We start from the raw sequence: 288358 nt of genomic DNA on the forward strand, positions 1-288358 counted from the left end.
GGGGTGGTTCATTCTTGTTCCCATTTTACAGATTTAAGAAACTGATACCCAGAGGTCTGACTTGCCCAAGGCCATCCCAAGATCCCTGGTACACTTGCATTAAAGGGACTAATTCCTCACCGTGAAGCTTCTTGTTGGAAACCCAAGAAAACACCAGATAAAGGGCATTCTAAATATATTTCTCTTCTATAGATGCTGATCTCCTGTTACTGGAAAACAAGAATTAGCGTGTCTGCTTGAGGATGTGGTTGGCTCTTTATAAAAAGGATATACAAGAAGTTTGCACATAGACTGCCAGCTTCGTTATGTTGCCGACAGCTTCCAGCAAAAGAAGAACGTTTGCAGCCAGGTATTTCGGTAAGAAGTTTATTTTATTCTATGTGGTGTATGATTACCTTGGTTCTTGGCTTCTTGCTTGAGTGATGGGGTCATTTGTGGCCACCCAAAGAAGCTGTCTTGGTCTTGTAATCTGAGAGCACCTAGGGGCGTCTGTGGTCAGGGCTCAGGCACTGACTGATGGCTCAGCCCTCACCCCTGAACTCGGGAGCTGGTTCATGTCTGCCTGAAAAACAGAGCCTTCATCATGACCACGATTGTCAGGGACCCTGGATCCAGTGGCTCAGGGCTCTGATGACATTCAGAGTCTGTAAGAATCACTGTGCCCACAGACCATGGGTGCAAAAGGCCATCACAGGGAAGGCTGTGCATTCTGAGGCTGCCCTGTATCTTGCTTGGAAACAATCCAGCTAAGCAGTTAATTCAGAAACAGTGAGGATGGTTCAGTAAAGTGTCCAGGAGGTAACTTAGACAAAGTGGGACAAACCGCTGTGTGGTCATACAAGTGCTGACTAGCTGGGTGAGTCAAACAGGTGCTGGCTGAGTGTTTGTGCAGTGACATCTCACGTTCTCTGGACCTGGGTGCCTTCAGGTGATGATTGAAATCCCAGATACTAGTAGGAGAAACACAGTCAGTGGTACTCAACCTGGCTTTATGTTAGAATCATGCAGGAGCTTTTAAAAATCCCCAGGCATTTTTTTATTTTTGGCCATGCCACGTGGCATGAGGGATCTTAGTTCCCCCACCGGGGATCATACCCGTGCCCCTGCAGTGGAAGCGTGGAGTCCTAACCGCGGGATTGCCAGAGAATTCCCTCCCCAGGCATTTTTGAATACTGGAGATCAGGCTTAATTGGTGTGGGGTGGACAGCAGCAGTTCCCAGGTGAACCTAGGGTGTAGCCAGGCCCAAGAGCCATCAGACACAGCCCAGAGCCCCCAGACCACACAGCAGCCTTTGCTATGGTCTGCACAGGTATCCACAGGGATGCTGAGTCTAGCTCTGTGTCCACAGAGCCAGGTCGCCAGAATTCCACTCTGGGCTGGACACGTGTTGTGGGACGCTTCTTGCATGTTTAACCTCTCTGGAGCCTCCTTTCTACAATAGGGGGTGGAGAGCAGCTGAGATTAGCCTTTACCTCTGTTTAGTCCTAGTGCATTGGGGTGGGGGAGTGGTCTGTAAAATATCCAGTATTTTTCTCTCATCTGGGTTTATGGCATCATCTGAGTTGAAAGGAAAAGTCACCGTCACTTACTTTTGTGGAAGGTTCCAGCCACCAGATTCCCATGGTGTGGCAGATGTCCCCGGCTTCAGAGTACAGATGCTAATCGTTTGAGAACACGACAAATGAGCTATTGCATGAGATACCTGAATTTAAAGAATTTGATTGAATTAAATTTTTGTTGTGGTGAAATTCACATAAAATTAACCATTTTAAAGTGAATAATTAATTCAGTGGCAATTTCAAGGTGTCCCACAACCACCATCTCTCTTTAGTTCCAAAACGTTTTTATCACCCCCCAAAAACCCCACCCCCATGACGCAGTTGCTTCCCACCTCCCCCAGCCCTGGCAGCCACTAACCTGCTTTCTCTCTCTATGGGCTTTACCTATACTGGATATTTCTTATAAATCGAATCATACAGCGTGTGTCCTTTTGTGTCTGGCTTCTTTGACTTGGAGTAATGTTTCTGAGGTTCATCCACATTATAGCATGTATTGGAACTTTATTCCTTTAGACTGAATTAATTTTTAATTTATTATCTGATCACAAACAGCTTGGCAGCTTTGTAAAAAAGGAGGAGCCATGCCATTCTACAGAAGGCTTCAGAAAGGACAGGAGAGTCAGCCAACACAGGGGAAGTGTCCTCTGCCCCATCTCTGGTCTCTCTAATTCAGCCCTGTCTCTTCTCCCTCTCTCTGTCTTTGTCTATCTGTCTGTCTTTCTCTCTTTCTCTGACCCTCCCTTCTCTCTCTCTCTCCCCCCATATATTCTACAGGAGATTATTGGGGAACTTGAGCTTGCTTTTAACTGAGATTTTCAGGGAATTGGGGCAAACAGAAGATTCTTTGGAGTTAAATTGAACTTCTGTACTTCACTTAACCACTTTGCCTATAATTTTGCCAAGTTGAGGACCTGCCATGTAGCAGGAAGTCAGAGGCCAACCTCTACAGGTCTTGGCCTCTCACTGAGGGGCGCTGTGCTAAAACTCTTACCCAGCCATGGGCACCACCTTTAGCTCCACCTCTTGTGAGCTTTTCCTGTGCCACTGTCTTGCCTGGTCCGACCAGGTGCAGCTCCCAGCTTCCCAAACTTCTGCTCACTGAGCTGCCTGGTTCTCTGCCAAGGTGGTGACTTCTCCCTGTTAGCTGACCCTACATGAATAGCCACTGGACGTCAGATTCATAGTGGGAAGCAAGATGGTGGCTCCTGCCCATACCAGGCCAGAGAGTCCACAGAGAAGAAGGTAGCTCTGAAGCCATTCCTACAGGTCCCCAGTTCCCTGGCCCACGAGCTGACCTTCAGGACCAAGGCCAGGGGGCAGCTTGGAATGGGCATCCTCCATCACACCCCTTCTCCAGGCCTTCCCAATTCTGTGGCTTTGCTTACTTTTCCTTCTTCCAGACCATACCCTCACCCCTCCCTGCTGTAATACAGGGATGTGAGGAGACCACGAGATCCCAGGTAGGGAGGCAAGAGTATGTCCTGGGATAACAGGAGATTCAGAGAGAGGAGAACTGAAGATATAGGAAGGGGAGTGGTGGGTGATACAAGAGGAAAGGTAGGTTGATGTCACTTTGAGAAACTTGGACTCTTTCTTATGGGCAATAAGGAGCTATTGAAAGTTGTAAGAATAGGACTGATCAGAACTGTATATAGGAAGAATATCATGGCAGCTGGGTATGAAGTCAGCTCTCACCTGGATTCTTACAAAGGCCCCCTCACTGGTCTTCCTGATTCTACCTATGGCCTTTTCATCTCTTCTCAATATTGCAACTGGAACAGACTCTTAAACCTAAATCAGATTAGATCTGTCATTCACTCAACACATCCCAGTGGATCCCCATGTCACGCTTCCACCCGGCCCAACATTACCCATCACATCATCTCCTACGTACCCTGCTTGCTTGGCACCAGCAACACCAGCCTCCTTGCTCTTCCTCAGACATGCCAGGTCTTTGCATGTGCTCTCCCCTCTCTCCAGAGCACCCTAACCCTCAGATATCCATATGGCTCACAAACTCACCTCTTTCAGATTTTTGCCCAAATGTCACCTTCTCTTGAGGCTTTCACTGACTACCTGTCTGTGTCACAATGGGATAAGTTACACAGTAACTGGGTCACGGGTCACCTGCCCATCATAGTGACTCAAAGACCCAGACTAATGGAACAATCATTATTTCAAGTGCTGCTGGTGGCGAGGCCAGATAGCAGAGGGAGAAGTTGAGCTCCAGAAGGGTCTCATGTCAGCAGTGAAATCCTCAGCCTGGACATTGCCCCAACTACCCACGAGGGGTCCAGGAAGTACAGTCCGACCACATGCCTGGAAGGGAGGGTTAGGGTTAGGGTTGGCAAACCACACCAATGACTGCACAAGTTGAATCCCACCCTGACTTTCCTATCCTTCTCTGCTTTATTTTTCTTCATATTTTTCTTCATTTGTTATTATCTCATATATCTCTATATTTTAACAGTTTATGGAGATGTAGGTTACACAGGATAAAATTCACCCATTCTAAGTGTACAATTAAATAATTTTTGGTAAATTTATAGAGTTATCCAACCATCACCATTATCCGGTGTTTAGACATTTCTATCACCCGGAAAAATTCCCTCCTGACTATCTGCAATTAATCCCCTCTCCTGCCCCCAAGCCTGAGAAACCACTGATGTGCCTTCTGTCTCTATAAATTTGCCTTTTCTGGACATTTTATATAAGTAGAATCATATACTATGTGGTCTTTTGCATCAGGCTTCTTTCATTTAGCATAAAGTTTCTGAGGTTCATTCATGTTCTTGTGTGTATCAGTAGTTGTTCCTTTTTAGCTGAATAATATATGGATGTGCATTTTGCTTATACACTCACCAGTTGATTTATTATTTTAGGGCATATTCTGAAGAATGTTCCATATGTACATGAAAATAATGTATATTCTGCTGTCATTGTAAGGAGTGTCCTATATATATCACTTAGGTCAAATTGGTTAATAGTGTTGTCTAAGCCTTCTATATTGTTACTGATATTCTGTCTAGTTGTTCTGTCATTTATTGAGATTGGTGTAGGGAAATCTCCAATCTTATTATTCAACTGTCTACTGTCACTTTTCACTTCATGTATTTTGAGGCTCTTTTGTTAAGTCTGTGTATGTTTATAATTGTTATAGCGTCCTGATGTATTCACCCTTTTATCATTGTAAAACGTTCCTCTTTGTTGTAATGTTCCTTTTCTTAAAGTCTATTTTATCTTATATTAATATAGCCAGTTCCAGCTGTCTTATGGTTCCTGTTGCATGGCATACCTTTTTCCATCCTTTTCCTTTCAACCAGTTTGTATCACTGAATCTACAGTGTGTCTCTTGTAGATAGCATATAATTAGATCTTGCTAGTTTATGAAGACAGTCTTTGCCCTTTGAATGGGGATATTTAGACCACTCACATTTAATGAAATTATTGATATGATTGGGTTTACATTTTCCATTTTGTAACTTGTTTTCTATATGTCTCCTTTATTTTTATTCCTCTGTTCCTCCTTTACCATCTTCTTTGTATTAGATGTTTTCTAGTGTACCATTTTAATTTTTTATTGATTTTTTTTTTACTATATTTTTGTGTCATTTTCTTAGTGCTTGCTCTAGGGATTACAATATGCATTTTATCTTAATCTACTTCAGATTAATATTTAATTCCAGTGAAACATAAAAACTTTGCTCCAAGGTAGTTCCATTTCCTCTCTTCTCCTTCGTTTTATTATTGTCATATATGTATTACATCTATGTCTTATAAACCCCAAAGGACACTATTATAATTATTGCTTTATACACAGTTAAGTCTTTAAAAGATGTTAAGAGAAGAAATGAGAAAAACTTTATTTATAGAGCCTTTCATAGTAACCCATGTACTTATGATTTCCTGTGTGCTTCATCTCTTCCTGTGGATGCTGGTCGCCACCTGGTGTCATTTCCTTTCAGCCTGAAGAACTTCCTTTAGTGTTTCTTATGAGGCAGGTCTGCCAGCAAGGAATTCTGTTAGTTGTTGTCTATCTGGGAATGTATTAATTTTGCCTTCATTTTTGTAGGACAGCTGTTTGGATACAAAATTCCTGGTTAATGGTTTTTATTTTTCTTTCAGCCCTTTGAATATGGCCTTCCACTTCTAGCCTCCATTGTTTCAGATGAGAAGTCAGCTGTTAATCGTGTTGATGTCCCCCTCCATGTGATGAGGGGGACAAGTTTTTCTTTTGCCACTGTCAGGATTTTCTCTTTATCTTTCAAGAGTTGGACTCTAAAGTGTTGAACTATAAATCTCTTTGTATTTTAAAACTGCTTGGGATTTTTAAAGTTGGTTACATGTGACACATGATATTTTTCATCAAATTTGGGAAGTTTTCAATCACTATTTTTTTTGAAATAATTTTTCTGTTACTGTCTTTTGTCTCCTTCTAGGACTTGCATTACACATATATTGGCATACTTATTGTTGCTTCAAAGATCTCTGAGAGTCTGTTCTTTTTCCTTCAATTGTTTTGTTCTGTGTTTCTGTATATTCTTCAGATTGGGTTATTTCTATAGCTCTGTTCTAAAGTTCATGTATTCTCTCTTCTGCCATCTCAAATCTTCTGTTGAGCCCCTTTAGTGAATTTTTCATTTCAATTATTGGACTTTCAACTCAAGAATTTCCATTTGTTTTTTTATATTTTCTGTCTCATTGAGATTCCCTATGTGTTGATTCATTATTATCATGCATCCCTTTAATTCTTTAAACATGTTCCCTTTAGTTCTTTAAATGTATGTACATAGGGTTTTTTAAAAGTATTTGTCTGCTAAATACAAAAATCTGGGAATATTCAGAGAGTTTCTATTGGCCTTTTTCCTAAGTATGGGTCACACTTTCCTTTTCCTTTGTACACTTATAATTTTTTAATTAAAAACTGGATATTTTAGATAATGTATTGTAGGAAACTCTGAATTCTAATTTACTCACCTAAACAATGTTGTTGTTGAATTGTTTGGTAACTTGCCTGGGATAAATCTGTTAAATCTGTCTCCTCTACAATATGCAGTCACTAATATCTCTGGTTATATTTGTTGTTTATTCTTCCTTTTATTTTTAAACTGGCTTCCTAGGGGTCACCTCTGTTTCTGTGTAATTCAGTGATCAACCAATGATTGGACAGATGTTGAGTTCAAACCTTGAACTAGTAGAACTTCCATTCTCTGCCAGTAGATCTGCGTGAGGTAGGGAAACGCAGTCAAAGTTCAGATGGTTTTCAAGTTCTTCAAGTTTGCCCTGGCTTTTACTTTCCGCTGGACTCTTCACATTACCTCTGCCCTTGCCACAGTCTTAGGGTTGGCAGGAGTGTATGGGTACCCTGAGCCCTCTCTGGTCTCCACTGCACGTGCATGCTCCCTAAGCCAGGCACATGTTCGCCCCAACAATGAGTAAAAACTCAGACACAGCATCAGTTCTCCCCATTCACTTGCTGCCAAGATTGTCTATTCCACTGACAATGCCTCTGGGTGTAGGCATCACCCACTGCTCAAAATTGAATAAGCCACTTTTGACTTCGTCAGCAAAGTTGCTGGTCCCCATGGTGTGCCCCACCCTGGCAGAACCTCTGTGAGGACTGAGCTGGGGAAAGTGGGATAGAAGCACCCCTTGGCAAGAACACCACAGACTCTCACTGTTCTTACCTAAAGTATAGCAGTTTTTCATGCATAAGTGATTGTTGCATGCCTTTGGTCAATTTCAGAGTATGGAAATGGTTGTTTTTGTCAGTTTTGTCCAGGTTTATAGTTGCATTTGGCGAAGAGGTTTTGCTGACCTCATCACTCAGACATAGCTAGAAGTCCTGCCTCCTACTTATCTATTTCATCTACTATCTGTCTCCCCTCTCCTACTAAGATACAGCCTCTATTCTGCAGGCTTTATTGCCACTACCCCTTTGGTCACTATTCAAGCACCACTTAGAATAAGGAGGGAAGGGTGAAAGTTAAGGTTAGAGCTGTTTTCACAGTGCCTAGAATGATGTCTGACATGCAGTATATGCTTAATGACTGTTGAATAACTGAATGAATAGCATGGAGAGAAGATGAATGGAGGTCAGGTGGCCTCCTTGAGGATCTGAGTCAGTAAGAATATAAAGGGCACAGTGGGTTCAAGAGATGGTGGAGAAAAAAGATGGACAATGCTTGGCAGTGCCAGACAGGGAAGGCACTGAGGATGTCCACGCAGTTGGTTTTGGTGTTGCAAAGTATTTCTGCAGAATTCCAGACCTTTGTCACAGAGCTAAAGACACATGTACATGGCCCAGGAGTCAGAGAAGCTGAAGAGGCTCTGTGGGAAGGAGGGACAATGGCAGGTCTAGCTGCTGCTTCGTGCCAATGAGATGAATCAGCTTATCAGCAATGATGCCCACGTGCTGCAAAATGGCTGCTGCTTCCCTTCAGTCTCTCGAATCTCCCAAGAATCTCCCTGTAGCCTGTGGGAAACATACAAGAAAGGGAAGCCTGGGACGTGTCCTTCAGCCTCGCCAAGTTGTATTAGAAAGCCATCACGGGTTCTTATTCTCTGGTTTTGGATATGGGAAGTTCATGGAAGATGTGAGGCCATTCTAAGATTCCAGCAGGATGGCTCTGGGAGGGGAAGCCGGTGGGCAGGGGGAAGAGGCCAGGGCAGGGGGACATTTCAACAGTTCAGGGAAGGGCTGATGAGAAGTTGGACAAATATAGTGGTGGTAGAGACAGAACAGTCTGAGAATATGGAATGCACAGAGCTGGGTGTCTGGCTCATGTGGAAAGGAGGGAGGGAGGAGGTGCCATTGTTGGGAGGTGGCACAGAAGGAGGGACAGGTGTGGGGAGGACTGCTTGGTGCCATTCCTGACTGACCCTCAGCATTCTCTGTTCTCTTACTATCACATCTCATCAAGTCCAACACCGTTCGTCCATCCATCCATCCATCCAACCATCCATCATGCATTCCCTGTGGGGTGCTCTGGGCAATAGCTCTGTGAGTGAAGAGAGACACCCACTGCCCAGCTTCACACAAGCAATGATCCATGGCATCTGCCCCTGCCCAGCACCCGACACCATAGATACTGCATTGGGGCCTGTCTGTATCTGCAGGGGACTCAGCAGTATTCAACCAGAGATCTGGTTGGCTTCTGGGGAGATCAGCTTCTCGGGGACTGATCTGGTAGGGATGGTGGCCAAGTGTATATAGAGGGCATCTTCTCTGACTGTCTCACCCACTCGCTCTGGCCCTTCACACTGGAAGAACTCTCAGAATTAAGCTAAAGCTCCAGCCAGCCTGAGGAAGCCCCTCAGACCCCAGCCCACCCACACTGCATCCTGCACGTTGCCTTTTGCCTTCACGTCTCTGCTCTGTGAGCAGCTCTGTCCCCGCACCCCTTATCCTACCCCTCCTGACTTGCCTCCCGGCATTCTGGACTTTGTGTGCCAGCCAAAGTTACCTTGAGTGAAGACTCCCTGCTTGCCTCCCACTGTCCCCCCAAGCATACCTTAGCCGTAGGTCTACAAATGTTTGTCGAGCCTGTACTGTTGGCCAACAGTCATTGTTCTAGATGCTTGAACACATATGCAGAGATGCAGCCCTCCTCTCAAGGAGCTCTTGGTCTGCAGAAGCACAGGGCTCTGGTGGAGGGTGTGCAAGAAGAGCGGGAACCAGGAGGAGGGTCTCAATGCTGCTCCTGGGTCAGTGCAGGGTCCCAGAGCAGGGAACAGCCAAGTCGGCCTTTGGAGCAGGGGCAAGAAGCAGCCAGGTAGGTAGCCCGCAGCAGGCGTTCCTGGAAGAGGGCCAGGGCTGTGTCAGGCAATCTGAGGCCTCCATCCTGCTCCTCCCTGGGCTCCTGCATAAGCCCCAAGCCCAGCCTGTGACACCCAGACACACGGACAGCACTGACGCCGGCTGGGCTGGAAAGGCCTGCCAGCCCAGTGTCTCCTCCACTCAGTGCCCTCTCTGCCAGCTGTCTTTATAGAAGCCCACTGATAAACACTGATGCTGTTTGGGGAAGGAGGGGGAGGGGAGGGGCTGTGTCAACCCCTTAGCACCCATTCCTCCTCAAGGATGTTCACCTGCACCTGGCAGCACAAGGGACCCTAGGGAATGAGATGGAGGTGGGGTTTTCTTCTTCTTTTTTAATGAAAGAACAGTGAAGGAAGGACTTATGCTACCACCAAACTAAAAATAATAACAAATATTAGCTTTGAGATCACCTTGCACAGTTTACAACTCACTTCACCATGGTGATCTCATTTAACTCCTGTAACCAGCCTGTGAGATAGTCATGTCCCCATTTTACAAATGAGGAAAGTGAAATCTTTCCATACTGCTCCCTAGCTGGAAAGTGGTAAAGCTATGCCCAAATCTGCCATCCCCAAAAGCAGAGCCCAAGGGCTTGGGTGCGGGTGGTTTATTTGGGAGATGATACCAGGAAGCAGGAATGAGGGGCTGGGGAGCGTGAGACATGGAAGGCAGGCCTGTGTAAAGGGCATTATCAACGTCACGCTGTCAGCAACAGACTGACTTCACAGAACCCTGAGAAGAGTATGGAGTGCCTCTCAGATAGTCCAGGAAGGACAGAGGTAGGAGAATTACCCTGCTCCCTTTCTCCCTCACCTGAAGTCTGCCCCTAGAGATGTGGATGCCCAGCACTTCTGGGCTTTGTTCATTTGCACAGGGTCTGTAGGTTCCCTTTGGCTTCAGAGAAGCCCCCAGCAGCTGAGAGCCTGGAGTGGGAACCACCAGTGGACAAGAGCTCTGTATCACACCTGTGACTGAAATCAGGACTGGTCACAGAGATGGGACTTGTGACGCCCAGAGCTGTGTTACGAGCTGCAGCCTATGCCCCTAATGTGTCCCTCTCTCCAAGCTGGGGGCAATATGTGAGCTGGACAGGCTTGGGGAGACATGGAGTTGGGGTCCTGGGAACCCCAGTGCAGAGGTGCAGAGACGGGGCCAGCGAGCAGTGAGAGACAGAGCGACCGGAAACAAGATGAAGAGTCCCACTTCATGGTGGTTCCAGAAGGGTCCCTGTCTCCAAGGGTCCCCATGGGAGCTGGAATTCTCTTACTTACAGTGAGGAGGAAGGGCAGGCATGTTAGTCTGCTCAGGCTACCATAACCAAGTGTCACAGGCTGGGTGGCTTAAACAACAATTGATTTTCTCATAATTCTGGAAGGTTAAGTTCTAAGATCAAGGTGTCAGCAGGTTTGGTTTCTTCTGAGGCCTCTCTCCTTGGCTTGTAGATGGCCATCTTCTCCCTGTGTTTTCACACGGTCTTTTCTCTGTGCATGTCTGTGTCCTAATCTCTTCTTCTAAAGACACCAGTGATATTGGATTAGGACCCATGTTAATGACTTAGTATAACTTAATCACCCCTTTAAAGACCTCATGTCCAAATACAGTCACGTCCTGAGGTACTGGGGGTTAGGACTTCAACATATGAATGCAGAGCGGGCACAGTTCAGCCCATGACAGCAGGGAAAAGCCCTCTTGCTTTCCTGGATCCTGAGCTGTTGGCCCTGAGGAATAGTAAGGCATCTGTGCCCCAGGAACAAGAAGGCTGGGGAGAGGCTGGGCACAGCCCTCAGCCAGTGTCTAGACAGAAACTCTGCCAGACACACTGCCCTCTGGAAGCCAGCGGAAGCCCACACTTACCCACCCTCAGCGACCGAACCAAATAGGGGCTGAGTCAGGGGCTTTCCTTAGGGAACCAGTTTCTTACGCTGATTTCTGTTCCTGCACATCTGGGAGAAATGACTCGACCCTGAGAGTGGTTGCGAAATGGCAAACCACAGTGAGGGCTCACAATTCTTCTGCACTCCCGTGTGGTCTCATTTACTGCTGCCCCAGCTCTGTGGGGGCAGAACAGCCCTCCCTGTTGGCCAGATAAGGAAGATGAGATTCAGGAAATTCATTGACGCCCAAGGGCACACTGCTACTGAGCAGCAGAAGCAGGACTCAACCCACATCTGAGCTGACCCATCTCTACTGCTCATTTGCAGCTGCACCTCCGCCTTCAGGGACATTGGCTGCACCCCTTGGCCATAGCCATCAAGTCCCCCCCCACAACTGGAATGTGTATCCATCGGCTTTCCACAGTATGACTGGGTTAGTGGTACAAACGGGCTTCTCTCAGCATGTTTGACGGCTGGTATGTAAGACTGCCAGCCAGTTACCATAGCAACAGTGGTGGGAAGAAGCAGCATCCTGGTGGCCTGGGTGGAAAGTGAGGATTAACATGGGGACAAAGATGCTCATAGCATGGACTTTCAGATACCTGCCCTAAATGCCATCTAAGACTCAGTACATCCTGAAGACCAGCTCAGCCCAGTGTTCAGTTGAGAAACTGTTTTCACTCTTTTTTATGGCTGAGTAATATTCCATTGTGTGTACGTGTGTGTGTGTGTGCACGTGCATGTGTGTATATATGTATACACCACGACTTTTTTATCCATTCATCTGTCGATGGACATTTAGGTTGCTTTCATGCCTGTTATTGTAAATAGTATACCAGAAACTAACACAACATTGTAAATCAACTATACTTAAACATAAAAAAAATAAAATAGCATTCTAGGGGGAGTTAATTTTAAATCTGTCCAAGATGGCTAAGGGGGACGAGGCAGCGCGGAGGCGGCAGCCACACGAGGGGCTGCAGTGACGGAGGCGAACCAGCGACCCAGACACCGGGGTTAACCACGTCTTGTCCAGGACCCTCCTAGGTGAGAATTATGAAGATGATGACCTAGTAGACTCTGATGAGGTTATGAAGGAACCATGTCCAGTATAGATTGTTCTTTCACATGAAGATGACCATAACCCTGAGCTTGATGAAGAAGCTTTGGAGCAGATATTGCTACAGGAGCACATAGGAGATCTTAACATAGTAGTGGTATCCATGGCAGGAGCTTTTCCTAAAGGGAACTCATTTCTACTGGACTTCATGCTTAGATATATGTATAACAAGGATTCTCAAAGTTGGATTTGTGGAAACAATGAACCATTGACTGGCTTTACATGGCGGGTTGGTTGCAAAAGAGAAACAACAGGCATACACATCTGGAATGAAGTGTATGTGATCGAGAGACCTAATGGAACAAAAGTGGCTGTGCTGCTGAGGGATACCCAGGGTGCCTTCGATAGCCAGTCAACTATCAAAGATAGTGCAACAGTGTTTGCTCTGAGCACTGTGACTGGCTCTGTCCAGGTATATAATTTGTCTCAAAATATTCAAGAAGATGATCTTCAACACTTACAATTATGTACAGAATACGGCAGACTTGCAATGGAAGAAATCTACCAGAAACCATTTCAGACATTAATGTTTTTGATTCGAGACTGGAGTTATCCTTATGAACATTCATATGGTTTGGAAGGTGGAAAACAATTCCTTGAAAAGAGATTGCAGGTAAAACAAAGTCAACATGAAGAGCTACAGAATGTAAGGAAGCACATTCACAACTGTTTCTCAAATCTTGGTTGCTTCCTTTTGCCACATCCTGGTCTTAAAGTTGCAACTAATCCTAGTTTTGATGGGAGATTGAAAGATATTTATGAAGAGTTTAAACAAGAGCTTCGAAATCTGATTCCATTGCTACTTGCCCCAGAAAATTTGTTAGAAAAAGAGATAAGTGGATCTAAAGTCATTTGTAAAGATCTTGTACAATACTTTAAGGCTTACATTAAAATTTGTCAAGGAGAGGAACTTCCACATCCAAAGTCCATGCTTCAGGCAACAGCTGAAGCTAATAATCTTGCTGCAGTAGCAGGAGCAAGAGAGATCTATTGCAAAAGTATGGAGCAGGTAGGCGGTGGGGACAACCCTTACATTGCACTCTGGAGTAAAAACACCTGGATCTCAAGGAAGTGGCAATTAAACAGTCTTGTTCAGTTAAAAAAAAAATGGGTGGAGATGAATCCTGCTGTCGTTATCAGGACCAGTTTGAGGCTGAAATAGAAGGAACCTGTGCAAATTTTATAAAGCACAATGATGGCAAAAATATCTTCTATGTTGCTCGTACCCCTGCCACACTGCAGTCATGTTTGCTACGTATATAATCTCAGGACTGACTGGCTTCATTGGCCTAAACTCTATAGCCGTCTTGTGTAACCTTGTCATGGGGTTAGCACTGACGTCTCTTTGTACTTGGGCATATGTTAAATACTCTGGGGAGTTCAGAGAAATTGGAACAATGATTGATCAGATTGCTGAAACGCTTTGGGAACAGGTATTGAAGACCCTTGGTTGGTAATTTCATGGAGGAAAACATAAGGCAGTCTGTAACAAACTCTACCAAAGCAGACCTGACTGACCAGGTGTCTCATCATGCCAGATTAAAGACAGACTGACAGTTCATCTCTTCATGGACTCCACTCTTTCTTTTTTTCATTCTTGCTGTACAGTGAGAACTCAAATAAAAATAAACCAAAGTTTACAATCAACTGTAGAAGTAGTTTAGTATAACTGGCTTCACAGATGGCTGCCACAGAGTGTGAGATTGTTTGTTGGTTTTAAGCATTCTGTTCATGGCTCCTAAGACATGAAGATTGGCTGAGGAGCATTAGTTTTCATGCACACTTGTGCCATGTTTAATTCTTTTCTTTCCCTTTTTACTTAATCTAATGTTAGTGAAATTTATCTTATGGAAAGGCTATTTCAGGGAAATATTTTAAGAAATCTATTTAGAGTCTCTTTAACACAGTGTCCCATTGAAATTTTAATTTTTAGAGAAGTTATGAATCAGTGTATCAAGAATCAGATTGGAATGACAAAGAAGCCTTTACTGAGCTACGACATTAAAAGTATATATTGCTTTACTGCCTTCAATACCAGTATTACATAAATGCATGTATCAGAAACTTCACAGAAATTACATGACAACTCTTGCAGCTAAGAAAGTGATTCTGAGGTGTACATTTGTCTTACCTTTTTAAATTTATAAACCTGCCCTAAAAGGAGAAACATATCTGGGAAACTGAACCGTCTTTATGCAGTTTAGCCTTCATGTACATAAAATATGCCATTAATTTTATTGGGGGGGAAATTCCATCCAAAAATGTTGCCTACAGCTATGAGTTAAGAGTATCTATACAGTGTGTAGCATTTATTTTCTAAAATCACAGATAGGGCAAGTATGTGAATTATAAATATATAAATAGGATTTTGTATTAAAAGTTTTGTAGTTTATGACAAAATCTGGTTCTGTGGTAGGCTAATGAGTACAGACCCTGTGAAGGAATGTTTGTGGCTCATGTCAGTGTGTGAGTGCATAGACAATTTGAAGTTTTTGTTATATTTGTGATATTTATCTTCTTGAGCACTGCAGTCTCACCACGCCCCCGACCAAGGGAATTCAGTGGGAATGTTTATTGTGACTTTGTCCTCTGTTGCATTTTAAAGTTCTTTCCTGTAATTTGTTTTCAGTATATAATTAAAAATTTGTATATATAAAATGAAACTTGTGATTTTTTTAAGGAATTCTTCAAATATGTATTCCATTACATAAACCTATTTGTTTATACTGAAAAGAGCATGAGTGGGAAACACCCAAGTGACAGCTGTAAGGTATCGTACCTCATACCTTGAAGCTAAGCTTGTAAAAAGTTATTTTTCAGTGTCTGTCTCTGTTAGGGAAAACTTGTTGTGATTAGCCTAGGGGGTGTATTAATTTTGTTTTTCTCTCTCTTTTTTGTGGTATATGTAAGGCTAACATTTTGCAATACTTTTGTAGCCTTCTCTACGAACACCTATTAAAGCGTCTAGTTTGGGTTTTTTTGGTTTTGTTTTGTTTTGCGGTACGCGGGCCTCTCACTGTTGTGGCCTCTCCTGTTGCGGAGCACAGGCTCCGGACGTGCAGGCTCAGCGGCCTTGGCTCACGGGCCCAGCCCCTCCGCGGCATGTGGGATCTTCCTGGACCGGGGCACGAACCCGTGTCCCCTGCATCGGCAGGCGGACTCTCAACCACTGCGCCACCAGGGAAGCCCCCTAGTTTGGTTTTTAAGTGAAGAGAACTCAGATGTTGAGCTGCATGACTGAAAGTTCTAACTTTACTTTGGTTGATATATCCGCCTCCTGCTTCAAATCCTGTTTTTATATGGATTATATTTGTTTCCATCTGTATTAAACTGCTACCAACTCATCTGTTCTTAGACAGAAAAAAAAAAAAGCATTCTATTCTCCCCCAACCCCCAAAACAAACTGTTTTTTCTCCTCTCCCCAGACCTCTGCTCCCTCCTCTTCTTAGCCCTATGTCATGATCCAGTCCTTGTTAACTTCCCAGCGAACAGGGAAAGTCAACCCTTTCACCTTGACACTGGCATCATTTTGCCAGTTCTGAAAAGAATAGTCTTTAAAGAAAGCCAGGTCTAGGTGTAAATCTTAGTTCCACCAATTACTTACTCTCTGGTCTTATTCCGGTGATATAATCTCTCCACTTGGGTTCCTCACTATAAAAGGGAGATCATGATAGACCATATCTCACAGAACTTTTATAAGGATTGCCTAGCTAATAAAACACAGAGAGTTCGAGAAAGGGCACAGGGTAATTCCTGAATGAATAGAAATTCCCTTTCAGGTAAACCATTGGATCCTACTTTAATCTCAGGTTGTGAACTGTTGGCTTTGGGAATTTTTTTAGAAGAAAGTAGAATAATGGGTTTTTACTTGATTCAGACTCTGTGTGCAGACACAGGGACCCTATATTTGGAGCCAGGCCCCCAGCCTTACTTCTCCAGTGTTCAAGGAATGCAAATCCAAGGCCAGTCAACTGAGTGTCCCAGGGGAAGGCAGATCATCATAGAGCTGAGAGCTAGCTGGGGCTATTAAAGGTGGACTCAAGGCTTCCCTAATGAGAAGTTGATAATTAGTCACTCAGTACAACAGTTCCTGTTGTGCCAGGAACTGTTCTAGCTACAGTTACAGTAGGTAACAAAGCAGATAAAAATCCCTGCGTCCTGGAGCTTACATTCATTACTTGTATTAATCTAATGGAGAGATCTAAAGGAAGTTGTTCTCTGAAGTCTTCCATGTGGGTCACAGGCCTCTGGAATCCTCTAGGAATGGGGAGCTGGGAGGTGCAGTAGGAGTTGTCTGAAAAAGAATAGTCATTATGCAACAGCTTTTAAAATTTAAAGACCCAGGCTTCTGGTTTTATCTTTGGTGTGTAAAAAGCTTAGAAATTATCATTCCCACCCTTACTATAAGGAGAAAACTAAATGAACTTAAAATCAATGACTTCTTCGACCCATCAGAGAATTGAGGTCACAGAGCAAACCACTACCCCAAATCTAGAGATACAGGGAAATTCAGAAGATAACAGCCAAGATATGGCAGAGATTTTGGAATTATCAGGTAGATAATTTAAAATAACTATGATTAGTATGTTAAGGACACTAATAGAAAAAGTAGACAACATGCAAGAACAGATGACTGACAAAGGATTAATTTACAAAATATGCAAGCAGCTCATACAGCTCCATATCAAAAAAACAAACAACCCAATCAAAAAATGGGCAGAAGACCTAAATAGACATTTCTCCAAAGAAGTCATACAGATGACCAACAAACACATGAAAAGATAATTGGCATCACTAATTATTAGAGACATGCAAATCAAAACTATAATGAGGTACCACCCCACACCGGTCAGAATGGCCATCATCAAAAAATCTACAAACGGTAAATGCTGGAGAGGGTGTGGAGAAAAGGGAACCCTCATACACTGTTGGTGGGAATGTAAATTGATACAGCCACTATGGAGAACAGTATGGAGGTTCCTTAAAAAACTAAAAATAGAACCACCATATGACCCAGCAATCCCACCACTGGGCATATACCCAGAGAAAACCATACTTCAAAAAAAACACATACACCCCAATGTTCAGAGCAGCACTATTTACAATAGCCAGGACATGGAAGCAACCTGAATGTCCATCAACAGAGGAATGGATAAAGAAGATGTGGCACATATATACAATGGAATATTACTCAGCCATAAAAAGGAACGAAATTGGGTCATTTGTAAAGACGTGGATGGATCTAGAGACTGTCATACAGAGTGAAGTAAGTCAGAAAGAGAAAAGCAAATATCGTATAATAACGCATATATGTGGAATCTAGAAAAATGGTATAGATGATCTTGTTTGCAAAGCAGAAATATAGACATAGATGTAGAGAACAAATATATGGATACCAAGGGGGAAAGGGATGGGGAGGGAGAAATTGGGAGACTGGGATTGACACATATACATTATTGATACTATGTATAAAATAGACAACTGATGGGAACATACTGTATAGCACAGGGAACTCTACCTAATGCACTGTGGTAACCTAAACGGGAGGGAAGTCCAAAAGGGAGGGGATATCTGTATGCATATAGCTGATTCTTTTTGTTGTGCAGTGGAGGCTAACACAACATTGTAAAGCAACCACACTCCAATAAAAATTAATTTAAAAAAGAAAAGAAAAGAAAAGAAAAAAAGAACAGACGGTTAATGTAAGCAGAGAGATGGAAACCCTAAGAAAGAATAAAAAAGAAATGCTAGAAATAAAAAACAGTGCAACAGAAATGAAGAATGCCTTTGATGGGCTCATCAGTAGACTGGACACAGCTAAGGAAATAATCAGTGAGCTTGAAAATATGTCAATAAAAAATTCAAACTGAATACAAAGAAAAAAGAGAACAAAAATGCAGACAGAATATCCAAGAATGGTGAGATAATTTCAAAATGTGTAATAAGCACATAGTTGGAATGCCAGTAGGAGAAGAGAAAAGGGAACAGAAGAAATATTTAAAGTAATAATGGCCAAGAATTTTCCAAAATTAATGACTGTGTAGTAGAGAATTCTTGCCCAAAAAGAGGGCTAGCATTTTTCCTTGGCTTCTGGGAGGGAAACTTGGTTGTACCTGATAGGAATGTCTTCATTTAGGGCAAGGGTTGGCTATACCAGATCTTAGAGTATTGCTAACCACACCTGATAGTAGAAGCTGCTCATGCTAGAAAGACCAATCATGTGATTTAAGGTGGGAGCTTTGGGTCGAGTGGTATCGGTCAACCCTGAGGCTGAGATCAACCAGGTGGACAATCAATCATGCCTGTGCAATAGAGCCCAAATAAAAACTTCTGAAACCTGAGGCTCTGGCAAGCTTCTCAGTTGGCATTACTCTGTATTGTCACGCATTGATGCTGGCTGGGCAATATGTCCTGACTCCATGAGAGAGAACAATAGAAGCTGTGTATTTGGAACCTTCTCAGACTCTGCCCTATTCATCATTTCCTTGGTTGATTTTAATTTGTATTCCTTCCCTGTAATAAGCCACAGCTATGAATATAATAGCTTTCAGTGAGTTCTATGAGTTCTTCTAGCAAATTACTGAACAGAGTGTGGCTTGGGGGAACACCCCCAAACTTGCTGTTGATGTCAGGAGTGAGGTTGGCCTTATGGAGAACTGTGTGCCCTCAAACTTGATAGCTGACTCTAAACTTTGTGTCTTTGCCAACTCCAGGCAGTGACAGTCAACAAACCACAGATCCAGGAATCTCAGAGAACACCAAGTAGGATAAAATTATGTGCATATTAGGCACATCATATGCAAATTGCAGAAAGCAAAAGACAAAGAAAATCTTGAAAGAAGCTGGGAGTAGGGGTAACCACCTTACCTTTGAGTAACAAGGATAAAAATTACATCAGACTTCTCATCAGAAACATACAAGCAAGAAGAGAGTGGAGTGAAATATTTAAAGTGTTGAAAAAAACATCCCAACCAGTATAGGATTCTATATCTATTGAAATTATTCTTCAAAAGTGAAGGCTAAATAAAGACGTTCTCAGACAAACAAAAATTGAGTGTATTCATCACTAGTAGACTTGTTATGCACAAAATGTTAAAAGATGTTCTTCAAAGAGAAGGAAAATGATATAGGTCAGAAACTGAGATATACATAAAGAAAGAGTATCCAGAGAAGGAATAAATGAAGGTAAAACAAAATCTTTTCTTTTTCTTATTCTTAATTGATCTAATAGATAACTGCACAAAGTAACAATAGTAAGTGTTTTGGGTGATTATGGTATAGAGATAGCTAGACTAGTAACAGCAATGTCATAAGGAACAGAAGGGAGGAATTAGGAATACTCTGTGTAAGGAACCTGCACTATTTGTGAAGCAGTAGTACATTGTTATTTGAGAGTGGACTTAGATTATCTGTAAATATATATTGCAAACTCTAGGGCAACCAAAATTATTTTTAAATAAGTATAATCAATACGCCAAAAAGAAATCATTGGAATATGCCTACCACTACTAAAGAAATTGAATCAGTAAGTAATAACTTTCCAAAAAAAGAAATCACCAGGCTTAAATGGTTTCACTGGTATATTTTGCCAAACATTTAAGGAAGAAATGATACAAATTCTTTACAATCTCTTCCAGAAAATAGAAGTAGAAGAAACACTTCCTAATTCATTCTATGAAGCCAGTATTACCCTAATACCCAAACCAGATAAAGACAAGAAAGGAAAGCTACAGACAAATATCTCCTGTGAATATTGGTGCAAAATTCCTCAACAAAATATTAACAAAATGAACCCAACAGGGACTTCTCTGGTGGTCCAGTGGTTAAGACTTTGCCTTCCAATGCAGCGGGTGCAGGTTCAATCCCTGGTCAGGAAGCTAAGTTCCCACATGCCTTGCGGCCAAAAAACCAAAACATAAAACAGAAGCAAATTCAATAAAGACTTTAAAAATGGTCCACATCTTCAAAAAATTTTTTAATAAATAAAAATATTTATTAAAAAAAAGAAAAAGAAAATGAACCCAACAATGTATAAAAACTTATGTAACACAACCAAGTGGGGTTTATTGCAGATGTGCAAAACTGGTTGAACATTCAGAAAAAATATCAATTTAATCCACCACATCAATAGGCTGAAGAAGAAAAATCGTGATCAAATGAATTGATACAGAAAAATATTTGACAAATCCAACACCTAATCATGAAAAAAACTCTCAGCAAACTGTGAAATGAGGAGGATCTCCTCAACTTGATAAAGAACATCTCAAAAAACCTACAGCTAACATGATAATGATGAGAAACTGGATGTTTTCTCCCTATTTTGGGAACAAGACAAGGATGTTCCCTTTAAGCACTCCTATTCAACATTGTACTGGAAGCTGTAGCTAGTGCAATAAGACAAGAAAAGGAAATAAAAATTATACAGATTGGGGAGGAAGTTTTAACTGGCTTCCTTCATAGATGGTAAAGTTATCTATGCAAAAACCACAAAGCATCTACAAAAAAAAAAAAAAAACCCAAAACAAAAAACCTCCTAGAACTAAAAAGCAATTATAGCAAGGTTAGGATACAAGGTTAAAATACAAAATTCAGTTGCTTTCCTTTATACTTGTTTAAAATGAACCAGTGGAATTTGAAAATAAAAGCACAATGCCATTTGCATTAGCATGAAAAATTAAATACATACATAAAGATCTAACAAAATATGTAGCGAATCTACATGCAGAAAACTACAAGACTCTGATGAAAGAAATCAAAGAGGATCTAATAAATGGAGAGTTCAGGTGTCAGTTCTTCTCAACTTGATCTATAGATGTAGCACAATCTCAATAAAAAATCCTGGCAAGCTATCTTATAGGTATCAGCACACTGATTCTAAAGGTTACATAGAATGGCAAATGACCCAAAGCCACCAATACAGAACTGAAGAAGAATAACATAGTTGGAGGAATCACATTACCCAAATTCAATTTAATTATATTAAAGTTACAGTAACCAAGATAGTGTGTGGTATTGGCAAAAGGATAGACATATAGACGAGTGGAATCACATAGAAAGCCCAAAAATAGACCCACGCAAATAGTCAACGGATCTTTGACAAAAAAGCAAAGGCAATTTAATGGAGAAAGGATAGTGCTTTTAACAGCTGTTGCTGGAACAGCTGTATGTCCACAGACAAAACAAAACAAAACAAAACATGAGCCTTGATACAGACATTATACCTTTAGCAAAAATTAACTCAAAATGACAATAGACCTAAATGTGAAACACAAGATACAAAATTTATAGAAGAAAACGTAGGAGAAAATCTGGTAACCTTAGGTTAGCACTGAGTTTTTAGATACAACACCAAAACGGTGCTCCATTAAAATAAAACTATCAAAATTCAGAACTTCTGAGAAAGTCACTCTGAAGAGAATGAAGCCATGGACTGGGAGAAAATATTTGCAAACTACTTTTTTTTGAGTTGTATGAGTTTTTAAAAATATATTCTAGATACAAGTGACTTAATAGATGTAAGATATGCACAAATTTTCTCCTATTCAGCAGATTATCTTTTCACTTTCTTCATGGTGTCCTTTGAAGCATAAAATTTTTCTTTTTTCTTTTTTTTTTTTTTTTTTTGTGGTACACAGGCCTCTCACTGTTGTGGCCTCTCCCATTGCGGAGCACAGGCTCTGGACGTGCAGGCTCAGAGGCCATGGCTCGCGGGCCCAGCTGCTCTGCGGCATGTGAGATCTTCCCGGACCGGGGCACGAACCCGTGTCCCCTGCATTGGCAGGTGGACTCTCAACCACTGCACCACCAGGGAAGCCCAAAATTTTTCATTTTGATTACATCCAGTTTATCTATTTTTTTTCTTATTTAGTTTTCTTCTATGAGTTTATAGTTTTAGCTCTTATATTTAAGTCTTTGATACATTTTCAAATTAATTTTGGTGTATGGTATGAGGGAGGGGTCCAACTTGATTCTTTTGCATGTGGATATCAAGTTGTCCCAGCACCATTTGTTGAAAGGACTATTCTTTCCCCCACTGAATTGTCTTCACACCCTTGATAAAAATCAGTTGACCATAAATAAGAATGTTTATTTCTGAACTCTTGATTCTGTTCTAGTACTGAAGTGTCCCTCAGGATGCAGGACTTTCAATGCTAAAACCAGGATAATCTGGAGCAAACTAGGATTTTGGTCACCCTACAGCTGAGTAGGGCTTGACCAGCCACTGCCCAGATTCTTCTCTGATTTTATATACATTTCACTGCACCCCAACCCTTCAACTACTGGATCCATCCTTCCTTTGAATTATCACTATAGAAATCATTGCATGTTCAGGGAAAGAATTCAAACACCATAGAAAAGTGTAAAGCAGAAAACAAGTGACTCCAAACTTCCATCCCTACTCTGCAGAAATAACTACTGTTATCTCCAAAAAGTTTTGACACATATATGCATCTTTCCTTTTGATAAGGACACGAGTGGAATTGGAACATGCATACAGTTTAACAATCAGCTCTTGAATCTGTACAATGTCCACTTTATGACTGTACGCCAGTCATTTCACAATACTCCAGAGACTGGCCTTTAGCTCCATTGAAGACTAGGTCCCCTGGGAAGCTGACTCTGAGATGGAGGTCAGCATGGAGTAAGTTTATTGAAGAGTGACAGATGTGAGGAGTGAGGAAGCAGGGCTGAGCATAGGGAGAAGTTGGACTGCAATGCAGTCATGACAGTGACCTCTGGGATCTTCATAAATCCCTTGGGATATCAGTGAAGACTTAAATTCAAAATAAAAAATTGGGAAAGGGAGCAAGATGCCATGGGTATAGGTCAGAGCTGCCACCCATTGCCTTACCCAGGGACAGAACAGGACACTGCATAGTCCCTTGTTCTCTGCTCTCTCTCAAACCCAGTCCTGGGCATGGGCTCAGAAATGTGACAGGTCCTGCCTTTATTATTTTTTCTTGCCTAATTGCCTTGGCTACAACTTCCAGTACAATGTTGACTAGTAAGAGAAGATATCCTTTTGGGCTTCCCTGGTGGCGCAGTGGTTGAGAGTCCGCCTGCCAATGCAGGGGACATGGGTTCGTGCCCCAGTCCAGGAAGATCCCACATGCCATGGAGCGGCTGGGCCCATGAGCCATGGCTGCTGAGCCTGCGCATCCAGAGCCTGTGCTCCGCAACGGGAGAGGCCACATCAGTGAGAGGCCCGCGTACCACAAAAAAAAAAAAAAAAAATTTCCACAAGAGAAGATATCCTTTTAAACCTGTTGAGACCTGTTTTGTGGCCTAACATTTGGTCTATCCAAGGATGTGTTCCCTGTGCAGTTTAGATGAATATGTATTCTGTTGTTTTTGGGTAGAGTGTTCTGTAGATGTCTGTTAGGTCTAGGTGGTTTCTTTGTTGCTTTTCTATACATTATTGAAAGTGGGATATTGAGGTTTCCAATTACGATTGTTGCATTCTCCATTTCTCCCTCAAGTCTACCTATTTTTGCTTCATGGACTTTGGTGCTCTATTGTTAGGCAAATATATGTTTATAATTGTTATATCTTGATGTATTGACCCTTTTATTAATATATATTGTCCTTCTTTCTCTTTTGCAGTAATTTTTGTCTTGAAGTCCATTTTGTATGATTTTAGTATAGCCACTCCAGCTCTCTTTTGGTTACTGTTGGTATGGAATATCTTTTTAAATCCTTTCACTTTCAACATATTTGTGTCTTTGAATCTAAAGTAACACTTTTTAAAGGGTACGTTGTTGGATTTTTTAAAAGTCAATTCTACCTACACCTTCCTTTTATTTGGAGAGTTCAATTCATTTACATGTAATGTGATTACTGATAAGAAAGGACTTCCTCCTACTATTTTGCTATTTTTTTCCTGTGTCATATCTTTTTTGTTCCTCACATCCTCAATTACTGAATTCTTTTTTAAAGAATTAAATGGATATTGTCCATTTAAATGGATATTGTCTGTCATAACCTTTTAATCACCTTGTTGTTTCTTTGACTGTATAGTTTTGGGGTTATTTTCCTAGTGGTTGCCTTGGGGATTACACCTTAATCTGTGTCACTCTAGTTTGGATTAATAAATACAGTATACAGAAACTTTTTATTTTATTTTATTTTTTAATTGAAGTATAGTTGATGTACAATAGTATATAAGTTACAGGTGTGCAATATATAGTGATTCACAATTTTAAAGATTATATTTATTTATTTATTTATTTGTGGCTGCCTTGGGTCTTCGTTGCTGGACGCAGGCTTTCTCTAGTTGCAGCGAGCGGGGTCTACTCTTCGTTGTGGTGAGCGGGCCTCTCATTGCGGTGGTTTCTCTTGTTGCAGAGCACAGACTCTAGGTGGGCAGGCTTCAGTAGTTGTGGCACTCAGGCTCAGCGGTTGTGGCTCGCAGACTCTAGAGCGCAAGCTTGGTAGTTGTGGCGCACGGGCTTAGTTGCTCCGCAGCATGTGGGATCTTCCTGGACCAGGGCTCGAACCTGTGTCCCCTGCATTGGCAGGCAGATTCCTAACCACTGAGCCACCAGGGAAGTCCCACAATACATCCTTGAGCCTATCTTACACCCAATAATTTGTATCTCCCACTGCCCCACCCCCCCTCTCCTCATTGGTAACCACAAGTTTGTTCTCTACATCTGAGTCTGCTTCTTTTTTTGTCATACTCACTAGTCTGTTGTATTTTTTAGATTCCACATATAAGTGATATCATACAGTATTTGTTTTTCTCTGACTTATTTCACTTAGCATAATGCCTTCCAAGTCCATCCATGTTGCAAATGGCAAAATTTTATTCTTTTTATGGCTGAGTATTCCATTGTATATATACCTCACATCTTCTTTATCCATTTATCTGCTGAACAAAAACCTTTATATATTTTCTCATCACTCATTATATCTTTAAATATTGTGTGCTCATCAACATAGATTTATAAGTTTTTTACACAGTTACCTTTGAAATCAGATAAGAAAAAAGAGAAGTTACAAAGAAAAATGCATCAATACCATCTTAAATATTTACCTATACCAGTACTTTTACTGATGTTCTTTATTTCTTCATGTGGGTTTGAGTTACTGTCTAGTGTCCTTTCATTTCAGCCTGAAAGATTCCCTTTAACATTTCTTGTACGGCACATCTGCTAGCAATTAACTGTCTCCGTTTTTGTTTATCTGAGAATATGTTAATTGCTCCTTCATTTTGAAGAATAATTTTGCCAGATGTTGATTTGGGGTTGACAGTTTTTCATGGAACCCTTTGAGCATGCTGTCTCACTGCAGGCAAAAGCAAGGCAGCATGTGTGCACCAGACCCTCACCAGGGTCAGACGTGTACACCCAGACAGGAGCTGGATTTGAAACAGATGAGAGTGAAGCAAAGGTTGGGAGGAAAGAAGTGTTTGCCAGGGTGGGAGGGCCTCCTCCAGCAGCACCTTCTGGATGAGCTGTGAGTACCGTCGGTCATGGAAATATGACAGTAGGCTGTAGAAAACTAGAGCCATGGTCTGGAAGGATGGCCTGTGGTTTCCAGTCTGAGACAAGCAATGATTAGCTTGGTGGCATAATTGGGGAAATAAGGAAGGAAATGTCATCTGTGGGAGAACAGACAACTGGGAGACAGTGCCATCTGTGCTGAGTTAGGAAAATTAGGAAGTGAGAGAGGAGAGGACTGTGAAAACAGGGGCTGAGAGGCATGATATGGGCATCAGTTAGAATTCTGTGGGTTGCAAGTCACAGAAAGGCAACCCAAGCCAGCTAAAGCCAGAAAAGGGAATTTATTCTAAATATATGAGATTTACAAAATCCTTTGGGAGCTGGAGAACCAGGCTTGGAAAACAGCCAAGAATGATGGTGGCTCCAGGGGGCCTAAAAGCAAGAAGCACAGGAATCTTGCAGGAATGGCGTGGTCAGGACATCTCTGCAGGACACCTCCACTCTGTTAGAAGGCACCAAGGTCACAACAGGACATCATCACTGCGGCCAGAAGTCCATCTAACCATCTCTCAGTCTTTTCATGACATGCTCAAGATTAGATCAAACCCAGGCAGGACCATCTGATGGCCTGAGTGTACATCACATGGCCACATCCAACTGCCTGCAGGGACAGAGCAGACCAAAAAGGGAGGTGGTGGGGGGTCACTCCAGAACAGGAAGGGGCCAGATGTTGTACAGCCCCCAAACGAGTCCCGTTCCATTATAGTAAATGATGTAAAGGGAGGTGTGATTTTGAGAAAAGAGAGACCTGAATGTGTTTGTCAACTTGGAGAAGAGAACCAGTGAGGGAGGGCGGGATTAAAGATGCAAAAGGAGGGGAAATGATTGGAAGAGCCGATGGAGGTTGTGTGCCCAGTGGGGAGGGGCTGGTCAAGCGGAGGAGGAATCTTGACTCTGGGGAGAGGTGTGAGTTGGGAGAGAAGGCGCCTGGGAAATTTCCATTCTTTCCATCTGTTCCAATCCCTGCCTTTCCACAACAAGCAGGTGTTGTCACGAGGGAGAAGACTTGTTTTTCACTAATCAAAACTGACCAAAGTGGTGATCCATCATTTTCTAAAATCCGACTCTTTGTGGGAGGGGAAATCATTTCAAACCTGCTTCCTCGTTGGACCTGAGTGAGGACAGGGTTGTCACTGGAGCCTGGGCAGGCTGACGCTGGCGGTAACTCCACCTCTGGGTCCCCCACCCCCTGCTACAGGGGAAGGGTGACAGCTCCTTGAAACCTCAGAACCTCATGTTCCCAGGACCCAAAACCCACGAGTGAAGTATCATTTCCCTCTTTCCTCTCAGCCTCTGACTGCTAGAAGCAGAAACTTAGCAGGGGACCCTGCCTGGCCCAGGGTGTCAGGCCTGGCAGGCTGGCGTCCCACCTGCCACTTCCCACAGTGCCCTGAGATTGACAGTTTTTCATGGAGCCCTTTGAACATGTTGTCCCACTGCAGGCGAAAGGGGGGCAGGGTCTGTCCCATGGTTGGCTCTACACACCCCTCTAATGGAAGCTTTCCCTTCTGAGGAAACCACAGTGAGACTTTGCATCTGAATAAAATTTTATCTGAAAGCTGCCCAATGAAATGGGGAGCCCAGACAGTTGCCCAGGCGCAGCAAAGAGTCTTAGGTGAGTAGAGTTAGTCTGAACCCAGGATTTACAGAGGCCTAAAAATGAGGCCTGCGAGGTTCACAGGACCTGCCAGGTACACACAACTGAGCTGCTCGCGTCCCTTTCAGGAAAGGACTTGCCGCCCAGCTGCAAGGAGTGGGGTCAGCTGACCCCGCCAGCTGTTAGCTCTTTTAGGGTCAGCCTCAGCTTTTGAGCCAACTTTATGCTTTTCTTGGGTGGCTCCCAGCCAATGACTACACAAGGCAGTGGTAGCCAAGGTCATGCTCCTCTCCGAGAAGGCCCCCAGCCAATGACGGTAGTACATGGACCTAACCACCTCCACCCAAAGCCAGACCCTCTTCTGGGCCATCTGCCTCGGAGCTCCCAGGTGGGCTGGCAGAGACACTGTCAGGTTTGCATATGGCCCAGACACTCCCCTCCCACCCCACTCCTGCATCCTCCCCTTTCCTGAACAAGTGTTCATCCCTCATAAAACTCTCATCTCCGCATCTGCCACTGGAGAACCCAGCTGGTACACCACTCATCCATCAACTCAACACTAAGCCCCCCTGGACATCAGCTGTCTGGATATTAGCTGTTGCAAAGTGAAAGGTGATGGGTGACAAGTGGTATAGTGGAGGTTCAAACCAAAGGTTATGGTGTCTGAACCAGCTCACCTAGTTACGCCTAAGCCACCTCTCCCCCGAGGCCAGGGCTGCAGGACTCAAGGAAACATGCCTGAGGCTACAGGTCACAAGTAGGGGGCTTTCCAAGCAAAGCCTCCGAATTCTGGTCTGAACCTCTTGCTGGCCCAGTGTGTCTGGTGGTTTTCCAGGGCCCAACCCTAGGTTCTGCATATTTGTTCTGCTGACTCTCTGGTGGTGTCCAGGATCCCAGGACACCAAAGACCCAGAAAAGTAAGAGTCCAGGGCTCTAGACCCCTTCTGGGGGCCTGGGCTATGTGTAAGAGGGTGTACCATAGACTACAGTGTGTGGACTGAAATTAAAAGCCAAGTTACACATCTGGAGGGGGCATTGAGCCAAAGGACAGAGACAGACTTCAGGCCAAAGGCAACAGGACTGAGGCCCCGCCCTCTTCCCTCAGGAACACAGCAACTTGCAGGACCCGAGTGCCCAGAGGTGAAACCAAGGCTATGCTCAGAGTACCAGCAAGGCAAGGCCACCAAAGTGGGAGAAAAGTTCACCTTTGATAATCTGACACAATTTTGCAGTTAAAGAATAGACACATGTGTATGTATAGCTGAATCACTTTGCTGTACACCTGAAACTAACACAACATTGTTAATCAACTATACTCCGATATAAAATAAAAAGTTTAAAAGAAAAAAAATCTAGAAAGAATATTTTAAAGTCAGCATACTATAAGTTTTGTTTATAGTTTATATTTCAATTATAGGCTATAATATTTAAAATATTGGTTAATTTTTAAATTATAGGTAATAAATATGGGTAATTTAAATTTTATATATCTAAGTTATGGGTAAAGTCTTAGGGTCCGGCAGGAGGGCTTTTAGAAGTTTCGTGTGTCCTCAGGCATGGGTGATGAGGGAGACATTAAAGGTGGTAAACTCTAACTCCAGGGCTCCGAGCAGGAAGGTGACACTGAAACGGTCCAAAAGGATGCATCAAAGGAAGTGAAGAAAGGCAGGCAATGCGTATATCTGGTGGGAAGGTCGGGTGTAGTAACAAAGAGGACCGTAGGTAACAGCTCTTCTTCTCGCAACCATCTGAGATGTTTCTGGTTGACAGTAGGGGCTGGGCTCACTCAATCATTCAGGGACCCAGACTGCGGGGCCTCTGCCCTCTTTTACACAGGGCTTCCAAGGTGGCCCCAGAAAAGGGAGGCAAACATGGAGGATTGTTGAGGGGAGGAGTTTTGTGGGCCACGTCTAGAAGTAGCCACAGCATGTCTGCTGATGAACAATGCCGGCGCCCAGCCACACCAAACTGCAAGGTGGCTGGGAAATGTGGAGCATCTAGGTGTGCCCAGGAGGACGGGGAGAACAAATTTGGGTGGAGAGCAAACATCCTCTGCCCACAGCAGGGAGTCGACAGTGACTGGAGCACACAGAGCAAACCTCATAGGGGATGACCGGAGGGAGGCATGCTGGCAACCGCCTAACAACTGGCTTTCTGGAAGGAAACAAAACGGAAGTCCTGGTTATGTCAAACTGTAATCAATATCGAGGCTGCAAAGAACAAAGAGCTTTATTTGGGGGTCTTATGAATTGCAATTTGGGATACAGATTCCAAACAGTGTTCCGGGGAAGAGAAAGAGTCAGGGGCTTATAAAGGCAAAAGACACAAGGCTATACTCTGACACAGGAAAAGAAATATTTTTCCTTAAGGAATAGGCTATCATGAATTATTCTAGGGTAAGGGTCTGATAAGTATCTCGGGTTTCTAGCAGGTGTTCTGGATGTCTTCGTTAGGACAATATGTAGTTAAAAGATTAGATTCCATCTGGGCTGAGACATGCGTAAGCCACATTTCCTCAACAGCCTCCAGGCTTCATTTTAGAGACCTCTCATAGCAATACCAACTCCACTTTTTATTTTCTTTTCACAATTGATAGCATTTGCTGATTTACTTGGTATATTATAAATGTTTCCACCACCATCAGCTTCAAACTACCAGCATACCAGCATGATCAGTGAACAAGGAGCTGGGAAGAGATGTATAGTAGCAGCCCAGTATATAGTTGAATTAGGGTTCTTCAGAGAAACAGAACCAATCAAGGATATATATATATGTATCTCAAGGATATATAAGTCACTTGATTATATGTATATACAGTGATCTTCCTCAACTTACAGTGGAGTTATGTCCCAATAAACCCATCGTTAAGTCAAAAAAGGCATTTAATATACCTAATCTACCGAACATCTTGGCTTTAGCCTAGCCTACCTTAAACATGCTCAGAACATGTACATTAGTTGGGCAAAAATCATCTGGCACAAATTCTCTTTTACAACAAAGTGTTGAACATCTCATGTAATTTATTGAACACTGTACTGAAAGTGAAAAAACAGAATGGTTATATGGGTCTAGAATGGTTGTAAGTGTATCCGTTGTAAGTTCCTGGCCATGATCGCCTGGCTGACTGGGAGCTGCAGCTCACTGCCACTGCCCAACATCACGAGAGAGTATCATCTGGCATGTGGCTAGCCCAGGAAAAGGTAAAAGTTCAAAAATTTGAAGTACAGTTTCTACTGAAAGTGTATTGCTTTCACACTATCATAAAGTCGAAAAATCCTAAGTTGAACCATCAGAAGTCAGGAACTGTCTGTATATATCAAGAGATTTATAACAAGGAATTGGTTCACATAATTATGGAGGCTGAGAAGTCCCAAGATCTGTAGTTGGCAAGCTGGAGACCCAGGAGAGCCGATGTAGTTCTAGTTCGAAGGCAGGAAAATAACTAGTGTCCCAGCTCAAGGCATTCAGGAGGAGGAGTTCCCTTCTACTCAAGGGAGGGTCAGCCTTTCTGTTCTAATCAGGCCCCCAGCTGACTGGATGAGGCCCAGACACCTCAGGAAGGACAATGTGCTTTATTCCATCTACTGATTCAAATGTTAGTTTTGTCCAGGAACGCCCTCACAGACACACCCAGAATAATACTTGACCAAATGTCTGGGCACCCTGTGGCCCAGTCAAGATGACATAAAAATCAACAATCATAATAGTATTTGCACCATACAGATAGGATAGAGAGAAATAATCCTAAAAATGTAGACAACAGGAAAATGTAGTAAGTAATTAGAAAGTCATGTCTGTTGAGTATGTATTACCTTTGTTTCTAATATAGCTTATTTAATTGTAAGTTTACATAATTTAATTTCTAATGATGTCTGTGTTAAAATTACAACATTCCTAAAAATTTAACAATCAGCTCTCAGGGCTATTGGGACCAGCTGGCTGGTCCAGCACACCAGTGGGATGGACAAAAGTGGTGTGCTAGGGAGCTAGAGCTTCAGCTGCCTGGCAACAGAGACTGAGAGTGCCGTAAGCAGGGAGTCAGGGGACATTGGTGCTGGTAACCACTGAGCAGGCATCTCAGACTCAGGGCTCTGCTATCTGTATGGCATCTTGGTATAAATTAGAGAAAGCCTTGCCCTTCTGGTGGCAGATCCCTCTCACCATGCTAGAACACATGGCTTTGCCAGCAGAGCCCAAACCCAGCCCTATTCCCCCTCCTATTGGATACCTTTGTGCAGTGCACAACCTATACAACAGTACCTGTAGCTCTCATGGAGCTGTTTCATGTTGAGCCTTGAGACATAGGCCCCTTTCCACTTTCTATTTGGGAGACTGATTGGCAAACGTGTACCTCCCTCAGAAGAAGCCTCCCTTGAGGCAAGAGCAGGCAAAGACTGCTTCTGGTGGCTCCAGGCTCAAGGATATGAAATTACCTAATAAAGTAGTGGTTCTCAACCCTGGTCACACATTGGATCACTGGAGGAGCTTTTACACCTCCCAAGGACCAATGTCCAGACGAGTTAAATCGGAGCTGACAGGGGTGAAACAGAAGTTAGCTTTCAGAGCTCCCTGGTGTGTAGCCAAGGTTGAGAACCACTGATCTGAAGCCATCCTGGCTCTGGGCCAATGATGTTGGTGGGTGAGCCATCCCACCAAGAAGTGTGCATTTCTGCAAATGGCTTCTGGACAGTTCTGCCCTCCCAATCCTCTCCACTTGTCTTTCAGTGCGCAGAGGTGCCTGGCCCAGAGGAGCCCTTAGAAAATGCAGAAATGATGCAGGGCAGGGAACCAGCAAAGGGAGACCCAGAACCACGGCCGGGAGGTACAGTGCTGTAAGGGCAGTGGGAAAGGGGGCCATCTCTCTGTCTCTACTCCTAAGTGAGGCCCGTATCTCCCCTCCTTGGCTTCGGATTCCTGCCTGTGTAAGAGGAGTGGGGCAATTCCTTCAAATAAAAGCTTACTCAGGAGGCCACCATGTTCAGCAGATTCCCTTGCCCCACCCTTGTCCTCACCCCACCCTCCCTCCTGGTGGCCTCAGAGGGAGCTGGAAGGAACAGAGCGCTGTGGTGCAGGGTTTGTAAACTTCAGGAAGGAGGAGGTGCTCATGTCCCTTCCAGCTGGAACCCATGGATCCCTTCATCCAGAGAAGTACTGGGAACATGGTCTGAGGGCATAGAGAAGGAAAGAGCTAGCTTGCCCCCGTCCCATGCCCCCCACCGTTCTCTGGTGCAGAGTTCAGATTAGCTCCTGCCCTTTTCCCAGCTTTACTCTGGGCTTGAGCTTAGAGCCTCTGTGGTTTTGCCCATTTCCAGTGCTGATCCCCGGAAAAGCAGGTGGGTAAGCTCAGCAGGTAAATATCATCAGGGAAACAGCTGCACAGCAAAAGCTCCTGGGAGTGGTTTCTTAACCAAAACAAGCGTGAGTGGACCCAAACTAAGTCTTCAGGGTATTTTTCCTGCCTCTGGCTTGGAAGTGGTCCAGGCTGCGTTACTCACAGGCCTTCGTGATTGCTCAAGACGTTGTCAATGGCCATGGGGCCTCCCTCTGTGACCCTGATGTGACATGAGGTTTTCCAGCTCTGTATCTCTCCTCTCCTGCTAGATGGCCTCTGTCCCAGCCTGATCTGACCTTTACCTCGGCCCCCAAAAAACAGGAGGGCGATTCTGTCATTTCAGTGGTGTTTCTCGAATCTGCCCGTCAAGCCAATATTCCTCATGGCGTTCCTGGCCTGAGTCCAACCTGAGGCTCAGGGCTGGGCGTGCAGGAGGGGCACTGGGCAGTCTGAGGGACACAGATAAGAGCCCTGAGGAAGTGCTTACTGGCTCTCCTTCTGGAGGTAGAATCAGGACAGTTTCATGCGAGACTTGCTTAGAATGATCAGACTTCTGTGGCTGAAACACACACTCCAGAGAGAAGGAACTGGGAGCACACAGGAGCAGGGGCTGTGCATGCATATGGTTGTGTGCAGCATTAGCAAGAGAGGTCACAGAGGGAACCATGGCCAGCACCATAAAAGGCCTTGAATGTTACAGCAAACTTACTTATACTTACTCATCCCTTCTGAGGAGTAGCTGAGGGCCGGAGTAAGTGACTGGATGCTAAGTAAGACAGCTTTGTCTCCAGAGATTCTGCTCTCTCCCCTCACCCTGGCGATTTGACCTACCACATCCTGGTGAGTCCTTAACCTCTCCCATCCTCCCCTCCTCTCCACAGTCCAGATCCTGTCCACGGACAGCTGCAGTGGACCCCTCAGGCTCTGGACCCACTTCCCTTCCAGCTACTAGAGTTGATTACACATCAATCCGCCATTTGGGGACCAGCGGACATAGCGGCACTATGAGGATTAGGATGGGAGCATGGCCGTTCAAAGCAGGGAGGTCCCTGTTCAAATCCCTCATATTCCACCTATTAAGAGGATCACACAGTACCCAGGCCCAAAGAACCCAGCCCCAGGCGCAAATGCCTAACAGGGCACGTGGGGTGATTTCAGGGGCACGAAGCCTGGTCCTCACCATCTAGCAAGTCCATTGAGGGCTCTCAAGCCGGGAACGTTCACAGGAAGTGGTTGGAATCGGGGTACTTAGACTGGCATCACAGAGAAGCATAAGATGTAGAGACAGCCTGGGTTCAGGTCCCAGCCCTGACAGGATTGTGTGACTCTGGGCAAGATATTTAACATTTCTGTGCCTTATTTTCCTCATCTGAAAAGCCATGATAAAGGCTTCCCCGCCTCAGGGAATTTGAGAATTAAATGAGATACTGAATATAAAGCACCAACCTCAAGGACACATAGCAGGCACCTAATAAATGAGAACGGTTACTGTGATTGCATTTCTTGGGCAATTTTTAGGATCTTGAGTCTGAACCTCCCAGAAGTCCCCGCCGTACACTCTTTAGAAGTGTACTAGTATTAAACAGAAACATGGCAGTTAGCAGAGATTTCACTACCCAGTGAACAGTTTCGGAGATCCTACTTACTATGTGCAGGCCCTGAACTAAGTGCTTCATCCCTAACCCGCTTTGCTGGACCAGTCCCCTGAGGCTCTGAATGTGCCAAAGCTGCACGCTCCTTCTAAGACACACCTGCCTCTCCACAGTTGGAACTGTCATAGACGGCCTCCTGGGCCCTCCTGGCAGGAAACATCAGGCAGAGCAGGTCCCCAGTGGACGGACCCTGGAGGGATCCTTGGCCCCCACGGGCCTCGGCCACCCGCTGCCCAACCCCCGGGCCTTGGCAGGGCGTGCGGGACCCGGGCGGCCAGATGCCCTGCATTTCCTGCGGCCTCTTGGTGGCTCCAGCCAGTGGCGCGCATCCCCGACAGGCCCTCCCCGCGCAGAGGGCGGATCCGAGCTCCGAGCCCGCCCGCCCTCTGGGACCATCGGACCAGCTGGGACCGCGCGCTCCGCCCAGCTCCTCCCGCCCCGCCCTCCTCTCGCCTCCGCCCCGACCGGCCGCCAGCTCCGCTCTGGGATGGGCTGTGCCGCGTGCGCCCCGGCCAGGCGGAGGGACAGTCGGGCCTTCCCGCCCTGGACCGGTGATTGATCAGCAACGGTTACTGAGCCTCTTAATGGTTCGCTTGGGTGGGAATTAATTCTGAGGTGGATAAATAATGCATTGAGGTTTACATAGTCCAAGGCAAGCCGTCGGTCCGGAGCCAGGAAAGGCAGCCGAGGGAGCCTCGCTGGTGACGCCAGCGGCCATGGGGGCCCGAGCGGGGCATGAGGGGCAACTGGGCCAGAGGAAGAGAAAAGGGAAGTGGATGACAGCATGATCGGCTCAGCGATTCCGTCCAGGAGGCGGCAGGAACATGCTGAGCCCAAAGATCAGGCAAGCCAGGAGGGGTAAGTCCAACTTCCTGAGGCGGATCAGGACACAGTGTGCGTGCGTCTGTTGGTCAGGGCGTGGATCCTCAGCTGGCTGCCACGCTGGGGTCAGATGGGGCAGGCGTTCTGGAGGCATCTGGATGACTGACAGCCCTCTCTAGTGACGCTCCTGGGGTCTGTGGGGGTCACTCCTGAGACTGCCAAAGGGCGATGGCCAGCTTATTGCCCCAGTGGGTGTGCAGGCTTCACCCCGCATGCCGTGTTTTACAGAGTCCCTGGCTTGCCCAAAGTGACCGTGTGACAACTCTGGTAAAACTTTAGTTTTCTACTAAAAGGGAAATGCTGAATGCTCAAGATTTGCCCTAGCTGCCAAGACAAAAGTAGCCCTCACTAGGAAGGGCAATGCCCTGGCTTCTCCAGACAGCCAGGTCCCAGTGAAGGTCTTCATTTTGGCTACCTGGGAGGCTGCTCTGCAGAGCCTGCAGGGGCCGCCACAGCCGGGCTGCAGGAAGCAACCCCTCAGGCAGGCAGGGGCTCCCCCCGGGAGAACTCCCAGGAGGCAGAAGGGCCTGGAGTTGTGGGTGTTGGGAATGTCTAGAGATAAGTAAGAGATGCGAGTCGGGAGAGCCTTGCAGGGGTGATCCTGCAGCCCTGGGCTAGCGCCCCAACCAGGCTGCGGCCCTGCAGAATGGCCTGGGGCCTCAGGACGAGTCTTGGGGCTACGGACAGCATCTCCCTGGACAGCAACTTCTTGGCCAGTGCAAGTGTCATTTTAGGCGAGAACATCTGTGTTTTAAGAAAATAGAATGTGTCCTTCCATGTGGCCGGTGTTTGTGGAGGGCTGAGCCTCCCTTGTGAGCAAGGAGCACGAGGAGGGTGGTTTGGAGGTGGGTGGAGCTTCTGCCTGGGGAGCTTGGAAACAGTGCTTGCCTCACCCAAGTATTTGTGTATTTGAGGCAGGAACCCTCCAGGCTCTTGTGAGCTCACGGGCACACACCCATCTCATTAGCACGCTGCAGGCATTTGGATGACTTTCCTGGGCAGGCTGGCCCTCTAGAGTGTAGTCAGAACCCCTCCATGGGGTGCTCAGAATGGGCTGTCACCTGTGGGCCCCAGTGGGCAAAGGAGGACTGACTGTGCATGGCTCTGCTCAGGGGTAGCAGTACAGCCTGGTGACGATGCAAGGGGTGGGCTGGGCCAGGCTCTCTAAGAGAGCTTGGGTCTCCTCTCCCACTCCTGTCTAAAATGCTGGCCACACTTGGCTGTTGAGCAAGCACGCGACGTGTGATTAATCCAAACTGAGAAAAATACACACTAGATTTTGATGACTTGAAAAAAAGAATGTAAAATATCTCAATGATTATTTTACATTGGTCACCTGCTGAAGTGACAATACTTTGGATATATTGGGTTAAATAAAATACGGATTAGAATTCATTTCACCTGTTTTTTCTTTTACTTGCTTCTAATGCAGCTACTAGAACATTTATTATTACATACGTGGCTCACATTATCTTTCTGTTGGATGGGGCTGGTCAGAAAGAAACCAGTGCTTTGCAGAGGGGTCTCAGGAAGCCTGCCTTTGAAATGTCAAACTTCTTAAAAACATTTGTTCTGGGTCAGTGGTTTTCAACCAGGAGCTGTTTTGCCCCTTGGGGGACATTTGTCGATGTCTGGAGACGTTTTGGTTGTTCCAACTAAGGAGTGCTACTGGCATCTAGTGGATATAGGCTGGGATGCCAAGCAGCCTGTAATGCAGAGGACAGTCCCCACAACAAAGAATTCTCCAGCCCCAAAGGTTAATAGTGCTAAGGTTGAGAACCCCTCTAGTAGATGATATTATCTTGTAGGATATGTTAAAAGATAAAGTTTATGGTGCTATATATCAGATATTTATAAGATAATCATTTACCCATAAAAATACATGACCATAAACCATGACGAGGAGTATTCTAAGAGCATAAGAACATATACTACAAATGAAGCTTCCAGAGGAAGCAAGTGGTGCTTGCATTGTGAGCTGAAGAATGGTGGGGCTACGTAGGCAAAGGGTGGTGGAGGGAGGAGGCCACATTTCAGACAGCGATTGGCATGTGGTGATGCTGTGGGAGGGGAGGGGCACACAGGGCCAGGAGGCTGGGGCTGGAGACCAGGTCAGGAGTCCGATGACGCAGGGGCATTTCTGTAGGAATACAGGCCAAAATTATATGTGAATGCCTCTAAGAAATTGGGCTCTGCTCAGGTAGAAGGAAGACCTTTCCTCAAAATTTATCCCCCGCTGCACATTTTAGGAGTTGGGCAAACTGCGTGTCATAAACCCAGCCTGTCTATAGGATACAGATCACAGACCCTGGTATCCACACACTGCCTTGTCCAAACTGCTCCAGACGATACATATTCCAGACATACTTCCAGATTACACCACCACCTGGGTATAGTGGGTTGAGTGAAAAAGACCTGGGGTCACTTTCTGGAACAGTTAATAAAACCAGCCCCTGTCAGCTGGCTCAGAAGCCTTTGAAGCTCTGCAGATAGGGGTTTCCCAAGGACTCTTCCCCAGGGTCATGTTGGCTGTTAACTCCCTGGAAGGTCCCCATCCAGGCCAGCCCTGAGACAGCTGGCAAAGGCTGCCATCATCCTAAAGCTGTCCTGTGGAGGGGGAGATGTCAAGATCGAGAACCTCCCAGGAGAAACCCTACTGTCACTTACCTGCATATAAAACTAAGTTTGGTCAATAATCTGAGCTCAACTTCCAAGAAGTAGTTAGAGGCAGATGAGGCAGGTGTTGTACACACACACGTACCACACACACACACACACACACACACACACAGAAGAGGACAATAATAATTCAAAAAAGTAGGGAGGCACCCAAACCAGCTGGAAATGTCTCAAAACAGGCCAGTAAATTCAAACAGTGTGCTTGCTTTTACGTGCATCACACAATGTAGACTGATTTGAGAAAGTGGTCCACATTGGTTCATACCAGCTCACACTAGCCATTGATACTGTGATTCTAGCTTGCTACTGCCTGCTTAGGACCAGTTCAGACTCACCCTAGCTCGTCATGGCCTGTGGAAGCCAGACCAGGCCATTTGGACCCAGGTATGGTTGACTCTGCCCCACTCAGCTCCTGCCTGACTCCCAGGGTCCTGTCCAGGGAGCCTTTCCTGATGCCACGCCTGGCAAGCTCTAACTCCACTGAGAATTTTTGCCGTATTTCCAGAGTGGGAATGGAAGAGACAGGTCACCCCACCCCTGCCAGTTTTCCCAGAAGAAAAATCAGATGAATTTACTAAAACTCCATGAATTTATCGCACAGGGGAGCAAGTCACAAGTGCATATGCTCTGTGACACTGTAAAAATTGCAATTTATCTTTTAAGATAGAAAATAAAAACATAAGGCTGGCACCCCCTGTTGTGGGAGCAACGTGGGTAGTTATGCAGGGTGAGGAAAGGCAGCGGAGCCCCAAGCCGTAAGCTCATGCCAGAATCTGTGAGGGGTACTGGGTTCATCCCCATCTGTCCAGGCCATAGTCAGAACAAAGCCCCAAAATACTTGACCCTGACGCTACCCCAGCCTGCTAGGATTGCTCCCTTTCCTGAAATCCACTGACCCAGGGTCTGCTTCTTCAAAGATTTGTGTAGTCCCCCAATCTTGATTGAGGCCTCCTCTGTGCCCGTTAGCACTGCCCAAAATAAAGGTTTATTGATTTGGTCTTGCCCTGTTCCACAAGGATAAGGTATGGAAGGCAGCTGTGTTGTTTTACCTCCCAAAGAGCTCTTGACTCTGCCTGTCTCACTCAATCTCATGTTATCATCCCAGCCATCATCATTTCTAACCTGTGGCAATAACATTCTGCCTCACCCCACCCGCTCCCATCCATTCTCCATTCCAAAGCCAGAGCCATCTTTTCAAATGTAAATCCAGCCTGTACCCACCTCCGGCCTCCTCCTCCAGCCCCAGCTTGGAATCCTTTGGTTGGCTTCCCCATCGCTCTTTGGGTTAAAATCCTAAGTCCTTACCATGGCCCGTAAGGCCCCTCTTACAGTCTAGCCACTGGCCAAACCTCCAGCCTCCTCTCACTCTCCAAGCTCCAGCCACACTGGCCTTCTTCCCATTCCTCAACTGTTCCATGGGCCTCCTACCACAGGGCTTTGGCACCCTGTTTCCCCAGCTGGAATGCCTCCTGTCTGTCTGTCTGTCTGTCTGTCTCTCTCTCTCTCTCTCTCTCTCTCTCTCTCTCTCTCTCTCACACACACACACACACACACACACCTTAACTCCTATTCACCCTCCAGTTCTCAGTTCAAGTGTCGCCAGCCAAGGAAGTGCTCCCACACACCCCAGTCTAAACTGGGTCCTCTGCTCCGTGCTCTCCTTTCCTTTGTAGCACTTACCTTGGGTTGTAGTTGTACACTCCTGAGTGTGACTGTTTGGTGAATAACTGTCACCCCACTAGACTGTGCGCTCCAGGAGAGCAGGGGCCATTTCTGTTTTTGAATATCATTATACCCCAAAGCCAGGCATCTGGTAGGTACTCAATACATTTATGTTGAATGAATGAATGTATGAATGAATGAATGAGTGAGCAGAGGAAGCATTAGCCTGGAAGGCTGAAGCACTGTCTCTGGACCTAACTGGTCCAGGTCCTTAGGAAAGTCAGCCCTCCCTTGATTGATTTATATGTTGCAAATATTTTCCCAATTTGTGGCTTGCCCTTTACTTTTATATCAAGGGCTTTTTTCCCCCAGATGTATATAAGTTTTTAATTTTTAATGCCATCAATCTATCAATATTTTCTTATAGAGTTTCTGCCTTTGTTTAGAATATTTCAAAATAAAATTGATGTTGCGATTAAGGAGGCTCCTTCTTTTAAAGGAGGTCATTAGCCTGATGAGCAAATCTCCAGTAGCTTGAGCTATTTTCCTTCAAAGGAGTATCAGTGTCTTAGAAGCCCTGATGAATGTGCAGAGCCTGGTCAATACTTTGGGGATACAGAGAGAAAGCTCTATGAGTGAGATGAAGTACTTTCACTGGCCTTATTTTTCTTGATTTTCTCACAAGTAAGCAAACCAACATTTATTGTGTGCCCTCCGTGCTCCAGACATTTCCATTGTACTTATTTAATTCTCATGACTACACTATGATGAGGTATCATTATTCCCATTTCAACAGATGTGGAAGGAGAATTGTGGGTACCCTGCCAACAAGTGGTGGAATTCATATTCACGTCTATCCGGTGCTGAGGCTTATGCCCTCTCCCTAACCCTACACAGGGATTCACACTGTCCAAACACCACTGCAGGTGGCCCTGCATGTCTCCAGGAGAGCTATAAATTCTTTGAGTAATAAAATGCAGTGTGATTTTTAAGAAGATGCCCACTGCCTGTGAATACATGAAAATTAGATTTGAAGAACTGTTGGAATATTTAAGGTTGAATTATTGATACATAGTAGAACACTAAGGAAATTAAAAGGCAAGCCAATTATGAACTCCAGGGAAAACAAAAAGTGGTGCACAAAATATTACAGTATACTGCATAGCTCAACTGGGACTAGCAATTACGTAGTACTAACAATGCAAATTCTGCATATTGATCCAACTAAAAGTACACTGGGAGGATGGAGTGGGTGCTTATGTGTGATGGGGACAGGAGAGTGAAATAAATAAAATCCTCATCTTCCATAGTTAGAGGTCAATAGGTAACGTTTAAAATGGAAAAAATCAAGAAGTGATTCAGCATAAAAACAGACCATAAATTAATGGAGCAAAATAGAGAGCCCAGAAATAAACCTATGTATATGTAGTCAATTAATTTACAGCAAAGGAGCCAGCAATATACAACGGATGGTATATGGAAAGGGCAGTCTCTTCAAAAAATGGTGTTGGGAAAGCTGGACAGTCACAAGCAAAAGAATGAAACTGGACCCCTCTTTCACCATACACAAAAATCAACTCAAAATGGACTAAAGACTTGAACATAAGACCTGGAATCACAAAACTCCTAGAAGAAAACATATGGGGTAGTCTCTTTGACATCAGTGGTGGCAATCATTTTTTGGATTAGACACAAAAAACGAAGGAAAGGAAAATAGAAATAAACAAGTGGGACTACATCAAACTAAAAAGCTTCTGTATAGCAAAGGGAACCACTAACAAAATTAAAAGAAACAGAATGGGAGAAAATATCTCCAAATCATATATCGGATAAGGGGTTAATATCCAAAATATACAAAGAACTCATACAACTCAATAGCGAAAAAGAAACAGATTAAAAAATGGGCAGAAGAACTGAATAGACATTTTTGCAAAAGAAGATACACAAATGGCCAAGAGGTACATGAAAATGTGTCACTGATCATCAGGGAAATGCAAATCAAAATCCAGATTGAGATATCACCTCATAACTGTTAGAATGGCTACTGTCGAAAAGACAAGAGATATCGAATATTGGCAAGGATGTGGAGAAAAGGGAGCTCTTGTATACTGTAAATTCGTGCAGTCACTATGAAAAACAGTATGGTGGTTCCTCAAAAAATTAAAAATAGAATTACCATATGACCCAGCGATTCCACTTCTGGGTATATATTGAAAAGAAATGAAAACAGGATCTCAAGAGATACCTGTAGTCCCTTGTTTATTGCAGCATTATCCACAATAGCCAAGACATGGAAACAACCTAAGTGTCAATCAACTGATGAATGGATAAAGAAAATGTTATATATAAAAACATATATATATATGAATAGTTTCCAGCCACGAGGAAGAAGGAAATCCTGCCACTTGTGACAACATGGATGGACCTTGAGGACACTATGCTAAGTGAAATAAGCCACACACAAGACAAATACTGCATGGTATTACTTATATGTAGAATCTAATAACAAAAACAGAAAAAGCAAACTTACAGAAACAAAAAGTAGAAAGTGGTTGCTGGGGCTGGGAGGTGGGGGAAATAGGGAGAAATTGGTAAAAGGGTACAAACTTTCAATTATAAGATGAATAAGATCTGAGGATCTAATGTATAACATGGTAACTATAGTTGATAACCCTGTATTGTATCATTGAAATGTGCTAAGAGAGTAGAACTTAAATGTTCTCGCACACACAAAAAAGATAAATATGTGAGTTGATGCATGTGTTAATTAACTAGATGAGGGTAATCAAGAAAAAGTGAAAGAAAGAAATAGCGATAAATAAACACTATTTGGAAATGTGGAGGTAGGGACTTCCCTGGTGGACCGGTGGTTAAGAATCCACCTGCCAATGCAGGGGACACAGGTTTGAGCCCTGGTCCGGGAAGATCCCACATGCTGTGGGACAGCTATGCCCGTGTGCCACAACTACTAAAGCCCGAGCACTCTAGAGCCCACGCGTCACAACTACTAAGCCCCCGTGCTGCAACTACTGAAGCCTGTGCACCTAGAGCCCGTGCTCCACAACAAGAGAAGCCACCGCAATTAAAAAAAAAAAAAAAAGAAATGTGGAGGTAAATACCAAAGGAGCCAACTGAAGTGGCTGCCTCTGGGGGCTGGGGAAGGGAGGGGGTGGGAGAGCAGGAGCCTGCCAGGTCTCACCCTAAAGCTTGCAGGGCTATGTGAGGTGTGGTCAAGAAGTGATAGACTGGAGGTCACCTGACCTCATACCAGTTCACACTGGAAGATTGTTCAGAGGGGAGTTTCTGCTCTTAAGGGGTGACCATGGGATTCATAGGCCTCCTCTGATTGCTTGGTTCTGAATAGTGTGGCCTTCCCGAATATGCCCATGGTCATCCCATGCTGCCCCCGCCCAGGCTTGTCAGGTGCTCTGAGGGCTCCCTAAGACAGACCACCTCTAGGGCCCTGAGAGTGGGACAGCAAAGGGCCAGTAACCTAATTAGGTGATATGACATCTGCTTTGCCCGAGATACAGAGAGAATCTAAATTCTCTGAAGAATTTAGATCCAGAGGCACATGCACTTGGCCAACTGTGAGCCTGCTATGCAGGAAGGCAGTGAAGGGACCAGGTGATGCGGCAGGGAGAACAGACCCATCCCACATCCAGGTACGGCTCTCAACAGGGGAGTGATGTGTCTGGACAGAGCGTTAGACAATGGTGCTGGCTGCACTGTGGGCAGTGGGTCTACAGAGAGTGACCCTGAGGGCAGGGAGAAAAGAGTTAGATGTTCAGTAAATGCTGTGGGATTGATGGTGTTTCCTATCTGCCATCTGAAGAGGGTGTGAGGGGACAGCAGGACCGTTGTCAGAGCACATCTACTGAGAGCATTCAGCCACTGCCAGGCAGGTTCCCCTGCTTCTGGACACACCCCAGCCCCAGACTACCAGTCCATCTGCTGCCACCGAGGCTCTTGTGCTAGGAGATGAAGGTGGAAGTTTGTGTCCAGTGAACCCAGGCCTCCTCCCTCCTCCTGCCTCTCCTCCCAGATACCAGCTGATGGGAAAACTGAGTTCTTCCATGGGAGATACCCAGAGTCCATAACCCAGCACTCTTAGACACTCAGGATATAAGGCACTTCCAGATGCTGGGCTCTAAGAACTCCAGGCTGGACTTTCGGCCCCAGAGAATTGAAGATTTGGCCATGACCTTCATGTCTGCAGACAGGAATAAATGATTTATTTGCAAGACAGGCCTGAACTGGGTTAGACCTAGGCCGGGAGAGCTGCCTTGGGCTGCCCCAACCAAGGCAGCCAGGGACCTGCCTGACTGCTGAAATCATCAACAGCCTCCATGATTACCTAACCAAGGGTGGAGAATGTATTGATCTAAGCTAATGACCCGTAGGCAGGCAGAAATGAAATTTATAATCAATATTGAATTACATCGACTTCACTGATCCCTGGCTCCTGGTGAATGGCTTGCTAATCTGAGCAGGAGCAGAGGCAGCAAACCTAGGGGCAGCTGCTCCCAGACGAGGTCCAATAGAGGGAATAGAGGCCTCCCAAGGCCTCAGCCTGCAGCAAAGAGAAACAGTACTCACCACCGTTCATCCTTTCAGTGCTTCTCTGTTTACAAAGCACTTTCAAAATGTCATTCATTTCTTCCTCACCATGGTCTAGGAAGTGGATAAGATTTGTATTTTGCTCTCATTTTATGTGGAAACCTGGGGCTCCAAGAGGCTAAAGAGCCTCCAAATCCTGTGCCCTTTCCATGACCTCAGTTGGCCTCTCCACTCCCACCACCAAACTAGGAAAAGTAGGAAAACTACATCCCGTGTTTCCTGCTCCTGCTTGCGCTCCTCTGATTACAGGAGTGGAATCAGTGATCTTGTGCCCTTAAACCTTTCATCATGTGGAAGCAGGCCATGGGTAGGAGAAATCCTGCTGGCAGATTTCTTCCAGCCCAGGAAGATCATCTGTAGAGGCACAAGGTCTCTTGGATTTGATCTTTCCCATCTTCTTTGAACTTGAGGATTCCTGTCTTACATCCACTCATTCATTCAGCAAGCATTTGAGAGGCTCTCTGCTACGTTCCAGGAATCAAGCATGAGGAGGGCACCCTCTCTGGCCACGAGAAGCTCACAGATCAACACAGAGATTTGAGAGGCACGTGTCCGGCCAGAAGTGTGTGCCATCTATGGGGTGGCATGATGGATGGCAGTCAAGCCCCTGCTTTGGGAACCTGCTAGAGGAGTCTTCACATAGTAGGAAAAGGCTGCACCAACACTTCAAGAGTGTCAGGGCTCATCAGGTGGGCAAGCACAGAGGTGCAGCTGCCTGGCACAAAATGGCCTTTGTGGGGACCAGTCGTTGATCTGGAAAGAGTGGGGTGTGTGGTATGAGTGGGAAGTGAAGCTGGAGACCTGACTGCACACAGGCTCACCGAGGCCGTCTCATCTTCCCGACTTCATACCCATGTCGATGATGGCTAAAGCATAGCCTCTTTGAAGGAGATGCAGCAAGAGGGATCCCACCATGGCAGGATGGTTGGAGGTCCAGCCTGTGGATAGAGGTTAGGTGATGTCGATCAGGCTTGTCCTTCTCAAAGAAAGGGGTTTTTCATTAGTCTTGGTAGGAAGGGGTTAGGGTTTGGTCTGTTCTAGGGCAGGGACATGGGTCCTGTGAGAGTCAGGATTAAGAGCCTGGGAGCCAGACTTTCTGGGTTTAACCCCATGCTCTCTCATCCTGCATGTCTTCCTGTTCCGTCTGCTGGGCACACCCTTTCTCCCTCCTAGCCTTCCATAGTGTAGGGGAGGAAAAACTTTTCCTCTACCCTCTTAAGTTCTGCACCTGAGTGCTGCTGATTAAATTGCTAAAAGATTAACAGGAGAAAGACATATAAATTTTATTGATAGTTTTAAGTGTATGGGCAGGTGCTTTATAGAAAAGAGGCAGTTAAACCCAGGGTCAGTAAACTGTGGGAAGGTGACGAGGAAAAGTATGGTAGATAAGGGTTGTTTAGTAAGGTTCATTATGCAGACTCAAGTCGTCTCCTGATAAGAGTCTCATTCTCCTTTTCCTGGTACAGGAGTTGCAAGGCACCTTTACAAAGGGAAATTTATGCCCTGCTTTTGAGCAGAAAGGGAGAGGGAAAAGAGCTCTTCCTTTGTGCTGTTTCTCAGTTGCCTTCAGCTCAAAATAATCAATATGCCAAAGTGGCATATTTGGGGGTGGCATAACCTGATCCCTTTTAACAGCTTACTCCATTCTTTCATCCAGCTTCAGCCTCGCTTCTGGCCTCCCAACCTCCCAGCCTGACTTCCTTGCTGCTGCCTTCACGCTCTCATTTCCCCTTATATGTGCCGAGATGACAGACTCTTGTATTTGGATGTCTCTGTTCTCCCTTTACTTGTACCATGGCAGGCACGTGCCTTTCATCTCCATACCCCAGTGGCTTGCACAGGGTGGACACCCAGGAGGCCCTATAAGCCCCATGAATGGATAAAAGAATACTGGATCCAGTTGAACCTGGGGGTTCACACTGCATGGAAGTGCAGGTCAAGCAGTTTGGGGGTTGCCCTGCCTCCTGCACCCCCTCGCTGAAGACCAGCACCAGCTGAGTCAGGAAACAGACCCAGGAAGAGCCAATAAAAATAATGGTAAAGAAAATGATCTTTTATGTTGATGTTTTGAAAGCATTAAAATAATCATTTTGGAAAAAATCCAAACTTTCTAGACTCCCTCAGAGTTATATTAAAATTAATACTTTTTACTTAAGGGGGGTGGTAGGTTTCCCCTTTGTCCTTCACCTTTCAGGCCCCTAATTGAGACCCATTAGGAGCGCCTGGCTGATTCTCTAGACCCCTCAGATGGGGGACTTAGCAAAGAACAGATGACCAAGTGGAGCCCAGAAAGAAGCTAAGTAACTAAACAAAATTTTTAAAGGTAGGGGGCACTCAGGAACCATCCTGTAATAAATCATCTGAGGCTCATGCAGTGCCCCCAGGACAGCACAGGAACCTGGCGAGGCCCCCTTGCCCTTAGCTGCAAATTGCATTAACTTCATGAAACCGGCTCGTCCGGCCCCCTGCAGAGTGCCCCTTCCAGTACCTCACCTCTCTCTTCTCCATTAATCTTTCTGCCTCAATACTTCTCCTTTAAATCAGTTCAGCTCTGAGAGCCATCTTGCTCTTTCCCCAGCCCGGCTTTAAAATCTCATTGATTTTATAAATCAGTTGTGTTTCAGTTCAAGTGCGGCCACTCCTCCACGCTCTCGGGGCTGCACTAACAGAGCTACAGATGGAAAAACTGCGTGCCAATGCCCCAGCAGCTGCCAAGGCCAGTGCTGCCACAGCGTGGTCATAAGGCCCTGAAAGCGATCAGGGGTGCTAGGTGTGGATCTCCTGAATAGACCCTGAGATGAGCAGTGTATGTGGTAATTTCGTAAGCAGGTGCTCCCAAGGGACACCAGTGAGGGGTGGCAGCGGGGGAGCAGCACCGGGACGGGGAGAGCCAAGCTGGGGTGCAAAGCCAGTAAAGGAGGGGTCTCAGCCTGAGCCCCAGGGAAACTCTGAACGTGAATTGCACCTCTTTATCCCTCCAAGCGGTGTCCAACTAGAAACAAGGCTGCAGGGGCTTTCAGGATCCCATATGCATGAGTCTTTGGCCAAGGGCTGTGGGGTGAGGGAGGGATGTGAATTCCTGGGCACTTCCAGTTCTCCCACTGCCTGCTCAGAATGGCTCCAATAACCCAAGGACAGACTTCAAAACGGGCCAGCAGCCCTGAAAAACCACCCGGGGTAAGCTGTTGGAAGTAAGGGCGCATAAAGACAGGAAAAAGGAATCAAGGGAATTTGGGCAGAGCTCTGACACGTTCCACTGTGTAAGGTATCTTTAATGTGTTCTCAGCCATTTCTAAGACGCAGCAGCTGCCAGGTATTCTCGTTGAAACACTGGGGGAGTGAATGACCTGCACACCCTTGCTGAGCCCCTCCTCGTGCGAGATGGGGTGAAGCAGACAGGCTGGAGTAGACCCAGGCCCAGTGGAGGGGCTCACCTATAGAGAGGGGGCCCCTGACCTGATCCCACAGAAGGTCCACAGGTGGGCCTGGCCATGCTTCCATGAAGCGTCATGTGTTCAGCCTGGATGCTCCGAGTAGGCAGAGGCTAGGCATCTCTTTGTGTTGTGGTCCACAGCCCAGCGCAGTGCTTGTTGCAGATAAATACGCATAAACATTTATCAAACTTGTGATATTTTAATTGCTATTTTAGATCTCCTGAGGGGATTTAGCTCCATTCCAAAAGAGCTGTCTCTTTTAAAGTTTTTATTTTAATTTATGTAAGCAATGCATGTATGAAACCACAATACTACAGCCCCATCCTCCCCTTCATGACCAAAGTCACTGTTACAGGTGTGACATGTTCCTTCTATGCAAATGCATGTACCCACTGAATATACCTTGTGAATACCTTTTGTTTAAGGGGTTGTGTTTTTCTTCCCTTTTTGTATAGTTTCATAATTTGTGTATTTTTCTGCTATTTGCTCTCTTCCACCGCTATAATAGAACTTAAGTAAATATTAAAGCAGAAAAAGGGAGATGGAAAGGTTGGGGATACGTCTTCTTAAGGGTGGTCAGGAAGTCCTCACTGAGAAAATGGCATTTGAATAAAGAACAAAGGGGCTGAGAGGCTTCCTATGGGGCCAGGGATGGCAGGTGCAGAGCCAGGAGGCCGGTGCATGACTGGCCTGTTTGAGGAACAGCAGAGGCCAGTGTGGCCAAGAGCAGGGAAGTGCAAGGAGGTCCGAGAGGCCACATGGCCAGGTCCCAAGGACCCTTGTAGGCTGTAGTGATGGCTCCTACTTTTACTCTGAGTGAGAGGGGGAGTCCTGCAGGGTTTTCATAGGGAAGTAACATGGTCTAACTCCCATCTTTAAAAACTGTCTCTGGCTGCCCTGTTAAGAAACTGCAGTGGGGGGATGGCAGATGGCAGACTGGAGAAGAGGCTGTAGCAGTAACTCAAGTGAGAAATGATGGTGGCTGGGAATAGGCATGTCTGATAGTGTTTCCATTGACTGAGATGGGGGAAACCATGAGAGGAGTAGGTTTGGGGGTGGGGAAGGACCAGGAGTTGAGCTTTGCCATGAGATGCTGGAGGTGGATGGTGTGATGGCCGCCTGGGTCTGGGGTTCAGGGCTGAGCTCTGCACAGGTGCCTTCCACACATCGATGGTGTTTTAATCCATGAGATGGAAGGAGATCACTGAGACAGTGAATGTGGACAGAAATAGAGTCCAAGGACTAGCCCCTGGTGCTGGACTTTAAGAGGTGGGAATGATGAGACTGAGAGTGGTAGCCAGTGAAGAAGGGGAGAGGCAGGAGAGAGTGGTCTTGGAAGCCAAGGGTAGAAATGGTCACAGAGGCGGGAAGGACCAACTGGGGTCAAGTGGTGTAAGGGTAAGGAATGGATGGGCTGACTTGACCTTGGATTAAGCAACGTGAGGGTTACTGGTGGCCTTGATAAGAGCAGTTTTGGTGGTACAGAGGTCGGGGAAGGCTGACTGGGTGGGATCAAAAGAGAACAGGAAGCAGTTAGGGATGATGAAAAAATTCTAGAAATGAATGATGGTGATGGTTACATAGCAATGTGAATGTACTTAAAGCCACAGTAAACCGTACACTTAAAAATGGTTAAAATGGTCAACTTTATGTTAAGTGTATTTTACTACAATAAAAAAGGAGAATCGGAGAGGAATTGGAAAGAGTGAAGACACCTCTTCTGAGGTGTTTGTTGAAGAGGGGAGCTAACCGTGTTCGCTCATAGACATTCATTTCCTTCTTTTTAACTTCTGTTGTGCATCCTGTAATGTGAACACAGCATAGTTTATTTGGCTATTTTCCTATTGTTGGGCATTTGGGTTTTTCCATTATTAGGGATCACTCAGTGTGCTCCAAGGGCATCCTTGGGTGTGACTACCTAGGCACTTGTGGTTCTTTTTTCAAGAAAGAGGTAAGACACAGAATTTGCTGGGTTATAGAGTGGGCATGTTTTCAATTTTAATAAACACAGCCCAATTGCCTTCTATAAAGTAGCTTACAATAACTCACAACACACGATATTACTGAATTTTAAAAATGTACCTGCCTAAAGGGTACACAGTACTGCATCATAAAATAGCTATAATTTGTACTTCCCCCTGATTACTACTGAAATCCAGCATCACTACACATCTTTATTGGCTGTTTGTATTTCCTCTTCTGTACATTGACTTCTTTAATTTCTTCAACTCTGACAAACAAAAGATTTACACTTCCCAATCAGAGAAGAAAAAGAAATAAAAGGAATCTAAATCCAAAAGAAGAAGTAAAACTGTTACTGTTTGCAGATGACATGATACTACGCATAGAGAATCTAAAGATTCTATCAGAAAACTACTAGAGCTAATCAATGAATTTGGTAGAGTAGCAGGATACAAAATTAATGCACAGAAATCTCTTGCATTCCTATACACTAATGATGAAAAATCTGAAAGAGAAATTAAGGAAACACTCCCATTTACTATTGCAACAAAAAGAATAAAATAACTAGGAATAAACCTACCTAAGGAGACAAAAGACCTGTATGTAGAAAACTATGACACTGATGAAAGAAATTAAAGATGATGAAAACAGATGGAGAGTTATACTATGTTCTTGGATTGGAAGAATCAACATTGTGAAAATGACTATACTGCCCAAAGCAATCTACAGATTCAATGCAATCCCTGTCAAACTACCAATGGCATTTTTCACAGAACTAGAACAAAAAATTTCACAATTTGTATAGAAACACAAAGGACCCCGAATAGCCAAAGCAATCTTGAGAACGAAAAACGGAGCTGGAGGAATCAGGCTCCCGGACCTCAGACTGTACTACAAAGCTACAGTAATCAAGACAATATGGTACTGGCACAAAAACAGAAATATAGATCAACGGAACAGGATAGAAAGCCCAGAGATAAACCTACACACATATGGTCACCTTAATTTTGATAAAGGAGGCAAGAGTATACAATGGAGAAAAGACAGCCTTTTCAATAAGGGGTGTTGGGAAAACTGGACAGCTACATGTAAAAGAATGAAATTAGAACACTTCCTAACACGATACACAAAAATAAACTCAAAATGGATTAAAGACCTAAATGTAAGGCCAGACACTATAAAACTCTTAGAGGAAAACATAGGCAGAACACTCTATGACATAACTCACAGCAAGATCCTTTTTGACCCACCTCCTAGAGAAATGGAAATAAAAATAAACAAATGGGACCTAATGAACCTTAAAAGCTGTGCACAGCAAATGAAACCATAAAAAAGATGAAAAGACAACCCTCAGAATGGGAGAAAATATTTGCAAACAAAGCAACTGGCAAAGAATTAATCTCCAAAATATACAAGCAGCTCATGCAGCTCAATATCAAAAAAAAAACCAATCCAATCAAAAAGTGGGCAGAAGACCTAAACAGACATTTCTCCAAAGAAGATATACAGACTGCCAACAAACACATGAAAGAATGCTCAACATCACTAGTCATTAGAGAAATGCAAATCAAAACTACAATGAGGTATCAACTCACACCGGTCAGAATGGCCATCATCAAAAAGTCTACAAACAGTAAATGCTGGAGAGGGTGTGGAGAAAAGGGAACCTTCTTGCACTGTTGGTGGGAATGTAAATTGATACAGCCACTATGGAGAACAGTATGGAGGTTCCTTAAAAAACTAAAAATAGAACTACCATACGACCCAGCAATCCCACCACTGGGCATATACCCTGAGAAAACCGTAATTCAAAAAGAGTCTTGGGGCTTCCCTGGTGGCGCAGTGGTTGGGAGTCCGCCTGCCGATGCAGGGGACATGGGTTCGTGCCCCGGTCCGGGAAGATCCCACATGCCATGGAGCAGCTGGGCCCGTGAGCCATGGACGCTGGGCCTGTGCGTCCGGAGCCTGTGCTCTGCAACAGGAGAGGCCACAACGGTGAGAGGCCCACGTACCGCAAAAAAAAAAGAGTCATGTACCACAATGTTCATTGCAGCACTATTTACGGTAGCCAGGACATGGAAGCAACCTAAGTGTCCATTGACAGATGAATGGATAAAGAAAATGTGGCACATATATACAATGGAATATTACTCAGCCGTAAAAATAAATGCAGCTATAATTACAGAAGCAAAAAAAAAAAAAAAAGAAATGCAATTGAGTCATTTGTAGTGAGGTGGATGGACCTAGAGTCTGACATACAGAGTGAAGTAAGTCAGAAAGAGAAAAACAAATACTGTATGCTAACACATACATATGGAATCTAAAAAAAAAAAAAAATGGTTCTGATGAACCTAGGGGCAGGACAGGAATAAAGACATAGACATAGAGAATGGACTTGAGGACACAGCAAGGGGGAAGGGTAAGCTGGGATGAAGTGAGAGAGTAGCATTGACATATATACACTACCGAATGTAAACTAGATAGCTAGTGGGAAGCAGCTGTGTAGCACAGGGAGAGCAGCTCCGTGCTTTGTGACCACCTAGAGGGGTGGGATAAGGAGGGTGGGAGGGAGACGCAAGAAGGATGGGATATGGGGTTATACGTATGCATATAGCTGATTCACTTTGTTATACAGCAGTAACTAACACAACACTGTAAAGCAATTATACTCCAACAAAGATGTTAAAAAATAATTTTTTACACTTCCTTGATAGGAAAAGGGCATGCGAGTTCCCTGGCAGTCCAGTGGTTAGGACTCAGCGCTCTCACTGTTGCGGCCTGGGTTCAGTCCCTGGTTGGGGAACTAAGATCCTGCAAGCCACACAATGAGGCCAAAAAAAAAAAAAAAATCAGGGCTGGCCCTGCACCTTGATGCTGCCTGCATAGGCCTTTGTCCTTCTATGATAATGAATGAACCTTTGGGTCCTTGCATTCCATTTCCTCCACCCAGGGTTCTGACCTTCTGAGTTGGAGTGACTGTTGCTGTCATCCCTGGCAGCCTCTGTCACCTTGCGGACACTTGGGTGCTTTTCTGTGCAGGCTGCTTTTCTCCTCCCTTCCTGGCATCTCTGAGCTGAAGCACTTAGGGCCCCGCTCAGTCTCGGTTTTGCTGGGGAAGGATTGTAGCATCCTCGGTGACCAACGCTGACTGGGCTTTGAATCCTGGCTTCGCCACATAACAACATCGTTGTGTAACCTTCAGCTTTCTTCCTCTGAGTCTCAGTCAGAACATCTGAGAACTCAGGATTATTCTGAGGAATAAGTGAAATTACTCATGTCAGCTGCTGGGCTCCCACCCCCAACTCTGGCCCTTGCAGGCACTTAGGCACGTCCGTCCCTTCCACTGCCACCCACCCTACCCTCACCTGTCCACCCATCGAGTTCCTTCTTTCTCCCATTTTGACCCCTCCTGGGCCAGCATTTCTAGGAAAGCCAGCCCAGTGCTAATGCAATGAGGGCCGAGTCTGCCAACACCCAGCGGCTGTTCCAAGCTAAGCCCCCATCACCACCTGAGCAGGCCCTGAAGGAGGGAGAATTTGTATTCACAGACAAGGCTGTGCCACTTATGCACGGTGTGACCCCTGTTGCTGAAGAACACTTGTTGTAAGCATTAGATGAGCAATGCATGAAGGTTTTTAGCGCCGTGTCATTCAGCAGATTCTGACTGAGTGCTTCCTATGTGCTGGGCACTGACCTGCAGCACCTCTTTCCTGAGCTGGCTCCGTCCCCCGCGTCGCATGTCCCCTGGACACATCCTCTTGGATGTCAGAGAGACTGCAAAATCTAACATGTGCACCATCTCGCTGCCCCTCCTTGACTGCTGGCCTGTCCCCCTCTCCATGCCATCAGTCATCAGCCCCGCCTCCTAAATGTCTCTCAGGGCGGCCCCTCCTCTACACCCTCCCAGAGACTCACCCCCAGCCTCTACCCTCTGTCTCTCCTCCCCTGGCTTGTCCTGTCAGCTTTCCCAGTTTCCCAACAGCCTGGCTTCCAAGTAAGGATCTCAGGCCTCCAGGGCTCCTGGATGAGTCTGCAGGCCCTGGGCTCAGGGTCTCCTTGCTCAGAACTGACTGCCTGGACCGAGACCCCAGATTCTGAATTTAGGATTGCTCCAAACAGGCATGCGCTCACACACCTCACAAGCTTGCAAACACACTCACACTCATACACATTCACAGCTTTGCATGCACCCACACTCTCAGACATTCTTACAAACATACCCTCATTGTACACTCACAATGACACACATGTGTGCACACACTCTTGCACACTGCAGCATGCACACACACACATTCACAAGCATATGCTTGCAAACACACGGATGCACACTCACACATGCACACACTCTTACACACTCATGCACATACATACTTACATACTAGAAAAAACACACTCAGCACACAGATTTTCCCAGGAGGGAGCTGGACCCCCTAGCTCTCCATGGCCCTCAGTTTTGGGGAGAGGTAGATACATGCGCTGCCCAAACAACAGTACTACACACCAGACTGTTATCCACACTATTCTAAAGGTGAAATTGAAGTGAAGAGAAAGAGACTAATTTTAGTGGAGTGACTCTTGGAGAGCTACATGAAGGAGGTGCAACGGGACCCAAATGTTGAGTGGAAAGTAGGACTTTGACAGTGAAGATGAGCAAAAGGGCATTACACTGGGGAGTTGTCCAGTGTGACTAGACCCCAGGGCAGTGATTATTGGAATCACCTGGGCTGCTTCAACATCCAGATTCCAGGTCCTTCCCCCGGAAGTTGTGTTTCAACAAACCTGGAGACCGGATCTCCTAAGGTCCCAGGTAGGCGTTTTCAACAAACCTGGAGACCGGATCTCCTAAGGTCCCAGGTAGGCATAATATGCAGGCACCTTCGGCAGCCGTTAGCCCTGGGCTGATGGGGAGGTGCGTGGTTAGGCAGGGGTGGCGCTGTCCCGTGAACCGATCGTGACGGCCAGGCTGGGGTTGGATTTTACTCTGCACGTAATTGATAAATGCCCTAACTACTGTGGAGAAAAGGAGTAAAAGCTGATTATATCTGCGTTTAGAAAAATTTCCTCGGCAGCTGCGTATCTCTTCTGGAGACTCCAGCAGAGGGCAGGGAGCAAGAGGAAGGCGTCCAGGCGAGGGATGATAAGAATTCGAATTGATTCAGTAAAACAGAAATGGAAAGAAAGAAGAGTGCAGGGCTTCCCTGGTGGCGCAGTGGTTGAGAGTCCGCCTGCCGATGCAGGGGACGCGGGTTCGTGCTCTGGTCCGGGAAGATCCCACATGCCGTGGAGTGTCTGGGCCCGTGAGCCATGGCTGCTGAGCCTGCGCGTCCGGAGCCTGTGCTCCGCAACGGGAGAGGCCACAACGGTGAGAGGCCTGCGTACAGAAAAAAAAAAAAGAAAGAGTGCAAAGAGAGAATCTTCAGAATTTGCACACTAATTGGCCGTGGGACTTGATGGGGAGGGGTTTGTCAAAACAACTCCAAGATGTCAAGATTGGCCGGTCTCAGTCATGAATCCTTGGTGAGCAGGGGGTGGGGAGCAGGCTTGGGTGATGTGAGTAGGCAGTAGACGTTGAATTTGAACATGGGCACAGGCGACCATGAACCATCCCTATGGACCCCCATGGAGATTGTTTAACGTGAGCCTGAAGTTTCAGAGAAAGATCTGGGCAGAAATAAAGACGTGGACTCATGATGGAATGGAGGGCAGCTGGGGCAGCCCTGGGCAACAGCAGGACTTTCGGGGAGAACAGGAGGAACTGAGACCAGAACGGGCTGGGCAGGTGGTAAGAGACGTGGGTGTACCAGGCAGTTGGGCTCTGCAGTGGGGGCGGAAGGAAGAGCTTCAGGAAGAGAATAATCAGTGTGTGTGAGCACCGAAGTGTCTCAGAGGCTGAGAATCAGAACCAGACTGTCAGATTTCATCAGAGCACTTTCCAGGAGAGGACAAAACCTCCAAATGCAAGGGCTTGGCAGGGACTGGGGGGTGAGGAAGGAGAGACTGGGAGTGTGGTCCATCCTCTCAGGAGATGCTTGTCAGTGCGAACAGGTGACCGCATCAACCCGGCACACTCGTTGATCTGAGCCAAGAGGTAGCAAGTGCTACTCCTGTTCCTTCTTTGCAAATTGGAGTGCCCCCTCCCCTGAGGTGGGCCCAAACTCTGGTCATCCCTCAAGGCTCAGCCTAGGCGCTCCTCCTCTGGGTGGCTCTGCAAATGTCTACAGCGGAAAGGTGCACCTTCATTTAAGTGTCTGCAGCCTTTGCCTATCCACGTGGCCTGTGGCTCTTCCATCTCTGTGTGGCTCTTCTTCATGTTATTTCTCCTGCCAGCCTTGGGGCTCTGGGGGAACGCAAACAACTTGGGGTTCTGCCCCATACCTGGAGGAGCTCCGCAGACTTGGAAGGCATGGATGAATGAACGAGTGAATGAATGATTGTGCTTGTGAGCCGAAGAACTTGACTTTGAAGAGGGCAAAGAGCACCCTCCTCCTCCCCAGGTCACAGGCCTGCTCCTGGGCCAGAAACTCCCGTCAGTTCTGGAGCCTTAGAAGGTCAGAGCTGTTTGAGTTGAAATCTTGGCTTAAATGTTTACAGAACTGGAATATTTACATGGCTTGATTCAAGGAAATGCTGAAGACAGGAACAGTGGTTATTAATAAATCATAACAACAATGATTTTCCTTTCAAGGTGCTCTATGGGCCTTATAAGTAATATCTGTGTGATTGAGCGGCTGGGGGACAATCCGGGCTGGCTGGGCAGCCTAAGTAGCATCTGCAGGAAGCGCCTCCATGGTGAACTGAGGGGAGCAGGGGCTGGCCTCTCCTCTCCTCCACTGGAGCCCTGCTTCTGCCAAGGACAGTTGATTCTGCAAATCAGCTATACTTCCATTTAAAATAAAAGAGTAAGCCAAAGTAGCCCGTGATGTTTGACAACCATGTCTTACATCCATTACCTGCCTGGTGTGGTGATGAGAGCCACAAGTGCAGAACTAGATAAGACGTCATGTCCTCCCATCCCTACCCCTCAGTCTAGAGGGGCAGAAAGGCAACCACACGGGTTAATAAATACCAGCCATGGACCACGTGTCCTGGTAGAGGAGGGAATGACTATCTGGAAGAGATCAGAAGGAAGGTTCTGTGGAGTCGGATCTGGAAGGATAAATAGGAGCTCACCATGCAGCCAAGCCAGAAATTGAGTAGGAAAGGGATGGAAGAAACAACTGTGGGTTGCAGGGACCATGTGTTCCAATCATAAGTTAGGATCCGTGGTCTAAGAATTGTAAGTGTGATTACATTTGGACTCAGAGTTCTTCCTCCAAAGTCCAGGATGGCCCCTCCTAGTGACCACTGCAGCAGTATGCTTGATACTGGCCAGAGAGAGGAGAGAAGCTTTCCCCAGGACAGAGGGGAGAGCGAGGGGAAGGGGTAGGGGAGGCATGGGAGGGACAAGAACTCAATCACTGTGAAGGGCAGTACCAACCCTGGCAGAGCGCTGCTCAGTGGTATCTGCGGAGCAGGAGTGCTCGAGGCACTCGTTGGCTCTAGGTAGGAGGGACGGCCCCTTCACCCTGCCAGGGAGCCATCGACAAGTCACAGCAAGCAACTGTTGCAGAGGCCCTGCTGTGCAGGCCCAGCTGCCAGGATGATCCCAGGGAAGCAGCAAGGTGGTTTGCTAGGTGGGATGGGGGTTCTGGGCAATGGTGCTGAGATCTGATGCTGCCAGGGGAGAGGTGCCACGCAGGTACCAGGGAGGGAGTCTGCTGGGGCCAGCTCCCTTGGGGCCTGAGTGACAGGAACCCTGCTAGAATGTGAGCTCTAGCAGGATCCAGATGTTTATCTTTCTTATTTTTCTTATTTCTTACTGCTTTTTCCCCAGCACCTATAACAGTGATTGGTACATAGTAGGTACTAATAAATAGTTGCTGAATGAATGAATGAGTCATTGAACAAATGGAAAGCTGGATGCATGGATGGGTGCATGGAGGCATGGATGGATGAACAAACCTGGGGAAGGGCAGAATCTTGGATCCCAGAGACAAAGCAGAAACTAATCAGGCAGGCTGTGCACTCCCCCAGGTGGATGACCTTGGGCTGTGGTGTTGAGGGGTCCCAACCCATGTCCCTTTGAACCCAAGGGGGAGATAGGCCAAGCATGGTCATGCCCTGCTGGCCGAAGCTCCCATACTCTGGTCACCGGGCAGCTGGGATGCCAGGGTGGGGCAAGGACTGACCCCTGGCCTGCCATCCTTCGTGCTCACTGTGTGTGTGCTTGGCTTCCAGCCCGCTCCAAAAGCCTGGTGATGGGGGAGCAGAGCCGGAGCCCTGGGCAGCCACCCTGCCCCCGCAGGCTGGGCCCCGTCCTGAAGGCAGGCTGGCTGAAGAAGCAGAGGAGCATAATGAAGAACTGGCAGCAACGCTGGTTCGTGCTGCGTGGGGATCAGCTCTTCTACTACAAGGACAAAGATGAGAGCAAGCCCCAGGTGAGGAGCGTGCGTCCTGTGTCCAGCGGGCATCACAGCGGGGCTCCAGGCGGGGGGTGGGGGTGGGCGTGTTTAACTGCGTCCAGGAGAGGGGAGAAGGCAGAGAGTGTGACCCTGCCGTCAGCACCTCCACCCCTCAAGCACCAAGCCCCTGTCCATGGCTTAAAAATACAACTCTTCCTCATGTCCTTTTCAGCCTCTTAGTGCTTCCAAGGAGGACACAGGTGCACACATTCCATTCCTTCCATTGTGCAGGGAAACGGGCACCCAGACAAATCTAACGTCATACTGAATTCTGGCTCGCGGTGAAACCCCTGTGTCAGAGGCCTCTGCCTCTCAGCGGAGGCTTCTGTTTTCCACCAGCACTGTAAGCTCCACCTCAGGCGCTTAACACGTCTGCCTTTCCACCCAGTTCCACTAAGTTCGCTCAGTCAGAGCAGTCGGTGGCCTCCTCCGCCATAGTGCAGCCTGGTCACAGTTGCCCTGTGCAGACATCATAACCGAGCTCTCTGCATGCTGCCGGCCAGGGTGGCTGGGCTTGCGGAGCTTGGGCAAGCTAACCCTTGTTACGGGATTCAGACAGAGAAAGGATGTCTGGGAGCTACCCTCGCTTCTCTTGGGGAAAATGGGGAAGGGAACTTGAAGGACTTCTTCCAAAGGTGGCTCCTAGTCATTGATCCAAGTTGGAAAGAAAAGGGAGATCCCCTTGTTTGGGGTCAGGGGTCACAGAGCTTTGCAGGGCCATAGCCTGTGCACATCCAGCAGTTCCACGGTGTGCTCGGGGGCCTGGGGGGCGGGGAGGGGGCTCTGTGATGGGCAAGGTGGAAGGAGGTACCTGGGCACAGCACGGTATCACGTCATCAACACGGCAAGAAAATGACCCTGTCACTCCTCTTCCAAATTTTCTGAGTATGAAGAAGGAATTGTCCTATCTTTAACACTTCTCCAATACTTGGGACCCTCCCTTAAAAACATGGGACTCTGGGGGTGGGAAGGAGCAGGCCTCATCTCAGAGACCTCAGTGGCACTAGTCACCAGCTGCAAGTAAATAACTTTCTGTCTTCACTGTATTTATTCTAGTGGTTAACTTTTGTTTATGGAAAGCCATACTGGTTTCCATTCGTGAGAGTCATAGCATGTTTTTGTTTCTAAAATATATCTAAGTTAAAAACAAAAAGTGTTGCACAGCGATGTGAGTGTACTTAATGCTGCTGACCTGTACACTTAAAAATCATTGAAATGGTAAATTACATGTTGTGTACATTTTAACACACACGCAAACAAGTGAGACTGCTTAAGGAAAAGTTTACACCAATACCAGTAGAGATGAGAGGTGAGGATGACAAAAATCATGAAGGTGGATCGAAGCTAAAGTTTAGGGAACTCTGATCTCGTCCAGCCTCCCAGACTTTATAAGGAAGGAATAGAACTCCCAGAGAGGTGGAGTGGAACAAACAGGAACTTTGAATTTGATCTGAATTAGGTCAGTCGTGCTACCTAAATAACTTGGTATAAGTCACTTAATTTTTTTTTTTACTTTCAGTTTCATGATTACTAAAATGGAGACATTATTACCTACCTCACAGAGATGCACTAAGAATTAGATTGTAGAACATATACGCGACGGAGCACAGATCCTAGCACCTGGGATACTTCAGTCTGGGTACCCTCACGCTCCCTCAGCCCTGCCCCTCAGCCTGCTCCCCTCAGGAGCCACACCTCTGGCTTGCCCACCGCCATCTTCCTCCTGGCTTCTGTGTTTTGTGTTGAAGACCAGCCTTGGCCCTTCAGTGGCATCTTGGCTTACCTGGCTGTCCTTTTGGTGACATGTCACTCTGATGATGGTGATCAAAGTTGCCAGAGTCCCTAGCACCTCAGAGCCCTGCCTATGGCCCCTACTGTCATCCCCCTCCTGGCCCGCCCACAGCACCATCTCCCGGGAGAAATGCATTATGATGTTGGGTGAACCCAGTGGACTAAAGTAACACACTGAGGTCACCAGCCTACGTGTGGACCCCTGCCCCAGGCTTCCCCACATATTCTTCACGGTGAGTCTCAGGTGGCCCTCACCTGTCACTGCAGCTCCAGAAGGAGCCTCCATCCCCCAGATTTCCCAGACTGGACATTCTTCTCCCTCACCTGCCACCTTCTCCAGACTTCAATGGCTCCTGGTGGAAATAGCTAATTGAATGGAAGTAATGACATCCCCAGTCACCAGCCTGGGCAAAGGAGGAGCCCTGGGGTCTGACCCAAGCTAAACCAGCGCGGTCGTCACCAGGGAGCCATTGGATCCCTGAAAGGAGCCAGCATCTCCAACAGATGCCAGCATCATGCCCAGGGCTCCTCTTTTGGCCTCTCCGGGTCTCTGCCAGATCCTCATGGGGGATTATTCTTTTCCATAATCCCCCCTCCCCAACAAAGCCTGACTGCTCTGGCAGCCCTGTTGCCCAGGTTCCCAATCTCAAGGAGACTCTTGGTCAAATTTGACTCATTTATCTTTATAGTATGATCTCAAACCTACATGCCTGCTGGCAGAATAACCCTCAGATTTCCATTTAGTTGCATGAACTACATGTAATGGACTAATTCTCAATATCTGGTTCCTGGAAAAATGGGCCCTGCTCACTGTTTACAATGATAGAAGTGCCCAGGCAGTGAGCTCCCTCCTAACAGATGGCCTGTCATCTGTCCAGCAGATGTAATTGTGGAGAGGAGGGATGTCCAGCTACCCTTGATGCTGCCCAGAGCACATACACGTGATAAGGATCACTCCCAGCCCATATTCTTGTTCTCTCTCCAAAGCCCTAGCTCTTCCCTTCTCCCCTTCTCGCACGAAGGTCAGCAGAGGACGTAGAGCACAGAGATGGGGAAAATTCAAGATGGTGGAAGAATTGGCTCAGATGGAAACTCAGATAGAAAGACTAGGCAAAGGTGCTTTAAAACAGAACCTGAAAGTGTGGCCCTGTCCCTCCAGCTTTTCCCAACACATGTCCCTAATAGTTTCCAGCAGACAGATCCTACAGTTTTACTAATAAAAGATTCCAGGTTTTTTCTTCTTAAATACTTCTAGCTTCTGCAAAATGTTTCTTGCACCATGAAAACTCCTGCCACATTCTTTCTTGATCAGCCTGGTCTGTTTCCACTGTTTGAGGATTCACTTTAAGTCTAGTTATCCCACTCCTTCACTGTGGGTTTTTTGGCTTTGAATAGAAATGGAATAGAATAGAAATGGAAAGTACAACTTCCAAAACGTGAGATGGAAAGAATGTAACAAATTAAATGTGATCATTTCAACAAATGGGCAGAAAATGGAGGGGAGGAAAAAAAAAAGAAAAAGATAAATAGAAAACAAAAAAGTAAATAAATAAGATAGCAAGGAATAGGAAGAAACCTTTCAGTTGTCATAATAAATGTGAATAGATCAGATTCATCTGTGTCTTAAAAGACAAAGTGGAAGTCTGGCTTAAAAAAGAGAAAGTAATAAAGAAAAAGGTTGAAAAACAAAACAATGGGAAAAACGTAAGCCAGCACATGCAAGCAAAAAGAAAGCAGATTTAGGAATATCAAAATCAAATAGAATAGAATTCAAGGTGATAGGAACAAAGAGAAACATTTCATTATAATATAAATAACCTACTGAGAAAATAGAGCAGCTGTGAACTTTTATGTTCTTAATGACATAGCTTTGAAGGATACTTAAACAAAGAAAAAGAATTCTCATTGTTCTCCATTTTTTTTAAAAAAATGAAATTATAGAGACACATTCACTGACAATAGTGCAAAAGAAAAAAAAAGACTTAGAGATTAAGAACAAAATGACAGTGAGTGAGGGTATATATGCAAGAGAGAGAGAAATCTATACACTTGGAAATAAAACACACACGTACTTCATAACACCTCCTAAGTTAATAAGAAAATCAAAACTTAAACTCAAACTTCTAGTCAAGGATGACAGAGTTAAAAACCCCCAAATTCCAATAAAGAACACTAAAGGTGTGCTTGCGAAGGTCTGGACACACCTAGATGGAGAGGGCAGGAGGGAGACAGCCGCATTCTGGATGCTGGACAGCAGGTGGGTGGGAGGTAGCTGATCAGCAAACCCCAGAGAGCTAAATTCCAAGCCAGTACCACAGATAGCACAAAAATCTGTTGGGTTTGCAAATCCCCTCACCGCCCAGCAAAGACTCAGACATTGGCAGGACCAGTTATCTCTGGAAATGAGGGCAAAAGAAGAGCTCCAAACAGGAGTTCTGATTGAAAGTCAGTTTAAAAAGCAGTTAAGAGGGTTCCCTTTTCACCACACCCTTTCCAGCATTTATTGTTTCTAGATTTTTTGATAATGGCCATTCTGACTGACGTGAGGTGATATCTCATTGTAGTTTTGATTTGCATTTCTCTAATGATTGGTGATGTTGAGCATCTTTTCATGTGCCTCTTGGCCATCTGTATGTCTTCCTTGGTGAAGGAAGTGGTTATTTAAGTGGTCCACCCATTTTTTTACTGGATTGTTTGTTTTTTTGATATTGAGCTCCATGAGCTCTTTGTATATTTTGGAGATTAATCCTTTGTCTGTTGTGTCATTTGCACATATTTTCTCCCATTCTGAGGGTTGTCTTTTTCTCTTGTTTATGGTTTCCTTTGCTGTGCAAAAGCTTTTAAGTTTAATAAAATCCCATATGCTAACGCATATATATGGAATCTAAAAAAAAAAATGGTACTGATGAACATAGTTGCAGGGCAGGAATAAAGAGGTAGACATAGAAAATGGACTTGAGGACATGGGGTGGGAGGGCGAAGCTGGGGCGAAGTGAGAGTAACATCGACATATATACACTAACGTATGTAGAATAGTTGGCTGGTGGGAAGCAGCAGCACAGCACAGGGAGATCAGCTTCGTGCTTTGCGATGACCTAGAGCGGTGGGATAGGGAGGATGGGAGGGAGGCTCAAGAGGGAGGGTGTATGGGGACATGTGTGTGCATTTGGCTGATTTGCTTTGTTGTGCAACAGAAACTAACACAGTATTGTGAAGCAATTATACTCCAATGAAGATCTGTTGAAAAAAAAAAGCAATTAGGTCCCAGATCTCCCGAACCACCTTGTGCAAAGCTGTGACTGCCCTCCCTCATTAGGGCATAACACTTGGAAGGAAGCTGAGGACGCTGCCCCGTCATTGGGCGGGGTGGGGGGGGTACTACACTAGAACAGGAGGCTTAGAGGGAGGTGGGCATGCATATCAGTTACTTAGCTCTCCCAGTCTTTATCCCACACTTGGCTGCCAGATCTCAGCAGTCAGGAATAGCCCTCAGGAAGGAAATGAAGAATTTTCACTGGAGAATCTGACAGGCCAAGAAGAAAAACACAAAATATACTGACAGGAGGGGTCCCCCATGAAATAGGCCAGGCAGATCTCTCTCTGTAAACATTCACCGCCCGCCCCCATACAATTTCCAATCAGCTGCTTAGAGAACTGTAACTAGTAGGAGTAAAGAACCTTGGGTCACTAGAAGGTCACTAGAAGGTCACTGGAAGGTCACTGGAAGGTGACTAGAAGAATTCACCCAAAGTGAATTCTGTCACTTAAGGAAAGAATTGCATATGAAGGCCAGACGAACACAGGAAAGGGGAAAAAAACAACTTGGAGGCAATAAAAACTGTGCAGGGGGGAGAAAACTTTTAAATAAAACTGTCTTTAACATCCTCAGAGAGAGACTATAAAAATGGACAGTCAGAGCACAAACCAGCTCCCAGAATTCAGAAATAAAATACCAGAAACAAAAACTCAAATGAAGGGCTGGGTGAAAAACTTAACATAATCTCCCGGAAAGAAGAACAACGGAGAGGAAAAGAGGAGAGACAACTCAGCGTCTGAGAAGAAGTTCTAGAAAGAGAGATGAAAGTCATCCTTAGAAAAAATATTCAGTTAAATTAAATTTCCTAGGATGGGAGTATAAACAGTGAATGCTGACTGATACAACCAAAGTTACTGTGGAGGTTCAGGAAGTCACATAGGGAGGGGCGGCAGGGAGGGCAGTGAAATAAAGCAAAATCTCAAACTGCCATGCTGGGAACTCCATAGATAATGCCTAAAATTTTAAATCAAGACATGGTAATGTAAGGATCTTATTTAGAAATAAACATAAGAAAAGAAAAAAAAACCTCACCTAAAAGAGCTGAAAGTGGTGACTAAGATTTGGGCAATAGTAGAAGAGGAAGAACTTGCTGCCTATAACAAGACTTGTAGAGCTATTTGATTCTCTAAACTGTGTTTAGATATAACTTTCACTAAAAAAATAAGTGAAATAAAGCTAAAATAGTTTAATTTGGGGATTTTCAGAATATAGCTACTACAAGCCAAAGCTATAGGGTAAGGCTTTGGGGAGAAAATGGACAATGAGGTGATGATCAAAAAACTTGATATTTATCTGTATTACAGTTGGCCCTTCCTATCCATGGGCTCCACAGCCATGAATTCAACCGGGCTTAAAACTATTCAGAAAAAAAAAAAATTTCCAGAAAGTTCCAAAAAGCAATACTTGAATTTGCTGTACACCGGCAACTATTTTACTTAGCATTGACATTGTATTAGGTATTATAAGTAATCTAGCGATGCTTTAAAGTATATGGGAAGATATGCTTAGGTTATATGCAATTACCAGCATTTTATATAAGGGACTTGAGAATCCGAGGTTTTGGGTAACTTCATGGGGGAGCACTATAGGAGCCCTTCCCCGCCAGTACTGAGGGGTGATTGTCTTTTCATTTCTCACAACGAGACTATATTTACTCATGTCCATATTTTAAAATATTTTAAGTTAAACAAGGAAAGAAAAACTAAAAGCAGAAAAGGAAGTCAACAGGGACACAGCCCTAGAGAGTTCTCTTCAGGTAACCAGAAAGGGGAGCAGACAAAGGGCTCCCTCTTCCAGACAGAGTCGCCAAGCCCAGCTGGTCTCTGCAGAGCTGGCCTTGGCACACTGGAGGTGCTCAGAAATTGTGTAACTTCATGTGTGGAGGTGGGCTATATCAGGCAGCTCATGCCCAGGGTGGAGCGCAGGGCCTCTGAAGCAGAAGTGTGAGGGTCATCGTGTTGTCAGGAACCCAGAATGCACACGTGGTACTAGAAGCTGGATGTGGACGGCTCGGGTGCCACACTCAGAAGCTGGGTCCTGGCAGCACCGGGGGCTGTGAGGTTTGGGAGCTCAGACTTAGCCTTCCTCACTCCGAGAGGAAAGTCATCCACAGCAGCACAGGCAGGGAATGTCGAGGTGCCAGGCTGGAGGCAGAAAGACCGTCCAAATGGGGCTGTTGTCCTGACAGCCGGTGTGGCCTAGAAGACCGCCAGGTGCTGGAACAAGGGGCTGGGGAGCCTTGACAGCAGCAGGGGACAAAGTGTGGGAGCTGATGCCTGCATCCCTGGGTGGCAGAGTCTCAAATCTACGCCCATGTGGCCGATGCAGCTGTAGGTTCTAGCAGAGGCAATTTAAAAATCACTTTGAGAGCAGACTGGGTTTTGTTTTGTTTTGTTTTCCAGGAGCGTAAGTAATGGGAGTGGGAGAGAAGATTGATTTAAAGTTTCATTTAATTTAGAGTAAAAGGTTGGAATTGGGAGGAGGAGAGACAAGATGGATGGGAAAGCAGATGCACTTCTAGGAGAGAACGTTAATATGGGGCAATCAGAAACCAGCAGTCTTTAAGAAAGAGGAAACCTCAGGGGAGGAAAGAGAGGCCATCTGACTCCAGAACTTGAAGGTCACAGGGAATGTTCCAGCAGGCCGCCAATCACCCCTTTCCTCCTTCCTTTGTTTACCAAGCTTGAATGTCAAAGACAAAAACGGTGCTGTCATGAGCTGGCTCCTTGGGTCCTGGCTCCCGAGGAAGGTGCCTGGGTTGTCTCCATGTTCCGGATGAGGGAATTTGGGGGCTGGCATCAGGCCTAGGTTAGTGGGTGTGTTACCATAGCGCCTGAAGTCTTTGCTTAATGTCTGCCCATGGAACCTCACAGCTTTGTCTAGTAAGACTCTACCCACCAGGGCCCTTATCTCAGCTCTATCTGGGGGCATAATTAAGATGCTGTCAGGCTGGTCTGAGCCGGTCCATGCTCACAGCAAGTCACAGAGCAGCCCATGTGTCAGATGCTCTTTCACATCTAGACCTTGTAAATTCGACTCAGCTGGAGCTGATTCAGCAAACACTAACTGAGCATCCTTCATCAGTTGTAAACTGTTACTCAAACCAGCCTAGAGGTCACTATTGTTATTGTTGTTGTTACCATTGTTGCTGTTGTTGACATTGCTACCGTTAATTTATAACACTTCCTTAGTTGTATGTTTTCTCCCTTCTAGTCTGTACGCTTCATTCATGCAGGGCCTCAGTCTATCTTATTACTTATCTTTTCCTACCACCCAGCACAGTGCCTGACACATAACTGATATGTAGTAACGTTTGATACTTACATGAATAATTGAATGAATGAATGAGTGAATGAATGAAGAAATGAGTAATTTGACTGAATGAGTGAACACTGATCCAGCCTGTGTTAGATCCTTGGTGGGAAAATATTTCATTGTTTCTGTAAAGTGCTTGAAAAGTGACAAGGAGCTTATTGGACTGCCTTCCCCTATTAGTATGTAAGCTCATCAGGGTCGGGATTTCATTTGTTTTGTTTACCCTGTATCCTGATTGTCCAGAACAGTGCCTGACACCTAGTAGAAGCTCAATAAATCCTTTTTATTTTATTATTTATTTATTTATTTTTGTGGTACACGGACCTCTCACTGTTGTGGCCTCTCCTGTTGCGGAGCACAGGCTCTGGACGCGCAGGCTCAGCGGCCATGGCTCACGGGCCCAGCCGCTCCGCGGCATGTGGGATCTTCCCAGACCGGGGCACGAACCCGTGTCCCCTGCATCGGCAGGCGGACTCTCAACCACTGCGCCACCAGGGAAGCCCTAAAGCCTTTTTAAATAAACATTCATAATTTCCATTGAGCCTCACAGCAACCTTAACAGGGCAGATACAATTCATTTCCATTGTATAGGTGGGGAAAATGATGTTCAGAAGGGTGGAATGGAAGCTTGCATACTATGGAAAGAAAATAATATTTGGAATCAGAGAACCTGGGTTCAAATCCCGTTTATACCACCTACAGGTTGTAGATTTAGGCAGATCATTGAAGCCCCTCTTGCTCCCACATTTGGTGTGTTGTTCTGAGGCTGCCCCGAGAGTTGGACAAATGGCAGCTGGCGGCAGTGGTAGTGTCAATGCTGCCTAAACACTCAGGGACAAGATTCCTGTAATTCTTAGAATGGGATCCAACATACAAGTCCTCCAAGAAGGCTTCTAAAATGACATGTGAAAAGCAGGTGACAGAGCCTGGAAGCGGGGATCACCTGAACCCGTGAGGCATCCTGAGAGCAGCCCTATGTTGCCTTTTCCAATTAAGAGTCCAGGCTGGGGCTTCTCTGGTGGCGCAGTGGTTGGGAGTCCGCCTGCCGATGCAGGGGACATGGGTTCGTGCCCCGATCCGGGAAGATCCCACATGCCGTGGAGCGGCTGGGCCCGTGACCCATGGCCGCTGAGCCTGTGCGTCCGGAGCCTGTGCTCCGCAATGGGAGAGGCCACAGCAGTGAGAGGCCCGCGTACCGAAAAAAAAAAAAAGAGTTCAGGCTGTACCTTAGCAAGTCATTTTACTGAATCCTGCATGACATAGAATGACAGATTTCTGAATTTTGGCTTTACTGCTTACTAGCTAGTTACCAGAGAAGGTATTTCCCTTTCTGAGCCTCAGTTTTCTTTCTGTGAGATGGGAATAACCACACCTACTGTATAGGGCTGCTGTCAGAGTAAGATTAAACATATTGGAATCAGCCTAGTGTCGGCCTTCTCTCCTCGGTGGAACTGTACACGGTAAAGGGTTAGCAGCCATCCAGCTCCGTCAAGCAAGAGAAGTCCCGTGGCATGCTGCACGGCCCTGATCTCGGCTCTGCCTTACTTCATGGGTTTAAATCTAAATAAAAGCTAACACTTACATGCATACGAACCAAGCACGATCCTAAGGGCTTGGCGTGTATTGACTTAATTCTCAGAGCAACTCTACAAGGCACCTGCTAGATAGTCTCCAAGGATAGCTGTCCCTATCCCTCCCCTGCCTATGCACACACCCCTCCTCCCAACAAGAAGTGGAGTCTCCTTCCTCTCTTCTGCACCTGAGCTGCCCTAGTGATTACTTGACCAATAGAATGAGGCAGAAGTGATGCCATGCAAGTTCTAGGTTCGGTCCTTGAGACACCAAGCCGTTTCTGCTTTTGCTCTGGGGTAGCCACTGCCATGCTCTCAGGATGCTTGCATGGACCACAGAATTATGAGGAGATGGACCACATGGCCCAGACAGACAAGTAGGGCATCCTTGGACCTTCTGCCCCATTCCAACTGCCAGCAACCAGGATGAGGGGTCTGAACTCCTGCCCATATGAGGGACAAACTGAATAAGAAATTTGGAGAAGAGAAATCGTGGAAGGAGCGCTAGATCAAGCACTGCATCCTTATGCGAACAAGACTATATTTATTCTGTGAACCTCCAGAAGCTATAGCCCAGATAAACAGAATTGCACGGAGGCCACTGTGCCCTCCATATATGAAAGATACTTTGTTCCCGTGGAGTGGTCTGCTGGGCAGGGGTGAGCTCCAGTCCCTGGTGCTGGGCAAGCCGAGGCCAGACCAGCACTTGACTAAGAAGCTTGGAGGAGAGCCTGTCGCTGGGTAGGAAGGTGGCCACAGATGATCTCCAAGTGCCCTTTCAACTCTCAAAGCCAGGAGGTCAGTGGAGACCTTATAAGGCAAGGAGGAATGGAGGGACAATACCTAGAGTCAGCCAAACCATAGAGGTTTTCAGAAGTTCCATCCTGGATGAGTAAGAAAGAGAAGCAGGCAAGCTGGGGGGGTCTGGCCAGAGCAGGGGGATTTCCCAGAATTCCTGTGGCTGATGCCACTCCTGGTCATTAGTGGCCATTTAGTGCCAAGCTTAATGGTGGCTCCTAGCAAAGATCTTGCAGAGACACAATTGGCGGCAAGAGAGCTGATGTGTACAGACCTTGGTGCAGTGGGGCCTTTGCAGCTGGCATCTCCACCAGTCACATCTGGCCTCCTGAGCTTGCCCCTGACTCCCTGAGAGGTCCAGGAGAGCCTGATTTCACTTCCCCCTTCATACTGTCCACCTGCACATCTCTGTGCACAGAAGAACAAGGGCTTGGTTACCTCCATAGCAGCTCCCATAGATCTTGACACAGCAAACTCCAGTTGATTAAGTTGTGCTCAGAGGAACATGCACGAGTGAGAGGGAAGGGCACTGAAGCATCAAACAAGCCCTGCTCGCCGCCTCAGGGTAGCTCAGTAGCTATTGAGCAAACGTCCTCCACAGGGCGGTAGGAATAACCATGAGCTAAATGGGAACTGATATTAACGTTGCCATTAGCGCCCCAGAAAAAAATTAAACAGTAAATGTTTTCTTGTTTTAAATGTCCTTGGAGGGGCTTCCCTGGTGGCGCAGTGGTTGAGAGTCCGCCTGCCGATGCAGGGGACATGGGTTCGTGCCCCGGTCCGGGAGGATCCCACATGTTGCGGAGCAGCTGGGCTCGTGAGCCATGGCCGCTGAGCCTGCGCGTCCGGAGACTGTGCTCCGCAATGGGAGAGGCCACAACAGTGAGAGGCCTGCGTACCACAAAAAAAAAAAAAAAAGTCCTTGGGGATAACGTCAAATGCTGCTTTTGTGAAGAAATACTCACTGGAGTCTTATTAAAAGAAAAAGAGTCATTATTTATTTAGGTTCAAATGTCAGAATGCGTGGCTTTTTCTTAAGGGATACTTTACATTTATGTAGCTATTTGAGAAATGTAACTCCCCTCTACTAACAGATCAAAATGAAAATTCTCGTCAACTAGTTATTTTAAATGAAACAAATGTATTTAGTAAATTCAAAATTGATGGCAGCAGCCAACTCGTTTTTAAACAATTTTTAAACTGTTTAGTTAAAGCAATTTTTTTCTGCATCTGACCTGTCAAGGAAAAACATAAGATGGAAGTAATCATCCAAAAATATGAGTTTTCAAGCTTATCTTGCGTCATATACCAGTGGTTCTGAAAGCGACCGCTGGAATAACAACATCACAATACCTTATGATTACCTACAACTCATCATTATCTGACAAGATTTTGCCACTGTCGTGGTGAAAGAAAACCCAGTTACTAAGAAGCCTGATGACACGCTTGGGAGTATGTAAATCACAAGTGCCAAGTGTCTTGGTTACCCCCGAATTATTTCGTACTCAGAGTGTCTCTGCCTACAGAATGGATCTTCATCTTATAAAAATGGCTTCTATGTTTCCTTCAGTGTGGCTGCCTATTCATGGAAATGTAATAAGCTTCTCTCAGGCTCTGCTAATTTAAGTCAGCCACGGATATTCATTTACAGTATTTAAATGTCTTCCACTTAAAATAGATCAATCCTTTGGCTTTCAATTGAAACCAGTTAATTTACAGTAATAGCTGGAAGCCTGGTTGGTAGATGACTCATTTTGTCAATTACTAGGCAAAAAACTGCATCGAATGACATTGAGGCAGCGTGGAAAACATAGCTTCTTCATTGTCTGATGAGCATAACTTACTTTTAATTACATTTGGGACATTCTAGCTCATTCATACTCCCTAAACACTCAGGGACAAAATTCGAGTACTGAGTTACTGTTTATCAGCAAAATGGAGGTGATCTGGGGGTGGTGCTGTGGGGTTGCTGCCCTGCCTGGTCCGCTGAGGGTGATGGGTAGGCTTCCTGAACGATCCTTTGCAGAGGATCGGGATAGGGTGTGCCTTCCTCAGCAGAAGGCAGCACGTGCCCCTCAGCGTCAGTCTGCTCAGCAGGTCAGCCTGGCACAGATCAAAGCAAAAGAGTCTGTACCGCGTTTCTCAGACTAACTTGCTCTCAACTAAAGAGCATAGCAGTCCTCTCCCAAATCACCATATACCCCAGAGCAAAGCACTAGTTGCAGGGCCTGGAGATCAGTAAGACAGACCAAACCACTTGCAGTCAAGATCATCCAAGGCAAGCCCCCCAGACCCGGCATCACCATGCCCCGACAGTGCATATTCTGAGCAGAAACACACTTCCCAGGGAGTGAGCTCCAAGGCCCAGGCCAGCCTGAGTGGCAGGGGCAGCCTCTGGAGCAGACTGTTCATCATGGGGGGAGAAGGCTGGAAGCTGTGCAGCCCCAGAAACACGGCAGAGACAGCCGCGTGGAAGAATAGCCCTGTGGTTCAGTGCTGCAGACCCTGGGCTGTGGAGAGGCAGTGTCCCCCTGGACTCCTCACAGCATGGGGTGGAGGCCACGCAGCGCTGCCTACCAAGGGCTCCCAGTTCTGAAGCGGAGGCTTTTCCACACCTGCCATGTGGGCTCCAAAGAGCCAAGGGCAGAGTTAGCATCTAGGTGGGGCAGAAATTGACAACAACATCCGCCTGAGGCTTGGGTCAGAGAATGTACTGGAAAGAAGTGGCTGACCAGTGAAGACTCGCTCTCCTATAGGAAGTTCAGAGCACATGGCCTCTGATGGCTGGTTCCCTTCTGAATGCATCAGCCCTTGATGGCAGTTAACCGATGCAGCCACCAAATGGGCATCAGAGGGAGTAGGCTTAGCTCTCCCTGAGCTCCTCCAGCTAGAACACCAGGAATTTTAAGGAGGCAAAGAGACCTACCATTCCGTCCATTGAGCCAAGGAGGAAGGGGGTCATTTTCACACTCCCAGGACCTCCCACTGCCCAGCAGAGATCCTTTACAGACTGGGCATTTGGCCAGGGACAGTGGGAGCCATGACCCCTCTCGGACAGTGACCTGTATCCTTGCTGGGTTTCTTGTGCTCCAGTCCAAAGGGTCAGGCAGGAAGGGGGTTCTCCACAGCCATCGTAGCTGGAGGCCAGAACCCAGACCTTCTGCCGTGCCCTGCTCAGAGCTCTGATCATGAGAGCTAGGCAGGTCCCAGCAGCCTGTGCCCCCCAAGGCTGTATCACAAGTAGATGGGCCTGCCCTCTCATTGCTTTTCCTTCCCAACATCCGGTCAGAGGAGCAAGAGAATAATCATTAATTAAATGGCTTTGCATAGATATACAGTGTTTCAATAGTACTATGATTTTATTTATTTTTAAAAATAAATTTATTTATGTATTTATGGTGTGTTAGGTCTTCGTTACTGTGCGTGGGTTTTCTCTAGTTGCGGCGAGCGGGGGCTACTCTTCATTGCGGCGCAGGGGTTTCTCTTTGCGGTGGCTTCTCTTGTTGTGGAGCGCGGGATCTAGGTGCTCAGGCTTCAGTAGTTATGGCTTGCGGGCTCTAGATCGCAGGCTCAGCAGTTGTGGCGCATGGGCTTAGTTGCTCCGCGGCATGTGGGATCTTCCTGGACCGGGGCTTGAACCTGTGTCCCCTGCATTGGCAGGCGGATTCTTAACCGCTGCGCCACCAGGAAAGTCCCAGTACTGTGATCTTAAAACTTTTTTATTGGGCCAGGTGAGCAGTCTGGGACAAAATTATCTGAAATGTGTTTACTCAAAATAACATCTAGGGCTTCCCTGGTGGCACAGTAGTTAAGAATCTGCCTGCCAATGCAGGGGACACGGGTTCAAGCCCCGGTCCGGGAAGATCCCCATGCCGCGGAGCAACTGGGCCCGTGCGCCACAACTACTGAGCCCACACACCACAACTACTGAAGCCCGCACGCCTAGAGCCCGTGCTCCGCAACAAGAGAAGCCACCACAATGAGAAGCCCGCGTACCGCAATGAAGACTAGCCCCTGCTCATCGCAACTAGAGAAAGCCCATGCGCGGCAACAAAGACCCAACACAGCCAAAAATAAATAAATAAAAATAAATTTATAAAAAAAATAAAATGACATCTAATTAGTCAAAATAAACAATGCTGAATATCCCTGAAATCCCAGCACCTAAACAAAATAACAGTTTACCTCTTGCTGTGGCAAGTCTGCTGTGGATAAGGTGGCAGCTTCAGCTGTTTCTGTGCCCTCTAAGGTTGACACAGTGAGGGAGGGAGGAGAGAAGGGTGGAGGTTACATTTCTAAAGGACCAGGCCCAGAAGTAGATGAAGTCATACCGCCTAGTCCCAGTGGCCAGAGCCCTGTCACCACTAGAGGGTTCAGGAAGCCCCCCTTGTAAGCATTCTGGTCCACTGGTCACAAACATTCGTTCCCCTGTGTCCCTAGAAAGCTACTTGGCACTCCAGCACTGGGCCCATCACAGTGACACAGAGAGGCTAAGACACTAAATCTAGTGAGTGCTGGCTTCACACAGACACTTTGCAACATGGCATGCATCTTTTTCTCATGAACATGATCACAGGCATTAATGACAAGGGCCTGTGGGGGTGATTGTATTGGGACCCCTTGCCTGGGTGGAGCCTGAGGTTTCACAGTGCTGGGACCATGGGCACAGCCTCAATCCTATAGCCTCTGGGAGGCTCAGGAATCACTCAGGGAGAGTCAAGCGTTCATGATTTGGGGCAGAGCCTAGATCAGAGTCCTGGAGTGGCACAGAACTACTGCAGGGAAAACCAGGACCACTGGAGGAAGACCCACCCACCCTGGAGAGGACATTCCCTCTAAGGTTGGAAGAGACTGTTAACGCTGAGGCTGGAGGGTTGCTGAGGGCTCTGCCCAGACCCCAGGCTTAGTGCCGCAAGTCTGCCCCAGGCCCTGGGTCCCAGGCTCACCCTTGATCCCAGCTAGACTTGTATGGGCTCGGGCCCTAGGCTGGGTGGCCTTCCCCGTGAGGGCTTCAGGGCCTGTGGCCATCTGGGGTGGTTCAGGAAGGTGCAGGGAGCTGGTGCTCAGACCCCAAAGCCCCTGCTTTCTGCCAAGCACAATGCTGTCCCTCCAACACTCTGCCCCGAGGGGCACCCCTCACGGGCTGACAGATTCTATCAGGAGACCAGGTGTAGCCCCGACATGGTGGAGAAGCGGGGCGCGGAGACGCATGGAGCACACCAAGTGCATTTGGAGTGCACAGGAGGCAGCCTCAGGCTGGAATCGGTTGGGAGAATCTTCAGGATGAAGTCCTGAGCAAAGAATGAGGCCAGAGAAGTGACTCATCTCAACTCCTTAGGGAGGGAAGGTGCCCCAACCAAGAAGCAATTTGTCTCCAACTTTTAGGTTGCCTTTTTAAATATCTACATTTTGGACAGTAATGGACCGTGGTTAAAGGCTTGTATGATAAGGAAGGAGGAGGATGTTTCCCAGCTTGGCACTGAACTCCATTCTGATCTGCATTATTTAAAATTTGGAGTGATTCTATTCTTGGTTGGGTGTCAGAGGCTAAAGCTTTTTAAGATTGATCTGAGGCCACAATCAGAATAATAGGAGATAAAGAACCTGAGTGATTGCTTTTTAAAACGTGTGCAATTTTCCAAGATGCTGCCAGTGGAAAATCTTATCATGCCACTTGTTAAGAAGCATTGCAGAAGTTGGTTCTTCAGACAGTCTCCCTCTAGACAAGATGAAAAATGAAGACTTCCCAGAGAGCCAGCTTTGATCAGGTAGGAGAGAGAGCTGGATTAGAGTGTGAAGTTCACAGAACGATCAGGAAGCCCAAAACCCAGACCAGTGGTAGAAGGGTAGACACCCCGGCCCCTGCAGGAGGTCCCACCAGGATTGTCACCTCAAATTGTGAAGGAGGAAGCCAGTCCTTCACCATCCTGGGACTCCTGAATCTACACCATACCTTATTTTGTGGCACAAGTGGTAGTGTTATTGGGGGAGGGATTGTTCCTAGAGACAAACCAAATGAACAGGTATAGCGGCCAAAATGGTTTTAAAATAATAATTATGACAAGTACTCATATTCATTCAGCCTTTAGTGCTTTACAAAGCACCAGCTCAGGCAGCCCAGTGAGGACAAAAGGACAGAGGTTAATGTCCTCATTGTACAGGTAATAAAACCAGGCATCAGCCCTGGACCTGCTTGAGTCCCACATTAAGTGTCAATGTCACAATAATTACAAACCCCTATAATTATTTTTAAATGTTTATATGTATTCCAGCTCCTGTAAAATGGTTATAAGCAGACTCTATTCCTTGGCTATGTAATAACTCACAAATCACAATAGCACTACTCTCGCCAGGCACCCAACCCGGTGCTGTGGAGGCGCTGGATCACGAAAGCCTCAAAACACATCACATCATAGAGGAGGAAATTGAAGCTCGCCTTGTTGCACAGGCATTGGAGGCCCAGTCTGAGCCGTAGTTGTAAGCTTTCACTAGTGACGCCTCCACCATGCTGCCTTCTTCGGTGCCTGCTACAGCCCAGCTCCATTCCAGGCCCTCTGCTCACTCTATCCCATTTGGTTCCCAGAGAACCCCATTGAACAGAGAGGGGAACTGACGCTAGGAGAAGTGAACCCATCCAAGCACTTACTGTCAATAAGCAGTAGTGTCAGGATGAAACCAGATCTGTCTGAAGCTAACACCTGTGAGGTGTCCATAACTGTCCCACATCATCTCAGATTTAAAGTGTAATTGATGTTTGTCTTTTCATGACTAGGGTAAGCTCTGGGCATGAGACAACTGAATAGAGACAGGTGAAAAGAAATCTTTGTCATTGTTGCTGTTGTTACTCTCATTCATTCCCCTGGACCGAGCTGAGGCCCCCAGACGATCCGGTGCCCTGGGAACTGTTCCCAAGAGAGATCATTCTTTGCCAAACAAGCTATGGCAGCCTCCTGGGGTGGGCAGGGGCTTGTGTGCTCTGGTTAGAGGACTTGGAGAGGAATTGTCACTAGATTTTAGTCCAAGGGAAGTTGAGAGGCCTGCCACTCTAGATGTTTGCAGAAAGGAGAGAGAGGGGAAATCACTGCCCTGTACCTGGGAATAATAGATGGACGTTCCAGGCTGCAGAGAAGCTGGGCAGGCTGGCCTGGCCCTTGACACATTACACGGGGGAGCATTCAGCCAGGGAGTGACAGTGGAAAGATGACAACAGCCCATTACTCAGGCATGGATTGCACCCCATGAACTATCTGACTACTCTTTTATTTTTTCTTCTGTACTTTCACATTAAATTTTCTTATTTTGATGCAAACATTACAGGGCAAAACATAAAAGCTGCCTCACCATTCCCAGCACTCCCTCCCAAAGTGTGAGTTTTCTGTGCCATTTATGTATATTTACATGTTACTCGTGGGTTCTTGAGAGAGGGCAGAAACAGAAATTGAGATGGGAAAGTACTAAATTATTTTTCTAGCACTTCTTTTTTTTAAATTTAACAATTTTGCTTAGAAGCCTTTTTTATTTACCTCATTCTGATATGGCTTACCAGAAATTATTTAACCACTCCCCCATTGATGGACAAGTAAGTTGTTTCCACTTTTTGAGGTAAGGAAAACGCTACAGTGAGCATCATTATACATACATCCTTGTGTGTTTGTCTTTCCTTGGAACAAATTCTCAAAATTCAATACTAAGTTAAAGGATATTTCATTTTCAAATTATCTTAGACATTACAAAATTCCTTTCAAGAAGACTTTATCAAATTACTATCCCATCAAAAATGTCTGAGAATGCCCATTTCTCTTGCTTTCCCCAATATTAGATATTAGCAGTCATTTTATTTTATTACTTTTTATTGACATATAGTTGATTTATAATATATTGAATTAGTTTCAGGTGTACAGCAAGTGATTCAATTTTTTTTATAGATTATATTCCATTATGGATTATTACCAGATACTGAATATAATTCCCTGTGCTAAACAATATATCCTTGTTGCATATCTATTTTATGTATAGTACTGTGTATCTGTTAATCCCATACTCTTAATTTGTCCCTCCTCCCCAGTAGTCATTTTAAATTAAGAATCTTATGATGTTTATTGACCATTTGTATTTCTTCTATTAATTTCTTATTAATACCCTTTACCCATTTTTGTACTGGGTTCTTTGTCTTTTATTTTCATAATACATTTTACTTAACCCAACATATCCAAAAATTATCATTTCAATATGTAAGCAACATAAAATTATTAGTGAGATATTTTACATTCTTTTTTTACATGATGTCTTTGGAATCCACTTAGAGCATATCTCAATTTGGACACTAAGCTTTCATCAGAAATACTTGGTCTATATTGAGATTTCATGAATGCATTTGAAGAAGTAGAATCACATACCCACATTTTTCCAAATATCCTGTGGTAGGCAGAATAATGTCTCCCCAAAGATGTGAATGTTACGAAGATGGAATCAAGGTTACTAATCAGCTGACCTTAACATAAAAATTTATCCTGGGTTACCCATGTGGATCCAGGGTAATCACAAGGGTCTTTTATAGTGGAAAAGGAGACAGGAGAGGAGGTCAGAGTCTGAGAGCAATTTCAAGATATATTGCTGCTCGGAAGATGGAGGAGGGGGTCAAGAGGCAAAGGATGCAGGCACCCCCCGGAAGCTGCAAAAAGCAGGGGAACAGATCCTCCCCTGGAGCCTCCAGAAGGTTGTAGCCTGGTAAGGCCCATTTCAGACTTCTGACCTCCAGAACTGTAAAAAAATAAGTTTTTGTTGTTTTAAGCCACTAAATTTGTGGTGCTCTGTTAGGAAACTAATACATGTACTTAAAACTTTTCCAATAACTGAATCAAGTGTCAGTGTTTCATAACAGCTTTATTGAGGTATAATTTTCATCAATAAACTCCACATATTTAACATGTACAATTTGATAAATACATGTGTACGCCTGTGCAACCATAACCACAATCAAGATGTGTCTGTTACCCCCCAAAGTTCCCTTGTATCCTTTTGTAATCCCTCCTCCATCTTCTGCCCCTCCTGACCCCTGACCCCAGGCAATCACCAATGTGTTTAGTATGCATTTTCTGGAATTCTATGTAAACAGAGTAATACAGAACATACTCTGGTTTCTTTTACTTAGTATAATGGTTTAGAGATTCACCCATGTTGTAGCATGCATTTGTATTCATTCTTATTGCTGAATACTGTCCCATTGTATGGCTGTGCCACAGTTTGTTTATCCATTCACTTGTTGATAGCCATTTGGGTTGTGTCCAGTTTGGGGATATTAAAAATGAAGTTCAAATCTCTGTATGGACATATGCTTTCAATTCTCTTAGGTAAATACCTAGAAGAGGAATGGCTGGATCAAATCCTAGGTCTATTTTAACAGTTTGAGAGACTGCTAAACTGTTTTCTAAATTGTTTATACCATTTTACATTCCTACCAGCAGTGTATGAGAGTTCTAGGTCCTCCATACTCACACCAACACTTGCTATGGTCAGTCTTAAATCGTATCTATTCTAGTAGATATGTAGTGATGCCACACTGTGGTTTTAATTTGCACTCCCCTAATGACTGATGATGTGGAGGATCTTTCCATGAGCTTATTTGCCATTCCTACATCTATCTAGATTACAGATATAATAAAGTATCTGTTCAAATCTTTTGCCTATTTTTTTAAGTTGGGTTGTTTGTTTCCTTATTATATTTTGAGAGTGCTTTGTATATTTAGGGTACAAGTCCTTTACCAGATATATGATTTTCAGATATTTTCTTCCAGTGTATAACTCATATTTTCTCTTAATCATATCTTTCAAAGAGCAGGGGTTTTTTAATTTAAATAGGTCAAATTATTAATTAATTGTGCTTCTGATGTTGTATTTAAGAAGTCTTTGCCTAACCAAAGTCATAAAGGTTTTCTACCAGAAGTTTTATTGTCTTATGATTTTACTTTTAGGTATATGATTTATTTTGAGTATATTTTTATATGTGATGTCAGGCATGGATCAAAGTTCATTTTTTTACAAAAGAATATAAAATTGTTCCACCACCATTTACTGAAAATACCATCCTGCTATCCATACTCCACTGAACTGCCTTTGAACCTTTGTCAAAAATCCATTTGTTTGGGCTTCCCTGGTGGCGCAGTGGTTGGGAGTCCACCTGCTGATGCAGGGGACACGGGTTCGTGCCCCGGTCCGGGAAGATCCCACATGCTGCGGGGCAGCTGGGCCCGTGATACGTGGCCGCTGGGGCTGCGCGTCCGGAGCCTGTGCTCCACAATGGGAGAGGCCACAGCAGTAAGAGGCCCGCGTACCGAAAAAAAAAAAAAAAAAGAAAAAATCCATTTGTTTGTTTGTTTGTTTCTGAACCTTCTATTCTGTTTTATTAACTTTTTTGTCTATCTCAATGCCAATATTACAATGTTTTGATTACTATAGCTTTATAGTAAGTCCTGAAATCCAGAAGTATTAGATCTCCAACTTTGTTATTCTGTTTCAAAGTTGTCTGACTGTTGTAGGTCCTTTATATTTCTATATGAATTTTAAAATCAGCTGGTCATGCTCTATAAAACACTACTGGGATTCTGATTGGGATTGCTTTGAATCTTTAGGCCAATTTGGAGAGAATTGACATCTTAACAATAGTAAGTCCTCTGGCCAGTGAACACAGTATATCTCTTCAGTTGGTTATATCTTCTTTCAATTCTCCCAGCAATGATTTATAGTTCTCAGTGCACACATCTTGAAGATCTTTCATCATATTTATCCCCAAGTATTTCATATTTTGGGGTGCAAGTAAAATGGTTTTGATTTTCAATTTCCAATTGTTCACTGCTAATAGAGACACTACTTAATTTTGTGCATTTGTCTTGTATCCTGAAACCTTGCCAAAATCATTTATTAATTCTAGTAGCTTTTTTTTTTTGTAAAGTTTCAGCAGATTTTCTACATAGACAATTATGTTGTTTGTGGAAACACTTTCACTTCTTCCTTTCCAATTTGGACAAATTTTATTTCTTTTCCTCATCTTATAACAACAGCTAGGACTCGTACAATATTTAATAGAAATAATAAGAATAAACATCATTGTCTTGATCTTGGTCTTAGGGGAAAAGCTTTTAGCATGATATTAGCTTTTCGTTTTTCAGAGATACCCTTTATCAGGTTGAGGAAGTTCTCTTTTATTCTAGTTTGTTGAGAATTTTTATCAGGAATGGATGTTGAATTTTGTCAAATGCTTTTTTTTTTTTGCATCTATCGAGATGATCTTTTCTCTTTTCTAGTTTATAAATATGGTTAATTACATTGATTGATTTTGGTTTGTTAAACCAACTTTGCGTATTTGGGATAAACCGCAGTTGGTCATTATTTTCCTTTCTATATATTGTTGAATTTGATTTGCTAAAATTTTGTTGAGAATTTTTGTTCCTGAGCGATATTGGTTTACAGTGTCCTTTTCTTATAATGTCTTCGGCTGTTCTATATCACAGTAATGTTGGCTTCATAAAATGCACTGGAAGCCATGCCTTTTTTTCAGTTTTCAAAAAGAATTTGTGTAGTATTGGTGTTATTTCATCCTTAAATATTTGGTAGAATTCACCAGTGAAATCATCTGAGTTTGGAGTTTTCCTTGTGGGAAGGTTTTTAGCTACAAATTCCATTTCTTTTTATTTATATTTATTTTTGCTGTGTTGGGTCTTCGTTTCTGTGCCAGGGCTTTCTCTAGTTGTGGCAAGTGGGGGCCACTCTTCATCGCGGTGCGCGGGCCTCTCACTGTCACGGCCTCTCTTCTTGCGGAGCACAGGCTCCAGATGCGCAGGCTCAGTAGTTGTGGCTCACGGGCCCAGTTGCTCCGTGGCATGTGGGATCCTTCCAGACCAGGGCTTAAACCCGTGTCCCCTGCATTAGCAGGCAGATTCTCAACCACAGTGCCACCAGGGAAGCCCCCAAATTCCATTTCTTTACTAGATATAGGGCTATTTAACTATTTCTTCTTGACTGAGCTTCAGTAGTTTGTGTCTTCTTTTATCCACTTCATCTAAATTTCCAAATTTATTAACATAATGTTTTTCTTAACATTACCTTATCTTTTTAATATCTGAAGAATCTGTAGTGAGGTCACCTCTCTAATTCCAGATATTGACAATTTATCTTCTCTCTTTTTCCTGATTAGTCTTGCTAGAGACTTATCAATTTTATTGATCTTCTCAAAGAACTAGCTTTTAGTTTCATTGGCTTTATTTTTCATTTTATTTATAGCCACTCTGATCTTTATTTTTTCATTTTTTTACATTGGGTTTAATTTGCTCTTCTTGGTCTCATTTCTTAAGGTAGAAGCTGAGGTCATTGATTGAAGCCTTTCTTCTTTTGTGATATCAACATTTAGTGCTATAATTTACCCCCTAACTACTCCTCTAGAGGCATGTAACAAAATTTTATATGTTGTGTTTTCATTTTTATCCAGTTCAAAGCACTTTCTAATTTTCCTTTTTGATGTTCTCCTTTGATGTATGGGTTATTTAGAAATGCATTAATTGGTTTCCAAATGTTTGGGGATTTTCCAGAAATTTTTCTGTTATTGATTTCTAACTTAATTCCATTGTGGTCAAAGAACATATGTTGTATTTGAATTTTTTAAGACTTGTTTATGGCCATCTTAGTAAAAGTTTCATGGACATTTGAAAACACGTGTATTCTACTGTTGAGGAAGGTAGCAATTAGGTCAAATTGGTTGATAGTGTTTTTGCAGGTCATTTATATCCTTACTGATTTTTTTGTCTACTTGTTTTCTCAATTATTGATAAATAGATAATGAACTTTTTTTACTTTACTCGTCTACTTCCTATTGCTCCATTAATCTTCATTCCTTTCCTTTTTTGTCTAATATCATTTTCTTTCTGCCTAATTGTCTTTAACAGTTCTTGTAGTATGAGTCTGCTGATGTTGCATTATTTCCTATTTGTTTTGTGTATCTTAAAAGGTCTTTACTTAGCCTTTATTTTTGAGGGATACTTTTACTGGATTCAGAATGCGAGGTTGACAGATTTTCCTTTCAGTACCATTAAAGATGTTGTTCCACTGATTTCTTAACTTACATTGTTACTGATAAGAAATTTGCTGTCATCCTCACATTTGCTCCTCTGTACATATTGTATCATTCACCTCTGGCTGCTTTTAAGAGTTTCTTTTCATGACTGGGTTTGAGCCATTTGATTATGCCTTCATGTACTTACTTTTCTTTATGTTTCTTATGCTTGGGGCTCATTGCACTTCTTAGATCTGTGGGTTTATACTGTTCATAAATTTGGAAAAGTTTCAGCTATAATTTCTTCACAAATATTTTTCAGTTCCCCCCTCCTTGTCCAGAATTACATGTAAATTACACTGCTTGAAGTTATCCTACATCTCACTGATGCTCTATTCATTCTTTTTACTTCTCTTTTCTCTTTGTTTCATTTTGAGTAGTTTCTATGGCTATATTTTCAAGTTCTCTAGTCTTTTCATCTGCAACATTGGCTGTTAATCCCACTCATTGTATTTTTTATTTGCACATTGTACTTTTCATCTCTAGAATGTAGATTTGACACTTTTTTTTACATCTGCCATCGAGGGAGTCACCATATCCTCTGGCCTCAGTCAGATTCTCAGATGTCTGTAGTTCCACCCAACATCTTGACTATCATTTCATAAAAGACCCCAAGCTAGAAACACCCAGCTAAGCCATTCCAAATTTCCTGGTCTACAGAAACCCTGTAAGAGAATAAAGGTTTATTGTTGTTTTTACCTACCAAGATTTAGGGTAATTTGTTATGTTGCAATAGATAACTAAGACATTCAGAATCTGACATAGGAAGCTTTCTGAATTCTGAGCATCTTCACCAGTCCCTGAAGGTTGTACCACATCCTAGGTGCCCCATTGCTGGGTTTAGACAAATGAGAGGGAGCAAGGCTAATCACTGGGCTGCTTCCCCTCCACCTGCAGTGCTCCTGGAGTTTGTATTTATTATGCTGTAGAAATGATGGATTTTGAATAAACCATCTAAGCTGACACTAATATAAGAAATATACTCTCTCCCAAAGTTGCTTTCCGAGAGAAGGAGTTTCTGGAGCTTTTGTCTGGGGCCTCCACTAGCTACCCACGGATCCTCTCAAGCTGGTGCATTCATGAGGGTTGGGGAGGGAGCTATGGTGAGCCAGCAGCAGGCCTGGAGTGGAGCTCAGTTACACACAGACAGAATAGCACATCCTTTGACCGTTACTCCCTTACACCAGTGGACTTGCACTGGTGTGAAGTTAGAGATGAATGAAGTCATTGGCAGCCTCTCAGGACAAACTTGGATATGCGGGCTGAGTAAGTAGCAAAACAGAGCAAATGCACATAAGCTCAGATGCAGGGGAAGGGGGAGAGGGGACTAACCTTTGTGGGAAGCTGTCGTGTGACGAGTTTGCACGATCTCTTTCTGCACCCAGCTGCCCATCTGCGCAGTTGTAGGTGCAAATGGTGTGTCTGGTCCCTTCCCAGGCCCAGCAGGAAGGAAACCAGCCACCCCCTCCAAAGTGCTAACACTCACTTTGGGCTCCTTAGGGAAATCCTGGACCCCTCTAGTCCAGGGCACGATCTGAGTGGCTGGAGGTACTCCTTGTCCTTCGGAACTGCATGTGCCCAAGGCACAGCAGCTCAACCAAAACCTGGCTCTCCAAGGCCAGCAGGAAAATATCGGATCATTTTAACCCTCACAACAGCGTCATGAGGTAGATACTGTTATTATCCTTATTTTACACTTGAGGAAACTGATGTGCTGAATAAGCTTATGGAAAAGGCACCTTCCTTTGGCTACTTACTCTAAGTGCCCCTAGAGAGTGGTTGTCAGCGTGTATCCCCGGGGGCCAGCAGCATCAGAAACCTGGTTAGAAATGCAGATTCTCCTTTTTTGTTTCTCTCTTTTTTTTTTTTTTTTTCTGGCCACATTGCACCGCTTGTGGGATCTTAGTTCCCCAACCAGGGATTGAAACCCGGGCCACGACAGTGAAAGTACCAAGTCCTAACCACTGGACCAGCAGAGAAATCCCCAGATTCTCCTTCTTTCTCCAGACCTATAGAGTCAGAAACCCCAGGGGTAGTTCTATTAGTGCTATGCTTACCAGCCAGTTGCTAAACATTTCCACTATTAGAAATTAAATCATACAGACCTACAATTAAATAAATTATATTAAAAACAAAGGTAATTAATGGATAAACAACAAGGTCCTACTGTATAGCACAGGGAACTATATTCAATATCTTGTCATAAACCATAATGGAAAATAATATGAAAAAATATGTATATAAACACACACATATATATATAACTGAATCACTTTACTGAAAACCTGAAACTAACACAATGTTGTAAATCAGCTATACTTCAATAAAATACATTAAAAAAATAAAGATAATCAGTCCTCAAAATGTATCACCCCCTCATTGTTTGATTTCATTTACTCCTATCTGTGCTCTAGAGCCTGTTGACCCCTATGGTATCCATGTGGCAGGAATACTGCGGTGCATTTCTTCCCAGTGCCACATTCAATGACGACATGAAATCAGCCATGGAGGGTATTTATATCACAGAAGTTGGCAAACACTACAAATCAGCTTGCCTTATTTTTTTGGAGAACCTGTTGTTAAACACTTACTGCAAGGCCACCAAACTTGGTGCTCTGTGTTTTAACAAGCCCTGGGGTGACTCTCATGCCCTCTCAAGGTTGAGACCTAGCCCGAGGGTCTCAGCTGGATGCTTCATACTGACTTCTACCTGTCTTTCATCACAGTCTTAACAAATGACATACCGGAAACGGGCAAGCAGACTCCCTCTGCTCTCCTACCCCTTCCTCTCCCCTTCCCTTTTCTTCCCCCCTCCCAGCCCTCCACCCCCAAGTACCTAAGCGAAATGCTGGGATCAGAGCCATGCTCTTAACCCGTGGGAAGCAGGACGGATCTGGGTGACCAAAAGCCAGTTCTGAGGGCCCCTTGCAGTAAGGGGGGCCACACTGGGATTCTTCTGAGTGAGTGATGAGCAATGGGTCCGAAAGGCACAGCCTGGCTCTCCAGGGCAGCTTCTTGCACACAAAGTCAGCCGGCAGCTGCTGTCACAAATATAGGAGGGAAAGTGCTCCATCATCAGACACCCCCAGAGCGCACATCCCAGCTTGCCCTTGCCAGCAGTGGGACAAGGAGGCTGGTTGCTTCACCTCTCCGACCTCCATCTGCTTGTCCAAGACGATAGGAATAGTAGTACTCACCCCTGTGGGGCCTCTAGAAAGATTAAATCCAATAGTTTAGACAAAGAGCCAGGAATATAGTACAAGCTCTGTAAACAAGGGTTATTACTGCTTTTCCGTTTAGCTGGAGTAGAAAGTAATGTCAATGTCAATATTGTTACTCCCATTTTATGGATGACAGATATTGAGGCATAGAGGGAAAAAAAACCCAAAGTGCTCAGAAGTACTCAGAGACAGTTACTGAAACAGCAAACACCAGAGACCCTTCCCGTTAGCCGGTGATGGATCTCATGCACATCCTGTAATGAACACGTTTCCCCATCCTGGAGTTGCAGCCCTGATTTATTCCCACTAGCCCTAGGTTCCCTAGAAAGAAACCATTAGTTCAGTTACAGCGATTACCATCTGGTTCCCTGGTTTATTGCTATAATTTCTCTAAAGCAAGCATCCGTAGGTAAAGACGCCGTTCTGCCTTTACGGTGCTTAAATGAGAAAAGGCATCTCCATGTGTCTGTGCAGCACAAGACTCCAGCGGCCACATGGAGCCTCCAGTCACCTTGAAAGCCAGGAATTACCTGGAAAAGATGGGAGTGGAAAGAAGAGCGCTCCATGAGTTCACATGGGGGTGGGGACTGGAGGCAACCATGTGGATACAGCAGGTGACCGCGCCAGTCACCTGGGCAAGTGCAGATGCAGGGATGCTGTTCCCCCACCCAGTGTGGAGCCCTGACACACAGTAATAGCTGGGGTTTATTGAGCAAATAAACAGCTTTCACTATGCCAGGTACTGCTCTGAGGGCTTCCCTGAGTACTAATTCACTTAATGCTCACAACAGCCCCGAAAAGGACTATTATTATTCCTATTTCACAGATAAGGAAATTGGGAAGTTGCACAGAGAGGTTAAATACTTTGCCTGAGGTCACACAGCCAGTAAGTAGGTGAGCCAGGATTTGAACCCAGGCAGTTAGACTGTAGGTATGGTACCTTCTTCGTGGTAGCTGACTCCCACGTAACAGGTAAAGAAATGAAATCTCACCCAGCCAGGAGGGGGCAAAACTGGACTCACACAGATCTGTGCATCCTTTCCCCCATGTTACCGCCTGGACAGTTACGTACAAGAAACCTTCTTCCCCCTGACTCTCCTGCCCCAGAAAGCCTGCAAATGAGCATATTCCCCCCCCGCCCCGCCCCCGCCCCAATAATGGAGCCTTCCTCCCTGCTCCTGACTTGGGCTTACCGTGCCTTAACCAGGAGAGTGACAACCCTGGGCAGTCCTCTGTGGGCAGAGCTCCTCCAAGGGTGTCAGAATGTAGTGTCGGCCCACTCGAGCAGGGACCCCATGCAAGGCCTCATCTGTGCTCGGTCCCTGCCATGGAGAGGAGGCCTGTGCTCCTCCCGGCACCCAGCCTGCCCATCCAGGTCCTGGAGGGCTGGGACTCTGACCCGTGGCTCCACCCTCTGCTCCCCAGAGCCCTGACCACAGAAGCCCTTTCCCAGCCATCTCATGCTCTCGTGTTTGTGTTTGTCTCTCTATTTAGGGCTTTATTTCTCTACAAGGGACCCAAGTGACTGAACTTCTTCCTGGCCCTGAGGACCCGGGAAAGCACCTCTTTGAGATCAGCCCAGGTAGGCTTGAGCACCCTTCAGTCCTGTGCTGGGGCTGGCCCTGGTGGCCCCAATGGCAGTGTCACTGCACCTCTGGCCTGGGAAGGGCCACCTCCGCAACACTCCTCTCTGTGAGAACGCCAGCGCTGTCTCCAAGCACAATTCGGAAATTTGGGCCAAATCTAGAGGATATTACACATTTGGGGGGAATTTAGAAAATCCAGTCAATTATCTAGGTAATTAGCTTCTGGTGAGAGGAAAGTGTGGATTTTTAAGTTCAAAATAAAACAAGGGAGGTAACCAATCCATGGGGACACCTTAGAGTGAAGGTCCAAACACAATATCTGGGTCACATGCAAATAAGTCCAGGGAAAACCACTAGCACAGGTTCAGAGCATTAAAGTAAGCTCTGTCATGAATCCCAGAACAAACCATTGCAATGTGGTGGGAGGAAGGGGAATAATTTAACTCAAAGAACCGCCATCATGTTAGCAGTTACAAAGCAGGTTTTTAAAGTTCCCAGCTTTAAAATGTGATTCTTACTGAACTAAGTAAGTGTGTCTTGCAAATGAGTCAGCTTACAGAGGGGCTGGCTGGTGAGGTAGTATTTTACTAGGCTTGGCCTCCCCCTGATGCAGAGCCTCAGGCAAGGATCTGAGCAGTTCATCCTGAGGTGATCCCCAAAAAGCACGAGAAAGGGAGCAGGAAGGGAGAACCAGCAGGGTGAGCTGGTGCCACTGTGGGTGCCCGGGGCTCAGTTCCAATGAACAGACTCAGAGGTGTCTCACCCAAGGAGTGAGGAGGCTGGGCGTTTACCCACCAAGTCCCACCGGCCATTAACTGAGAGCTGCTCCCTGGGAGGCTGACTCTGGCATTTCTGGCCCGCCCTGCTCTTGGCCAAGCTCCCTGCCTTCAGAGAAGGCCTTCAGGCAGAGTCGCAGGTGCTTGAGGAAAGAGGCTGCCAGTGTGGATGGGAACAGTGAGTGCCCAGGGGTCTGGGCAGAGCACCGAGAGCAGAGGCTACAGGCAGCTAGCCATCACACCCTATCATGTGCCAATCGAATTTAGACTTCCTTCTGGGAAGTGGTGGCTGTGGATGGAGTGTGCTAGGGCCTGTGGGGTCTGTGAGCCAGTAAGTTTACAGTCTCAGAGAGGCAGAGCCACACAACCCCTCTGACGAAGTGACCTGGCTATGGGCTGTGCACCAGGGGACGCGTCAGCCCAGGCTCAGGCCAGCAAGCTATGGCCCACTGGGAGCAGGACTGAGCGAATCCAAGCCTGGGGCAGGGTGTGCCCACCTTTGCTCTGTCCATACTGGGAACTCCAGGAGGTACAGGCTGCAGGCGAAGTGCAGGGAGACCCTCCCAACTGCCTGCCGCATATGCAGAATTCAAGTACCTGGTTTCATTTGGGTATTTCATCTACTGTAAGAATCTTGTTGCTGAAAGGACACATTAGAAGGTGGCAACAGAGGGACCCCAGGGTATGGAGTGGAAAATAGAGGCTTGGTTGATTATGGAACAGGAGTAAAGGTTTCTGCCAAGAAGGTAGAGAAGAAATGAAGGAGGGGAGTGAGGTAGGCAGGGCCCTGCCATGTAGGGGAGGGGGAGCTGGACACCTGGAAGGAAGGCTTGGGGAGGGGCCAGGGGCCTGGGCCTGGGAGTTGGGGAGGGCTGAGGTGAGGCCAGAGCCACAAGGTGGAGGTCAGCACGCACCACCATGAAGTCAGAAAGGCACTGGACGTGCGCCCCCAGGGACCGGATGGGAATGGTCACCAGTGCGCATGCTGTTTATCTGGGTCAGAGCTATTTACAAGAATTTCTTTGACTCTGTGGGGAAGACCCATTTGCCACGTAAGGGAACATATTCACAGGTTCCAGGGCTTAGGACGTGAGCATCTTTGTGGGGCCATTATTCTGCTACCACAGTACTCAAAACATCCCTCTAAGGTAAGGGGTCCTTCCATGCCTGTTTTATAAAAAAGGACATCGGGGGTTAGAAACGATTGGTGACTTGCCCAAGGACACACAGCTGGATGGCAGTAGGGTCAGGGCTTCTACCTGGGCAGTCTGACTTCCAAAGCCACACACTTATGCTGCCCTTCAACACAGGTACCTGGTACAGGTCTGGCATTTTTCCTACGTGGGCCCGAGAGGTCTCAGGACACGGTTATAGAAGGAAAGGCTCCTCACACCCCTTTTTCCCAAGCACAGCAGTGGTCGAAGCACCAAATGTATGCAGGTTCCAAGCGCCGCCCTCTTGCCTTTGGATGTGCAGCTGCTCCTGAAAGCGGGGGGTGGGGGTGGAGGGTAGCTGTGAGACCACTCAGGGAAAGCGGGTCAGGTGGTAGGCAGTGCAGAGCCCCAGGCAGCCTTTGGGAAGCGCTGAAAAGAAAGACTTAGTCGCTTCCACTTCTGTTGGATGCATCTTTCTGGCCCCGGAAAGCCGAGCTGCAGTGCACGTCTGCCACACCCAATACCTCAGAGGGAGGGAAACTTGGCAACTCTTGGACATGTGATAGAAACCCAAGAATGATAATGCATGACATCAGTTACATGAATTTTAAGTCATAGCTCTATTCATGCTCTTTAACAGTATAAAAAATCACAATTTTTCATCAAGATAGAATTTAAAATATGAGGAAAATTATACTGTGAGTGCCATCTAGTGGAGAGATGCGCCAATTTCATGACAGGCCTCGCGTGTCCTCCAGCCAGCCCCCAGCCATCTCAGTCAGCCAGGCCACACCTCTGATTCTTGATGGGCTCCGACCGCCACTAAATAGTGGGGCTGCGGCTTGAGCCAGTTCTAGCCCCAGATCCCCGCATCCACCAATAGTCTGAGTCTGGTTCCTGGGTCAGGCCGGAAGGAGCCAGGCCCCAGAAGGGGCTGGGATTCGAGGACGCTCGGTCTTCTTCCCACTCGGGCCTCTTCTCTAGCCTGGCAGTTGCTTGGCAAACCCCACCCCTCCAGCCCTTTGAAAGCTGTCTGCCCCTTGCAGACTTGATCCTCTTGGCCTCCCAGACCATCACTGCTTGGCACTGCAGGCATCTGGGCACAGGCAAGCTTAGGCCTTCCTCCGAACCTACAAGGATGGGGGAAGGGGTGGAGAGGCCTGCTTTGGCGCTCTGGACAAAAAGTTGCTAAACCCACAACTTGTACTTATGTTTGGTGGGTCGAGTTAGGTGATCCCTAGAAGTCGTTTCGCTAACATCCTTATTCCGGTATTACCTTGATGCTACCACAGGGAGGCAAGCCCACTGACTACAGGCATTCAGACAGGAGCCCTAAGTCGTGCTGGCGAGTGACTGCTGGTCTATCACGGCTTCTCCACTGCTGGGCATGTCTTTCCAGAGTGCCCGATGGCAGGTGGCAGAAGCCAGCTCTGACAAATGCAGACAAAGGGGGAAATGACCAGAGGCTGTGGGGCCACACAGAATCAGCCCATGCGAAGCTGGAGCGATGCGTGTGGAAGGGGCAGGCGGCGGGGCTGCTCAGGGCCCCCGGAGCCGGGAACAGAGAGTGGTAGGTGCTCTGAGCGGGGAAGGCCGAATCCCACAGGCTCTTCAGTCCCGGCTGCGTCGATGGCTCAGGGTCTGAGGTGGCTGTGTTTACTCCATGTGCCTGCCACTGGTGACACTGGGGTGGTGAGGAAAGGCCTGTACACTCCAGTGCCTGGACAGACCCGCCCACAAAGGCTCACACAGTAGGCACAAGGACCCCCCAGAGGAACTCAGGTGCTTCCAGGGAAGGGAGAGGAGGTGCCCTGCATCAGACACAGTCCATGGCTGTTTCTTTAGGGACCAAGTGTCCACGCTGACCGTGGCTCTTTCTGCAAATCCACACCAGGGTCCCAGGTCCGAGTACAGGAACCTTTCCCAGCAGCATTTCCTCCTGGAGTGCGAAGGCCCCAGCGTGTGGGGCTGAGGATGACCTGGGTGAAACACAAAGGCCGCCCGGAATCTCAGAGCGGGAAAGTGCTGTCTTCTGGAGCAGGAGGACACGGAGGGTGTCACGGTGGCTCTGACATCTGGGCCCAGTTCCCATCGCAGAGCGCCTGTCTGCTTTGTGCCCCACAGACCACATTTCTCAAGATAAAGTGCTGGAGGCTCTGGTGGGGAAACTGCCCAGTTCAGAGGTCTGGCAGGTGCCCTGCTCTCCCACAGAGCCCCCTGCTGCCTCCTTCTACTACGTTGCTTGGGATCCCCACCCACTCCCCGGACACCAGGTGGGCATCTTGCGGGCAATAGGCCTGGGCAGGGATGGCTTTGAGGCCTTGGGTTTTCAGCTCCACCCAGGCATTGGTACGAGCAAAGCGAGCAATGGCACTCCATGGAAGTTGGGGAGACAGTGGAGTGTACCCAGGCTTGCCAGCGATGCTGCTGTTCCCTAGGGGCAGACATCTGCACGCAGAAAGGAAGGTTCCAGGGGAGAGAGTGGGGAGGCCGAGTGCACGTGCCATGTCCCTGTTTGCGCCTGTTTTCTGCCTTCTTCCAGCAGGGCACGTGTGACCACACAGCAGCTAGCTCTGACCAGTGTTCCAGACTGTCCTCCAAAGTCAGGGAAGACTGGACAGAAGCTCGACCCTGCCACCCAGGGCCTGCTTGGTTTTAGACAAGTCACTCAATGTCCCCGTGCCTCTGTCTCATGACTTCTAATTTGGAGATAATAAAGCCAAGTGCCTTGGGTTTGGTGAGGTTGCAGGGGGAGCCTAGTGCCTGGCTCAGTGTAGATGCCAATATTTTTCTATTCTTCCCTCCTCTCTGCAGTCTGTCTGTTTATCATTATTATTAATAACAACAACACAGTTCCCGCTTAGCGATCACCTGTAAGTTATCAGTCCTAATACTGTGTGATGAGTGCCCCAATAGGGGTGTCCCCAGGGCTGAGAGCCCAGAGCAGAGGGTGAGGGTGGCTCGCCTGGGTGGTTAGGGAAGATTTCACCCAAGCTAAACCTTGACAGGGAAGTGAAAATGACCCAGCTGAGCAAACAAGAGAAGGTCATCCCCAAATGATGGGGGGATAGAGTACACAAAGGCACAGAGGCCTGGGGAAGTATACTGTGGGGGAGACTCGTGGTGTAGAGGACCAAGGAGGAAAGGGGGGCAGGGGCCAGGTCACGAAGGGCCTTGGATGCTGGACAAAGAGGCTTGGACTTTAGCCACTGCACTTCTTCAGCAGGCAGGAGGGATGGTTAAAACCAGAACTGTGTGTTAGCAAAACCACTAATGTAATGATGGGGGGATTGCAAGAACCCGGCTGGAGATGAGGAGGTAAGCTGCCACTCCTCGTTACCACCGTCCATGCTCTGCCTGGACCCTCACCCCAGCCAATGTCCACAGAGGAGACCACCCTGCCCTGCCAGAGCGCTCACCGTCGGGGAGGCAACTCAGAAGCCAGGCCACTTAAAGCGGAGCTTTAAGTGCAGTTCCAAGCTCACGCGCCAAGTTCTTAGCAAGGGGGCCCTGATCAGCATATGCTTTTGGGGTCTAAGTGGGTCCCAGACCCAGCTCAGTCTCTTAACTTGCTGGGGAAACCAGATCAGATTTCCTTGGTTTCTCCAACCGCAGGATAAGAGGGCCTCCAAGGTGTCCACCTGCCCTAGTAGAATGGTGCCAGAAGAATGGCCTTCCATAAGCAAGCTTCCCCTGCGAGAACGGGTTCCAGCAGTTTCTTACGGCTACGCTGGATCTTTGAAGGCTCTCTCGGGCATTGAGCTTACAGCTGCCTGTCCTTATCCGCCTGCAGCTTGAAGCAGATAGGAGAACTGCTGCCTGCTATCTGTGAGGCCTGACCTTGGAGTGAAGCCAGCACGCACAGATTACTCTGTAGAAGTAGACTGATACGGTGCTCCTGACATCCCCAGAGCATCGCTCATCTCATCAGCCGCCTCCTGAGCAGGATGGCGATCCCAGCCTATCTCGGCACCTGGTACCAGCCAGCCAGCATATCAGCCTGACCCCGGGTGGCCCTGCTGAGTTTGCCTGCAGAGCGCCAGACGATGGGTAATGACTAGAAATGAAATTAGATGAGCAGTTCACAAGCGCTCCCCACCCCTGAGGGTGGGAGAATCAGCAAATACAAGAGTGGTTTCTGGAACTTCCCTGCTTTGTGGTCTGGCCCTACTGTCTTAGCCTCACTTTTCTTAACAAAACACAGGACCAGGTATGGGAAACTCCCACTGATGTCTCTGGAAATAGATGCCCTTGAAGAGGAGGTTGCAGTTCATTCCTTTTGGCCAAAATCATGTTGTAGAGCAGCCCTGTTCAATAGAAATATAAAGCAAGCCACGCTTGTAATGAAATTGACAATCCCCTTGCTCAGTTACACCAGCTGCATTTCAAGTTCTCAGCAGCCACATGTGTGTGGTGGAGCCGTACTGCACAGCACAGGCCTGGATGCAGAGGCGACTGGGTGCAATGCCTGACATAGAATAGGTGCTCAGCAGGTACTCCTAAAATGAAGGGGAGGGAGGAAGGAGGAGGAACAACTGGGGGAAAAGCCTAGGCTTTTTTTTTTTTTTAATATAATAGTGTTTATTTTTACTTGTTGACAGTTTGCTTTATTTATTTATGGCTGTGTTGGGTCTTCGTTTCTGTGTGGGGGCTTTCTCTAGTTGTGGCAAGCGGGGGCCACTCTTCATCGCAGTGCGCGGGCCTCTCACTATCACGGCCTCTCTTGTTGCGGAGCACAGGCTCCAGACGTGCAGGCTCAGTAATTGTGGCTCACGGGCCTAGTTGCTCCGCGGCATGTGGGATCCTCCCAGACCAGGGCTCGAACCCGTGTCCCCTGCATTGGCAGGCAGATTCTCAACCACTGCACCACCAGGAAGCCCAAAGCCTAGGTTTTGAAGTCAGACATCAAGATTCACAGTTTAGTTCCACCACTCACTAATGGCAAGAACTTGGGCCAATAACTTACATTCTCTGAGTCTCATTTTCATCATCTGATAATAGAAAGAAAACTACCTACTTGGCAAGAAGGCTGTGAACATCAAGTGAACTAAGAAATGTGGACGTGCAGAGAACACCCCTCCGCTCTCCACCAGCCCGTTCTCTCTCTTCCCTTCCTCCCTCCCTCCCTCTTTCCTCTCTCCTCTCTCTCTCCCTCCCTCTCTCCCTTTCTTTCAACTCCTCTTTAATCTACCACATACAAGCAAACTTCAAATAAGATTTCAAATTTCTTTAGTTTATGGCTTTCAAAACAAACAAATCCCAGCTCTCCAGCAGCTGTTCTCAAGTTTTCCTGCGTATCAGAATCCCCTGGAGCACTTATCAAAACCTAGAATGCTGGGCTCATCCCCAAAGTTACTGATTCCAGGGTCTGGGATGGGGCCAGAGGACCTGCATTTCAAATGCGCTCCCAGGTGATGCTGCGCTGCTGGCCTGGGACCACGCTTTGACAGATTGAAAGGGAGCTCATGGAAGAAAGGGGAAATTTTATATCTGATGCCTTTAATGGTGCTTTTCCCCTGCTTTTTGAAGACAGAGCGCTGCATTTTTATTTTGCACTGGGCCCCACAAATTAGGTACTTGGTCCTGAGTACATTGGAGGGGCAGCTACAGGAGCAAGGAGCCCAGAGGCTGTATTCGTGGAGACATGAGTCTGGAATAAAGGAGGTGATGATCCCAGCACTGTGCTACGAGGGCCTTATGCAAACGAGGCTGAGCTGCTCCACTGTGGTAGGAAGAGGGCACCAAGGGGCTTGACGGCCTCATGAAGCACTGTGACACGGGAGCAGGTGTAGCTATTCTTTGTAGGGGCCTAAGGACAGACCAGGCACGGGGTTTTCTATTTGCTGTTTAAATGGCGAACTCCCTTGGGTGGAGGAGATACTCGTGGGATGAGAGGAGACCACTCACAGGCACCCAGGGTCCCCCGAGGTGCAGTGCACACTCCCACCAGCTGCGGGTCTCCCTCTCGGCAGCCACTGGACCGCGGCGCCGTGCACCTTCCTGGGTGAGGGAGTCCAACCAGGCATCTCCCTTTCCCGCAGCCCGAGGCCCTACCCTGTGCACTGGTGCTGTCACCCAGGGCTGGGACTGTCACCACCGTGCTCCACCCTGAGACTGTGCTGGGTTGGTGGCCCTGACCCCAGCCCTCTGCCAGACTAGGGGAAGGGGGTGGCAGCAGTCACTGGGGGGAGGGGGAAGGGGGGCTGTTGGCCTGGGGCACCAGGAGACAGTGGGTGGCTCAGCATCCCTGGAAGCAGGAGGCTGCCAGGGGCAGGACCACCAGAGAATTGAGCTTCCAAGCCCTTGCACACGCTCCCCTGGCCCATCAGAATTCACTTACAAAACACAAATTTAAAGGCAAAATGGTTGACAACCTCAAGACAGCCGCCAGAGAGCAGTGAATTCCTAACACAGGGTCCTTCTGAGTAGGGACCCTGTGCACCTGCCCTGGTTGCAGGCCCTTCAGCCCTGACTGTGGGCTACTGGACGTAAATGCAGGACCTGACTTTCTGTTCTCTTGCTCTAGACTCCAGCCTGTGAGCTCAGCCTAACACCCCTGTTGATCTCTTCTTGCAAATTCACTAGCCCTCAGAGCCTCCAGTCATAAATGAATTCAGTGCACATCTTATCAGTGTCTTTATCCTATTCATAAACTTGGCACCCAGAAGGAATGTGGCTTCTCCAGGGGCTGAGCGTGCTACACCCATCATAGCCCAGCCCTGTGTTCTTCCCATCCATCCCTTGCCCTGGGCCTGAAGCCACTGCTGCCCTGTCCTCTCCCTTTGGGCCTGTTAATAGAGATGCTCCTGCATTTGCTGAAGTCTCCGCTTCTCCCACATCCTAATCCACTAAGGCAGAGGGGACTTTAAATGGAACTGCCGCCACCCCAGAGGGCATGAGGGAATGTTGCCCTGGAAGGCAGTGCCTGCATCCCTTGCAAATCAAGGCTGTGGTCCGTTAGGTGATTACACTGAAGCCACCTCGCTTGAATGAGGCCAATCAGGAATTGCCTTTAGCGGCCCACCCAGGGCTGCCCACCACCAGGGCAGCCTGGCTTCCTGAGTGCGTAACACGGTCCTTACCCCAGTGCGCTGGCTCAGCCTCACCTTGGCAAGTGTGACACTCTGCCTGACCCCCTGACCCACGGCCTCCTGATCAGCACAGTGAGGGCCACCTGTGTGGCCTGCGGGGACTCCAGGAAGTGTCCTGCCCTGGCTTGGGGAGGCGCGTGGATCCAGACTCCAGGCTTGCCACTGTCATCCTCGTCCCAGCCAGGTGACCCACCTTCTCCCGCCTCAGGGCTCCTCATTCAGAGCCACGACTGCTTCTGTGCACCTTTCATGCATGATTGAAAGTACTTCTTGGTTTTTGACCTTCTTCTCTTTTGGGGGCAGTTACGTTTCTCTCATCAGACTTAGGTCTCCTCAGGGGCGGGGTCCATGTCTGATTCACACCTGCAACTTCAGCCCGGTGCTCAGTGTCTGGCCCAGACGAGGAGCACGGGAGGAGACACGCACAGTTGTGCCAATGTCCTGGGGCATGAGAGAGCCATTCGCCGTGGGTTAGATCCCAAAGAGCCTTGGCATTTGGACAGTCTTATAGGCAATGAGGAGCCACTGAAGTTTCTTAAACAGGGGAAAGTTATGATCGTATTTAGCAACAATGAGAAGACCGGACTGGGGTGGGCGGTAACAAGGGAGACCCAAAACCAGTTGGGGGGCTGCTTTAATAGAGCAGCAGGCACTGGGTACTGACAAGTTGGAACCAAGCTGTGGCTGGGAGGATGGGGGATGGCTGGGAGGCAGAAAGGCCAGACCTGGTGAGGGACAGGATGCTGGAGGTGGAGTCCAAAATGACCGCCAGGCTGCTGGGTAACTAAAAAAAGGACAGACAGGGAGAAGAAGTTTGGGAATGAAGATGACTGGGTCATTGTGAGGTCACGGAAGCCCAGGCTAGCAGCTGTGACAACCTGGATTCAGTTTTGCAGGGAGCAGGGCTTGTCAAGCCCTCAGTTCCACGCCGATGTTCCAGCCCTCCCCCACTGTAAGTGATGCTCTTTCTCTATTCAAGACAAAGATCAGTGATCTAGGAAGCCCTTCCAGACTCCACTCCCACATGCTCCCCACAAACCCCTCCCTACGATGAGTCTTTTTAATGATAGAGTTCAAAAACCACACCCAGAACTTACTAGCTACGTGACCTTGGTCAATTGCTAACTTCACTGTGCCTCAGTTTTCTCATATATAAAATGAGAATAATTAAGGTATACCTATACCTTGGGTATATCTATATCTTAGGTTAGGGATGGAGGTAAAGGGGTTGGATGTGACTATAAAGGGGGAGCAGAGGGAGACTTACTCTGATGATATAGTTAAATAACTTAATGGTGGTGATCGTTTCATGTAGCTACACATGTGATAAAACTGCATAGACCCCTCCCCTGCCTCATTACACACACACACACACACACACACACATACCCCAGTCCATGTATAACTGGCAGAATCTGAATCAGCTTTGTGGATTGATCGTACAGGTCAGTTTCCTGGTTTTGATGCTGTGCTGTAGTTATATAAGATGCTAATATTGGGGGAGGCTGGGTGAAGAGTGCATGGGACCTCCCTGTACAATTCTTTGCAACTTCCAGTGAATCTAGAATTATTTCAAAAGAAAGCTTTTTTTTTAAGTACATACCCCATAGTGATTTTGTGATATGATACACCTATATCTTAGGACAATACTGGCCTGTGTTAAGTATTCTATACAGTTTAGCAAGTATTACAATAAGGTGTCTGCAAAACCTAGAAACAAAGGATCAATGTATCTTTAAAGAGTAGTTAGTAACCTTTTCAAATAATATACTCAGTATGTTTTTCTTCAACCTCCAAATACCTTTTCAGATAAAATGCCTCTAAACTTAAGGCAATGGGTCAAGTTATTTATATCAAAAAGTATAACAAATACAGTACTTTCTCAGAATTTTGTGACTTTCTGGCCATCCTGTGGTCTATTGATTGATTGATTGACCACTGGGCCCCTTGTTTCTTAGGGGTGTTTCACATGAAAAAACATTGAGAATATTATTTGAAAATTGGCAAATGCCCTGTTTAACAGCTTTTCCTGACTTTGCAAGACACCTGTGTGTGGCACTCCTGCAGCTATGGCGACTGTGCACGTCTGCCCACCTTCTGTATGGCTGCCCCTCACACGCCCCGACGCAGATCAGGTACAGGAACATGTTTGCTGACTGACGGAATGAAAGACCACTCACAGGGGAAACCTGCTAAAATTCCTTCAAGAGCAACTGGTCATGTTCCTGGGACAGCAATAGGAATAAATTCCCTATATTAACATTTTCCGCAGGACACAAGCAACATGAGATTCTTAAAGTCATCTGTTGAGTTTCTTTTTAGAAAGAGAAGTGGGAAGGGCACCCTACAGTGTATTGGTTCAGTCTTCCCAGGTAATTGCACCTTACACTCCTGTTGTAGAGATTTGGAAACTGAGGCACAGAGGGGTAACTTGTCCAAAGTCACATGACTAGTACAAGATGGAGACCGGGGTCCATCCAGGTGAGTCCCCGTCCAGGGTCCCATCTTAGGCTGCCAACAGGAGCCGAGGCGGGTGCTGGGCACCACAGCTCTGAGACACAGAGGGGCGCAGACAGAAATTCCTCAGCTAGAGATATGCATACCGGATGGGAAAGGGTGATGTGCAGGAGGAGGTATGCTCAGTGCCAGCTCAGAACAAAGATGTAGATAAAATTCTTTACGCGTGATCTCAGCTAGACTAAATCTCTAGATAAATTAGGATGTGGGGAGGAATGTGGCAGGGGATTAGTGGGTGGGGGGTTGAATGACCCAGGTCACCTCTGGGAAGCCAAGCCCAGGTACAGAGACTCCTCTGACGGAGAGCCTTTAGCTTAGGAACTTAGACACAAGGCTGTTCTTTAGTCTAGGTCCTTCATACACAGGTATGGTCCATGGACCAGCTGCATCAGCATCACTGGGAGCTCGTTGGAAATGCAGATTCTCAGGCCCCACCCAGAACTACTGAAACAGAATCTGGGTTATAGCAATAAGCCCTGAGCGATTTGTGTGCATGTTAAATGCAAAGCCATGCTCCCAAGCGAAACAACATCAGTGCTACCCAACCCTGGACGATAAGCTTCTGAAGGAGGGTCTTTCATCTGTGCGTGCAGAAACTGATGCTGTGCTCTTCAAGATGCTTGACAAATTAAACCTGTGAAAGAGCAGCAACTCAAAAGGAGGAAGGGAGCTGAAAGTGATGGTAGAGAGAGGCAAACAGTGACAAGAAATTGAGTCTAGTTCCCAGGCTGCAAGCCAAGCTGCAACCAGGGCTGATTGCCCGTGGGCTGATTCTGCCCCGCAAGACATGTTTTGTTTGGCTTATGAAACATTTTTAAAAGTAAAAGGTTTTACCCACTGATAATGTAGATTTCTATAAGGGTGAATTTGGGCCTACTTTCTCCATATAAACAATTAACAGGATCTCAGTAACAGCTGCTCCTTTTGGACAGAGCTGAGTGTCCTCCAGTTGGCTAGAATCCCCACCTCTCCCTATTGCCCCCATCCCAGGCCCCTTCCTGCCCCTGGCACCTGCTTTCTCAGTTCAACTTACCTGTCTCATCTCTCTATAAGGGTTTGAGTCTGGGAGCTCTAGCGTAGGCAATTAAAAACTCAAAATCAAAGATGGCTAGAAAATGATAGTTATTGTGTATTGGCCGAGTCATTTGACACCCCCATTCTTGTGCGGCTGTGGTTAAGGGCGAGGTGTTGAGTCACACTGTCTGAGATTCAGTTGTGGCTCAGCCTCTGCCCAAGTCTGGGGTCCTGAGTGAGTCGCGTAACCCTTTAAACTTCAGTCTCTTCATCTGTAAAATGGACTCAATAAGAGCGTCTCCATGTGGAGCGTTAATCCCCAGGCCTGGAACATAGTTAGCAGTAGCTGATAAGTAAGATGTTAGTAATTGCAGTTGCCAGAGCAAAACAACACACATGAATGCAGGTATTTATTCCCTGCATTTCTAAAATATCGGCCTTAATTATCAATATTTTCCACCAAAAGGCTACAGAATACATAAAATTGTTAAATTCAGTGAAGCTAAATGTTTTATACATTTCAAATAGAAATTGCATACATATGAAAAGCATTAAGTGAAAACATAAACACTGAAAATATTACCCTCCTAATAAAATTATTAGCAGATGAAATTAATAAAATATTATTCAAAAATAACATACCGGGTTTCCCTGGTGGCGCAGTGGTTGAGAGTCCGCCTGCCGATGCAGGGGACACGGGTTCGTGCCCCGGTCCGGGAAGATCCCACATGCCGCGGAGCTGCTGGGCCCGTGAGCCATGGCTGCTGAGCCTGCGTGTCCGGAGCCTGTGCTCCGCAGTGGGAGAGGCCGCGACAGTGAGAGGCCCGCGTACCACAAAAAACAAACAAACAAAAACAAACCAAGCCCCATAAGACAAAGAAAAGTTTAATAATAATGAACACTTGAAATCACACTATTTGATGTTAGTTTTGAATCACGAGCACATTTTGGGGCTCCTTTTTTCTAGTTGCTATAAAATTTTTGAGGATATTGTTCCAAACTAAATTTCAATCTAAGATTATCCTTTGAGTGCTTTACCTTCAAATAATCTTCTTTCTTATTCAGTATGCTAGAGGGTTTTTTTTAACTCCTTTTCGTGGTTAGCAGGGGCTACATCTTTTAATGAATCATGACCTCTAGTTTTATCTCCGAAAAAGCATTTCCAGTTTGTCTCATCTTCTGCAGCATCCTCCTGGGGAGGTGATCCCACGGGTCTGGTGGATGGGTTGCTGGGAGGAGTTGTGTTTGAAGGCCACCAGTTCGGAAAGTCTTTGAACCAGAATAAGGATTTATGTTGCAATAGAGGCACCTTGGTTCTCTTCCCCACTGTGGATTATGGAGGAATAGAAAACCACTTTCTAAACAACTTTTCCTTACTGGATCCAAACGTCTATTGAAGCATATCCCCAGGTGTAAATGATTCCAATTTTTAAAAAATATATCACAAAAATACCTGGAGTTTGTTGTGTTTTAAAAGCACATTATTCTGGAATACCAGAATGTTAAAAACTGGGGCTACAATAACTAAAATAAAAACAAAACAAAACACCAGATTTGGAAGCTTTCCTCAAGGTCAGTGATACTTCCCTGGGTTCTGAGGGCACAGCTGCCCCTGATGCTTTTCTTGCAGACTTGCATTGGAGGAAGCAGAGCTGAGGAGGCCGTGGCTGGGAAAAGATGGAGGTTGTTATTGTCCCCCCGAAATTCATGTCCACCGGCAGTCTCAGAATGTGACCTTATTTGGAAATAGGGTCTTTGCCGATAAAATTAGTTAAGATGACATCTGGCATAGGGTGGTCCCTAAATTAATGACTGGTGTCCTTATGAGAAGAAATTTGGACACACAGACACTCAAGGGAGAGGTCGTGTGAGGATGGAGGCAGAGATTGGAGTGATGCAGCTACAAGCCAAGGAAGGCCGAGGATTCCCTGCAACGCCAGAACTAGTAAAGAGGCATGGACAGTCTTCCCTAGAGCCTTCAGAAGGAGCATGGCCCTGCCAACACCTCCATTTCAGACTTCCAGCCTCCAGAACTCTGAGAGAACAAATTTCTGTTGTTGTAAGCCACCCAGTTTGTGGTGATTGGTTACAGCAGCCCTAGCAAACTGGTACAGCCATGCAGTTAGTAGTGAAGCGGCCAGAGCAATGGGCTTTTGGCAGCAGAACTGACTTTCACCGGCCTGGAGAATCCACCTCACACTCTTAAGGCCCCAAACCTCAAAGACCTGGCTCACCTTCCTCCCCTCCTCCCTGGAAGGTCCCGCATCCTCTTAGCCCCTCCATCTGAGCAGCCTGCTACCCCAGCTATGGCCCGTCATTTGCACCACCTGCTCCACCACCTGGTCACTTCCAAATGCTGCCTGTGGTCGAGTGGGAAGAACAGAGCCACAAGAGTCTGAGATCCTGGGAAGAACTGGCTTCTTCCTGGCTGTGTGCACGCCTTAGAAAGTCACTTCATCTCCTGAGCCTCACTGGATGGTGACAGTAATGACCCTGATGGGCCTCGGCAGCGATGCGGGATGCAGCGGTGCCTGGTACATCATCGCCACTCAGACACGTGAGGGGCCTCTCCCACCCACAGGCAGGAATGACGAGAATCCCAGCATCCTAGAGAGCCAGGCCTTTCCTGACCGGCTCTGGGGAAGAGCTGGAGCAGGTGAGGCCCAGAACACACCTGCCATGGGCGGAGCCTTCCTCTGGGAGGAAAGGCCTGGAGCTGGCAGAGGAGCTGCCGTCCTCATCAGACACACACACACACACACACACACACACACACACACACGCGCTGGGCTGAGAAGGGCCGTCGGGCAGGGGGCTCTGGCCTGTGGTTTCCCGTGTCTGGCACTGAGTGGCACTCCACAAATAACTGTCTCAGGAATGATGCTGGAGAGGGAACAACAACTCACCAGATGCGTCAGAACAAAGTGCTTGCCAGACCAGCCCACCGCGCAGGAGCCTCCACTGAAGAGATGTGCAGTGCGGAAGGTTTTCTTTTAAATTGAGAGAAGCTGATCTTCTTTGTTCTGTGAAGGGTCACTTAAGTGGCCCTCTTAGAGATGCAAATGCCAGACGGGTAAGCACCCAGCATTCTGGGATCTGTGCTTAACGACGGGACCTTTTGTGGCCGGTAGTGGTGGGTTCTATTTTGTATTTTTGAGTGGCTTGGCAAAGATCGTGCCCTCCTTTGGCATGCAGCAGAAGGGGGATCTGTGGGGAGAATTGGGGAGGAAGAGAAATGTGTGGACTAATTTGCACAAAGAGCCCAAGTTTTCTGGAAGGAATGAGATGGCTACATCACCTCTGTGTTTTCACACTTTTTTGACAAGAAATAAACATTACATCCCACCTGAGGGCTCAGGCACACACTGAAGCAAGGGTTTCACACAACAGTACTGTTCCTATATGCAGTGCCCACTGGCATTTTTCTATCTCATTTTTTAAAAGACTGGCCAAGACCTACTGAGTTGATTTCATGACCCCCCTATTGGGTTGGAGTCCATAGTCTGAAAAACTCTTCTTGGGATTTGGTATTCAGGACACCTGTTGGGTGGACCAAGGCCTGGCTGTGGGAAGGGTGCTGTGGCCCTGGGGTTAGTGAGCTCCACCTGGGACAGAGTAGGGAGAAGAGAAACAGTGGTCCTTGGGAGTTCTCAAATGCTAGAACTGGATCTGACCTGGCCATCTGAGGCCAACTCGCCCCTGGAAATTGTGTGTGTTTGGGTGTGATTTGACAGAGTGGAGCGCTAGAAGCTCGTGGACCCTCTCCCCAAGCAAGATGTCATGTGCCAGAGGTTCTGTGTGGCCCTGGAGAGACTTGGTGACCCTCTCCCTCCCCACGGGGTTATTTCTGTGGTGCCCAGCAGCCCGTTCCACACACCTGTAATCTCACTGACACACCAAGGCCAGCTTGGGAGGGGCCCACCCCATGCCCACCCCATGCCCACCCCATACCCACCATCCTGGGGAAGCCCTGTGGGAGTGGTCAGCAAGGGCATCCAGAGTCATACCTCAGAGGTCCTGCCTTATCAGGCTAGGAGTCCTCCAGAGTGAGGGAAATGCTAAGGCCTGAGCAGAACATCCTGGAGGAGTTGCTGCTTCCACAGCAAAACCTTGGGGAACGGGGACTTCACCCATCCCAGCATCTATTCTTTAGACACATGGCCAAGGCCAGCTTCTGCTAAGAAACCTAATGGGCATCAGGATGGGATGGAAGTGGCCTGGACACTTGCCCACCAGAACCAGAATCACGAAGCCGGCTTGTCCTGCGCTTCCTCCTTCTACAGCTAGGTGGCAGCAGCAAGCACAGGCACTTGAACCCCCCTCTGTGGACTCTGCCATCCCCACCTCTCTCCTCTGGGCTGAGATTGTCCCAGTGCCGCCCCTCCACCTGCCCAGCACCGCTGGCTGCAGCTCAACCATGAAAGGGAAGGCTGTTGGGCACTTACTTCTCTTAATATCCCAGTTAATCCTCATAGCCCCTCAGCACCTTCGGCCCCATCCATTGCCCCACTGAAAGACAGAAGATCTTTCAAGGTGGTGGAAGTTGGAATTCAACTCAGTTTTAGTCAAGGCAGTACAGAGGCCAAAGACAGGCTTGGGCATCTAATGGCCCACCTGCACCTCACAGCACCTCATCTCTCTGAACCCCAGGGTGGCAGCCAAACCTGTTTCCCTTTCCTATGTCCATGCAGACAGTTTTCCAGCCACGCCCACAGCAAGATGGGTCACATGACTGAACGCTGGACAATGGAATGTGGGTGGGAGTGTGACTGCAGGCTGCTCTCAGCCCCTAAAATTCCCTGAGATCTCCCTGCTCCCTCTTCCCTCCTCTGATGGAAAGGATCCAGGGGAGGACGCTGAGGTCCTAGAAGGAGCCTGAGTCCCTGAGTGACCGCCTGGAGCAGAGCCTTCTCCTTCCCCCGTTTCATGCTGACCTACTTGAGATGGTGACCTGAGCACGAAAGAATGTTTATAGGGTTAAGGCTCTAAGATTTGCGGTTGTTTTGTAATGGCAGCCGGCATTAATTACCTGATTAACGTGCTGGTTTCCTTATCTGTGACATGGGGTTTTCTACATTCAGTCTCAGGGTGGTTGTGCTTAAGACATATAATGTATGCAAATTGCCAATCCTGGAGGCTGGTGCATTGCAAACACTCAGAGACTCACCCAGTAACTGAGGTCACTCCCTCCCACTGTCAGCAGCAATGGTGACAACCGCAAGGAGGACTAGTTAACCCCCAGGTCACAGTGCTGTGCCCTCAGCCAAGCGGACCAGACAACAGATGGGCCTAGCTCATGGTAGAGGGTCTTATCTTCTGTGGCACGTGGGGATGCTGGGAACCTTCAAAGGTGCACAGGTCTTATCTATGCAAACGCTTTGTCACCTGGATTTTTCTGATACTGTGGAGACTCGCCATTAGGGCAGTACCTGTAATGGAATGCTGAGCCACGGGGATCGTATGTACTGAAAGGGAGAGGTAAGAGCCACGCTGGAGCCAGGCTCCTCAGTTCAAATCCTGTCTCTTACTAGCTGTGGGACCCCAGGTAAATCACTTAGCAGCTCTGCGCCTCAGTTTCCCCATCAGTAAAATGGGGGTTGTAATAGCATTCTTGTGGAGTTTGAGTAAATATATGTAGAATGCTCAGTACTCGGCACACAGCAGATGCTCAGTATGTGTTGCTTTTATTACTGAAGCAAGTGTACCACTTGGTGACTCCTGCTCAAGCAGATGAGACCATGCCCCTGTAGTGTATGGAAAGTTCTGATGCCATCACAGCCACCAGGAAGTGCCCTGCCTGCCTTCGAGGAGCTGCTGCTGCAGCGGGTCAGTCCTGGACAAGGAGCAAAAGCCCTCGGGGCCATGGCCCTGGCCTCCCGCTCTTTCCCATGCTGCATTTCTCCTGGGGCTAGGGGAGGAAAGAAAGAAAGAGCAGGTGGGAGCAGGGCTGGGGGTGAGGCTTCAGGAAGGACAATGGGCTTTGTAAAATCCCTCTCTGGGCAGTCTGGCCAAGTTCAATGGCTTCAGGCCACATGAACAGCAAGAAAAATGTGGCCCAGGAATTTCTCCCCAACGATTCCCCTTGTCTTTCTCTGTGGGAATTTGGAGCTGCAGACACATTCCTTCCACAAACAACATCCGCAGCGGCTGAAGGCCCATTGGCCAGAGCTGGGGAAGCCGGCTGGCCATGCACCTTGGGGCCCTGCCCCCATCGCCCCCCTCCCTGAGGACTGGGCATAGCAAATGTGCAGGAGAATAGGCTCTGGCTGGCAGACTTCAGAGCCCACTGTATCAGAGACTGACCCCTCCCGGGCACTGTGGATCTCTCCCGAGAGCCAACTGTCCAGACAGTTTGTGCAGTTGCTTTTTCCTAATCTGTCACCCAGAAATGGAAACTAGACATCTTGGACAGAATCCCCACCTCTTAGAGATGGGAATTCACGTTTTTTCTAAGCCAAGTACTTCCCAACTTAAGAGGAAACAATTTCCTAATGGTCTAAAAGTCTTCTAAACAGGGGATTGCAAACTACATAAAGCCCACAGGACAAATCTGGCTTACCACCTGCTTTTGTAAATAAAGTTTTATTGAAACACAGCCACACCCATCCATTTCTGTATTGTCTATGGTTGATTTCATGCTACCAGGGCAGAGTTGAGTAGTTGCTATGGAGACCATGTGGCAAAGCTTAAATATGTTTATGATCTGCCCCTCAGAAAAAGTTTACCAACTCCTCGTTTAAAACAGGAGGTATTACATTCACTTATCGACTTATACTCCTATGTTATTCCACAGAGGGTTTGAAATGGCTTCTAATGAGAACACTTAAAATGAAGGTAACACAATGGTAATAATTATAAAACTGAAGAACCCAAGAAAATGCAAGTAAAAGTAGAAAAGCAAAATCAGGAAACAAAACGTAAATGTGAAAGCCTACTTTGGTGCCTTCATACTTGCCAAAGCTGAACTTTAAAATTTCCCTGAGCTTCCTGGCAGCCAAAGCAAAAAGAGAAATGAGACTTAATTCTCATTAAGAGAAAGGTAAAAGCATACCACTCCTTATGGGATCCACAGCCTCTTCTAGCACAAAGCAGCGTGTGCTTGCTTCAAATAGACTCCACCTTCCCCAGAGTGACATATTTCATTTTAGAAAAATGAACCCAGAGCAATGAGTCTGTGAAGTGAATAACAGCAATGCTGTTGATGAGGGATAATCGGGGTATGGGAGGGAGCTAGTTAATATGTTTAACCAGATAGTTAAATCCAGATCAGTTGGCTTCCATGCACTGTGGTAAAAGTGCACAAAACTTATTTTGAGAGATGGTGGGTGAAACCTCTTTTCTGCTTATCATTTCTCTACATCTGTTTCAAAGCAAAAACTGCAGTTGACTGAAGATAGCCCCAACTTGTCACCAACTCAACTTTAGTGCCTGGCACACAGTAGGCCCTCAAGAAATGCCTGATGTGGAGTGGATCTAGCCTCTCTGGACTTTGCATTTCCCATGAAAAATGAGAAGGCCGTACTAAAATGTAAAGTCCTTTCCAATTCCAGAATATCATTGAGTGTTGTATGTGTGGCATAATATGCACACTGAATTGTGGGCAAACTCCTAACACAGATCAGAACTGTGATGGGAGGAGAAGATGAGAGAGGGTGATTCAGGCCCAAAGCCGGGAGGCAGGGAGCTGATCATTAAGAAGGTGTCCCATGGTGGTCAGACTGCCCACATTCAAGGACAGGCTCTCCTACCTACCAGCTCTGTGACTTTGAGAGCTCACATAACCTGGGCAGATGACTATATTCTCATCTGTAAAATGAGCATTATGACATATCACCATCAGGAGGCTGCTGTGAAAATTAAATGTGAGATACCAGTGCCAGTATGGGGTAGGTTTGTAATAAGCAGTCTACAAAGTGCTTTTACCTTCAAGAAGCCCCCTCTAATCAGCTGTCAGGGCCGCCAGGGAACAGGCATTACTCTGAAAAGCTAAGTGAGCAGTGAGCCTCACATGGCCTTCCTGCCAGACCCCGTCCAGCACTTCCCAGGGGCTGTCTTTTTTTACCACGAGCCTCACCTACGGACATGCCTTAGACCCATGCGGCATGAATCCGTTGCCAAGTTTGTTTCCTCTCCCTCCAAAATATTTACCACAGAGTTAAGAGCGGAGGCTCCTTAACAAGACAGGCTGGGTTCTAATCCAAGCTCGGCCACTAATTAGCTGTATGAATTACCTGTGCAAATTACTTCACCTCTCTGTGCCTCAGTGTCCTCCTCTTTAAAGTGGAAATGATGAGGATACCGAACACAGAGGATTGCTCTGAATTCGAATGGAATGTCACACTCTTAGCCTGGCACTGCTGGCTATTAGGAGGATGTATTACCCCCGCCCCCCATGTTTCAGTTGTGTTAGTGCATAACAAACTACCTGAAAGCTAAGTGACTTAAACATTTATTTGCTCTCGTTCTGCAATGAGGGCAGGGCTCAGCAGGGATAGCTCATCACTGCTCTACACATATCAGCTGGACCGTCTCCAGGGCGGCCTCACTCGCGTGGCTGGCCTTGACCTCAGTTCTCCATATGGCTGGCTCGGGCTTCCCGGAGCATGGCGGTCTCAGGACTGAGTCCCACTGCTCACAAGGGGGTGGCTCTCCCGGGAAGACAACAGCGGAAGCTACCAAGCCATTTTAGGATTTAGGCCCAGGGCTGGCCCAGAGTCACTTCACTTCTGTCACCTTCTGTTGGTTAAAGCAAGTTATAGGGTGGCCCAGATTCAAGGGGATAGGAGCACACAGGCTGTGGGGACTGGGTGGTGTGGGTCGCTGGGGGCCGCCTCACTAGTACACAGTCCCGCCCAATCTCCATCTCCTCTGCCCTGCATTTCTCACCTGCCTTATGCCTTTTGCTTCTAGGCTTCCTCCCTTCTCCCGGTTGCCCCTTTCCAGTCCCTCCTTCACTGCAGCACCAGCCTGATCAGTCAGAATCCCAGGCTGCATCTTACTCTAAATGCCCTGCTGTGTTGCTCCCCACCCTGGAACCACGCTCCTTCACGTGATACCAACAGTGCTCCTTGGAGGACCATTCCCACACCATCCCTAAGGTGCTGGACTCCTCCTCATGTCTCAGCTCTCACCTCAGAGACCTATCCTCTGGAGAGCCTCTCCTGACCACCCTCAGCAGACCAGGGCACTGTCCCCCCAGAGCTCAGCCCTGGGCTGTTCTTCTCAGATATTCAGTTGTGTTCAGTCATCGTTTGGTACCTGGATGAATGAAAGAATGAAGGAATGATCATCACAGTCCCCCAAAGCTACACCTGTGACTAAGATGCCATGTCCCCATTTCTACTCTTCCCTGAGCTGCCTAGGGCTGGGCTCACACCTTGAGATGGCACCCTCGGGGTACCTTGGGTATGAGCTGGGAGGAGTAACCAGACTCCCGCAGAGGGGTATAAAGGCCGGGTCCTGAGACTCCTAAGCAAATCCCTGAGTGGCCTGGAGCGTGTCTGGAACCAGGGGCTCAGGCTGCAGAGGGCTAGGATCCCAGCAGCAGCAGCCTCCTTAGAAACAACCCCATATCCTCACCACCGAACTTTGAGTCTCCCAGAGAAATGGACTAAAGCAGCAGGAGGTGGAGCTCTGGATGGGTGGGTGTAGCCCCAGCCCCACAGAGCCTTTGTCCTCCAAAGCTGGCATCCGATCCTCCTCCCAGAGCTCATTGTACTCACTGGACACCCGCCCCCTTGTTCTGGCTCTGCTTTCCCATCATGTGTAGGATGTTGGCCTTCTAGCTCAGGAAGATGTCTCAGGGGCCCCCACCTCCATGGTCAGTTTTCTGGAGTAGAGTGGCTTGAGCTCAGCTGAAGCCTTGGAGCGGTGAGTGAGCCTGACGTTTTGGCTCAGTTCAAGATCGTTTGGGGTCATGATCAATTCAGGGGTCTATGTTCAGGGATTTTAATTATCAGGTGAATTCCTTGCTCGGTCTGTGCTTTTGCAATTGCAGCCCATGACTCTACACGTGATGGGGTAAATGCCATCCATCCATCTGTCTGTCCACCCATCCACCCATCCACCCATCCATCCATCCACCCACCCACCCATCCACCCACCCACCCATCTATCCATCCACCCACCCACCCATCCATCCACCCACCCACCCATCCACCCACTCATTCACCTACTCAGCCCACTCACCTGTCCATCCACCCATCCATCCATCCATCCTGATTCTGATACTTACCATTTCATTGATCCTGGGCAAGTCTCTTCACCTCCCTGAACTTTAGTTTCTTCCTCTGTAAGTTTAATCTAACGGTGCCTCATGGGGCTGTCCTGTGGTTAATTGAGATAATAGCACTTGTGAGTTGCCTGGCACATGGTGGGAAACATAGTGAATGTTATTTTCCTCCCCTCTTGAGAAATAGACGCACAGCTAGAACACTATAAAAAGATAATATATCAATATAATCAGGAATTAAAGTGTGCGAAACCCAAGGCAATAATATTATAAGCTCTTGCCTTGCGTTCTGTCCTGTAAACTGCCCTGGGATTTGATATTTAAAGTCACTTTGAAAAGTTGAGTATCCCCAAATATATTTGAATGGTTCAATGGGGATGCTGACCCTCTATAATAGGTTCATTTGAAATGATCCTGCTTTGCTACTTCCTCTTAGAAAGATAAACAAGCAGCCCACAATGGCCGCTGTGATGTTTTCTTTTAAATCTTGCTTTCCAAATGTAGGACTTGGCCGTTGGACAATCACCCGGGGCTCACTCCCCGCACATGCTCTCCCTGAATGCAGGGAGCTCTAGCTTGGAATTCCTGGGGCCTCATTAAGCCCGCTGTGACTAAGTGATCTTGCCTGGTGCTAAAACTGTTTAAAATGACTTGGCAGCAACCAGAAGTCAGGTCTCTCTGTTTTTTCTCAGTTACTCCCTCTCTGTAACCCCCGCCTTCATGTCATGAAATGAAAACATCTTTCTTTCCGGATCTAGTGCGGGGCAACCCTCCTCTCTCCCTGAAGAAGCCTCACCCTGGTCTTTCTGGAGAGTTAGAGAGGGAAGCAGAAATCTGTCCCACTGTTGTTAATCTCTCCTTTGAATGAGACTTAACTCCTGGAAAAACCTCTTCCCTGTTCCAAGTCATTCTTTCCTCCCTTCCCCAGCCTCCCCCTCAACAATTAACTCTTCTGCTCCATGCTACAGGCAGCCTCTGCCTCTGGCCTGGCCTTGCCACTGCTCTCCTCCAGGCCATGTCTGTTTTCTCAAGGTGGGATGAGGAGGGAAGGAGAAAATCCCAGTCAAGCCAAGGCCATCAGAGGTTGACCACAGCCTGTTTCAGGGGCATGAACAGATCCTAGGAACTGGATGGGTGAGAGAGAACCTAATATTAAGAACTCTACTCTGTGCCGGACAGTTGAAATCATTTCTCTTACTTAATTGTTTAATTACACAATAATATGTAAATATGCCTTCCTTTTAAGAAATTCGACCACTGTAAGAATGCTAAATTCCCCTGACACCCACTTTCAATTCATTCTCATCACTTGCCCTGTCCCTAGAGGGAACCACTCTTGATTTTTTTGTCTTCTTCCTAAGTATTTTTCCAGGCCCAAGTGCCTAGAGCAGTGCCCAGCACAGAGTGGGCACTATACAGGGAAATCATATTCTGAGGGTGTGCGTTTTACATAAGTGTTATGAATCCATAGATCTTGAACATTCAGCTGCCTCTCCCTCCTTCGATAGTATTTCATTTCATGAAAATACCAGTGTATTCGATAATCCCTTTACTGATGAACATCTTTTTGGTTGCAGTTTTTTGCAGTTACAAACAGGGCTGCAATGAGAAGCCTGGTACGGGTTTTCCTGGGGGTGTGGGCTGAATGCATGCTGAGAAATGCAATTGCTTGGTCCCAGGGTATTAGCATTTTTAGTTTTAATAAGCAGCTTGATTGTTACCTTCCAGAAAGATTGCACCAAAGCAATCCCTCCTGGCAAAAGTACCCATTTGCCCAAATCCTCACCAACACTTGATGATGATGATAGTTCACACTTACAAAGCACTTAGCAGTTGTGTCCTAAAACATTTTAATGATTAAATGAATAATATTCATTTAATCTTCACAAAGCTCCAATGAAGTTCTATTATTCTTTCCATCTGATAGATGAGAAAACTGAGTACAAGTGTTTGCGTAACTTGATACCATCAAACCTTTCATTTGTGCTAAATGACCTGTGAAACGGTGTCGTTTCCTTCACGTTTCAGACGTCTCAGAGGGGAAGTGACTTACCCAACGTCACTAGTCCATAGATAACCCAGACAGGTCTGGGGGGTAACCTGGGCAACTGCACAGTTGTGGAGTGCAGGCGAGCTGGGAAACTGAGAGCAGGGTGGCCCTGGTAGACGCCCCCCAAGCCACCTAAGAGATGACTACTTAGAGGATGCTGGGGGAAGGGTGGCGCCGCCCTTGCACAGCGAGGGGACCTTTCCTTCCGGTCTGCGGTCGGCCAGCATCGACCCCCACCCTTAGCCGGCTCCCAACTGGCAGAGGAGGGAGCTACAGACTGCGGCGGCTCGCACAGCGCTCCCTGGTGGCCCCTCGGAAGCGCGCAGCTCGGCGCCCCGGGAGAGTAACGGGCCGCGGGGAGGGCGCCCGCGAGGGCAGGGAGCCGGCGCGCGGAGATAAAAGCGGGCAGCCGGCGCGATCTGCGCGTTCTCCTATTGATTAGCAGGGTCTGCCCGGAGGCCGGGAGACCCGCGGAGCGGGACCGGTACGGAGCGTGAGGGCAGGAGAGCTGCCCGGCCGGTGGCCCCGCGCCGGGCTGGAGACTGCCCGCCGGCCGGACGTCGGTCGAGCCGCCCCGGGGGTGCGGGCAGCAGGCGGCGCGCCAGGCAGCGGAGCCGAGCGGCGGGCGCGGGCGTCTGCCATGGGGCTGTGCTGCTGCAAAGACTGGAGGGGACACCTGCGAGCGCCCAAAGGTAACTCTCGGGCGCGCACGTGCGCCGTGGGCTCGGAACCTCGGCGCTCCGGCGCGGGGCGCGCGCCGCTGGTTACCTCCAGCCGCCGCTGGGAGCCGCCAGTCCCGCCTCGGGGATTTGTCCGCGGGATCCCCCTGGGCCACCCGACACCTGCCTCCTCCGCCTTGGAAAGGGCTCAGAGGTGGCTGTAACCCCCCCAGAGTCTCTGAACTTTGGAGCACGCGTACAGGGGCTCCTCCTGGAACCCTGCTGGGGGTTAGGGTCCGTCCCCGGGGTAGGAGTGGAGGGGAGCGCCCGCCCTGTGGGGTCCGGGGCGGACGGTGAGCGCCGGCTGAGGGTCCGACAAGTCCAGGGCTGGGGCGGCGGAACCCCTGGCTCCCGGCCCCGCCCGCAGATCGTCTGCAGAGGGAGCCTGGCTTGCGCCTGGTGCCGCCTCTGCGGCTTAACCGCCCCGGAGCAGGGCCATTCACTCTCCTTGCCTGCCTCTGTCACAGACTTGTACCCAGGGGCCCTGACTCAGTTTTCCAAAAGTCGCGGTAGAACCTCGAGGGGAGCTGCTTGTGGAATGCAGCGGGCTTGGGGAGAACTCCAAGCCGAGAAACACGCCGAGGACGTTGGCTGCTAATGAGGTCCGGCCTCCTTTGGGCAGTGGCCCTTCTAACTTAACCCTTGACTGACTGAAACGATTCCTGTTGATTGTCAGAAACGTAGTGATGCAACTCTTCACTGCAGCGCTTCCCAAGCTCGCCGGAACCTAAAACCCACCTGCCCCTCGCTTGTTAAACATGCAGATTTCAGGGCCCCATCCTGACCTTCTTTCTGCATGGGCTCTGGGGAACAGCCTGAGAAGCTGTGTGTTTAAGGACTTCCCTAAGTGACTGTTAAGACAAGGTGAGTCTGGGAAGCCTCCTTTAAACTGTAAGGTCAGCGCAGGCTTTACCAGGATGGGCGCCAGGTCCCAGTTCCTTGAAAAGTATATTCTGGATCCCGATAAAGAAGGGTTTGAATGTGTCAAGCAGCTTGAAGGGCTCTTGTCCGGGTGATGATAAGGATGGCACAAATGTATTGGTTTGTTTCACAAAGGGTTTGAGGTAGCTTATAACATGAGTATTCAATATAGCAAAACTAAATTGGACCCTACATTTGAACAGGTCATATAGAGCAAAGAGAGAAGAGCCCAGTTAATCTGGCCATAAGATAGTATCTGTAGTTGAGCTTTTTTGCAGCCCAAGTGAAATATGAATACTTCCATGGTTCTCATTGCCCCAGAGCAACAGTTTTCCTAACTTTGATTTTAAAAAGAAAAAAGAATTTTGCACGCGTGTCTTTACATTTGGAGGGAAGAGACTGAGGGTGAGCATGTCTTGGCTGTTGCAGTAGCCAGGGCCTCCATAGGATTCAGAGGGCAGGGTCTGGCTGCATGCTGGCTGAGGTCAGGCCAGAGCCCAGAGCAGAGCAGGAAGGATTTCACTGGGGGCCTGGCAGGGCTGGAGCAGCTTTAGTCTTTCCTGACCGTTTCTCAGTAAACCCTGCAGGGAGGTGGAGCCTGAGTCCCACAAGCAAGGGTGGATTTGCAAGGCTTTGGTTAGGGAAGGTACTTACTCAACTAGCAGCCCCAGAAGGGAGCCAGGAGCATCTCCTGCTAGGGTTGTCTTCTGGGGACTATGGACCCCAGGCTACACTGTCCATGTGAGGAACAGGCCTGGTGTAGGAGTGTTTCCCAGTTTGCCCCCATCCTCCCAACCCATCCTAAGGCACAGCTGGCCACAGCAGCCTGGGAGCAGGGACCCAGTCTGAAGGGCCCACAAAGTCCCAAAGCCCATTTAAAGTAGCAGAGCTGGCCAAGACTGGAGCGAGAGGGGCTAGGCAGCACTGGGGTGCCAGAGTGTACCTGCCCTGTCCAGAGCAGGCAGCCAGCCACTGGCAGGCAGGAAGGATGGTCAAAGAGGGCAGACATTTGGTCTTTTAATGTAAAATCCCCAAATATTTAAATGTTGCCTTATGTAACCAGTTTGAACCCATGTGGCCAGTCCGGCTAGGCAGGAGACAGTTTGGACCATTGTTCCAAATGAGTTCTGCTATAAACGGGGGCAGGTTTCTCTTGGCCATAACCTTAGAAGTCATGAGTTATTAAAGTTTGGAAGGTTTTTCACTGCAAGACTTCTCAGAACTTTCAACACATTGGTGCACTTGTGCATCTCCAATTCGGGTGGATGGTAGATACAGACTTCGGCCCAGGGAACCTGCCTTTCACAGAGCATCTCGTGGCATCCATATCTTTGAACACACTTTGAGACGCGCTGCTTTGGACTATGGTTGAGTTGTCATAGCAGTGACACAGTACATCTGTCTCCAAGGGGTGTGTGTGTGTACACGTGCATGTTGTGTGTGTTTAGCTGTTACAAGCTACCTGTGAAGAAGCTTTCTGACTTTCCAGATGAGAAAAGTGTGTGTTTTTGAAATTAAGGTCAAAAGAGAATCCATTGGTCATTGGTATAAATTTCCCCAAGACAACAGCTGTTGTTATCGATTTCATTCTTGGGTATTTCTCAATCAGAACTTTTACAACAGGATATTTGACCATGTCCCTGAGTAAAAGTATACTTGATAAAGCAGGCAAGCTCACATAATAAATCCCATAAAGAGAGCAGCAAAAATACATCACATGCCAGAGTCACCATAGTAGATCTAGGCTTAATGTCTTTAAAATCGAAAGCCTGGCACTCTCTCCAGGGGACACCTGCTCTCCTGATGGTGGTGGAGCTGCAGGTGCTTTTCGGGGCGTGATATGCTGCGATGTAAACCACATTTACTATCATACACAGGACAGATGGTTACAATGGAGCAGTCCTGGGTCCCAGGTTCTTCTGCAGAAGCCAAAAGGTCAGTGAGCAGGATCTGATGTGCAGAGAAGAATTACACTCTCCTAAGAGCAGAGGCGAACAGGCTTGCTCTGAACTCTGAGGACACTGTCTGATTTCATTGTTTCTGGACAATGTTTCCAGATGCTTCTGCTATGTAGAGCTCTGTGGTGGGGCTGTTCAGTGGCGGATTTCATTCTCTTCAAGTTTGCATGGTGACCCAAGGCCAAGACTTGGAGGAAGAAGTGGTGCAGGAGTGCATCACTGAGGCAGCTTTTTTTTTTTTTTAATTTATTTATTATTTATTTTTGGCTGTGCTGGGTCTTCATTGCTGCACGCGGGCTTTCTCTAGTTGCGGCGAGCGGGGGCTACTCTTCGTTGCGGTGCACAGACTTCTCATTGCGGTGGCTTCTCTTGTTGCGGAGCACAGGCTCTAGGTGCGTGGGCTTCAGTAGTTGTGGCACTCAGGCTCAGTAGTTGTGGCGCACAGGCTTAGTTGCTCCGCGGCATGTGGGATCTTCCCAGACTAGGGCTCGAACCCATGTCTCCTGCATTGGCAGGCAGATTCTTAACCACTGCGCCACCAGGGAAGTCCCACTGAGGCAGCTTTTGTTCAAGGCCAGGGAGGGTAAAGGGCAGACCGGGGGCCCCTGAGACCTTTGAGACCCCCTGTTGCCACTCTTTGCCCCTCATGTATCCTGCTGGTCTCAGCATCGGGAGCCCTCCTGTCTTCTGGGATCTTGCCCCCTGTCATGTCCTCTGTCCCCAGCACCTTCCACTGGCTCCTTCTATCAGCCCATGAACCTGCTTCAGTCTCTCATTAGAACATTTAAAAAGAAAAAAAGCAGTCTCTTGCCCTTATGTGCCCCACAAGCCCAGCCCATCTCTCCTTCCCTCCATCACGAGCCCCCAGTAACTGTCTGCTGGTCCCAGCCTCCCCCAATGCTCGTCCTGCACTTAGCCCTGACCCCGTGCTGGTGCTGGACCTGGTGAACAGTCCCGCTGTTCTGAGCACCTGGGAACCCGCCCCACGCCCCCCGCTCCCGGACTGCGCCTGCCCGGCCCTTCCTACCTCCCCTGGCCAGCTGTTCTTCCCTGACCCATGCACCGAGTTTGGCTGTGAATTCCCTTTGTTTCACCCTCTGAGCTCTGTCTATAAGTCTCTCCCAGGCATCTCACCCCGGGCCCCAATGATTGTGAGCACCTCTAAGGAAAAAGCCCCCAAGTCCTCTGCCCCCACCTCTGAAGTGCCCACCTCCAGCCTGCAGATCCAGAACTCCAGCTGGAGCCCCTTCTCCCAGTATCCTGGCTCTCATTTCCTGAGAGCCTGCCCCCTGCTTCATTTCCCATGACCAAAGGCTGACAGCTCCCAAGATCCTGCCCAGGGCTGTGTCCCCATCCCTGCCCCCAAGGCCACTGCAGTTTCTGTGCAGACCCTCATCATCTCCACTGCGCTGGCTTTCCCAACTGGTCATCCCAAGTGCATCCTTGCCTCTGCTAGTCTGCTGCCCAAGCCAGCATCTCATGCACGGCTCCTGTCACCTCATGTCCCTCCTCAAGCTGCATCTTGGCCCCACAGTGCCTGCAGAAGAAAGCCCAGCTCCTTAGCCTTGTTGGTGTTGCCTGTCACCCCTCTCCCGCCCCCTCCCAGCCTCCCCCCACCACACAGCCTGGACCTCTTTGGCCTCTGCACACACCACACCCTCTCACGGTGCCTTCAGTCAGGACTGAGAGGGGTCAAGACCTGGGAAGGTGGCCTACACCTGGAGCCATCTCTGAAACCCTGGCCCGGGGGCCCAGTTCATTTCATTCTCTCCAGTGCCTGGTTGGTGTGGGTCTGTCCCCCCTAGGTGGCAGTCGTCTCGTCACCTGTGTGATCTGGTACTGTACTCAACAGGGAAGCTGGCAGGAGAGCAGTGGGTGGAGCAGAGGTGGGGAGACAGTTGTGCTCACCTGCACCTGTTCCTGTCTCCTGATGCCTGGGGGTCCCAGCAGCAGTCCACTTGGGAGAGTCCAGCCTCACTTGTTGTAGCACTCCAAGTGATAGAGTGAGGGGTTGACATGGACTCCTTGTCCCTCTCCTGAGGTCAACAGGCTTGTCAGGGTGCCTGGTGGCCAGGGTGCAGAGGCCAGTGGGCCAGGCAGGAGCGCTGCTGCTGGGCACAGCTCAAGCTGGGCAGACAGAGGTGCCCCTCGCTGCCATGGAGGGAGGCGTGGCCGTCCCGAGGTGGGGTTGATAGAACTGGTTCTCCTGTGTAAACGCTTGTATAGCCTCTGAGCCCACTTTCTTGAGAAGGTTCCATTTTTCACAAAATCTTCCAAGATTGCTAATAAGCAATCTTGGGTGGTTCATTTAACAGTCATTTGTGGGACACCCACTCCACTCCAGGCCTCGTGCCCGGCATGAGGATAAAGAGTTGGGGAGGGTACAGCGTCCGCCCCCAGTGTGCTCACAGCCTGGCCGAGCAGAGACCCAGGAAGCACATGGTGACACTGCAGGCCGAGAAGAAATGCGGGGAGAACAGCAAGCCTGGGTGCTCTGCAAGGGCTGGTTCAGAGGATGCCCAGACCAGCTGATGCCTGAGCTGGCTCTCATAGGATGAGCAGCCAGCCCAACCAAGCCAAGACGGAAGGGCTTTCCAGGCCTGTGGAGGTGGGTCGGGGTCGAGGCTTCCCCTGAGCTGCAGCTCCCCAGCCGTCCCTTCTCTGCCACTGCTCCCAGGGTCCTGCACGAGCAGATCCTCCTTGGGCTCACTTCTGCCCCCACCCACTCGGCCCTCTTGCTGGCAGCCTCTTCGGAGTCACAGTGAGTTTCCCGGCCCAGGCCTCGCTCTGAGCACCAGAGCCACTTGACGCCTCCATTGGGTGTCTCCTGGTCTAGAGAATGGCCAAAGCTAATCAGGCTAAACCTGAGCTCTCAATTTCATCCTCCTCCTCCAATTTGCCATCGCCAGGTCCTGCCAGTTCCATTTCCAAAGTGCACCTGAATCCCTCTGCTTGTCTCCATCCACACCAGCTCCCCGGGTCCAGCTGCTGGCCTGCCGCCCGACCGCTGCAGTGGCCTCCCGGCGGGTCTTCCTGCCTGGACCCTCCCCCACTCCAGTCCATCCTCCAGCTGTAGCCAGTGACTGTTCCAGTGGCCCTCGGGGCCCACTGCTCCTTGCTCAGAAATGCTCAGGGACTCCAGTGGTGCCCACAGTGAACTCTCAACGTCAGTCTTTCCTGAGAGGCCTTCCCTGACCCCTGTTATTTGCTCACGTGCCATCCCATACTTTTCCTTTAAAACAGCAGTCCCCAACCTTTTTGGCATCAGGGACCGGTTTCGCGGAAGACCATTTTTCCACGGACAGGGGTGGGGGGAGGGGAGATATGGTTCAGGCAGTAACGTGAGCGATGGGGAGCGGCAGACAAGGCTCCGCTTACTTGCCTGCTGCTCAGTCTCCTGCTGTGCGGCCCAGGTCCTAACAGGCCACGGACGGGTACTGGTCCACGGCCCAGGGGTTGGGGACCCCTGCTCTAAAACACCTATCACAGTGAATAAATATACGTGTGTCAGTTTGCAAAACCTGTCCCCTCGCCATGTGAGCCAGAAGCTCCCTGAAGGCAGGGCAGGCTCTGTCTTTTCTCTCCACTGGGAAGGCTGGCAGAAGCCAGGAGTGAGAGCACTTATATCTGACTTGGCCTTAAGGACATGTAAGGTGGGAAGGATATGTCAGAATGTTCAAGCCTACTGCTCCAGAGATTGTGTTCATGGCCCAGAGCCCAGAGGCCTCCTGTCTGTAGCTCAGGCCTTACAGGGGTCACAGTTGTTTTCCAAGAAGTGTCCCTCTTTGTTACCTCTTCCCCATTCAAATGTCCTGGGGCAGCAGTCCTGTGGGTTTTTCAAAAAGGGAAGTAGCCTCAGGCAGAGGATTTGGTTCCATTTCCTAGCTGGGGCACCCCAGGCCACCTCTCAGCTCTCTGAGCCTCTGCGTCCATCCGTACCTATGAATGGGGACAGGCATGCCAACCGCCAGGGTTATCAGAAGGCCAGATAACAGTCCTAGTACCGCCCCTCTCTGAGTTACCACTCAGAGCCTCAGTTTCCTCATCTGTAAAGAGGGAAACGGGCAAGACTGGATTATCTCCAATGTCCCTGTCAGCTTGCACCTTAGAAGATTTTCTGAGGAAACTCAGAATTGCTCTATGCTCCTAGCAGGAGGGTATCAGAAGGTCAAATGCCTCTTCCCACCCGCTCAGAGAGGGTTCAGCCAGCACTTATCTGGGGGGCGGTGTGAGACAGCAAGGATAGGTCAGTGGACAGAATTTATGAGCAAGTCTGTTTAACCAGCACACAGCCACGGTCAACACTGCTGGCCCTGGGGTTGGGAGGTGGACTTACGGCCCCAAAGAGGAGCCAGTCCTGGAGGAGCCTGAAGTCCTTGACCTTGGCCATTAGGGCAGCAAGCCTCCCAGAGAGCTCAAGAGTCCTGAACTCCTGGAAGGAGAGGGTAAGAAAACGCTTGATGTGTGTTTTCTCATCTTCTTGGTCTGCGGGTCCTTTCACCATAAGGAACGCTCCTTCAGGAATCCTGGGCCCCAAATGGGGAGCATCCAAGTGAAGTGAACCCCTAAATAGTTCTCCTTATCCTACCTGCCCCAACTCAGCTATGTAGCTGATGCATGTCCTGCCTGAATGACATCTTTTGCTGGGCTCTTCCCCTAAACACCCATCACCAGACTCTTTTAAACAGCTTTTTTGAGATATATTTCAAATACCACAGAATCCATTCATTTAGATTGTTAAGCTTGCTAATTTTTAGTATATTTAGAGGTATGCAACTATCACCATAATCTAATTTTAGAACATTTTTATTACCCCCAAAAGAAATCCCATGCCCATTAATAGTCACTTCCCATTCCTGAGACAACCCTCCCGCCTTGTCCTGCAGCCCCAAGCAACCGCTAAACTGCATACTTTTGTACAATATATGGTCTTTTGTAATTGGCTTCTTTAGCTTAGCATAATGTTTTCAAGGTTCATCCGTGATGTAGCGTGTTATCACTACTTCATTCCTCTTTATGGCTGTGTATAGTATGGTTATGCCACATTTTGTTTATCCACTCCTCAAATGATGATCATTCGAATCATATTTGGCTAGTATTTTGTCGAGGATTTTTGTGTCTGTATTCATAAGGGATGTTGGTCCGTAGTTTCTTTGCAGTGTCTTTGTTTCTGTTATCAGAGGAATCCTGGCTGCACAGGAGTTGGGAACCATTCCCTCCTCTTCTACTTTTTGGAAGGGTTTGTGAATAATTGGTACTAATATTTTAAATGTTTGGTAGAATTCACCAGTGAAACTCTCTGATATTAATTCTTTAAATGGTTAGTAGAAGTCATTAGTGAAACATTTGGGGGAATGTTTAAATTATTAACTTAGTCTCATGTTAAAGGTTTATTTAGATTTTCTTTCTTCTTGGATCGGTTTTGGTACTTTATGTCTTTCTAGGAATTTTTCTTTTACATCGAAGTCATCTAATTTGTTGGCATAATGTTGTTCATATTATTCCCTTATAATCCTTTTTATCTCTGTAAGGTTGGCAGTGATGTCCCCTCTTTCATCCCTGATTTTAGTAATTTAAGTCTTACCCTCTTTTTTCTTGGTCAGTCTAGTTAAATTTTGTCATATATGGTAATCTTTTCAAAGAACCACACTTTTGTTTTTATTGATTTTCTCTGTTGTTTTTCTAGTCTTTGTTTTACTTATTTCCACTCTAATCTTCATCATTTCCTTCTACCTGTTTGATTTGGGTTTGGTTTGTTCTTTTTCTAGTTTATTAAAGTGTAAGGTTAGGTTTTTAATTTGACAACTTTCTTATTTTATAACGTGGGCATTTATGGCTATAAATTTCTCTCTAAGCACACTGCATCCCGTAAGTTTTGATATGTTGTGTTTTCATTTCCATTCATCTCAAAATGTTTTTAAAATTTCCGTGGTGATTTCTTCTTTAGTTATTTAGGAGTGAGTTGTTTAATTTCCACATATTTATGAATTCTCTAAATTTCCTTTTTTTATTGATTTATAATTTCATTCCTCTACAGTCAGTGAGTATACTTTCATATTTTGTCTCATTCAACCCTTTTAAGTGTTTAAGGCTTGCGTTATGATCTAGCATATGGTCTCTCCTAGAAAACGTTACATGTGCACTTGAGAAGAATGTGTATTCTGTGCCTGTTGGGTGGAGTGTCCTATAAGTTAGGCCTACTTGGCTCCTTGTGTTGTTCAAGCGTTCTGTTTCCTTATTGATTTTCTGCTTAGTTGTTCTGTCCATTATTGAAAATGGACTACTGAAGTCTGCAACTATTATTGTTGAATCTCATTTCAATTCTATTTTTACTTCATGAATTATGGAGCTCTGTTGTTAGGACATTTTTTTTATAATTATGATATCTTCATGCTGGATCAACCCCTTCATCATAAAATCTTCTTGTTTTTCTCCAGTAACATTTTTGTTTTAAAGTCTATTTTGTTCAATATTTGTATAATCATTTTAGCTCTCTTTGGATATTGTTTGTATGGTATATCTTTCACCATCATTTCACTTTCTATTTACTTCTGTTTTAAAATCTAAATGTGTTTCCTATAGACAGTATATAGTTTGTTTTTTAAATCCATTCTGTCAGTCTTTACCTTTTTGTTGGAGTATTTAATACATTTACATTTAATATAATTACTGATAATGTAGATTAATGCCAGCCATTTTGCTGTTTATTTTTATGTGACTTATGTCTTTTTTTGTTCTTCTATTCCTTCATTACTGCCTCCTTTTTGCATTAAATAGGTATTTTCTATGTAGTGCTTTAATTTCTTTATTGTTTCTTTATAGTATTTTTTTTTTTTTTTTTTGTGGTACGCGGGCCTCTCACTGTTGTGGCCTCTCCTGTTGCAGAGCACAGGCTCCGGACGCGCAGGCTCAGCGGCCATGGCTCACAGGCCCAGCCACTCTGCGGCATGTGGGATCTTCCCGGACTGGGGAGCGAACCCGTGTCCCCTGCATCGGCAGGCGGACTCTCAACCACTGCGCCACCAGGGAAGCCCTCTTTATAGTATTTTAAAAGTTATTTTCTTAGTGTTTGTTCTGGGGATTACAATTAGCCTTTTATTTTAAGACAATTTAGTACAGAGTAATACTACCTTAACTTCAATAGTGTACAGAAATTTTGCTCCAATATTGCTCTGTTCTTTCTTCCTCCATTGTGTCATTATTGTCATACTTACTACATCTTTATGCATTATAAGTCCATCAACACAGTTTTGTAAGTATTGCTTTATGCAGTTATCTCTTGAATCAGATAGAAAAAAAGTGCTACAAAAAATACATTTAGGGCTTCCCTGGTGGCACAGTGGTTGGGAGTCCGCCTGCCGATGCAGGGGACACGGGTTCATGCCCCGGTCCGGGAAGATCCCACATGCCGCGGAGCAGCTGGGCCCATAAGCCATGGCCGCTGAGCCTGCGCATCCGGAGCCTGTGCTCCGCAACAGGAGAGACCACAACAGTGAGAGGCCCACGTACTGCAAAAAAAAAAAAAAAAAAATGTATACTGTCTTTTACATTTAACAATAGTTACCTTTTATTGGTGTTCTGTATTTCTTCATGTAGATCCAAGTGATTATCTAATGTCCTTTCATTTCACCTTTAGAATTTCTTGTAGTATTGGTCTGCTAGGACAGAGAACTAAATCCTCTCAGTTTTTGTTTATCTTGGAATGTCTTAATTTCTCCTTCATTTTGAAGATGGTTTTGCTGGGTATAGAATTCTTGGTTGGCAGTCTTTTTTCTTTCAACATTTGGAAAATGTCATCCCACTGCCTTCTGGTTTCCATGGTTTTTTGATAAGACATTAACTGTTACTGAGAATCCTTTGTATGTGATGAATCATTTTGCTTCTTTCAAGATTCTCTCTCTTTAGACAGTTTGACTGTGATATTTCTGGGTATGAATCTATTTGAGTTTATCATACTTGGAATTCATTGAGATTCTTGGATTTATAATGTTTTTCAACAGATTTGGGAAGCTTTCAACCATTACTCCTTCAAATATTCTGTCTAACCCTTTCTTTCCTTTCCTTCTAAGACTCCCATTATGTGTATCTTGGTACATGGATGATGTCTCACTGGTCTCTGAGGCTCTGTTCATTTTTCTTCATCCTTTTTTTTTTTCTTTTTGCTCCTCATATTGCATAATCTCAGTTGACCTTTGAGTTTACTGATTCTTTCTTCTGCCAGCTCAAATCTGCTATTGACTCCCAATAGTACATTTTTCATGTTAGTCATTATTCTTTTAAACTCCAGAATTTCTATGTGGTTTTTTTTGTAATTTCTATCCCTTTATTGATATTCTCTATTTGGTGACACATCATTGTCATACCTACCTTTAATTCTTTAGACATGGTTTCTTTGAACATATTTATAATAGCCAATTTGAAATCTTTGTCTAGCGAGTCTAACGTGTAGTTCAAGGATAGTTTCTATTTACTGCTTTTTTTCCCCTTGTGTATGGACCATACTTCTTTCTTTATGTGTCTTATAATCTTTTGTTGAAAAGTGGACACTCTAAATAATATAACGTGGGAACTCTGCAAATTAGATTCCCTTCCCTCCCCTGCTTTTGTTGTTGTTTTAGCTGTTTAGTGACTTTCCTGGACAAAATTTATAAAATCTGTAGTATATAGCTGTTGAAGTCTCTCATTGACTTGTTTAGTGGTCAGCTAATGATTTGTCAGAGTTATGCTAAATGCCTTTAACCAATAAGTCTTCTACTTTGTGCTGAGTGTGTGTGTGTGTGTGTGTGTGTCTGTGTGTGTGTGTTGGGACACACCTTCAGTGCTTAGGTAGTTTATGACTGTGACTTAATCTTCACTTCCTGCTTGTGCAAGGACCCGAAGTCGGCCAGAGGTCAGAGATTGGAGACCTCTCAAGTCTTTCCTGCTCACGGACAAGGCTCTACACATGTACATGGCCTTGTACATATCCAGAAATAGGTCAGACCTCTTCAAAGTCCCCAGTAGATTTCTCCTTCCCTATAACTTCCTTTTGGCCAGAGCTTATTTGCCCCAATTAGTATCACAGTTTTAGGCAGCTGTAATATTAAAGAATTACCACTGATTTTTTTTGACAAATGCCCTGGAGATAGGGCTTTTCCACAGAGTGAGTCAGGTCAAATAATGATAATGTTCTGTAAATAGGGCTTTTTCAGGGAGCTGCATAACAGGTCAAATTGTGACAGTGTCCCAGGATAGGACTTTCGAAGTTGCTAATTCATGCCAAGGTATGTGAGTAGGTACTTAGCTCTTCTCTGGCCTTGTCCTTCTTACCTCACCTTTACCTAGGTGCTAAGTGGTGACTTGGAGGTGAGTAAGGTGCCTGAGGGCTTGGTCTCAAGTGGATAGTGTGAAATGTGAGCTCCTGCAGCTGGGAGTTGGGCAGACCTGGTGCCGAATTCTGGCTCTTCCTTTGCAGCCTTGGGGACAAGTTGCTTCTCTGAGCCAAAGAAGGATACCTTTGTCTGTAAATTGGGTTACCACAACCTCACCAGTTTGTGTCAAGAGAAAATTTAAATTAGTCTCTGCATATGAGGCTGCTGGCGCACGGAAAAATGCTCTCTCATGGAAATGATTATTATTTGTCTTGAGGCTTAGGGTAAGACTCTAAAAAATGATGAGGCTGGTGTTTTGTTGAAATAAAAGCAATTATAGCCCATGTAACACTCACTATGTGCCAAGCCTTGTCCTAAGCACTTTGTACGTGGGAATTCATTTAGTCCTCACCATGAACCTCAAGTGGATTCTATTATGAGTCTCATTTAGAGATGAGGAAACTGAGGCATAGAAGTTCCTGCCCCAGGCCACTTAGAACTGGGATTCTGACCCAGGCCGTCTGGCACCAGAGTCTTGCAGTCCTCAACTGCACTGTGTTGTTTTAGTACCACCTCCAAGCCAGGTGTTCACCTGGATGACTGGCAGTGGAGAACCCTCAAGTGAGAGTAAAATGAAAAGCAGCGTTTGCCCTTTACTAATGAAACTTGGAACAAAAGGACTGAATACTCCCGAGTCACATTCACTTTGGAAAAAGTCAAAGGGCAGGCTCAACCCAGCAACTTCTGCTTTGTGGCTTCAGCTGGGCCACAGGGCCTGGCCAGGTTTCTCTCTGAGATCAGGCACACACAGGACCTTCCCCCCACTGGAGTTCCTCCTGGGCTGGGGATTGCAGCCTGTCCCTGGAGCTGGCCACTGCCCTGAGCACGGCCATTCCCTGAGCCTGCTCAGACTCTCACACGCACTGAGGGCTTGTCGGCGTGGGGGGACGCTGCTGGCTTCAGTCCCTCCCACCCCCATCAGCTCTCCACACGGATGCCCAGGAGCTGGCAGCACCAGCAGCGGGAGGGATGGTTAATAACTTGGCATTCACCTTGACACACTAGGGTCATGAAGATGCGGGCACCCCAGGGCTTCAGTTCGTCTTTTATAACAGCCACCATCACAATCAGTGAGGACACAGTGGCCCCACCTGCCATGTGACTGTCTGTGCAAGTGTATCAGGAGCTGGCACTGGGCCCTCTGCACCTGCTCGCCACCTTCCTTCTCATGCCTCCCCACAGGAGGGCTCTCACCCACAGGCTCCCAGATACCTTCCTGTCCGGGAGGTCTGCAGCCATGACAGACCTTCATAGAGAGCTCACCAGAACAGCTAGGAGGTTTATAAACTGCTGAAACGTTCCCAAACCAGTTAGTAAATCGTCACTGCCCTCAGCCTCCCCACTCTCTAGGACGCAGCTACCTAGGACCAGATGTGGCTTATGGCCCACCTTTGTTGTGGTTGATCCTGGTCCCTGCAGAGCCATTTTTGAGGATTCTGAATATCACCCAGTCTGCGTCAACAACTTCTGGAGGCAGAGAGCCCTGAACTTGGGAACAAGGAGAGATCTTTGAGCTTAGGTAGTTTCTACTTCCTCAGTTTACTGTTGAGGACAGTTGACTGAGAGAGCCCGTGTCACCTCCAAGGGGGTGCAGAGGCGGGGGACAGCATGGACGGCCTTGGAGTCAGGCTGCTCTAGGCCCAAGTCCTGACTCACCCACCTTGACCTGGGTGTGCGCCCTGGGCTCGGGGCCTCGGTGTCACCTGGCTGGGAGAGCACCGCCTCACCGGGCTGTCACCGGAGGGCATGGAGGGAAAGGGCTGGTGCCCCCCAGCACCAAACGCTGTCTTCCCCAGGACAGCGGGCTCTGGGGTCCTCTGGGAGACACCTGCACCTCTGACTCAGCACGGCCCCAGAGGCCATGTCCAGGGCCACCTGCCTGCAAATGAGCCACTACCTCCCTTGCCCCAGTCCGGTTTGGGGAACAAGCAAGCTCTTTGCCAGTGAAGGCCTCCTGGGGAGGGTTAGGGAGAGAGTCTACACTGAGTTTCATCTTGCTAATGATCAAGACGTGGGGACTTAGAGATGTAATGTAGGGGCTCAGAGGGGGCAGGCTTGAGAGGTCCTCAGGGATCCACCTAGCCTGACCTTGTTTTCTAGGGGAGTTGTTTTAAAAGCCCCCAAAAGAAAAAATGACTTGCTTAAGGCCACCCACCATGTCAGTGGCCCAGTCGGGGCCTCACCCTTGAGTCTGGGGGCCCCAGACTGCTCTTGGTTCTGAATAAGGCTGCCTAAGTTTGTTCTAGTTTAGTCCCTATGAATTGAGGGCAAGTTCTGTGCTAGGCCACCTACAGGGCGGGTGTCGCACCTTCATTACTGCAAATGGAGTAATAGAGGGAAGGGGCCAAACATTCAAGGCAAGGGTAAGGGCTGGGGAAAGGGAGCTGATGGGTGTGGGGAGCCCCCCTGCAGACCACCTCTGACAGCTGGAGGGGCACAGCCAGCCCCTTGGCCATAGCCCCTGCTCAGAATGTGCTGGGGTGGGGTGGGGGGGTGGTCAGGGCAGCTCTGTCAGAAATGACCCTTCCTCCATTGTCTCAACGTTTTCCAAGTACCAGGTGGGCTTAGACTTAAGCCTCTACTTTGCCGCAGGCCGTGGGCCTCTCTACTGTCCTGCTTTGCTAGTTTGCATCAACACCACAGCTCGGATATATTTGTGGATTCACAGGGTCAAGAGTGGTTCCCTTAATGTCTGCCAGGTTTCTCCGCCACAGTTCAGAAACATTTTATGCATGGAATGCGCACATGCGTTAGATAAACGGTCTTTCATCTGAGAGGGAAGAGAGGCCAACATTTGCTGACCACTCACGGTCCCAAGCACAGCGCATGCTCTGCCTCTGATTTCTCAACCTTCCCCGCGAGGGGCGTCCAATACTGTGGGTTTTAGAGATGAAGACATCCTGACTCTGAGAAGTAAATAATTTGCCCCAGGCCACCCATGTGTCACCGGTCAAGTTAAGTCTAAACTCAGCTCTGAATGACCCTAAATCCAGACTGTTTCTCTTCTCCCTAAGCTGTCTTTCAAGTCTCAAGAATGGACTCTTCTGGAAAGATTTCAATTAATAGTCTTTGGCTGCTAGGACTGCGGGTCTCTGAGGTTTCTCTGGCTGCCTAATAAAGTTATTTCTGATGAAAACCTAAGGACATCCTTCCTTCCTGTGCCCCCCTCCTCCATGACCCACAAAACAGCAGAGCTTGGAAATCCCTGGAAATCCGGGAGATGCAGGCGCCAAAAGGATGTCGGGGGCCCCCTTCCTTTATTCAGAGAGGCTGGGGAGTCACTCCTTCCCAATAAACTCCCAGGACGCCACCAACCAGGACTGGGCGACAGAGGAGGGGTGGTGCCGCCGGGTGAGTCTGGGGGAAATGAGGCCACGGAGCCCCGGAAAAGGCCTGGGTCACCCAACATCCTGCTCTCCCTTCCCTGTGAGGCCCCATTGTCCTGGCTCGAGCTCCCAGGCTGGCCGGCCCTCGCTGAGGCAGAATTCATCAGCTGGCTCTGAGGCCGATTCTGAGTTAGTGCTATTTGTAGAATCTTCTTAAAATACCACAACAGTGCCATTCACGGAGCGTCTGCGCGGCGATCGATGGCGGAGGCTGGAACAAAGCTCTGCTGTGCTCGGCATCCCGTTCAGACCTCAGCCGGAGGGCACCCCGCTGCCGCAGTGATGGGCGGGGATGCTGGGGCTCTCCCTGTCCTGAGTGCTCCCGAGAGAGGCCCCGTGGGGCCCGGCATGGACTCTGGTCCCCCACGCTGGCCTGGAGTGCGTCCTGGACCAGGATGGCCGGCAGAGGGAGTACAGGACGGCATCCGGCTCTCCGTAAATGAGATCCTGCCCTGGCCTTTCCCCAGGGAGGTCAGGTCTAATCCGCCCCTTCGTTAGGCCGCACCCAGGCTTGCTCAAGGACAGTTATGTGGATGGACAGGAACAAAGATCAGTAAAGGGTCGTCAGGAAGAGACCCATAAAGATGTAGCCTTTTGCGTCCAGAGTCAAAGGCTCTGGCATCTCTGCTCCCTATGTGTGCGTACTCAATTTCATCATGAGATGGTCACAGCAGTGTCCTCATCAACTGTGTTTCTCTTCCCCCACCTCAGCAGTACCCTCAGCGCCTTCGCAGGCACACTTGCTCTCGGGATGTCCCCGTATGTTAACCGGTGTCTCCATTAGCGATGCGTTTTGTGGTACCTGGGAAGAGCTGAGCAGAGTTGAGTGTTTTCTCTGAAGCTGGACCTCTTGGAGCCTTCACCATGCCAAAGGACCGTGCACTGGGTCACCTCTACTTAACTTGCAGGCCCTTCCTCACACAGCTGCCGGCTGGGCAGTGACGTTCTAGCCGTACCTTCCTATGATCCTTCCGGGATGTGGGTATGGCTGGAGCCACAGGTGGAGTGCCCATCTGTTCAAAAGTTTTAATGACTTTCCAGTTTTCATTTTTCCCCGCCATTGGTACCTAACCATGTATCGCATAGAAAATCAGAGAGTCCTCCAAAAGGAGGCAGCTTAGCTCTCCTAGCCTGTGCCTGAGGTTAAGAGCCTGCGGTGGGCCTTGCTGTGTGTCTGGAGGGACCCCCTCGCTGCACGGAAAGGCTTGGCAGCCAGACTGGCAGATACCTCTCTGAGCAGCTATGCCAGCCATTACTGATGTCCAGCTCAGACTGATGTCAAGCCCTCATGGTGGGTTTTTAAATGTCCTCTGCAGGTGTCCAATGAGTCCCTGTTAATAGCTGTTCACAAAGGACACTGGGCCACCCCCTGACCAGTGGTGGGGTCATTACACACAACCTAGCATAGAGTGTGACCCTTGACAAGGGCAGGGTAAATCTGTTTGGGATGAGGGTCAGGTGAGAGACTGACACCTCAGGGATGGTTTGGGGGTCCTCAAAGCACCACCATGTGAAGAACAGCATCTGCCTTAGTGTAGACGACGGCCACCCCAGCATTTGAGCGCCGGCAGTTGAACTGGATTCTGACCAGCCTGGTGGAAGGCAGGGCAGCCCTGGGAAGCGGGCCCTCTCTGAGACGAGCAGACCCATGGCACTCACTGGCTGCAGGACTCCAGGCAAGAGACACACATCTCCATGCCTCAGTTTCCCCATCAGGGAAGTGGGATTCATAAGGCCTAGTTTGGGGGTTGCTGTGGGACTGTGGTAGGCCGGAGGCCCCGAGAGGCTGGAGGAGCTGAGGTTATGCTCCCCAGCCCTGCCAGCTCTGCTGAAGGGAAAAGCACTGGACAACAAATAGTTGAGGCAGAAAGTCTCTGCTCTGGCTCTCTGGCTGGGAGTTTGGGGCAGTTTTCTTCTGTAGAATGTGGAAAGGTAAGACCTTTCTCAAGGTTGTCTCGAGGCTTAAATGTGAGAACATAGAGGCCACCATGTTGCATCACTCCAGCAGAGGGGGGATACAAAAGCTGCAGTGTGAACGGGCCCTCCAGAGGGCGCCATTTATTTAGATTACAACAGGGGTCCCCAGTCCCCAGGCCACAGACTGGTACTGGTCCATGGCCTATTAGGAAGCCGGCCAAACAGCAGGAGGGGAGCGGCAGTCAATCGAGCAAAGCTTCATCTGTGTTTACAGCCGCTCCCCATTACTTGCATTACTACCTGAGCTCCGCCTCCTGTCAGATCAGCAGCGGCAGTAGAGTCTCATAGGAGCAGGAACCCTACTGTGAACTGTGCACGCGAGGGATCTAGGTCACGTGCTCCTTATGAGACTGTAATGCCTGATGATCTGAGGTGGAGCTGAGGCGGTGATGCAAGTGCTGGGGAGCGGCTGCAAATACAGATTATCGTTAGCAGAGAGGTTTGACTGCAGAGACCAAAATAAATCAACTGCTTGCAGACTCATATCGAAACCCGCTCAGTGAGTGGCAAGTGAAAACAAGCTCAGGGCTCCCTCTGGTTCTGCATTATGGTGAGTTGTGTAATTATTTCATTATATATTACAATGTAATAATAATAGAAATAAAGTGTACAATAAATGTAATGCGATCGAATCATCACAAAACCATCCCACCTCCCCCGCAGCCCCCCAGTCCATGGAAAAATTGTCTTCCACGAAACCAGTCCCTGGTGCCAAAAAGGCTGGGGACTGCTGGACTACGATGAGAATGGCTGTCTGGGGGAAGGGAGTAGGCAAGCACTTAGACTACAGTGTGAGTGTTGGCCTCCAGGGGTGCCATTCATTCAAACTCTAAGGTGAATGGTTGCCTCCAGAGGGTTCCAGGCACTTAGACTACCATGTGAATGGCTGCCTCCTGGAGCTGTGCTGGGGAGTGGTGCTACAGTTAACAGTGAACTTATTAAACCTCTATCCTGGCACTAGCTTAACTTCTTGCTTGTCTGGTTGTTTATAACTGGCCTCCAGGAAGGAGGCAGTTTACCAAATAGTATGTTGTTTTTTAAGGAATCTGAAGAATTTGGTTGAAGAAGCGCATGGGGAGAATATTAGCTAAAGCCCTGAGGTCTCACACACCTGCCAGAGGTGGGCCTACATTCTGGGGAACCCATGCAAAGAGGAAAAGAGCACCAGACAGAGATCCATGGTGTCCATATCAAAGTAAGGGATTTCTCGTGTGCCCAGCATAGATATTGTGGCTCAACAAACGTCCACATTACCGGCTAGCAGAGGCAGAAAGGAACTGGGAAGGTTGTACTGAGTGTAACATGCTGGGTGAGTAATGGGCCTGGAGTCCCATAGACCCCGGGCACTTCACTGCCATTTGGCATGTCACTTTCCCCAGCCCCAGTCTCCTCATTCAGCCCGAGGCCTCACTCCTTCAAGCCTCCACCCTGGCCTCAGGGAGGGAGTTAAACCCCCCTCTGGGGGAGGCAGAAATGGTAAGAATGCCCCCTCCCCCACTCCTCCAAGCTTCTGGAGGTAACCCAGGCTGCCAGCCAGGTTTCTCCCCCACCAGGAAGAGTTCCTGTGACCGGGAGGTTTTGTGATGCAGAACTGGGGAAGGGGCTTAGAGCATCTTCATGATAAAGAGCAGAGAGGCAGTACATTCTCCCAGACTCTGAAGGAAAGAGCAGATGTCCTTGTTGCTAATTTGGCTTCTTGGGTTGCTTCCCAGTCTGTGGCTGACCCGCCTGCCCTTGACTCCCTGAGGACCAGGGCTTCATCTTTGTGTCCCCAGTTCCTAGCATGGCGTCTGGAAGGTTGTGCAGGATAGGATCTGAGAATGTCCTTCAGGGAAGCGGTTCTCAAGCACCTGTCCAGAGGGGTACCTGGGGACAAACAAGAACTTCCCCCTGGTGGTGGGAGAAGTGGAGATGTAGGCACGGGCTGGCTGCCACCTCCTGGTGTCAATGATAAGAATCTAGTCCTGGTCCTTGGTTGAAGGTCAGCCCCTGCCTCATGCCCCAGGCCTTCCCCCGTGATGCCAGGCTGGGGAGCCTGGGCACAGGGAGCTAACACCCAGAAAAAGGGATTCTTGGCAGGTATCCTGGGTCTGTGCTTTTCAAGCAGCTGGGCTTAAGCCCGAGGTGGGGATCAATTGGGAGGCGGGTGAGAGACGATGCCACCGGCATTTTAAAAAAGTGATAATTACAAAGTGATTTTTATTTAGTCTAAATGTGCAGTTTCTGGAGACAGTGAGCAGGGTGTGATGGGACTTGGGACCCCCCCTCCTGCCACCAGCAAGGGGTCCAGCACCTGCCTAGGCTCTACTTATGCCCCCGGGGGTAGGGGGACTTGGATCCCCAGAAGTGAGCCTTGTTCTTGAATTTCCTCTGGATCACCACCAAGACCAAGACAGATCCTGAACCCAGGCGCTCGTCACCCGCCCTTCACCCAGGCCACGGCTTCTCCCCCCTGGACCCCTGCCAGAACTGGGGAACAGGTCCTTTCCACCTCTGGACCCACTCATGCCCTCCTGGGTGCACTGAGATACACAAAGGACCTCAGGACTTTTCCCACCTTGGGGCCTTTGCACTTGCTGCCCACCCCCCTACCCTCTACGCCCGGCCCAGCGCTTCTAGTACACTTAATTCTCAGCTCAGGGACCCCCTGAGATGGGCCTTTCCTGACCCCCTGTTTAAGTAGCAAGCCCACCCCATCTTTGCGGCAGTCGCCCCGTCTGTGCTCCCTCCCTCCTTGGTTTGCTCCCTCATTCTTTGTCTGGCTCCCCCTAGAGGAGAGTAAGCTCCAGGAGGGCAGTGCCTTGCCCTCCCCTTCACCTGTGTGCCCCCTCCACCCCACCCCTGTACCAGGCACATAGTAGGGCCTTGAGGAGTATCTGTTGCCTCATTGAAAGAAAGGGCCTCTTTACACATGCTGGCCAAGCCAGGCCCAGCCTGCCTGAGGTCTCCTGCACCAGTGAAGCCCCACAGAGAAGATGGGGTATGGGGAGGGGGGCATGGAAGAGGGATGTTAAAGCCCCTGGTACCACATATGACCAATGGTGACTGGGGCATGGGTCCCTACTCCCCTTTTGTCCCTGGGCTGGCAATTCTGATCCACACTTCAGGAGGCTGCACTAACGGTGCCAGCAGGATGGAGGCCCCAGGTCCCCAAACGGTGGCCAGCAGCATCTCACATCCCTGTGGGCTGCCCCTCCTTCCTCATTTTATTTCCTGCCCTGCTTCCCAAGCCCACTGCCTGCACACAACCCTTAGTCTCTGGCTTTGGTTTCGGGGAACCCAGGCTAAGACGCGCAGTGTGAGGGGGAAACATTCTCAGAAGCAACGTGAAGTAACAAACGACAGAAGTTTCCTGCAGTTAATGACAGCTCCTGTTAGCCCGCAGTGCCGCAGTCATTCATTTAACAAATGTCCACACGCCTACCTGGACAGAGTTCTCCGTTAGGGTGTTGGGAGAGGTGCAGGAGTGCATCACAGACCTCAAGAAGGCTTGAAGGGGAGACCCAGGCGGGTGGGAACCTGGCGCTGGGAGGATACTGAGGAGAGTCTTGGATGCAAATCAAGGTTCCATCGTTTACTAGATCCTAGGGCTTGGCCTCAGCTTCTCCTGCACGTAGTAGGGGTGGTAATGTGATCAGAACATTGACTTCCTAGAGTCCCTTGGAGGGGTGCCCCTCTTTACAAGCAGTAGCAGTGTGGGGATGGCGGTGCTAGTAAAGCTGCAGGGGGGCGTCCTTGTTACGTCTCTGCAGCTGATGTTGTTTGTGACATTGTAGAAATTAACCCCCCAGCACACACTCATGGAAGAGGTTGAATCTGACTGTGTATAAGGAACCGAGTGCAGAGCAGGCCCTTCATAAATGTTAGTTCTCTTTTCCTGCCTTAGAATAATGAGTCAAGCTAATGGTCACTGAGCATAAATCACATTTTTTTTCCCCAGTTCAAAGTGCCAGGCCCACCCCTCCTCCCCCATAATCCCCCACCCTGGAACAGTTCAGAACCTGCTCTTCATCTGACAGTTGGCATATTCCATTTTCATATGTTGCTATTTTTAGCTTATTTTTTTTATACACAGAAGTTTATTTTTAAATGGGCACGGGTGTGTGTGTGGGGAGGTGGATTACCCTTACAATCAGTGGTGTTTTCCAGTCCTGTTCCGGCTTTCCTGGGAGGTCAGGAGACACGAGGAGGCCAAGTCAGGCCAGGCCCAGAGCCAGGCGAGCTGAGCTATTGGTGGCCCTGGGAGGTGGCCCCGGGGATACAGTTCTCAAAGTGCCGTCTAGCCACCCCACACCCCACCCCCGACCTCCCCTCTGGAATCCCTCCTGTGCTGAAGTTGCAGGTTTGCATTTGTGATAATGGCTGAAGCCCCTCCCCCCAACCAGTCTGGGACTCTTGGTTTTGTCACTGTTGTGTCTCTAGCACATGGCACAGTGCCTGGCACATGGTAGACCTTTAATTCACATTTTGTGGAAGGGGGAATGGGATAAGGAAGACTGGGAATGGGTGAGGGGGGAAGAGTTAGGGAAGGTGAAGAAGTGGGGTTATTTGAGCTGGGTCTTGATGAATGAGTAGGAGTTTACCAGGTGGACGAAATGAAAAGGCATCCCAAGAAGAGGGAACAGCATGTGCAAAGACAGAGAGGCGTGAAGTACCTGGTGTATCCCGGGAACAATAAGTAGGACGGAGTGCCTGGTGGGTCCAGTGAGGTGGGGAGCAGCTGGCTGGGCTGGAGAGGTCCCCTCAGCTGATCACGGAGGAGCCGCAGTGGGAAGCAGTGAGCGGGGACATTTCCTGGAGGCAGAGGAGAGAGGCTGTGGTGTGGAATTTTTACCAGGCAAGGTAGAGACCTCCCTCATATTTCAGAACAGATGCTCTGGCCAGGCCCAAGCATTCCCCAGCTGGCCCCAGCTCTTCCTTCACCTCTGCAATTGTCCCTGTGAGAAAAATCATAGCCCCTGTTTTCCCACATGGTGATGCCCCAGGCAAGGTCAACACAGTTTCCCTAAAAACCCAAACATCCCCAGAACCACACAAGAAGATTTCCCAGGGAGATGCTGGTTTTGAGAAATGAAACTCCGCTGTGGGGTTGGGCTGGCAATAGCGGAACTTGGAGTGCAAACCGATTGGAGGACATTTGGGGGATTTTCCTAAATTAAAAGTACTCAAAGCACGGGGCAGGTCTGACTGCTCCAGGGCCAAACCAGGAGCTATCACTTCTCTTAACAATGAGAAGCAGCAGTGTTTATTCAAGAAAGTAGCCTGTGCCTGTGAGAACACACAGGCAATAACACACAGGCAGGCACTTCAAAGAGCCTATAGCGGGAAGTAAGCCTCATATTCCTGAGCCCCTTGCCTCCTCTCCTGAAGGCCCCTGCCTGGGTCCCTGGGTCCTGCTTGTCCTTCCAGAAATGGGCGCGACCACCTGCCACCGTGTGTCCACATCACTCTCACACAGATGGCAGCATGCGCTTCACGCTGTGTTTTGCTTTTTCCACATAATAATGTATCATCTCATATCACATAGTTCCACCAGCGTCTTTTTTTGGATGTACGTCATCTATTTAACCAACACATTGTTTAACTTGATGGACAGTTAGGCTGTTCCCTGTTATTCTCACTGTCTCCTTATGCACATGTGCAAATTTATCTGAAGGATAAATCCCCTAGGAATGGATTGCTGAGTCATTTAAAATTTTGATAGATATGTCGTGGTCCGCGCGTGGGTTGGAAGAAGAATTTTCAGACACAAAGTATTTTAGACAAGAGTGAGTCTCTTGAGAACAAAGAGCAGAGTTAGTGAGGGGCGCTGCAATTACAGCAGCCGACTTCCTGATAGACCAGGGAGAGCTGACCCCCCTTTGTGGGCTAGTAGCCAACTTTTATAGCCTCAAGACAAAGAAAATTCCTGCTGGCAGGATGGCATTAGGTGATTGGTCAGGGTGCTGCAAGGTTGCTACATGGTGATTATTTTGTCTACTATGGAGTCGGGGGCTGTCCCGTTTAGATTAGGAGAGCTCATGGCATTAGTTGCTATGGGGGCTCCGTTAATTCCGGAGTTTTTGTCCTGTGTCCTTGATGTAGGGTGTCCTTGATGTGGGGCTCCACAAGATATGGTAGTGCCCCCCGATCCGTGGTTTTGCTTTCCGTGGTTTCCTTCTCTGTGGTTTTAGTTACCCGCGGTCAACTGCAGTATGAAAATACATTAAATGGAAAATTCCAGAAATAAACAATATGAAAGTCTTAGATTGCACACCGCTCTGAGCAGCAGGCTGAAATCTTGTGCCGTCCTGCTCTGTCCCACTAGGAGATTAATCTTTTTGTCCAGCGGATCCATATATACATATTCCCAGCTACCCAAGTCTACGTATACTTAGCAGCTCGCTCAGTTATCGGACTGTCGAGGTGTCGCATTCACGTAACTTTTGTTACAGTATATTGTTATAATTGTCCTATTTTATTATTAATTGTTGTTAATCTCTTACTGGGCCTCATTTATAAATTACGCTTTATCACCATTATGTATGTATAGAGAAACATTGTCCCTATAGGGTTGGGCACTGCCCGTGGTTTCAGGCATCCACTGGGGTCTTGGAACAAATCTCTCGCGGATATGGGGGGAGAGGCGCTACTCTGTTGTCAGATTATGCAGCGCGAAGGGGTTGTGGGAAAATCTATATTACCAATGTGCTAGGGCTGTCCGCTTGCTTCATTGTCTGCCCTGGGCTGGTGCCTCCGGCTGTGAGCCCCACACCCCTTGGTGAGCTGGTCGCCCGGCTCTGAGCGACTCTCAGGTACCAGCATGCCTTCCACCCCCGTTTTCCACTGCAGCCCACCGCCCACACGTGATGTGAGGTTTCTTTCACTTGCCACTTTATATTAAATTCTATTTTAATCTAGTGTTTAAAATAGGTAACATGGTTCAAATATCTAAAGGCCAGTGCCCGTCTCCCTACACCCTTTTCCCCTAGCCATCCCCTTTCCTCCCAGAACTGCTGCTCCAACGTCTTTGTCTCCATCCAGAGATATTTTGCACAAGCAAGTATATTTCTGTTCTTCCTTCCTCCCTCCCTCCCTTCCTTTGCAAAAATGATAGCTTGTTATTCTTCCCTTTACTTTTTTCACTTAACAGTGTCTAGTAGAGAACATTCTGGGTGTAAAGTGCATCCTCATTTTTTTTAATATCTGCAAATCATCACATTTGATGAATGTCTGTTCCTCTCCTCTCCTTGTCATTTGTCTTTTCACTTTTCTTTGCCATGAAAAGGGTTTTTTTTTGCATTTTATTTTATTTTTTATACAGCAGGTTCTTTTTGGTTATCTATTTTATACATATTGGTGTATATATGTCAATCCCAATCTCCCAATTCATCCCGCCTTGAAAATATTTTTAACTTTCCTGAAGTGAAATTTTCTTTCGTGGGCTCTGGTTTGGGGGTCATATTAAAAAGACCTTTCCCACTTTGAGATTACACAAAATTTCTCCCACAATTGATCCTGGTACTTTTGTGGTTTCATTTTTTAATCTTTAAAATCATTGATACATCATGATTTTTTATTTTGTTGTAAGGTGTGCTATAAGGATCCAACTTGATAATTTTTCTCCAGGTGGCTATCCAATTGTCCCTATTCCATTTATTGAATAATTCATCTTGTACTTGCCCATTTGAAATAACTCCTTAATTCTGTTCGACTCTCAAATGTGTTTTGAGTCTGTCTGTTCACGTTATGCAGTACCATGCTGTTTTAATTATTATAGCTGTATAATTTACTCTGTTTTAATAATTAGTAGGGCTGGTGTGACTTCCTTAGTTTTTTTTTTTACAAAAATGCATTTGCTATTTTTGCTTATGACTTTTGAATCAACTTGTCTAATTTAAAAAGAAATGCTATTCATACTTTATTGTGTTACACATTATGGTACGCATTTCTATTACTTCTAATTTATAAATAGTGATTTCTGTATATTAATTTTGTGTCTGGTACCTTACTGGATTGTCTTATTGCTTATAATGGTTTTTCAGTTGGTCGACTTAGGTTTTCCACACATATAAATAATAACAGCGATAATAATACCACCACACCCTCCCCTCCCACTTTTATAGTTTTATGTTCTCTCTCTAATCTAATCGCACTGGCAGATACTTCCAGGAAAATGTTAAATAACACTGGTGATGGTGGACATGCTTGTTTTGTCATTGGTTTTGATGAGAATGCCGCTAGCATCTCTCCACTAAACACAGTGTTGGGACTTCCCTGGTGGCACAGTGGTTGGGAATCCACCTGCCAATGCAGGGGACACGAGTCTGAGCCCTGGTCTGGGAAGATCCCACACCGCAGAGCAACTAGGCCCGTGTGGCACAACTACTCATCCTGTGCTCCAGAGCCCGCGAGCCACAACTGCTGAGCCCACATGCTGCAACTACTGAGGCCCGCGTGCCTAGAGCCTGTGCTCCGCAACAAGAGAAGCCACCTCAATGAGAAGCCCACGCACCGCAGCGAAGAGTGGCCCCCACTCGCCGCAGTTAGAGAAAGCCTGCGCGCAGCAACCCAGACCCAATGCAGCCCCCCAAATAATAATAATAAAAAATAAATTTTAAAAAAATTAAAAAAAAATTTAAACACAGTGTTGGCTTCGGCTACATCTGTGTTGAGGAAGGATCCATCTATCCCTACTTAACGTAGAATTTCTAAATGGATGTTGAATGTTGTCACATGCCTTCCAAGGTTTCTCTTGGACCCGAGCTGCAGGTCCACCAGTGTACACCTCAGCTAGCCCCAGACCTGCCCCTTCCTGGCAGCTCCTGGGGGTGCCGGTGCAGCTCTCAGCTGCCTGGGGGCTCTCGTCTCTGGACTGGGATGCTTTCCACAGCAGGAAGCAGAAAAGCCCACCTAACAGGCTTAAATCAAAGGAGATGTGTTATTCTCACAGACCGAGAAGCCCTGAGGTAGGCAGCTCCTGGGTCAGCGATTCAGGGTCTCAGTCAAGTTAGCAAGGGCGTGGGCCCCCCTCCTCCCCTGCCCTTCTTGGCCTGTTAGCTTTGCTGGCTGGTCAGCATGGTCGCAAGGTGACTACCAAACATCCCAGAGACAGGCACGATATGCCACCTTGATGAAGCGGGGTCTCTTTGTGGGGTCCTTCTTAGAAGTCATGAAGCCTTTCTCAGAAGACCCTCCAGGGACCTCCCCTGTGTCTCAGAGGCTGCATCTTCCAGTCTTAGCCTGTAAAGTATAAATGCTTTTCATTTCTTTAAAAATCTCCTTAATGTCTCGTAAGCGCTCATTTTCTAGTGGCTACATACGATTCCGTCTGGTTTATGTGCACACTCTCCTAAGCCATTCCCCTCTTTTGGCCATTACGTGGCTTCTGACGTTGTACTGGGTTCAGCTGTTGCCTGCCCACTGGGGCGTTTTGAGCTCCCAAACACTCCGGGTGAGGCTGTGGCCAGCGCCTTTCTCAGCCCAATTAGAATTTCACTTCTGGTTCCAGCTCATCAAGAGGTGTGGTTGAAAGCTCAGGGTCGGTTCCCAGAGCCCTGCAAATGAGAGGGCGGGGGCCATGGGGAGGCTACAGGGAGTGCACTGCTTGGGGGAGAGGACTCTAACTCTCTGCCCGAGACTGGGGGAGATGGGTGCACTTTTTCAAGGTGTCAGCAATTTCCTTGACGGCTCTGGCCCTGGGGGAGGGGGCCAGTGAGGCTCTTAATGTGGAATATCTAGGGGCGCTGCAGACAGCCGGGCACCCAGGACACTGTTCAGGAGTTTCACTATTTGAGACGAAGTGTTTTCAGCCAGCTCAGCCCCAGGAAGAGAGAGGCCAGCATAAGGTTTTCACGTGCCCCAGTGTAGTGACGTGGGGTGCAGTGTGTGCCGGGACAGGGGTCTCTGCTTGCCCGGTCCTGCTTGAGTGAGCTTTCTCCCTTCTTTACCAGATCCTGTCTTGCTTCTCAGAAAACAGAGCCCTGGGGGCCCAGGTAGATATTATGTGCGTGAAGCTTTGCGCAGGTTGAGGACCTGCCCTGGGGTTTACATCCTTTTTCCTCCAGGCACGGTACAGCAACCCTAAGGGACAGACTCCAGAGAGCCCTAAAGGAACCATAGGGACCTGAAGTCTCTGTTTCTCTCAGCCCGTCGCCTCCCCTCCTGACGTTTTGCCCTCCAGGTCTCCCAGCTCCCCGGCCATCTCTCCTCCCCAGTGACAGACAGTGACAGAGCTGGGGCATCTACTGCAGTGCTGTGCTGGGGATGGAGCAGGGTGGGGAGGGTGAGCATTTATGAGACTCTGGGCCCTGCAGTCGCCATGACAACAGAAATGCACTGTGATTTAGTTCCCTTGGCAGGAGCATCTGACGGGCAAGGCAGGTGGACTGCAGATGCCGGGCGACCTGGGCTTCGTTCCTGTGTTTCCAGCAGTCCTCTTCCATATCCATTTTTCCCTGGGGTGCCTTCTTTCCCTACATGCTCAGAGGTATTTTGTGGCACACATTTAGGCCACAAGACAAGCCTTCCCATACTTTCTTAGAGTCCCCGTGTCAGGTGACTGCCCAGCGCCCCCTTTACTCTCCCCTCCCCCTTCCCTTCTCTCCTTTTTCTCTCTGCATTTATGACAATAAAAAAAGCCATCCAGAAATGCAGAGGTGGGTTGTCAGCCTCCTCACATTCCTGGCTGAGGGCTGTGGCAGTGGAGGGCACACAGATGACATCCTGTCCCTTTTTGCCCTGTTCTATTTTAATAAGATACTAGGTCCAGACCACATGCAAGGGGGTGATTGTCCAAGAGTGTGAATAGAGTACTAGGAAGCAGGGTTCACTGGGGGCCACCTTGGAGGCTGACCAGCACAGAGATGGAGCCAGGAGGACAGACTACAGCCAGACTGCCTGGGTTCAGATCCAAGACGGGTTGTGAGTGGCCAGCACTTTAGGAGACCAGTTGGCAAGTAATTTCCCCTTGCTGTCCAGTTGGGAAGCGCCACTGTAATTAGTCGTGTGACCTCAGCCAAATTACTCAGCCTCCCCCAGCCTCTGTTTTCACATCTGTAAAATGGGTATCATAATCGTATCACCTTATAGGGTTGTCCTGAGGATATGGAGCTGAGATATGCAAAGCTCTTAAAACGGTACCAAGCATGTGGTAAACACCCAATAAAACTTGAGTGTTTTATTAAGAGAGATTGCCTGTCACTTGCACAGAGCCCTCCATGTGTCCCCACAGTGACCACTACCAATCACTGAACTCCTGTCCCTTTCCAGGCACTGGACTAGTTCCTGGGGATTCCAGGAGGCCAAGGGAGGCAAGGTCTGCTTTCATGAAACTTACATGCCTTTAGCAGAGACACAATAAACAAATATACAAATAAATAAGCTAATTTTCCGCTGTGCTATATTCTATAGAGAACAGAGTGGGAGAGTCATTGGGCAGGAGGGGCAGTTACTTGACAAATGTTCTCACCCAGGGAAGTTTTCTCTAAGTGATGTTTGAGGTAAGGTCTGAAGGTGAGAGGGGGCCAGCTCTGCAAGGAGCTGGGGAAACAACATTCCAAGAACCTGAAAGTGCAGAGATTCTAGTTGGAAGAGGGTGAGCTTGAGGAAGAGAAAGGGACCCAGGATGGCTGATGGCATTAAGGGTGGATAAGTAGGAGGAGATGTGATCAGGGGACCTGGACGTCCAGCGTCACATCAGAGTTGGATTTTTATTCCAGGAACGTTAGGCCCTCCAAGGAGTTTTAAGCAGATGTGCTTTGCTCTTAGGTGACTGCTTTTCCTTGTTGAAGGGATGGGTGGACTGATGGACCGATGGGTAGATGGATGGGAGGGATGGGCAGGTAAACAGGTGGCATCAACACAAGCGCAGCCTCGCTCCCTGTGCTCTCTCACCAGAGTCTGGTGCCTGCTGCCTGCCTCAACCCTTTAGGATGGTATCTTCAGGGCTGCCTGTGGTCCAGGCTTTTGACACTGTGCCCTGGGAGGACTGAGTGATGTAGGAGAAGCAACCAGGCTGGGCAAGGGGGCTGTCTCAGGCTCTTTGTCTCTGGGATCGGGGATACACCATAAGGGTGGAGCCGATTTAATGAAAAGAATCCCAAACCGCTAAATCCAAATCCTGCTGTACCATTTCCCGTCCAGGTGGCCCTGGGCCACTGGGAGCTCCAGCTGCCCTGTCGTAACACAGGCGTGGTGATGGTTACAGAGGGTATGACAGCACTTAGGAAGCATGTGCAGGCGTCGTGCCCAGCTCCTGGCTTCCTTGTCTCATTCAGTCCTCCCCAGAATCTCACAAGTTAGGTCCAGTTATTTTGCTGATGAAGAAATGGAAATGTAGAAACATTATGTGGCCTGTAAGCCCTTACATTTTATCAACCTTCTCGCATGTGTTCATTTAATCTCCACCAACCAGGTGAGGTAGGCTCCACTTGGAGAGGAGGACCCAGAGGCACAAAGCTGGTGGCGCTGGGAGTCCAGCCCCGTGCTCTCGGTCCTAGAATATAGGGGAGGGAGTGTGCAAGGTGGCAGGCGCTTGGGACCTGCCTTGGGATTTCCACTGTAGGAAACCCAGGCAGGCCATGCACCAGCCCCGGCACCAGCTGGAGGGCCCCGCAGGAACCCGCTGTTCCTCCTCGCCCCGCCCCGCCCGGGTCAGTCCCGGCTTTGGGGCACTGAGAAGTACAGAAGTTCCCCAGGAGAGACAAAAAGTGTCTGGTCCCCAGCCCACGGGCAGAGCGCACAGGCAGCCAGGAGGCGGCTGCAACCTGGAGCCGCCAGCACCTCGTCTGCCTGGCATCTGTCCCTGGCCTGGGTGAGCTTGGCTGCCCCTCCTGCCACCAGAGCCCCACCAGTTCTTGCACCATGCCTTTCTGCCCTGCCAGGCGTCTGAAGAGGAGCAGGCAGCTGCCCAGGGGTAAGTGAACAGCCAGGGTCAAGAGCAGGCTGCAGGGACACCAGACTGGGGGATGGTTAACCCTCAAAGGGCAAGTGGCATTCGGTGGCTCCAAGCAAAAGAAGTTGAGTGAAGATGAGTCAACAGGGATACGTGGGAAGCTTGGGCCTCTGCTCAAGTTCAGCCCGGTGCAGCGTGGCAGGCATGCGCGGGGAAGGCCAACCTTGGAGACACTGCAGAAAAGCCCGGCCGGCAACTAGGCATTGCCCAGAGCTGGCCACACACACACACCCACACACACACACACAGTCTCAGGATGTCTAGGGATAGTGGGCTCTCCCCTTCCACTCCAGCCCTAGCCTAGGCTGTCTGAAAGCTGTCCAGTCCTGCAGCCACCAGCTACATATGGGAACTGAGCACTTGAAGTCTGGCCAGTCCAGACATATTCTTAGTACAAACTACACCCTAGATTTTGAAGACTTAGTACAAAAGTGTATAAATATAATATCTCAGTAGTTTCTGACTATGTGTTGAAATGAATGATACTATTTTGGATGTATTGGGATAAACAAAATATATCATTTAACATAAGTTCACCTGCTTCATTTTACTTTTTTTTTTGGGGGGGGGGGTACGCAGGCCTCTCACTGCTGTGGCCTCTCCCGTTGTGGAGCACAGGCTCCAGACGCGCAGGCTCAGCGGCCATGGCTCACGGGCCCAGCCGCTCCGTGGCATGTGGGATCCTCCCGGACCGGGGCACGAACCCGTGTCCCCTGCATCGGCAGGCGGACTCTCAACCACTGCGCAACCAGGGAAGCCCCATTTTACTTTTTTAATGTAGCTACTAAAACATTTGAAATTATCCATGTGGCTTGCATTATATTTTCATTGGATTACACTGCTCTGGACAGCTGCATCCGCATGCTTGGCCTTCACCCCTGGAAATCCAGGTGTTGGAGGCCTCCCTGGAGCTCCCTGCTCCCCTGGGCAGCCTGTAGAATGATGGTGGGCCCTGTGACACATCATACATCGCAGCTGCTGTCACCTTTAAATAGTGATTTCTTTCGATTTTTGAACATTTTCCATAAATCCTGGGCTTATTAGGTATCATTTGATTAATTACATCAGAATGACAACTTTTTGACCTGAATGTCATAGAAGTAGTTCCATGGGCTATAGTGGTTTACAAAATGGTTTCACAGATATCATTTATTCTTTTTATTATGAAAATTCTTATACAGAAAAGTTGAAAGGTAGGAGTTTTTGTCCTGGAACCCTTGCCAGGATCTGCTGCATTTTGGAGTCACCTCCTCTCCCCCAAATCCCTTGCGTTGATGGAAAGAGAAACTCGAAAGAAAGTTCTTAAATCCAGGAGCCCAGAGGGGAATAAAGCCCAGCTGGGAAGAAGAAAAGCTGGGCTGGGACCTGGCTGGGTCATGTAGGGGCCGGTCCCTTTAGACAAGCCACAGGCTGAAGTAGTGAGCACAGAGTGTGGTCAAGGTTAGGAATCAGGCTGCCTGGAGTCCTAGTTCACTGCTCTTACTGCTTGGACATGTTTCTAAACATCTCTGGACTTCAGTTACCTTTCCTTTCCTTTAAATGGGAAGAATGACAGCACTTCCCATCAGCTTGTTAACATCACGCCTGCCTCAGAGTGGGTGCCCTGTGTGCTCCAGTCACCTTGGTTCTGCTATCGCTATTCTTCCATTCATCACAGATTCCGTGCACACCCTCCCCATGCCAGGCACTGCTCAGTGTGCTGGAGTTGCTTATAAAACAGACAGAATGGGGGCAGGCTGAAAATAAACAGTGTAAATAATCGTGTCATATAAACACATAAAATATGTGTACTGGATTGTGATAAGTGCTATGGAAAGATTAAGGCAGGGAAGGGGCCCAGGTTGCAGGGGGTGATGTGGACTGAGGTTTCAATAAGGGTGGTCAGGAAGGATTCCCAAAGAAGGTGACACTTGAGGGAAGACCTGAAGGAGGTGAGGGAGCGTGTCATGGCAGTGTCTGGAAGAATAGCTTTCCAAGCAAGAACAGGGGCAAAGCAGAAGCAAGTGCAAAGATCCTGGGGCAGAGGCGTGCCCAGCTGTCTGCGGAATGACAAAGAGCAAGGCAGAGAGCAGCAGTGAGGCTAGAGGAGTAGCCGGCAAGCGGTCAGGAGGCCTGGAAGATCACCGCACGGACTTTGCTGAGAGGGGGGCCACTGCGGGATTTTGCGCAGAGGTACGTGAGCTAGTTTGGGGCTTAACTGGGTCACTGTGCTGCCATATTGAGAACAGGCAGTCGGGGGCAAGGTAGAGAGCCTAGAGACCATGCCAGTAAGCCAGAGGAGAAATGAAGGTGGCTCGGACCAGGTGGGCCAGTGAAACACGGTCAGATTTTGAATGTGTTTTGAAGGAAGAGCCAGTAGAATTTGCTGATAGGAATGGATATGAGACAGAGTGGAGCTGAGGATGTGTCTGGTTTCCACTTGAGTAACTAGAAGGTGGAGTTGCCCTCACTCGAGAAGGGAAGGGGTGGCAGATCTGGAGATGGATTTTGTAGCTGGTAAGTGGGAGATGGCTGGAGACATCTCAGTGGAGCTGTTGGGTGAGGGCACAGAAGGGTCTGGAGGGCAGGGAGCAGTGAACCTGGAAGTTGTCTGCATAGGGATGGCAGTTAAAGCTCTCAGACTGGATGAGCTCACCAGGGGCCATTATGGGTCAGTATGGGGACAAGGGGAGGGAAGAGGCCTAGTGACTCCAAACTTTCTGCTTTGGGCACCTGGTTGCCCAGCACTAAGATAGGAGCACAAGAGGAAGCTGGTGTGATGGGTGAGGTAGTGATGATCTGCAGACAAGCCATGTTGTGCCTGTGGGATGTCCCACACCGGTAGAATCATAAAGTCATTTAGACTCATAGGAAGTATAGATCTCATTGCTCTTTATCAACGCTTCTCAACTGGGAGCAGCTTTGCCCCCCAAGGAACATTTGGCAACATGTGGAGACATTTTTGATTGTCAGACCTGGGAGGGAGGGAGAGGCTGCTACCGGCATCCAGTGGGTAGAGGCCAGGGATGCTGCTAAACACCCTGCTATGCACAAGTCAGCCGCTGCCATCCTAGTGTGGAATTATCTGGCCCAAAATGTCATTAATGCTGAGGTGGAGAAACTCTGCTCCATACTGGATTTAATTGAGTGTGATAATAAATGTGAACATTTAGAGAGTGTTTGTTAGTTGCCAGGTGCTAAGCTAGGGGAATAGTTCATTTCATTCTCCCAAAAAGGTAGACACCCCCATTTTCTTCACCTTACACCTGTGTGCCTGACATTTGGGGGAAGTTAAGTCCCTGCGCTCCACCTGGTGGATCTGAGCATTCACCCAGGTCTGGCTCTCAGCACTGTTCAGGAGGGCCTCAAACAAAGGGGTATGTGGCAGGATAGGTGGAAACGCAAGAAAAGGGAAAAACCAGAAACAGTAACAAGAGACCCTCATCCTTCATGATGCATTTCTTCCTGAAATGTTTGCTGTTAGAATTTTTTTTTCCTTAACTAAAGCTAATACTAATCTTTCCTAAGTAACAGAGGACAAGGTAAGTGTACACAATTGAATGCTATAGAAAATCCCAATGTTGACTTTGATGATCTGTCTATTTTATCTTCCTTGCATTCCCCTCCACTAACATAGAGGAGGTTTTCTATTGCAAAAAGAACGAGTTTATAGTTGAAAAAACCTGGGTTTAAGTCCTGGCCCCTCCATTTGTTTGGTTGTGAGCTAAATGTTTAACTAATCTGAGCCTCAGTTTCTTCATCTGTAAAATGGAGTCAGTAGCACTCCTTCCCACGGTGTTTATGAGGATTAAATATGACTGTGTGTGTTAACTGTCTTGCACAGTGGTTTACGTATAGTGGGCCCTTAGAAGTGGTTGCAGGACTTTCCCTTCTGGATAAGATCGGTGGACCGATGTACTATCCCACCTAAAACAACCCCCCCCCCAAAAAAAGGACAAATAATATGAAACAATGTTTTTCAAGGTACTAGACGTTAGGCGGTGAAGGACTGTGACACCCCACCCTCACCCCAGCAAGAGATGGGAAACAAACGAGGCAAGCCCTACACATGCCCTAGCTTACTGGCTTGAGAAAGTTTTCAGGCTGTGATGCAGGAAGGGGAAACCCAGGTGGAGTCCAGTGGACTCCACGAGTTAAAGAGACAGCTGGGGAGACCAAAGCATCTTGAGTTTTTAGAATAGAGTACCAAGGAGGAAAGTGCTACTCAAAGAGAAAACCCCCTTGGGAGCTCATCACCACATACACATGAGGACATTACCTGAGGCTGAGGAAAGAACCACTGGAAAGGGTTAGAGGCAACACTGACCACTCTGACACAGGGCAGGAAATAGTGCCTATTTCCATTGGACTCCCGGGGCATTGCATAGCATACACAGAAGGGTTTTCTCTCAGCAGTGGGGAGTTATTAACTCTATACTGAGAACTCTGGACCCACCAAATAAATCTTAGAAACAAAATCTGTAAGAACAAGTAGACAGGAAGTCAGTAAGAATATGGAAAATTTTAAAAAAAGAAAACTGTCGACAACTAGACCTAATTTATAGAACACTCCACCCAACCACAGCAGAGTAATTTTTCTCAGTGCAAACAGAATGCTTAGCAAGATAGACCGTATTCTAATCCCAAAACAAGTCTTAATAAGTTTAAAAGGATTGGAATCATACAACATATCTTCTCTGAAAACAATGGAATTAAATTAGAAATCACTAATAGATTTCTGGAAAATCCCCCAAACTTGGAAATAGCACATTTCTAAATAACCCATAGGTCAAAGAAGAAATCCAAAGGGTAAGACATTTTGAGCTGAATAAAAACGAAAAAACAATATACAAGCATACATGGAAAAGCTTCCTGGCAGCACCTGGCTTCCCTTCCCCACATGGAACACTCGGCCACCCCAGGCCTCGTAGTCCACGTTGAATGGGACCCTAAAGATGCAGAGCCGCTGTCCCCTTTTCAGTGGCGGTGCCCTTGCCCCGTGAATGACCATGCAGCTGCCCCAGCTGTGGGTACAATCTTTGTTTTCCATCGGCCTGCACTGTCTCTTGGGCTTCAGGCTCTGCTGTCTCAAGCTTCCTTCCTCTCCACCTCTCCACCGCTACAGTGCTGCTGCCCAGTTACTGCCTGGGCCCAAAGGAGCTGGGCTAGTGTGTGTATATTGCGGGGCTCCAAAGGCATCCCAGGACCCTGGCTCACCACTCTCCTGAGCTTTGGGCCCCGTGGGCCCCTCCAGCCTGCTTTCCCACTACCCAGCTTCCAGGCCTCACTTGTGGCACTCCCCCAGCAAGGACGCACCTCATCCCGTGCTCCAGCCCTCAGAGCCGTCCCCTCGGTTTCCCCAGTCCTCATCAGCCTTGCTGTGACCACTGTCAGCCTGACCCCAGCAGGTCACCTCGTTCATGGGGAATGCGGGGAGCAGGGGGTGGGGTCCCTGCCCCAGCCCAGAGCTGGAGACTTTGAATCCCTGGCTCTGCCACGTATTAGCTGTGTGAATTCAGACAAGTTCTTTAATCACTCTGCTTCAGTTTCCTTGTCTGTCAAATGCAGATAGTAATAGTACCTCGCTCAGAGGCATTGTGAAGATGAAAGAATCCTAGGAGGGCAGGTGAGTCTGTCAGCTTTGTTAACTGGAAGAATCAGGCACCACTCTAGTTCACTGGAAGGCAGGTACCAAGAGCTCAGTAAGCACTGAACTCCTGTCTGGTCTCTGTCACTGGGCTGCGGGCCCCAGCAAGGGTCAGCCTGGGTCTCACAGTTCTCCTGTCATCCCACCCGCTTGGGAACACGGATCTCTGCGACTCACCCCACCAGCAGATAAGCCCGGTTAACTCATAGTGACATAGGTGACATATAGCACATAGTGACATTTAGCTGTGCATTTCAGATGTGTGAAGTTGATTTAAATAAAATACATAGCGAAGCTCCTCTGGCGTCCGAACTTCTCTGAGCTGGTGTCACATCTGCATGCTTTTTCCTACTAGTACCCCAGGATGATTTTAATGCTGTGGAGAAATAACAAAGAAGACAAAGGGAGAAAAAGAAACCCAAGAGGGCCCCAAAGCCAGATGTGTGACGTGGGATGTGGGAAGGGGGTGGCCTGCCAGTATAGAACCAAAAAGCACAGCTGTTGCTGAGTGGTTTCTGGAGAGAAGACCTTCTCACACCCCAGGGAATGAAAGCCAGCTGTGGCCGGGACTGGAGAGAGCCCTACGGGGGAGGCCCCCTGTGTCCGCCGGGGTCCCTGCAGTAAGCCTGTTCTCCCTGTCTTGCAGGTTGTGCTGGGGAGCGGGAGAAGGTGCCGGCCAACCCCGAGGCGCTCCTGCTCATGGCCAGCTCCCAGCGGGACATGGAGGACTGGGTGCAGGCCATCCGCCGGGTCATCTGGGCCCCGTTCGGCGGAGGTACGGCCCGTAGCACGCATGCTCACCCTCTAGAACCCTTGCCTCCAGGTAATCACGCCCCTCCGCCCTGCTCTGAGCCTGCAAGGTCCCTCTCACTCAGGTCTTGCTGGCTGAGTCCCACGCTTCCTACTGCAGACAGGCAGTGTCGTCCTCTTCTGCTGCTGGCCCTCAGGGGTCACCCCTCGGTGGACTAAGCAAGTCCTCGCAGGGGAGATTTGTGCCACTTTTCAAAAACATGCCCTCCTCTGCCTGGATAGCCCTGGGGCTTGTGTGTCCTTGCTTCCCTGTGTCCAGACCCTGCTGAATGCTGGGTGTGTATGGGTGGTCTACACTTAGGCCAGAAGTGGACACTCAGGGTCATATCGGATGGCGAGGTACCGTGTCCTTCCCTCTGTTGCGGCTTGTGGCCCCTGCATGGCTCTCTGTCCCTGACCTGAAAACAAAGGTTGCCGTTTACTCACCTGCTCCTTTATTCTGCACTTTTATTGGGTGCCTAAAATGTATGGAGTGGTATTCCAGGTGCTAAGAATTCAGTGGGAAACCAAAGAGAGGATGCTTCTGCCCTCCCCGCCCCCTCCATTGTCCTGGGGGAGACAAATGATAGGCAAGTAAAGGTGACTCGTGATGTCTAGTAGGGAGAAACGCAGGGAGCAAAGTAGAGCCAAGTGGAGGATGGAGGGGCACTGTGTCAGGTGTTGTTCATTAAGCCAACTTAACGAAGTCACCAGGAGATCCAGGGGATGCGGGGGAGAGCATGCAGGCAGAGGGACCAGCGAGTGCAAACGCCCTGGATTGGGAAAGGGCCTTGGAAACACGAGGACCCTCAGGAAGGCCAGAGGGTCTGAGGGAGTGAGGACAGGAGGATGGAGGACCTGAGGCCTTGGGGACATAGTGGGGCTTCCAGATTTTGTTCTAAATTGATGGGGCACCAGGGAGGGCTCTGAGGAGGAGACAGACACAACTTGATTTATATTCATAAGAAGAGTCATCTGGCTGCCGTGTGAGGGGTGGGTCATAGAGACAAGAGCGGCTGAAGCAGGCTGGGACAGTTGTTGGACCCGGGTGCGGGGCCTGGGCCCGTGTGGGAATGGAGGAGACCGTGGAGAGCAGTCAGCTGAGACGTGTTCTGAAGGTGGGGCTGCAGGGTTTGCCGATGGTCTGGACGTGGGGCGCAGGAGAAAGGAACGTCGCCGCCCGGCTGTGCAGGTGCTGTCTCTGTAGGTCGGTGTCCCTGCGCAGTCATCCTGAAAAGGGCTTTTAGAAAGGTTCACCGTGTCAGCTGGGCTGGGGTCACCAACCCCCAGCTAAGTGTGGAGACGGGGGCCTTTGGGCCAGCTGTGTTCTGACCACATGAACCATGGACATCCTCTCTCTCCATGTTTCACAGTGTCTGATTGATGCACCATCCAGGCAGGGGCAGAAGCTCACCTTTGGGGGCTTCCTAAATGGCTCCACACTGTTAGCCGTGGCCTCCCTGCCCCCTCCTGGTGATCACAGCACCTTTGACCCACAGCCCCAATTTAATGGCCTGGGAAAACCCAAGCCCACCCAGGAACTTCTGCAGCCTCCACGGGCTTCCTTTGGTGCAAGGTGGTTGAAAGTGACCCAATGGCACAGAATAGAGCCCAGATGCCCATGCCTCTGGACTTGGATTTATGACAGGTAGCACCTCTGAGCACCAGGGAAAGGAGAACATTGTCATGGTCTTGGCTAGCAAGAGACTCTTTAAATGAGTTACAAAAAGCACCAAGTATTTAGCAACAATACAATGGAGAAATAAACACAATTCATTCTTACAAAGGAAAACTCTACAGCAGTGAGAATGAATGAACTACAGCTCTACCCATATGAATGAACTACAGCTCTACCCACAGCTCTACAGCACCGTCCTAAAAGCATAGGGTGAGACTAGGGCAGCCCAAGAACATGCTGTGATTCTATTTACATAAAGTCGAAAATAGGGCAGAAGGAAACCATGTTATTTATGGGTAAATAATTAGGCAGCAAAAATATAAAGAAAAGCAGAGAAATGAATGCCATAAAGGTCAGGATAGCAGGCCTAGTTACACAGGTGCTCATTTTATAATACTCTGCATCTCTGTGCATAGGTGCTTTAAATACTTTTTGAATGTCTGCATATTTCACTACATAAAAAATCAAAACCTAAATAAAACAAAGAAAGGAGAGTAACTAAAGGTCAAAGAGGCTAAGTAATTTGCCCAAGATGACACAGCTAGTCAGGAGCAGAGCTGAGAAACAGAGGCACATGTTCTGACCCCAAAGGCTGTGTTTTGTCCCAGCCCATCCAGGGCACTGTCACGTCACATGTGGTCTACCTGTACTCAGTGTGCTGGTTCCCTGACCCACACACGTGCCTGTCTGCCTGTTTGTCTCTCTGTCTGTCTCTCTCTGTACTTGCTAAATGGGGACCATTTGCAGAATCCCACACAGAAACCAGATTTGCCCCTCCCCCGGCCCTCATTCCCCAGCGTTTATCAGACTTCTCAGGCTGTGTGCCGTGTGCCGAAGAAGTCACAAGAATGAAAACAGGAACCACCATCAAAGGCGCTTATCTCCTTTCTACCAGAAATATAGAGGAAAGGCAGAAATCCCAGGGGTTAGCGGTGGCAGACATGTCCGGGCAAGTTTGGCACTTGAAGGGGGTCTCCATCCGCCTCTGCAGGTTTTGTGGCAAAGCAGTTATTAGCCTGGGTTCCCCTGGAAAGGAGGCTTAGAGGATCAGCCCTTCTTTCACTGTTTAATAACGGAGCCCGTGAGCCCTTTCAAGCATATTTGTTCTGGCAGAGAGTGGCCACCTCTGACGGGCAGCAGTGGGCAGCGTGCCTGCTGCAGTCAGGGGAGAGCCCGGGCACCCCACAGAGAAAACGCCGGCCAGCGGGGCAGGGGAGCCGGTCACTGCCGATGGCCTGCCCAGGGGTGGTCCTGATGGAGTGCCTCTTGTCTGGGCATTCATTCAACCAGTCAGTCATTCGCTCGAGGATGTGTTCTGGGGGCTGGTAACACAGCAGTGAGTGGGACAGACAAGGTCCCTGCCCTCGTGGGGTGTACATTCCAAGAAAGGAGACAGACAGCAAGCAAGTAAGCCTGGTGTAGGTTAGACGGTAGAGAGCGCAGTGGAGGCAGATGATGTGGGGAGGGCAAGCGGGAGTGATGGGGGCTTGGAGTTTAGTGACATTTGAGTAAAGGAGACGAAGGGGTGAGTTACGCATATATCTGGGCAGAGCGTTTTGGAGGCAGACGGCGGGGGTTGGAAGGGCAGCAAGGAGGCCAGTGTGGCTGGAACAGAGTCTGTGAAGGGGGAGAGAGGAGGTAAGGGCTGGTAAATCAGTAGGGCCTTGTCACGGTGATGACTCTGGATTTTCCTCTGAGCGAGGTGGTGTCATTGGCAGGTCTTGAACAGAGCAGTGGCCAAGCCTGACTCAGGTCCCAGCAGGATCCCTCTGGCTGCTGTGTTGAGAATGGATGAAAGAAGCAAGGACAGAAACAGGGAGACCAGTTAGGAGTTCGTTACACAATCGTGCAGGTGAGAGGTGATGGCGGCTTGGCTCAGGAAGGCATGGGTGATGAGGAACAATTGAGTTCTTGATATATTTTGAAGGTAGAATGGGTGAAAGGTGTAAGAGAATGAGAGAAGTCAAGGGTAATTCCAAGGTGTTTTGATCTAAGCCAACTGGAAGGATGGATTAGCTGTTAACTGAGATGAGAAAGAACACAGGAAGTGCAGTTGTTCGGAAGGAAGATGCAGAGTTCACTTTGGGGCTTATCCTGGGATACATGTTAGAGGCTCAAGCTTAAGGTATCACGTGGGCAATTTGACATTTACCTCTAGAGACCAGGAGAGAAGACTGGGTTGGAGAGAGAATGTGGGGGCCATTGACACATAGATGGGGTTTGAAGCCATGAGGCTGGATGAGACACCATGGAGCTAGTGGAGGGACAGCAGAGGACCAGGGCTGAGTCCTGAGCTGCTTCCAGGTGGGAAGTCAGGGAGCATAGGAGAAGCCAGCACAGGGGATGAAGAGAGCCAGGAGCAAGTGGGCTCCCTGGGCTGAGTGAAGAGAGCATCTAAGAAAGAAGTATCTGTGCACTGCCAATAGATCAACCAGGAGAGAACAGATGGTGAGCACAGTCCATGGTTGACTTGTCAAGGGTGGTTTTGGTGGAGTCCTGGGAGTAAAGCCTGATAATAGTGGGTATGAAAAAGGATAAGAGGAGGGGAATTGGAGTGTGATCATAGCCAACTCTTTCAAAAAGTTTGCTGTAAAGGGAAAAGGAGAAATGGGACAGTAGCTGGAGGAGGGAGTCAGGTGAAGAGAGTTTTGTTTATTTTTTTAAGTTGGGAGACAAAACATCAACGATGGTACAGGTGAGGGAGAGAAGAATCGCTGGAGCACCAGTATCTCTTGTGGATATAGATGGGAAATTCCTCAACAAAATACAAAGAAATTGAATCCAGCAATATATAAAAGGATTATAACCATGACCAAATGAGATTTATCCCAGGAATGCAAGGGTGGTTTAACATCTGAAAATTAATTAATGGGATACATCAATAGAATAAATGACAAAAACCACATGAGCATCTCAGTCAACTCAGAAAAGGCATTTGACAAAATCCAGCACCATTTCATGATAAAAACATTCAACAGTCTAGAGATAGAAAGGAATTTTCTAAACCTGCTAAAGGGCATCTACAAAAAACCCCACAGATAACATCATGCTTAATGGAAAAAGACTGAATGCTTTTCAGGAACAAGACAAGGATTCTCCCTTTCACCACTTCTATTCAACACTGTACTAGACCAGAACAATTAGGCAAGAAAATGAAATAAAATGCATCCAGATTGGGAAGGAAGAAACAAGTAATCTATTTGCAGATGACGTGATTTCGTATAATCTATTTGCAGATGACGTGATTTCGTATAATCTATTTGCAGATGACGTGATTTCGTATAATCTATTTGCAGATGACGTGATTTCGTATAATCTATTTGCAGATGACGTGATTTCGTATAATCTATTTGCAGATGACGTGATTTCGTATAATCTATTTGCAGATGACGTGATTTCGTATAATCTATTTGCAGATGACGTGATTTCGTATATAGACAGTGTTAAGAAATCTACTAGAAATCTATTAGATCTAAAAAAATTTCAGCGTGATTGCAAGATACAAGGTCAATATACACAAATCAATTTTATTTCTATACAGTAGCACTGGGAAAACTGAAAATGAAGTTAAGAAAACTTCATTTATAATAGCATCCAAAAGAACAAAATACTGACCAATGTATTTAACAAAAGAAGTACAAAACTTAATACTCTAAAAATGACAATACATTCTTGAAAGAAGTTAAAGACCTAAATAAATGGAAAGACATCCCACGTTCATGGATCAGAAGACTTGATATTGTGAAGAGGGCCCCACTGCCCAGTGGATCTCTGGACTTCCATGCCCCACTCTAGGAACACGGTCCCTGGGGAGGCCCTGTTGGGCAGCACCTCCTAGCCAGCTCTCTGTGAAAGGGGAGAGAAAGGAGTCACACGATACCAGGGCCGCCTGGCATCTGATGGGTGCTCATGGGTGAGTCCTTGCCTTGCCTGGTTATCTGGCGGGAGCCAGCAAGCCCCCGAAGGTGCCTCTTATGTGCGTAGGAAGGTGCTTATTAGCAGAGCCGGTTGCGTTGAAGTACTAGAGGAGTCAGAGTGAGCACAGGTTTTGGCATCAGGCTGCGGTCTGTGTGTGATCTGGCTCTGCCCCTTGCTTGCTGTGTGACTCTGGGCATGCCACTTACCCTCTCTGTGTCCTTGTTTGTAAAATTGGAATAAGAATATCTTCTTTGCAGAATTGTCATGAGAATTAAGAGAGAAAATGGATGCAAAGTGCTCAGAACTCTCAAAACTAAATAGTTCTATTCATTCAACACAGAACGTCTGCCACGTGCAGGCGGGGCACACGGCAGGGATCAGACGGAACTCCCATTCTACTCCCCAAGACAGAGAGTAACAGGAACGTACATCGCATGGCACAGAGCAATTGTTCTCATCAGAACCACCCAGAAGAAAAGGGAGACTGTTTTATCCTCCCCCAGAGTTTCCAACTCACTAGGATTTGTGTTTCTAACAAGTTCCCAGGTGATACTGATGCTGCTGGTCTGGGGCCCACACTTCGAGAACTGCTGTGTTAGAAGGTGGTGAGTGCTACTGAAAGAAAAAAAAAATATAGAGAGCCATTTAAAATACAGTGGTGAGGGTGAGCCTAATGATAGAGTGACACCCAATGTCTTGAAGAAGTGAGAAAGTGAGCCAGGAGGATGTCAGGTGGAAGTGAGCCAGGAGGATGTCAGGTGGAAGTGTGACAGACCCAGGCAACAGCTTGGGCAAAACAGAGAGCATCTGAGGTGGTCTTGAACCAGCTCGGAGGCAGGTGGGATGAGGGAGTGAGGGACAGGGCCAGATGCAAAGGAGCCTGATGGCAGAGGAAGGACGTGATCTGATAGATAGTTAAAAGGGCCGCTCTGACTGCTGACCAGAGCGGGAAAAGGGGAAGCCGGGGGACCTGTTTGCAGTAATTCAGGTGAGAGACAAGGGTGCTTACACTATGGTGGGTGGTGGTGAAAGTGAGCAGATTCCAAATCTGTTTTGAAAGTAGGACCTACAAGATCTCTTGGATGTGGGTTTGAGAGAAAGGGAGCAGTGAAGGTGGACTCCCAGGGGTCTGATCGAGCAGACAGAAAGAACTGTCATTAAGTGAGTGAGGAAGACACGGCCTAGAGCAGGTTTGGGACAATGCAGCAAGACCACAGCTCCATTTGGGCATGTATGAGTTTGAGATGCCTGTCAGTCATTAAAGCAGTGGGCATCCTGAGTGGGCAGTTGGATGCAAGAGTCTGGGGGTCGGGGTTAGCGCTCAGTAACTGGTAGCATGTTAACTATCCCCCCTACCCAGTGGCACCGATGAGCAAAGCCCAGCAACTGTCCCAACCTTACAGGCAGCAACAGAGTGACAGTCCTGGGGCCAGGAGCCTGGTATGGGAAGGGTGTCCTTGCCCAGAGTGACAGCTCCTCGCTGGGGAGGGGCACAAGGGGCCAGGCGGCAGCCTTGCAGTGGCTATCACAGCTTCGCTGCCCATGCCGGACCCCACCCTGATGTGTGTGTGGCTCTCACAGGCCTCTGGAGACTTTCCCCTGAGCCCCCTCAGAGCTGACAGTCCTGTCCTAAGTTCCTCAGAAATCACGGGGGAAGGAGGGGGACGAATGCGGCTCCCAGAAGCCACAGGGCAGGACACTTGACCTGGAGAAAATCCAGCCTCAGGACAACTTGGAGGTACACAAAGCAACCTTGTTAGGCCAGCTGGTTGTGGTCAGTATTTGCTGGAATGACATCTCCAAACGGAAGCCCTCGAGGCACAGTCAGATTCAGGATGAAAGGTCGCTGACCCCAGCCCAGGCTGGCAGTGGTGGAGCCTGAGATCTTAAGTGGACCATTTCTCCCCAGCACTACTTACTCCAGATCCCAGCCCTTCTGGGAGATTCAAGAAGAGAAAGTCTTATTTCGATTTCCCCTGGATGTTAACCCACCAGGCCAGTGGGCCTGGGTCTTTCCTGGCAGCCTTTTCAAAAGGGGAAAGATAGCAGGACTGTTGCTGACCTGGGCTGGGCTTCAGTCACTGAGCCGGCAGGGGGGGCACTTGAGTCTGATCCTGGTACCCTGGGCCCATTCTGGTGGGCCCTGAGGGGCCACAGGCCTTGGACCCCATCCAGCCCCAAGCTCACAGAGGCCAGATCTGTCCTCTTCTTAGTATATGGGTCAGTACACAGCACCCTTGGGCCTCCTTCCCCTGCAGCCCTCAAGGCTTCTCCCCTGAAGTGCTCCAGGAGCCTTTGAGCTTAGATCCCCAGGACAGGGGAAATAGCCCCCCAGCCACAGACCCCACTGACAGGCGGCCAGGGAGCCCGGGGCCGTTTCCCAGGAGAACAGGGTGGAGGAGCAGCTGCCTTATCTTGGGAGAGCCTGGCAAGCCAGCAGGGGTGATTTATAGGGGGCTGCTCACCACTGCTTCCTGTGACACTCAGGATGCTAACTGCTCAAGTAACTGCCTTTTACCCACCTGGCTGGCTCGCTAAGTCTGCCTTCCCTCCCAGCGGCTGTGGTGGAAATGCCCCTGCAGCTGGGCCTGCCTGGCTTTCCGTGTGTGCTAAGAAGAGCTCAGATCCCAGGGCTGGAAAAGAGTTTGTCATGGTCATGGCAAAGATGAGGCCAGTGGAGGGTGTGTGCCAGCAACACTGCGTGATGTCCTGGTGACCCCCAGCCACAAGGGGAGAAGTTGGGTTGAGGTAGCCACTCTCCAGGGCAGCTGATGTTTGTTCAGCGTGTCCCCGTGTGGGGCTCTGCACCCCAGCTGACCCTCACAATAGCCCTTTGGAATCAGTCCTGCTATAGCCCCTTTTACAGGTGAGGAGACTGGGCGGCAGAGAGGCTCAAGTAATCTGTCCAGGTCCCAAAGAAGTAAGCAGGAAGCCAGCATTCTAACCCAGAGCCCTGGGGCTGGATGCCGGGTCCGGAGAGAAGGATGCCGGGAGCCCTCGGGGTGTCCTATGGTCGGGTTCGCTGGCTCTCAGTTTCTTCCCAGACAGCCTTGGTCCTCCACATCAGTCAGAGGAAAGAGGAAGGGGTCTCATGCTTGCCATTTGCTACTCTTGACAGTGGTTCATTGTATCAAAATTATATTGTAGAGAGGGACAGAGAGGCCCAGAGAGGTTCAGCAACTTGCCTAACAGCACACAGCAGGGTTGGGAGCAGGGGCAGCCTGCCTCCAGGGTGAGTCCATCCAAGGATGCTCTGTTGCCAGGCGTCATAGTCTCTGGATCTGCGTTGTCTTAAGAGTGGTGTGGGGACGGGGAGGGAGGCAAGGCTGAGGATAGAGGTAGTCCCCGAGGTCCTGGACCCAGCCCAGAAACGAGAGCCACTCCAGCTCAAGAGGTCACCTGTCACCAGGCGCTCGTATGAGAGGACAGATCCCCAGCCTCTCAGCTCCCTGGCCCACCCCCAAGAGGAAAGTTTCATGACTATCTTTGCATACCCATCCCCCATCTCAGGCCCCATGGATTAAAAAGACCTCCACAAGGTGACGTGGGTGTTGACCTGGCCAGGGTTTAACCTAGAGTTCATTGTGGCAGTGCGCATCAGAGTCCAGAGCCTTCTAAATGGGGGGCAGCTGCAGACCTCCATCCATCCGGGGAATCTGGGCAGGAGGTTGGGTGGAGGGATTCCCTAGAGATTGGCCAGTCTAACTCTCTGACCATACAGGTGGGGAAACCGTGGCTCAGAAAAGAGAAAGCAAGTCAGTTGTCAGAGCCCTCTGCCTACCTGGGAGGACACCCCACCCCCGGAGTAGGTGCCTCCCCTGAGCCCTTGGAACCTTCTCTTTAACATGGGCAGAGCTGATCAGACTTTGGGGACTGTGGGCCATGGGGGCTCCAGGCTTTTCCGGCAGGTTGAGGGCAGGATACTCCCTGACTTACGGCTCCCTGGCCCCATGAACCACCCCTCCCGCCTTCACGTGTACCTGAACTCTGGGAGGGGAGAGCACCGAGCCCCTCCCGACGTTCCCAGCACTCGGGAGGACTTCAGCGCCCACCCCGCACACTAGCATCAGGACCAGGACTAGGGGGCCTCCCTGGCCTGGGGCACAAAATTTAAGGGAGCACCAAAAAACTCAGTGATCAGGATGAATATTTAATTTTTTAGAATGAAAATTAATGCTAAAAAGTCCATTATGTTAGTTTCCGATTGCTGCTTTAACAAATTGTCACAGATTCAGCAGTTTAAAATAACACAGATTTATTTGCTCACCCTTCTAAAAGTCGGCAGTCGGAAGAACTGAATTTTTATGATATTGAAGATACTGAAATCATGGTGTCAGCAGGGCTGGTTCCTTCTGAGAGCTCCAGGGGAGAATGGATCTTTGCCTCTTCCGCTTCCTAGAAGCTGCTCACATTCTTGGGTTTCTGCTTCCCTCCTAATGTTGCCTCCTCTTCTGTAGTCAAATTTCCCTCTACCTCCATTTTTTAAGGCCCACTGAGATAATCTAGTATAACCTCTTGTCCTCAATCCTATCTACAACATCCCTTTTGCTAGGTAAGGTAGCAACGTCACAGGTTCTAGGGATTAGGACCTGGACGTCTTGAGGGAGGCATTGTTTAGCCCACCACAACCATGATAAACAGACTATCAAAATTTTAAAGACAGGATCTGTGGGTGGGACTAGGGTGAGGCAAATGAGGCACTCACAAAGTCTGTGCAAGTACAGGGTCGGATCCTGTCTTTATTTAAAATTTTGATATTTTGTTCATCATGGATTTTTTGGGCATTAATTTGTATTTTTTTAAATATCGCAAAAATATTTCTCTCGATTACTGACATTTTTGGGACCCCCTTTAACCTTGCACCTGAAGTGCAAAATTCACTTGCCTCATTCTGGTCTAGGCCCTGCTTAGTAAGAGCAAGAAAAGTGACCCTACCCTACACACTGGATTTCAGATGAGCTCCCACCCCTTCCAGCCCCAGGGCTCCCCTAAGCCCTTCCCTTACAGAATTCTGCCCACAGACCCCTGGGGGCCTCCACCCCTTCTTCTGGTGTTGCAGGGCCCCAGCTTTGCTTCTCTGTCCACCTGCCCTCCTGGTGAATGCCTGAAGCTGTGCACCCATCTCGGTCCTCACACTTTGCACCCTCTGGAAGTGTGGGATTGTGGGTTTTTTTTCTCTGGGATAGAATCCTACTCTGGGAAGAACTCAGGCTTTGCAGAAAGATAATATAGGTTTGAATTGAAGATCTGTTACTTACTAGTTGGGTGACCTTGGGAAAATTACAAAACCTCTCTGAGCTTCAGCTGCCTCATCTGTAAAATGGGACATTAATACTCATACAGCTCAGGGCTGCACAAGACGCTTGTGTTAAGTCCTAAGCACCCTCCGTGGCACTGGGGCGCTGGCCCCTCGGCAAGGCAGAGGGTTGGAGCCCTGAACGCCAGCTCCACAGGCAGCAGCCCAGCTGTAGACTGGGCTAGGCACTCACCCCTTTGCTTGACCCTAACCGAAATCACCTGGCCTCCACTTGGAACACCTGCCTCCCATTCTGCAGGGAGAGGAATTTCCTAAAGCGAGCTCTTGACCAGGAAGAAGGGGCGGATCATTGGAAGTTGCTAGTATTCCTACAGGTGCTTGTAACGCCGAGCGTTAGGAAGAAGCGGGTGAGAGGTCTGAGCCGGGAGCGCCACGGGGGCCGACTCCAGGAGCAGCGTTTCAGGAACTCGCCGGGCCCAGGCCCTGCCTCCCTCGCTCCAGGGTCCGGGCCTGGGGCGGGCGGCGGGCAAGACGCTACCTGCGCGCGTGCCGGGCATTCCTGCCGCCGCCGCTCCGCCGCGCCCGGGCGCGCCATGGGCCTGATGCCGGCCGCGCGGGCCTCCTCCGGGTGCCGCGCCTGCCCGCGGTCGCCCTGCCGCCTGCCAGCCTGCTGCGCTCCCGCCGCCGCCCCAGGTACCGCGGGAGGGGGTTCGGGCGCCCAGCGAAGCCGAGCGGAAGCGGCGTCCCTGGCCGACAGCGCGCTCGGCCCCGGCCCCACGCGCGGGCGAGGACAGCGCTGCGCCGGCGGGTCGCGGGGCGCCCAGGGGGAGGGAGGGAGGGCGGGGTGGGGGGCAGCAGCGGGACCGGTCGCCGGGCTGGGGGAGCGGGCGCGCGCGTGTTGGGGGAAGAGGCAGCGCTGGGACGCCTCCTCCTACCTCCCGTCCGGGTGGTGGGCATCCCGCGTGCAGGGATGAAGAGCCTAGTCTTCCGGGGCGCGGGAACTTCCAAAGGATCACCCCACCACCACCACCATTACTGAGGGGACCAGGCAGGATGCCAGCTCTGGGCTACCGACTCCAAGTCCAGTGCTTAGCCCACGTTTGCCTCTCCAGGCCTCAGGAAGTCACCCGTGTCTGGGCGTGGGGCTGATGAACACCAGAGGGTAGGGGTCACTTCTGCCCTGGGGACCAGCTTGCCTCGGGCAGGACACCCCCCCAAGATGTTGCCTCTCGCTGTATTTCTCTCCCTTGGGCTGATTTCAGCCTCTTGGTTGTTGAAACTTGGCTACAGCCCAGCCAATTAGTTACAGCTGTTCCGAGCAGAGCTGAGGCTCTGTAGTACCTAGCGGAGGGCAGTGCTCATAGGCACAAGTGTGGGAGTAATGGAAAGTGGATTTACACACCATGGGGTGCGTGCACGGAGGACGGCAAGTGTCCTGGGGAGGGGAGTAGAGAACAGGAAGGGTTTACCCAAAGTTTGTGAATCTCTGGAGAGAATTTAAGAATTATTGTCCTCATTGTGTCTCTTCTCCATGTGCCTCTCCCCCACAACTGGAGAGAGCCCTAGTATGGCCAGAGCCATACTAGGAGACTGAGGTCTCCCCTCGGGGATCAGCTCCAGAGGGAATCTCAGCTGCCTCCCTTCCCTGCTGGGACCCGGGGGCAGGCAGAGCCCACCCTATCCTGGACTGGCCCTCCTGGGTCAGGAGAAGGCCACATTTCGCCTGGTGCTGTAGGCTTTCCCGTGGCTGCCGACGGCCCCATGAAGTGGCAGAGACCAAAGCTCAGGGAGGTTGAGGATGGTGCCCAGGGTCACCCAGGACAGGGATCTGAGTCAGCTGAGTGCTGCGCCTGTCCCTTCCTGCCCCTGCTTGGGATTCTGGGGAGAGGGGAGTGAGGGCCGGGCTTTGCCAGGGAGCAGCTGGCAGGGGAGGAGGCCTGGCCCAGCTCTGAGCCCGTCCGCAGGTTCATCCAGAGGAAAGGCAGCCTCTGCCAGCTTCCTCACAAAGCGCCGGCTGTGCCACTGGAGAAGAGTGTGGGCTGGGCCCTCGAGGAACCCGCACACTGGCTGGGTTTCCAGGGATCCGACAGACCTACTGAAACTGGTTCTTGGCAAGTCTCCCCCTCTGAGACGTGCCAGGAGGGCTGAGGAAGTTCAGCACAGCCGTTCCAGGCCCTGCCAGGCTCTGGCTGAGAGACCCTGATGAGGGGAGTGGTGGGCAAGGCCCCTGGCTGAGGGAGGCCAGACCTGTAGCCTGAGCACAGGGTGCCTCCAACAGGAGGAAGCTGGGAGCAGAGCCCTGGGAGGTTGAGCTGGAATGAGCCTTTCCCATGGGGCTCCCGGAGCATCTCCCTACCAAGGGTGGTGAGGGGGGCAGCTCACACCTGAAGCCTGTACAAGGTCGGATGCAAGGCTCCACGCCGCCTTGCTGGGAATGTGGGGTCAGTCCTGGGCCTGGTGGTGGTTGGGAGCAGGGCCTCTGGGCAGTCTCTAAAGACAAGTGTGATCATCCCCATTTTATAGATGGAGAAACTGAGACCTAGGAAAGGAGGCTACTCTGCTGCTCAGTGGCTTAGTCAGGATGTGCACCCAGACCAGTGCAGGTGCAGGCGCAGAATCTTTGTCTCTGTGGCCTTCAGCCTTGAGCATCACCTGCCACCTGTGTTCCCATTCCCTATCCCTAGCTCAGCGCTCTCACCAGGCTCAGTGCTTGGAGGGCCTCTGGGGGAGTCTCATCATTTCCCAGAGCCCCTGAGCCATGTATGGGGTTAGTGCTCACCAGGGCTTATGGTCCATGTCAGGACTGGGGGCTGCCATGCTCCCATCCTCTTCAGTCAGGCTCTCTCACACCCACCCTCCAACCCCTGGGGCCCTTGTCAGACCCCCCCGCCCCCCGCTCATGGTCTGCCTTGGGGTGTCTGCTCATGCACGCCCCCAGCACCCCGCCTGTCTGCCTGGCTATCTCCTGCTCATTCTTAGACCCCAATTCCCTCCTCCTCTAAATCGCCTCTGTTTAAGCACCCGGGATCCTGTGGACTTCCATTTCCTGGCTCTCACAGCCCTGTTTAGGGGGCTGGAAGAGTGGTCTGGAAGGCTTCACAGGAGGAAGCAGTGGTTGTGCTGAGGTTGGGAGAGGGCTTCAGAGACGTGGGAGCCGCCTGACCGCAGGCACCGCATGAACAGCGGGGCTGGCTGTGCAGCAGCTGCCCTCTGCCTGGCCCAGACTCTGTGCCCCAGAAGCTGGTGGAGGGAGGGCGGCAGGCCCTTGCCTCTCTGCCCGCCAAGTTTGGATTTTATCCTGGGTGGGGAGGAGGGAGGCAGCAAGGGATTTTCAGCAGAGGAGCCCGTGGTAGGATTTACATGTTTCTAGCCCTCTGGGCAGCTCTGAGATCCTCTAGGACCTAGAACAGGGTGGGGCACAAACGCAAGAGTGATGGAAGGGTGGATGGATGAATGGACAGGTAGACAGCAGATGTCCTGGGGACAGGAAATGGGAGAGTAGGAAGGGCTGGGGCCAAGAGGAGGCTGGATGGAATTACCTAAGCGTTGTGAATCTCTAGAGAGAATTTTAGAATTCCTTTCCCCAGTGTCTCTCTTCCCTGACTATGGCCTTCAGTCCCTGTGACCCGAGGGTGGGGAGCTGGGTGCATGAACTTGGGACCACAGACTGTCCTGGACTGTGTGTCCACCCTCCTTCGCTCAGTGCTCCTTGACCTCTGTTCCAAGCCCAGCATTGTCTCAGGACTGGGGAGAGGGGCTGGTTCCCAGTGAGGATCCGTGCAGAGGCGAGTGTCTTCACATGGTCAGTGGTAGAGGGCCAGGAAGGGAGCCCAAGAGCACTGTGGTTGTGCTGAAGGGAGGATCTGGGACAGCTCACATAGGAGGGGACACCTGAGCTCTTCCCAAAGGCTAATAAGAATTTTACACACACTGAACAGGGAAGAGTCCTCCTGTGCACAGGCCAGGCAGCAGGAAAGCAGATGTATTCGGGATGCTCGCATAGTGGGTAAAGCGGAAGTGAAAGGGACAGAGCAGGGGCCTGAGTGGGGAGGAAGGCAGGAGGCAGGTGCCAGGGATGCAGTGCCAGGCTGGCTTCTTCCCCTCTTGAGGACCCTCTGCATATGGGCAGTTCCCCCTGTGTGTTCTCTGCCTGCTCATTTGAGGTCCTAGCAGATGTCTCTGGTCACCATAGGCCTGGTTTCGCATTTCTACCTTCTGGGGGTCAGGGCCAGTCTCCTACTTCATCCTGGCCCTGGGGGGAAGTCTGTGCCATGGAGGTTGAAGCAAAAGAGGTGAGCACCTGGCAAATCCACACGAGTGGAGTGTGGACTGGATGTGAGGCAATAGGGAATGGTGGGGTCTGTGGAGAATTAGGAAATACATGGGCTATCAAAAGGGCACAAGTGCCACTGAACTCCGTCAGTGTAACCATTTGGGAATTCTGGCCAGGTGCCATGAGATCTGTGGATTCTTTTAAGAGAAGCTGGGAATCCAGATTTTTATATGAAGTCTCTGGATTTTAAATAACTAATTTAAAAATGTTTCAGACATCTTACTAGCTCAACAAGAGCATGTGGACCCATGTGGTTCATTGCTGGGCGTAAGTGAAGTGAGAGGGAACAGTGGCTCTGTGTCCCCGGACCAACCCAGGCCACTCTCAGGCTGGGCGGAGAGGCCAGGATGCTGTGCTCAGGACCATTGACTCGCCCACTGGGCCCCACCCCTGTGGGCAGGGGCAGCTTGGCTCTCCCACCAAATCCCAGAAGGCAGACAGTTTTTCCTTTCTTGTCAGTATTCTAGCCTCTGTTTACCTCTGCCTGTTGCCCAAATGACCACATCTTTGGGAACTACTGGTGAAGAAAGACAGGAGAGACACAGGAAGCGAGGCTGGTGGGTGGATAGCATCACATAGGTGTCCATGCTCCAGCATGGGTGGAGAGCAGCAGTGTGGCCTAGAACATTCTCTGGACCTGGAGCCAGACTGCCTGGGTTTATTTATTTATTTTTTTTATTTTATTGGAGTATAGTTGACTTACAATACTGTGTTAGTTTCAGGTGTGATTACTGAAGTGTGAATTACTTTTCAGCAAAGTGATTAAGTTATACATATACTCATTCTTTTTTAGATTCTTTTCTCATATAGATTATCACAGAATACTGAGCAGAGTTCCCTGTGCTATACATTAGGTCCTTGTTGGTTATCTGTCTTATATGTGGTAGTGTGTGTGTGTTCATCAACCCCCCCACGTTTCCCCTTTGGTAACCATAAGTTCTCGATATCTGTAAGTCTGTTTCTGTTTTGTAAATAAGTTCATTTGTATCTTTTTTTTATTAGATTCCACATATGAGTGATGTCATTTGATATTTGTCTTTCTCTGTCTCACTTCACTTAGTATGATAATCTCTAGGTCCATCCATGTTGCTGCAAATGGCATTATTTTGTTCTTTTTTTCTCTGAGTAATATTCCATTGTATATATATATATACATGGTATCTTCTTTATCCATTCCTCTGATGATGGACATTTAGGTTGCTTCTTTGTCTTGGCTATTGTAAATAGTGCGGCAGTGAACATTGGGGTGTATGTATCCTTTCGGATTATGGTTTTCTGCAGATATATGCCAAGGAGTGGGATTGCTGGATCATATGGTAGTTCTGTTTTTTGTTTTTTAAGGAAGCTTCATACTGTTCTCCATAGTGGTTGTACCAATTTACATTCCCACCAACAGTGTAGGAGGGTTCCCTTTTCTCCACACCCTCTCCAGCATTTATTGTTTGTAGATTTTTTTTTTTTACAAATTTTGCTGCTAGTTTAGTCCACAAATTGTTATAATAGTTTTATTTATTTATCTAATTATTTATTTATTTTTGGCTGCATTGGGTCTTTGTTGCTGTGCGTGGCTTTCTCTATTTGCAGCGAGCGGGGGCTACTCTTCGTTGCGGTGCGCAGGCTTCTCATTACGGTGGCTTCTCTTGTTGCGGAGCATGGGCTCTAGGCATGAGGGCTTCAGTAGTTGTGGCGTATGGGCTTAGTTGCTCCGTGGCACGTGGGATCTTCCTGGACCAGGGACTGAACCTGTGTCCCCTGCATTGGCAGGCAGATTCTTATCCACCATGCCACCAGGGAAGCCCTGTTGGTAGACTTTTTGACGATGGCCATTCTGACCTGGGTGAGGTGATACCGCATTGTAGTTTTGATTTGCATTTCTCTGGTAATTAGTGACATTGAGCATCTTTCATGTGCTTTTTTGGCCATCTGTATGTCTTCTTTGAGAAATGTCTATTTAGATCTTCTGCCCATTTTTTGATTGGGTTGTTTATCTTTTTTGACATAGAGCTGCCTGAGCTGTTTATATATTTTGGAGATTAATCCCTTGTTAGTCGCTTCATTTGCAAATATTTTCTCCCATTCTGTGGGTTGTCTTTTTGTTTCCTTTATGGTTTCCTTTGCTGTGCAGAAGCTTTTAAGTTTAATTACGTCCTATTTGTTTATTTCCGTTTTTATTTTCATTACTCTAGGACGTGGATCGTAAAAGATATTGCTGTGATTTATGTCAAAGAGTGTTCTGTGTTTTCCTCTAAGAGTTTTATAGTGTCTGGCCTTACATTTAGGTCTTTGATCCATTTCGAGTTTATTTTTGTGCATGGTGTTAGAGAATGTTCTAATTTCATTGTTTTACATGTAGCTTTCCTGTTTTCCCAGCACCACTTTTTTTTTTTTGAGCATGATATTTGCATTATTTTATTGATTTAAAAATAATGAAAGCAAATTTATTGGAAGAGCATTATTTTATTTACATTTAAAAGAAAAAAGTCGGCTATATTGACAGGCAATATTTAAATACCTATTTCAGAGATCTGTATTTACAGCACTTTCTTTAAAATAAGACATAAACAAATCACCAACTAAATCATAAGGAATAAGCGCAATTTTGTAAGCTTTTTTGGTAAGGCAAAATGCGTATTATGGATAACAGATTCATTGTGACAGTAAGCTGTTATTTTCTACCCTAAATGCATGCTCAGCCTCCGAGCACAGGATAGCATGGAGAGCATCCAATAATAGATACCAGCCAAAACTTCAAAATTACATTCAAGATTTTGTCTTTACGTATAATTAGATATGACAATGAATTCACTGCCTTCAAGATATTGAAGTTGGTCTTCTAAATATTTAAAAACAGTTAATTTTCTTAGAACATGGATTTTAAAAATGGTTATCAAAATTCACATATTAAGCTTATAATGATGCCAGGAGTATACTCTTTCTACCCTTTAATTTTATTTTTTACTAATTGTGAAAATGAAAATAGAAATATTCTAATACTAATTACATAGTATTATGTACTTACTAATTATATATGTATTGTGTATGTACTATGTATTATGTATGTACTAATTACATAGTATTGATACTTAGTATTTTCTTTTTTTTTTTTTAAACATCTTTATTGGGGTATAATTGCTTTACAATGGTATGTTAGTTTCTGCTTTATAACAAAGTGAATCAGCTATACATATACATATGTTCCCATATGTCTTCCCTCTTGCGTCTCCCTCCCTCCCACTCTCCCAATCCCACCCCTCCAGGCTGTCACAAAGCACCGAGCTAATATCCCTGTGCCTTGCGGCTGTTCCCCCTAGCTATCTACCTTACTACGTTTGTTAGTGTGTATATGTCCATGACTCTCTCTCGCCCTGTCAAAACTCACCCTTCCCCCTCCCCATATCCTCAAGTCCGTTCTCCAGTAGGTCTGCGTCTTTATTCCTGTCTTACCCCAAGGTTCTTCATGACATTTTTTTCCCTTAAATTCCATATATATGTGTTAGCATACGGTATTTGTCTTTTTCTTTCTGACTTACTTCACTCTGTATGACAGACTCTAGGTCTATCCATCTCATTACAAATAGCTCAATTTCGTTTCTTTTTAAGGCTGAGTAATATTCAATTGTGTATATGTGCCACATCTTCTTTATCCATTCATCCGATGATGGGCGCTTAGGTTGTTTCCATCTCCGGGCTATTGTAAATAGAGCTGCAATGAACATTTTGGTACATGACTCTTTTTGAATTTTGGTTTTCTCAGGGTATATGCCCAGTAGTGGGATTGCTGGGTCATATGGTAATTCTATTTGTAGTTTTTTAAGGAACCTCCATACTGTTCTCCATAGTGGCTGAACCAATTCACATTCCCACCAGCAGTGCAAGAGTGTCCCCTTTTCTCCACACCCTCTCCAGCATTTATTGTTTCTAGATTTTTTGATGATGGCCATTCTGACTGGTGTGAGATGATATCTCATTGTAGTTTTGATTTGCATTTCTCTAATGATTAATGATGTTGAGCATTCTTTCATGTGTTTGTTGGCATTCTGTGTATCTTCTTTGGAGAAATGTCTATTTAGGTCTTCTGCCCATTTTTGGATTGGGTTGTTTGTTTTTTTGTTATTGAGCTGCATGAGCTGCTTGTAAATTTTGGAGATTAATCCTTGGTCAGTTGCTTCATTTGCAAATGTTTTCTCCCATTCTGAGGGTTGTCTTTTGGTCTTGATTATGGTTTCCTTTGCTGTGCAAAAGCTTTGAAGTTTCATTAGGTCCCATTTGTTTATTTTTGTTTTTATTTCCATTACTCTAGGAGGTGGGTCAGAAAGGATCTTGCTGTGATTTATGTCATAGAGTGTTCTTCCTATGTTTTCCTCTAAGAGTTTGATAGTTTCTGGCCTTACATTTAGGTCTTTAATCCATTTTGAGCTTATTTTTGTGTATGGTGTTAGGGAGTGATCTAATCTCATACTTTTACATGTACCTGTCCAGTTTTCCCAGCACCATTTATTGAAGAGGCTGTCCTTTCTCCACTGTACATTCCTGCCTCCTTTATCAAAGATAAGGTGTCCATATGTGCGTGGGTTTATCTCTGGGCTTTCTATCCTGTTCCACTGATCTATCTTTTTGTTTTTGTGCCAGTACCATACTGTCTTGATTACTGTTGCTTTGTAGTATAGTCTGAAGTCAGGGAGCCTGATTCCTACAGCTCCTTTTTTCATTCTCAAGATTGCTTTGGCTATTCGGGGTCTTTTGTGTTTCCATACAAATTGTGAAATTTTTTGTTCTAGTTCTGTGAAAAATGCCAGTGGTAGTTTGATAGGGATTGCATTGAATCTGTAGATTGCTTTGGGTAGTAGAGTCATTTTCACAATGTTGATTCTTCCCATCCAAGAACATGGTATATCTCTCCATCTATTTGTATCATCTTTAATTTCTTTCATCAGTGTCTTATAATTTTCTGCATACAGGTCTTTCGTATCCTTAGGTAGGTTTATTCCTAGATATTTTATTCTTTTTGTTGCAATGGTAAATGGGAGTGTTTTCTTGATTTCACTTTCAGATTTTTCATCATTAGTATATAGGAATGCCAGAGATTTCTGTGCATTAATTTTGTATCCTGCTACTTTACCAAATTCATTGATTAGCTCTATTAGTTTTCTGGTAGCATCTTTAGGATTCTCTATGTATAGTGTCATGTCATCTGCAAACAGTGACAGCTTTACTTCTTCTTTTCCGATTTGGATTCCTTTTATTTCCTTTTCTTCTCTGATTGCTGTGGCTAAAACTTCCAAAACTATGTTGAATAAGAGTGGTGAGAGTGGGCAACCTTGTCTTGTTCCTGATCTTAGTGGAAATGCTTTCAGTTTTTCACCATTGAGGATGATCTTTGCTGTGGGCTTGTCATATATGGCCTTTATTATGTTGAGGAAAGTTCCCTCTATGCCTACTTTCTGGAGGGTTTTTATCATAAATGGGTGTTGAATTTTGTCGAAAGCTTTCTCTGCATCTATTGAGATGATCATATGGTTTTTCTCCTTCAATTTGTTAATATGGTTTATCACATTGATAGATTTGCGTATATTGAAGAATCCTTGCATTCCTGGAATAAACCCCACTTGATCATGGTGTATGATCCTTTTAATGTGCTGTTGGATTCTGTTTGCTAGTATTTTGTTGAGGTTTTTTGCATCTATGTTCATCAGTGATATTGGCCTGTAGTTTTCTTTCTTTGTGACATCCTTGTCTGGTTTTGGTATCAAGGTGATGGTGGCCTCGTAGAAGGAATTTAGGAGTGTTCCTCCCTCTGCTATATTTTGGAAGAGTTCGAGCAGGATAGGTGTTAGCTCTTCTCTAAACGTTTGATAGAATTCACCTGTGAAGCCATCTGGTCCTGGGCTTTTGTTTGTTGGAAGATTTTTAATCACAGTTTCAATTTCAGTGCTTGTGATTGGTCTGTTCATATTTTCTATTTCTTCCTGATTCAGTCTTGGCAGGTTGTGCATTTCTAAGAATTTGTCCATTTTTTCCAGATTGTCCATTTTATTGGCATAGAGTTGCTTGTAGTAATCTCTCATGATTTTTTTCATTTCTGCAGTGTCAGTTGTTACTTCTCCTTTCTCATTTCTAATTCTATTGATTTGAGTCTTCTCCCTTTTTTTCTTGATGAGTCTGGCTAGTGGTTTATCTATTTTGTTTATCTTCTCAAAGAACCAGCTTTTAGTTTTATTGATCTTTGCTATTGTTTCCTTCATTTCTTTTTCATTTATTTCTGATCTGATTTTTATGATTTCTTTCCTTCTGCTAGCTTTGGGGCTTTTTTGTTCTTCTTTCTCTAATTGCTTGAGGTGCAAGGTTAGGTTGTTTACTCGAGATGTTTCCTGCATCTTAAGGTGGGCTTGTATTGCTATAAACTTCCCCCTTAGAACTGCTTTTGCTGCATCCCATAGGTTTTGGGTCGTTGTGTCTCCATTGTCATTTGTTTCTAGGTATTTTTTTATTTCCTCTTTGATTTCTTCAGTGATCACTTCATTATTAAGTAGTGTATTGTTTAGCCTCCATGTGTTTGTATTTTTTACAGATCTTTTCCTGTAATTGATATCTAGTCTCATAGCGTTGTGGTCAGAAAAGATACTTGATACAATTTCAATTTTCTTAAATTTACCAAGGCTTGATTTGTGACCCAAGATATGATCTATCCTGGAGATTGTTCCATGAGCACTTGAGAAAAATGTGTATTCTGTTGTTTTTGGATGGAGTGTCCTATAAATATCAATTAAGTCCATCTTGTTTAATGTATCATTTAAAGCTTGTGTTTCCTTATTTATTTTCATTTTGGATGATCTGTCCATGGGTGAAAGTGGGGTGTTAAAGTCCCCTACTATGAATGTGTTACTGTCGATCTCCCCTTTTATGGCTATTAGTATTTGCCTTATGTATTGAGGTGCTCCTATGTTGGGTGCATAAATATTTACAATTGTTATATCTTCTTCTTGGATCGATCCCTTGATCATTATGTAGTGTCCTTCTTTATCCCTTTTAATAGTCCTTATTTTAAAGTCTATTTTGTCTGATATGAGAATTGCTACTCCAGCTTTCTTTTGGTTTCCATTTGCATGGAATATCTCTTTCCATCCCCTTACTTTCAGTCTGTATGTGTCTCTAGGTCTGAGGTGGGTCTCTTGTAGACAGCATATATATGGGTCTTGTTTTTGTATCCATTCAGCCAATCTGTGTCTTTTGGTGGGAGCATTTATTCCATTTACATTTAAGGTAATTATCGATATGTATGTTCCTATTCCCATTTTCTATATTGTTTTGGGTTCGTTATTATAGGTCGTTTCCTTCTCTTGCATTTCTTATCTAGAGAAGTTCCTTTAGCATTTCTTGTAAAGCTGGTTTGGTGGTGCTGAACTCTCTCAGCTTTTGCTTGTCTGTAAAGGTTTTGATTTCTCCATCAAATCTGAATGAGATCCTTGCTGGGTAGAGTAGTCTTGGTTGCAGGTTTTTCTCCTTCATCACTTTCAGTATGTCCTGCCACTCCCTTCTGGCTTGTAGGGTTTCTGCTGAGAGATCAGCTGTTAACCTTATGGGGATTCCCTTGTGTGTTATTTGTTGTTTTTCCCTTGCTGCTTTTAATATGCTTTCTTTGTATTTAATTTTTGACAGTTTGATTAATATGTGTCTTGGCGTATTTCTCCTTGTATTTATCCTGTATGGGACTCTCTGTGCTTCCTGGACTTGATTAACTATTTCCTTTCCCATATTAGGGAAGTTTTCAACTATAATCTCTTCAAATATTTTCTCAGTCCCTTTCTTTTTTTCTTCTTCTTCTGGAACCCCTATAATTCGAATGTTGGTGCGTTTAATGTTGTCCCAGAGGTCTCTGAGACTGTCCTCAGTTCTTTTCATTCTTTTTTCTTTATTGTGCTCTGCAGTAGTTATTTCCACTACTTTATCTCCAGGTCACTTATCCGTTCTTCTGCCTCAGTTATTCTGCTATTGATCCTATCTAGAGTACTTTTAATTTCATTTATTGCATTGTTCATCATTGCTTGTTTCATCTTTATGTCTTCTAGGTCCTTGTTAACTGTTTCTTGCATTTTGTCCATTCTACTTCCAAGATTTCGGATCATCCTTACTATCATTATTCTGAATTCTTTTTCAGGTAGATTGCCTATTTCCTCTTCATTTGTTAGGTCTGGTGGGTTTTTATCTTGCTCCTTCATCTGCTGTGTGTTTTTCTGTCTTCTCATTTTGCTTATCTTACTGTGTTTGGGGTCTCCTTTTTGCAGGCTGCACTTTCGTAGTTCCCGTTGTTTTTGATGTCTGTCTCCAGTGGCTAAGGTTGTTTCAGTGGGTTGTGTAGGCTTCCTGGTGGAGGGGACTAGTGCCTGTGTTGTGCTGGATGAGGCTGGATCTTGTCTCTCTAGTGGGCAGGTTGACGTCTGGTGGTATGTTTTGGGGTGTCTGTGGCCTTATTATGATTTTAGGCAGCCTCTCTGCTAATAGGTGGGGTTGTGTTCCTGTTTTGCTAGTTGTTTGGCATAGGTTGTCCAGCACTGTGGCTTGCTGGTCGTTGAGTGAAGCTGGGTGCTGGTGTTAAGATGGAGGTCTCTGGGAGATTTCCACCGTTTAATATTATGTGGAGCTGGGAGGTCTCTTGTTGACCAGTGTCCTGAAGTTGGCTCTCCTACCTCAGAGGCAGAGCCCTGACTCCTGGGCTGGAGCACCAAGAGCCTTTCATCCACACGGCTCAGAATAAAAGGGAGAAAAAGTAGAAAGAATTATTAGAAGTATGAGGAATGAAAGAAGGAAAGGAGGAAAGGAAGGAAGGAAGAAGGAAGCAAAGAAGGAAAGAAAGGAGGGAGGGAGGAAGGAAGGAAGGAAGGAAGGAGGGAAAGAAGGAGAAAATGTAGAGAGAATTAGTAGAAGTATGAGGAAAGAAAGAAGGAAAGGAGGGAAGGAAGGAAGAAAGAAGCAAAGAAGGAAAGGAGGGAAGGAAGGAAGAAAGAAGCAAAGAAGGAAAGAAAGGAGGGAGGGAGGGAGGGAGGGAGGAAGGAAGGAAGGAGGGAAAGAAGGAGAAAATGTAGAGAGAATTAGTAGAAGTATGAGGAAAGAAAGAAGGAAAGGAGGGAAGGAAGGAAGAAAGAAGCAAAGAAGGAAAGAAAGGAGGGAGAGAGGGAGGGAGGAAGGAAGGAGGGAAAGAAGGAGAAAATGTAGAGAGAATTAGTAGAAGTATGAGTAAAGAAAGAAGGAAAGGAGGAAAGGAAGGAAGGAAGAAAGAAGCAAAGAAGGAAAGAAAGGAGGGAGGGAGGAAGGAAGGAATGAGGGAAAGAAGGAAAAAAGAAAGAAAGAAGATACAGTAAAAATAAAATAAAGTATAATATAGTTATTGAATTAAAAAATACTTAGAAAAAAAAAAAAGGGACGGATAGAACCTTAGGACAAATGTTGGAAGCAAAGCTATACAGAGAAAATCTTACACAGAAGCATACACATACACCTTCACAAAAAGAGGTAAAGGGGGAAAAATCATAAATCTTGCTGTCAGAGACCACCTCCTCAATTTGGGTTGATTCGTTGTCTAAAGGAGGGAAGGAAGGAAGGAAGGAAAGAAAGAAAGAATGAAGGTAAAGTATAATAAAGTTATTACAATTAAAATTAATTATTAAGAAAAAAAATTTTTTTTTAAAACCATGGACGGATAGAGCCCTAGGACAAATGGTGGAAGCAAGAGTATACAGACAAGATCTCACACAGAAGCATACACGTACACATTCACAAAAAGAGGAAAAGGGGAAAAAATCATAGATCTCGCTCCTAAATTCCACCTCTTCAATTTGGGATCATTCCTTGTCTATTCAGGTATTCCACAGATGCAGGGTATATCAAGTTGATTGTGGAGATTTAATCCGCTGCTTCTGTGGCTGCTGGGAGAGATTTCCCTTTCTCTTCTTTGTTCTCACAGCTCACAGGAGCTCAGCTTTGGATTTGGCCCTGCCTCTGCGTGTAGGTCGCTGGAGGGCGTCTGTTTTTTGCTCAGACAGGACGGGGTTAAAGGAGCCGCTGATTCGGGGGCTCCGGCTCACTCAGGCTGGGGGTTGGGGGATGGGGGAAGGAGGGGCACTGCGTGCGGGGCGGGCCTGCGGCGGCAGAGGCGGTGTGACATTGCGGCAGAGGCCGGCGTGACGTTGCACCAGCCTGAGGCCCGCCGTGCGTTGTCCCGGGGAAGTTGTCCCTGGATCCCGGGAACCTGGCAGTGGCGGGCTGCACAGGCTCCGCGGAAGAGGGGTGTGGAGAGTGACCTGTGCTCGCACACAGGCCCCTTGGTGGTGGCGGCAGCAGCAGCCTTAGCGTCTCCCGCCCGTCTCTGGGGTCCGCGGTTTTAGCCGCGGCTCGCGCCCGTCTCTGGGGTTCGCGGATTTAGCCGCGGCTCGCGCCCGTCTCTGGAGATCCTTTAAGCAGCGCTCTTAAACCCCTCTCCTCGCGCACCAGGAAACAAAGAGGGAAGAAAAAGTCTCTTGCCTCTTCGGCAGGTGCAGGCTTTTCCCCGAACTCCCTCCCGGCTAGTCGTGGTGCACTAACCCCTTCAGGCTATGTTCAAGCCGCCAACCCCAGTCCTCTCCCTGAGCTCCGTCCAAAACCGAAACCCGAGCCTCAGCTCGCAGCCCCGCCCGCCCCGGCGGGTGAGCAGACAGGCCTCTCCGGTTGGTGAGTGCCGGTCGGCACCGATCGTCTGTGCAGGAATCTCGCCGCTTTGCCCTCCGCACCCGTCGCTGTGCACTACTCCGCGGTCCCGCAGCTCCCCCCTCCGCCTCCCGCAGTCTCCGCCCGCGGAGGGGCTTCCTAGTATGTGGAAACTTTTCCTCCTTCACAGCTCCCTCCCACTGGTGCAGGTGCCGTCCTTATTCTTTTGTCTCTGTTTTTTCTTTTTTTCTTTTGCCCTACCCAGGTACGTGGGGAGTTTCTTGCCTTTTGGGAGCTCTGAGGTCTTCTGCCAGCCTTCAGTAGGTGTTCTGTAGGAGTTGTTCCACGTGTAGATGTATTTCTGGTGTATCCGTGAGGAGGAAGGCGATCTCCGCGTCTTACTCTTCCGCCATCTTCCAACCCATCGATACTTAGTATTTTCTAAGGTTGGAGGGAAAATCGATTGTTTTTGGGCCAAGGATTTACTCAGCTACAGTCCTGTGTTTCAGGCATGAAGTGCTCAGGTATTTTAGATTTTCTAGTAAACATTAGTGTAACTCTAAAATTACATGGCATGACCAACACCACTTATTGAAGAGCCTGTCTTCTCTCCATTGGACAGTCTTGCCTCCGTTGTCATAGATTAATTGACCATAGGTGCGTGAGTTTACTTTTGGGCTTTCTCTCCTGTTCCATTGATCTATACTTCTGTTTTTGTGCCAGTACCATACTGTTTTGATTACTGTAGCTTTGTAGTATAGTCTGAAGTCAGGGAGTTTGATTCCTCGAGCTCTATTTTTCTATCTCAGGATTGCTTTGGCTATTCAGGGTCTTTTGTGTTTCCACATAAATTTTAAGATTTTTTGTTCCAGTTCTGTGAAAAATGCCACTGGTAATTTGATAGGGATTGCATTGAATCTGTAGATTGCCTTGGGTAGTATGGTCATTTTGACAATATTGATTCTTCTAATCCATTAACATGGTATATCCTTCCATCTGTTTGTGTCATCTCTTTTTGTGTCATTTCTTTCATCAGAGTATTATAGTTTTCAGAGTAGAGGCTTTTGTCTCCTTAGGTAGGTTTATTCCTAGGTATTTTATTCTTTTTGATGCAATGGTAAATGGGATTGTCTCCTTAATTTCTCTTTCTGATATTTCATTTTAGTGTATACGAATGCAAGAGATTTCTGTGTGTTAAATTTGTACCCTGCAACTTTACTGAATTCATTGATGAGCTCTAGTGGTTTTCTGGTAGCATCTTTAGGATTTTCTATGTATAATATTGTGTCATCTGCAAACAGTGATGGTTTTACTTCTTCTTTTCCAATTTGGGTTCCTTCTATTTCTTGGACTTCCAAAACTATGTTGAATAAAAGTTGTGACAGTGGACATTCTTGCCTTGTTCCTGATCTTAGAGGAAATGCTTTCAGCTTTTCACCATTGAGAATGATGTTAGCTGTGGGTTTGTCATATATGGCCTTTATTATGTTGAGGTAAGTTCCCTCTGTTTGCACTTTCTGGAGAGCTTTTATCACATATGGGTGTTGAATTTTCTTAAAAGCCTTTTCTGCATATATTGAGATGATCATATGGTTTTTATTCTTTAGTTTGTTAATGTAGTGTATCACACTGATTGATTTGCAGATATTGAAGAATCCTTGCATTTCCTGGGATAAATCCCACTTGATACTGGTATATGATCTTTTTAATATATTTTTGGATTTGGTTTTCTACTATTTTGTTGAATATTTTTGCATCTATGTTCATCAGTGATACTGGCATGTACTTTTCTTTTTGTGGTATCTTTGTCTGGTTTTTGTATCAGGGTGATTGTGGCCTCATATAAAGAGCTTGGGGGAGTATTCCTTCCTCTGTAGTTTTTTGGAAGAGTTTGAGAAGGATAGGTGTTAACTTTTCTCTAAATGTTTGATAGAATTCGCCTGTGAAGCCATCTGGTCCTGGACTTTTGTTGGAAGTATTTTAATGACTGTTTCAATTTCATTGCTTGTGATTGGTCCATTCATATTTTCTATTTCTTCCTGGTTCAGTCGGGAGATTGTACCTTTCAAAGAATTTGTCCATTTCTTCTAGGTTGTCCATTTTATGGGCATATAGTTGCTTGTAATAGTATCTTATGATCCTTTGTATTTCTGTGGTGTCAGTTGTAATTTCTCCCTTTTCATTTCTAATTTTATTGATTTGAGTCCTCTCCCTTTTTTTCTTGAAAAAGGTTTATCAATTTTGTTTACCTTCTCAAAGAACTAGTTTTTTTTTTTTTTTTTTTAAATTTTTTTTTAATTGGAGTATAATTGTTTTACAATGGTGTGTTAGTTTCTGCTTTATAACAAAGTGAATCAGTTATACATATGCTCCCATATCTCTTCCCTCTTGAGACTCCCTCCCTCCCACACTCCCTATCCCACCCTTCCAGGCAGTCACAAAGCACCGAGCTGATCTCCCTGTGCTATGCTGATGCTTCCCACTAGCTATCTAACTTACGTTTGGTAGTGTATATATGTCCATGCCTCTCTCTCGCATTGTCACAGCTTACCCTTCCCCCTCCCCATATCCTCAAGTCCATTCTCTAGTAGGTCTCTGTCTTACCCCTAAGTTCTTCATGACATTTTTTCCCCTTAAATTCCATATATATGTGTTAGCATATGGTATTTGTCTTTCTCGTTCTGACATACTTCACTCTGTATGAGAGACTCTAGGTCTATCCACCTCATTACGAATAGCTCAGTTTCACTTCTTTATATGGCTGAGTAATATTCCATTGTATATATGTGCCACATCTTCTTTATCCATTCTTCCGATGATGGGCACTTATGTTGTTTCCATCTCCGGGCTATTGTAAATAGAGCTGCAATGAACATTTTGGTACATGACTCTTTTTGAATTATGTGTTTCTCAGGGTATATGCCCAGTAGTGGGATTGCTGGGTCTTATGGTAGTTCTATTTGTAGTTTTTTAAGTAACCTCCAAACTGTTCTCCATAGTGGCTGAACCAATTCACATTCCCACCAGCAGTGCAGGAGTGTCCCCTTTTCTCCGCACCCTCTCCATCATTTATTGTTTCTAGATTTTTTGATGATGGCCATTCTGACTGGTGTGAGATGATATCTCATTGTAGTTTTGATTTACATTTCCCTAATGATTAATGATGTTGAGCATTCTTTCGTGTGTTTGTTGGCAGTCTGTGTATCTTCTTTGGAGAAATGTCTATTTAGGTCTTCTGCCCATTTTTGGATTGGGTTGTTTGTTTTTTTGTTATTGAGCTGCATGAGCTGCTTATAAATTTTGGAGATTAATCCTTTGTTGCTTCATTTGCAAACATTTTCTCCCATTCTGAGGGTTGTCTTTTGGTCTTGTTTATGGTTTCCTTTGCTGTGCAAAAGCTTTGAAGTTTCATTAGGTCCCATTTTTTAATTTTTGTTTTTATTTCCATTTCTCTAGGAGGTGGGTCAAAAAGGACCTTGCTGTGATGTATGTCATAGAGTGTTGTGCCTATGTTTTCTCCTAAGAGTTTGATAGTTTCTGGCCTCACATTTAGGTCTTTAATCCATTTTGAGCTTATTTTTGTGTATGGTGTTAGTGAGTGATCTAATCTCATACTTTTACATGTACCTGTCCAGTTTTCCCAGCACCACTTATTGAAGAGACTGTCCTTTCTCCACTGTACATTCCTGCCTCCTTTATCAAAGATAAGGTGACCATATGTGCGTGGGTTTATCTCTGGACTTTCTATCCTGTTCCATTGATCTATCTTTCTGTTTTTGTGCCAGTGCCATACTGTCTTGATTACTGTAGCTTTGTAGTATAGTCTGAAGTCAGGAAGCCTGATTCCTCCAGCTCCGTTTTTCGTTCTCAAGATTGCTTTGGCTATTCGGGGTCTTTTGTGTTTCCATACAAATTGTGAAATTTTTTGTTCTAGTTCTGTGAAAAATGCCCGTGGTAGTTTGATAGGGATTGCATTGAATCTGTAGATTGCTTTGGGTAGAAGAGTCATTTTCACAATGTTGATTCTTCCAATCCAAGAACATGTTATATCTTTCAATCTATTTGTATCACCTTTAATTTCTTTCATCAGTGTCTTATAGTTTTCTGCATACAGGTCTTTTGTCTCCTTAGGTAGGTTTATTCCTAGATATTTTATTCTTTTTGTTGCAATGGTAAATGGGAGTGTTTTCTTGATTTCAATTTCAGAGTTTTCATCATTAGTGTATAGGAATGTAAGAGGTTTCTGTGCATTAATTTTGCATCCTGCTACTTTACCAAATTCATTGATTAGCTCTATTAGTTTTCTGGTAGCATCTTTAGGATTCTCTATGTGTAGTATCATATCATCTGCAAACAGTGACAGCTTTACTTCTTCTTTTCCGATTTGGATTCCTTTTATTTCCTTTTCTTCTCTGATTGCTGTGGCTAAAACTTCCAAAACTATGTTGAATAAGAGTGGTGAGAGTGGGCAGCCTTGTCTTGTTCCTGATCTTAGTGGAAATGCTTTCAGGTTTTCACCATCGAGAACGATGTTGGCTGTGGGTTTGTCATATATGGCCTTTATTATGTTGAGGAAAGTTCCCTCTGTGCCTACTTTCTGCAGGGTTTTTATCATAAATGGGTGTTGAATTTTGTCAAAAGCTTTCTCTGCATCTATTGAGATGATCATATGGTTTCTCTCCTTCAGTTTGTTAATATGGTGTATCACGTTGATAGATTTGCGTATATTGAAGAATCCTTGCATTCCTGGAATAAACCCCACTTGATCATGGTGTATGATCCTTTTAACGTGCTGTTGGATTCTGTTTGCTAGTATTTTGTTGAGGATTTTTGCATCTGTGTTCATCAGTGATATTGGCCTGTATTTTCTTTCTTTGTGACATCCTTGTCTGGTTTTGGTATCAGGGTGTTGGTATCAGGGTGATGGTGGCCTTGTAGAATGAGTTTGGGAATATTCCTCCCTCTGCTATATTTTAGAAGAGTTTGAGAAGGATAGGTATTAGCTCTCCTCTAAATGTTTGATAGAATCCCCTGTGAAGCCATCTGGTCCTGGGCTTTTGTTTGTTGGAAGCTTTTTAATCACCGTTTCAATTTCAGTGCTTGTGATTGGTCTGTTCATATTTTCTATTTCTTCCTGATTCAGTCTTGGCAGGTTGTGCATTTGTAAGTATTTGTCCATTTCTTCCAGGTTGTGCATTTTATTGGCATAGAGTTGCTTGTAGTAATCTGTCATGATCTTTTGTATTTCTGCAGTGTCAGTTGTTACTTCTCCTTTTTCATTTCTAATTCTATTGATTTGAGTCTTCTCCCTTTTTTTCTTGATGAGTCTGGCTAATGGTTTATCAATTTTGTTTATCTTCTCAAAGAACCAGCTTTTAGTTTTATTGATCTTGGCTATCGTTTCCTTCATTTCTTTTTCATTTATTTCTGATCTGATTTTTATGATTTCTTTCCTTCTGCTTACTTTGGTGCTTTTTTGTTCTTCTTTCTCTAATTGCTTTAGGTGCAAGGTTAGGCTGTTTACTCGAGATGTTTCCTGTTTCTTAAAGTAGGATTATATTGCTGTAAACTTCCCCCTTAGAACTGCTTTTGCTGCATCCCATTGATTTTGGGTCGTCGTGTCTCCATTGCCTTTTGTTTCTAGGTATTTTTAAATTTCCTCTTTGATTTCTTCAGTGATCACTTCGTGATTAAGTAGTGTATTGTTTAGCCTCCATGTGTTTGTAGTTTTTACAGATCTTTTCCTGTAATCTAGTCTCATAGTGTTGTGGTCAGAAAAGATACTTGATACAATTTCAGTTTTCTTAAATTTATGAAGGCTTGATTTGTGACCCAAGATATGATCTATCCTGGATAATGTTCTATGAGCACTTGAGAAAAATGTGTATTGTGTTGTTTTTGGATGGAATGTCCTATAAATATCAATTAAGTCCATCTTGTTTAATGTATCATTTAAAGCTTGTGTTTCCTTATTTATTTTCATTTTGGATGATCTGTCCATGGGTGAAAGTGGGGTGTTAAAGTCCCCTACTATGAATGTGTTACTGGTCAATTTCCCTTTTTATGGCTGTTAGTATTTGCCTTATGTATTGAGGTGCTCCTATGTTGGGTGCATAGATATTTACAATTGTTGTATCTTCTTCTTGGATCGATCCCTTAATCATTATATAGTGTCCTTCTTTTTTTCTTTTACTTTTTTACTTTTTTCTTTCTTTATTTATTTTTATTTATTTATTTTTTAACATGTTTATTGGGGTATAATTCCTTTATAATGGTGTGTTAGTGTTCTGCTTTATAAAAAAGCGAATCAGTTATACATATACATATGTCCCCATATCTCTTCCCTCTTGCATCTCCCTCTCTCCCACCCTGCGTATCCTACCCCTCCAGGCGGTCACAAAGCACCGAGATGATATCCCTGTGCTATGCGGCTGCTTCCCACTAGCTATCTACCTTACGTTTGGTAGTGTATATATGTCCATGCCTCTCCCTCGCTTTGTCGCAGCTTACCCTTCCCCCTCCCCATAACCTCAGGTCCATTCTCCAGTAGGTCTGTGTTTGTATTCCTTTCTTACCCCTAGATTCTTCATGACATTTTTTTTTCTTAAATTCCATATATATGTGTTAGCGTATGGTATTTGTCTTTCTCTTTCTGACTTACCTCACTCTGTATGACAGACTGTAGGTCTATCCACCTCATTACAAATAGCTCAGTTTTATTTCTTTTTATGGCTGAGTTATATTCCATTTTATATATGTGCCACATCTTTTTATCCATTCATCCGATGTTGCACACTTGGTTGTTTCCATCTCCAGGCTATTGTAAATAGAGCTGCAATGAACATTTTGGTACATGACTCTTTTTGAATTATGGTTTTCTCAGCATATATGCACGGTATGGGGTTGCTGGGTCATATGGTAGTTCTATTTGTATTTTTTTAAGGAATCTCCATACTGTTCTCCATAGTGGCTGTACCAATTCACATTCCCACCAGCAGTGCAGTAGTGTTCCCTTTTCTCCACATCCTCTCCAGCATTTATTGTTTCTAGATATTTTGATGATGGCCATTCTGACTGGTGTGAGATGATATCTCATTGTAGTTTTGATTTGCATTTCTCTAATGATTAATGATGTTGAGCATTCTTTCGTGTGTTTGTTGGCAGTCTGTGTGTCTTCTTTGGAGAAATGTCTATTTAGGTCTTCTGCCCATTTTTGGATTGGGTTGTTTGTTTTTTTGTTATTGAGCTGCATGAGCTGCTTATAAATTTTGGAGATTAATCCTTTGTCAGTTGCTTCATTTGCAAATATTTTCTCCCATTCTGAGGGTTGTCTTTTGGTCTTGTTTATGGTTTCCTTTGCTGTGCAAAAGCTTTGAAGTTTCATTAGGTCCCATTTTTTAATTTTTGTTTTTATTTCCATTTCTCTAGGAGGTGGGTCAGAAAGGATCTTGCTGTGATTTATGTCATAGAGTGTTCTTCCTATGCTTTCTCCTAAGAGTTTGATAGTTTCTGGCCTCACATTTAGGTCTTTAATCCATTTTGAGCTTATTTTTGTGTATGGTGTTAGTGAGTGATCTAATCTCATACTTTTACATGTACCTGTCCAGTTTTCCCACCACCACTTATTGAAGAGGCTGTCCTTTCTCCACTGTACATTCCTGCCTCCTTTATCAAAGATAAGGTGACCATATCTGTGTGGGTTTTTCTCTGGGCTTTCTATCCTGTTCCATTGATCTATCTTTCTGTTTTTGTGCCAGTACCATACTGTCTTGATTACTGTAGCTTTGTAGTATAGTCTGAAGTCAGGAAGCCTGATTCCTCCAGCTCCGTTTTTCGTTCTCAAGATTGCTTTGGCTATTCGGGGTCTTTTGTGTTTCCATACAAATTGTGAATTTTTTTGTTCTAGTTCTGTGAAAAATGCCCGTGGTAATTTGATAGGGATTGCATTGAATCTGTAGATTGCTTTGGGTAGAAGAGTCATTTTCACAATGTTGATTCTTCCAGACCAAGAACATGGTATATCTCTCCATCTATTTGTATCATCTTTAATTTCTTTCATCAGTGTCTTATAATTTTCTGCATGCAGGTCTTTTGTCTCCTTAGGTAGGTTTATTCCTTGATATTTTATTCTTTTTGTTGCAATGGTAAATGGGAGTGTTTTCTTGATTTCACTTTCAGATTTTTCATCATTAGTGTATAGGAATGTAAGAGGTTTCTGTGCATTAATTTTGTATCCTGCAAATTTACCACATTCATTGATTAGCTCTATTAGTTTTCTGGTAGCATCTTTAGGATTCTCTATGTATAGTGTCATGTCATCTGCAAACAGTGACAGCTTTACTTCTTCTTTTCCGATTTGGATTCCTTTTATTTCCTTTTCTTCTCTGATTGCTGTGGCTAAAACTTCCAAAACTATGTTGAATAAGAGTGGTGAGAGTGGGCAACCTTGTCTTGTTCCTGATCTTAGTGGAAATGCTTTCAGTTTTTCACCATTGAGGATGATCTTTGCTGTGGGCTTGTCATATATGGCCTTTATTATGTTGAGGAAAGTTCCCTCTATGCCTACTTTCTGGAGGGTTTTTATCATAAATGGGTGTTGAATTTTGTCGAAAGCTTTCTCTGCATCTATTGAGATGATCATATGGTTTTTCTCCTTCAATTTGTTAATATGGTTTATCACATTGATAGATTTGCGTATATTGAAGAATCCTTGCATTCCTGGAATAAACCCCACTTGATCATGGTGTATGATCTGTTTAATGTGCTGTTGGATTCTGTTTGCTAGTATTTTGTTGAGGATTTTTGCATCTGTGTTCATCAGTGATATTGGCCTGTATTTTCTTTCTTTGTGACATCCTTGTCTGGTTTTGGTATCATGGTGATGGTGGCCTCGTAGAATGAGTTTGGGAATGTTCCTCCCTCTGCTGTATTTTAGAAGAGTTTGAGAAGGATAGGTATTAGCTCCCCTCTAAATGTTTGATAGAATTGCCTGTGAAGCCATCTGGTCCTGGGCTTTTGTTTTTTGGAAGCTTTTTAATCACCGTTTCAATTTCAGTGCTTGTGATTGGTCTGTTCATATTTTCTATTTCTTCCTGATTCAGTCTTGGCAGGTTGTGCATTTGTAAGAATTTGTCCATTTCTTCCAGGTTGTGCATTTTATTGGCATAGAGTTGCTTGTAGTATTCTCTCATGATCTTTTGTATTTCTGCAGTGTCAGTTGTTACTTCTCCTTTTTCATTTCTAATTCTATTGATTTGAGTCTTCTCCCTTTTTTTCTTGATGAGTCTGGCTAATGGTTTATCAATTTTGTTTATCTTCTCAAAGAACCAGCTTTTAGTTTTATTGATCTTTGCTATCATTTCCTTCATTTCTTTTTCATTTATTTCTGATCTGATTTTTATGATTTCTTTCCTTCTGCTAACTTTGGTGTTTTTTTGTTCTTCTTTCTCTAATTGCTTTAGGTGCAAGGTTAGGTTGTTTACTCGAGATGTTTCCTGTTTCTTAAGGTAGGATTATATTGCTATAACTTCTCTCTTAGAACTGCTTTTGCTGCATCCCATTGATTTTGGGTCATCTTGTCTCCATTGCCTTTTGTTTCTAGGTATTTTTAAATTTCCTCTTTGATTTCTTCAGTGATCACTTTGTGATTAACTAGTGTATTGTTCAGCCTCCATGTGTTTGTATTTTTTACAGATCTTTTCCTGTAATTGATATCTAGTCTCATAGCATTGTGGTCAGAAAAGACACTTGATACAATTTCAGTTTTCTTAAATTTACAAAGGCTTGATTTGTGACCCAGGATATGATCTATCCTGGAGATTGTTCCATGAGCACTTGAGAAAAATGTGTATTGTGTTGTTTTTGGATGGAATGTCCTATAAATATCAATTAAGTCCATCTTGTTTAATGTATCATTTAAAGCTTGTGTTTCCTTATTTATTTTCATTTTGGATGATCTGTCCATGGGTGAAAGTGGGGTGTTAAAGTCCCCTACTATGAATGTGTTACTGTCAATTTCCCCTTTTATGGCTGTTAGTATTTGCCTTATGTATTGAGGTGCTCCTATGTTGGGTGCATAGATATTTACAATTGTTATATCTTCTTCTTGGATCGATCCCTTGATCATTATGTAGTGTCCTTCTTTGTCTCTTCTAATAGTCCTTATTTTAAAGTCTATTTTGTCTGATATGAGAATTGCTACTCCAGCTTTCTTTTGATTTCCATTTGCATGAAATGTCTTTTTCCATCCCCTTACTTTCAGTCTGTATGTGTCTCTAGGTCTGAAGTGGGTCTCTTGTAGACAGCAAATATATGGGACTCGTTTTTGTATCCATTCAGCCAATCTGTGTATTTGTTGGGAGCATTTATTCCATTTACATTTAAGGTAATTATCGATATGTATGTTCCTATTCCCATTTTCTTAATTGTTTTGGGTTCGTTATTGTAGGTCTTTTCCTTCTCTTGTGTTTCTTGCCTAAAGAAGTTCCTTTAGCAGTTGTTGTAAAGCTGGTTTGGTGGTGCTGAACTCTCTCAGCTTTTGCTTGTCTGTAAAGGTTTTAATTTCTCCATCAAATCTGAATGAGATCCTTGCTGGGTAGAGTAATCATGGTTGCAGGTTTTTCTCCTTCATCACTTTAAATATGTCCTGCCAGTCCCTTCTGGCTTGCAGAGTTTATGTTGAGAGATCAGCTGTTAACCTTATGGGGATTCCCTTGTGTGTTATTTGTTGTTTTTCCCTTGCTGCTTTTAATACGTTTTGTTTGTATTTAATTTTTGACAGTTTGATTAATATGTGTCTTGGTGTATTTCTCCTTGGATTTATCCTTTATGGGACTCTCTGTGCTTCCTGGACTGGATTAACTATTTCCTTTCGTATATTAGGGAAGTTTTCAAGTATAATCTCTTCAAATATTTTCTCAGTCCCTTTCTTTTTCTCTTCTTCTGGAACCCCTATAATTCGAATGTTGGTGCATTTAATGTTGTCCCAGAGGTCTCTGAGACTGTTCTCAGTTGTTTTCATTCTTTTTTCTTTATTGTGCTCTGCAGTAGTTATTTCCACTATTTTATCTTCCAGGTCACTTATCCGTTCTTCTGCCTCAGTTATTCTGCTATTGATCCCATTTAGAGTATTTTAAATTTCATTTATTGTGTTGTTCATCGTTGCTTGTTTCCTCTTTAGGTCTTCTAGGTCCTTGTTAAATGTTTCTTGCATTTTCCCTAGTCTATTTCCAAGATTTTGGATCATCTTTACTATCATTATTCTGAATTCTTTTTCAGGTAGACTGCCTATTTCCTCTTCATTTGTTAGGTCTGGTGGGTTTTTATCTTGTTCCTTCATCTGCTGTGTGTATTTCTGTCTTCTCATTTTGCTTATCTTACTGTGTTTGGGGTCTCCTTTTTGCAGGCTACAGGTTCGTAGTTCCGTGTTTGGTGTGTGTCCCCAGTGGCTAAGGTTGGTTCAGTGCGTTGTGTAGGCTTCCTGGTGGAGGGGACTAGTGCCTGTGTTCTAGTGGATGAGGCTGGATCTTGTCTTTCTGGTGGGCAGGTCCATGTCTGGTGGTGTGTTTTGGGGTGTCTGTGGACTTATTATGATTTTAGGCAGCCTCTCTGCTAATGAGTGGGGTTGTGTTCCTGTCTTGCTAGTTGTTTGGCATAGGATGTCCAGCGCTGTAGCTTGCTGGTCATTGAGTGAAGCTGGGTGCTGGTGTTGAGATGGAGATGTCTGGGAGATTTTTGCCATTTGATATTATGTGGAGCTGGAAGGTCTCTTCTGGACCAGTGTCCTGACGTTGGCTCTCCCACCTCTGAGGCACGGCACTGACTCTTGGCTGCAGCACCAAGAGCCTTTCATCCACATGGCTCAGAATAAAAGGAAGAAAAAGTAGAAAGAAAGAATTGGTAGTAGAAGAGAGACAGAGAGAGAGAAAGAGAGAGGGAGCGAGAGGGAGAGGGGGAGGGAGGGAGGGAAGGGGAGAGGGAGAGGGAGAGAGAAAGAAAGAGAGAAAGGAAAGAAAGAGAGAAAGAAGGGAGGGAGGGAGGGAGGGAGGGAGGAGGGAAGGAAGGAAAAAAAAGAAGATAAAATAAGATAAAATATAATAAAGTTATTAAAATAAAAAAATAATTATTAAGAAAAAAAAACGGACGGATGCAACCCTAGGACAAATGGTGGAAGCGAAGCTATACAGACAAATCTCACAGAGAAGCATACACATACACACTCACAAAAAGAGGAAAAGGGGAAAAAATAATAAATCTTGCTCTCAAAGTCCACCTCCTCAATTTGGGATGATTCGTTGTCTATTCATGTATTCCGCAGATGCAGGTACATCAAGTTGATTGTGGAGCTTTAATCCGCTGCTTCTGAGGCTGCTGGGAGAGATTTCCCTTTCTCTTCTTTGTTCTCACAGCTCCCAGGGGCTCAGCTTGGGATTTGGTCCTGCCTCGGCGTGTAGGTCGCCGGAGGGCACCTGTTTTTCTCTCAGACAGGACGGGGTTAAAGGAGCTGCTGTTTCGGGGGCTCTGGCTCAGCCAGGCCTGGGGGAGGGAGGGGTGCGGATGCGGGGTGAGTCTGCGGCGGCAGAGGCCGGCGTGACGTTGCGCCAGCCTGAGGCGCGCCGTGCGTTCTCCCGGGGAAGTTGTCCCTGGATCCCGGGACCCTGGCAGTGGCGGGCTGCACAGACTCCCCGGAAGGGGGGTGTGGATAGTGACCTGTGCTCGCACACAGGCTTCTTGATGGCGGCAGCAGCAGCCTTAGCGTCTCATGCCCGTCTCTGGGGTCCGCGCTTTTAGCCGCCGCTTGTGCCCGTCTCTGGAGCTCCTTTAAGCAGCGTTCTTAATCCCCTCTCCTCGTGCACCAGGAAACAAAGAGGGAAGAAAAAGTCTCTTGCCTCTTTGGCAGGTCCAGACTTTTCCCCGGACTCCCTCCCATCTAGCCGTGGTCCACGAACCCCTTCAGGCTGTGTTCATGCCGCCAGTCCTCTCCCTGCGTTCTGACCGAAGCCCGAGCCTCAGCTCCCAGCCCCGCCCGCCCTGGCGGGTGAGCAGACAAGCCTCTCAGGCTGGTGAGTGCCGGTCGGCACCGATCCTCTGTGCGGGAATCTCTCCGCTTTGCCCTCCGCACCCCTGTTGCTGCGCTCTCCTCCGCGGCCCCAAAGCTTCCCCCCTCCACCACCCGCAGTCTCCGCCCGGGAAGGGGCTTCCTAGTGTGTGGAAACCCTTCCTCCTTCACAGCTCCCTCCCACTGGTGCAGGTCGAGTCCCCATCCTTTTGTCTCTGTTTATTCTTTTTTCTCTTGCCCTACCCAGGTACGTAGGAGGTTTCTTGCCTTTTGGGAGGTCTGAGGTCTTCTGCCAGCGTTCAGTAGGTGTTCTGTAGGAGTTGTTCCATGTGTAGATGTATTTCTGGTGTATCTGTGGGGAGGAAGGTGATCTCCGCGTCTTACTTTTCTGCCATCTTCCCGGAAGCCAAAGAACCAGTTTTTAGTTTCATTGATCTTTGCTATTTTCTTCGTCTCTGCTTATTTCTGCTCTGATATTTATGATTTCTTTCCTTCTACTATGGGTTTTGTTTGTTCTCTCTCTAGTTGCTTTAGGTGTAAGTTTAGGTTATTTGAGATTTTTCTTGTTTCCCAAGGTAAGATTGTATTGCTATAAACTTGCCTCTTAGAACTGCTTTTGCTGCATCCCATGAGTTTTGGACCATCATGTTTTCATTGTCATTTGTCTCTAGGCATTTTTAAATTTCTTTGATTTCTTCTGTGATCCCTTGGTTGTTTATTTAGTAACATATTGTTCAGCCTTTATGTGTTTGTGTTTTTTTACAGTTTTTATCCTGTAATTGATTTCTAATCTCATAGCATTGTGCTCGGAAAAGATGCTTGATATGATTTCAGTAGTCTTAAATTCACTGACTTGTGGCCCAAGATGTGATCTATCCAGGAGAATGTTCCATGTAGACTGCCTGGGTTTGAACCTTGACCCTGCCACATGCTGAGTGAACTTGGGCATATTCTGAAGCCCACTGCCTCTCAGTTTGTTCATCTGGAAATTGGGAATGATGATGATGGTGATGATGATAACAATAATAGTAATATTCCCTAAGTTATCTAGCTGTCTGAGGATCAAATATGTTGATACATGTAAAGTGCTTAGAGCATCACCTGGTACCATGAGTGCCATGTCTCAGCCAGTTCAGCACACTTTCCTTGTGCACATGTATATGCATGCACACACACACATATGCACACACAAGTCCACATGCAGGTGTAGGCATGAACACTCACATACTCACACACACGTGCATCCACACACTTCTCCCCAAAGCATTGATGGTGTCACTGGGTGCCTTCCTTGTGGGCATGTTTTCTAGAAGGGAGAAATCTCATCCCCCAGGTTCTATATACTTTGTCTTTAGGTCGAGCAGCATGAGAAGGAACATTGACTGAGTCCTGCTCTATGTCAGGCATTGTCTTAGGGACCGATGTATCTTATTTCAAAACAGCCATTGTGTGTGGGAAGCTACAGTAGGCAGTCATCCATCCTGCCACCCTCTCACCTGGCTGGCTCAGCACTCAGGTCTTGGGAGGCCACCTGCCTGGGCTGCATCCCTCTGGGAGGACAGAACTGCCTAGACAGAATGGAGCTTTGATGTCATGCTCTGGCCCACCCAACAGCCACCCTGCGGGGATGGTCTCTGAGTCAGAGATACGGAGATGGCAGATGGCGGGCCTTCCAGAGTCCTTGTAGAGCCTAGGGCTGGGAGAAGTCTGTTTCTCCTTCACTATCACTGTGAGTTAGGGAGCTTCATGGATCTCCAGTCCTTCCACTCTTTGCCTTGGCTGCCAGGAACCTCTTTGCCCAGTTGTGTATTTAGTTGTCACAGGTTTTCTGGGTCAAAAGTTCCTTTACCTTCTTGCTCTCTCCCTCTGTCCCTCATTTGCTTTCTTGTCCTGTATTAAATGTTTTGGATATTTTGCTTTCAAATTTTTTTTTTTTGCAAATGTTATTGAGATATAGCAAACAGAAAGGTGAACAGAACACAGGTGTCACAAGTGTGTAGTTTAATGATTTTTCTCAAAGTGAACAAAGCTGGGTAAGTAGTGCCCAGGTCCAGAATCCGAGTATTACCAGCACCCCCGGGTCCCCTCAGTCACTGACCCACCAAGGTAACTATGTTCTGACCTGGTTTTGCACTTTACATAAATGGAGTCATGCAGTGTACACTCTGGGTCTGGCTTCTGCTAGCAATTATGGGTTTTTTTTTTTTCATTTTAAAAAATTTTGATAAAAATAGGTCTGACATACAATTTTAACCAAAGTGTACAATTCAGTGGCATTAAGTATATTTGTCATGTGCAATCATCACCATCATTCATCTCCAGAACTCTTTTCATCTTGTAAAACAGACTCTGTACCCATTAAACAATAACTGTCCATTCCATTGTCCTTCAATCCCTGGCAACCACCATTCTACCTTACGTCTCTATGAAGTTGATTATTCTAAGTACCCATTTGATTATTCTAAGTACAGTATTTTACTTGTTTTAGTGGACTGGCTTGTTTCACTCGGAAAAATGTCCTCAAGGTTTGTCCATATTATAGCATGTGTCAGAATTTCCTTCTTTTTATGGCTGAATAATATTCTGTTGTGTGTATGTATCACATTTTGTTTACCCATCTATCCACTGATGGACACTTGGGTTGCTTCCGCCATTTGGATGTTGTGAATAATACTGTGAACATGGGTGTACGTATATCTGCTCAAGTCTCTGCTTTCACTTCTTTCGGGTATACAGAATTGCTGGATCATATGGTAACTGTGTTTTAAATTTTTTGACATGCCTCTGTACTGTTTCCCACAGCGGCTGCACCATTTTACATTCCCATGAACAGGGCACAAGGGTTCCAATTTCTTGACATCCTCACCAACACGTTTTCTGTTTTTTGGATAGTAACCGTCCTCATGGGTGTGAGGTGGTTTTGATTTGCATTTCACTAATGATCAGTGATGCTGAGTTGTGATTCTGCTTTCTCATCATCTATCGTCTGTCTTTTTGCCTGAGCTGTGTCCCATCTGTTGTCATTGCTGTCCCATGCTCCATGGTATGAGGAGACCATGACGATCCCGCTCATTCTGCCGCTCATGGGCATTAGGTAGTTTCCCCTTTGGAGGGATTGCAAGGGAGTGCCACTAAGAACATTCTAGAGTGCGTCTTTCAGTGGACATAGTGTTGGGTTTTTAAATGCAAGCCACTTCCATTTGGAGGTTAGCATAAATAAACCAATCAATAAAATGCATAATGCATGCTCCCTGAGGGTCTTCCCTGAAGGTCCCCAGGCTTGAACAAGCTCCACAGGCCAGGCCCCTGCCCGCTATGCCCTCCTGCCCCGTCCCAGCCGCCTGGTGCCTGCCCTCCCAGTTTCTAACCTGCTCCCTCACGGGGGAGCCACCCTTGGCCCTGACAGCACCCCCTGCCCTCTGTTGTCCCCAGCGCCCTCCCCCACCGCCAAGCCGGCTAGCTTAGGGTGTGACCAGCTCCTCTCTGTGCCCAGGGGTCTTTGGGCAGCGCCTGGAGGACACAGTCCACCACGAGCGGAAGTATGGCCCGCGCCTGGCACCCCTGCTGGTGGAGCAGTGTGTGGACTTCATCCGGGAGCGCGGGCTCACCGAGGAGGGCCTCTTCCGCATGCCTGGCCAGGCCAACCTGGTGAGGGACCTGCAGGATTCCTTCGACTGTGGGGAGAAGCCACTGTTTGACAGGTGAGCTCCTGGGAGGGGTGCAGGGAGCTCCTGTCCATTCCCCTGCATAGCCTCCTCTCAGGATGCCAGCTGAGAGGCATGGGTGCAGGATGGAGGATGGGATGGCGCCCTACACTGGCACGTGCCCAGCCAGCCCTCCCAATGGGCGGAGTGCGGGGCACAGAATCACTGCAGCAGCCCTGCATCTCCCTTAGGGGCGGATCCTGCCACCTCCACACGGGCTGTATTCACTGTGGATGCCCGTAAGCCCACCCCAGCAGGAGCAGGGAAAGGCCTCTGCTGGCACCATCCAGGACTCCAGGCCTTCTGCAGGGTCTGTCTCTTGGCTCTGCTTTCTTGGGATAACTTGCCCCCCAGGCTCCTTTGGTGCCAAGATGGAGGCATGGCTCCAGCCCCACATTCTCACAGGTTTTGGGGGCGGGGGAGCAAGTCTCCTCCACCTGTCCTGGGCCAGTGCCCATCCTACCTCATCACTGGGGCTTACTGGGTCCTGGGCTCCACCCCGGGACAGTCAGCCTCACTTAAAGCCCAGGGGCTAAGAACGGGGGAGAGGTAGCTGTTTGGGGGCCTCTTCTCTCTGATGGTATCTCCATTATGGGGCAGTTTTTCATAGAAAATTCTTTCTGTATCAAGCCAGCCCTGGCCCCCATGGAGCTTCTGCCCGTTCTTCTCAGATCTGCCTTCACAGATGAGGGCCCCTCTGTTGCAGGATGGGTCCACAGGTTTCTGCTGGCAGCCCTGGCGTTTTCAGATCTTTTCCTCTCGGGGCAGAACACTTCCAGCCCCTCCAGCATCTGCCCAGACCCATCACCACAGCCAGGAGAGTCTGTCAAATCCTTTTTCACATGTGGAGCCTGGGACTGATCACCACTCCCCAGAGGGGGTCTAACCCAGGAGGGCACAGAGGTTCCTTCATCTGGAGCCTCGTGAATTTCCATCTGATACTCTGAGCTTGTGGTTTATTATTTATAATCTCAGTGAGCTTGTGGTCCACTCTGAACCTCTGCCAGCCAAGCCTCTTCCATCCTGTGCCTGTGTGGCTGTGGGTTAGGATGGGAGATTGCTTCAAATAATGCTTCTCTGTGGTTCCTGGAAACTTGCTGTTGACATTGAGGTTTTTTAGAGAAGGGACCACGGCCCCAGTTGCCACTGACCCCACACCTTGAGCACTCCCCTGGCTGTGGATGACCACGGCCTCTCCTTTCTCTGCTCCCCCCGTCACTGGGAAGGTGCTGAGGAGCTGAGTGTGGTGTGCTGGTGGGAAATCTGACGGAAGTGATGTGGTCAGTAGCCAGAGGGACCCTCAGTTCCAGAACCAAGGAGAGGATTCTGGGGACAGGCGTGGGGTTGGGTGTCCTCTGTTTCAACAGGGCAACAGTAGGGTATGAGAGCAGGTGAGTGCACCTGGGAGGGCATGAGGGAGAAGAGAGGAAAGGGGACAACCTGAGAAGCCCCATCTTGGAGGATGGGCTGGAGGTGATCCCAGGAAGAGGCGTAGAAGTGTCCAGAGGGAGAGACAGGAGCCCAGGGAAGGCCTGCCCCACACTGCTGAGAGGTCTGGAGTCAGGGCTGCAAGGCGGGGGAGTCTGAGGGCCTCTGCCTCTCCAGTGGGTATTCAGCAGGTGGGCCAGAAGGGGAGAGGATCCAGGCTGAGGCCTTCAGGAACCGCAGCTTGCACAGAGCATTTGTGCAGGGCGGGCAAAGCCGAGGAAGGCACTCCGGGGAGCTGGGTTTGGTCCTGAGGCCCAGGATGCCAGGCACAGTTTGAGTAGGGCGGCAGCCAGATCTGATTTCGTGTTTGCAGCTATCTCCCGAGTTGACATCAGGTGGTAAGACAGTATATCTGGATCCCCGGGAGCTACCAAAAGTCCAGGTTCCAGGCCCCGCCCTCTCCACTCCTGTGGAATCAGACACACGAATGAGGAGTGGGAATCTGCATGTATAAAAGCCCCCAGTGACTCTGCTCAGCAACCAGATTTAGAGGGCAGTGGCCAAGGGGGAACCCCACACCAGGGTGGGGGCAGAAGCAAGGGTGAGTGGCATGACGGGCGCAGGGCAGGCCCCCCCTTTGCACCTTCCAACCTCAACCTCTCCTCAGCCTCTCTTCCCCCGCCCTTCCTCTCCCTCCCTGACCCCCTGCTTCCATCTGGAGCATCCCACACTAGCCCTGCCCTCAGTGCGTTTACAGACTTTTCTTCAATGGTCATATGCCCATTTTATGGATTAGAACCCAAGGCTGGGAGACCCCATGTAACTCACCCAAGATGCCCAGAGGTGGGCTCTGCCCAGCTGGATCCTGGCCTCTTTCCCAGAGCCCTTTGCCCTCCACCTACATTCCCCCCTCCAGGAAAGTTCCTCTCTCAGCCTGCTCACCCTTCCAGAACCATCCTGTTCCTCCCTCCTGTCATCCGACAGCCTCTCATGTAGGGTCTCCTCTCCCGTACCCACACTTGCCCGTCCTCAGCCCCCTGAACACCGGGGCTCCACCCTCCTTTCCAGGACCCTTCTCCACAGTGTTCCCTGCACTGCCACAGCTGGCCCGGGCTCTGAGTGCCTCTCCCTTCTGGAAGCTTCTCCCGGGGTGTCTGACCCCATTCTCTCCCACTTCCTGGTATCTCCTCTGGCCCTGCATTGTGCCCACCCCCAACACAGGCGTCCCAACGCTCCTCTTCTCCACTTCCTGACGAGATTGTCCCAGGGCTGCTCCCCTCACCCACACGCTGGCAGAGGCCATCTGGGACTGAGCTGGCTTGCTCCATGTGCATAGACACGCTCTGCACCGTGAACTCCGGCCTCCAGTCCTGGACTCGCTCCTCCATACAGAGCCCCACCTGGCCTGGAAGCTGCAGTCACCACACCTGTCCCTTCCTGCCACCCTGGTCTCTAGTCCCTGGCCCGTAGCAGGTCTCCCAGCCCTGTCCATGTTGTTGCCGAGCATCTCGAGGACGGTCTCCCCCATGCCCCACCTTGGTGGCTCTGGTGACTCTCGCAACAACCCTTCTTACATCACTTCGCACCCATCCATTGAGGGAGAGTGCTTGGTAGGTGTGGGGGAGTGGCCGTGAACAGGACAGACAACAGACAAGGCCCTGCCCTCACATGGCCAGGACAGATGACAAATAAATGCACTCAGGGAACCAGCCCGGGTTCCCATCACCAAGCTCCCCTTGGCCTGGCCCACAGCACAGAGCAGGGCGTGCTCCTGGCTCCCAGAGCAGGCAGCCTGGCCCCCAGGGAGGTAGTGCTTGTTGACTGGGCTGGGATGGGAAAGATGGGCCAGGCTGTTGTGTGGAGAGTGGACTGTAGGGGAGCGAGGTGTAGGGGCCAGGAGACCACAGCTGTGTTCTGGATGGACATTGGTGTCGGTGGGGCTGAGGGGGTCTTTGGGAATGAAGAGATGCAGGGGAATGGCGGCATTACCAGATCCATCCTGCAGATGGAGAAACTGAGGCTGTGGGTTATCTGCCTCACGGTGGGTTACCTGCTGTGCAACAGCGAGGGCAGAAGCTGATTTGGACCCCAGGGCAAGCCCTTGTCTCCAGCTGTTGCCCTCCTTGCCGGTAAACACTGTGTGCCTGCTCCTGGGAGAGGGAGTGGGACGGGTGACGACACCTGCCCTGAAAGGGCTCACAGGCTGGTGGGCACCCATTGTGCTGTGGGCTGCGAACGTTTTCCTTGAGTGCTGGAGGTTGGGGCTGGACTCAGGCAGGTGTGTGTTGAAGGGGAGGGTCTGAGGGGAGTTTAGGGAGAAAGTGACCAGAAGCAGCCTTGGGTCAACTGTGGGGAGTGGGGAGAGAGGGAGGAAGTGAATTTCTAGGGAGGGAGAAAGAAGGTGAGGTGGTCAGGGCTGGGCCAAGCTCACAGACGCAGAAGCACTGGAACCCGCGGGCAGCCAGGAGCCGCCAGGATGGGGCTTTGGGCAGGGACGTGGAGGCAGGGTCTGCAGCATGGAGGGGCCACTCTGCGTCTACTTGCCCAGATCAGAAATGCTTCCACCTCCTCCGTCGGGGGAGACATAACGGCTGGCCCTTGTCCGAAGGCCAGCAGCTGATCCTCCTGGCTTCCCATCCCTCCCCGCATCCTCCTGGGGCTCCTGCTCACACAGTGGCTGGCAGTGAACTCATGGGGTCCCCAGGTGGGAGAAGGGGCATTGGGCTCAAGGCTGGGTACTCACTGGGGACCTAAGCACCCAGGAAATGGATGGGTCAGCAGAGGAGGTGGCTGAGAGAAGGCACTGAAGGCCGTGGGCGGCAGCATGTCTGGCTGGAGAGGGGAGGTGGGGGCACATATGGGGGCTGCTCCACTGGCCAGACGGAGAGCCACCAAGAGCCACCAGTCCTGAGGAAGGGAGGAGCTCTGGGTACGTGAGTTTGAGGTGTATGTAGCCCTGTGGAACCCCAGAATTCCAAATGCCAGGGCGGAAGGGACCCCAGGGCTTAGCTCAGTGATACCAGCCTTGTACAGCCAGGGCCAGGTGGCACCTTAATGGCACAGCCATGTTCTTTGGTCCTAGGCCCCTCTTTCCTGAGCACCTCCCATGAGGGAAATGCAGGTCCAGCGTTTAAATCCAGGGCCCTAGAAAAGCAGATGAAACACCTGGGGTCTAGCCCAGCCTGGGAGGCAAGCTTGGAGGAGGTGCCAAGACTGCAGTCCAGGACCTGAACCGAGAGTCCAAACAGGCCCAGGGCTGCCGCCCTCCACAGGGCCCACTTCAGCCCGGGCAGCTCCCAGCTATGAGCAGGAGACTGATGCCTGGGAGTGCACATACGGGGCTCTGGGGTGCTGGAAATGGGGCATCCATAGTGTGAATAGAAGCCCAGAAGCCAGGGAAAGAGCCTGACCTCTGACCTGCCCAGCCCCTGGTGGCAGGTGCCCAGGGACAGCTGCCCTTTTTCAAGGGGCTCATTAGCCCTGCGTGGTGGGCACCTTTGACACAGCCCTCCTGCTTCCGTTGGAGGGTGAGCCTGGGCAGAGGAGCAAGCTCAGGCTTGGGTCGAAGGACAGCTGTGCCCCTGGCTGCCTGCCTCCCCCGTGTGGAGCAGCTGCACGTCACCCTCCAGAGTACCCTGGGGCAGGCAGCAGGGCAGTGGAAGGGAGCCCTTCACGCTCACCTGTTCACCAGCCAGTCATCACAGTGCACACGGACGTGAGAGCAGAGGCTGCCCCTGGTGGGGGTGGGCCGGGGTACTGGTCACTCCTCTGGTTCCCTGGCGCCCAGGCCTCACACTCATCCCTCTGCCTGCAGCACAACAGACGTGCACACGGTGGCCTCCCTGCTGAAGCTCTACCTGCGGGAGCTCCCTGAGCCTGTGGTCCCCTTCGCCAGGTATGAGGACTTCCTTAGCTGCGCCCAGCTGCTCACCAAGGACGAGGGGGAGGTTAGTGGCTCATGGGGACCCATCCTGGGGGGGTGGGCCTGCTAGTTGGTGGCGGGTATGTGGAGACAGGACTTTCTGTGACTCTTCATGGCACACAGATCCTGCCACCTGCTGTGTGTCAGGGGGGTGGTGCCCTGGAGCAGCCTGCTCTGTGGGGGACAGGCCTAGACCTCCTAATCTGGGGAGGGCCGGAACATCCCACTGTGTGTGGAGGGCACTCTGGGGCGAGGTGCCTGGAGCATCCCCTCCCTGTGTGCGGCCCTCTGTCTCCCGGAGGGGCAGGTACTTCCTAAAGCAGGCCGTGTCCCAGCCGTGCCCCTGAGCACAGGGAGCTCAGGCTGGGCCACCACCCAGTAGGCACTCCTGCTCCATCACCTGCTCCCACAACCAACTCAGGCTGCCCAGGCCGGCCGTGGGGTTCAGAAACAACCAGACCTTTCATCTGTTTCTATCCCGCCGCCTCCCAAAAGAATTCGAGACTGCTCCCAGGACAGGCCCCCCCACCCCACCCCCGCAGTGCCCGCCTGCAGCCCTGGTGGGCTCCGGCTGGGGAAGGACTGTTTGCGCTCCCTCTGGCCGTGTGGGAGATGAGGGGTCTTTATCTGGCAAATATTTGTACTTGATCAGTGAGCTGGCCCTGACATTCCTCTGTGGCCCCGCAGAGGTACCTCCCTCACAACGGCTTCTCAAAAGTAAATCTGCTTCCCCCCAGAGGTCACAAGCCTCTGGGAGATGGAAGTGGTGGTGGTCACCTGGGGCCAGGCCCATGGGCTGTGGATGGAGGTCTGGACTCGGATTCTCACCCCCTACTCCCTCTAGTAAGAGAAGGACTGGGGCCTGCTTGCTGGTCTTTGAAATGCTGTTTTTCCTCTCTCAATCCCAAGGGAACTCTGGAGTTGGCTAAACAAGTGAGCAGCCTTCCCCTGGTCAATTACAACCTGCTCAGATATATCTGCAAGTAAGTGACTAGGGGTGGGGCTTCCCTCCCCTGTGCTCTGGCTCCCTGCCCTTCAGCGGGGTCGGGGGGCCTGGGTCATGCTTCCACTCACATGTCTGTCAAGCCAATGGGGAATATAGAAGAACACAGTCACTGCACTCATAGAGCTTACAGTCCTGAGCACATCATTCCTGAAGGAAAAGGATACAGCCTTTGTTCCTTCTGCCTCCTCTGCGTGCCTCTCACCATCCCCTCCCCATGGTCTGCCTCCTGACCACGACCTAGGCTTAGGGTGCCAGGCGAGGACACGCAGGGTGGCCTTCACCCAGCCCCGTGTCTGGGGGGATCTGGGCCTTCCTGGGCATCTGCCCCCACTGCAGGTGGGAGAATTATGTGTCCTTCCATGACAGGCCCTTGTCCCAGTGGCCTTTGCTTCTGACGGCCCTCTCAGATCTTAGGGGAAGCTCTGCCTTCTTCCAAGCCTGGCAGGGCAGCTGGCTGTGCTTAGCAGCTGTGGAAATGTGGATGCAGCTGAGCACGGGAGCCAGGCAGCTCCCAGTAGATCTGGCATCAGGATTTGCTTCTCTGCCAACTGTCTTTTCCTTACATTGCAGGTTTCTGGATGAAGTTCAGTCCCACTCAGACGTCAACAAGATGAGCGTCCAGAACCTGGCAACCGTTTTTGGACCTAATATACTTCGGCCACAGATAGAAGACCCAGTGACCATCATGGAAGGTAATGGTGGGGGTGTGCGTGGTGCTCTGGGCTCGCCTTGATCCTGGGCAAGTCCTCAGCATCCTCAACGCCAGGCCGGCAGGAAGGGCGGCTCCATCCCTGGGGATTAGGCAGCAGCCTCTCTGGACCTCCTCACCGCCTCCTCCAGCGCCTCCTCCCCCATGGGGTCAGCTATAAGAGGAAAAGGAGCTTTGCCCTGTGGATGGGGTCATAAGGTGCAGTTAGAATGGTGAGAGAGGCTGGGGGGCGGGTGTGGAAAAGGTCAGCGCACTTGCCCTTGAACACACACAGATGTTTTTGCTTTACTAAAGTAATTTTCGATTAAGTAATTGTCACAGGCTTCTTCTGGATGTCAGAGCTTTTGCAAACCCTAGGAATATTCCGTTCTATAATGAAGACTAATAATGATGAAAAAAAAAATAGCAACAGCAGCTGTTTTAACACGCCCCGGCCTCTGCTAAGTACTTTACTTCTACCACCGTGTTTTAATCTTCACAAGCAGCCCGTGCTGTGGTTACTGCCCCCAGTTTAAGGATGAGGAGACAGGCCAGGAGAGGCAAGGTGACTCTGTCAGCCCGACTTTTCAAAGGGCACAGGTGCAGGCTGGCATGGAAATGAGAGCCCTGCTTGGAGACCCCATGGAAGACTGCCGGCGGGGTTAGTGTGAGAGCCTAGCCGCTCACAGGCAGGAAACCCGCAGCCAGTCCCGGCTGAGCGCAGATGCCGGCGGAGACTCACACGGGACCCACCCGACGCCAGCTGGAGCCCGCTGCCCCCGGCGCCAGGCAGGCTGAGGGCAGAGGGGCCATTCCTGCCGAGCGTGACCTAGGGGAGGGGCAGGGTGGGCTGTGGAGCTGTCCCTCGCCGCCCCCAGCCAAGGGTGTGACCGTTGGGGTTGATGCTCTCGCTTGGCACGCCCTTGGCCTGACGGGCAGGTCTCCCCAGAGCTCCCGCCTGCCAGGTTGTGCAAATGTCTGAGGGCAGATGCTCACCCCACTGACTTGCTGAGCTCCTGCCTCACCTACTTTTCTGGACTAAAGATTGTTTACTTAGTTTTCCCCACGATTCTCAGTTACTTCTAGTGGGAGGGTCCACCCAAGTACTTCACCCTCCTCATCACGCAGAAGCCTCCCCAGTCTCTGGTATTCGGTTGAGGACAAGAGGAGGGAACGAGGCAGCAGGATCGATACCATGGTCCCTCTGCACCGCCTCCCTTTGTCACTGACCCCTCCCCCCACCCCACAGCCTCAGGAACCGAGTCCCCACAGATGCCACAGGCTGCATCTCAGGGGCTGTGGCCTGGAGAAGAGGGATTGTGTGCATGTGTGGGGGGCTGTTCACGTTGGGGGGCAGCCGTGTACACCTGTCTGTGTGCACGGGGTTGTGTATGTGTGCCTACACGCACCTGTAAGACCTCTCTACTCTGTGTCCCAGAGCCCTGTGCCTCCCAGAGTATGGACGGTCAGGCACGGCCACTGTGGGCAGCATATGGGGCAGCCGAGAGGGCCCTGCCGTCCAGGTCCTGGCTTCCAGTCCCAGCCTGCCCTTGGCTCAGCCCGCAGCCTAAACAGGCACTGTGCCTGCTCGTCCCCCCGCCAGCCGGGTGGAGTGGGTGCGAAGGGACAGTGCTGCTCTGTGCTCCAGGGCCCACATTTGGAGGAGGGGGATTCTTGGGTATGGTCCTTATGTCCCTGCCTGGATTTGGAGGGGGTGGTGGCCGTCCTTTCCTTTGGGGCGGCACGTGGCAAGCTCTCGTTAAGTCCTCACTTGATTAGCCTGGTTTGGGGCTACTATCAGGGCTGGGCACCCTGGGTTCGAGCTGCAGCTTCCCCTGACTGGTCTGGAGAGCCTGAACTGGAGGTATTCACAGCCAGTCTCTTGTTCCTTCTTCCTGGCAGGCACCTCTCTGGTCCAGCACCTGATGACTGTCCTGATCCGCAAACACAGCCAGCTCTTCACTTCGAGGACCACGGAAGTGCCAGCCTCCCCACGTGGGAGCCCACCATGCACCGTGGGATGGGGCTCCGAGGAGGTCACCAGGGACAGCCAGGCAGAGCCCGGCAGCCCCAGTGCCCCTGGCCTGCCCTCGCACAGGACCTCTTCTCTGGATGGGGCTGCCGTGGCGACATTCTCTAGAACCTCTCCCACAGGCCTGGGTAGCCGAAGCAGCCCTGCTGCCACCCCTGGGAAGAAGGTGCAGACTCTGCCCAACTGGAGGTCTTCCTTCCGGCAGTCAGGGTCCCGGTCGGGGAGCCCGAAGGTGGGCATCTCATCCCTGGAGGTGCCCATCATCTCCTCCGGAGGGAACTGGCTCATGAATGGGCTGTCCTCCCTGCGAGGCCACCGCAGGGCCTCATCGGGAGACCGGTTCAAGGACTCAGGCTCCGAGCAGAGACTCTCCACCTATGACAACGTGCCCCTGCCCAGCCCCTTTCCCAGCACGCCCAGCGTGGCCAGCATGCCATGGTCTGGGGCCTCCTCCTGCGAGGCCTCAGCCAGGGGCTCGGTCAGCAGCTGCGCAGCGTGCAGGGCCAGTGGCTCTTCCGCCTGCAGCTCCCTCCACACTGAGGGGGCCCTCGAGCCCTCCCCTGTCCCCAGCAGCAGTGAGGAGTGCAGATCCCCAGACCTGGACCACGGCCTGGACAGGGTGGGCGCCTGCATCAGCAGCAGTGAGCCCAGTGACCCAGGCAGCCCCACCCAGGACCTCACCCACCGTACTGAGGCTCTCCAGGGCCTGGTCACGGAGCTCCGGGCAGAGCTGTGCCGGCAGAGGACTGAGTATGAGACGAGTGTGAAAAGGTAAAGGGCTGCAGCTGCTGGGCAAGTGTGAGGTGGGCGCTCCCTGGGCCGGGCAGGGCCCTTGCAGCCAGCCAGCTCACTGGGCACCAGTCTGGGCAGTCAGCCTCTGGCTCTGAAAGAAAGTCTCCTGGAGGCAGGGCTCAGAGCAGCCAGTGCCCAGGAGCCCCCTTTCTGGGACAATGCCCACAGGACAGGGCTGGGAGTGGAGGGGTGGGGATCCTATGTCTGGGAAAGCTCAGGAGCTGAGGGGCTGGCATGCTGTCAGAGGCCTTTGATGGAGAGGCTCAGAGTGGTGGTCCCTCTGGGGCCCTCAGTCAGAGAGGAGGCAGGCCCCCAAGGTATGTCCTGTAGCCCAGGAACTGGGACTGGGGCAGGGCACGCGTGCACTGCAGGCCCCAGGCCAGCCTGGTTGACTGCCCACGGTTGGACCTGATGTAGAGTGAGGACTTCTTCTGGATCGAAATCTGATTTTCTCTGAGGAGGGAGCTGGCCTTGCCGAGCCAAGCCCTCCCTTCCGCTGGGTCACAGAGGACACCTCGTGCCACCTTTTTTTTAAAATATATAAATTTATTTTTGTCTGTGTTGGGTATTCGATGCTGCCCACGGGCTTTCTCTAGTTACCGTGAGCAGGGGCTACTCTTCGTTGTGGTGCGCGGGCTTCTCATTGTGGTGGCTTCTTTTGTTGCGGAGCACAGGCTCTAGGTACACAGGCTTCAGTAGTTGTGGTTTTGCCAGCTCTAGAGCGCAGGCCCAGTAGTTGTGGCACATGGGCTTAGTTGCTCTGCGGCATGTGGGATCTTCCCGGACCAGGGCTCGAACCCGTGTCCCCTCCATTAGCAGGCGGATTCTTAATCACTGCGCCACCAGGGAAGTCCTTCATGCCACCCTTTAAGGCTTGCAGGCTTGTTCACTGATGGGCCCTGGTTGCAGCCTCCCTGTGCAGAGGGCATTTTCCCGCTCTGAGAGGCCGAGTTCCCCAATTAAAATCACCAGCAAAGCCTACACTGGACAGTGAGCAGTGCTTCCATCAGCATCTCAGACCCCTTAGCTCCTTTTGCCCAAGGCCTTGCATCAGCCTATGCATCAGACCTATGAACCCATGTCCCACCCACTAGCAGGGGGCTTCATTGGGTTCTGAGTGCTTCCTCTTTCCATCAGACAGTGGAGGTGGAAGGGATTCATGCTTCTATTTCTGAGCCTGGGATTCCCACAGGGAGCTGGAATGGTAGCATTTGACCCTCTTGTTCTGCTGGCAGCTGTCTTCTGGGCACCTGGGGAGTGTCAGGTGTGTGCAGTCCCTGTGTTCACGGCAGGAAGATAGCAGGAAAGGGGCCGTGAGGGCAGCAGCCCCTCCATGGGGGAAGTCACAGCAGGCAATGTCAGAGCCAGGACTTGAAGGACCGATAGGACTGAGCTGAGCAAGGAGGAGAAAGGACACAGTGTGAGTAAAACTCCAGAGTTTAAAGTTGTGGAGAAAACCCACAGTGTAAGCACTGGGTTGGAATTTACCAGGCAGAGGTAATGGCAGGAGCTCCCTGCAGACTCACTGCAAGGTGATTACTGCTGAAGATAAGCTCAGAGTGTACAGGAAGTGTTACTCGGCAGACACTGAGGGCAGCCTCAGAGGGGGTCAGGATCAACATCTCACTTTCTTGGCTGTTTGTGGAGCTGACTTGAGCTTCTAGATCTTTCACCTTGGAGGCTGGGGTTCTCAGGGGAAATGCAGTATTGTTGCCTGGCAGGCTATGGGTTCGAGTCCCTGCCCCACTGTGTACTGGCGGAGTGTCTGGGCAAGCTCTGAAAGCGTGGCGGAGTCGGGGTGGGGCAGGCGGCAAGGCGTTTTGGCAGGAGTGATGCTTTGATTTTATTGCCAGTGAGATGTGAAGCTGCTGGAAGACCTGGAGGACTTTGGTCACTTTGAGGAGGTGCACTGACTGCTGTGCTCAGCAGTGCTTGACGAGGCAGACAAAGACCAGTTAGGAGGCCATGGCCATCTAGGTCAGACCTGTGGCTGGCATGGACCTACGGGGCAGCAGACAAGGTGGGAGAAGCAGCCAGATTCTGAGTGTGTTTGGGTTTTTCCAGTTGATCAGGTGTGGTGGTGAGAAAAAGAACTGACTTGAGACACACCATTTTTGTTTTGGCCGAGTATCTGGAAGAAGGTGGTCACTGAGCCGGGGAGACTGGGGCTATAGGAGGGTGACTTGGGGAAGGAGGGCAGGAGCTCAGCTGTGGGTCTGTTAAGCTGGAGATACTTATTAAGTTTCTGAGTGGACTTGAGGGCGATAAAGATTGAGGGTTGCCAGCACACTGAGTGCTTTAAGTGCTTCAAGTCTGAGGCTGGACAAGGTCCCTCAAGGAGTGGCGTGGAGGCTGTGCTCAGGAGCACCAAGGGGCAGGGAGGACCTGGCAAAGGAGGGCCCTGGACGGGAGGAGAAGCAGTGAAGGGGGCTCATGGGGGGGCCTGCTGCCCCTGCGTTGGGGAGGGTCTTCTGACATTATGCCCTGTGCTCCCCAGATGGGAGGCTGAGGTGAAGGCAGGCTTTCTCCCTTCTCCATGCTTTTTTTAATTGAAGTATAGTTAGTTTACAACATTGTGCTAATCTCTTCTGTACAGCAAAGTGATTCAGTTATACATATATTCTTTTTCATATTATTTTCCATTATGGTTTATCCCAGGATATTGAATATAGTTCCCCGTGCTATACAATAGAACCTCGTTGTCTACCCGTCCTATATATATAATAGTTTGCATCTGCTAATCCTGGACTCTGAATCCATCCCTCTCCCCACCGCCACCCCTCCCCCTTGGCAACCACAAGTCCATTCTCTATGTCTATGAGTCTGTTTCATAGATAAGTTCATTTGTGTCATACTTTAGATTCCACATATAAGTGATATCATATGATATTTTTCTTTCTCTGATTTGCTTCACTTAGTATAATAATCTCTAGGTCCATCAATATTGCTGCAAATAGCATGATTTCATTCTTTTTTATGGCTGAGTAATATTCCATTGTATATATATATATGTACCACATCTTCTTTATCCATTCATCTGTCGATGGACATTTAGGTTGTTTCCATGTCTTGGCTATTGTAAATAGTGCTGCTATGAACATAGGAATGCATGTGTATTTTTGAATTAGAGTTTTGTCTGGGTATATGCCCAGGAGTGGGATTGCTGGATCATATGGCAACTCCGTTTTTAGTTTTTTGAGGAACCTCCATACTGTTCTCCATAGTGGCTGCACCAACTTAACATTCCCACCAACCATGTTAGAGGGTTCCCTTTTCTCCACACCCTCTTCAACATGTTATTTTTAGACTTTTTAGTGATGGCCATTCTGACCAGTGTGAGGTGGTACCTCATTGTAGTTTTGATTTGCATTTCTAAGAATTAGTGATAATGAGTATCTTTTCATGTGCCTATTGGCCATCTGTATGTCGTCTTTGGAGAAATGTCTATTTAGGTCTTCTGCCCATTTTTCAACTGGGTTGTTTGCTTTTTTGTTACTGAATTGTATGAGCTGTTTTGGAAATTAAGCCCTTGTCGGTCACATCATTTGCAAGTATTTTCTCCCATTCCATAGGTTGTCTTTCCGTTTTGTTTGTGGTTCCCTTTGCTGTGCAAAAGCTTATAAGTTTGATTAGGTCGCATTTGTTTATTTTTGCTTTTATTTCTGTTGCCTGGGAGACTGACCTAAGAAAACATTGTCATGACTTATGTCAGAGAACGTTTTGCCTATGTTCTTTTCTAGGAGTTTTATTTATGGTGTCACGTCTTAGGTCTTTAATCCATTTTGAGTTTATTTTTGTGTATAGTGTGGGAGTGTGTTCTAACTTCACTGATTTGCATGAGGCTGTCCAACTTTCCCAACACCACTTGCTAAAGAAACTGTCTTTTCCCCATCGTACATTCTTGCCTCCTCTGTCGAGGGTTATTTGACCATAGGTGTGTGGGTTTACTTCTGGGCTCTTTATTCTGTTCCATTGATTCATATGTCTGTTTTTGTGCCAATACCATGCTATTTTGATTACTCTAGCTTTGTAATATTGTCTTAAGTCTGGGAGTGCTATGCCTCCTGCTTTGTTTTTTTCCCTCAGGATTGCTTTGGCAATTCTGGGCCTTTCACAGTTCCATATAAATTTTAGGATTATTTGTTCTAGTTCTGTGAAAAATGTCATGGGTAATTTGACAGGGATTGCATCAAATCTGTAGATTGCTTTGGGTAGTATGACCATTTTAACAATATTCTTCCAATCCAAGAGCATGGGATATCCTTCCATTTCTTTGAATCACCTTCAATTTCCTTTATTATTAATGTTTTGTAGTTCTCAGCATATAAGTCTTTCACCACCTTGGTGAGATTTATTCGTAAGGTTTTTTGTTTTGTTTTTTTTGGATGCAATTTTAAAGGGGATTGTTTGTTTCATTGTTAGTATAAAGAAATGCAACCAATTTCTATATGTTAATCTTGTATCCTGCTACCTTGCTGAATTCGTTTATCAGTTCTAGTAGTTTTTGTGTGGAGTCTTTAGGGTTTTCTTTTTGCGGTACGCGAGCCTCTCACTGTTGTGGCCTCTCCCGTCGCGGAGCACAGGCTCTGGACGCGCAGGCTCAGCGGCCATGGCTCACGGGCCCAGCCGCTCTGCAGCATTTTCCCGGACCAGGGCACGAACCCGTGTCCCCTGCATCGGCAGGCAGACTCTCAACCACTGTGCCACCAGGGAAGCCCTAGGGTTTTCTATATATAGTATCATGTCATCTGCAAATAATAACTTTACCTCCTCCTCTCTACCAATTTGAATACCTTTTATTTCTTTTCCTTGTCTGATTGCTGTGTCTAGGACTTGCAGTACTATATCGAAGTAGTGAAAGTGGGCATCCTTCTCTTCTTCCAGACTTTAGCCCTTCTCCATGCTCTGTGTTCAGTGGTTGAGGGTGAAGGCCCAGGCCTCATCCTGGATGGGGCAGGGAATGGATATTTGCTTCAGGTACACCATGTGCCAGGTGGTATGCTGTGCACACATGGTCTCCTTGGTCCATTGTAGCTACAGGGCAAAGGTGGAAGGCCGTCCCCTGCATTTTCAGGGCGAGACACCAGGGCTCAGTGAAGTTTGAGTCCTGCCCACAGTCATGTGTCTTGTAGTCAGGTCGGTTCCTAGGAGCCAGGCGCAGCAAGTCCCTCATGTCTCACAGGAGTGGGTCGTCTGGTTGAAAAGATAGATGTGTTAACCTCTACAGAGGCCTGAGGTGTAGCTCTGTGGTAGCAAAAAGGAGCAGTAATGTGGGTTATATGCTGGGGAGGATCAAGAGAAGCTTCCCAGAGGCTGAGACATTTGGGCTCGGGTGTGAAGGCCGAGAGGGAACGCAAGATGAAGCGACAACCTGAACGGGGTTTCCTGTGAGTTGCTGTCTCTGCCTGAAGCTCAAGGGGTCTTGTAGAAGAGCAAACGTGAGGACAGTTTCCTGCTTCCCTCTCGGTGCAGGGCTCAGTCCTGTTCTCTGCCAGATGGCAGTCCATCCCTCAGCAGGACAGCTGGCTGTGAGGGGAGGGTAAGTGGTCTTCGTATTTGAGTGAGGACTCAGGGAGGTCCCTGGCCTCTAGTGCCAAAGGCTGAGGGGGGAGGGTCTCGGGGATGAGGCCCGCCCGACTGGCTTGGGGGAAAGCCCCAGGGTCTTGTGAGGAGATGCAGTCCGTGCGGCCTCACCCAGCACCGGGTCTGAGCCCGGACACATCCTTCCCCTGGTCCCAGGCCTTACCAGCTCCTTCGCCCCATCAAGTGCTGATAATGGAGTTTTCTTGGCAAACCCTGCAGGCCCAAGTCTAAAATGATGTCTTTCTTCTTGAATTTTAAGACTCGAAGAAGGTAGTGCCGACCTGAGGAAACGAACGTTACAGCTAGAAGAAGAACTAGACCAGGAAAAGAAAAAGTACACAATGCTGGAAATAAAGCTGAGGAACTCGGAGCGGGCACGGGAGGACGCAGAGAAGAGGAACCAGCTGCTGCAGAAGGAAATGGAGGAGTTTTTTTCAACCCTGGGAAGCCTGACTGCTGGGGCAAAAGGTGCCAGAGCACCAAAGTAAAGGAGTGGGGAGAGTTCTCTGCTGCTGCTCAGCTTGTCCTCCCTAACCTCCCGCGGCCTCGGGAGGAACCAGAGCCTCTGCAGCTTGGCCCTGGGCCTCAGTGGTGCCAGGAGGTCTGGTGCCAGCTGGAGAGAGCAGTCCTGACACCCCCTGTCGGGAGCCCAAGCCCTGCTCTGGAGCTGGATGCAGCTCTGAGTAGGGTATGGCAGGCGTCAGGGGGGACAGTCCCGTGGCTGCCAAAACAGGTGGCACCTGGGATCTGAGTAGCTCACCAGGACCTTTTTGCATTCTTTATTAAATCTGCCCTGAAAGCATGATGCCTGGATGCCTGACTCCTTCATGGGCATGCAAAGTGAGGGTACCAACTGACCTCTCCTGTTTCTCGCAGGGTTGGGAGTCCTCAAGGTGTCCCATGGGTGGAATGGCGTGGGGCCTTCAGAAGTGGGGTGCAAAAGTCCCAGAGGAGCTGTTGCCATGGTCATTGAAGCTGGACTTACCCACGTGTCTGTGCTCTCAGCTCCATCTTCTGTGCTCTGGGCAGGATGGCTTACCTCACTGCTTGCTCCCTCTCTGAGCCACCTGGGCCTCTGCAGCTTGTGTCAGGCCTTCCCCTGTAACCTGCCTTCCTTCCCTTGACTCTAGCTCTGCTCCAAAGCCAGAGAACTGTGAGTCAGAGCTCAGCAAGGGTGCTGCACTCCCTGCTTCTGCACCCCGGGAGTGTGCAGGGCGACAAGGTGTGCCTCTAAAGGAAAGGTGAGCCAACGTGATAGGCAGTGCCTGTTCTCTGTCCCCCGGGTACAGACGCCTCAGACTGTGCCCATCTCCCTTGCAAATTCCCCTCGAGCTGGTGCTAACCCCTCTCCCTTCCCTGCCTGCTTACCTTCGTCCTCCAGTTCATCCTCAGACTTCAAGGCTCCACGGGGGTAAATCCTTCAAGAAAACCTTTCCGTGGCTGCCGCCACACACGGCCCAGGCCTGGGCCAGAGCTCCACAGCATGGGCCTTCAGGGGCACCAAAGAAGTCCCCTCTGAGCAGAGGGGACTGGCCTCTGGGGCACAGGCAGCGCTATAGCACCAGCATCACTTGCTCCTGCTCACGGTGTCCTTACCTATCACCCCTCACTACCCCAGCCGTAAACTGCAGTGGTTTTGAGCGGAGTGGGGTCAACAAAGTGCCCCAATTTCCGACTATCGTCTCTGGAGAAGTCATTCAGGCCCAACCACCCATCTACCTCGAGTCAGGTATAAACTATCATGTGATAGCAATCCTCTAAATGCCAGGGTCTCAGTGCTCCCAGAAGTCTGGCTCTGCACCATAAGGTGCAAGCCTACAGGCCCAGGCCAACTGGTAACTCTAATAGTGGTGAGGCAGGCCAATGACTGGTCTGCTGCTGGGTCACTTTTGGCCTCACCAGCCAAGAGGACAAGTGGCTGCCGAGGGCCTTCAGCATCACCAGCAGTCCGAGTTCTCTTGCAGAGCTCTGAGGGTGGGATGAGTGGAGAGCACTACCTGCCTCTGCTCCCAGGACCAGAGCCATCACAGCACTGGATGCTGGGTGACTTAGCTTTCCCAGAAGGTGAAATATTGCCTTCCTCTGTTCAAGGAGAAAGAAAATAATACGAAGTGACTGATTCCTCACAACAACTCAGTAACAAAGGAATTAGCTGCATGCTCCCCATTCAGAGGAGAAACTGAGGCTAGGAGGAGATTGGTGGGAACACCAGTGTATTTTATGGTCCTGAGTTCCCTCACCACAGCCCTGAAATTCTGCCGACTTTGACCTAGAGAGAAAATGCTGCCAGGCTATCAAAAGAGCAGAAAAGACCAAAGGGGTTTCACATGATGAAAGGGAGGCTGTCTTCTCTTAGCCATTAATAGTGGCAAAGCTCAGCTTCTGGCCAGGTCCTTGCCCCAAACCAGCTCATGAGCGGCATCTGCCACCTGCTGGCAAAACTAAGACCTGCAAATGTGATTTTTCTCTGAAAATTAGCTGGCAATGAACGTCTACTGACGTTCTGCCCTCCAATTTCCATTTAACAGCACCCTCCATTCTATCTGTAAAACGTACTGACTTCTGCCTGTAAAGCACGCTGAGCACTGAGACTGGGGGGCTCTGGCCCAGTACCCTGTACTCATCTGCTTCATTCTCCCCAGTTGAGTTGCATTTACAGAACCTGTCCCCAAACCTGTGGATTCAAGTTGTACCTACTGTAATGACATCATTTAATATTTAGTAAGCCGATGCAACTAGAGATTATCATACTAAGTGAAGTAAGTCAGAAAGAGAAAGATAAATGTATGGTATCACATATGGAATCTAAAATATGACACAAATGAACCTGTCTATGAAACAGAAACAGAATCACAGACATAGAGAACAGAGTGGTGGTTGCTAAGGGGGAGGGGGTTGGGGGAGGGATGGAGTGGGAGTTTGGGATTAGCAGATGCAAACTATTACATACAGAATGGATAAACAACAAGGTCCTACTGTCTAGCACAGGGAACTATATTCAATATCCTATGATAAACCATAATGGGAAAGAATATAAAAAAAGAATGTGTATGTGTGTGTGTATATATATATATATATATATATATATATATATATACACAACTGACTTTGCTGTACAGCAGTAATTAAAATAACATTGTACGTCAATTAAAAAAATACATTTGAGAATGTGATGAAGCCTCTGGACCCTCTGAAGAAAAATAACCACATATACTAAAAATTCAGCTTTCAGAGACCTCTTGAAGCCTGTCACTAAATTCTGTAATCAGAGTTTAGACATTAAGGGGTTAATAACAATAAATCCTTAAATTTTAAAATAATAAGTAAACCAATGAATTATAAGTATGGAAAGACAGGGAATCAATTTTTTGAAAACCTACATGAATGCTCTCAGTAAAGGCAACTTACTAAAAATTGTCAAATTATGGATGAATCAACCACGCAATAGTGGAAAATTGAAAATCTAGGATTCTACTCCCAAATTACTTCAAAAGTGTTTTAAAATTTGTGTTTGACTCTAAAGAAAAACTGGAAATTTTAAGTCTCATACTGAAAAAAAGGGAGTTGGCTTATTTTAAAAGACTGGCAAATGTCCCTTTTTTAAGAAGTTAGAATACAGTTTTAGGGATGTGTGTGTATGAAAGAGAGGGAGAGACAGAAAAACAGAGGGAGAGATATTCTTTGTTTTACCTGGCTGGTGGAATAACAGACCAGGCATGAACCGTATTCACTCCACACAGTAAACGGGCTTCAGAATGGAGTCCACATATAACCAGGCTCCGTGATCTGTGGGCAATAAATGGAGTCAGTAACAATATCCCCCTCCTTTTGATGCAGGGCCCCAGCCCCCTGGAGAGTTCTCCCAGTATCCTACGTAGTTCCATCACAAAGGGACAGCAAGACGTGGCAGCAGCAGTGGTGGAGTAACTGTCATATCTACTTAGCTGGGAGCTGTCTCACATAAGACGCTGTCCCTTTGTGACAGAACTGAGACTGAAGGACAGGAAGGGGCAGTCATGCAACCAGACAGCTGCAGACAGAAGGAGAAGAGCTATAAAAGTTACATGAGTGCCAGCATCCTTGCTGGCATGGTGGGAGATGGACAGGGCTAGAATCAGGCAGGGGCCAGACCGTGTAGGGCCCTGTCTCCCATGGTAGAGTTATTTTTATTTGAAGGGATATAGGAAGGCATGCAAGTGCTTTAAATAAACAGACATGAATTGGCTTGCATTCAACAAGACTCCTTTGGCCCCTGGTGGACAGTGGATGGATTTGGGGGCAGGAGGGAGTAGCAGCAGCAGGGAATTTAGTCAGGGAACTACTGGTGTGGTCCAGGCCAAGTGGAGTAGTGTTGACAGGCCAGAAGCTAGACAGTAACGGACTGAAGACTGAATGAGAGGTGAAGGGAAGACACTGTGCCCAGACCAGTCTTTCCAGAAGTGCAGATGTGAATGGGAGCAGAGAAATAGGGTGGTAAAGTGGAGGGGGCAAGGGAGAGCTTTTAAAGAAGGGGATTACTAGAGCATGCTTGTATGCTGCCAAGCATGATCCAGCAGAGAGGGAGAGACTGGTGAGGAAGAAAAGAAGGCAATAATGAGGAGAGGCAAGTCTGAAAAAAAGATAAGGAAAGTGGAGGGGTTGGCTTCGGAGAGAGGAGATAGGAAGATGGAGGACGGGGACACAGTTGAGGTAGGTTTATGGAAATGCATACCGAACTCTTTGAGAAGTCCTGAAAAATGATGAACATGCTTACCTTTATTTAGCAGCCCCAAATTTATGTTAACACAAAACGCTTTATTCACATATGATTTCTCAGGTAGTAGAGCACAGTGATTAGAGTGAAAACGGAGGCAGACTACCCAGATTCAGATCCTAGCCCCACTGCATTGTTGGCTGTGTAGCCCCGAGCAAGTTACTCAGCATCTCTGTGCCTCAGTTTGATCATATAATAGGAGGGGAGAGTAACAGTTCTTACCTCATAAAGTTGTTGTAAAAACTGTGAGCTCATACAGTCAAAGCACTTAAGTGCCTGGCATAGAGTAAGCTCTCCAAGAATACTGCTACTAATTCAATACAGAACTAGTGTTCAGTGCAACAAACTTGGGGCATCACTGCTAGGTATTGAGTCCTTGAAGGGTTTTAGGGAGGGCGGGAGCATGATAACCACTTTGGCAGCATGGTCTGTCCCTCCTCCACTTCCTCCTCCCTTTCTGGGCTCCATCGGCAGTCTCCTGGTACCTTCCGAGTTCCCTTCTTAATAACACCCTGGAGCATGACCTACCTCATTCTTTGCTGCATGCTGTCTCCCATTTGTCACTGCTCCCGGTGGAGGATTTGGTATTTAGTTCTCCAAGGCAGCTGGTAACAAATGCACGGGCCATATCAGAATCATCTTGGGAAGCTTGTAGAAAAACCATCCCCCTCATAGTTCTATTTCTATATCAGAATCACCTTCTCCCTCTAAACCCTTCTGAGAAAACAGAGCCATAAAGAGGTTAGGCAACTTGCTGTAGGTGAGGCAACTAGTGTGAAGCCAGGATTCTACTTTAGGTATCTGGTGTCAGAGCACATGCTCACATTACTACAGTAATTTCATAGTGCTGTATGCAGTTTCCTTATGCCAGATTTTGAAGGCAGTGAATACTGGATTTCAGAGGATAGAAACGGTATAGAAGATAGTCCTAGTCATTAGCTTACCCAGACCAATACTGATTGAATGCCTACTTCCCAGTCATCGTGATCTAGGAGTAAGACAGGCTCTTCCATCCAAGGGATTCCAAGGCGAAGCATCAGTAGATTAGCACACAGGATGCCCTCACAGAACAAAAGGAAAAGACATACAGCACGATGTTGTCTTGTATTCTCTGTGGAACAAAATGGGGAGTGCATGGACGAATAAATTAAAGGAAACATGCAATGGGGACATGAAATAAAAAGTCCTTGCAGAGAAAGTTTATCAGAGGAGAAATTATCAAACGTGGGCCTTCACCAATGAGGATTTCAAATGGGCAAATGGCGGGAGTAATGTGCACAAAGATGTAAAGTATATGCCATGGAGGAGGTTCAGCTGGAATGAGCTGAATGGCAGGAATGATATATGAAATAGAATCAAAACAATGTTTAATTCTGCTTCTCAGAAAGAACAACAGCAACAACCCTCAATACTGATTTTGAGGCATGTCTCTCAAGTGAGAATTATTCTTACTTACCAACCACATGAAAATTGGGACTACTAGCGATGAAGAAGATGACTTGGGGGTCAGCATGTATATAAGTTCTCAGATGGGGGACCACACAAAATTCCTCCCTTTCTCTGCAACATTTCTCCATTATCTTGAACCATTTCTATTCCTTTCCAAGGCTAAAGTCAACAATTATATTTGCTTTACACTAATTATTTTGATACAAGTACACGAAGTAGATCATTTCAGCAGCCCTGTGACGACAGACGAAGCAGCACCAGGCTCAGCAAAGCTGAAACTTGTCCAAGATTGCCCACTCTCTCCACCAGGAACTCAGGCTAGTCTGGATCCATAGCATTCAGTAGATCCCATCCTCTCCAGGACCTTGTCTCATCAAGGCACATGTGCTTTTAAATTCTCCCTTTTAACGTGTTCTGACCCCTCAGTCTACCCCTCAAGACATCGTCACGTTTCTTTATATTTCCTGCCAGCTTTTTGAAAGTACTGTTTTTACTACTGCTTCGCTACCCACTCAATCCTCAGCAATCACAACTATGCCCCCACCTGTCCGGGTAACTCTAACAGTCTTACTTATGTTACATCCAACAGGAATCCCCTACCTTTTCCCTCTGTCCACAAAATGACACTAGTGAAAATGGTGCACAGACCACACAAGGGGAAGACGCAGACCTCACGAGGAAAGGGACTACAAGACTGGAGAGGTCTACAGGCAGTTAGGGAGCAATCTTTCCTTTCCTTCCACTCCTGAAATAGTAAGTGGCAAGCTGATGCCATACCTGAAGTGTGTTCTGTCATGAACTGTGATGTACAAACTGTAAAATACACTGAATATATTTTCCCTGTACAATCTCTTGTGTGCTGACCAACTGGCCCCAAATGCTAATCTTGGCAACTTCACTTATGTTATGGCAATCTGAGTCCCCAGTTTTCCATTCTCAATATGAACAAAGTATCTGGCTTCCCAGTCACCAATCTCCATGCCTCGTCTAACCAGACCTGATCCCACTGTCAGTGACCCTCGTAAAACAAAGGTGTGATCATATTAACTCCTCTTTCTCACAAACCAGTAGTTCCTACTGCCTTTAAAATGATGACAATTTCTTCAAAACGTTTCAATTCTGATCTTCAACTTTTCAGTCTTATCTCCCATCACATTCTCTCTTTACATTCACACCCCGCCAGACCATTCCTCACTCCTTGCCTTTCTCTTTACCTGGGAATACCCTTCCTCTCCAAAAATGCCTTTAAAAATATGCCTCCTCTGCGAAACCCTCATTTCCTCTAATCAGTCCTTCCCTGTGTCCCTTCAGCATGGTCTTTGTTCCTCACACAACACTTACTTCAATCAGGCTGCCTAGACTCTGAGTGTCATCCATTTTTAGATCACTCCTCACTTCCAGCTTCTAACATAGGGTCTTACACATATATGCACACATTAATTGATGGAATTAAATGAAATATATTACTAACTACCAAAGCAGGAAAAGAGACAACAGGATGTTGTAAATGAAATATGTTAGAAGTCTAACTTTACAGAGCATATTTGAAGTATCTTTTAGTTTCAAATGAAGTCCAAAGACATATTGGTGTATTAGCTATAAAAGCTAAATAAAAAAATTTCAAACCACAAAACCAGTACAAATCAATTTTCATTCACATAAAGTCAATGGACCTTTTGAGGAGCAACAGTAAAATAAATGTAGTACCTCAATTAACAAGAATGCATTACTTACTCCATTTTATTTGGTGTCACTAGGGTATTATGGCTGGGTGGAAATTAAATTAACTCAACACTCCACACGGATGTCTGCTCTTGCCACCCAGCCTATCACTGGAGGCCTCTTCCTTGACTGTGATGAGGCAGAGAGCACCAGGCTGGCAATCACATCAGCTGATGGAGCAGCAGTGGTCAGGCAGAAGCTCGGACCAGGCTATCCTTTCCTCAGAGCAGGGAAGCATGAATGCAGGCGAGGGGGGTGGGACCCTCATGGATATGAGCGTTATCTGGAGCAAGAGTTGAGCAAGATGGAGGAGTGTCACCACATGGAGACTGAGCACATGCAGCGACAGACCCTGACACCCACATAGCAGCCTGCCCAGTGTAGGCAAAGAGAACACCTGCATGGCAAAGCTGGAAATGCGCTCAGAGCTGAAATCCCTGGTTTGTTTTGAAACAGATCCTTTTAAAATACTTACTCTTGCCAAGTGGCCATGGTGGCTGCTCTCTCACATGGTTACAAAGAACTATAGGTTAAGGGCATTGAAGCAAATTCCCTTTTTAAAATAATGTTTCTCTAGCAAGTTCAAACACCAGAAAAGCAAGAGTAGGTAAACGAGAAAACCAGGGTGATAGTTTAGCCTCTTCACAGTTTGTATAAAATCCAAATCTAAGAGACCTGCCCTAGTACCCCTTTGATCTCAATCCATAGGAAATCTTAAAATTGCCCAGAAAAACTTTTTATCAAAAATTTATATTTTGTTTTCAATGAAAAACTCTTAATTTCATAATTTTCATATCACTTTTTTCTTTTTTATTTAAAATATTATAACCAATTAACATACTAGATAACATTGTTTACATTCCAGTGGTGCATGTTTAATGACTAGGGCATGAATGATTAAAAACCACAATAATTATCTCAGCATTCCCTACAAAGTGCCCCATTTGTTTTGTCTAGAGGAGGGGAGAGGAGAGGGAATGGAACACAGGGAAGAGAGAGGAAATGAAGAAGGAATGGCATCATATAGGGAGAAAAGCAAATGTCAATTATGGTACTTGGGTTTCAGGTTTCAAAACCTGTTGAACAGGATAAACTATAATGAGAAAATAGATGTCACAGTCCAGGTAGACAGCTAGTTCAGTTTAACTTCATCATTCAGCTAAAAGATTAAGAGCTTCTCAAAAATATACCAAATATCGGGCCTACAAAAGTAATTTATTTCTTCGTAAAATTTACTAAGATTTATTCCTTTTGTAAAATGTAAAGGATGGACTGATATCACGAGCAGGTTTCTACTTACAAAAACAGACAGTAATTATGTCCAACGAGCACATCTAACACCATACTCCAAGATACACAGTGAAAGATTTTACAGGTGAGTCTCTCTTACCGATGCAAGGTATATATTTTACATACTTACTGGTATTGTGTCGACACTGGCTATGAAGTATTTAACACACATTTATAATTCACTCAGTGAAGATCTAACAGTTAAGGGCAACTGCTTACTTGGGAAAGCATAGAAAATTAGTGTGAGGTAGTTCAATAAAAACCTAGTTTAATTTGTAAGTTATTGTGAGAAAAAAACATTGTGCAAAACTAATCCACAGGTAGTATTTCTCAGAAGTTTCAGTAACAAAGAGAATCTAAATTAGAAATGGCCAGAATGCGTTACTCTTACTAGACTCTCCTTAAGAGCACTTAACTAAGAGCAGTTAGTTTGAAATTAATTAGGACTTTTGTTTTCCTTACCAGTTTTCTAATCGTACCCCAAACTACACATTTCTGCTTCAATGCCCTTATACATCTTCATCTTGCTTGCTATTAAGGAAAAATTAGTTTCCTCTGATTCGGGAAAAACCTAAGAGAGATCAGTAGAAACACAATGTATACTAAAATGTAAAGGATCCGGAGGCAACATTTAAGAGGTCTGCTAATGACAGAACAGTAATGTTTGGTTTTTCTACCGGTTAAGAGTTTACTGGGGTCATGGGGCATCATGCATTCACTATACAGCTAATGTGTGACTAATGAACAACATTCACAAACAAACCACAACAGTATTTTTGAAAATAGACTATGTTTTTACCTCAAAATGTTGTACAGGCTTGTGCCTAGGCAACAATGAGTAGTTACATCTTCATAGTGTAGCACATACTGGCCGAGAGTGTATACCAAGTCTTATCTGTAACCCCAAACGGCTTCACTTGCCTGCTGCTGATTTCACTATCAGATCATCCATGTCCTCTTCACCTTTACCTTTTTAGACAACACGGCAGGATTAGCATGGAACAAAATAATGAAAGGGCTTATGAGAAAGTCTGCTGCTTTACATATAATCAAGCTTCTTGATATCGTTAAGGGGTTTGTACGGCAGCCTTTTCACTTAAGAGGCTGGCATTTCCCTTAGGAAGTCTGGTGTGAATGCACTGCACCTTTACCAACTCGGAAGAGTGCCTACCAGGAACAATCAGCAGCCGAGGGTGTGCAACAAAATGAGAACTGTTCCGCAAACAGTATGAAGAGTTGAGATGCTTTGTTTATGTCTATTATAATTAAGCAATCCCAACAACACAACCATTTAACAAATAGTTTATGTTAGAGGGTAACAGAACAGTAACCAGGAAGAAATATGTAGAAAGAATTATTGTCTCTTTCCTAACCTATACAGTTAAACAATATATCTTGGTCAAAGTAATTTTCTGACAGTAAGACCATGGGTATATTAAGTATATAAAGTTGAAAAAACAAAGTTATAAGATAAGCAAAGTGGCTTTACGTAAGTACTGCTTGACAGAAATCTTATTTGTAAATTTCTTTAAAAAATGTTTAAGATGTTTTTAAAGGTTCAAAAGTAAAATACAAAGAGCTAGCACATTTTTAATTTAATACAGTTAAGAGAAGAGGGAAGGTTGTATTTAGCTATTGCATTTTTAAAAACCCAGGACACGCAACACTTAGTTTTCAGGATATAACAAGTATTTTAGTCTACGTGACTAATAAGAGTTGATTTTCTCTGATCAACTGAAACATGCTGGTTGGCAAGTGGGAGCTGGCATTTACAACAAACAATACTGTAACAACACTTGGTTTTCCTTGCTTAACCAAAATCTGTATCAAGAGATGGCTTATCAGCGAGGAAACAGAAAATAAGGGAATCTTCTGAGAGCATGTCAGTTGTTAAAGTGCAATAGTGAAATAATCTATCCTATAGAAATAAAGCTAGTTAACTGTCAAACTAATAAAAACTAGGAACACACTCATGCTCAGATTTCTTCTGAAATTGTAAATCCAATCCTGTTTCTACAATTCAAGAGGTGTTACAGTCTTAAAACTTTAATTTGCCTAATTAATGCACCCTGTCATATCAGTAGAAAAGGGGTTAATAAAAAGGCTGCCAACTTCAAAAGAGGCTAGAAATCATCACTTTAAACCATCAAAGACAAACTTACTATTTCAAAGCATATAAAATGGCTATTAATGTATTTTAATCCTAAATACTGCACATTAACAATGACCTAAAATACCTTACTCAAAATGAATTCTGCACTGAATATATGAATAACATGCCAAGTGGACTTTCAGACGCTGCACGTTGAGCCGCACCAGTTCTTGCGCCTGCTGGTCATTAATTCCATTGGGCTTTCTGCCTAGAACCTTTAGCTTACTTAAGTATGCATTTCCCAGTTCATTACATGAAATGCCTCTTGTTCCAAAAATAACAAAAAGTGCCTGGGGCATTACAGACAACGTATTTCAGATATAATGAGACTTCAATGACATTTTACTTAAGAAAAATTCAGTTATAGAGAAATAATTCTGCAGATATAAAATGTAAACAGTTAACATACAACTGTCAGGAGCAGCACCATTCTTACACTGTTCAACATCCACATTGTGTGTTTTATTGAAAATCAGGTATAAAAAAATTAAAGACTCAGACTAAATAACCACCAATTATGCCTGCTCTACTCAATGTGAAGAAACAGTCCTTAGAAAATGATACCCTATATATGGCTGTGTGCTACTATTTTCAGATGAACGGTATATTGCTCATTTTATACATCACCTACAGAAATCTAAGTAGGCTTTGGAACCTCCCAACAGCTAGTATAAATATGATTATGCCACAGGTAGAATCAAATGGCCAAAACACCCTGAGAACTGGTGCTCAACTGACTGACACTCTAGAAACCAAATAGGTCCAAGGGCCCAAGGCTGCAGGAAAGAGAAAGACCAGACTCTAAATCATTGCTGGGACCTACAGCCTGAGTAGATTAACTCAGTGTATATAAAAACAGGCTCATAGCTAGTAAAGGTGAACCATCTGTTTATTTCCATTGAAATGTATTATTCATGAAGTATCCTCTTGACTTTACGTGATCATAAGCTTTGAGCATGCCACAAATTTGCAGAAAACACCATATTCTCTTACTTTACTTTTGGTGGTAGGATGGGGGATAGAGGGTGGTGGTAGATGCCCAACATCTTCAAAGACATGCTCTGAGTTACTCTACCATTTAGATGATGGGGCTTTTGCCAAAATTCATGTAGGATTACCTACCAATTGTTGTAACTAAATTAGAATTGGCAAGTAGCAAATATTGGAGGTTTTTTTTTTAACACGTTCATCATTTACAGTAGTTATTCCTGAATATAACTGGCTACAGGTTATTTTCCCTCACTCCTCTGGGGTTATTTCATTGATAAGCACATAACCCTAAAGGATAGCATCATGAACAAAACATTTGAATAAATTCTAATAAAAAAAACTATAAAAATCTTAAATAATTCATGATATAGGCAAGTCACCACATAATAGTTGCTTTGATAAACAAAATCTTACAAATTCAGTAAAAAAAAAAAATCAGCAGCATAAGATAAAGCAAATATGCAAAAATTTTAAACCATGATAAAATAATTAGGTTTACATTATACAGTTAATTACAGCAAAAATACAGTTTTGTTGCTGTTTTAAAACACAACTTAAGTTTTAAATTACATCACTTGAAATTAAGGAAAAAACTACTTTACTACAAAATGAATTCTATGTTTTTGAAAAATCACTCGAAAATAAGACCACTGAATTGTTTTCAAAGTAGTTCTATCAATGACTAAACAACTCCCCAACCCTCCCACCCCCACAAGGCCCAAGTAGTCATCTACAGCAGCCCAGAGGTCCAGCTGATGCTTCTAGACTGCTGTCTGTATCCGAGGCCAAAGTCGGATCTGTTGACATTGAAGACACATCATTGACAGACGATGATGACGATGGATGCTGAGAGCCATTGATCACTGCTGCACCTGTGCTATGAGAAACAAAACAGCAAATCAGTTGCAGACAGAGTTGCAGACCGAGCTACTTGTACTGTACTGACCACCTCTAGTGGTCAATAATTTTTCTTTTGGTTTTAAAAGGCTCACTAAAAATAATCACAAGTGATATTCAACACAACACTAACAAACACTTTTCACTGCTAGCTACGAGGTAAGAATTCTGAAAACGTCTGGTAACCTGTCCTTTCTACTAATTTGTTTTTCATTTTCAGTTCAGGACAAGAATTATTAAGTCCAAGCCATAGTTAGAAATGGTCCTACGGGAAGACTCATGAATTGGCTTCAGACTGTGTGTGAATAACACTTAATAATACATGCAAAACTGTCTGCATTGCATTTTGTTGGAGAGAGAATCTCAAAGGAATGTATGACTCAAAGAGTTAAAAACTACTGCCCTAATAAATGTAAATTGGTGCAGCCACTGTGGAAAACAGTATGGAGGTTCCTCAAAAAACTAAAAAGAGAATTGCCATATGATCCAGCAATCCCGCTCTTGGGCATATATCCAGACAAAAACTATACTTTGAAAAGATACATATACCCCAATGTTCACTGAAGCGCTATTTAAACAGCCAAAACGTGGAAGCAACCTGTATGTCCAACGACAGATGAATGGATAATGAAGATGTGGTACATATATATACAATGGAATACTACTCAGCCATAAAAAAATAACAAAATAATGCCATTTGCAGCAACGTGGATGGACCCAGAGATTACCATACTAAGTGAAGTAAGTCAGAAAGAGAAAGACAAATAACATATATCACTTATATGTGGAATCTAAAATATGACACAAATGAACTTATCTATGAAACAGAAACAGACTTACATAGAGAACAGACTTATGGTTGCCAAGCAGGAGGGGGTGGTAGGGGAGGGATGGATTGGGAGTTTGGGATTAGCAGATGCGAACTATTGTATATATGTATAACTGAATCACTTTGCTGTACACCAGAAACTAATGTAATGTTGTAAATCAACTATACTTCAATAAAATAAATTTAAAAAAAAACTACTGCCCTAATAAAAAATGCTCTATGATATCTTCTCACTGTAAAGTCCAAACAATCCTTCTGGTACATCTTGTTTTAAAGCAAAAGCCAAGACGAAGATTAAAATCATTTTAATTCAATGGATCCTCAGTTCAACTGCCGCATTTGGTTACGTGACTTGCCGAGCCACACAAGTGCCCCAGTTAGGTAAACTCCGGTCTTGTTATTTCAGTTCTAATAAGTACTTGGTAAATGCAAATATAGACTTATTAAACACGAAAGTAGGGGGAGACTGTTTCCTTTACCAAAAGTATAGCCTAACAAGCATTTCCTGGATTTTAAAAAGCAACAGGAATACTTAACCTATAGAAAAATCCTCTCAAGGGGGTTGGGTCAGGAAGGGAAGGGAATGACACCGTGGGGTTGGGAAAAGTTAAAGGTGATTCATGCACTAGGTAAGTGCTTTTGAACTACATGAGCACTAAATAAGAGTCATTTCAAATTTGAGTATATTAAATAATGCAAGTTATACAAAAGTTCCTAAGAACACATTCATGGAATGAAAATCAATGGTTTTCAAACTGAGCAATAAGAATAGGGGTGAGTTTCAGGGACCCAATGATGTTAAAACTAAGCAGGTTGAAAACCACTGTTCCAGAACGCAGCACCTCAGAGTTTGAAATTATCCCTCCTTTGTGTCCAATGACAAGCAATAAAAACACTTAAATATGAAAGGTCCTCTGAAAGCTTGTCTTCAAATCTAACAATGAAATAGCTAGGGAATGAGAATAGGCAAATCTTTAGGGCAGTGGGGCAGGGATTGGGAAACAGAAAGGAATGGAACCACAAGGGATAGAGCAGGTGATGGGAGGTACACTGGGAAAGAAAAGCAGACTGGGTACTTCAGGCCTAATAGAAGAGAGAAAAAGGAGAAATGTGATAACCTTCTAGACCCAAGAACCCATTAGGCTCCCAGCCAGAGTGAAATGAAGATACTAAACTTTTAAAAGTTCAATTTGTACACTACAGAATGCACCTTTTCTGACTAAAGAGTATACAACATTATGGCTAGCTTCAAAGACCTGTACTGAAACATTCAAATCATAAAAGGGTTCTATATACTTTTTCATGCCTCTACTTCTTTATCCAAATTTTATTTCATCCAAATTTTTTAATGTAATAAAAATCTTTTTTTTTCTCTTGAATTGATTTTTATTTGAACATCTTTATTGGAGTATAATTGCTTTACAATGTTGTGTTTTAAATGCATCATAATTAAACAGTTAACTTTTCAATCTGAAAATCAAAACCTAAGGAAAAAAAAACTTGTTTACTTCTGACCTTTAAAGTAATATATTGGGTTGGCCAAAAAGTTCATTCGGGTTTTCCTGTAAGTTACAGAAAAACCCAAACGAACTTTTGGGCCAAGCCAATAGTAAATTCTCAATATCCGGACAGCAATAATGTGGAAAAATCTTTAATTTCAGATATCTGGGTCATTTCCCTCTCAGTGACTCCACACACTCAAAGGTATGCAAAATCATTTTAGTATTAGCCAAACCAAAATAGAGATAAGAGGCAATCCAGAGGGAAAAATATTTACTTTTTAAAATCAAGTCGAAATGGTATTCTGATTATCTGATATTCTGAGTCATCAAATACTTACCTTCTGTTTTTGCATATTATCAAGAACTGAATATTTTTATAACAGATTAATTTACTAACACTCTTCTTTGCCAGATATAACTGAGAATCCAGAAAATGTCTAGAAACTTGCAGTCCTGTCCTTTCCACTGACTTATTTTGTAATCACAGTTAAGTGTTGTCTAGGATTCAAATTTTTCACTTATAAATTAAGAACAAACACAACTGCTCTATCTATCTCATGAGATTATTAAGTTTATTCAAACATTTGACACTTAGGATGTGCCATTCACTAGGACAGTATGCTAAAGTATAAAACTTCCCTAATAATGGACTTTTCAAATTCCATTCAAGCCTCCATCATGAACAATTCACTTATATGACTACTGTATATCAATATAAAGCTAATTAACTGAGTTATTAAAGCATTTATAAGATAGCTTTTGTTACAGCTAATTGTAGGTAAAAAGCTGTTGAAACCAATTTATGTTTTCAAGAGGATCTATATTAAAATTTGGAAGACCGCATTCTTGATCAAGGTTTAAAAAACAAAGAATTAAAAGAACTCAAAATATAACCAAAAATGTCATAGGAAGCTACAAAAATTATTTAAACAAATATATGTTTATAGTACAACAAAATGGGCACCTGAAACTATACCTATATATCTTACTTCATTGATGCTAAATATGATATCCTTTTTTTTCTTAGAATGTATAAGAATTTTAGAAGGATTAAAATGGCATAGTTTCACGCAAATTCAAGACCTACCTGTTGAAACCTTACTCAGCCTTCAAGGCTCAGCTCAAATTTAATCTCTTCCCTAAAACTGCCCTATTCTCTGTTGCCAGCCATATGGGATGCTGGAAAAACCATGCCCTCTGAAGTTACTGATAAACACGGCTTCAAGTACTGCTTTTCTACACAAAAGATTTGTAGTCTTATATCATTTAATTTTTCTAAACTTGTTTCCTCATCTGTAAAATGTGCACAACAACCCCTTCCTCAGGGTTCTGGGGGGCTAAATGAAACAAAGTACAAAAACTATCAGTGTCTGTCATGTAGTATGTACTTAATATGTACATGTTACCTGTCATTTAACTTTTCCTTTAAATTCTTTATGCTTTAACAAGTACTAAAATTTAATATAAGATGAGCTTATGATAAAAGAAAATGTTTAACTCCTGCAAACCAATGTTCTTAAGAGCTAGAATACCTTCTGACAGCAGTTTTAATGCTACTGCCTTAAACAAATCAAAAATACCAAAATGAGAAAGAGGTATCATGTACAAAATTGGCATCCCGTACAGAATTTTGCCATGAAGTTTTAGTTTATTTATCCAAAGTAAGGACTGTTAAATCACAGAAAGGTAAATATATTGAATTGTGATAAATTTCTTCTTTAAAGACAACAATGCCAACAACCACCAAAAAACGTTTTAAATTTCTGTTCTTCAATGGGATGTCAGTATCAAAGAAAAAGATATGCATTTTATGAAGTCAGTTACTGATATACTAGTACAATGTACTGATAGAACAGTGTACCAATGCTTTCAAATTTACCACAGAAATTGTATTCCTTATACTTAATAAACTTTGAATACTAATGGTACTAAATATGGAAAGAACTGAAGGTTTCAGGCCACTGAAGACTACAACACAAGAAGTAAACTGTTATCTTAACTAAGCTTATATTGTAACCAACCTAAAGGAGAGGGCTGCCCCCGTATAACTCCATTCTTGGTTCTCTCCTCCAAGTCCATAACTTCTTTGTATATCAATTCTGAAAAAGAGGTGAACAAAAACTTTTCAAAGTCTGAGAGGCAATCTCCCAAGATATGTATGTTTTAAGTAAAAAATTTTTGCACACACTAAGTACTTCGAATGGTGTTCTTGCAATGGCAGAGGGTCCAGAAGTGTCAGCCTAAGATTCAAAGGTGTTAATAACAATTTCTTGATCCTCAACCATGAATTATACTGAAAGAAGCAAAGTCTCTGCTGTAATATTCCAGAAGTTGGATTAAGATAGAGCTGGGGTTAGAAGCTTTATCTTTTTTACTCCACCAACACTTTGTACTATACCATATCATTCTGTACAGCAAATGCTAATTTAATTCTCTCAGTAAGGGCTTGAATCAAATTTGTCTTTAACTTCTATTTCCTGAGCCCTGGCATTGTACCTGGTACACTGTAGGTACTTATCCAGATATCTGTTAAAAGATTTAAATGCAAGAGTATGTGGAACCTTCTTTAATCAGAATAGAATATAAATATATTTTTATTAAAGGAAAAGAATCAGGTAACTAACTATACTTTAACTCCTTCTGAGTTGAAGCATGGCATGCTATGACTGTCAATAATTTCTTCATGAGAATCTTGGTCTTTAACTAGGCTTCTGGACAGTGGGTGGACTGCTGGGAGGACTACTCCAACTGAAGAGTAACACCAGATCCTGCCCTGCAGTGTATGTGCCTCCTGCCCTGTATTCTTCTACGTGATCCTGATGTCAAGTGTGATGTGCCTTATGAGTCTGAATGCTGACTTAAGAAGAACCTTCTGGTGGATCCTAACATTGCCATTATTCATCATCATCTCTGGGTCATAAAATCCTTTGAGAATTGTATAAAAGCAATGAACCCTCTTCTGAGAAAAATGTATAAACAAAAATTGTTGCACAGAATTTCAAGGAGTCTGTAATTCTTTACATTAAACTTTCAATAAATGATTTCTGATCACAGGGTATGGCAACATTTATGTTGATAATAAGGTAAAACAAGTGGATATGTTGGGATGAACAAGAGCTGGAGACGCCTAAGCTTGCTTGCGATGGTAACCTACTTGGGCTGGGAAGAAGAAAAATAGCAAGTCTTGATAGAGGAAAGAATGGGAGATGCTTTTCTTTAAAGAAACAAAAAGGAATGATAAGCATTCCGGATAGGAGGATTAAAAAGAGAGAGAAAATACTCCTTTGTGAAATGGGACTGAGGCAGAAGAACCAAAGCTAATCAGGAGTACTAACTAGACAAAGCAATCTGTAGTTAATGGCTCTGGCAATGAATTTTTCTGTTATGATGCTAAAATTCTTAAGCAGATCTTGAAAAAGGGAGTTTGTAGGTAATTACTAAACGGCATTTGGGGCTAGGAGAAAAAGATACAGAATAAAGATAAACATGCTTACAGTAATCAAAAATCCCAGATATAACCATATACAAATGAAAATACAATGTTTCACTGATTTTAAGATGTACTTTTTTCACAGTTTAATATCTTTGAAACTGGGTTGCATCTATAATCAATCGTGCAGTACAACTGGCATTGTTTCTTCTTTCTTAGTGGTACATACTAGTGTGTTTTACAATTGGTGGCCTATTAAGATTCCATGAAATACCATAAATGTTTATTGTAAATGTAATGATATATAAAAATATCAGGTTAGATACTTTAATACATACTCTGATCTATAGTTTCTATACTCCTGTATATTACATATATAGATGCACTAGGTTCTACCCAATTCTATCATTCTGGTGGGCTCTACAGAGTCTAACTATATGTCTCCCAAAGTCGACTTAGCGAAAACTAATCTCTGGTTATTCCTAAGAAGAAAGAATCAAATTCATTCCTCCCAAATAAATCTGTAGATGGATTACATGCTCCGGTTTATATTGTTGCCTTCCAAGTATTTAGGTTCTTAGCTCTTAATAACATGTCTTCTGTCTACCTGATTTTAAGTGACTTGTCCAAAGTCATGTAGTTACAAAAGTGGTCAAAATATAAAATGACAACAATATAAATGGAGGCAAGCAGGATCTAAAAATTACCTGGCTGAACTGTCCCAGGGAATCTTTTAAAGAAAGAAATATTTTAACATTGCCATGACTTTCAAAGCATTATTAACGTTCAACCAAAGTAAAAAAATAAAATAAAACTATTAGATATGCAAAGATTAAAAATTAACTCACTCTGTTGGTGAGGGTGGGGGTAAAAGAGACATTCCCATAAAATGCTGATGGAAGTGTAAACTGCTACAATTTCTCTGGAGAGTAATCGGAAATAACTGAAAAATGTCCTTTGGCCCAGTGAATCTCCTTGTAGGATTTTTCTTACAGGCATGTTCTCAGATGTGCACAAGAACACTGCAGAGTTGTTTGTAACAACAGACTAGACACAACTTAAATGCTCTTCAAATGGTTGTTAGATACAGAACCCTGTGACACAGGCGAACAGCAGATCACTAACCGGCTGTTAAACCAAATGAGCCAGGTATATGGAGCAAGAGAGAATAATCTCTAAAATATACGATTATATCAACAAAGCAAGTGTGCACTGTATACAACCATATGTGATTAAAACAGGGTGGGAGAGGAGAAGGGGGAGACATCAAACACACAAGTTTGTATTTTTGTAGACTATGGAAGAACGTAAAAGTTCAAGAAAGCACAAATGTGTCTTTGTCTGGGGTGGGGAACAAAGACACTGGGATTAAGTCAGTGAGGGAAGGAGACATACTCTCTACTTTTGTAAAAATATTAAATCATATTATTAAATATCAGTTACAAATAATAGAAAATATCTTTCATTTCCCTAAAATGATGAATAAATCAACATAGAAAGCCAGAGCTCTTTCAGCTTCATCTTAAAGAATCTGGTGAATGTTACCTTTCCACTCTTCTATTGTGTGTTCCCTTTCATCTAACTGCTTGTCAGGTATCTTTGGTGGTGGCTGAAAAACAAGGCAACAATAATTGAGTCAGTTTATTGGGAGTATATAAATTGTTTACAATTATTTGAAATGTTAGCCAGACAGAAGGCTTGGAAAAATACATCATTAGGCCAAGATTGATCAATGATCAAAACTGATCTTGCGTAGAGAGAACAGTGACAGGAAAAAAGATGTTTAACCGTCTTTTTCTTTTCTTCCTGTTTTTGAAATGGTCACATTTTATTTATATCATAGAATTGTGCTATGCTTTGGATATAATAATTTGTTTACAACTAAGTTAAGATGTTTTCCCAAAGTGTTCAACATTCTAGCTCAGCATACAAGGTATCACGGCAAAAAGGCAAGAAACGCGGTGGCGGGGGGGGACTTTATTTTGTGTAGGACGTACTTGGATATGTTCATTCTCTTAAGAAACTTTTCATGCAAAAACAGAAAAACACCATCATCATTTATTTATATTTTTATTTAAAATTTTAAAATATCCTCCAGGGCTTCCCTGGTGGCGCAGTGGTTGAGAGTCCGCCTGCCGATGCAGGGGACACGGGTTTGTGCCCTGGTCCGGGAAGATCCCACGTGCCGCGGAGCGGCTGGGCCCGTGAGCCATGGCCGCGGAGCCTGCGCGTCTGGAGCCTGTGCTCCGCAGCAGGAGAGGCCACAACAGTGAGAGGCCCGCGTACCGCAAAAAAAAAAAAATATCCTCCAAACCTAACTTTAATTCTAACTCTAAGGGTACAATATAGTCTTCAAACATTAAAGAAAAGAACTTACAGCTTCTGCTTCAGAAGGATCATACCAGACGTTGATATATGGGTGCTGGAGAGCTTCATCTACAGAAATCCTTTTAGATGCATCAATTACCAGCATTTTAGATAACAAATCCCTTGCCTGACTGGCTGCAAAAACAATGAGACGTTAATGTACACATATCTCATAAAAGCTTTAAAATTATCAATAAATTTCAGAATCTTGAAATTATCATTTATTAAAAAATGTTTTAAACAGAATAGATTTACTATAAAATTAGGTCATACATATGATTAAAAAATATAAAATCACAAAAAAATAACTAAAAACAACTAAAACCTCACACTGTTCCATTACCCAGAGACAATGTTATGTCCCATGAGAATATGAATATACCCTCATAAACCCCCTCCACAACCACCCACCCACCCACAATGGAATTAAAGATATATGTTTATAAAAAGTACCTTTAAGTTTATTGTGTTCCGAGTCAGCTGGGAAAAGTACATCAGGGAAGAGTTTCTCAAAGCTATATCCAGCATATTTAGGTCTGTTTTCAACATAAGTCCTTACTGTTGGTTGTAGTTTCTTCATGAATTCAGGACATGGTGTTCCAAGCTGTTCAATAACTTTATTCCACTGATCAATATCTAATATCAAGTAGCTAAGAAAAAATACTGTGTATCTAATGTTCAACATATTAGTCATATCCATATTAAAATAAGAAAATGGCAATTAAAAAATCCTAAGAAAGAATGTGGCAGTTATAAATCTTACAGCCACCTTGCAAAAGGCAATGGTTGTAGGTGGACAAAAAGGATCAGTAAACAAGCTTTGTTAACCTTATTTATTATGTGCATGTGTGTGTCTACTAATTTTATCATAAAAATGGAAGCTTAAATTCTAAAGTCTTATATTCTAAATACACAAATTCTAAATACAAATGATAAGTGGCTCAAAGAAAAATGACAATTACTACCCATAAGGACGCTAAATGTAAACTGTACATAATTTTAGAATACAAAATTTGCCTTTCCTTCCAGCTTATCAGAAAATGTGAATGCATTTCCGAGAAGATAGGAAATATTTATTACATGTCCTGCATTTTTTGAGTTTTCTACACTAACAGAAAACCAGTAGCAATAAAAATGATGGCATTTCCTTTTGCCATTCTTTGTTCAGCTTATGTTAGTAAAATTTTTTTAAAGCTCTGAAATTTAATAAAATGACTCAGTATTTTGGTTAAGGTGTAAGGTTAGAATTCTCTGGTCTCTTTCCTTCCAATCTTTAGCGTTTACACCTCAAACTCCTCCCCGTGGACTAAGACCTAAAACTTTCTTATTGTAACCCAGTGAATATGGTTTTTCCCATTCCTCTTCCTAAAACAATTCTAAGTTTCACTAGCTGATAGACACATAACAGATCACTGTTATTACAAAGATTAGTAGTCAGTCAGATGAACAAAAATCATGACCCAAATCTACTCATCACCATGTAAAATTATTACTGCTGAAATTCTCAGATGAAAAGATCAGTAAGTTATGTTGAGTAATGAGACAATAACCAAAAGACATAGAACACACAGCACATTAACAAAAAAGGAAGTGGGGAGGATAAAACAAAAGGATGACCAGAAGCAACAGACAATTCCAAAATTCATATTATGTCCTAAGTACTTCTAGACTTACTCAAGTGTATAATTATTAGAAAATTTAATACAAGCCATGACTTTTGATTTAGGTTAAATAAATCAACTCAAAGCCAGCAAATAATTGTGGATAATTAACCTGAGCAGTTTTCAGAATTAACATATGAAACAACAAATAAATTAGGGAAAGGAAAGTCTAAGTCAAATAGCAGGTGGTATTTTGAAAGAGTAATTTAACAATACTTTCTTATTAGGGAGAGACAAAATACATTATACCTGACCAAGCTGACGTGCTGTCATACATTTTGACCTTTAGAAACTACATTTTAGGCCAAAGATAAGGATACGATCAGTACCTGGGAACAAAACACCACCTTTGATCATTTCTCCCATGATGCACCCAACTGACCAAATGTCAACTGAAAACAAAATGCAATGACATTAACATAAAGATTTTGGTTAAAATAAAAAAATATATATAAACATTAAAAAAAATCACACACACCATGTATACTTCAAAATTATAGAAAGCAGTATAAAATAAAAATGAATGACAGTGAATGTGCTCTAACTACCAGCAGAGACTGTATTTCCTACTGCCAGATGCAGCCTACAAACATTTCAGCTTCGTATCGTATCTCAACCATTTTTGAACTATAACAGCCACAAACTTTACGTCTGTTTAAAAAAACCCACATGTATGAATGTACACTATATTCATTTTCATTAGAGAACATAAGGAAGTTCATCACCTAACTAATTAAACTGCTGCAGCAGCACAAGGATACAGTCCCTTCCTGGAAAGAGGATTTTGTGGCAAACCATTTCTCCCATAATGCACCCCACAGACCATAAATCCACTATATGTTTGCAGCACAAAAGAAGGAAAAGCAAAGCAAAAGGTCGTTAAAATCAAAGAAGCATAATATGACTGCATTATATAAAAACTGCAAAACATCACCAAAAGAAAAAAGTGATTTTAATTTTAGCTAATGGAATAATTTAAAACACAAAATATTTGTCAAAAGGCTTTGATTCACAAAAGCAAATGTGAAGTGTGGCGTTTTAACTACGTATCTAATTTAAAGTGAGAGCTATGCACAGAAATCACATAATTTAAAAAACCTACACATTTTGCCCCTGAAAATTTATTTATAAAATATGAAAAAGAACCAAACACAAATAAGTAAGGCTGCAAATGTACATGAGGTAGCAAAATTTAAAAAATAAAATCTTTGTACTATTTTGAGGTTCAACTGTGCATTATACTCTCTCTTTAAGTCAAATAAAAGAAAAAAGCATGAGCAGAAATAATCTAGTACATTAAAATACTTAACAGAAACAATGTTTCTATGAACAATTACAGTTTAAAAGTTAATCTAAAGCTCTTCAGAGATTTTCAAGTTGGAGTTAATAAATTCATTTTGAGAGATGCTATGTTTACTCTGAATTGAAGGTCATTTTTCTCCTTGGCAACACCGTGCTGCATTTACTCTACTATTCCAAAAGGAACAAGTGCATAGAGAACGAACAAATCATCAATTAAAAAAACTTACTAAGATGTATACTTCATGTTTTCCACCTAAAGTGTTTTAAACCCATAGAACCAAAACGCTTTTGGTTTAAGAAGTTGGTTTCGGCTGAATACAGTATGAAATTTCCCACAGATTTATTATCTACAGAGTCTCCTAGTAGACTTACTGACCCTTGCCAACTTTAATTTTTTCCTTTTTTTTTGTTGGCCACGCAGCATGCAGGATCTTAGTTCCCGGCCAGGATCAAACCCGTGCCCCCTGTGGTGGAAATGCGGAGTCTTAACCACTGGACCACCAGGGAAGTCCCATGACCCTTGTCAACTTTAAATGAGAGCTCTAGTCAATACTGAAAAGAATCTGCTAGACATAGAAATGGGCAATTTGAGGACCTCCACCTGTTTCATTAAAACTAACCACATACCCTGACATTTTATATCTTTGGGTTTGAAAATCAGACAAAAAGAGTAGGTGCTTGCAGTTTAATACAAGAGGAGAATGAGCAATTTGAAAGGAAAGCTTTAGAAACTTGCATTTTTTTTGAAGTTTGAAGGAGGCCCCAATTCTCTAATAGCAAAAGAAGAAAAGGGCAGGAATAGATGTTAGAAATATATCCTTTACCAATACAGGAGGACTTGGGAACTTAAAGTCAGTACTTTCTAATACACTCATAAGGAGACTGCCAGTTCATTACAGAATTTTAGGAGCTAGATTAGGAACAAATTTTAGAAATCCTGTGGAACTAAAGTTTCTCTAAAATTTCACATTACAATACATACAAATCTTTTTATATTTATGGCATAGTTCAACTTTCAAGAATAAAATTTTAGAGGAAAAGAACATTCATAAATCAGTTCAGAGAAAAATTTTATCCAGGGTTTTCATTTTTTGGCAAAAATCTATGAAAATAATTTTTCCCTGTGGACTTTATAGAGAATAGCAAGCTTTAGTTAAATATTCAGGACACAACTTATGTACATAATCTTAAGAAAAACATCTTAAAACAGATTTCAAAAGCTGCAAGCATGAGAGAAGATATTGTCTGGGTTAATGAAGACTTTCCTCAGAATATGATAAGCCTGATTCATACATAAAGCAAGTTTTACAGGGTCTAACTGCTCAGTCTATTTGGCAGTTTAAATATATTCCATTATCTCACACTTTACAAAAAGCTTTGAGCCGGCTTTCAATAAAAGACATATAAAGTTGTTAAAACAGGTGGGGGTGGGTGAAAGGTGTTAATAAAAGGCAGAAGTTCTTATGTTTAACCTTGCTGGCTAATGTAGTTATCATAATTAAGCATTACATTTGACTCAGTTTCCTGGGGCCCAAAAAAAGAAAAAAAAAAGGCAATAAGGTAGATCTATAAAATTCTTACCTAAGAAAGGAAAGCATGTCAATTCTTTACATGACAGTTATTCTTGGTGCTAATTTCTGGTAGGGAGCTCCCAAGATCACAATTATAAGAGAGAGTGCCACATTATATATTATCTGTGACAATCAATGGTTTTACAGCAAATACAAAAACAATCTTCATGCCGGTCACTTAAAGCAGCAATTCTCAAAAAAAAAAAGAGTCTAATACTAAATCTAACTCACTGGGTTTTACAGGGTATAAGGCAATTTTAGATAAAGAGTAAGACAACAGCATGTTTATTTAAGAACAAAAGAATAGTAGTAAATATTTAAAGTGTTTTTAATAAGCTCAGAAAAGAAAATTAAGCTAAAATCCTCAGTTCAATGTTATCTTTTATAAAAAAGAATCCCCAAAATTGACTTGATACAGTTTCCTGATTCAAAGTGAACTGTTGTTTTAGATTCTTTGCTAGAAAAAATGTCTAGGTCCTATTCTAGTAAGTATCTTGGATTAAGTTACCACATTTAAAAAGTTATAGTTTAAGTCAATAAAATCCTGTGTAGATTTATTCATCTCTTAAATGACTGAGATTCAACAAAATTTCTGAAGTATAAATATATGTATATTTATGCATAATTTTTTTTTAATTCATGAACTACATGCCTGATAATGTTCTTCAACGTTGATTCTAATGCTGATACCTATAATTGACTATACTCGCACATAATAATGCCATTTCTTTAAGGCTGGACACAAGGTCTTTGATGAAACATTGTTTTCTCTGAAAGGCAACCTTAAATTAATTATCCATCAGCTCTGCAGAATGGCTTTATTGCAGCCCTTAAAGTTTGCACTAAGTGCTACTGCTATTAACTTTAATGTCAAATGTGCAAATACCATTAATGCAAACTTAAGATTTCTTGAGCCCATGTTAGAATGCTCATTTTCAAGTTACAGGCAAGAAAATGGTATATATTCTGTTACAGGGGCCATGGCAACAAATTCTTTATCTAATGGTAGTGTTGATGATTATGTATTTGTATTTAAATAAACAGGGGCCCCAAGTTTTTCCAAACATTTATGACAGAATTTGTAGTTACTTTCAAACTCTTGATAAACATCATTTCATACAGCAATACATTTAACTCTACGCACTTCAATTTAAGTATTTACATAAGAAATGTGATAAACAAAAGCAAATAAATCAGAACAGTATTTCAAGTAAATAGTGTTTGCTGACCGTTTTCTTTGTAGCCCATCCCTAGGATGACCTCAGGTGCTCTGTAGTAGCGTGTCACTACGTAAGGTGTCATCATAAAACTAGTTCCTGCAGTCCTGGCCAGTCCAAAGTCAAGAATCTTCAAAGTGCAGTCTGATTTTACTACTATATTACTGGGCTTTAAGTCCTTCAAAAATAAAAATTAAAAAAATGGCTGCTATGACATAAACAAATATTTTGCAGTCCACAAGTTATGAGATCACTTATAAAACAATTCATGGTTACTGTTCATTTTTCTCACTGTTATCACTGCACAGATTCATCATAATAGGCAAATCTGAGAAATTAGCTTGATGGCATTTTTAATTTATGAATATATACAGTTATTAGAAGTTAGTAATGCTTTATTTGCTAGAAATTATGATTAGCTAGAAACTTTCAATCAAGTGGTGTGAAAGCAATTTGGAAAGGCATCTCAAAGCTCATGTAAGAACTATTACAGTAAAAGTAAGAGAGAATCATAAAGTTAGCATTTATATGCACTTGTATACTAAATTACCAGCTTTTAAAAGATCCCATTTTAAAGTCAAAACAAGCTTTATATAGATACTATATACCAACAATGGGCCATTCTATGTCAACCCAAGCACATGTCACTTGACCTTTCAAACTGGCAGACGTTCAACTCTAAAGGATCGAAGTCAGTCCTTCCATCACTGATTTCCCACCCGAAATCGTACAAATTTGTTCATAAAATTTTTGACTGCCAGTTGAGGTAGGACACCATTGTCTTGGCGCCACTAATCCATAAAATTACTTGCTGTTGATGCTACCAAATAATGTCTTTGTGAAGAATTTCCCACCTGAACCCAACCTCAAGGAATTCTGTGCTACGATCATTAAAAGGCAGCAGCATAAACACTCATGGCTTCAAGTTCAACCCATGAACTTGTTAGCTCCCATGAATTCTATTATGAACCAAGAGACCAAAGAAAGCAGGAGTATGATTCACATACATTGAATACCAGTGAGTGATGTAACACAAAATAAAGCTGGCCTGAAATAATTACTTTTGTAATGTCTATATCCAGAGAAGCATGTATGCTGTCTTTAGCATATTTTGATATGCAATCATGGATGGGTTAGGCGATATGTAATCTATAGGTTTTATCAAATTAAAAATAGATATCAACAGGTTTATTGAAACAGAAAATGAAATTTTCATTATTGCTATCCTGTAAATACGTTGTCACTATTTCCAAAATATAATAGCTCTGCAAAGTAACACTGCGTGTTCAAAAATAAATATTATGAGCCTTGATACTATTTCAATGTCTATAGTGTTGGTTAATGATTAATGGCTCTTCATACTACTGCATTCTAGTCTAGAAATAAGATTTCAACCTTAAACACTTTATTTTGGAAAGATTAAGAACAAAATGCAATTTTTAAAAAATAGACATCCTGTTAAGGAAAAGAAACTGTCAAAAAAGAATATCATCTGAAATTTATCCTTGCATATCAAGATGTACCTTTCTATAGATGTTTAAGTTGCGTTGCTATCTATACCTGTGAAGAATAACTGAACTTGTATGAATGTGTGACAGAAGTAGTGGACTAACAATATTCCACCTTCTCTCCCACGTTTTTCCAGCCTGTGGTTAATTCTAGTCAGTGGGATGTGAGTGGGAATCAAGAATAGAAGGGCCAGTGCATAACATCCTTTTGTCTCTTGCCCTGCTTTGGTGACTAGTAACATTCTAGATATTGAGCTGCTGAGCATCTATGTATGGCAGAGTCCTCACCCCACTAGGACCTGTACTGGACACACACTGTGGGAGATAAACCTTGGTTGTGTTAAGCCACTGAAAACTCAAGTGTTTATTTATTAATAACCTAGTTGTGATATTGTGATTTATAATAAGAAAACCATATTTGGTCATTGTCCCAATTACTGGCACAGAGCTCCTAGAACCCCTGGAATTTCCTAAGTGATAAGAGCAATAAAGGTGAAAGGAGTGCTTTTTGTTATTCATAAGAAGTACCTTTCAACTACACCAGAGTTGATTTAATGAGGTTACTTTTGGAAAGTTCCAAAAGATGAGGCTGGTTGCCAGGGAACCAACAAAATAATTAGAGTGTTGAAACTTTCAGTCCCACAGGCCCCCAGACCACCTGGGAGGGGAGAGGGGCTAGAGACTGAGTTCAATCTCCAATGGCCAAAGATTTAATCAATCACGCCTATGTAATGAAGCCTCCATAAAAACCCAAAAGGACTGGTACAGAGAGCTTCCGGTAAACACATGGAGGTGCTGGGAGAGTGGTGCACCCAGAGAGGGCTCGGAAGCTCCGTGCACCTTCCCACATACCTTGCCTTATGCATCTCTCCATTTGGCTGTTCCTGAGTTACATCCTTTGTAATTAACCAGTAATCCAGAAAGTAAAATGTTTTCCTGAGTTCTGTTAGGCACTCTAGCAAATTAACTGAATCTGAGGAGGGGGTTGTGGGAACCTCCAAATTATAGCCTGGGATTATGATTGGCATTTGAAGGTGGGGCAGTCTTGTGGGACTGAGCCCTTAACCTGGGGGATCTGAGGCTATTTCCAGGTAGATAGTGTCTACCTGGAATTGAGTAAAATTGTAGGATACCCAGGCTGGTGTCCAGAGAATCTGAGAACTGTTTGGTGTGGGAAAAACTACCTCACATCTGGTGTGAGAAGCATTATGATAGTAGTGTGAGAGTAAAAGAGACACCTAAGAATGTTTTCCATTATACTAGTCTATTCTAACACTGAAATTGATGACAGGAGTACAGTGTTACTATTATAAACACAGGATCACAGCTTAGTAGTTGAGCAGCAGGCAGCAGGGAAACTAATATCAAAGGTTGGAAAGGTGATCCAGGTTATAGAGTAGCAAGACATTTCATGACACTGTCACCTACAATAATTTGGAAGGCACAGCACTTGCATAATGAACTTGAGCTCTAGAACAGGGGTTGGCAAATTAATGCCTGCCTGTTTTTGTGAAGAAAGTTTTATCAGAACACAGTCACACTCTCATTACCTACTGTCTATGGCTGCTTTTGTGTTACTATGATAAAGTTGAGAAGCTGTAACAGAGACTGTATCTTATCATCTGCAAAACCTAAGATATATACTATCTGGGCTTGCCTTTACAAAAAAAGTCTGCTGACCCCTGCTCTAGAAGGAGATTGAAAAGCAAAACTTTAGTAGTGGGTATAGGTGGCTACTGGCTACAAATCAAAGAATTGGCCACTTCACAAGAAGAAATAAAAGGGAACAGAGAATCTAGAATTTCAAGGCCTTGTCATTCTGGGAAAGCTAAATGCTACTAGACCTTTCAAAAAGAAAAAAAAAAAGAAAAAATAGCGGGTTGCTCAGCAAATATCTCCGCCTCCTAACCCAATATACTTCTTCACCTTATCGATGGGCCTACAGTAGTTCTGGCCAATGGAATGTGAGGACATGTGATGTTTATCAAATCTGAAGAGAAGTTTTAGATGTGCTTGACTGATTCAGCTTGGCTCCTGCCCTTCTTTCACCATGAGAAAAGAATGTGCCCCAGGGAGGCACTCCTTCAGCCTGGATGCTAAAACCTGGACATGAAACAAACCCTGAACCTGATCCCATGATCTGGAGCAGTGCCACACAGCCAACCTGCAGACCCCTGAGCAAGCAATAAATGTTGTTGTAAGCCACTGATATCTTGAATTTGCTTCTAATGCACCATTTTCACATAACAATTCTGAAAGCCTTTGATGGAAGAAGACCTGAAAAATCTTTCAATTGATGAAAATACCTCAGACTTGCCAACAGAGGCCTAAAAACATAAAGGCAGACATTAAGTCCAAGAATACAGAGCCAGTGAGCTACCAGATGTGCTTTGAAAAGAACTGTAATTAAAAACATAAGAAGTCTCCTGAGTTTCTAAGAGAGATGTACCATTTAAAAAAAAAGAATTCCTTAAGGCTGTGACTGTTCTAGCCTTAAAACAATGGTTCTCAAATCAGGGCAATTTTGTTCCCAGGGGATATTTGGCAATGTCTAAAGACATTTTTGGTTGTCACGATTGGGGAGTACTACTGGCATCTCATGGGTAAAGGCCAGGAATGCTGCTAAACTTTCTACAATGTACAGGACAGCCCCTCAAAAGAAAGAATTATTCATCCAAAATGTCAATAGTGTCCAGGTTAAGGACTGTCTTAAAGTGACACTTGGGCCTCCAATCTTTAACAGATAGGAACCTGTGAAACAGGGGCAGCCCCCAATGAGAACACACTTTCCAATACCCACTTCAGATATACTCAAGAAGGCTAGCAGAAAAGACTCTCCACAGGGTGGAGCCAGGTACCACAGAGAAGAGTGGACAGAGTGCTCCTTGCAGAGATCAGATTCAGGGCGTAATCAAGGAGTAGTCTTCCCCACCACAAGGGCAAAAGAACGCTAACAATGTCTACACAACAGAATTACAAATTACAAATAAATAACGACTGCATTTTTCAATTTCCCAAATGGGATTGTTTATTGTAGTTACCCTGACCCTGTGTGACCACCATATCTAGGGAATGGGGGGAGGGGGAGGAGATGCAAGTGACCAGATAATTTGGTCATTTTAGTTCTAATATTTCTGGACCAAAAGAAGAAATATCTGGATTAATGTAGAGATTACTATGTATCACTTAGCACTAAATGCCTTGATAGGCTAGGACTCTGGGTCATCTTCCCTAAGGAGGGAGTGACTAGGTACTAGGTGTGGAATAAAGGAAGCAAAGGAATGCTTGATAAGCAGAGCAGAATGGCACAAACCATTCTGAAGACTGCCTCCCCCCATTTCCCAGTTCCCTTACAATTAGGCAGGTCCTTATGACTAGTTCTGCCCATGGCCTTAGACCCAGTACATTCCACCCAGCTTTTTCTTCCCCTGACACAGGGACCAGCAACTATCTAGATGCTGGAGCCTTATACAGCTTAGCTTGGATCTCTGAGCAAATATGTGGAACTCCATCCCCCATCCTGACTTGTACTGAACCCCTAAAGGATGAAAGCTCAGGTTATTTTATCAAGCAAGTAATCTCAGGCAAGCAGAGAGGGTAGGTAAGGGTAAGAGGAATTTAGGAGTAGAGCACAGAGGTGAGTATCAATTATGGCCTCAAGACCAGCTACAGAAATGGGTGCTATGGTTTATCCCATTAAACTTCTTGGAACTTGCTCAAGGAACAGACATCAAATAAAATCCTGGAAAAACAGTTTCCAGAGCTTACCGTATGAAAGAAGTAGGAACAAATGGCACCAGGGGTGGCCTATGGTGGGTGCTGTGATACCTGCTCTGAGCCTGGGTTTAGGACTGAGGCACTCATTCTTCCAGGGGCTGGCAGTGTTGACTACTGACAGTTTTCAGCAAATCTCTCTCCAGGAAATGCCCTCAGCCACAGAGAGCCACTTTTTCCAAAGTCTGCTCTCCAAGACCAAGGTCTGCTTGAGTCACCAGTTGAGGCCTCTAGAGTGACTGCATCCAATTTCTCCCCTATGTCTATTTTTTACTTCCTTTACTCCCCACAGGTGTTGATCCCGAGGGGACTCCCCATTAAACTGCTTACATGTCAATATATCTCCATCCTTGAGTTTGTTTCCCAAACAGCCTGATCTAAGATAAAGGCATATTTTTCATCATAGGTAAAAGACCCCTAATGTGACTGTATTTGGAGATCAGGCCCTTATGGAGGTAATTAAGGTTAAATGAAGTCATGAGGATGGGACCCCAATACAAAAGAACTGATGTCCTTATAGAAAAGAAAAAGACACCAGAGCTTGCTCTCTCTTCCTGCATGCACAGAGGAAAGGGCACGTGAGGACACAGCAAGAAGGCAGCTATCTCCAAGCCAGGAAGAGAGATTTCACCAGAAACTGAATTTATTTGCACCTTGGTCCTGGACTTCTAACCTCCCAAACTGTGAGAAAATAAATTTCTGTTTTTTAAGCCACCCAGTCTGTGGTATTTTGTTATGGTATCCCAAACAGACTAATACAACCTAAGCAAATGGAAAGACATCCTGTGTTCATGAATCTGAATACTAAATACAGTTAAGATGGCAAAACTACCCAAGCAATGTACAGTCAATGAAACCCTTATTAAAATTCCAATGGACTTTTCTGCAGAAATGGAAAAGCTGATACTCAAATTCATGTGGAATCACAAGGGGCCCTGAATAGTCAAAATGATATTGAGAAAGAATAAAGTTGGTGGACTCACACTTTCCCATTTCAAAATTTACTACAAAGCTACAGTGATCAAAATAATGTGGTACTGATATAAGCACAGACACAAAGACCAATGGAATAGAGAACTAGGAGTCCAAAAATAAAACCATATGTCTACGGCCAACTGAATTTCAATAAGGGTGCCAAGACCATTCAATTAGAAAATAATAGTCTCTTTAATAAATGATGCTGGGATAACTGGATTTCCACAAGCGAAAGAATGAAGTTGGCACCTTATCTCATACCATATACAAAAATTAACTCAAAATGGGTCAAAGACCTAAATGTAAGAGCCAAAACTATAAAACACTTGATGGAAAACTAAGGGTGAATCTTAATGACCTCAGATTTCACAATAGAGTCTTACATATGACACTAAAAGGACAAGCAACCAAAGAAAAAATAAACTGATTTTCATGAAAAGTAAAAACATCTACATATCAAAGGAGATCAAGGAAGTGAAAAAAACAACATACAAATTCGGAGAAAATATTTACAAATTACTTATCTGATAAAGGTCTAGTATTCAGAATATATAAAGAACTCTAATAACTCAACAACAAAGACAAACAACTCAATTAAAAAATGGGCAGAGCTTGAATAGACATTTCTCCCAAGAAGATATATAAACGTCCAACAAACATGAAGAGACGCTCAATGTCATTAGAGAAATGCAAGTCAAAACCACAATGAGATGCCACTTCATACTCACTAGTAATGGCTAGAATGAAAAAGTCATTAAGTATTAGCAAAGATTTGGGGAAGATGGAACTTTCATGCACTGTTGCTGGGAATGTAAAATGGTGTACCCACTGTGGAAAACAGTTTGTTCGTTCCTCAGAAAGTTAAATATGACCCAGCAATTCAACTCCAAAGTAGATACCCAAAAGAACTGAAAACAGGAACTCAAACAAATACCTGTACCTTAATGTTCATAACAGCACTATCCACAAAAGCTAAAAGGTGGAAATAACCCAAATGTCCATGAATGGATGAATGGATAAACAAAATGTGGTAAATACATACAACAGAATATTAATCAGTCATAAAAAGGAATGAACTACTGATACATGCTTCAATATGGGTGAACTTGAAAGCACTATGCTAAGTTAAAGAAACCAGACACAAAAGGTCATATATTGTATGATTCCACCTATATGAAACATCCAGAAGAGGTATATCCATGGACACAGAAAGCAGACTGGTATATGCCAGGGGTTGGGGTGAGAGGGGAATGGGGAGCTACTGCCTAATGGGTAGGCAGTTTTCTTTTGGGGCAATGAATATATTTTGAAATCTGGTATTGGTAGTGGTTACACAATGTTGTGAACGCAACAAATATCACTGAATTGTACACTTTAAGATGGTAAATTTTATGTTACATGAATTATACCTCTATGATTAGCAAAAGAATATGATAGTTTTTTCTACTAACCCGATGAATAATTCCAGCAGAGTGAAGGTGTTTGATTCCACACAGCATCTGATAGAGAAGGTAGGACATTCTTTCATGATCTAGTTCCATCTGAATCACTTGACAAAGATTTGCATCCATGAGCTCCATGACTATGTAACTTCATGGGTGAAAAAATATGACAGCTGAAGTATACAGTAACAATCGAAGAACAATGTATTAACAGAATCTTAATTATCACACTTACACATCTTGAAATTCTTCTAGGGATTTCTGTGGTGTAAAAACATTCAAAAGGCCAATTATCTGTGGCAAAAGCAGAGACATAGGAAAATTAGAAATTCCTTAATAATATTTTCATTTGGGAACTGCAAATACATGGATTAAAAAAAAGCCACCTTCAGTGTAAAATTTTTCAAGTCTTATGTTCTAAGCTTAAGTAATCCCTTTTATTTTATATATTAAAACTTTATGGCCAGGGGTTGGGGGCAGGGAGGGAAGCAGAGCACAGAGAATCTTAAGGGCAGTGACAATACCCTGAATGATACTATAATGGTAGATATATGTCATTGTACATTTATCCAAACCCATAGAATGTGCAACACCAGAAGTGAACCCTAATGTAAACTATGGACTTTGGGTGATAAGGAGGTGTCAATGTAGGTTCACTGATTATAAAAAATGCACCACTCTGGTGTAGGATGTTAATAATGCAGAAAGCTGTGCATGTGCGGGGGCAGGGGGTATATGGGAAATCTTTGTACCTTTCTCTCAATCTTGCTGTGCACCGAAAACTGCTCTAAAAAAACAGCCTTCACACACACACAGTATCAACAGGAGAGCTCCACAAAATCCATTCCATTTATGAACATTCAATTATCAAGAACCTACATTATACAACCCTCTACATAATTTGTAAGCAAATCTTAAATACCTTCTGCCAGCTCTTACCCAACTCAATATTTCTATATAAGCTCAGCCCTTTTGCCCCCTGGTTTTTCATAATACTGCACTTCCCCTGTTTTCCTCATTTCCAGTCTATTCCACTAGTTTATCCATAGACATGCTCTCTTTCCCACTATTTTGTTTTAATCCTCCTCCTTTATCTGTACCCTTTTCTTGGGTGATACTATGTATGTCTTTTTCTCCAAACATCTCTATGGTGTTTTTCTAAATACTCATTAAAAGTCCTTGCTTAGTTTATGAGTCTCAGATTTTCACAGCTACCTCACATGAGGTCCCACAAAATAATATAAAATTGAACTCATTTTCCTTCCAACCCAAACCCCTTACTTTTCCAGAGTGTCTTTTCTTTTAAAATAGAAAGCTGAGGGCTTCCCTGGTGGCGCAGTGGTTGAGAGTCCGCCTGCCGATGCAGGGGACACGGGTTCGTGCCCCGGTCCAGGAAGATCCCACATGCCGTGGAGAGGCTGGGCCCGTGAGCCATGGCCGCTGAGCCTGTGCGTCCGGAGCCTGTGCTCCGCAACGGGAGAGGCCACAACAATGAGAGGCCCGCGTACCGCAAAAAAAAAAAAAAAAAAAAAAAAAGAAAGCTGAGAGTGATTTTTGACTTTTTTCAATATTTGTACCATAATAAATACTTAAAAGAATGCCATCCATTCTTTGTTAGTCTGAATTTCAACCTCTTCTTTTCATTTCCTGTGCCACTATTTATGCTGAGGATTCTAACATCTCATCTAGACTGTTCATGCTATAATAACTTCTAACACTTGGTTCCCTAACAACGGTTTTCTGCAAATCCAGCTACCATTTTACTGCTTATAATATATGGTAATGAAAAGACCTGATCATATTACTCACCTTCTCAAAAACCTAATGCCACCAAAAAAAAAGCCAAAACTCCCTTGCAGTACATTCAAAGCCCTCCATAACAGAATATCAACCCACTTCTTCTCTTGCTAAGCCCTCTGTTAAACTTGACACTTGAGCAAGAATATTGTTTTCAAAAAACTGTCAAGGCCTTTAAACATACTATTCCCTATGTTGGTCATTTAACTACGAAACTACTGAACAAACCTGCAAGATAGGCCTCTTTTGTAGGGTCTGACAACCCCTAGTCCTTGACAGACCTGAATATTCTACTTTGTCCCCACGATATCTTATATGTTATTATGGCATTTAACACACCGCAGTATAGTCTCCCTTTCACGACAGCCTCTTATTCCCCTTTACAATTCCAGTGTTCAGGAAAACACCTCACACATATTTTTGAAATGTCTGTTGACAATTAGGAATGGGAATGTTTTTCTAGACATAAACTTCATGAAAGCAGAATCCATGTTACTCATTTAAGCATAAAGCTTTGCTTATAGAAGGCATTGAAATATATGTTCGGTGAATAAATTCAGAAAAGTACTTTTCAGATCAGAGAGGGTAAAACAAATTTGTTTAAGACAGAGGAATAAGTATCTAGTTGTTCTAAATGAATTCATGTCTCCTAACCAGATGAACTGTACACTTGGAGACATGGAGAATTAGTAAAACCATTCTCATTAACATCTGGGAAATCCCACAGTAGAAGACAGGTGTTAAAGATGAAAGGCATACAGAGACAGAAAGGAGATTAGCAGTTGCTTAGAACTAAGGAATATGGGAGATGGGGGAATGAGAGCTAAAGGAATGGCGTCTCTTTTTGAGGTGATGAAGATGTTCTAGAACTGACTGTGGTGACAGTCACATATATCAGTGAATATACTAAAAACCACTGAATTAAATGCATTATTTGTATGGTATGTGAATTGTATCATAAGAAAGCTGTTATATAAAAAAAGATTAAAAGGGACAGTTGTCTTGCTTCTCAAAAAGAGAAATAAAGAAAATTACATCAGTCATATACTGGACAAACAAAAGTCAAGGACTGATTAAGTGGATGGTATATGACTACTTTAAAAGAAGTAAAAATTACTAGGAACACGTAAAAATTCACTGGGAAACTTTATACTTCTGTGAATAAAAACAACAGCAGCAATAGTAACAACAAAGAACAGCAGCAGATCAGAGAAATGCAACCAGATATATGAAGATTTCAAAAAGGCATTTTTGAAAATGTCACTAATAACAATATCCTTGTGAATAGGTTGAAGAATTGGGAGATATGGGCAATTTTTATAGTTAGAGATGTAATTTTTGCAGGTTGCTAATGAACTAATCCAACTATTATGAAGGCATCCTGAGCAAAACTGGTAAGTGAAGCCAACAAGTGAAAAATCCGAACAAAGAAGAAAGCAATTCCCAACAGTCTAGTAAGAGGAGCCAGATTTCACATATGAAACTGAATAGGAAGATACAGAAAGCACTACACTAAAGCATGGGAAAGACCTGTTAGCTGGTCTATGACAAAGAATAACTTGCTTATTAGATAATATGAGTCAAATGGTGACCAAATTTCCAAACAGGATTACAATGTCCACAGTTAAGAGATGACATGCCTCAGCTCCTCTCAGAGGATTCAATCAGACATGCGCTACTGTGTACCAGGTGACATATCCAAGTGCATCCAGAGATAAGTGACCAAGTTGAAAAGGAAACTCAAAAGCATCTATGAAGAGTGGAAAATGCACAATATGAATGTACTTAGTACTACTGAATTGTACATTTAAAAATGGTTAAGATAGTAAGTTTTATTGTTACTGTATTTTACCTCAATTAAAAAAAAAAGAAGAAGGGAATGGGAAAAACCCGAGATGTTTAGACCAATGAAGAGATGATTTGCACTAAAAGGCAAGACATTACAAAAGCATCCATCCATCAGGGAGTGGAAAAATTCCATTACCATTCCTCTTTTCCCTATCTTTATTCACATTCATTCACTGAACAATTCACTGAAAAAGTTATGTTTCGAGCACCTATTCCGTGCAAGCACTCTTCTAGGTGCCAAGGGTATTACCTGGATGAATCTGTGCCACCTCCACTAAAGGGTTACTCATGTGAAACAAGCTTTCCATGCCCTCCATTTAGTTGACAGAACCATCTTTCTTTGCAGTCACCCAGGCTCAGGAGGTAGGTGTCACTGGCCGTCTCTCCCCAATGCAAAACCAAGGTAATGCCACCACGACATTGCCACGAAACAGGCTCCAAGGGGTACGAGCAGTTCTATTCCAGGGCAGGAGGCCACCAGCAAAATCTTGACAAGCAACATACTTGGCTCCCATCTAGAACAAGAATGGCTGACGCAACTTCTTCCCGATCACTGACTGACTGTAATCTTTATCTCTAGGCCTTTTTTTTTTTCTGGTTAATAAAATAAGTTTATTTATATATACATGGTAGCTGAATTCTGTGGATAAGGAAAAATAAGTCATACATCTCACATATGTATATATAACATATGTATCTCTGATTACATATATTATATATAAATTTTACTTTTCAAACAGATTTCTTTCTCTATATACACACACACATTGATATTTTAAATGCAATCACCGACAGAAATATTACGATAAGACAACTTAACATGAGTTCGGTGATTGCCTCTACGCCTCTTTTTAAATACTATTCCTCCTCTCGGAGGCTCCCTTCCTTCAATAACCCAATTTTTACCCCATCTTTAAGAAACAGTCTAGGTCCACCCTTCCCCAAAGCTGTCCCGTTTCATTCAAGCTCACAACAATCTTCTTTCTCCTTAAATCTCAACACTTATTTTCCATCTGCCATAATTTTTTTTGAATTTTATTTAATTTTTTTATGCAGCAGGTTCTTATTAGTTATCCGTTTTATACATATTAGTGTATACATGTCAATCCCAATCTCCCAATTCATCACACCCACCCCGCCCCTTTCCCCCCTTGGTGTCCATACGTTTGTTCTCTACATCTGTGTCTCTACTTCTGCCATGCAAACCGGTTCATCTGTACCATTTTTCTAGGTTCCACATATATGTGTTAATATACGATATTTGGTTTTCTCTTTCTGACTTACTTCACTCTGTATGACAGTCTCTAGAACCAACCACGTCTCTACAAATGACCCAATTTCATTCCCTTTTATGGCTGAGAAATATTCCATTGTATATATGTACCATATCTTCTTTATCCATTCGTCTGTCGATGGACATTTAGGTTGCTTCCATGACCTGGCTATTGTAAATAGTGCTGCAATGAACTTTGGGGTGCATGTGACTTTTTGAATTATGGTTTTCTCTGGCTATATGCCCAGTAGTGAGATTACTGGGTCATATGGTAATTCTACTTTTAGTTTTTTAAGAAACCTCCATACTGTTCTCCATAGTGGCTGTATAAATTTAGATTCCCACCAACAGTGCAAGAGGGTTCCCTTTTCTCCACACCCTCTCCAGCATTTGTTGTTTGTAGATTTTCTGATGTGAGGTGATACCTCATTGTAATTTTGATTTGCATTTCTCTAATAATTAGTGATGTTGAGCAGATTTTCATGTGCTTCTTGGCCAGCTGTATGTCTTCTTTGGAGAAATCTCTATTTAGGTCTTCAGCCCATTTTTTGATTGGGTTGTTTGTTTTCTTAATATTGAGCTGCATGAGCTGTTTATACTTTGTTAATTTGTTTGCAAATATTTTCTCCCATTCTGAGGGCTGTCTTTTCGTCTTGTTTGTAGTTTCCTTTGCTTTGCAAAAGTTTTTAAGTTTCATTAGGTCCCATTTGCTTATTTTTGTTTTTATTTCCATTATTCTAGGAGGTGGATCAAAAATGATCTTGCTGTGATTTATGTCAAAAAGTGTTCTTCCTATGTTTTCCTCTAAGAGTTTTACAGTGTCCAGTCTTAAATTTAGGTCTCTAATCCACTTTTGAGTTTATTTTTGTGTATGGTGTTAGGGAGCGTTCTAATTTCATTCTTTTACATGTAGCTGTCCAGTTTTCCCAGAACCACTTATTGAAGAGACTGTCTTTTCCCCATTGTATATCCTTGCCTCCTTTGTCATAGATTAGTTGACCATAGGCGTGTGGGTTTATCTCTGGGCTTTCTATCCTGTTCCATTGATCTATATTTCTGTTTTTGTGCCAGTACCACATTGTCTTGATTACTGTAGCTTTGTAGTATAGTCTGAAGTCAGGGAGTCTGATTCCTCCAGCTTTGTTTTCTTTCCCCTCAAGACTGCTTTGGCTGTTCAGAGTCTTTTGTGTCTCCATACAAATTTTAAGATTTTTTGTTCTAGTTCGGTAAAAAATGCCATCAGTAATTTGATAGGGATTGCACTGAATCTGTAGATTGCTTTGGGTAGTATAGTCATTTTCACAATATTGATTCTTCCAATCCAAGAACATGGTATATCTCTCCATCTGTTTGTATCATCTTTTTTTTTTTTTTTTTTTTTGCGGTACGCGGGCCTCTCACTGTTGTGGCCTCTCCAGTCGCGGAGCACAGGCTCTGGACGTGCAGGCCCAGTGGCCATGGCTCACGGGCCCAGCCGCTCCACGGCACGTGGGATCCTCCCAGACCAGGGGACGAACCCGTGTCCCCTGCATCGGCAGGCAGACTCTCAACCCATGCACCACCAGGGAAGCCCCTGTTTGTATCATCTTTAATTTCTTTCATCAGTGTCTTACAGTTTTCTGCACACAGGTTTTTTGTCTCCTTAGGTAGGTTTATTCCTAGGTATTTTATTCTTTTTGTTGCAATGGTAAATGGGAGTGTTTCCTTAATTTCTCTTTCAGATTTTATATCATTAGTGTATAGGAATACAAGAGATTTCTGTGCATTAATTTTGTATCCTGCTACTCTACCAGATTCATTGATTAGCTCTACGAGTTTTCTGGTGGCATCTTTAGGATTATCTATGTATAGTCATCTGCAAACAGTGACAGTTTTACTTCTTCTGTTCCAATTTGTATTCCTTTTATTTCTTTTTCTTCTCTGATTGCCGTGGCTAGGACTTCCAAAACCATGGTGAATAATAGAGGTGAGAGTGGACATCCTTGTCTTGTTCCTGATCTTAGAGGAAATACTTTGTTTTTCACCATTGAGAATGATGTTTGCTGTGCATTTGTAATACATGGCCTTTATTATGGTGAGGAAGGTTCCCTCTATGCCCACGTTTTGGAGAGTTTTTATCATAAATGGGTGTTGAATTTTGTCAAAAGCTTTTTCTGCATCTACTGAGGTTATCATATGGTTTTTATTCTTCAATTTGTTAATATGGTGTATCACGTTGACTGATTTGCATATATTGAAGAATCCTTGCATCCCTGGGATAAATCCCACTTGATCATGGTGTATGATCCTTTTAATGTGTTGTTGTAGTCTGTTTGCTAGTATTTTGTTGAGGATATTTGCATCTATATTCATCAGTGATATTGGTCTGTAATTTTCTTTTTTTGTAGTATCTTTGTCTGGTTTTGGTATCAGGGTGATGGTGGCCTCATAGAATGAGTTTGGGAGTGTTCCTTCCTCTGCAATTGTTTGGAAGAGTTTGAGAAGGATGGGTGTTAGCTCTTCTCTAAATGTTTGATAGAATTCTCCTGTGAAGCCATCTGGTCCTGGACTTTTGTTTGTTGGAAGATTTTTAATCACAGTTTCAATTTCATTACTTGTGACTGGTCTGTTCATATTTTCTATTTCTTCCTGATTCAGTCTTGGGAGATTGTACCTTTGTAAGAATTTGTCCATTTCTTCCAGGTTGTCCATTTTATTGGCATAGAGTTGCTTGTAGTAGTCTCTTAGGATGCTTTGTATTTCTGTGATGTCTACTATAACTTCTCCTTTTTCATTTCTAATTTTATTGATTTGAGTCCTCTCCCTCTTTTTCTTGATGAGTTTGGCTCATGGTTTCTCAATTTTGTTTATGTTCTCAAGGAACTAGCTTTTAGTTTTATTGATCTTTGCTATTGTTTTCTTTGTTTATATTTCATTTATTTCTGCTCTGATCTTTATGATTTCTTTCCTTCTACTAACTTTGGGTTCTGTTTGTTCTTCTTTATCTAGTTCCTTTAGGTGTAAGGTTAGATTGTTTATATGGGATTTTTCTTGTTTCTTGAGGTAGGCTTGTATTGCTATAAACTTCCTTCTTAGAACTGCTTTTGCTGCATCCCATAGGTTTTGGATCGTCGTGTTTTTGTTGTCATTTGTCTTTAGGTATTTTTTGATTCCCTCTTTGATTTCTTCAGTGATCTCTTGGTTATTTAGTAGCGTATTGTTTAGCCTCCATGTGTCTGTGTTCTTTACGTTTTTTTCCCTGTAAATGATTTGTAATCTCATAGCATTGTGGTCAGAAACGATGCTTGATATGATTTCAATTTTCTTAAATTTACTGAGGCTTGATTTGTGACCCAGTATGTGATCTATCCTGGAGAATGTTCTGTGGGCACTTACGAAGAAAGTGTAATCTGCTGTTATTGGATGGAATGTCCTAAAAATATTAATTAAATCTATCTGGTCTATTGTGTCATTTAAAGTTTGTGTTTCCTTATTAATTTTCTGTCTGGATGATCTGTCCATTGGTGTTAGTGAGGTGTTAAAGTCCCCCACTATTATGGTGCTACTGTCGATTTCCTCTTTTATAGCTGTTAGCAATTGCCTAATGTATTGAGGTGCTCCTATGTTGGGTGCATATATATTTATAATTGTTATATCTTCTTCTTGGATTGATCCCTTGATCATTGTGTAGTGTCCTTCCTTGTCTCTTGTAACATTCTTTATTTTAAAGTCTATTTTATCTGATATGAGTATTGCTACTCCAGCTTTCTTTCGATTTCTATTTGCATGGAATATCTTTTTCCATCCCTTCACTTTCAGTCTGTATGTGTCCCTAGGTCTGAAGTGGGTCTCTTGTAGACGGCATATATATGGGTCTTGTTTTTGTATCCATTCAGCGAGCCTGTGTCTTTTGGTTGGAGCATTTAATCCATTCACATTTAAGGTAATTATCGATATGTATGTTCCTATTACTTTTTTCTTAATTGTTATGGGTTTGTTTTTGTAGGTCCTTTTCTTCTCTGTGTTTCCCACTTAGAGAAGTTCCTTTAGCATTTGTTGTAGAGCTGGTTTGGTGGTGTTGAATTCTCTTAGCTTTTGCTTGTCTGTAAAGCTTTTGATTTCTCCGTTGAATCTGAAAGAGATCCTTGCCGGGTAGAGTAATCTTGGTTGTAGGTTCTTCCCTTTCATCACTTTAAATATATCATGCCACTCCCTTCTGGCTTGTAGAGTTTCTGCTGAGAAATCAGCTGTTAACCTTATGGGAGTTCCCTTGTATGTTATATGTCATTTTTCCCTTGTTGCTTTCAATAATTTTTCTTTCTCTTTAATTTTCGTCAATTTGATTACTACGTGTCTCGGCATGTTTCTCCTTGGGTTTATCCTGCCTGGGACTCTGTGCTTCCTGGACTTGGGTGGCTATTTCCTTTCCTGTGTTAGGGAAGTTTTCAGCTATAATCTCTTCAAATATTTCCTCGGGTCCTTTCTCTCTCTCTTCTCGTTCTGGGACCCTTATAATGAGAATGTTGTTGCGTTTAATATTGTCCCAGAGGTCTCTTAGGCTGTCTTCCTTTCTTTTCATTCTTTTTTCTTTATTCTGTTCCAAGACAGTGAATCCACCATTCTGTCTTCCAGGTCACTTATCCGTTCTTCTGCCTCAGTTATTCTGCTATGGATTCCTTCCAGTGTATTTTTCATTTCAGTTATTGTATTGTTCATCTCTGTTTCTTTGTTCTTTAATTCTTCTAGGTGTTTGTTAAACATTTCTTGCATCTTCTCGATCTTTGCCTCCATTCTTTTCCTGAGGTCCTGGATCACCTTCACTATCACTATTCTTAATTCTTTTTCTGGAAGGTTGCCGATCCTCCACTTCATTTAGTTGGTTTTCTGGGGTTGTATCTTCTTCCTTCATCTGGTAAAAAGTCCTCTGCCTTTTCATTTTGTGTGTCTTTCTGTGAATGTGGTTCTCCTTCCACAGGCTGCAGAACTGTTGTTCTTCTTGCTTCTGCTGTCTGTCCTCTGGTGGATGAGGCTAACTAACAGGCTTGTGCAAGTTTCCTGATTGGAGGGACTGGTGGTGGGTAGAGCTGGGTGTTGCTCTGGTGGGCAGAGCTCAGTAAAACTTTAATCCGCTTGTATGCTGATGGGTAGGGCTGCGTTCTATCTGCCATAATTTGACAATTAAACTTTTACTGCTTTATCACATCTGATATTTAACTCTTTATGTATTTATTTTGTCTTCAAAATAACACTGTAAGCTCCCTCAAAAAGGAGTCTAATCCTCAATTTCCATAAATTTTTTCCCTTGGGGCTAATCTACTAACTCCAATACACAGAGGCTTGCACATAGCTAGCTCTCAAAATGTGGTAAATTGTGTTTTGTGCAATCAGAAAGTATTGAGCTCTTTATAAACTCCTTTGGACAAACACCACATCTCCAGTCAGATGCTTTGGGTTTAGTACTTCATAAAACTGTCCCTTGTACAATTTACTCCTAGTTTATTTCCTCTCATTTTGGAGAAATCATTCCATTAAAATAATCATAAAAGTATCAGTATGCTTAATGTAAGTTTTTAAAAGTGTAAAGGAGTGAAAGTCATATGTTTAAGTCTTTATAATCATTAGAAAATAGAATTAGTAATGTTTTACTAATTCCATTTAAATATTTTTTAAAGTTTCTGGTAAACTGCTTTATCCAATATTATTAAATAAAGTATCAATGTCAAAGAATAATGGGAACAATTTCATCTCTGTGCTCAGGCTCCAGTTTTCCAAAATGTCAGCTTAATAGAAAACAAAAAGCAGAAGATGAGATCAAGCCTAAATAAAGTTCTAAAACATCCACCTCTTTAAAATTCCTTTTGCAAATTAAATGTCAGAAAATTATACAATCTAAATTTCATAAGCTATTTTTCTTCTAATATAATTGAATAAAGTTGAGAAAAATTTATATATCCCTTTAAGCAATGCTTCAATCCAAAAGAACAATTTAAAGCACCTACTATTTTAAAAGATTTTTATATTCATGTATTCATGAACAAATCTTGATTTCATTTATACTTAAGAAATTTTCTAAAATGTTCACTTACATTTTTGTGATTTACACATTTCATAAGAACTAGCTCTCTGTAAGCACGCTTAGCATGAGTTTGATTCTGAAATGGCCGGCTTAGCTTCTTGATTGCAACATTTCTTTCAAGAATGGCATCATAAGCTGCACTGTAATAAGAAATTCAAAAACAACAAAAAACTTAAAAATCTGCAAAACTGAATTTATGAAACATTCATGTAGATTCCTCACTTTCTCCAAAGATAAATGCACTTGAACCAATTTCCAGCCCTTGATGCTCAATATGTCTCTCCTATACCTATTAGAGCATATTCCAACAGTGTACAGCATTGTTAACTGTTTCTTAAAATGCTGATGGATTAAAAGTGAAAATGGACTGTGAAGAAAGAGACTGCTTGTTCACTGGGTGTCATGCAAGATCCACCTAGCATACAATGGGCACTCAATGCACAAATGTTTAATGAGTATTCAGGTCCAATAGATAGCTTAGACCCCAAATGAATCCCTCACCCCAAATCTACACCAAGGAAAGACAGGATAAAGAATACATGTGGTCATAAATTCTACTCAAAACATTTGCTGAAGAATTCTACATAAGTACATCACTTCCTCTTTAGACACAACAAAATGAATACAGAAGAGGAAAGTGCATACAGAGGCATCTATACGAAAGATTATTTTATAAAAAGTAAACACTTAAAACCTGTTTTGGAGGAGAAATTAAAAATCAAGGTATTTATAAATATAAATGCCAGATTTCAGGACATCAGAAGCTGCTTCATAACTATTAACGAAACATCTATAATTCTGGGAAATATACTCATTAACTCTTCACATCTTCCTCTACCATATGACTCTGACCAAATGGCACATTTTGCAAATGACAGGTCAAAGAAAATATAGCACAAGTAAGGTAAAGTGTCTTAAAATTATAGAATATTATGATTAAAGGAGGCTTTTAAAAATCATTTGGATTAATCACTGCCTGATATAGGGCCAGAGAGGTTAAGTAATTTGTCCAAGGTCAGCCAGAAAGTTAAAAGCAAAGCTGAGACGAGAAGACTAAGACATGAGGTCGTGCTTTTCATACTGGGCCACCTAACATACTATAAAAGATGAGTTCTGTTTATATAATATTTGGAAAGTCAGCACACTACTGATTAAAATTATTCTCTCACCTAACTGGAAACCTGAGTTTGTTCTGTGGCAATCTTACTATATCAAATATAGTGAAGAAATTATGTATTAAGAAATTGGTACTACATAAAAGGAAACATCTATACATTCTATATATACCATTAACTATTGCCTGTATACATATATATACATACACACCAAAACATACATATTACAATCTTTACTTAGAAAATGCTGTTATTTACAGATATGTTCCTCCCAAACTAAAAAAAAAGGCAAAACAAAAAACATTAGGGGTCACATAAAATGATTAAAAGTTTTGACTGTTTCAGTTAAAGTATTTTATTTTTAACCATTAAATTCATTCCTATTAATTTTTTATCTGCTATATCAAACTCTAAATTTGAACTATTTTGTATCCAAGGAATTAGATTTCTAATTATTGATTCTTTTTTTTAAATTAATTTTTGGCTGCATGGCATGTTCATTCATTGTGATGCGCGGGCTTCTCACTGCGGTGGCTTCTCTTGCTGCGGAGCACAGGCTCTAGGCGCACGGGCTTCAGTAGCTGTGGCTCAAAGGCTCTAGAGCACAGGCTCAGTAGTTGTGGCTCACGGACTTAGTTGCTCCGTGGCATGTGGGATCTTCCCAGACCAGGGCTTGAACCCATGTCTCCTGCATTGGCAGGCAGATTCTTAACCACTGTGCCACCAGGGAAGCCCATAATTATTGATTCTTAAATGTGCACAAATTAGAAACACCTGGGGACTCAGAGGCCCCAATCCAGACCCAATGAATCTTACCATCTATAACTGGGGCCCAAAATAATGCCTTTAAAAAAAAAAAATTAAGTTCTTCAGTTGATTCTGACAGTAGTACAACAGTGAGTTTAAAAAAATTTTTTTGTCTATTTCATAGTAATGTTTTGTGAAGCAAAAATTTGAACGCATTTATTCCTTAGGACAGGGGCTGATTACCTTCCAAAGCAATTAAAAAAGAAAATTCTGGTACACAAATTTCAAAAAGCACTTGTCTGAGGATAAGTGAAGATACAGGAACATAATATATTTTTTAAATACGATTAAGTATTTTATAAATAATATATTCCTCACAACAACCCTGTATACTAGGTGGGAAAACAGGCTTTAGAAGAGTTAATTTGCCATGTGAGTCACAAAGTTAATAAATCAGAGAGTTAGAATCTGAACCAAGAGTTCACTTTCAGAATTCTTAGCATATTGATATTACCACATCATTTTCTTTAAATTTAATTTGTGGGTGGTTAAATGTCATCAGTTAAAATGACAACCAATCAGCCAATAATGCTTTATAAAGTGACCCAGCTTCTGTAGTTTGTGATAGTATAAATTACCTTAAGAATACAGAAAAGAGAATAAATGCTACAGTCCCCATTACACAAATTTGTTTGATTCTAATATTTTACCATTATTCCTCTGAACTTTTTTAAAAGAAATATATTATTATAGGTAAAGCCCCCTTCCTTCTCTCTATTCTCAGAGGTTAAGTACTATCCTGAGTTTGGTATTTATGAATGTTTTTATACTTCTGCATACATAAATATATGGTATTGTTTTGCATACTTTAAAGTACATATATATACACAGTATAATAATGTATGTATATTCTACATCTTGCTTTTAAACTCAGCGTTACATTTCTGATTATCCTTGTTGACACATATAAGCTCCAGTTCATTTTACATGTTGTAGAGTATTTCACTGTGTGATTATTTTTTATTCTCCTACTGATAGATTTGATGCTATTACCAATTTTTGCTATTTTAAATGGTACTGCAAAGAACAGCCCTACATATGTCTCTTTCTGTACATATGCAAGAGCTGTATGCAAAAGTTTTTCTAGAACCTGGGAGAACTGCAGGGTTGTAAACACTTAGGATTTTTTAATAGATTCCAAAACAAATCTGGTTCAAGAAGAGGTAATAAAGATATAATTATGCTTGAGTGAGACTTAGAATTCCCTACAACACTAGCTTATTATGCTAACTTAGTAACCTAAAATTATTAACAGAACTATCCCAAAGAGTGTTTTGATTTTCAGTTTATAAGGAATTATGCTGATCTATAGAGCCTAGGCCTTTTGTAAAAATTAGCCTGTAGATCAATTTTAAAGATATATAGGAGTTTTGAAACACATACAGTGACATATTAGCTGACTTTATTCCCCAGTGTAAAACAAGATTTATGATATTCGAGAATTTCATTACAGTGTAAAAGTGATGATTAAGTGAAACTTCTTATTAAACAGTTAGCTATGGGAATAAATGTATACATGGAATTACCAAGCATGCCACTTATTCTTTCCTGATACACATATCTGTCTTTACATGGCTTATGACCAAGTATTTAATCATAATTTACCCTTAAAGATGACAGAGCTGATTTATAAAATTATGTTTTATGAATAATAAAAAAGCCATTAATCTCAGAACAAAACAATCGTGTTATAGCTTTAATTTAAATTTTATAGTTTTAATTTTTTGAGGCAAGCTAAATATTTACCAAGGAATATTTACCAAAGAATTTATGAGAGAAGAAAACAGAGCAGTTAATGATTCTTTGCCTAATTTTTGTAAGTAAAAACTTACCATACTATTCCTTGGGCTCCTGAACCTATAGGTTTTAAATTCTGATACCGTTTCAGGACTGTGAATGTAGAATCTCCAATCTCTACACTATAAAAATTGCTGTCACGCTTGCTTCTGCTCATGGTGGCAAGCAATTAATTTAATGGCTTCATCCAAAAATTCACCAAGAAGCTGCAAAATGGAACAAAATGTGATGTTAACAAAATGAATTTGCTTAATCTTAAAATTCAAGTCATCACTCTATTCACAGATTGCTAGATCATGTTAAAAGAGCTGCTTCATTAAAAAACACAGTTAGAAAGAAAAAATTACCCCAGAGCCTGGTTAGCATCTGTTATACTTAAGAAACAACCAATAGTTTAAAAAAGAAAAACAAAAAGCAAATAATTATAACTGTTTTTAAGGTCACTTCCAGTTTAAAAGTTTAAACTAGTCCTTTTTATGTGTTTATTATAGTGTTGAAACCTTAATTTTTGTAACTGATTAACTTTCATTCAAAAATAATTCACAATCTCAGTGAGTGTTCCTGGAAGGAACAACAAATTGACAGGTTAGTAAGCTGGTTATCACATATCACTCCTACAGAAAAAACTAACGAACACAGAGCAGCACCTTGCTGTCATTAAAACAGAGCCCCTGATCCCCAATAGCAACATCCGGGTGTAATGCATAAGCTGAGGTTGTAATGGTTGAAAGAAAAGAATCACAGTAGAAAATATAAGATTAAAAATATATATATACGGTAAAGTTATTTTAAAAATAAGAAACTATAAGAGAAGCATTTAGTATATTGGGATATGAAACAAAACAATGCTGTTCTGAACTGTTTGGGTCATCTAAAGCATAACCTAAGTTCTGACCACAGATTTTTACAATTTGTCTGATTTAAAGCCAAAGCAGTCTTTTCCTCCCCGTTTGAGTATTACTTACTGACAAATCTTATTAACCATCCTTACTAGACAAAACTGGCCTATTCTAAAATGCATGCAAGGGACTTCCCTGGCGGTCCAATAGTTGAGACTCGGTGCTTCCAATGCAGGGGGCAGAGGTTCAATCCCTGGTCGGGGAACTAGGATCCCACATGCCGTACAACATGGCCGAAAAGTAAAATAAAATAAAATCAAATAAAGTGAGGCTTAAAATGCATGCAAGACAGCTCCAACCTACTCTCCATATCCCGTAATAAACTGAGAAACCAGTTAGGTCTAAAGAATTACTATTTTTGTGTGTGTGGCTGTAAGACAATGCTAACAACAACAACAAAAACAAACACAAAAAAAATTCTGGTAAGACTTAGAATGCAAAGATTTAATTCAACATATATTAAATGCATACCATGTGCCAGGCACTGTGCTGTGTCCTGGGGCCAGATCATGTAGAGGCTCATGAACTGGATTCTAATAGCTGAATTCTTTTTTTTTTTTTTTTCTTTTTTTAAAGCAGGTGGATGAGTTTATTCTGTGCACACACACGCAGACCTAAGTTATCATATCCACATAATAGCTCAATTCTTAGAGTAGGATAAAAGCCACTGGAAAGTGCAGAGTAAGAGAGTGCCTTGACTATATCCCTAGCTGCTACTTGGAGATTATACTGCAAGAGAGGGAGCAAGAGCTGGAAGAGGAAAACCAGTGAGCTACTGAACTAAGCCAAATGAAAGAAATAAAATTAAAATTAAAAAGAAGTTTTAGGTAGGTGGAGTTAAAAATAAACAAAAAGTTTAAACAGTGTAGGCTTTAGAAGAAATAAACTGGAAGCAATTGTGAAGGTAGAGACATGATTTAGATAAAGAAAGGCCCAGAGAAACATTTCCAAAATCAATAACAAAACTAGTCATGTAATATTCCAGAGAAGACTGTCTGAAACCACAAGTCTCATTAACTTTGCCTAAGTTAACAGACCATAGGCTTGTCAATTTCTACAAAAAAGCCTGTGGAGATAGTGACTGGAACTGTACTGAGTAATAAACATCAATTTGGGGAGAAATGACATTATAACAATTTTGAGTTTTCTGATCCATGAACATGATATTCATTTCCATTTACTTGGTTCTCCTTTAAGTTCCCTCAGCAATGTTTTATCGTTTCCAGTACACAGGTCTTGCAAAATTCTGTTCAACTTCTCCACAGTATTATTGACATTTAGATGCTACTGTGAATGTTTTTACGTTAATTTATTTTTATTTAAATTTCAGTTGTTCATTGCTAGTACAAAGAAATACAATTAATTCTTTTGCATAATAACTTTGTACTAAGCTCACTTATTAGTCTTAGTAGCCTTTTTTGTGGATTCTTTGAGATTTTCTACACACACAAGCAGTTTCATTTCTTCATTTCCAATTTGGATGGCTTTGAATTCCTTTTCTTGCCTCACTGCACTGACTGTAATTCCCATACAATCCTGAATAGAAGTGGTAAGAGCATCATCATTCCCTCATTCCCGACCTTAGGGGAAAAGCATTCAGTCTTTCACCACTAAGTGTGATGTAAATTACAGGATTTTACTAGACACCCTTTAACAGGCAGAAAAAGTTCCCTTCAAGTCCTAGTTTACTGAGTGTTTTTTTATCACTAAAGAGCATTAAATCTTGTCAAATGATTTTTCTGAATCTATTCAGATAATCATATGGTTTTTCTTTCTTAGTAGGTTCATATGGTGAATTACACTGATTGATTTTCAAACATTAAACCAAACTTGTATTCCTGTAATGACTCTTACTTGGTAAAAAGTATTACCCTTTTTTTTTTTTTTTTAAATACTATTGATTCAGTTGGCTAAAATTTCATTAAAGGTTTTTCCATCTATTTTTGTGGGGGCTATTGGTCTGTAGTTTTCTTTCATGCTAAGGGTAAATGCTGACCTCATAAAATGAGCTGGGAAGTATTCCCTCCTTTTTATTTTCTGAGAGACTTTGTGTAGAACTGATATTATTTCATCTTGAATGTTTGATAGAATGCCTCAGTGAACATTCTAGGACAAGAGATTTTTTGAAGGAAGATTTTAACTGCAAATTTATTTTTTTTTAAATATATAGGGCTGCTCAGGTTATCTATTTCTTCTTAAATGAGCTTTTGGTAGTTTGTGTTTTTAAAGGCATTTGCTCATTTCATCTAAATTGTTGAATTTAATGTCTATAGGATCTGTAGACATGTGTCCTCTTTCATTCCTGCTATTGTAATCTGCATCCTCTCTCTTTTTTTCCTGATTAGTCTGGCTAGAATTTTATCACTATTATTGATCTTTTCAAAAAGCCAAATTTTAGTTTCTGTTTTTCTTTATTGTTTTGTACTTTTCTATTTCTTTGGTTTCTGCTCTTGTCTTTATTCCCTTTTTTGTTTTAGGATTACTCTTATCCTTTAGTTTCTTAAAATGGAAGCTTAAGAGTACTGATTTGAGGATTGCTTTTTATAATATAAACAATTAATACCATAATTTACCCTTAAAGCAGCACTTCAGAGCTTCATCCCACTATTTTTTTTTTACCATCAAATCTATATTTAATAATAATAAAAGCAAAATTTTACATAGAGCTTACTTTATGCTGGGGTCCTGTTTCAAGTGCTTATAAATACTCTTTTAATCCTCACAACAGTCCTATGAAGGTTTTCTAATTGTTTATGGATAGAGAGTAAATTCAGTCCCTGTTACTAAATCTTGGCTGGAAGTATAAGTCCCATTTACTCATTTTGTCTGATGCTGCATTATGTTAAGAAAGGACCTATTGTTTTTCCATTTTACAGATGACAGAATTGAGTCTTTAAAGGTTACCTATGGTTGCAAAGTTAGTAAAGAGTAGTGAGGTTTGTTTGTTTGTTTTTAGAGTGAGGATTTGAGTCCTTCATCCATACACTATATTGAGTCCAAAATAAAACAAGTCTTGGTGCTGAAGAAGACATGAAGGAAGAGGTGAAGTTACAAACATGTTGTGTCTTAAGCATGTTGAGTCTGAGATACCTCACCGAGACATCCAAATGGAAATATCAATTTGGTAGCTAGATACAGAATTGGACCTCAGATGAGAAGTCTATGTGAAAGATATAAATTTAAAAGTTGGCATTGTTATTGAAGCAATGAGAAAGAATAATATTACTCAAGAGGATATAGTAGTAAGAAAAGAAAGGCCTAAGAGTCAGCTTTGTGGATACCCACATTTAATGAGCAATCAGAGAAAGATAAGCCAACAAAGAAGTCAGAGAAGATGTAGCCAGAGACATACACAGAAAATGAGGAGAACACACTGAAGAAGCCAAAGGAAGAGTGTTTTCAAGAACAGAATGGTCAATAGTATTGAATGCTACAGAAATATCAAATAAGTAGAGTGATGGGGGTAGAAGGGTATTAGAATAGAATGATGGGGGTAGAAGGTAGATTGGAATGAGCTTAGGTGTGAATAGGATATGATTTTAGAAATAAGTTAAGCGGGTATAACTAGTTCTTTAGAGAAGCTGATGGAGAAGACACAAGGAAATTGATGGAGAAAGGTATATGGTCAAGGGAGGATGATTAGATTAGATATTATATATAATATACTACAGCATAGCATGCATAATATATATAACATAAAGACAACCTGATCATATTTATCTGCTAATAGAAAAGACCCAAAAAGATAGGAAGGGTGACACCAGGAGAGTGAAAAAGAAACCTGAGTGAAAAACATCTCTGAAAAGGTGGAAAGAAATGGGATCCAAAGCACATGTGTGGCCAAACAGAAAGAGATACTAATGCAGCACTGCCATCAGAAAATACCTTCAGAAGACTGAGACAGAAGGAACAATTTCTAAGATAAGGGCATTAAGGATAGTGGTGAGATTTACAGAGGATCCATTTGGTGTACTGTTCTCTCCATAAGGAAGCTGGAGCAGGAAGAGTGTGAGGAAGAAATGATATGGAATCTGAAAACTCATTTCCCTACTCAAAAAGGCCTCTTTGTGGATTAAAACCAAAGAAACTATATAGAATTTAGATGTGACTGGTCATGAGTCTCACAGGAATAAAAGAAAAGATAAGGCATTATTATGCCATTTAATAGATGAGTAGCTGAGGCTCAAAGTGGTTAACATGCAACAGAATGTTGTGGACATACTGAGTTTCAGCTTTAGCTTTCAAAATATTCCTCTGCAAGAACACTACACTCATGTCAACGTGGTTAAATTATCATCCCCAAACTCTTTCACCTGATTTACTCATTTCCCTTTCTTTTTTGGGAAATACTTTGACCTCTTTTTTGTAGCTATCCAAATTCTATCTACCAAAGACTAGCTTAAATATAATCTTCATGAAGCCTTTTCCAGCTTGAACCTAATTTCTCATCAAAACTACCTTGCTGTATATTTAGATATGCAGATTTTACTGTCAGACTGTGGTCCTTCTGAGGGCAAGGACTGTGTCTCCTACACTCTCAGATTTCCAAAACATGTCAGCTCTTTAAAAGAGGTATAATTTAATAAGTAACTGCTAAAAATGTTAACCAAGAATGTGAACCTTTATAAAAGTAACAAATCATTTTTAAAAGTTCTGTTTATCTTTACCATTGTTTTCCTTCATAAGAAAAAAAAAGGCTGAATTAGGCTTTTATAACTCAAGGTTTATTTCTGTAATGTCTATACAAGAAACAAGACTCATCTGCTATCAGGCTGGCCCATCCATAAAATGGTTGGTCTGGTGAGCCTGAATGTAGAGACAAACGAGTTAAACTAAGTAGTTATATAAAGAGTACTCAGGGAAAAAAGAGTGAGTTCAACAGAGCCATAAAGCCAGGCCTCACAGACAACAGAAAATAATTCAGGCAGTACAACAAAGTTCAGAATTCAAGATAGCTCTAATTGTCAGATTATCTTGACAATAGGTCACTGGGGTGAATTGGAGCCTATCTATCTTTAATCATCTTGCTTTTATGGCTACCAGCAGACCCCCTCTGTGATGGTTAATTTTGCGTGTCAAACTGACTAGGCCACAGGGTACACAGATATTTGGTCAAACATTACTCTAGGTGATTCTGTGAGGGTGTCTGGATGATTTTAACATTTAAAATTTAAGTCAATAGACTGAGTAATGCATATTGCTCTCCTCAATGTAGGTGGGCCACATCCAAACATCTAAAGGCCTGAATAAAAACGAAAAGGTGGACTTCCCTGGTGGCGCAGTGGTTGAGAATCTGCCTGCTAATGCAGGGGACACGGGTTCGAGCCTTGGTCTGGGAGGATCCCACATGCCACGGAGCAACTAGGCCCGTGAGCCACAACTACTGAGTCTGTGCGTCTGGAGCCTGTGCTCCTCAACAAGAGAGGCCATGATAGGGAGAGGCCCGTGCACCGCGATGAAGAGTGGCCCCCGCTCGCCGCAACTAGAGAAAGCCCTCGCACAGAAACGAAGACCCAACACAGCAAAAATAAATTAATTAATTAATAAACTCCTACGCCCAACATCTTTAAAAAACAAAAAGGTTTATTCTCCTGCAAGTAGAAGGGAACTCCTCCTACCTGACTACCTTCAGGCTAGGATATCATTTTTTTCATGCTTTCAGACTAGAACTGAAATATTGAGTCTTGAGCCTGCTGGCCTTCAGGCTAGAACTTAACATCATCGGCTATTCTGGGTCTCAGGCATTCAGACTTAGACTAGTGTTACATCAGCTTTCTGGGTCTCCAGAGTGCCAACTGTAGATCTTGGAATTTGTCAGCCTCCATTATCTACCTATCTCTCTGTCTTTCTGTCTCTCTGTCTCTCTCTCTCTCTGTCTCTCTGTCTCTGTCTCTGTCTCTCTCTCTCTCTCTCGCCCCTCCCTCCCCCCATCTACCTACCCACCCACCCACCCACCCATCATATTGGTTCGCTTCTCCGGAGAACCTTGACTAATATAAAATTTCACTCTACTCTGAAATTTTCTTCTGTATAACTCTTGGCTTCTACTACCTCATGATGGCTGCATGCTGACTTTTCCCTCATCATCTTCTACTTAGGACTCTGCTCAAACATCAGCTTCTCAGAAATGCCTTACATTATTGGCCTATCTAAAATAGTACCCTCTAATCACACCCTCTTCCTCAGCCTGCTTCATTTTTCTTCAAAGCACTTACACTACTGACATCTATTACATGTTACTTATCTGTCCCCTCAACGTAAGTTGCATGAAAGCATGAAAGTTGGTCTGTTCATGATTATATCACCAGAGCCTAGAATAGTAACTGGCAAATATTAGGCCACCTATCAGATAGGTGTTGAATGAACTGGCAAATGAACAAACTGTAACTATAAGTTCCCATTACGAACTGCCCATCATTCTCCTCCTCTCAAGGAGTAATTTACAGGAGAAAAAGAGGTATGTGCTTGATTAGTTTAATGCCCGTTACTGCTGTTTGTGCAGTTTTCATACCAGGCCACTTCACAGACTACTACCCTTGGGTCAAAGGCCTGCCCTGGGCTTATCAATTATGGCCAAGGTGGCAGAACCACATTCTACAGTATGCATCTCTGCTAAGGAATTGCTTAGGGCTGCTTTCTCAGCAAGTAGGTAATAGCCTTTAAAATGAGGTTAGGTCTAACTAATGAAGTCTGACTACTTGCAGATTATAGTCAGAGATTCCTGGCCTCACACCTAAGTCAATGTTTCAAAATTCCTATTAACATCACTCTTAAAAGCCCTCAAGTAGCCTCTAGGGCAGATCTCAACTGCCACTATGTAAATGCATCTATTTCAGTTCCACATATTTTTCAAAGTTTATTCTTCAATTATATTTGAAGTAATTAATATAGAAATACCATTACGTCATACACTAACATGTATGACATAATATATATTCTTTTTCAGATTTTCCATTATAAGTTATTACAAAATATTGAGTATAGTTCCCTGTGCTATAGAATAGGTCCTTGTTAGTTATCTGTTTTATATATAGTAGTGTATATATGTTAATCCCAAATTCCTAATTTATCCCTCCCCCCATTCCTTCCCCTTTGGTAACCACAAATTTGTTTTCTATGTCTGCAGGTCTATTTCTGTTTTGTAAATAAGTTCAATTTGTATCTTTTTTTTTTTTTTTAGATTGCACATATAAGCAGTATCATGTAATATTTGTCTTTCTCTATCTGGTTTACTTCACTCACTATGATAATCTCTAGGTCCATCCACGTTGCTGCAAATGGCATTATTTCGTTCTTTTCTATGGCTGAGTAATATTCCATTGTATATCCATACCTTAATTGAGGTTACTTGAGTAGGTGTTTTACATTCCAACCACAAAATAATGCTTAGACAGGTATCCCTTCACAATTTCTGTATTTTGAGGATGACTTTAGCTACATGAAAACCTCAGAACTAGTTTCTAAGATTTATATATTCAAATTATTTATTAAAGATCTCAAGACTTTATAGCAGTGTCCTTAGCCACAAAGTAACAGGCTGCTGGCTACTTTTTAAACAAATGATGATAATATACTTTATGTAATGGAACCCAATATGGTTATGAAATTATCATCAACATTTCAGTTAGATGGTATCCAAAATTTTTAAATTACTTTGTTCTCAAAATAGCAAAAATCTCAAAATATTAGGAAACTGGCTCTGGGCTGCTCAACTGTATTTAGATTATTGTTAGTGGCTAAAATGCAATGCCAATATTCTCAGTGACATTCAATTCAATAAAAACAGGTAACCTAATTTGTAAGAATATACTATTTCCCAAGATACTCAAAAGATATTTCCATTTTAAAGTTAAAAAAACTCATACTTGTAAATTCCTATAAAATTTTTATGAATTCTTATACAAGAAAGAATACATAGTTTTAAGGGTACCTTTGTACAATGCAGTACCTGGGTAAATTCTTCCACTATCCAAAAAATTGATCATGCAAAATAACTTATTCCTTGAGAAAAATTCAAATGCCTGCCATTTTCTAATAACTTTTGCCAAGTCTTTTAGTAATAAGATTCTAGGCTCACAAGAGAAGAAAATGTTGATCGCATTCAACCACCACCAGAGACACCTTCTAAACCACAAATTGGGAATAGCAAATAAAAGTGTCCCAGATGCATCTTACAGGGAATTTTATTAATGTTAGTTAATTCCACATATAATTACCACTAGTTTATCTTGCCAGCAATGGAATTATGATCAGAATTTTTAAAAAGTGCTAGGTAGGTGTTAGAAGAAAATGATTCCATGACAAACAGCTTTCTGTAATTAAATGTGCCTGTTCCCAGCAGGAGAAAACAAAACAAAACAAACCACTGAATTTCAGAGTAAATTACACCATTTTTCAGAATCTGTAAGCTCAGCAAGACGGGGAGAAAAAAAGCATTTCCATTTGATTGTATTAACCAGGTATGACAAATCTAAGTTGAAGATTTGCAAGAATAGTAAAAAGGTTTAATTGTCCAGCTTCAAAACTATAATCAATCACTCAGAAACAGCTTTAATTTTAAGCTCTATCTCATCTTCAAGTTGCCCTTCACTGGCTAAGACCTACAGCTTGGGTCATAAAAATCTCTTTTTTCACTACTAACACAGTAACAGCAACAAAAGCCAGAGACTAAAAACAGATTTTTTTCCTGCATAAATCTACAGCAGATATTAAGTGTTTTCTCCTCTAATCTTCTCCCCGCCTCAGACCCTCTAAAGAGATATATGACTTTCTGGAGTAGTTCAATAACCTACATATGGAAAAACCTCATGAAGTCACTTAGAAGACAATTTAAACATAACACGGGTGTCCAACATGCCAACTGGCAGAAGTGATAAAATGACTAGCTTTTTTTTGGTCTGGATCTTTTGATTCACAAATGTTAACAGTGCTAACTACTCTAAGTGTATTTATTTGTTCCTAAAGAGCTCTCTCATTCTCTAACAATTTTCAGCTATAACACAGTGAAGTACTTTGAAGGAAAAAGATTCTAGAATAATAACGTCAACTGACTTAGAGGAAGAAGCCGTCAAAAAACAAGGCACACGGGAAGCACTCAGTATAAGAACAAGTCCTAACAGTGCTCAGAAGGTCCTAGCAGTATTACAGTGCTGAGTAATAATCACTAATTATGATACTCCTGAGGCTTTAAGAAATTAAATGACCAGTGTACTCCATTTCAGAAAGCCAGAAGCTGGCTAATAAAATATTTTAAAGCAAAGTTATGATTTTTAAATGTCCGTATACTGGGGAGATTTTAAAAATCACTTATAATACGCATCATTCATTGGCAATAAACATGTTGCCAAAAAGTCACAGTTAATCCTCACATCTTTACAATCTCCTTTCATGCTCCACTATTTCTTGACCCCTCTGGAGAGCCACTCAAGAATTCCCAAATCCAGTGGCCTGTTCAGTCAATTCCTCCTTAACTTCTCTTAAGTTTCTCTGTAAATTGCTCAAACCTTGCAAGCACGTTTTCTCTACTTCCCACTCCTTAAATGCACACCGTGCCTAAGACCACCTTATCACTCTCTATATTATGCTTCCTTGGTAAAGTCATAGCTTCAATTATGATTCCCAATTTCATTTCCAGTCCTGACCTCTCTCCTATATTTTCAACTGCCTCTTGATCATCTCAGTATGGATATTCCATGGGTATTCAAACTCTAAATAGTGAAGATCAAACTTTTCTTCCTTCCAAAACTCACTCTTCCTTCCACATCTATTTCTTTTTTTTTTTTTTTTTTTTTATTTATTTATTTTTCTGCAGTACGTGGGCCCCTCACTGTTGTGGCCTCTCCCATTGCAGAGCATAGGCTCAGCGAGCCCGCTCCGCGGCATGTGGGATCTTCCCTGACCGGGGCACGAACCCGTGTCCCCTGCATCGGCAGGCAGACTCTCAACCCCTGCGCCACTGGGGAAGCCCCCACATCTATTTCTATTAGCAGCAGTACTATTCTTCCAGCAACACAGGCTGCAACTCTCCAAAGAAACTACTGGTTCATTTTCCTTTAGTGTCACCTTCATTTTAGGATCAGTCTCACACTGAGTTACTCTCACTTATGTTCTGCACATAAGGATTCCCACCCAGGCCTTTAAGAACTCTACTTTCCTGTTAGTCCTCTCATGTTTTTACTTCTTTCATTCCTCAGCTTATGGCCCATTAAGTAGACCACCACTATGCCAATAACCCTGCCCTACTCTCTCCTGATGCACCAACCTGAAATCGCACAGCACAAACCAAACTAGCTGTCTCCTTTTGAGCGTACATGTAGACTGAACAAAACCCAAAATGGTCCATAGTGCTTTTAAGTTCAAGGCCTTCAATCTAACCCAGGCAGAAAATTCTAGATTTCCCCTAGTCAGCTATCCCCTCTAATTTCTACAAGGTCTATTTCAAAGAGTCCCACTGCTCCTTACATCTTCAACTCTACCTTACCTGTAGATAATCCTAATCCCTTCCCAGAGAAAAGTCAGGAAATAACTTCTTCCCTTTACTAAACCAGGGTCCAAAAATACTTACTTTTGCTTCATTCTTCACTATTACAATGTAACAGTACTCTGAATAACTCTCCTGATCTTACTCAAGTAATCATCAGTCTTCCTCCTAGCACTCAAATATGATTAAGACCCTGCTATTTAAAAACAAAAATATACACATACTTTAAAACCCTATTTTACTGTCAAAAACAATCACTAGCTATTGATCCCTCTTCTCTTTCCTCTCACAGCCAAATTTCTCAAGCACTGTTTACATTTGCGGTTTTGATCTCTTTACTGCCCCCACCAAGAGTCCTCAACCCTCTGCTTCTACTTTCACCACTTCAATTAAACTCATTCACCAACATCATCAACAAGCTCCTTGCTCCGAAACCCAACAAAACTTGACTCCTTATGCTGCTCAGCAGTATCTGGCACTGTTCACCATATTCTTCTGTCTGAAACACTCTCTTTTCTTGGATTCCCCAAAACACTGCATACTCCTGATTTTTCTTACCTTCTGTTCCTTCTCAGTCTTCCCTTATAGGTTCATTTCCCCTACCAGCCCTCAAAAATGACTCTCTTCAGGGTTGTCTTGGCTCTCTTCCCTTGTTACACTCTCCCAGGGCAATCTCACCCACTCTTAGGCTTCAGCTAGCATGTAAAACCAGCTTTCAAACATTTATCTACCATTGAGATTTTTCTTCTGCTCTAAATGTATATATTCAGTGGTCCATTACACATTTCCACTTACATGTCTCAAAGCTACCTACCTCAAACTCTGCATGTGCAAAAATGAATAATCCACTCCATCTCCTTCAATCCCCACCAAATTTGCCTCTCCTATGTCCTTCCAGCTCAGAGAATGCTATCATCATCCACTCAGTTATACAAGCCAGAAACACAGACATTATCCTTGTTTCTTTATCCTCCCATATCCGCTTACCATGAAGTTCTGGAGAGTCAATCTTTAATCTACTACAAATTCATTCTCTTCTTACTCACCACTCTAACTCAGGTCAATATTAACTATTGCTTGCATTACTGTATTCTCCTAAAGGGGCCTCTAATCCCCTTGCCCCTAATTCTTCACTCTTATGCCAGAGTGATCTTCTTAAGTTGGTTCATTCTGAGAAATTTGTCCAGCCAACAACTCACTGCACCCCCTTAATTGCGACAGGGGTGGGCTTTGAAGCAGTTATACTTATTCTATATGCTCTACTGGCCACAGATGATTAGACCAAGGGGAGATAACTGAGATAATGAGCCAATCGGACTCTCTCCAGGGGATCTGGAGTTGGGAGAAAAGCTAAGAGGGGCTGTGGGTTAGCTTTGTAGTTAGAGAAGCCAGGTATACAAAGAAAAAACAATGTATCAGGAGCTAGAGACAAGACATGCAGTGATGAGGGAGAGCAAGAGCAAAAGCACCTGATATTAATTGATAACCATTTCTGGTTCTAGACCTTTGTGAGGTCCAGCTGTACTTCCTACCCTTGTATATGCTGAACTTCCCTGGACCACTTTCTTTGCCTTTGGCTTAAGTTTCTTACTTGTAACTAAAATATCCGTAACTAAAATAATTGTTCTAACATGCACATTTGGCCCTGAATCCCCCTTGCCTAAAACCATACCATGTTTACCTTCTGCTCAAAGGATAAAGCCCAAACCTTTCATTAGGATTTTTTAGTACTCTGGATGATTTGGTCCTGGCCTCCTCTCCAATCCCAAAATATAGCCACAATGAACTTCTTTCAGTTCCACAATGTATCACTGTCTCTCTCTCATTTCCAAGCTGATACACAGTTTCTTTTTGCCTCCAACATACTTCTCCCTGCTTATTTTCCCTGGTCAAGACCTACCCATCCATGAGACTTCAAGATTAGTAGTCTGGACACTCATTGCCAGGGCACACTGGCCTTCTATGGCAGCATATGCATCACCCTAAATTGTAAACATCTGGGTTTCCCACTGGACTAAAACCCATAAGGGCAGAGTATGTGTTTTGTTCACACTTGTGTTCCCAGAATTGTACAGAAGATACCCAAATATTTATGAATGAATTAATCTAATCGATGGACAAATAATGGTGATTTTACTCTGATAATCTTGATAAAATGTTCTATTTCTTTTTCCCGTTGCGGAGCACAGGCTCCAGACGCGCAGGCCCAGCAGCCGTGGCCCACGGGCCCAGCCGCTCCGCCCGGACCGGGGCACGAACCCGTGTCCCCTGCATCGGCAGGCGGACCCTCAACCACTGCACCACCAGGGAAGCCCAAAATATTCTATTTCTGAAGACACTATCTTACCGAATCTCATTTCTTCTTCTCTAAACTACTTCAATGAATTCTTAACTAATCTCCCTGCCTAAGTTCACCCCACTCAAATCCATCTGCTATCTCCTGTAGCAAGTGGGTAGAGACATTAGCTCTCTCCTCTGCTTAAAAACTGCCTCTAGAACAAAGTTCATCCAAATAGACTACTTTCAATTTCTTGAACATGTCAAACTTTTCTGCCTTTTTGCCTCTGTTCCCTTCTGAGAAATGACCATCACCATCCTTTCTAAGTGTTCAAATATGAGCCATCATATAAGGCCAGGAAATTATAATTTTTATCTTAATTTTACCTGTACTTCTCATGACACTTAATATTTTTTATATTATACTAAAAGTTGCCTATATATAACTGTAAACATTTTTATTGAAATACAGTTGATGAATAATATGCTAGTTTCGGTTGAACAACAGTGATTCAACATTTAAATACATTACAAAATGATTACCATAATAAGTGTAGTAACCATCTGCCCCTACACAAAGTTGTTACAATATTATTGACCATACTCCTTATGCTATATATTACAACCCCGTGACTTATTTATAACTGGAAGTTTTTATCCCTTCACCTTTTCCACCAAATACCATGCCTACCTCCCCTCTGACAACTACCTGATTGTTCTCTGATCTATGAGCCTGTTTTCATTTTGTTTGTTCAGTTGTTTTGTTGTACAGATCCCACATATAAGTGAAATCATACAGTATTTATCTTTCTCTTTCTGACTTATTTCACTTAGCATAATGTCCTCTAGATCCGCCCATGCTGTCACAAATAGCAAGGTACCATTTTTTAAATCTTCTTTGTCCATTCATCTATTGATGGACACTTGTGTTGCTTCCATATCTTAGCTATTGTAAATAATGCTGCAATAAACATGGGGGGGTGCGTTATCTTCTCCAGTTAGTGTTTTTGTTTTCTTCGGGTAAATACCCAGAGGTAAAACTGCTGAACCATATGGTAGTTCTATTTTTAATTTTTTGAGGAACCTCCATAATGTTTTCCATAGTGGCTGCACTAATTCATAATCCCAACAGTGCACGAGGGTTCCCTTTTCTCCACATCCTCACCAACTCTTGATATCTGTTGTCTTTTTGATTATAGCCATCCTTGACAGGTGTGAAGTGATATCTCATTGTGTTTTTGATTTGCGTTTCCCTGATGATTACTGATGTTGAGCATCTTTTCATGCACCTATTGGCCATCTGTAAGTCTTCTTTGGGAAAATGTCTATACAGATTCTCTTCCCATTTTTTAATTGGACTGTTTGCTTTTTTGATATTGAGTTGTATGAATCCTTTATATATTTTGTATTTTAACTCCTTATCAGGATTATCATTGCAAATATTTTCTCCCATTCAGTAGGATGCCTTTTTGTTTTGTTAATGGTTTCGTTTGCTGTAGAAAAGCTTTTTAGTTTGACATGGCCCCATTTGCTTATTTTTGCTTTTGTTTCCCTTGCCTGAGGAGACATCCAAAAAAATAATGCTAAGACCTCTAATACTACTGTATATTGTCAATTTCTTCTTTGATGCATGTTAGTATTTGCTTTATGATTTAGGTGCTCCTATTTTGGGTGTATATACAAGTGTTACCTTCTTGTTGGATTGATCCCTTTATCATTAGGTAATGCCCTTCTTAGTCTCTTGTAACAGTTTTTGTTTTAAAGTCTATTTTGTCTAAGTACTGTTTTCTTTTTGTTTCCATTTGCATGGAATATTTTTCCATCTTCTCACTTCTAGTCTGTGTGTGTCTTTATATCTGAAGTGAGTCTCTTGTAGGCAGCCTATACATTGGTCTTGTTTTTTTAACCCATTCAGGCACTTTGTCTTTTGAATAGAGTATTTATTTACTATATTTACATTTAAAGTAATAATTATCAATAGGTATACACTTAATTGCTATTTGTTAATAGTTTTCTGGTTGTTTTTGTAGTTCCTTGTTCCTTTCTACTTCTCTTGCTCTCTTCCCTTGTGATTTGGTGACTTATCTTTGGTGTTTAGATTCCTTTCTCTTTATTTTTTGCGTACCTATTACAGTTTCTGGTTTCCATGAGATTCATATATAACAACTGATATATACAGCAATCTATTTTTGTTCATGTCTCTTAAGTTTGAGCACATTCTAAAAGCACTACATTTTTACTCCCCTCCACCCCGCTTTATGTTTCTGACCTCATAGATTACATCTGTTTTTTTTGTTTGTTTTGGCCATGCCGTGCAGCATGCAGGACCCTATTTCCCTGACCAGGGATCGAACCTGCACCGCCTGCAGGGGAAGTGTGGAGTCTTAACCACTGGACCACCACGGAAGTCCTGCATCTTAAAATAAATTTATTTTGTGAATCCCTTAATCACCTACTACAGATATAGATGATTTTACTACTCTTGTCTTTTAACCTTCCTACTAGCTTTATAAGTGGTTAATCCACTATCTTTACTGTATGTTTGCCTCTACCAGTGAGATTTTTCCTTTTGTAATTTTCTTATTTCTAGTTGTGGCCTTTTCTTTTCCATTTAGAGAATTCCCTTTAACATTTTTAGTAAGGTCAGTTTGGTAGTAATGAACTCTTTTAGTTTTTGCTTGTCTGCAAAACTCTTTATCTCTCCTTCAATTCTGAATGATAAACTTGCCAGGTACAGTATTCATGGTTATAGGTTTTTTCCTTTCATCACTTTGAAAATAATGTGCCACTCACTTCTGGCCTAGAGAATTTCTGCTGAAAAGTCAGCTGACAGTCTTGTGGGAGTTCCCTTGTTCATAACCAGTTGCTTTTCGCTGGCTGTTTTTGTTTTTTTTTTTGCGGTACGCAGGCCTTTCACTGCTGTGGCCTCTCCCCTCGCGGAGCACAGGCTCCAGACGCGCAGGTCCAGCGGCCATGGCTCATGGGCCCAGCCGCTCCGCGGCATGCGGGATCCTCCCGGACCGGGGCACGAACCCACGTCCCCCGCATCGGCAGGCGGATTCTCAACCACTGCGCCACCAGGGAAGCCCTCGCTGGCTGTTTTTAAGATTCTGCCTTTACTTTTTGTCATTTTAATTATGTATTCATGCAGACCTCTTTGGGTTCATCTTTTCAGGATTTCCTGTGTCCCCTGAACCTGCATATCTGTTTTCCTTCCTCAGGTTAGGGATGTTTTCATCTATTATTTCTTCAAATAGGTTATCTGCCCCTTTCTCTCCCTCTTCTCCTTCTGAGACCCCTATAATGCAAATGTTAGTATGCCTGATGTTGTCTCGGAGGTCTCAAACTACGTATTTTTTAAATTCTTTTTTCTTTTTTTCTGTTCATCTTCGGTGATTTCCATTACTTTGTCTTCCAGATCACTGATCCATTCTTCTGTATCATCTATTCTACTGTTGATTCCTCCTAGTGTATTTTTCATTTCAGTTATTATATTCTTCAGCTCTGATTGGCTCTTTAATATTTCCTAACTCTTTGTTGAAATTCTCACTATGTTTGTTCATTCTCCCAAATTCATCTGTAAAACCATCTGTGAGCATCTGTAAAACCATAACCCTGAATTCTTTATTGGGTAGATTGCTTATCACCATTTCATTCATTTAGTTCTTTTTCTGAAGTTTTGTCTTGTTCCTTCATTGGGGACATATTCCTCTGTCTCCTCATTTTGCCTAATTCTCTGTGTTTATTTCTAGGTACTGGGTAGGTCCTTTATGTCTCCCAATTCTTGGAAACGTGGCCTTATGCAGGAGACGTCCTATGGGGCCCAGCTGCATGCTTCCTTCTGGCCACCAGTATTCTGGGGTGTCTTCTATGTGGGTTGCATGCACCCTTCTGTTGTAGCAGGGCCGACTACTGTGAGCATGCTGATAGGTGGGACTGGCCCCTGGCCCTGCTGGCTGTGAGGCCCTGCCCAGGTTGCTCTGCTGGGTGGGGCAGGTTTCCCCAGTGACTGCTGTGGGCTGCTTGTGGACAGAGCAAGTCCCCAGCATGAATGGGATAGAGTGAGGATTCCAAAATGGTGCTTCCTAGTACTGGTGTCAATAGGATAAAATGAAATCCCCAAAGTATCTGCCACTAGCATCTCCATCCCCAGGAGAGTCCTGACTGCCTCCTGATTCTCCTGGAGGCTCTCTAAGATTAGTAAGTGGGTCTGACCCAGGTGCCTTTTAAATTACTGCCTCTGTGCTGGGACTCAGTGTGTGAGATTTTGTGTATGCCCTTTAAGAGTGAAGTGTCATTTCCTACAGCCCTCTGCCTCTCCAGATTGTAAGCCCTGGTGGTTTTCAAAGCCAGATGTTCTGGGGCTTATCTTCAGAGTGCAGGACCCCCAGGGTGGGGAATGTGATATGGGGTTTGGACCCCCTGCTCTGCAGGAAGGAACTCTGTGGTTGTGATAGCCTTCCCATTTGTGGGTCACCAACATGGTGTGGGTCCTGACTAGACTGTGTCTCTGTCCTCCTACCTATCTCATTGTGGCTCTTTCTTTATATCTTTAGTTGTAGAAAATCTTTGCTGCTAGTCTTCAGGTCTTTCTCACAGATAGCTGCTCACAGATAGTTGTAATTTTGGTGTGCCATGGGAGGCGGTAAGTTTAGGGTCTTCCTATTCTGCTATCTTGATCCCCTTCCTAGCTAAACTTTTATGTCAACCAAGAAATGTCAAGTTTCTTGTTTAAGCAAAGATAAAATATGTAAAGAAATTCAAGATAAAGTGACTAGCATATTAATGTTCCCAAACATGATAATCATGATTACTTATAATTAACAAAATCACATTTATCTACAATGTAGACTTTTCACATTTAGAATGTTTTCATTACCAAGGATTGATCCTTTGTCCTGGTTAAAGATGCCCCTTGAAACTTGAAACACATTTTCTATTAACTAAAATGATCTTAATTGTAGGGGTGCACAAATAACCAAGCTATCTCAATCAATATTAAATTTTCCTTCATGGGCTTGGTACCTCAGATGGTTTTTGGACTTATACCTTCTAAGCATTCAGTTAAAATGGCAGTGTTTCCAAACTATGAGTTCCAATCCACTGATGTGTCATGAAATTAATTTAGTGGATTAGAATTTTTTTTCTAAATGAAACAGAAGAGAGTAGAGAATATGAGAGTACAGCTTGTGTGTTAATAAGTATCTGTGAAACTTTTGTTTACTCACACGCACACACAAATACACAAATATGTACTACACACAATAAAAGTTATTTTTTTTCCTATGGACCACAGTCAAAAAATGCAAAATAACAAATCAATGATATTTACAAGACACAGGAAATGAAAAGATATATTGAAAAATGTTTTAAAAACCCTGCTTCATTTCCAACTAACAGTAAGTTACAGAGGGTCAAATATTTAAATATACCTAGGGCTCTCTTATTACATAAGGACTTTCATTCACAGTCACATCAAATTATAGGAAATAGACTAGGTAAGTTGTATTCTAAAGAAATTCTCATCTGTTTTGTATTTCTTGTGGACTTACTTTACTCACCAAGGACATTCTGTGAGCTATGAAGTAGAACATGCTAGCTATTAAACTGCTACATATTGTGACTTCTCATTGAATCAGGAAGTGGCTAAACAATACAATATGCACTTAAGATTTAGATGGAGTTGATTCAGCAAGATATAATAGTTATCCAATTGTCATACCACAATTGCAACTCACTGAACATGCTTATTCTTTGACAACTGAAAGTTCGTTCCTTATATTCATACCTAAAATATCATATAGATACATAGCTATCAATAATAAAATGGCTAGGAATTCAACATACTTTTAAAAAAACACCCTTGCCAAAGATTCTTTATAGTTAGATGAATAATTTTACATTTCTCTCAAAAGATGGAATAAGACTCTCTTTAGCTTATCATTATTCTGGTTATCAAGAGTTGGCAAAGTTTTGGAATTTCCACACAAGGCAACATTTAGTAAAGTAAATATGGTTAATAATACTGTCAACACCCAACAATACATAAAAAGGAATAAAAATCTCAGGCAGTGTGTGGATGATATATAAGATGACATGAAAGGTATAAATTTACTTCTGGTTATTGTTTAACTGAAATCTGATGATACAACATGAAATCAATGAGTTCAAGTGAGCAGTACTGATTATTTTTGTTTTAATAGTTGTAAAAGTATGATATCAACTTTGAAAACTTTGAAGGATGTGTACCTAACGACTGTTTACTGATACAGTGAAAAAGGACAAAAACTACAGAGCCAAGAAAAATGATACCACATCCACAGAAAAATTAAGTAACCCCCTTTAAATAGGTTTTTTTTAACTGCTTATTTTATTTTATTTCAGTCTTGATTCTTTAAGAACCTTGGATAACATTATTTCCTCTTTTACACAATTCTAGCTACCAAACCCTTATGAGAGAATACAAGGGAGTTTTATGAAAAGAAACAAATTATTATCTAGTTACAATACTGTTAATACTTTGTGTACTGTTGTATCAATAACTTCCTATTTCCCCTTAAATCATTTAACTATACTTTCAAACTGATAGAAGTAATTCATAGTTATTACCATGGGTACAAAATATATACATATGCATATGCATATATAATGCTTGAAGAATAGGTTAGGTGCAAACAGTTTCTCTGGGTATATCAATTTTTATACAAAGCTTACTATCATTCAAAGGTGATCTGTCAAAGAGACAGTATGACTAATTGTTCTAATTTGCCAAAAAGTCTAAGAACACTTTTTTATATCAAAGGTCAGTAAAAAATCAATTGTCAAAGGCAATCAATCAATGCATTGCTTGGAGTTTTCTGCCTTTAGGATATGGAAGTATCCAACCAGTTAAAATAATTATTAAAAATGGTGGGGGCTTCCCTGGTGGCTCAGTGGTTGAGAGTCCGCCTGCCAATGCAGGGGATGCGGGTTCGTGCCCCCAGTCAGGGAGGATCCCACGTGTCGTGGAGCGGCTGGGCCCGTGGGTCATGGCCGCTGAGCCTGCGCGTCTGCAGCAGGAGAGGCCACAGCAGTGAGAGGCCCGCGTACCGCAAAAAAAAAAAAAAAAAAAAAATGGTGACACTTCAGGAAATAATGGTGTTCTCTAGGTCAAACGAACAAAAGCAACCCCTGATATCCCAAAGAGGCCCAGGTTCCCTTTTTGGAGGTACAAGTGCCACCTTCCCAGGAGACTACACAGGTGCCTGGAGAGAATGAGAGCTTTGAAGAAGGTCTAACATGGATCCAAATTTTGTCTCTCCATCCTCTAGTTGTTTGACCCTAGGCAAACTTACTTAACCCATTTGATTCCTCAGTTTCTTCATTTGTAAAATGAAGATATTTGTATTTGTCTTTTAGGTTATTGGGAGAACCAAATTAAATACCATGCATTAAAGTAAGAAACTGGCTCATGATGAGCGTTCAGCCAGTCTCACTTCCCTTTCCTCTCCACTTAACAACTCAAAACAGCTAACCACGAGCACACAATATTTCTAAAGAATACAGTTTTTAAAAAATTCTTATATTTCATATATATCAACAGGGACGATGTCCAAAAGAGATAAAATTCTCCTCATACTGCACACGATTGATGACAAATATAACCTCCATCAGCATTTCATTCTACCCATCAGTTGGCTTCAGAAATTCAAGGAAAAAAGTAATGTGGTAGGCTCCCTACTGATAAACATGTCTTGCTTATTCATCTGGTATTTCCCCCACTGCCTAGCACAGTGCCAGAACAGGAACACTCAGATATTGCTACTGAACCGAAGCAAACAGCCGTAACATTAGTGCCTCAAAAACTCCCAAAATACCACCATATTCTGCAAAATGACTCAAAATGACTATGAGTCGGGAAGAAAAGAATAAGTTAATAACTGAATGCCCAGTTTGAGGGAATCTATATAGAGATTACTGGCAACTGAACTCAAGTCCAAAACAGCTCGTGAAAGCAACAAAACAAAACAAACAAACAAGAATCTTCTAAACGTTGCAATCATCAGCTGCTTTTCAGATGTTTGTAAATAATCAGAAAATGTGGGGTAACTTGCCATCACATACATGTAAAGCTGAAATGACTGGTGCAGATAAGAACTCATCAAGACAACTTATATGCAAGCAGTAATCAGAAAGCAGAAATCACAAAGCACACAAATGTCTATATGAGCTGCCAGAGTGGTGCACTTGAGCCATCTAGTGGATAGGAGAAAAAAGTTTGTGTAAGAAAAATTCCCTATTGTCCCAATCTCTATAAAAACAATAATAAGGTATATGTTTGAGGAAACAGTAAATTACAATCCATAAAAGATAGCAGAAAACTAAAAAGTATCAATAGGTACTCGGGAAAGATGAAGGATAAAGTGGTGACAAATCTGTCCAGACAGAATTCAGATTTTATGGATAATTAAAGATGAATACTAAAAGCAAACACTCCTCCTTATGACATTTTTCTTAACATCATAAAACCATCAGACTACACGTAAGTCTGTAAAAGCCATCAGAGAAAATAAGAAAGATTTAGGAGGCAGTCTCTTGTTGGAAAGGAGAAAAAGGAACCAGAACACAGTGAACGTCTATAGGACTAAATGAAGAAAATGATGACGCCAACTTTCTGCCTGAGGACTTCCATCCAATTAGGGTTATGACAACCCCAGCTCACTTAGGATCTCCCCTCATCTCTCTTCTAGCAGAGAGGAAGACCCTCAGAGAATGCAGAAGACAAACTCCAGGCCTGAGAAAGGATGAGAGGATTAAACTCTTCAAAGTACTCATATCAACAGCATTGCTTCTGGAAATCAGAATGTCAAATTTTAAAATTCCAGAAGCCACAAATTACTTGAATGGTGTGATACTGAGCAATTCACTTAAATTCTGGAGGCAAATTTTTCTCATCCATAATATTATGGTCTTAGAATAAATTAGTGGCAAGATCACTTTAATTCTAAAATTTAATGGTTTTTTAGGTTGTATGCCCCCTCCCCCAATAAAGAGGGTAATAAAAAGAAAATGGCGTTTGGAGTTTGTATTTTTTCCCATTAGTTCATATAAACAACAGAGACTGTGTTCCAAGCTCCAAAGAGGAAATAAAGATGACTCCCTGACCCCAAGCAGCAGAGACACTAGTTAGCAGAAATAATACACTTATTCGAGTTCATTTTAATGCAAGGCAGAAACAAGGGTCATAAAAGATACAAATGCAATGCTACAGAAATCTTTAAGGCTAAGAATTTAGCCTGGAAAAAGACAACTTTTGCTTATGTATCAGTATGTATCATTCTTTCTGAGATTCACTGTGTAGGGAGGAAGAGGAGGTGGAGGGGATAGGAATGTGAGTGAAGAGAATGAATGGTAAGAAGAAAGAGGCAAAAATACAGAAAAAAAAAAGAGGCAAAACTGGCAACTGTTAAGAAAGAGTAAAAGACGTCTATTTTTCTGGGTATACAGGCCTCACAAAGGCTCTACTGCTGCAAATAGGGCTAGAAAGGTAGGATAAATTTATTCTCATAGACCACAGAACCATCTGAGGGCTTTAAACATGGCAAATGAACCTGGCCAGGTCTATGGAAATGTGGGAAGACTTAAGAAGTACACTGGAAAGAGAACTACATGAAGAAGAAGCTAAAAGTGAAGACGTTCTAGTCTGTGTGCCAGGAACGGTAGCGATAGTATTAACCCAAGTAGAAAACACAATTATTACATCATATAAATTACTGTTTTATACAGGAACTGATAAGATGAAAGATGCAAGCTAAAGGAACACCTTAGGAAAGACCTATATTTAAGGTTTTGGTTTTTTGAGAAAGTTTAGGAAGAAAGCAGGAAGGGAGAGAAGAAAGGAGGAAGGAAGAAATGACAACAGCAATCAAGGTAAGAAGGAAAACTTAGAGAAGTATATTATTTCAAGAGACAGCAATGTTAGTGTAGAGTGGCAAAAACAATACTGGCTTGAAAATTGAAAGGGAGACAGAGAGTGAGGAGATTTATAAATACCTTTCCTTTTTGAAAAGTATAAGCGTTATACTATAAGCAATAGGAAAGCATTTAATTAAGCCTCGGAAACGTAGGTTGAAAGGATTCACGTTCAGTGGTTTCTGTTTTGGCACAGAAAAAACAACATGAGGTCCTGTGGAACAATATGAAATTAGGGGCAGAGGTAGAGAGCTTGGGAACATGAGAAAAATGAAAACGTTATAAAGTGCAGTAGTGATCAAAAGTCAACTAAGGGAGTCAACTAAAATAGACAACATCGGAGAAGCAAAAAGATGAAAAGATTAGCTGACATGACAATTCTGAGATCTTAGTAATGTGATCAGGTGATGATGTCTAACAGTTATACAAATGCAGAAGTGGAGCTTTTAAAAAAAAATTTATTTATTTTTTGACCGCGTTGGGTCTTTGTTGCTGCACACGGGCTTTCTCTAGTTGTGGCGAGCACAGACCAGTCTTCGTTGCAGTGTGTGGGCTTCTCATTGCTGTGGCTTTTCTCATTGCGGTGGCTTCTCTTGCTGCAGAGCACAGGCTCTAGGTGCGCAGGCTTCAGTAGTTGGGGCTCATGGGCTTAGCTGCTCCACGGCACGTCTGCCTGGACCAGAGCTCGAACCTGTGTCCCCTGCACTGGCAGGCGGATTATTAACCACTGCACCCACCAGGGAAGTCCAGGGGAGCTCTTTTTATTTTTATTTTTTTGTTGTTGATTTTTTTTTACATCTTTATTAGAGTATAATTGCTTTACAATGGTGTGTTAGTTTCTGCTTTATAACAAAGTGAATCAGTTATACATATGTTCCCATAGCTCTTCCCTCTTGCATCTCCCTCCCTCCCACCCTCCCTATCCCACCCCTCCAGGTGGTCACAAAGCACCGAGCTGATTTCCCTGTGCTGTGCGGCTGCTTCAGGGGAGCTCTTTTTAAAAAGTGGGTCAGATTTCCACTTCACAGTGGAATCAGCTAGCCTGATACCACTTCCATAATATATATCAATTCAGGTTTCTCACTTCTTTTGATCCTACTTGGGTTATTTATATTTTCCTTTGAAAAAAAAAAATCAACCACTTCATCAAGATTGTAGATTTAGGGCTTCCCTGGTGGCGCCGATGCAGGGGACACGGGTTCATGCCCCGGTCCGGGAAGATCCCATATGCTTCGGAGCGGCTGGGCCCGTGAGCCATGGCCGCTGAGCCTGCGTGTCCAGAGTCTGTGCTCTGCAACGGGAGAGGCCGCAACAGTGAGAGGCCCACATACCGCAAAATAACAAAAACAAAAAACCCCCCAAAGATTATAGATTTGTTGGTGCAGAAATGAACAAAGAACTCATCCTATGAAATTTATTATATATCAAAAAGTGTATTAAGTATACACATACACTTTAAAAAGGAATGAAGTGAATGTCAATGTAACTGCCACCCACTGCCAGGATCCTTGAAATTCCTCCCCAGCACCATCCTTCTCTCTCATCCACAAGAGGTAACCATTTATCTTAAAGTGTGTGAAAACCATTCCCTTGATTTTCTTTACAAAGCTTCATAATCTAGGTATTTGCTCATATTTTTCAGTTTTGCCTCTTACTGAACTTCACACAAAAGAAACCACAGTGAATAAATTCTTCTGCGGTTTGCTTGTTTCACTTATTATAACTGCAATACGTATGTGTGCCTGCAGCTGTGGAATGGCAATGCACTATATGAATATACCAGTTTTTTAAAATAAATCTACTGTTGATGGATATTTAGGTTGTTTCCAATTTGGGGCTACGATGAAAAGTGCTACTATGAACATTCTTATAGCTATCTCCCATACACATTTGCTTATGCTTTTCTACGGTATTTCCCTAGGAGTTGAACTGCTGGGTTATAGGATAAGCACATGTTCAACTTTACTGGTTGATACCAAATTATTTTTCAAAGTGGTAACACCAATTCTTGAAATTGATAGAATTTTTAATGTAAACTAATACTATCTCAGTTCATTTTGTTTCTACTTCTTTAAAAACTAATGAGATTGGGAATCTTTTCATGTTTTCCTCTTTTTGAAGTCTTTTTCTAGTTGATTTGTGGGACTTCCCTGGTGGTCCAATGGTTAAGACTCTGTGCTTCCAATGCAGGGGGCGTGGGTTCAATCCCTGGTCAGGGGACTAAGATCCCACATGCTGCACGGCGGGGCAAAAAAACAAAAAACAAAAAACCCACAAACCACACCTTCTCTAGTTGATTTGTTAAAGCCTGTGTAACAAACTTGGGGAAAAAAATGACAAAATTAAAAATATCTACATGGAACAGTAAATTATAAACAAAAAACTACTAAAAGTGACATCTGTAATTGAGTTAATGAAAAAAGATATTAAAACTGGTGGGATAAAGTTATACAGTATATTGATGGAAAGCTATACCCTTAAAATGTATTTTTTAAAAAGTAAAAATTAATAAGCCAAGTATCAATCCAAAAAACTTAGAAAAAGACTAACGAAATAATCCCAGCAAGTATAGTAAAAGAAAGGAAACAATGAAGATGAGAGCACAAATTAATGAAACAAACCAAACAGTACAGGGATCAGCAAAATCAAGAGTTGGATTTTTAAAAAGACAAATAAAAAAAAACTGGAGGATTCACACTTTTTTATTTCAAAACATTAAAAAGTACAGTAATCAAAACAATATGGTATTGGCATAAGGACGGGGAATAAGTCTTCTTGACTCTGGACTTGGCAATGGGTTTTTAGGTATGACAACAAAAGCACAAGCAACAAAAGAAAAAAAAAAAAAAAGGATGAGATGGACTCCACCAAAGTTAAAAACTTTGTATATCAAAGGATATTATCAAGAAACTTAAAAAGACAACTCATAAAATAGGAGAAAATATTTGCAACTCATATCTGACAAAGGTCCAGGATTCAGAATATATAAAGAACTCTTACAATTCAACAACAAAAAAATAAACAACCTAATTAAAAAACAGGCAAAACCATTCTCCAAATAAGATATACAAATGGCCCGTAGCACATGAAAAGACATTCAGCATCATTAACAAATGGGCAAATGCAAATCAAAACCATAAGATCCACTAGGATGGCTAGCTATATCAACAAGACAGACAATAAGAAGTGTTTGTTGGCAAGGATGCGGAGAAATTAGAACCCTTGTATATTGCTGGTAGGAATGTAAAATGGTGCAACATCTGTGGAAAACAGTTCGGCCAGTGCCTCAATAAATTAAACATAGAATTTTCATATGACCCAGCAATTCCAATCCTGGGCATATATCCAAAAGAACTGAAAGTAGGTACTAAAACAAAACCTGTACACCCATGTTCACAGAAGCACTATTCACAATAGCCAAAAGGTGGAAACCATCCAAATGTCCATCAATTGATGAATGAATAAACAAAATGTGTATATGGTATATACATAAAATGGACTATTCTGACATAAAGAGGAAAAAAGTACTGATACATACTACAACATGAATGACCTGGATTGAAAACATACTGGTAAGTGAACTAAGCCAGTAAAAGTGCACTTAGTGAATGGCTGCATTTATGTGAAATATCCAGAATAGGCAAAACCATACAGAGAAAAAGTAGATTAGTGGTTGCCAGGAGAATGAGGAGTGACTACTTAACAGGCACAGGGTTTCCTTTTGGAGTGATTAAATGTTCCGAACTATATAGTGGTGATGGTTACACAACACTGTAAATGTACTAAATGTGACTAACGGTAAATTTTATGTTATGTGCACTTTAAAAATTTTCAAAATTGAAAAAAAAATAAGTTTGATAAACCTCTGGTGAGAATAAGCAAAAGGAAGAAGGCACAAAACCCCCAAAATTAGTGGTGAAAATAATGGATGTGACAAGAGATGTTACAGACATGAAACAGATCAAAAGGATACTATAAACAAGTTTTATGTCAGTATTTTGTCTACTTGTTCTATCAGTTAATGAGAAAGCTGAAAACTCTCATGCTATGCTTATGGATTTGTCTTTTTTCCTTCTTGCATTCTTTTGGCCTGACATATTTTGGGGTCACAGTATTAGGTACGTAAAATTTAGAACTGTTTTATTTCCCTATTAAATTGTATTTCTTATCAGTGTGAACTTTTTGCCTTAAAAATCTAAGTTAGTATTTGCATGATGTATCTTTTTTCATCCTTTTACTTTCAACTTTTTTATACTCTCTCTCTTTTTGGGAGGGTGGGGGGTAAATTGCATAGCTGAATTTTTAAATTTCAGTCTGACACTCAAAATTACTAGCTTAATACATTATATTTAACATAGTTACTGAAATACTTGGATTTATGTCCCCCATTTTATATTCTCTACTTGTTCTGTGAACTATGTTTCTGCCTGTTTTTTTCTTCTTTTGGATTTCATACTTTTCCTTATTCCATTGCCTACACTATTTCAGAAGTTATTCCTTTGATTTCTTTTAGTTGTTAATCTTTATATAACACACATGCTGATTAATTTAGACTCTGAAAAGTTGCATATCTTTACTCTTCTTACCAACAAGTACCTCAGAATACCTAAAGCTATTCACCCTTCTCTGACTTATAGATTATTATTGGCATATATATTAATTCCATTTTTTAATTCCATTTTTAAAAGCCCATGAGACACAAACTGCTTTATACAAATCATTATTTGCTTAGATTTGCTAAACTATTTACTAGTTCGTGTGCTTTTCATTCCTTCTTACATTTCAGGACTTTGATCTGAGAATCACTTTCCTCCTGCCTACAGTACATTCTTCAAAATTTCCTTTAGTGAAGAATTCCCAATTGTCTGTTTGAAGTGTCAGAATTTCCCCTTTTTCCCTTGGTGTAGAATTCTAGATTTTTTTTTTTACTTACGTTCCAATGTCTTCTAAATGTGACACCATTGCAGATAAATCTCTCTTCCCTCTCTAGATAATTTTAAGACCCTTTGTCTTTGATCTTCTGCCGTTTCACTGTAACAAAGCTGAGAATTTCCTTTTATTTAACCAGCTTGAGTTCTTGTGATTCTTGAATGCATAGGTTAGCACTGTTCCTAAGTTGTACAAAATTCTTAACCATTATCTTTTCAACTGTTGTCTGTTCCCAGTCTCTCTTATGGAAGGCCATCCAAGTAAATGTTTAGATATTCTTAGATGGCTCTCAACTTCTCTTTCATAGTTTTCATCTGTTTCTTCTGAATACATGCAGGATAATTTCTTTAGATGTTTCTTTCAGTTCATTATTCTCTTCTTCAAATTTACATAATGTGTGGTTATATCCATCTATTTGAGGATTTTTTTTTATAAGTTTCAATTAGTATAATTTTAAATTCTTAAGTTCTAGCTGCTTTTTAAAAATATCTTTGGGGATATCTTTATAGTTTCTTAACCTTGGAATATATTTTAACATGTCTTTAAACTTATTAAGCAGCTATTTTATATTTTATGTCTGATTATTCTTACTTCCTAGCAGGTCTCCTGTTGACTCCTGCTTATGCTCATGGTACTTACATTTCCTTGTGCTTTTAATTTGACTGTCAGTTGCTCTACCAGCTTGGAATTTTATTTCTGGGAAAACTTTCAGCCCTGGGATAGAGATGAGTTTCTCCCATGAAAATCTGTATTTACTTCTACCAAGAGCCTAGAAAGACTCACTGCCAACATATGATCACTACTGTTATGGGGGTAAATCCAAATTAAGTTACCTCAGGGAAATTTTATTAGACTACCTAGGGGGTGTTAAATTCAAAATGCAAACCACATGAGCATCCATTGTTTGTTCAAAATTCTCAGCAATGTCCTTGCCCCCACATACCTACATTAATGATTTTCACAGTGTGGTCCCCAACCAGCAAAATCATCATGACCTGGGAACTTGTTAGAACTGTAAAGTCTCAGGCCTTATCCCATACCTACTGAATTATAAACTCCGGAGATGTCAACTAGCAATCCATGTTTGAACAACCCTCCAGGTGATTTTGATGCATATTAAAAACTGAGAAGCATAGAGAAAAATCAATTTCCTTTGCAGTCTTGAAGGATGGTGGGATTGGTGGGGGTTTCCAGTTTAACCCTCTGAGGCTCAGCTTTTAGGGTAAGAGGATGACTTATATTTATCATCTCAGGAAGAACTTATCATTTCCTCAAAGTTCCTCAATGCTTCCTGAGGCTGAGGAAAGGAAACTCTAGTTTACCAGGTTTCAAAAATGTCCTCTGGATGAAAGCCAGTTCATGTCACACAATTAACTCCTCAGAGATACTGCACCTTTAGGTTTTTTATTTTCTCTGAGAATTTTTTACCTGATGCTTTAGCTAGGATTCCTTCTTTTTATTTTGAAATAATTATAGATTCATAGGAAGTTGCAAAGGTAGTATTGCACAAAGAGGTCCCATATACCCTGCACCCAGTTTTCCCAAAGATTACATCTTACTGAACTATAAATATAAAATCAAAACTAGGAAACTGACTTTGGTACAATGTGTACATTTCTATATCATGTTATCACATGTGTAGATTTGTGTAACTACCACCACCACAAACAGCTACAGAATTATTCCATCATCACAAAGACTACCCCTTTACAGTCACATCCACCTCCCTCTCCATCCCCTGCCCCTAATCTCTGGCAACAACTAACTGGTTATCTGTTCTCCATTTCTATAATTTTGTCATTTCAAGAATGTTGAAAATTTCTATAATTTTGTCATTTCAAGAATGTCATTTCAAGAACTTTTTGGGGTCAGCCAAAAAGTTCGTTCAGTTTTTCCATAAGATGGTACGGACTTTTTGGCTGACCCAATATTTAAATGGAATCATACAGGTACTTTTTCACACTGGCTTTTTTCACTCAGCAGAGTACACTTTAAGATCTATACAAATTGTTGCATATATCCCATTCCTTTTTTATTGCTAAGTAAGGTTCCACAGTACAGACACACCACAGATTAGTTTAATCATTTCTCTATTGTAAGACACTTCAGTTAACAGTTTCTGGGTTTGTTTTTTTTAATATCTTTATTGGAGTATAATTGCTTTACAACGGTATGTTAGTTTCTATTGTACAACAAAGTGAATCAGCTATAAGTATACATATATCTCCATATCCCCTCCCTCTTGAGCATCCCTCCCACCCTCCCTATCCCACCTCACTAGGTCATCACAAAGCACCGAGCTGATCTCCCTGTGCTATGCAGCAGCTTCCCACTAGCCATCCATTTTACATTTGGTAGTGTATACATGTCAATGCTACCCTCTCACTTCGTCCCAGCTTCCCCTTCCCCTCAGTGTCCTCAAGTAACAGTTTCTGGTTGTTACAAACAAAGCTGCTATGAAAAATTATGTACAGGTTTTCATGTAGACACGTTTCCTTTCTCTGGGATAGATGCCCAGGAGTGTGACTGGTGGGTCATATGACAAAAGTATGTTTAGCTTTTTAAGAGACTGCCAAATTGTTTTCCAGAATGACTGTACCATTTTACATTCCCACTAGCAATGTATAAGAGATTCAGTTTTCCTGCATCCTTGCTAGCATTTGGTATTGTCGTTTTTTAAATTTAATGGTCCTGAAGGGTGTGTAGAGATATCTCATTATAATCTTAATTTGCATTTCCTAATGGCTAGTGATGTTGAACATCTTTTCATGT

At 44.8% G+C, this 288358-nt stretch overlaps 2 protein-coding genes and 1 pseudogene across 9 annotated transcripts; 2 read left to right on the forward strand and 1 right to left on the reverse strand.

Moving 5' to 3' along the window:
* Positions 1 to 305: 305 nt before the first annotated feature.
* ARHGAP22 (Rho GTPase activating protein 22) lies at positions 306 to 208015 on the forward strand. Of its 2 annotated transcripts, XM_065893822.1 has the most exons (11): positions 306 to 357; positions 57976 to 58175; positions 86808 to 86895; positions 88202 to 88204; positions 149310 to 149438; positions 191866 to 192073; positions 197319 to 197451; positions 198336 to 198409; positions 199003 to 199124; positions 201023 to 201923; positions 207787 to 208015. In XM_065893822.1, the coding sequence occupies exons 1-11, from the start codon at positions 306 to 308 to the stop codon at positions 208013 to 208015; spliced, it is 2139 nt and encodes a 712-aa protein (XP_065749894.1). The 2 variants fall into 2 exon arrangements, with proteins under 2 accessions (XP_065749894.1, XP_065749895.1); XM_065893823.1 differs by lacking the exons at positions 306 to 357; positions 57976 to 58175; positions 86808 to 86895; positions 88202 to 88204 and adding an exon at positions 142947 to 142998.
* LOC136136245 (atlastin-2 pseudogene) lies at positions 12183 to 13927 on the forward strand (annotated as a pseudogene).
* An 8209-nt stretch (positions 208016 to 216224) lies between the features above and the next one.
* On the reverse strand, positions 216225 to 257269 carry MAPK8 (mitogen-activated protein kinase 8). Of its 7 annotated transcripts, none has more exons than XM_065894314.1 (11): positions 257086 to 257269; positions 253342 to 253471; positions 242594 to 242652; positions 242368 to 242506; positions 234672 to 234837; positions 230890 to 230961; positions 229362 to 229544; positions 228919 to 229043; positions 228087 to 228150; positions 225133 to 225210; positions 216225 to 220760 (listed from the first exon to the last, which is right to left on the reverse strand). In XM_065894314.1, the coding sequence occupies exons 1-11, from the start codon at positions 257205 to 257207 to the stop codon at positions 220744 to 220746; spliced, it is 1155 nt and encodes a 384-aa protein (XP_065750386.1). In that variant the 5' UTR covers positions 257208 to 257269; the 3' UTR covers positions 216225 to 220743. The 7 variants fall into 7 exon arrangements, with proteins under 7 accessions (XP_065750386.1, XP_065750385.1, XP_065750383.1 ...); XM_065894313.1 differs by having other exon boundaries at positions 220610 to 220746; positions 257086 to 257207; XM_065894311.1 differs by having other exon boundaries at positions 220610 to 220755; positions 257086 to 257207.
* Positions 257270 to 288358: the final 31089 nt, after the last annotated feature.

The sequence above is a fragment of the Phocoena phocoena genome, chromosome 16, assembly GCF_963924675.1.
Source record: "Phocoena phocoena chromosome 16, mPhoPho1.1, whole genome shotgun sequence".
NCBI lineage: Eukaryota > Metazoa > Chordata > Mammalia > Artiodactyla > Phocoenidae > Phocoena > Phocoena phocoena.

Excerpts from the sequence above, each read along its gene's own strand:
- MAPK8 (XM_065894311.1), bottom strand. The coding sequence starts at position 257,207 with ATGAGCAGAAGCAAGCGTGACAGCAATTTTTATAGTGTAGAGATTGGA. Across the intron at positions 253,472-257,085 it reads GGAGCCCAAGGAATAGTATG|TGCAGCTTATGATGCCATTC; the intron begins GTAAGTTTTTAC and ends TTCTTATTACAG. Across the intron at positions 242,653-253,341 it reads AATGTGTAAATCACAAAAAT|ATAATTGGCCTTTTGAATGT; the intron begins GTAAGTGAACAT and ends CTTTTGCCACAG.
- ARHGAP22 (XM_065893822.1), top strand. The coding sequence starts at position 306 with ATGTTGCCGACAGCTTCCAGCAAAAGAAGAACGTTTGCAGCCAGGTAT. Across the intron at positions 58,176-86,807 it reads AAGATGAGAGCAAGCCCCAG|GGCTTTATTTCTCTACAAGG; the intron begins GTGAGGAGCGTG and ends CTCTCTATTTAG. Across the intron at positions 198,410-199,002 it reads CTGCTCAGATATATCTGCAA|GTTTCTGGATGAAGTTCAGT; the intron begins GTAAGTGACTAG and ends CTTACATTGCAG.